Source organism: Astatotilapia calliptera, chromosome 16 (assembly GCF_900246225.1).
Source record: "Astatotilapia calliptera chromosome 16, fAstCal1.2, whole genome shotgun sequence".
Lineage (NCBI taxonomy): Eukaryota > Metazoa > Chordata > Actinopteri > Cichliformes > Cichlidae > Astatotilapia > Astatotilapia calliptera.
The window spans coordinates 19,943,464-20,187,678 of record NC_039317.1 but is presented as its reverse complement, the minus strand read 5'-3'; the positions used below and the strand labels follow the sequence as shown (position 1 = coordinate 20,187,678).

Here is a 244,215-nt window from a genome sequence, read left to right as displayed (position 1 = left end):
AGCAATTAGACACATGGAAGCATCTCTAGACACACTATTAAGTCCCTCTTACTTCTGAAACAAAACTTAAAGAAGAGCATGCCAGAACATACTTTTTATGCACCCACTTAAAGTTTTCAAATAACAAAGAACCTTAAGAGTTTCCCAGCCAAAGTTGGGCCAGGCGAAAGATACTTCCAAACATGTTGGCCTGGCTCCTAGACAGAGCAGCGTAATACAAGACAGTGCTTCATACTATAGCTGACAAGATGGTGAATGACAAATTTTGTTCTTTGAACATAATGTCCAAAATCCTGCCACATTTTCTTTATTCATCAAAGAAAGAACAAGCTTGATGTCAAACCCAGGCTGAATCACTTTCGCAATGTCTGTTCACCACATATGGACTCTCTCTCTCTGGGTTTCTCTGGAGTCTTGTCACTACACTTCCTGCTCTACCTTAAGTAAATGCCATACTTCTTCAGTAGTGCCCACACAGGTGAAGATGCCAACTACGACCACGTGTTTACAATATACTTGGATTCTGGGTCTATATTAAGGGTTTTTAAAGCAATATTTATGCTGGATTCTTAAAGATGACATTTTACAAGGTCCCCTGTATTCTTAATGATAGGTTCTGACACCTTAATATACACTACCAGTCAAAAGTTCGGACACACCTTCTCATTTAATGGTTTTTCTTACGTTCCATGACATATTGTAGATTCCATTCTCAGATCTCTTCTGCTTGTTGCTTTGCCTTAGTAGTGGTTTCTTAGCAGCTATTTGATCATGAAGGCCTGATTCAGTCTCCTCTGAATAGTTGATGTAGAGATGTGTCTGCTACTGAAACTCTGTGTGGCGTTTATCTGGGCTCTAATCTGAGGTGCTGTTAATTTGCAATTTCTGAGGCTGGTGACTCAGACAAATTTATCCTCAGCAGCAGAGCTTACTCTTTGTCTTCCTTTTCTGGGGCGGTCCTCATGTGAGTTTCGTCATAGCGCTCGATGGTTTGGTGACTGCACTTGGGGACACATTCAAAGTTTTAGCAATTTTCAAGAGTGACTGACATTCAGTTCTTAAAGTAATGATGGACTGTTGTTTCTTTTTACTTAGCTGATTGGTTCTTGCCATAATATGAATTCTAACAATTGTCAAATAGGGCTGTCAGCTGTGTACCAACCCAACTTCTGCACAACACAACTGATTGTCCCAGCCCCATTGAGAAGGCAAGAAAGTCCACAAATGAACCCTGATAAGGCACACCCATGAAGTGAAAATGATTTCAGATGACTACATCATGAAGCTCATTGACAGAAGGCCAAGGGTTTGCAGCACTGCCAACCAAGCAAAGGGTGGCTATTTTCAGGAATCTCAAATATAAAACATATTTAGAGTTATTTATCATTTTTTCTTTGCTACATAATTCCATATATCTTGCTTCATTTAATGTCTTCAGTATGTATCTAAAATGGAGAAAGTAGTAAAAATGAAAAAAAAAAAAAGATATAATGAGAAGGGGTGTCCAAACTTTTGACTGGCCGTGTATATCAATAAGGACGTGTTTGGATGACCATTAGAACAGGTAGCCCTAGTAAGCTGTATAGGCAGAGATCACCCACACTAACCTTTGATGGCCACTCAAAGCAGGCTTCAATATCAATAATTTATTTCGTTTTCTACAATATGTCAACCACAAAACAACTGAGCTATGCCTTCCTGCTCAAATTAGACTGATCTTCAGGATTTTGAAATTTTGACATTTGTGGGATATATGTTAATATTTTCAAAAGCAATTCCTATATTTTTAGTACGCATGATATAGTATCTAAAGTAAAAGGATCAAACAATGCCTTCTGCTAGTTAATGTCTATATAATGAGAATACCAATAACATTTCTCAGACTGTTATTTTTTTAGTATTGTTGAAACATTTTCATATACATTTGTACAATGTTGCTCCAAACAACAATTGCATTAAACGTATTCAGGTCTAAAAATATTTTATTGCCTTTAAAATATACTGGGAAGCACCGTGTTGACGTCACTACTACCCTCAATCAGACTGCTACCTCAAGCAACATAACAGAACATAAAATACAATCTGTAGGCCAGAGTTCTATAACTCAAGCGGTGGAAAGAGTGCATGCATATAAGTGCAAAGCAATCATCAAATTTCAGGCAACTTTTTTTCTTAACACTTGTGGAAAAAGAAATAAAGGGCTCATTAGCAAGTGAGCTGCTTGTATTAGTGGGCATGGTGCTTTGATCAATAATGGTCTGTACAAACCACAATGGATACAGCCATTAGAATGCTATAGCAGCATATCCCAGGGGGTCCATATTCCGTCGTCTTTCACTAATAGGTTTTTAGATGCATTCTCTGGATGTGCAACAACACATGCAGTATTTATTGCTCTTTGCTAAGTACAACACCTCAACTTTCTACCATGTAAGTGCAATTACAATATTACTATCAATTCTATATGCTTTGTTTGGATTTATACAATAACAAAAGGTACTATTAATAACAATAGATGCTAAATTCTTGGTAAAATTGTTTAGCATTTGTGTTAAATAATCTCTGTGAATAAAACTGTGTGGTGCACTACACAGACATTTCCCATTGCTGCACATGCACAGAGCTCAATACCAACCTGATTTACTCTACCATTGATGTGTGCTGTAGAGAGTAATGATTATGTGCCAGAGTCAGTGCTAAACAGTATCTGACAAGGCATGGAAAGGTCTCTCTTGGAACAGTTGCACCCATGCTCCTGCCGTGGATTCAACACTGCATACTTACATACAGCTGATGAATAGTGTTGCATAACACTGGGCCACCAATTATCACTGTGTGCATGTGCGTGTTTTTATTGCAGAGAGTAAACTTAGTAAAAATGTGCTAATGGGTGAGAAATTTTAGCATGAGCTGAACAATTATAGTTTATAATACACAAATAATAATAATACAATTGGTAAGACTTTAAGATTAGCCTTAATTGATGTAAAACTGTGAAGGAAAACTGTAAAGATCTAGCAAAAAGAAGGCCAGCCACACACAACACCCGCATTAACCTAAGCTGTAACATCAAAATGTAATTCAATCCATGGAGCTCGCACACATCATTTCCATGTATTCAAAGTAGGTTAAACTTATTTTACATTTCACATGCTCTATTTTGTTTTTTCTTCAAACGCACAGCTTCGAAGGTGGGACCAACTAAATAAGTGGTGAAACTGGTATGTGATATTTTTAAAATTGCAGTTCAAAATATTTTGACACTTACTGGAACAAACACAGCTTATGTTAATTTGCTTATACTAGTGGCAGCAGAATAGATCACTTTTTATAAAAGGGACGATTGCGCCACCTTGAGATACAAAAGGGGAAATACCGAGTCCAAAACGTGAAAATGGCGTTAACAGTGTGTTTTCATTACCCTGAGTATTGTCTGTAAGGCTTCATACACGCCCTAGATACCTTTGGTACTTTGCCAGTCGTCGCCCGAAAGACTTTTCTTAAAAATACTTTTTAAATTGCAAAATGGATATGAACAATGTAAGGCTTTTGATCTGTTTCTTACTTTAGAATGCTAAGGAAAAACAAGAAGCTGTGGACTAAAATAATGCCTGGCAGAAATAAAGTAGGGATTAATTACCTTTCATTTCGCCACGCTCCTAAGTTACCAGGCAACAGTAAATGCGTTAGTGCAAGATGGCGAAAACCCAAACTAACAGTACAATAACATCCTTTTTACCCTAAAATAAAGTGTAGTTCCCGATCATTTCCAACTGATATACTGAAGTCTGTTACTGTTGCCACTTGAAGCGAACATGGAGGATGAAGAGACAACCCTGGTAAGCAAATTCGATAAATGCTACACCGTCCAAGGCTTCAAATGAAAGTGAATGGCGTATTTAAGCTAAGATACGAAACATAAGTAACATGTATAACGTGTGGTTGACGTATATCTCTGTCCAAAAAGTTCAACAGTGATAACAGCATTTGCACCGGCTAACGTTTAATGCCGTTGCGCTTACTAGCTAACAGAGGAGCTATCTATTTTAGTTAGCATTTGATATTTGGTCTGCTAGTTGGAAAATGGTTTACAAACCGCTTTTGCTGACACCACGGTGTCCTCCGTATGCTTTTCCACAGGCTCTGATTAAGTACTATTGCTATGAGAAGTATTTCAATCACGCGGTGAACGCTGCAGCGGCTGCTCAAAAGAAGTACAGCAATGATGCTGTCTATACTTTCTTTCACGCATACGGTAACCTCACGCAAGGTAAGCTCGAAAAAAATCTAATTAAACGTTTTCAGGTCGGATTTGTTGCCTCTCATTAGTGCATTTCTGTCATTATTTGTTTACAGATCAAATTCAAGAAGCTAAGGTAGAACTGGACACTATAAGAGATCATCGAGAGCTCTCTCTCTGCACATTAATGGCTCTTGTATATGCAGAGAAAAAAAAGACAAACCCAGGTAAGACAACATTTTCACACCATCCATTTATTTTTCCATGGATTCTTGTGGAAATGGATTGCCAACAAGTGCTTCCAGTCTTATGTGTCTCTTTGTGTTCCCAGACAGAGAAGTTATTCAAGAACTTGATGCTAAGGTAAAAGAGGATCGTAAAAGTGCACCTCCCAAGAGTCTGTACTATGCTGGCACCTTTCTTTGGCTATTAGGGCGAAATGATAAGGCAAGAGAGTACACAGAGAGAATGATCAAACTTTCCAATGGCTCGAAAGAGGTGAGATCGACATATCTATTTATTTAGTTATTGTTTCAGTTTGAGAAATCAGCATTACTCTTCAATTTTTATAAAACATTTAAGCCTGATAAGTGTTTGCACGTTTGTCAAATGTGGACTGATACGTATTCTTTAGGGATTAATCCTCAAAGCCTGGATAGATGTGACATCTGGTAAAGATGTCTACGCCAGAAAGGCTGGGAAATACTTTGATGAGGGACTGAAAGAGAGAGCAGATGTTTTCGCCATGATGGGAAAGGTGACATGGGAAATACAGATCCACATTACATAGTCTTCCTTAACCACAGCTACATATGTTAGCATGTTATTGTTTCTCTAGTTGTTCTTACAGGCCCTGTAAATCTAACATTACTTATTGTATCATTATTTTAGTTATTCATTTGACAGATTGTTGTTTGTGATTACTCATTAGTAATGATTCTAGTGATTTTAACCACTCAGTGATGCTTCATGTATCCCAGGCACAATACTGTGAATATCACCAGATCTACTCTGGAGCATTGGAGATCATTAACCAAGTGATTGTGAGCTTCCCTGTGTTTTTACCTGCTCTCACCAAGAAAATGAAACTGCTGCTGAGCCTACAAGACTGGGACCAAACCATAGATGTAGCACACAGGTGATTAAGCTAGTTCAGAGCTTTCTCCCAAATCAAATGTAGGAATAGTCTTTCATTTTGTTTTGCAAGCTTATTTCTGCTCATTTCTTTTCTTTTTCTTAAAAAAAAATGGTATTATCTCTGTAAGATCAGGAAGTGCAATAAAATTTATAATCACCAGGCATATAAGAAAACACAGTTTGCCTTTACAAATGGCTCAGCATTCAAGTGCAAATGAAACACCAACGTGATGCCTCAAACCAGTGCACACTGACTAAGCCATTGTTTGTGCTTGCCCCCCATTCCCCACCCCCCCTGGACTTTAGCAAGTGGCACATAGTATAAAAAGTCCTTTGAGCCAAAGTGTTGGAAAGACATACAATTCCAAGGAGTTGCGGTTCAGGTTTACAGAACAGGAGGAAGAGTGATTTCTCAGGTTGCACCATGTTCTGAGCCTCTGTGGTGCCTTAACTGTGATGTTATGAAATGGGAGGGGTGCAGGCAGCAAACAGTATTCATTACATCCTTCAAACGCCTTCACAAGTCTTTTTATCTTTAATGTTATTTGCCTGGGAGCTCAACACACTACTGCAGCAGTATCAGATATTCTATTACTACGAATAAAAGAAGTCCAACCTTATTAAGTGTAGGAGATGGACTTTATTCACATCTCCTTGTGTCATGTTTCAGGCTTTTACAGAAAGATAAAAATAACCTGGAGGCACTTCGGATGTTAGCCCTGCATTCTTTATGCCGAGACGGCAATATTATCGAGGTAGAACTTACACATTTTCACACATTCATACTTTCATTTCATATTGCAGAAATTGGACACAAATACAGATAAACTATTTGTTTTCATTAGTTTGTATAAATTGTTTTTATGTCCCCAGTCAGTAAAGCATCTTTCAAACCTCATCAGTAGCTTGGAGATTTTGGAGCCACGCAACCCTGAGCTTTTTTACCAAATGTCTCTGGCCTTCACTCGGGTCGTAAGACAACTTTCAGCGTTCTTTCTAAAATCACAATGGTATAATTTAATTGAATTACAGCACTTTGTTGGCTTGTTCTTTAATTATTATCATTACAGTGTGGACGAAATGAGAAAGTGATTGAGCAGACTTTCAGAATGGTGGAAAGAGCCTTTTCTCTGGCACAAGGGGATTCTGACTTAGCCACAGAGCTGGGCTACCAGATGGTGCTTCAGGGCAGAATCAAGGAGGCAATGAAGTGGTATAAGACTCCTTTTACCAACAGGGATCACAGTAGTGTTTCTGCTTTGACTGGTAATGTGTTCAGATTATTTTTCTGTATGTTAATTTGGATCAGTATGTCACAGATTTCAAAAATATCTTTGGAAATAACTTTTTCCCCCCTTAATTAGGTATGATTCATTGCCAGCTGATAGAGGGAAATCTTGAAGATGCAGAACAACAGTTGGAATTTCTGACAGAGTTTCAACAATCTATTGGAAAATCAGCGGTAGGATTTTTTTCTGCAGGAATACGCAAATTCTGGTCAAATGTTTTGGCTTCTGGCAGGATAAGCAACGGCGGCTTCATTGGGTCTTTCAGTGACTTTTCACTGTTTTCCAGAGTGACTGTTTAATTTCACAGTGATGCCTCTTATTCATCTTGTACTCTTGTCAGTTTTTTGCAGTACTTTCTGTTCATTTATATCTATTTCTCTTTCGTTCTTTAAAAAATATATATGTGTTAAAGGAATTATTATATCTACGTGCTGTGCTGGCAATGAAACGCCACCGGTCACAGGAAGAGGTCACCAACTTGCTGAATGATGCAGTGGATGCACACTTCTCCTCCTTACATGGGCTGCCTCTTGGAGTAGAGTACCTAGAGAAACTGAATCCTGACTTCCTGTTGGAGATTGTCAAAGAATATCTTGCCCTCTGCCCTGCCAAGGTACAGCTGGAAGAATCATAAGGGACAGGATGTTTGTGTGTCCTACAAATGTTTATGTGAATTCTTTGCCTCAAGTTTGTGCATTCCCAAAATAGATACATGGGTACAGATATGGATTCTAAGAATATAATAATGAGGCTTAAAATAAAATAAAAAAACAATACATTTAAAAACAAACTTTTTATTTTTTTGCCAAAGCCTCCTGCTCCAGGCCAACCTGCTGCTCCTCAGCTCCAGCACTGTGCTACTGTGTTGGATAAAGTAGTAAAAATTGTGCCAGGTCTCCTTCAAGCAGTGTTCTTGCTTGCCAAAGTTAAATATCAGTCAGGTGAGTACCGCAGTTAAAATATTTGTGTTTACTTTTCTTAGATAGCTTTTTAAATTACATTGCTTCTGTGTTCATTCAGGGGACATTGATGCTGCTCAGAGTACTTTACAACACTGCCTGGACCAGTGTCCTTCTCATGCAGATGCTCATCTGTTAATGGCACAGATCCATCTACTGCAGGGTAACGTGAGGCTGTGCTCTCAGTCCCTTGAACTCTGCCTCAGCCATAACTTTGAGGTAAAATCACCATCAACACCACAGTTTTATTTGCAGCTAAATCTGTATAATACACTGTTTCAATGGCTTATTTGACCCGCTGCCAGATAATTAATGTTCTATTTTTATAATAACTTATATATTTATGAAGCAAGCCGTTGTCACTAGCAGTCATAGGATATGAAGTGTTGAAGTATTGCCTTGATTTTTTTTATGCATGCATAATGACAGTAAGGAGTCTTGAATTTTTTCCAATTCCAGATTCGAGACCACCCACTGTATCACCTGATCAAAGCTCAGACTAAGAAGAAAACAGGTGAGCTTACTGAGGCTATTCAGACATTGCAGATAGCCATGAATCTTCCAGGTGTCCGCAGAGCTGGATCCTCGTCCAAGTCCAAAAACAAGAAGTCAGAACTGAGCTCTGCGGACTGTGTCTCTGTCTTCTTGGAATTAGCTGAGGCCCTTTGGCTCAATGAAGAACAGGTAAAATAGTGTATTTTGACTGGCTAGTCAAAGCTGGTGCACTTACTTTGGGTTTCAACATACACCAAAAAATGGAAGAATTCAGTATAAGCTCATGAATGGATTTCATATTTCAGCATGAAGCAGCAAAAGTGATGCAGGATGCCATCAATGAGTTTTCAGGAACACCTGAGGAGCTACGAGTCACTATTGCTAATGCGGACCTGGCTTTGCTGCGTGGTGACACAGAACTGGCACTGAGTATGCTCAGAAATATTACCCCGGAGCAGCCCTATTACATCCAAGCTAAGGAGAAAATGGCAGACATATATCTGAACCACAGAAAAGAGAAACGCCTGTATGCAAGCTGTTACAGGTGAGCACTAAATCTGGACTCCAGTGAGCAAAATACAGAAATATTAGGCATTAGTTTAATATATGAAGACACATACTATCTGAAACACAATGTGAATTTTTAAAGAGAAATAGTTGAAGTAGTTTAAGTTGATTGATGACATAACCTTGTAATATCTTCCGAAAACAGCTGCTACCTGTCATCAAGTTAAGTCTGTAGTACAATTTATAACATCACAAGATTAAACTAAATGAAATAAAGGCAACCAAAGCCATTCAGCTGAAAGGAAATGAGCAGTTTCCTCAAGTCTTGAAACTGGTCTCAGATGATACTTATTATTGACAGCTGAGACTTAGTAAAGTGTGACTGAATCACAGACCAGCACAGACATCTGTCTGCATAATGAAGCACGCCATATGTGATATGATACCTCTATTTTTTCTCCAGAGAAATGATAGAAAAGCTGCCCAGCTCTCACACGTATGTCTTACTTGGTGATGCCTACATGAAGATTCAAGAAGTAAGTGCAAGATGTGTTTCATCTGTGTCTTTTGGACAATATAACAACCAACTCAAGTTTGGCTTTAAAATGCTTGTTCTTAATGTAATCGAGGTATTCGAGAACAACAAGAATAACAAAAAGGCTGATTGTGCACTTGCTGTGCAGTTTTGAGCATAATGATGAAACATAGTTTTACTAAAGCTTCATTGCTAAAGCTATAAAACCTAAAAGCCTTGCTTGGTAGCCACTTTAAGGTGGTTTAGGAAAGGCCACGTCTCATGAAATGAGCTACTGAACCAAGAGTTTATCCCTTGAACAATATTGTGTACAGTTTGAATAACATTATTAAAATCACAGGACATCACATCTTTAAATACCGTACTTAAACAGGGAACTGACTCAGAGGCTGAGGGGGTGTAAATAGTCATCCTAAATAGTCATCCCTGTTGCTGGAAAGGAAATGTAATTCTCATTTTTGTAATGCTCAAATTTCATAATAATTTATCAAGTATTTTCAGACCACATGATTCATGTACATTCACTAGGGATCACTGGCAGCATAGAAAGTCATCTAATCATCTCCCTACTGTTTTTAACGTGAATATGGTGCACCGGATATTTGCAAGCTCACACGCACCTCCATCAAATAGCAGCTGAATTCAGTGTGTTATAATGTCTTCAAGGACATGTTCTCCATTATCACACACTAACCACTGATTAACAACAGCAGCGTAACTCTCACTTATCATTTAAAGTTAAACAACAACAGCTGGTCTCTTCATAAAGTTCTTCATTAAAGGTAGACAAAGGAAAAGAACAGACTATCCTAGTGACAGGTTAATCCTCTGCTCAACTGATTAGTAACCTACATAATTTTATAGGTGGCAGCTTAATCCTGCTATGATTACTTGTGTTACACATATTTTGGTTATGTTGATAAGTGAGATGACATCATTGAAGGTTAAAATGCAGATTCCCAACCTGGCTATCAGAAATTGTTTCTTGATTCAGTTTCCTTTAACAGCTCTTACTCATGCAACAGCTTCTAAAGTGTTTACCACGTGTTTATAGCCGTTTCTAATATTTACAAAAACTTAAAGCAACACTGCTTATCTGCATGTGTGTTTATCCTCAGCCGCAGAAAGCAATTGAGGCTTACGAGCAAGCGCTGAAGAAGAACCCTAAAGATGGTGCTTTAGCCAGCAAGATAGGAAAGGCTCTGGTGAAGACTCATCACTACATCAAGGTTTGTGTCATAAACTTATTTAAAAGATAAAATACAAGTCAAGTGGAGACAGTCTTTTGTTGACTCTAGTCTGCTTTTACACAGGCAATAAATTACTATGAAGAGGCCCTGAAGACTGAGCAACAGAACTTCCTGCGTTATGACCTGGCAGAGCTGCTGATGAAAATGAAGCAATATGAGCGCTGTGAAAGGGTCCTGCATGATGCTCTGGCCCATGAACCAGGTGCTTAAGACGTCACACTATTTTATATACAGTGAAGTCTTGACGTTAACAGTGAAATAAACAAGAGAGCCTAGTCATGATTATATTTTGTCCATAGCCATGACGATACAGGTAGTGTTGATTGTGGAAATTCCACACTGCTTAGATTTTATAGAACAAATCAAAACATTTCTCTGTTGGTTTTTTGAAAATGCTTTTACTAATTGTTGCCATTTTCATTATGCATTTTTTACACACAGTGAATCAACTACCTGTGCTCTCAGACGACTGCCGTTATCTGGTCCTGTTAGCCAAAGTCCAAAACAAAGTTGAGAAAACAGAGGAGTCTATACTTTCACTACAAAGAGTAAGTAGGCCCAGGCATTTGGCTTTCTCTTGGTCCTCTTTACACACAAAAACATCTTAACCATTGTAAGACTTGTCTCTTTTTTTTCGAATAATAATGATGATGCTGATTGATGTTATTTCCATAATGATGATGTTCTGTTCATAGGCTCGGGATGTACAGGCCAAAGTGCTGAAACGCATGCAGTTGGAGCAGCCTGATGCTGTCCCCATGCAGAAGCAACTTGCTGCTGAGATCTGTGCTGAGATCGCCAAACACTACACAAGTCAGAGGGGCTATGAGAGAGCAGTCAAATTCTACAAAGAGGCTCTTGTGTATTGTGAGACAGATCGCAAGGTCAGTGCAGCTGAATCAAAAACGTTCTGTGTACTTACTGCAGCTGTGGGTAACAAGCACTGGTGTCCTTTTGAGTCTTGCCCAAGTGTTTTAAAATTTTAAATTGTGATCTTAGTTGTTGGTAGGTTTATCTAGGCGAAATGACTCATTACAGTATATAGTCATTACTGTACCAGTAAGGTTGGTACATCGACTTCATTATTAGAATGTTTCCCCTGTTCTTAGGTGATGCTGGAGTTGGCATGCTTGTACCTTACTTTAGGTGAGACTGATGCATGCCAGGAGCAGTGCAACGTCATTTTGAAGAATGACCAATTTAATGAAGATGCGACTCTGGTTTGTTCTGATCGTTTGCCACTACAGTTTTGACCATAACCTTTTTCTGAACCATAAATAACAACCTGTGTCTTAAATATGTTTGTCCTTAGATGTTGGCAGACATTATGCTTAGGAAGGAGAACAAGGAGAAAGCAGTTTTCCATTTTCAGCAACTGCTTGAACGCACACCAGGTATAACAGGGCCATCTTTCTCTTTTTTTTTTTTTTAATCAAATGTGATTTGGCATTGTCTAAATGGAAGCCATAATATCTTGCATGTGTTGTTTTCAGACAACTACCACATTCTGTCACGTCTTATTGAATTGATGAGAAGGGCTGGGAAGCTGGAAGACGCCTCCAGATTTCTTGATATGGCAGAAAAACATTCTTCAAGGTCTCGATTTGACCCTGGGTTTAACTACTGCAGAGGACTTCATCTTTGGTAAGTTACAACAGTGTCTTCCAGAGATTACAGGAACATTTGTGTCAAACTCAATGACTAAACTTGTGCTTTTTGGTCAGGTACACAGGACAACCTAATGATGCTCTGCGACACTTTAATAAGGCACGAAAAGACAATGATTGGGGCCAAAATGCTGTATATAACATGATTGAAATCTACCTAAACCCTGACAATGACACGGTTGGAGGAGAGCTATTTGAGACATTAGATGGTGAAATTGGGTAAGTGGTCTTAATTAAGAAAATGTAATACATAAGGGAAGAAATACTAGACTATGCAGTGTAAGCTTCTGTTATAACAGATTTGCATTTGCTTGGTGTCGCTCTCCAGGAACTCTACAGAGAAGCAGGAGTCAGAGCAGCTTGCTGTGAGGACAGCTGAGAAGCTGCTGAAGGAGTTAAAGCCTCAGACTCAGAGTGGACACGTACAGCTCCGCATCCTGGAGAACTACTGCCTTATGGCGACTAAACAGAAGGCCAATATAGAGAAAGCCCTCAGTGTTTTCACAGATATTGCCAACAATGAGGTAAGAAAGTTCTAGGTCCAGCATGACTCTCTCGTAGACGTTATAGCCAAAGTAGAAGCTTTTCTTCCTTCTCTTTCTCCAGGCTCTCTTTTGTGCACATACACTGTACATTACACTGTATCCAACTAAGTATTCATTTAATATTTGCATAAAGTTAATGGATTGTCATCCATACATGTCATCTGTTGTATGGAACTATAAATGAAGCCATTGACAATTTGAGTGCAAACAATTAGAAGTGGCATAGTGGTGCAGTGTTGTCAGATTCATCTCGTCTCACCGATATTCCTGGTTTCCATTCAGAAAGATCATGTGCCAGCCTTGTTGGCAATGGCAACAGCTTACATGATGCTAAAGCAAACTCCTCGTGCCAGGAACCAGCTCAAACGTGTAGCTAAGATGAGTTGGAGCATTGCTGATGCAGATGAGTTTGAGAAAAGCTGGCTACTCCTGGCAGACATCTACATCCATTCAGGGAAGTACGAGATGGCCCTGGAACTCCTAAACAAATGCATCTCCCATAACAAGGTGAGCCTGAAAATGTCGTCACTATTGAAATATGAAATGAGGACAGTGCAGTTAACATATATATCTGTTTTTCTGTGTGCTTTTTTTCTTTGTTATGCAGAAACTGACTTAAGTAAATTTATAATTGCACAGTTATTTTATTTTATTTTTTTCTTCCCCAGTCATGCAGTAAAGCATATGAATATAGGGGCTATATAATGGAAAAAGAGCAGTCATTCCGCGATGCTGCATTGAACTATGAAATGGCTTGGAAACATGGAAATCAAACCAACCCAACTATTGGTATGTCAAAGTCGCACGTCTAGCTCTGTTACTAAGGACAAAGATTCAAAGGCTCACATTTCTAACATGTATGTCCATTTTTATTTCAGGGTACAAGCTTGCTTTTAACTACTTGAAAGCGAAGCGATATGTCGATGCCATAGACGTCTGTCATAAGGTGAGACATGTTTGGATGTTAATAGTTTATATCTTCAACATGTTTCTGTCCTGTTAATCTTGTTAATTTTTGTTCACAGGTTCTGGCTGCTCATCCAAATTATCCAAGAATAAGAAAGGACATCCTGGACAAAGCTCGGGCCTCCCTGAGATCTTAGTGTTGGACCTGTATTTTTTGTGATAGAGAAATATTTTCTGTAACTATTTGATTGAATCCACATGTATTGTTTTGAATTTTCTGTCAAGTTTTCTGACCATGTAAATAGTTGGTAGCTGACCATCAAAAGAGAGGGTGGGAAAAAGTGTAAAGATATTCAAGCACAACTTAAGGGATTTTTTTTTCCATAGACAGAAAAAGAAAACTCCTGCAGTTTATAGTCTTTACGAAGTCTGTATGAAAGTATCTTTGAAGTTTATTAAGATGTAAATGTGCTTCTGCATCTGTTACAGTCTATCATAACCGGATAACAATAGTGATTTACTGACTTATTTTCTCAAGCGTAAAACAGAAATGTAGACAACTGTCTTTGTCTTTTTCTCCAAATAAAGTTATTTCAGATATGGTGTTGCTGTGGCCTGGCTTTTAATCCCCCTTCAAACTTTGATTTATTGTTCAGAAAGCATGGATACCTGCCTAATAGAATGAAAACACAATATGACTAGACGGTTTACATCACCGGTGCTGACACAGAAAAACAGTTACAAGCGTGACTAGAATAGGACACACGGTAAGCATTTTAATGGACATAATAAACTGGCTGCCTGCCGTGGGTAGCGAGCTGCGGAGAACACAGTCACTACAGATGGAGTCACTGTGCGAGTCAAAAAGCAGAAAGACTTCAAACTGGGCACCAGAGCAAGCTCCCTGCAGGCGGAATCCACGTCTTTACTCCTGCAAGCATCCAACTCTTTATGAACACAATCCGTTGTGGGAAACGTGGAACATTTCAAGGATTAGACAAGCTGCAGTGTGCGGTGGTGAGTTTCTAAGCTTTTTAGCCAACAACTTTTATTCGGAATACGGAAAGCTTTTAATAATTATTCGCGTCTTCGCTGGGAGGGATGCGTAACTTTTCCAGATTTTTGTGTACCATGTGCGTTGTCCGTTCCTCTTGAGTTCATAAGTTTAAGCTCTATGGCCAATATGCGGCGTTTCTCAGAGACTTGATTGGATGCGGTGGGATATATCGCGTTCCTCCGTTATTTGTAACCCAGCAACTGTCCCAGTGAATGACCACTAGAACAAATCCTATTAATGACACCTTTAAGCAGCTCCGCGCAGAGGAGTCTCAAACATTTCTCGAGGAGCTCCAGACCACTTTAGCGTATTTATATAATAGTTTGTCGCGATAGCCCAAATGTTCCATTCAGCAGTGATTGTCAAATCTTTGATTTATTTAATTATTTATCTCTAAAGGTTTTAGCGAGTTTTCTTCTGTCGTAATGGCCTTTTTTTTGGTTTTTATTTCAGGTGTGGATTGTGTCCTGATGCACTATTTTGATACGCAGAAGTTTTCTCTGCGCAAGCGCACATGTACGTCATAGCCTTTTACCTGAGAGGAGCACACCTGGATCCAACGAGACGGAAGTTCACTGGCAATCTTTGAGCAAATCTTTTGACTTTTTTTTTTTTTTTGGGCTTCTCCAGGAAGAAAAGTTTTGTTTGACGTGAAAGCGATGGTTTCCAGCTAAAGCGAGATGGCGTTTGTTTAATTTTCAGAGAGCAGTTTAAAGGACGTTGTTAGCCTTAACTTGTTGGTCAGCGATTCATGGTGCGTTGTATTTTTTTGCTGAGGGAATCCAGACCCGAGGTTGTTTGCTGATTTCACCAGCCGGTTTTAAATATGTGATTTTTCAATGGAGTACAGGAAGCTTCACGCCTACCTTTTTATTACCAAAAGGTAAAATATACCTAAAGTATGCAGGCAGCACACACACACAGAGAACATTTCATTATGTTCTCTCTCTCTCTCTCTCTCTCTGTGTGTGTGTGTGTGTGTGTGTGTGTGTGTGTGTGTGTGTGTGTGTGTGTGTGTGTGTGTGTGTGTGTGTGTGTGTTGTTTTCTTCAACCCTTTATGTCATAAATCCTGAAGCCACATAAATGCTGTTTACTCATCATTGTTCGGATTATGAATATTATTGTTTGTTACAGCTGAATCTCAATCCAAAGCCAGCCTGCTCTACATTCAAAAAGAATGCCAGTTCTTCGCAGACTACTCCGAAGGCGCCTGCACCCACTGAAACTTCTCATAGTGGCTCTTGTCTTTGTCACATTTGTGTTCTTCATACAATGGGAAGTCGGAAGCCAAAGCCAACAGGAGGACCCGTGGCTGAAGGAAATGGCAGTGAAGCGGGATGCCATGCTGGGAATGGTGATGGGAGCTGTCAATAACTTCAGGGATGCAATGCCAAAGATGCAGATCAGAGCCCCTGTACGTCATCAGGAGAAAGCAGACGGCACGTCTTGTCTGCCAGGTCACTACACTGCTGCTGAGCTCAGGCCAGCTCTGGAGCGGCCACCCCAGAACCCTCTTGCCCCCGGAGCTGCTGGGAAACCTTTCAACACTGACTCGCTGAGCCCCAATGAGCAAAAGGAGAAGGAGAGGGGTGAAGAGAAACACTGCTTTAACTTGTATGCAAGTGACCACATCTCTCTGAGCAGAGACCTGGGTGCAGACACAAGACCACCAGAGTATGTGTACACTCTCCAGGCTTCTGATGAACCTATGTAAAATAACAATTTTAAAAGATAGTGTTATTAAGGGACATATTAGATCAAACGTTGACTTTATTTTTAAAAAATCAAGTATTTATACTATCCTGTGGATATGAATTCAGTATTGATGCTACTCTTTCTGTCTAAAATATAGTTGCACTCTGAAAAATACCCATATAAATTATTTTAAAAGTAGTTTTCTTAATGCAACAGCGACCATCTAACCCCAACAAATTTTTCTCAATTTCTGTTTTTTGTAACTGGGGAAAATGTCAGGCAGAAACCACAGAGATGATTACTGTGAGAGAGACTTTGTTTCAGCATGCCTGGCCAATTATTGTGGTTAAAATTTCAGGAAGAAGCAACGTTTTGCTTGGCTTGTTGCAGTACATCCAAACACATGGAAATCCACATGGGCTTCTCATGTCAGTTTAGTCGATACAAGGCAGACGCATAAAGCCGGTCCATGTTCTGGCAATCTCCCTAGGCTGAATTACAAAGTTTGTCCTACTCTAATATGGCAGGTATTTCAAAGGTTGCCACACATGCAGTGTCACAGCTGAAATGGACTCCCCACAGGGGAGAGCTTGGAGATGTAATAACTATACTGTGCCACTCAGGAACTGTACAGGATAGTCAGATCTTTGTGCTCTTTTCCCTCCTTGTACAGATGCATTGAGCAAACCTTCAAGCGATGCCCCCCCTTGCCGACCACCAGTGTGATAATTGTGTTTCACAATGAGGCCTGGAGCACTCTGCTAAGGACGGTATACAGTGTCCTTCACACCTCCCCCGCCATTCTCCTCAAAGAGATCATCCTGGTGGATGACGCCAGCGTAGATGGTAAAACCTCAATGGGCTCCTTCATGACTGTCCTGCTAACTTTTGGGTTCAATTTCATGCAGCGTGTTGGGTGGGCAACTCACTGTGTGCCATGAAACATGCAGAGGGGAGCTCCCTGCTTCTTCTTTTGTGGCACCTGATGTGGGTTAACAACAGGAAGCAAGGGGCCCCGCGGTGAATACTTTCCTAAGAGGAATTAGCAGTGGTTGAGCTTAGAGATGAGTCAGAGTTAACCATTATAAATGGGTCAGATGTAGGAAGGAAACGTAATCCTGGAAAGGACAGAGGTTTCAAAGAATGAAGTTCAGCTGACACCTAAGCTCAGCTATTTGCTGTGAGCAGGCAGATTGAGTCCTGCAGTGCAGCAGATTTCTTGAAAGCCAGCCCAGTTAAACATGGAAGGAACATAAATTTGTTCTTAATCTGTTTAAGTCTTCTTTTTCGGGCTAGGGTCTGTGAGATTAACTAGTAAGCAGTTAAGCAATTATTGTTATTTGATTTATTTTGGAGTATTTTGTGTTGCTTTTTATCTTGTATTCATCAAATTAAGCATCTCTGTATCTCCAACTCTAACGTCTAATTGATATCCCACGCTTTCAGATGAGTTAAAGGACAAGCTGGATGATTATTTGAAGCAGCTGAACATTGTACGAGTCATGCGCCAGCGAGAGAGAAAAGGACTTATAACTGCTCGGCTCCTGGGTGCCTCCGTGGCGACCGGTGACACACTCACCTTTCTGGATGCTCATTGTTAGTCACCACCACTGACACTACTCGCACATTTAAAAACTGGTTTGCACGCCCTTAAACACACACCCGCACAATTTGTAAACACTGCTTACTCCTTTATAAAGCCATTTCTCATGTGGATTTGTGTTCTAAACAAAGTAGTTTAGTGCTTTTTGCAGAGAAAGTAGTAAGTGATGCATTTCCCTATGTGGGTGTATTAACAGGTGAATGCTTTAATGGATGGCTGGAACCTCTGCTAGCTAGGATAGCGGAAAACTACACTGCAGTAGTGAGTCCTGATATTACTACTATTGATCTCAATACTTTTGAGTTCATGAAACCGTCCCCTTATGGCCAGAATCACAATCGGGGGAACTTTGATTGGAGTCTTTCATTTGGTTGGGAGAGCCTACCAGATCATGAGAAGCGAAGGAGGAAGGATGAAACGTATCCAATCAAGTGAGTCAAAGTTGTGCATGTATACTGGATATCGACTTCATCTGAAACCCAATCTTCTTTTGAAGCTTCTAAACATTTAACAAAATGCATCCACAGGACTCCCACGTTTGCTGGTGGGCTCTTCTCCATCTCCAAAGAATATTTCTACCGTATCGGAAGCTATGATGAAGAAATGGAAATCTGGGGTGGGGAGAATATCGAAATGTCCTTTAGGGTAAGGTATTACCAAGCTGTCATTATTTGTGCAAATATCTTTTACCCTTGGAGCCATTCAGTTATTCAAACTGCTGCATGGGCGTGTGCGTCTGTTTTGTCAATCATTAATTTGAAGGTATGGCAGTGTGGAGGACAGTTGGAGATAATTCCTTGTTCCATTGTTGGTCATGTTTTCCGCACCAAAAGTCCACACACCTTTCCTAAGGGCACACAAGTGATTGCTCGCAATCAGGTGAGACTGGCTGAAGTCTGGATGGATGACTACAAAGAGATCTTTTACCGACGTAACCAGCAAGCTGCGCAGATCGCAAAAGATGTACGTATAGCTTCTTACTCCCTTCCCCCCCCCCAGATGTTAGAATTACTTTACTTTTAGTTTAGTAGACACCCAAACCTTAAAACAGACAACTGGTATTTAGAGTTGAATACATTTTAAAATCATGATCTGGAACAGTCTTTAGGATCTCCATGAATGGCATCAACATGCTCATCCAGATGTTTCTGCTCCTGGTGAAAGGCTCGCATTTTCCTCCAGAATTTGATATTTATTTATTTATTTTGCATTTGAAGTCCTATTCTATTCTACTCTGTTATGTGATTCTTTGAATTTTCTTGTTTGTTTGTTTTTTAAAAAATGGCAGCAACTTGCAAATTGGTCTACAGCAGAAATTTTTCCATCTGCTTGTATCTAAGTGTTTTAAGGCCGCTCATTACTGTCCCAAAAACACATAAAGCTCTTGTCCAATGTTTTGCATAGAAGAGGCATTATGTCTGCTTATCAATAACTTCAGATACTCTGCAGAGAAAAACATACCTCTCTTACCAGGGCAACCACTGCAGAGTAAATTGAAATATTCCATAAAAGCTGTGGGTGTGTGGGTGCTATGGGGGATGTGGGGCACGTTTTGGGGGGTAAAAACCAACAGAGGAAAAAGAGGCCTAGAAGGAGTCATCTCTGGTAAATGACACTGTCTCTCAGGGTTTCCCAACATGTGGTCCCACAGGTCCTATAAACATTTCCCTCCGGGCGACACCTCACAGAGCAGGCCAGCCCTCACCCACTGGCTTCAGACAGACACGGCTTTGTCAACAGCATCACAGAATCCACTGTAGTTGCTATCAGTAAGCACTAGTGTGAGAAGCATCCTTGTCATTATAGTAAAGCCCTCATTATTTAGGTGAGTTAGGCGCCTGCAAATCCTTTGAAATGAGTCATTACTCTCCACTCGCCACTCCCAGTTTAAAAAGTGCAGTGATCAAATACTTGTCTGTAGTTAATTTATCAAATGAGTAATTATACTACCAAAATATACCTGCTGACTTAAGAAAAACAAGTATGATAACAATCAGCAATATTTTGATTTATTTTAAACAGAGTAATATTACTATGTTTTTGTATAAAGAAGTAATGTGTCTTTTCCTTAATGTAATTTTATAAAAGTATGTAGTGTGAAAATGCAGTATCTATACTATTAGCTGGTGTGAAATTTCAGACAGAGATTCACCCAAGGCTTAGGTTTTAGCATCAGGTCAGATGTTCACTGAATATACTGCTTTTTGATACTGAGGAATGTTTTTGTCAGATATCTAACAGCAGGAATAGAAGCTAAATACAATATAAGAACCCAGTCTGGGGCATTGTTGCGTTGCAGCAAAACCAAGGTAGCATTAAATATGCCAGAAGTGTACTTTGACAGTTTAAAAAAAAGTTTTGCCTCTCTGTTATAACAGGGAGCTTTTGGCGATATCTCCAAACGTGTGGAACTCCGTGAAAAGCTGCAGTGCAAGAGCTTCTCCTGGTATTTGCAGAACGTTTATCCAGAAGTCTTCATGCCTGATCTCAACCCACTTCGCTTTGGCTCAGTAAGATCACACACCAGACCACCAGCTCTCCTTTTCAAACCTCACAGCACACTGTCTAGCCACTGTGGGTTTCCACTTAGGATCTCCAGAGGGTACTGAGCAGTTCCAATTTAACACCACTGAAAGCACTCTAGAGGCTAAAGTTGTTTGAACAGCTTGCACTGGATGTTAGTTTTTCATTTTGTTTCCTCTCATTGCTTTCCCCTTCCCTCCTCTTCTCTGTAGGTGAAAAATGTGGGCAAGGACTCATGTCTGGATGCTGGGGAGAACAATGAGGGTGGGAAACAGCTGATCATGTACCCATGTCATGGTCTAGGAGGAAACCAGGTCAGTGGGAACACGTCTGTTTTATCTCTTTTTGACAAATTGAGCAGGTTTACTTAAAATACATTATTTGTTTCTATGCCGTAGTATTTCGAGTACTCCACACATCACGAGATTAGACACAACATTCAGAAGGAGCTGTGTTTGCACGGGGCGGAGGGGGCTGTGAAGCTGGAGGACTGCCAGTACAAAGGCAAAAAGACAGTGGTGGGAGCAGAGCAAAAATGGGAACTGAAAGATGTGAGTTTAGTCTTTTTAGTCTACACTAATTTCACAATCCCTGCATTATATTATTGTTAAAGTAATATGTGTGTGTATATATGCATTTTTAAATTTTCATATAGAACCAGTTATTCTACAATCCTGGATGGAACATGTGTCTGAGTGCCCATCACGAGCATCCTTCTCTGGCTCTTTGCAACCCTTCTGACAAATACCAGCATTGGTCCTTCGTCTGAGTGCACAAAATACCACTTTAGAAAAAGCTAATCTGTGTGAGGAACAAGCTAGGACAAAAAATACTATATGCAGTTTCCATGCTGATTTTTTTTTCTTTTTTTAATTATTTTTAGATAAATTATCACACTGATTTTTTAATTTATTTTTATACAGAGATGAGCTGAAGGAAAGTTTGGGCTGAGTATATGAACAATGAAGATGCACTTTGCTGACAAGTGCCTCTTTTGTGTTTGACATGTTTTCACCACTCCAAGTCTTCACAACCAAAACACACAGTTTTGGGTATTTAAAGCTAACACTAGTAAGTTCCAGAGACAACTATCTATAGGAAAGCAATGGGAAGGAAAAATAACACGTGTTATAGGGTTAAGGTCTTGGGCACAAGATCAATTGGTTCATCAGGTCTCCGCAGCATTGAACTCTGTTCTTCTTAGAGGTAGTCCCTGATTTATCTTGTGATGCAGTGCAGAACAGACATCCAAAGCCTCCTATAGAAGTCGAACTGGATAAAGGGACACCAAAGGCAAAATGTGATTCACATCATTTTAATAGTAATTAAAATAGAAGAAACCTACTAAAAAAATATTGTCATAGTGGGCTAAGAGGTGATTACTCATGACAATTTTACATTGCTTTGCAGTGACTCTTTTCTCCAATAGTTTAAGTGGACCCTAATCATGCCCGAAAACAGTCTCTCACTCTATAACTAAGCCAAGGATCCCCTCTATGTAGGGTGAAAAGGGTTTTTCTTTTAATCTGTCAACAAATATATGAATCTAAAATGAAGAAAAAATTGTGTATTGTGTATATCATAAAGATTCAAAATGACAAGTCAAAAACACATTTTAGGACAAGCAGTGAAAACATGACACTGACAAGAATGATGTACATTGTGCCTTTTTAAAAATGTGTTTTTTGGACTGAAAAATCTCCTATTCAGTACCGTCCAGTGCCTTGGATAATTTTTTGTTTGTTTCTGTTTTTTATTTCTCCTTGGACAGGAATGTGTGTCAGTGTTGTCAGCGCGGGTGATGGTTTATTGAGGGTTAGGGTCAACAGATTTCTGTCAACAGTGTTTTGGTTCATTTTATTTTTTTTTAATCAAAAGGGCCTTCAGAGCAGGACTGAACTTTATACACTTCAGTTGATTCTGAAAGTATCTCTATTATTGTTGTTATTATTGTTATTATTGTTTTTGTTTTTTTTTTAGTCTTCCATATTTTTTTTTATTTTTTGAGGGAAAGTAAGTTGGGTCTTAAACATGTATTTCAATCAGTTAATGCATAGGTTTTTGTTTTTTAGCATCATGTATGCAGTAATGAATACTGTCTTCTGAGATATATTATTTTTAACTGCAGCACAGTTTTCCTGTATTATTTAAGTTTGTGCTTTGGTGGGGTCTTTTTAGTTTTTATTTTATTTTAATTTATTTTTTTTTAAGGAAACTGTGAATGGAAAATATTGTGCCCAAGGGAGTCCATTTTTACAGCAGGGGTTCTCAAATGAATTTCTGGTGCAGGCACTAGTGTTTAGATGGCTGTGGATTAATGTAAATTTGTTTTAGTGGCGGAAGAATGGATACAAATGTTCTGTGTTAGAGTGCCTTGGTCTAATGATTATATTTTGAACTCAATAAATTCAGTTGGGTCCCGCTTAGAGCTATTGCATTTCAGTTTTTCATTTAGCCTGCAGAGGGCGCTTTGAAACTAGAAATCCAACTTTGCCTCTGTTTCAGTAACCTCCTCACTTTGTGTGCTTGAATATGAAAATATATCAAGTGATTTAGATACAAAAGAAATTTTAATATTTATTTCAAGATCATGTCAAGTGAAGTTGTCTATCTACAGTTTGAAACCAAACACAATGAGAACGAAAAAATTACCATTTTGTGCAAAACATATGCATTTCACAGAATACGAAATCGAATTAAATAAATCAGGCACATGATGTTTTACAACTCACAACCAGCATGAAACAGAAGACTTTTTTTAAGATAGAGAAGCAATTTACTCAATACAGACTTTTAATAAACCACAATAAATACACATTTCATTATATCATTCGTAATAAATACTGGAACATAAAACCAAACACAGGATTCCCACATGGATGTCATCATATTAGCCTTCTCACACTGTATGCTTTGGCACAGTTAATCAGAACTATTGGCTTTGCCGATGCCACCGATTTCCTGAAAGCAGTCCGTATACTTCCTTCGTGGCACGTGGCGTGACAGGTCCCAGCTACTCGAGTGTCGCACAAAACCAGCCAAACTCTTGCGCCGAGTCTTCTGATTATAGTGATGTTGCGGATATTTGCAGCTTGGAAGTGGGACAAATATCAGTATTCATGCAGGAGCAGGGAGCTCAAGGTAACACCAGCATTACAGCAGCGCTGTTTACTGAAGTATTGCAGTCCTCCACTTGTTGAGCAGTCACTTCAATTTCCATCTTGTCTGTGATTTTAAAGGTTATTTATACATTTCTGGTAAATATTCTTTCCGTATCTGGTTGTCATTTTTGATGGCTTACAGGACCCCAGGAGCCCTACTGTGTACTATTTGAAAATAAGTTTTGATTGTCAACCTTGAACATGTTTACCCCTTATAGTTTTAATAACTGTATATTGTTAACCAAACAAACAATGCTTAAAATACAAATATAAAGCACTGTTAAAGTGATGAAATGCCCCATCGGCTGATTTTACTAAGGATTTTCTGTAGAAGAGGAAAATCTGTTTAAACCATTAGTCATACAAAACAAAAATTTAAATCTTTATGGGATTTACGTAAATAAACATCTAAGTTGTTAGACAGTATAATGTTGAAATCCCATAAGCATTACTGGCACATTTCTAGAGGACATATTTTGTCCACTAGACCAGTTACTGTTCAAATTAATTCTATTTTACTGATAAATATTTCATAGTTTTTGGACATATGTCAAAGTGTGACTTCATTAATATCCCTGTATTTAAAAAAAAAAAAAAAAGTCTTCACATTAAAAATCTTCTTTTATAGTGACACATGCTAATTGTGTTATTCTAAGAGTAAACAGCGGGGAGAAAACTGAAGTCATTTCAAACCAACTGCATGCCACTGGACCCCAACACAGCCCCAACAAGGCTGTGAATTGATTTTGACATTTCCATTGATATCATATTCCAAACATACAAATAAGTTTTCAGGCTTTTTCATGCTTTCCAAAACCATAGAAAAGCATATAATTGTGACGAAAACAAGAAGAAAAATGTACATTATGTATACAACACTTTTTTTTTTTAAATATAAAACAATGGCATTTTTTCCCAAACATCACTGAGATTCCGAAAACGGCATGCGTATTGTTATCAAAACATTTACAATAAGTATACACATACTTCAAAAACAATAAATAAATTGACAATAAGCCTTTTTTTTTGCACATTTGACACATATAGCAGACATAGAAAAGTTCCATCTACAGTACAATATCTGCTTAAAACTAGAACTTTACATCTGAAATTACAGGATACATTGCACAGCGTGACATAAATTATGCTTTGATGTTTTTTTTTGATACGTTCGATTTTGCAGTTAAGCACACGATGTACTGGAGACAGCGAAAAGCACCTCAAAGCCTTTTACATAATGAACTTGTGGCTTTATAGTTACAGCTGAAAATGCATTACGGCGCAGTGAATTGCTTTGAAATTTAAGGTCAGATAATCCAAAAAGGCCATGATCATGTTCCTCTTGAAGACGCAATACTACTTAAAGAATACTTAAAAAGGCGAGGCACACTAAATGGCTGTGACCTCAGGGCAGTGGTCTGGTAAAGGCAGGTTCTTAGTGTTGTTTGCTAGTAAGGTCAGGTCAGAATGTCCGTTGAGACTTGACTCTTGTGGTGGCTGCTCAGTTGTCATACATGAGTTGTGACTGCTGTAGGAACTCTGATTGTTATTGTTCAGGTAGTTTTGAAATGGAGCCTGGTTCTCGTTTTCTGCCTGGTCCTCAAACGCCGCTTTGGACAAAACTTTATTCTTCGGGTCAGGTGTATAACAGGTCAGCGGGGTGGTAGGGGCACCACCGCTCAGAGTAAAATGGTGATTGACTGCGTATTGTTCTTCAGCATGATTAGAGTAGTCTGTGTACTGCTCAGCAGTGACGCTGAAAGGTCTCTGGGCCACGTTCCCGTTGGTCGTACTAACTGGATCTTGGAATGCCAAGTTTTCCCCATAAGGTTCACTAGGCTGGCTGGTTTGGCCGTTGGAGATGGCGCTCGTGCCCCCCAGCTGATAGTACTCAGCCGGAGAGGAGTTCATTAAATAAGTGTTCCCATTAATGTGGTTGTCATGTCCCACAGAGCCATCACTGTAACACAGCACAGAGGATAAGGGCACAACTTCGGTATGAGAAACCGACGGTGTCGTCATGTCGTCTTCAAAATTCTCAGACTTCTCTTCATCATCGTCGTCCCCCTCCTCGTCCTCAGAGTCGCTGTTAGCCAAGCTTTGTGTGCTGGAATCAGACAGCCCGCTGCAAACGCTGCTACTGTCCTCCTCATCGTCCTCATCTTCGTCGTTTTCCTCTTCCTCCTCCTCCTCGTCCTCTTCATCTTCTTCCTCGTCTTCATCATCTAGTGTCTCCTCCATGTCGTCTGCAGCTTGAAGGTGCATGCTGGCCGCCTGTGGAACTGCATCTGACAGAGAGTACTCCAGCCTGTGCTGTGATTGAGCAAAAGGGTTTCCACTTCCCAGGTCGCTTGCTTCGCCGTGGTACCCGTTGGTTGGGGACGGCTGCTGCTGCTCACGACTCTTCTCCAGTTCGAGTTTCATTATAGTGTGCAAGAAATGCGTTCGGACGCGAATGGGATTGAACTCCACTCTTCCAGTTGAATTGCTGCAACCTTCTTTTGTGCAGCCACATGGAAATGACATACGATCCACCTGAAAGCAGAAAAGCAAAAAAAAAATGTACAGATTTTGTTTTAAAATAACACGTAAGCAAGTTCTTTCATGTAGTCTATAAATTATTCATGTAAGCACATTCTCTTTAAATGGGCCGCATGTTTTTTTTCTGTTTACAAGTCAGAAAATAGAACATGAGGCTATAGCATGTGTGTCATAGGATTTACCTGGCATTTGATCCCTGCAATGCTGCAGGCGCAGGTCTCAGGGTCACAGAAAACCCTGCAATCACAGCCACAGTCCTCTCTGGACATGCGAATAGCCCGAAGTTCATGTTTTTCTTCCACATCAATCTTCTTTACCCCAGAGGAGCGCAGCAGTGCCCGACGCTTTTTAGTGGTAAGAGGCTGCAGGAAGAAGTACTCGTCTACTTCTGTGTTGTCCAGATCAATGTCATCATCAGATATGTCCTCTGCTGTGAGTGTGTTGGCCTCTTCAGACTCCACTGTGCCATTCTTAGTCAGCTTTAAAAACAAAAAGGAAAAAATATTCAAGCACAAATAATAAGCTAAACATCAGCATCAACAATCTGGTTTATTTGAAACGATAAATCATTCAGGAAAAATTCATCACAAACAATGACATCTGCTGAATGTAGGTCATGAAATCCACAGTAAAAAAAAAAAAGATTTACAGGTAGGATTTTGTTCAGAAACGAATAAAAATGCTTTCACCTTAAGTTTGATTGAGTTGAGTTTCTCCTCCTTCAAGTGGTCTCTGAGCATGTCTCTGTGGATCCTCTTCTGCTCTAGGGCAAATTCACCCACGGAGTACTGCCTGATCCAGCTGTGCCTGCTGGACATGCCCAGTGTGCTGCCTCCCTGGCTGGGCACGCTGGTGAAGCCCTGCCGTCGGCTGAAGTAGTACACTGTCACATTCTCAAAATGCACCCTTCTCGTCCGCAAGCGCTTCTCCCTCTTTAATATTGAGTTAGCTGAAAAGGAAAACAGGAAGTCTGAACACAGTACAGTGTATGCATGCAATTCTTGTTTTTGTTGTAAAATGGTTTTGATAATTAACTTACGCCACGTGGAAAGGATTACAGCTCTACTTCAAGAGCTTATAACTGCTGATTTTTTCAAATATATTTTTACCATTTTTTCTGCGAGAGTAGAACTATTTTACATCCATGTAAAATAGCCTCTCTCTTTTATATGTCTACATCTATCTATTATATAGAGAGATATAGCTATAGATGGATATAGACATATAATGTCGTGAATTAGCACAGATTTTCATCATGTCTCTGTGCTTCCACTTGGCATGCAAGTCTTTAGTGTGTCTTTTTAAGGAGTGCTCTACAAGGGGGAGGTGCAGAGAAGAGGGCAACACTGGAGCATAAATAATCCCCTGCCTGGCCCAGAGATGGAGAGAGCTGGTTCACAGGAGCAGTGTTCCCAGTATTCACCCCCCTATCAGACAGACAGGACAAATAGAAACCATCTGGTTCCAACAGCTCTCCACCCCATGCAAAAGCAGACAATGCATTTCATTACACGTGTAGAGCTAAGAGAGCAAGACTGCTGAGAAGAGCAGAAGAAGCGAAAAGTAGCATTACCTATAAAAACAATAGATAAACAATTAAAAGATGTTAAGAGCTATGTAATCAGATTTCATATGATGAATATATTTCATATATGAAATTTGTCCTAACAGGTCTTCTTTTAAATGCCCCAGACTCTGATCTGACTGTTTCGTAGACACTCTAAAAGAAACAGACTACAGATGTTTTTCTTCTTCTCTGCCCAACACCACAGCAAAGGATGTAAAGCAAAGCCACTCAGGACTTAAGTGTTTCATCTGTCTGCCAAGCTACTCAATCACTACATGCATGTTACTTCACAAGAGCGCTGTCTCCCAGTGCGCAGCTCTCTTGTTGCTATTAGCTGACCTTCGAGGCCCCGGTTACCGGCGGCTGCGGTTGACACAGAGGCCAAGAAGAACCTCAAGAGATGCAGTACAAAACTTCTGTCTCTAAACTCCCTTACTGAGGAAACGGCCCCCGTCCCTATGTATGTCATTCATACACGCAAAAAGGCATCATCAAAAACTCTTATTTCACATTGTTTTCTTTCTACCTGGCTTACCTTTTATTTATTTATTTATTTATTTATATAGCACCATAATCCCAACAACACACACATCAAAACGCTGTATATTGGAAGACCCAACAATAATAGTAACACCAAATTAACCAAGTAAGCAAACTGTGCAGAAACACAGGAACACAAACATGCTGCCCAAATGTGGCTCTTTTCTTTTTTAAGAATCACATTACTGAGATTTTTCAGCCAGCATCTGAATGTTTTCAATATCCCCCGAAGTATTAATGACCTAGTATTGTTTAATCTATTTCATTCACATTCCATCGCATGTCTTTAACCGTAAGATTCACATGTGCACCGTGTTCTTTATTAGAAGTGACTTCAGTATCCTTTGAAACCTGGAGAGGAGACGTGTCTTTTGTGATAGGTTTCTCTGAGACTGATTTCTTTTATTCAAAGTCGTTTTTGAGCCCAGACATACTGTGAGATCTTTTAACAAGGGGGCTCCTCTGAGTCACCTATAAAATCTCAGCTCAAAATTATATTTGCATTTCTTTAGTGGCTTCTTCATTTCACTTGTCTACTTGTATCTCACCCCTATCCTATTAATATTGGACTCTAAACTACAGCTGAGGAAACTCATTACTTGACTTACAGAAAAATAATCTGCAAATGTTTCAATGGATTCATCATAAAGAGGTAAATATTTTAAAGTGCATTTGATGATTTCATCTTTCTGTCTAGAAATGTGCTGGGGGGTTTGTTATTTACATATATTTTGAACTGAATATGTTTTGTTTTTGCTGATTTTATATTTTAAGAAAAGACTAATAAAGAGTTACACTGGGATCTAGAAATTGTTTTATCTATTTTAAAGACTAAACAATTAACTGATCAGTCAGCTGATTTCAAACAATTAATAATGCATAACCCACTATGCATGAGTCTGTTCTCAACGGGGCTGCTCTCATTAAAAACAAACAAACAAAACTAGATTGCAATAAGCAATCATTATTTAAAACAATAATCTTGTTTTTAGATACGTTAGATAGATATTGCATTTACATGTGCAGCACCAGTAATGTTGCACTCATGCAGCTTGATACAAAATCAGCTATTTCCTCTGGCTGGGCCAGTACACTGATGATGTTACTAATGAGGGAGGCTGCTTGTGCATGCTTCCCTTTTATTACAGCACCAGACTCTTTGCCTCCTCTCCTCTCTAATGCACAGCCATGACTGTAAATTCATATTACATTCCGCTATCGACAGACATGCACATTTGTCTTCTTTGAGCAGCATCCTGCAATAACTGTAGGCTGCAAAATAAGGCTGGCTCAGATTTTGCGTAAAAATCCCTTTCAGTCCTTTAGCTTTGTCTATCACGAGGCAAAATGAAAACATTAATCTTACTGTCACTGAATATAATGCACAAATTTAAAAGATGCAGGCACTCACAGGTGAAAGGGCCTGAAGCAGAGGGGTTGACACTGTCGCTGCTATCCCCACTCTCACTGTAGGAGACCTCATCATCAGACTCCCGCACGGAAGAGCACGGGGAGGAGGAGGCTTCCACCTCCTCAAATTTCCTCTTCAGTATTCCGCTCATGGCCCGCCGCATCTGCACCTGAAACCGACAGACAGCAGAGGGGCCACACATTATTTAACATCCAGTTCGGAGCCCTCATAATCTTCAACTCGCTCAATTAGCAACCAGCCAGACTCTCCCACCATCACTTTTACTCAAACATGCACAAAATCTCCACTGCCACTGTCTCAGCTCCCAGGCACTCTCCTGGCAATTGATCACTTGGCACAAAGGGGCAGAAAAAGAAAGACGAAAGCTGCGAATTATATACTATGTCTTCCTTACAGGAAGTTCATTCCACTCTCTTTGATTGAGAGGTTCAAAAAAAAGAGAAAATGGACCAGCTTGTCTAGCGTTTTTACTTCGCAGGTTGAAGTTATGTACAATATGCAAAATCTAAGGTGTCTGCAATTTAATTGCTGCTATAAAACACAGAAGTGATTAAAAATATATGCACTGGTCGAAAATGATGTCTTTCTCTTAAAAGAATACACTAAAATTTTCACTTACATGGCATGTGGAATTTTAATACAAGTGCAAACCCAAAGATGTTCATTTTCATGTACAAGTATGAGAACAATTTCATGTCTAGTTTCCAGTCCCCTCTGTACTATGGGCTAATCGTGCCGCTCTTGTTTTCCTCCATCACTTCTGTTTTCCCACACGTTCAGATTCACCTCATTCAAAAATGTCAACATCGGTACTCTGGTCCAGTAAGCTACCTTCTTCAAACAAAACTTAGTCCTTGGTCTATAAAGTCATTGTAATCTGTCACACTCCCTTTCAAGACGTCAATCGTGCATCACTCTTCCTCTCCTTTTCCACCTCATCTGATTGTCCACCATCAAAATCTAGACCCTGGGACATCCAGTCACTATCTCCAAAAACCCCCTGAAAACAATAAAAATAAAATAAAATAAAAAACAACTTCAATTTTGCATGTTCCAATTTCCTGCATAAATTGTTCCTCTCTTCAAAATGCTCTGCCCTTATTTGGAAAAAAAAAGAAGGCTTCCTACAGAGGATAAAGAAAAGGCCTCAGGTGAATGCAGTTAGAGCCATCGCGAATTGGAGTGAAAATCTATACTGTGAAAAGCTGTAACTGCTGAAACAATGTTGAAAAATGCACTCTGTAATCATGCATCATAAAGCACCGCAAAGATATTAGCAACAATGGAATAATAGACATGATCACTGCAACAAATCTTCCAGAGAAAGCCGCCACAGCGCTGCTATGTAAACATGTTTTAAACATGAGCTCTACAGTAATATTGGACAGCAATGTTGTGCACAGTTTGTTATCTGCGTGTAGGTTCAGCTGGCTGTTTGTGGTTAGCATGTCATGCTGTGTTGTAGTGTTGCAGACCACTTCAATGTCAACTGAGAGGGTCCATTAACTCCCCTGAGTGATGATGCAATTAGACAAATAAACAAGAACAAGCTCATCAGTCAAATAAAATAAAACTAATTATGATTACAGAAACTGGCTCTACGACACTGCAATAACTATCAGTTTCTCCTTTTTCCTTCTTTTTTTTTGATAAATATCCTGCCATTATTCTTTAGTGTGTAATTAATGACCTGCAACATTGTAGGACTTGTTTAGTGGTAATCAGTATTTACATGACATTGATTAGGAACGACATTTTAACATAGTAAATTACTTGTTTTCCCTGCTTTAACAGCAGTAGTTGGAACGTCTTGTCACATTTCAAAATAAGGCCAGTGAAATAGTGCTGCAGTAGCACAGCAAGGATTGCTATGACTGGCAGCTTTTCCCTTGCTGCCTTTCTCTCTGAGAACCTGGAATCAGTAAAGACAGTGTGCATCTTCACCCAGTCCCACTCCGTCTATCTGCCAGAGCAGCTTGTGGGGGAGTTCCATTCACAGACAGCCTCAGTGTTTCATCTGGGCTCTGCTATCAAATCATTACAGATGCAAATGCTGCCTGAGAGACATGCTGCCTGTGAAAGAGGTGCAACCCAGAGAGGACTAGCACTGCCAGCAAGAGGCAAGAGGGTCATTGTTCCCGGGAGGATGTGCTTGTTCAGTGCAGTGACATGGCAACACCAGCATTTGGAGAACCTCCAGAGTCAACAGCTCTACCTACAACTAAGGAATGTGAGGCGTCCTCCATCTGGGAGAATGTGAAGAGGAGAGGAGTCAGTCAGGGTAACCTCACTGAAAAGATTTCTCACCAAAGAGAAATATATATTTATTTATTTTAAATAGAAATGGGAGCCTGTATCCTGAGCTTGTAGATTTAAAAAAAAAAAAAAAGAAAAAAGAAAAGTGAATGAATGGCTGACAGGAAACTCAAGATCAAAATACTCACTTTTATTACAAGAATAAGATTAACTGAAGACAGACTAGATTACACGAGCCTGCCCTGTGATATTTTACATTTTCATTAACAGAATCTGCTGGTCTCAAATCAAAAACAGCAAAGAAACTGGTTTATTTCACAATCCACTTAATTTGTCAGTCAACAGGAATGGAAATTTCCACCAGAAATGACCTGTGCAATTTTAGTCCATTTTCTACTGAGGGTCCTAATTAGACACTATTGTTGGAAACCTATTCGTATGCTTAGCCCATAGATAAGGCTGCACTAGGCTTTGATACCAAAAGTGGTTTCCATGGAGATTCTAATGTACTCTCACAACTAGTGCTTTCCCATATGGCAATGTTTCCAGTCTAACATACTGTGTACAATAAAACTCTGACGTTAGAGAATGAAGTTAATATTTAAGCAAATTCTGCTGATGCATTTATACACAGTTTCTCCTTCAGACGAGTGTATAATAGTTCATCTGTATTCAGCTGTGATAGCATGAAAAGTTAAAATCTTAACACTGCATACAAATGACATCATAAACCACAGAGCTGTGGGTAACATGGGGTGAACCTCTCTCATCGTGGCTAAATAAAAAACAGAGATGGTTGCTGCTCTCCAACAGCTCTTTCTTTGTCTTCACTGTTGCCTTACCACTAATCATGGCTGGGCAGCACACACTATGGTACAAGAGAGAAAATCCCAGAGAAAATAATGCAGCAAAAAAGCCAGCTTGGAAAGCCCCTCCCTGTGTTTGCCTCTGTCGGCACACACATCAACTGTGGAACCCAACTCTTATCCTTAATCAGCTGCGCGCACAGCACTGTAGCACACTTGCATTATGAATACAATTATTTACCCATCATCATTCACAAGGTTCCCACAATAACAATAAGCCGATTTGACAACGCAAAGCTCAAAACACTCATCCCAAGTGATGCCAATAAGCCTGTGGCATCTGGAGCAAGTCATGACACATCAATCCTACAGTGGCCACATTTCACTTCTGTGCATGGCCTGCCCCCTCACAGGAACAACTGACCTGTATCCACTGGCTGAGTGTGACTCCGTTCACCTCTTCTCACAGCAGTACAGCAGCACAGTCACAAATGTGGCTATTCAAAAAAAGTGAAACATGATGAATGAAGAGAGTCCCATTTTGTTTCAGTCCACTGACTTGCAACGACCCCTGAGCTCCACAGGCATGAGAAAAAAGGGTGCAGGAGTGTGAGACAGACTGGTAATTTTCCTGTTCTGACTGCACTGTCGGTACCGTATGCTTTATTGTTGCAAGATGACAGTCTATCTCATTTTAACTGCCTCTCTCTCTCTCTCTCTCTCTCTTCTTCTCTTTCTCTGTCTCTTGCTGTCTTTTTTGGCCACACAAAGGCTCATTAGCTGCAGCCGGCTGAAAGGCAGGAGCCTGACTGGAGAAGAGTGGAGCAGAGCAGAGGCAGTCTGTGAGATCACATGGGTGGGATGTCTGAGAGAGAGAGAGGAGGGGGGAGGGAGGGAGGGGGAGAGAGTCAGGCGTGCCTCTGCTCCTGCTGTCTGCAGATATTTTTACCAACATGAGCTGGAGAGAGGAGGGGGCAGGGAGCAGGGAGTGAGGTGGGAGAAGTATGAGGGGTAAAAAGAGTAAAAAGGAGAATGAAAAAATATGGGAGAAATTTATAAGGGTCGGTGGTGTGGTGGGGGGGGGCTATGTGAAAGATGCTGGCCAGTGGGAAAATGGGATGGGGGGGGGAAATGCAGAGAGCATATCGAGAAGGGAAGGGTGAGGGGGAGAAGGATAACGAGGAAGAGGTGGAGGGAGGGAGAGACGAAAAAGAAACAGAGTGAGGCAACAAAAAGGAAAAGAGGAAGTGTTCAATGCCAAGAACAACACAGCAGAGAAAGATGGGAAAAGAAAGCATTAAGCTACACAATCAAAATGTGCTGATTTGTAAAGACTATCCTGGATAAAGGTAGCAAAAATAGATCGTTATCTGTCTGCAAGTAGCTTGGAGCTATAAAGATGCTGTGTACCTGAAAGAGGCTGACAAGTGAGATCCACAGGAAACAAGATTTGTCAGTGCTGTAGAGAGCGTGCTCCTAACACTTCCTATGCCAGGAAGTTCTGCTGAAGAGTCAGTGAGGCCTCGGCTAGTGCAGTCGAGGAGCCAAAACATCATTCTCGCACTCAAAAGGATCGTATATCAACATAAAAGTCCTGCACTTCCTCTTACGGGATAGTTTTAAGACAAGAGGCTTTTTTCCCTCCCAGATAATACAGTATCGAGATCGTAAAACAAACAGCTATTTCTAGACACAAACCCCACATACAGTGCAGTGGAAATAATAGTATGTTATAGACTCTGAAAATCTACAACCACAGGACAGACAAATGGTGGAAATATTGAGTTAGCAACATTGTTTGCATCATTGACAATATTAAAGAAATCCTCATACTCCTCAGCTTTTTTAAGCTATGAAGTGGATATTATTTAAATACTGAGTTAGTTTATACGGTTTCAATTAAACTTATTAGTTGATAATATCACGTCAGTGAGTTTCTGCTGTTTCTTTGATGTGAATTCAAGGAAACAGAACTAATCTGCTCCTGCAATTTTTTGTATCGTCATCTGTGTCCTCGCTGAACCTCAGCTTGACAGCACTGTGCTCCTCCTACTCTACAGATCTGTTGTCTCCTCACCTCTTTCTTCCATACTCTGCCACATTATTTTCATGCACATTCAAAGACCACAATTGGTATTTTATGACTTTTATAACTATAAACTCACATACTACTTAATAAGGAACACGTTTTGTTATTGTATAATGTTTTGGTGATGTTTTAAGACCTGATTGATGATTTTTCCCTTACCATATAACATGCTACACTATGGAAAACAGCAGTAGCTGCATTAGTAGTAGTATTAGAGTGATTACACTGAGGATTGATATTGACGGTCAAAATCTTTTTCTAGAATGGAAGTGGTCATTGAATTGGCTCATTTTTTTTATATGTGGTTACTTACTGCAGAAAGGAAGCCAGAGGAAGAGTACCAACAGTGCAGACTTCAACAATGCACTCAGAGATTACAGTTCGCCATTATGGTTGAATTAGAAGGACCAATAAACAAGCAAGCATTTTAACAACTGCACCAGTAAAAAGGTACAAGTAACACACAGACACAACAACAGGGTGACCTGTTCAATCTAATAAACCCAGTAAGACCACAGTCTGGTGAAAAAGCAATATTTCTAATTCTTAACTGCCTTCTTCTAAAAGCAGGACAACAATAAGAACGTTCATTCATTTTTAAATCTGTCATTTTATATTTTGCTGCCTTCATTTTCCTTGATTGAGATAAGTTTCTCATTTTTTAAAACATGGATCGCATCCATTGCATGGTTACTGTACTGAACTGGAAAACTGCATCTAACCGTATATGCTCTTCTTTGATATAAATGAGCATACTAATGGAAAGCCTGAACTACTTATCCTCATACTTTGTTAAATATAAAAATGATTGCTCTGCTAACGACTCTGAGAAAATAAATGTCAATGACTTGGCATATATTGTTATATTGATAGGTGGGCACATGAGAAACACTGATTTATGCCTGCTGGCATCGAATTCTGTGTTGCAAAGCAAGTCTTGAAAGCAAAGCTACTAAATGTACCATCTTTTCCATTGTAACTTAAAAAACATCGATATTAATATATTTCTGTAAAAGAGGCAAGTGGTGATATACCTACATCAGGTTTTATCTTATTCAAATCCAACATGAATTTTAAATAAATCACATTTACACCTTCGGTATTTATGTATATATATATATTTTTTTAAATTAAAGTTCTTTTACAATACCAGAGTATACTACTTCTACCAGTGGGTGTAATATCTATTTATTAATAATAAAGCAAGATTCCTCTCTTAAACAAAAGCTTTACAAAACCTTTGACATATTTCATTACAGTGGTTTACTCCATCAATTGATCCATTTTCTTCTGCTTATTCAATTTACGGTTGTGGGGGGTCTGGAGTCTGTCCCAGCTGTCACTGGACGAGCGGCGCAGTACATTCTTTACAGGTTGCCATTCTATCACAGGGCTAACACAGAAAGACAGAGAATCATTCACGCCTACGGCCACTTCAGAATCACCAATTAGCCTAAAAGTCATGTCTCTGGACTGTGGGAGGAAGCAGGAGTTCCCGGAGAGAACCCATGCGCACTCTACACAGAAAGCCTCAGCCACCCAGTCTATTCAAACCCTGAAATTCCTTGCTATGATGGGACCACTAGCCACCTCATTACTCTTCTATCATTGCTAGAATAAGTAACCTGAAAACACTGACACAGCAACTTATAAAAATCAGGACTTCTTCAACCTGGATGCCATGGATGTCTTATCTTTGCAGCATGTTTAGCTATATTTTCTACTTTACCAGCTTCTTTCTGAAAATGGGAACAAAGAAACTAACCAACCTATCCCATTTCCAAATTTTGTTTTTGTTTTGTCAGAACATAACATGTCATAACAAAATACAAGTAATATTTTGGCTGCAACAATAAAAATATGTCCTATTGTTATAATTCATACACATACAATTATTAGTTTTAGCTGTTCTTATTATCACTTTCTAGAGAATGTTTCATGAAATATGCCATTTACAGCCTTATCTATATTCCTTTAATGATTTACCCATGAGCATTATGGATACTGTATATGCTCTTCTATTACATAAAATAAGCCACAGAGTTGGCATTTGTTACACCATTGCACCAGTGGTGGTGACCTATATTTGCTATGACTCCAACAGCCTTTTTCATTTATCTAAATGTAGGAAACTGAAGAATAAAAGAAACTGAAAAAAAAAAATAATAATAATTTTATTTATATATATATATATATATATATATATATATATATATATATATATATATATATATATATATATATATATATAAATATATATAATATATAAAGTATATATAAAGTCCTGCTTTAAGTAGGCAAATCACTGTTGCCAGGGCCTTGCAGACAAGACCTGGATATGCATGTTTTCAGTTAACATCCAACATTTAAAACTAACAATTACATAAATTCTTCAGTAATCTTACTAAAACATTTGGCTTTGAACTGTCTGTCTTCATGAAAACATATCAACAATTCATTGGCAACGGTGGCCATGAATCACAACGTTTATTTGAGGAAAATAGAGTGAACCAAGGATGAATTATTGCACCCACCTTGTTCATCACCTTCATCATAGTCATTATCCTTCTTGGCACCCAACAGAACTATTTCACAGTATGTTCAAATACATAAAGACCAGATGGTTGATTCTTCAGCCTGTCGAGATCAACAATGACCAAGTATCTCCCTCAGGTGTACCAGCAGGGCAGATCACAATGTTATCTACTGTCATTCACAACAAGCACTTCAGTGCTTCCATTTTGCTTTTCCAAAGGCAAACAACAATAAAAACAATATGTTGAGTAGATTCAAATTTTCAGTATAGCTTCATATCCAAGTAGTTAGCAGTTTGCCTCCAAAGCTAATACTGACAATTGATGTGAGGGTGCATAAGCAAGCACTACCACTGTTATGTGTTGCAAAAAGAATAAAGAATAAAGAATAGCAAGTCACCCTGTACGCAAGGTGTCCCTCAGGGTTCAATTCTAGGCCCCCTGTTATTTTCACTTTATATAAATGACTTGCCCAATGTGTGCAAAAATATGGACACGATTATGTATGCTGATGATACGGTAATTTTTACACAAGCCAAAACTGCTGATGATGCAGCCCATCAGCTTTCATTGGCATTACATGATTTACAAAAATGGCTGAATGACACATGCCTGTGCCTTAATGTTAAAAAGACCATGTCAGTGTTTTTTAGTAAACCTAAAAGAAAAAAGTTTGCTTGGGTGCACAAGAACTAATTAATGTTGAGGAATTTAAGTATTTGGGAGTGCTACTAGACTCAAAATTATCCTTAAAACACGTTAAAAAAGTGGTAAAAACTATAAATGTTAATATACAGAACTTTAGACATAACCACACATCATTAACAGACACAGCGATTACATTCCTGCACTCTATGATACCGGCTCATATTGAATACTGTATTACAAGTTGGTCTTATACGAGCTTTGCTGCTATTGGGCCAATCAAAGTATGCTACAAAAGAGCATTGAAAATATTAGATTAAAAAAAAAACAAAAAACTTTTTCATATCACCATTGTCAAATTTTAGATAAATACAAGTTTCTAAATTTTACCAATTTCAAATTATTTAAGATTGCCTGTCTAATATACGAAGCTATACGTGGTCTGGCGCCTCCACCAATAAGTGATTTTATTAAACAAAAGTCTAACAGTGTTGCCGGGTCTCGACTGACTCGAGCCACTGTTAGAGGTGATTGTGAATTGACATTTAGACGGACCACCTTTTCACACAATGCTCTGTCATATCAGGGAGTGAGCTTCTGGAATAGTCTTCCACTGTCAGTGAGGGAAAGTACAAGTCACCCCTCTTTAAGAGTCACTTAAAAGGGCGGCTGAGGGACACACAAACATGTGATCATGTTTAATAATCATGCTTTATATTGGACGTGAAAAAGAGTTAGTGTATTACAAAAAGGGAAACAACTATTAGTGTAATGGGTCAGTGCAATATCAGGACAGTCAGGGCATGTGCAATACTGGGGTTTGTGCAATATAATTGATGTGTTTCCGTTATTGTTATCTATATTGTCCTCTGTGTCCACTCTTCTTGTCATTGTTTGTTCTAGTATAATGTGATCACCGCTTTTGTCCTTGTCACATGACCTGTAAATAGTGTCTCTGTATGTTTTTACTAACTTGTGTTTAACACCAACCTGCCAGAGGGTCTGCAGATGGAAATTAGTCCAAGGCTATAATCTGGCATATTTACATTTGTTAAAATGTTCATTAATATGTAGTGCCCCTCTTTCTAAATAAAATAAAATAAATAAATAAAATAAAAAGCGTAGAAAGAAAAGTATTTGCTAAGAAAAGACAAAATGAAAAAACACCAGATAAGGTAGGTACCCCACTCACATCTGCAAAGAATGCAAAGATCAACGCACCACGAAATATGCACATCGGCACTGATGGAATCACTGGAAAAGCACATCTTAATGGAGAATAGTTCATAAAGAAACAATACTGAATGATGGATGACTCCAACATCAAGCAGCAGACAAGGCAGATCGATGTTACATCACCACCACATCTGCAGTGGAACCCATAGTTTCAACGCAGAATAAGTCTCTCTTAGTTGATTCGTGGAACAATTTGTATTAGCACAATACAGTGTACCACAACCGGTTGATTAAGGTTAGACTGTGATTGTCATTTTGACAGTCTTTTCTAACAACTTGACTTTTCTGCAACTTAACTACTTAACCACTGAGTGACATGCATATGTAAGTTGAAGGAGATAATTACCTCTATATGCAAAGAGCACACACCAAAGATTAATAAAGAAAAACTGAAACCAAGATCCAAAATGGTACACTGTTCATTTCTATGACTGCTCAGTGGGCACATACACTGAAAAGCTTTTTTAAGCATTTTTGAGCTTTTATGTTTTGTGGTATACACAGAAATGTCCCGTGGCTGTTCTACTTACTTACAGTTTTACTGGAATCAAAATGATTACAGAGTGTAATCAGTGCAATAGCCAGTACAGGCCTTTTTTTATAATAGGAGTTGGCAGAAACCAAAAAGACAAGTGCAGATTGGATTGACAATAGTCAAGAAGCCAAAAATGTGATTCTTGTGAAATGGCCAGATAATAAAGTTATATAGGCTAAGGCTAATTTTGACAAAAAGCTGCCTTAATGACACATACACATACAAAGGTTGCCAAATGGGTTAATAGGGGAAAGGTTGGGTGAGTATAGACCGCATATACGCTAGGAAATCTTGCTTTCTTATTCCGTCTGCATCCATAAAATGCCCATGATATTCAATATGGCTGGTAGCATCACAGCCTACTAGAATTTCCGCAGTGATGAAGTCCACATTTATACAGCCCAGATGGCTTGGCAGATCGTTTTATTCATTTTTTTTTCCTTTCCATCTTTCTTTCTTGATTATCAGATACATTTATTTTCATTGCAGCAAACTCTGTCTGGGTGACTGAGGGAGCATTCCAGCAGAACCAATTGAGGGGGATCACAAAGCACAGAAAAATCCCGAAACCACAAAAGATCCTCAGCCATGCAGGCAGTCTGATGTTGTGTTCGAAGTCATCTATCACTGGTGTCACACTCAACCATAAACGGCAACCTTGAAACAGAGAAAGAAAGCTTGGCAAAGAAAGAGAGAGGAATAAATAGATAGAGGCAGAAAGAGAGAGAGACCAGGTCTCAGCTGGACTCCCCTGAGGAGAGGCTGTGGCCTCGATGATTATACAGCTACAGATGATGTCAGTGGAGGATCCCTGCCACCGAGTGACACAAACGCAATGCTCACATATTCCTATTTTTTAAAACGTTTTCTAGATTAGAGAATACAGTAGAATATTTTTGTGTGGGGTGAAGTGTCGTTTGTCCTAAATAAACACCCTCAGTAATAAACATACTAATTTCCATTCTGTACTTGGAGACCACACAGTCACGGGGATCACACACCAAACATAATCAATACAGTGGGTGGTTAGAATAAAAAAAAAAAAAAAAAAAGAACTAAATGTTAACAGAAAAAGAAAACAAGTCATTATAAGTTGTCTTTTTTATATAGTGGAACTCTCTTAGATCATGGAGCTGTTTAACATATAAAAAAAATGATGTGCAAACGCTGCAGTCAAGCTTGAGCTTTGTTATATTTGCAGTTGGTCTGCCATGACACAGGTTAGGTGCAGAGCAGTAAGCAAACATCTCATAATTTTTCCATTGCGGTGCAATAAAGGTCAGGTGGACAAATTTTGCAAATAATTGATCCGTTGTCAAATAGAGTCGTTCGCATTCTCAATCATCTTTGAAAGACGTACACAAGAATGCACATGAGGTGGGGAGAAAAAAAAATATCCCCAATTAAACACAAGGGAATTCGTTTAAGGAAATGTTGCGACATCTACAGATTTATGCAAATGAGACTTCGCATGCGCTCTGTACATTTGTTAACTTGCACTTGCCTCGGGCTGCAGACAGATCTGCTTCACACACATGAAAAAAAAAAGAGGGGGGGGGGGGGGGGGGAGTTAGAAGAAAGAGAGGGGAAAGGCAGGGTAAGGGGAGAGGGAGTGTAGCCCACTGCTCAGCACTCAGCACACGGAGGAGCTACAGCCTGATGATGCCTGCTGCAGCCTCTGCAGCTACAGTACAACCCGATGTTGGGAATCATTGATCCGTTCTTCCTCCTTGTACAAGAATACAGGAAGCATGGATCCTGATTAAACGCATGGGTCGACAGAAAAGGGTGCTCTAATGTAGCACATTTAAATTGCACCACTGTTCAGTCACAAAGAGGTGGAAATAATTGGCAGTCATACGAATGACTGTAATTATTATTGTTGCAAATTACTGTTGGGAATATTCTAGGTATAGCTTCATGGGAGCTTCACACCAAACAGTATTAACAGTGTTTTAATAAAGCAAAACTACAGGACTGAACTGAAATTGAATCTTTAAGAAAACATCTCACGATAACTCCTTTTGTTGTTGTTGTTGTTTAGTGTTAATGATCAAAACACAGCACAGCAGACAAGTATGAAGACGAAGACGCTCCACATTCAGACTGATGTTTTGATTTGCTGTAATTCAAGTCTCACGCAGTGGAGGCACAATCAGGTACCCTCACCCTCACGTCAATCACAATGATGAGCTAAATTATTCATGCCTCTATATTTTATTTATGACTGTATTTTCCCATGCCTCCTGAAAGTTCGCAAAAGCCGGTTTGTTGGCAGACACAGAGCTGCCGAAGCATTTCATAGAGACAGGGCTGCTTTTATCTTTCACGCAGGCTGGGAAAGCTGTGGGATGTGGAGTTCATATTCTGCAGACAAGCCTTATCATTTATATATAGCCAGTATCATGTTGAGATCTTGAATATTTTTTTATATGCAAAACATTCACTGTTATCTGAGAAAAACGGTTAAGTAGGCCAGCTTTGAATGCGATTACTATATGCGGTGACTTTGAGTAAAAGAAAAAAAAAAATGACACAAAATATCTCTTGATAGAAATATGTATTAATTAGCATCCAGGATACACACCTAATTAAATTATGTTTTAAGGTATTGTTAGTTAGGATTATAAATTCTTATATAACACATTTAATTTATAATATATAGTTCAAATAATATATCCTAGCCTTTACTGAGAGTAACTCCACTACAGACATCCATTCACAGATGCTGTCTTATGTACACCAGTTCAACTGTTATTAAACACAAATATCTAATCAGCCAATCACATGGCAGCAACTCACTGCATCATGCAGCAGAAGACACATCGTTTGCCATTCTTATCAGCTAAAAACAGGGAACTGAAGCTACAATTCAGACCAAAATTGGACAACAGAAGCTTGACAAAATGTTGCCTGGTCTGATGAGTCTCTGAAGAGTTCTGCTGCAATATTCAGATGGTAGTGGTGTAATGTGGGGGATATTTTTTTGGGCATACTTTGGCCCTCTTAGTACCAACTGAGCATTGTTTAAATGCCACAGCCTCTCTGAGTACTGTTGCTGACCATCCATCCCTTTATAACCACAGTGTACCCATCTAATGATAGCTGCTTTCAGCAGGATAAAGCACCATGAAGCTCAAATCATCTTATCACAGTCCCTCCAGCAGAGCATCTTTTGGATGTGATGGAACCATAGATTTGCGTCATGGACACGCAACCAATAAATCTATAGCAGCTCTCTATAGCAATGCTCTCATATCAGTATGGACCAAAATCTCTGAGGAAGTTTTCCAGCACTGTGCTGAACGCCACAAAGAATTCTGAAGAGGGTCCAGCTGGTACTAGCAAAGTGTACTTAACAAAGTGACTAGTGAATGTGTATTGCTAGTCACATGTAGTTCCCACCTTTTGACATAAAAACATTTATATTCTAGATTCTGCCATTCACAATTATAGGAACAGATAATATGCAAATGATTTAAACCAGCTTTATAAGCAAAAATAGCACAAAGACACCATATTGGGTTTTATATGTAAAATACATGCTCATGCAGTATGGTGGTGCAGTGGTTAGCACTAATGCCCTAGAAAAAGAAGATCCTGGGTTTGAATCAAGATGCCAGTTAGGGCATTTCTTCATGTTCTCCCTGTGCCTGTGCGAGTTCCTCAGCCAATCACACCACTCCAAACACATGCTTGTTAGGCTAATTGGTGATTCTGAATTGACCATAGGTGTGCATGCTTGTCGGTCTCTGTGTTAGCCTTACAACAGACTGGCAGCCTGTCCAGAGTGTACCCTGCCTCTTGCGCTGTGACAGGATTCGGTTCTACTGCAATCCTAAATTGTATAAGCAGAAGAAAATATTTGGATGGGTGCTCATTTTAAAATTGAAGCCAGCAACACATTTCTCACAAGTTGAGAAAGAGCCAACAAATCACACAGATACATACCTGATGTAACTATCAGTAAACAAAGCTTGTAACTACATCCTCAAAACACTCCAACAAGCAAAGAAATAAATATAAATATAAGTCATTCATTTAAAAATTATGGAGGCGCTCTCCCCACGAGAGGTTGGCAATATCCCATAGTTTAGAAGTCACTGCTGCTATGTGATGGTGCGTTAGTGCGTATAGGAGGGGCACTTTACTGTACACATATGTGATAGCACCAGGTAATGCTGAATTATATCAAGCACATATGCTGCCATCCAAATGTCTTATACAAGTAAGGCCTTGCTTATTTTAGTATGCGGGACAATACCAAAGCACATTGTGTGTCAAGGTGCTAATCCAGCCTGTCACCTGTCAGCCATTCACAATATTATGAAATGAAAACTGCTCCAAAGGACTGCTGAGCTTTCGAGCAGCTGAAAAGCTATATCAAGCAAAAATAGGGAAACATTTTGCTTTTAAAAGTACAGGAATTGGTTTCTTCAGTTCAGAGAGATGATGCAACACAGACGCAAACATGCCAAAGTCTCAACTTTAAAAAACTTTTTCTTTTTTTCTTTTTTTATTAAACATCACCATTTCTTAATTTCTACATTTGCTACATTTTTCCACCATTTTCATGTAAACGTAGCCTCTTAATGATTTGGAAATGATTGTTTTCTCTTTTCAATTGTCGTTTTACATTAAAAAACAGCATTTATTTTCAATTAAAACTGAAATATATCCTGTAGTAATAAAATGAAATGTAAAGTTAAAGCACATAATTACAGGCTTACTTAATTCACTTAATTCTGTTGAAATGGCTGCGTTCACACTGGATATATAAAAGCATTTATGCAATGGTTTACTTTTCACTAACAAATAAAACTCATTAAGCCAGAAAGATGCGTCTTCTTTTTTTTTTTCTTGACATTCGATTAGCTGGCGACAGACAAAAGATTCCAAATAGGTGTCATGGCAACATCTCAAGAGAGCACAATCCTGAACCGTGAAAACTCGGCACAGCGCAGCCAGGAAGGAGCCAAAGACACACACAAAAAAATCACTTCAAAAGCTTCTAAATTGGAACCACAAACCCTGCTGAGGGACACAAAGCTGCTATGTAATCTAAAAGGTTGATATTAGTTCAGACTCCATTCTTTCTATACAAGCTGTCGATGTTATGATTTAAATTCTGTGTTTGTGAAGAAGAGAGGCATCAATTAACACGTGCAATTAATGAAAAACACATTGGGAGGCAGAATTACTGAGTAAGCCAATTGGTTTTTGTTGCCAGAAGGTAAACTGTGTATAACATACAATAAAGACACCAAAAAATGTTACATTTTCTAATTCCTGCAATGTACACACACCTTTTATATCTTCTGTTTGTGTGGCAACTAAGGAAAGGCTGTCTAGTGTGTCCGTATATGGTAAATGAGCTGCATCAAGATGTAGTTTATGTATAAAGTAATGTATTTATTTTGAGAGTGTTATTTTAAATTTAAATTTAGTGTTTAGCCTGATGGGAATGGGAGGGTGAAACAGATATTTTTCAGATATTTCGGAAACCTTGGAAAATAGAAAAAAAAAAAGAGAGAAAGAACTGCACATAGTCCAAAAATTACGATGTTAATGAAGAATGAACAGGAATGAGAGGACTGAAAAGCAAAATAATACATTTCGAATTTCAGCATATTCTTTGATTTTTGTTTAACAAATACTTTTTAAAAAACCAACAACCCACAAACTTGTTAATCCTCAATGCAACAGCTTAGAGTTTGACCCTTAACCCAACTCAGAACATCTCGCCTAACCTTAAGGTCAAATTTAAAGCCACAAATTCTTGCTGTTAAAAGGACACAAAATAGATTTAAACGTGCATGTGAACTTTGTGTGCAGACAGCTCACCCACACCAGCCTCCTGCTGAGAGACTCCTCTAAGTGCTGCTAAGCCATCACACCTTTCCTGCGAATCTTCAATGGACTACATTTACTGTTATCGAGCTTTAGCCATCTGTGCTACAGTATGTAATACCAGCATGGCTGAATCAGTTATTCAAATAAGCCAGCTTAATGATACAGCTTTCCACAAGTAAATACATCTACTTAATGTTTCAGTGTCCTTTCACTCTGTGCCACATGTACTAATTAAATTCTGTTCCTCTGAGGACTGGATGCTGATCGTCTGAAACAGATGGATTGAGGAAGAAAAATACACAGACACAAGAAGAGAGGCCCCATTCCCCAAACACACACTCGCACACATGCACACACACACTCACACAAAGCCCACCTCCTCACCTTTCAGATCTCAACCGCAAATATGAAAAATGGTTGCATGTACAGTACATGGCCGCATGCTTGGACACGGCTACAAACTTGGACTTAAGACTAAAAAAATACTGGCAGATGAACAATAAAGAAGGCTGTGCTGGATAATGATGCTGCCATGTTCAAGTCTGGTGTAAAACAAAAAATCTGACAGTTCAAATAAGAATAGATTTGCATTACATACAAATACATTAGAGCTGCATGGTGAGGTCTTTGTTTGCTCTTTTTGATTGGTGATTTATTGAGAAAAAATAAAGACGAAACATGAAAAATAGCATATTCTATAAAGAATATGTCCCCTTTTCATCACAGTGATATCAGAGGCATCTCTCTCTAGTATAAACCAAAGAGAATAGCGCAGCTGTCTGTATTCACTAAACACTGTTGTCTGCATCAACATCACATCATATCTTGTTATTAGAGGGTCTTTTGTGGCAGCATAGCAACAGTTGTGCGAGCTTTGAGCACCGTCTATTTCACAGGCACAGATCCAGTATGTTAATGTGTTGTGAAAACTGGCAATATGATGTTTCAAATAGCATAAGCAAGATTTTCTCTTACCTTTAACTAGAATATCAGACTGCAACGACCCGCTTCTGTTCTGTAAGGAATAAAGACGAGAGATGTGCATAGTATTTGATCCTCTGCAGCAAATCTAATCTGTCTTTAGGACAGCTAGAAAATCTATAGAGACTGTACAAAATGTGCCCTTAAGAAATATGTTTTTATGGAGTTTGCTGTATCATCTGATGTAAAGTGCATCACAATATTTACTATTTTTTTTCTCCTTTCTTGTTGTTATCACACCAGCCGTACACAGGCTTCGCCAGGGAAACTTTGCCATATCAGCACTGACATATGAATGATTGACAGAGCTTTATCTAAATCTCTTTGTGAGCTACTCTTTCCTTTTATAGTTGGGAGGCAGAGGGGAGGTGGGGGTATCCCTGGGGAGGAAGGAGGGGAAGAGCCTGGCTGCCTCCCCTGCCTGTTCTGTACAAGGCTCTGCAGGGGACTAGACTCTCTTCCTCTAGCAGTCCACATGAGAGGACAGTTGGCCATATACCAGTCTGCCTGTGTTACCCACATGTGCTCACTCAAAAGTGACGCACAAAAAGGAGCTCATAGTATTTTTTTTTTTTTTTTTATCTAAACACTGAGCTGAACTCTTTGTGCGCAAAACGTTTGAGCAATAAAATGGACACCAGTTTAATTTGAAGAAAAAGTATTAAATCGCTCCTAAATTTTAATGGCTATTTAGTTGTAGCAGATGTCCTAAGCAGAGTGACTGTTGAGCTGTGATGCCCAGTGTAGTTAAACAAATGTACCATCCAGTGCACTGACAAACAGCTGGCAAACGTAAAATCGTCAATTTACCTCAGGAAATAGTAAAAAGACGCGAGCAACAAATATAATCCGTCTGTCCGTAATTTCATCAAATATGCAAGTGTTCAAATATAGGCCTGTTACCTGTGATTGATAATACTCACCATTCATTTCGTTACTATCATCAGTATCCAGTCAGTCAATGACGCCCTTTTCTCAATGGATTTCACAGTTTTGCCCCCAGCACCATGTCACGGCTTTGCCTCTGCGGAAATCACCCACCAGTGTGAGACCGTTAAACCCGGCCCCGGATTCCCGAATGATACTGGAAGTATCGGCACAACTGAGGTGTACAGCGGTGCTTAGACAGGCACTCCTTCCGGCTGCTCGGAGAACAATGGTGCAGCATCAGACTCACAGCTTCGCGGCCAACGTGACTTACTCCGTCCAATCAAGGTTTTATAAACCAGGAATCAGCCGCAGAGCGCTGCTGCTGCCTGCCCACTGGAGCCTCAATGCAAATCGCCGTGTGTCACCAGTGGAAAGACTGTGGCCGTAAAAGGTGTGTTTGATGAGAAAAACATATCAGGAGATATTAGAGTGCTTATAATCCAGGCAGAGTTCCTGAAATGATGCTAAAACTGAAAGAAAAATAAATATAGCCTAAACACTTCTCACACTATTATCACCAATACGTGTACAACCATATAATATTTTACCATAAATGTAGTCTAGAAATATAGATGTACCTTTGCTAGGGTTAGAGTGACTTTTTAGCTTAATACAGCTGCAGCATTTGTGTAACATCCTTCATGTATTGCCTGTGGAATAATTATGGTTTTCAAACATGTCACACGTGGTAATGAAACTGATCGAGTTAAGAGGCTTATAAAAAGAAACAGCTGCCTTGACAAACACCCGTAGCCCAATGCATTTCAAATGTAATTAGTCTGTGCTTGGTTATGTAAGGTAAGACGGTCTAAAAGAAAAGGACGTCAAAACAAACAAAAAGGGGGTCTCTGACAGGTCAGCGCGGGATGCAGTTGAAAAGCTCTGTTAATTTTTATGTTAATTTATTAAAATAAATCAAATATTCATCATAAAGTCCTCATCATAGGCTCTCTTGAGGGTTGGAAGTAATATAAATCAGTCAAGCACACTGCCATCTTGTGGCAAAACTACTGTTTTTCAGTCTCAAGCAAAAAGAAGAAAAAAAAAAGGGGGGGGGGGAGAAGTCACGTTCATTTACCAGCTGATCCAAAATGAGGTAGACCGGCCTCCATCAATACCATTACTATTAACCAGCACCCTAATTGTCATACATGAGTATTTGGTCATACATTTTTTTACATTATACATTTTTGTGCTGCAGATTAATGGTTACCTTTATTTTATAATGTATCAATTTAGTAGAGGTTTCATAAATTATGCTCTACAAAGATTATCAATAGTTAGACATAAAGCTCACCAGTATTTATATGTAAAGCTCAACCTGTCGCTTCTTTATTTATTTATTTTGTTTGTTTGTTTGTTTTCCCCAGTATGGATAATCCAGATTAATCACCACGACTGTAGATGTGCCAGCATTGGGCAATGAATAAATGTTTTCCCCTAACCTTATTTTACTGCACCATATATATATAATATGTGAAATGCAAATATAATTTTCCAACTTTGCTCCAGTCTCGTATGTTATTTCATATATTTTGGCTTCTACTTTGCTCTCTTCCAAGAGAGTGCCACTATACTTTCACTAAGCTCTAACATGGCAGTGTACCTGATATGACACCTTTCCAAGGTTTATATCCTGACCCTGTACAACATGTGGCACTGACAATAATGTATGATACCTTTAAACTGCTACAGGCTAAGTGTACCCGGACACTACTGTACCTGATACCTGTTATATAGACTAATATGATTGTATACTACAATGACCATAATTTTCTGGAGTAAACATAATTATATCCTTCCCATACACTAAGTATGTATGGCAAGTATGTTGTATGTATAGGAAGTGCTGGGTTTTGTATAAGGCTGGTTCTCCATCTGCCAAGATTAAGAGGAGAGAAAGTAACATTATTTCAGTGCTTTTGGTTCTGATTTATGCACATCAAGGAAAACTAAATGACAGCTTTTCAGAATTATACTTCAAACCTCCAGTGAAAGGCCTTTTTAAAACCAGACATTATGAGTCATTGTAAAATCACAGGCAGTACTAGAAAATTTACTTTGTTCTGTTGAATATCCCAGTCAGCCATGAAAGCGTGACAGTGAGCATCCATCCATCCATCCATCCATCCATCCATCCATCCATCCATCCATCCATCCATCCATCCATCCATCCATCCATCCATCCACTTTCTTAACTGCTTATCCAACTAGATAATTGGTCAAGAGTGTACTCCCTCTAAATGCAGCTCAGCCATTATTAATCATTTTATGCACATTTGCTTGTCCTGCTGTGACAATACAGAATGTCTTCAGTGAAAAGGGCTATATTGTCAAAACTATTAATACACAAAGCTGGCACTCCCCACCTTTTCCACCCACTCGCTTCCTTAAACCTATCCCGTCAGTCCATTATCCCATTTGCTCTCCTGCTTCCACAGATGTCTGAATAATGCTGACCTGATTTAACAAGATCAGACCAAATCCCTGCTCTCCTCACAGAGAACAGCAGAGGATGCTAAAGAGCTCACTCTGGGATACATTTATGGTGTGCGTTAAATGGAGAAAACACAGGCACAAGGTTAGCAGACACAGTGCAGTGCAGCTGTCCACAGAGGCAGCCACGCTCTGATATCCTCTGATTCACATTATGTTGAAACAGGGACAACCCTGTTTGCTTATTTCAGAGTACACTCAAGTGTTTGCACAGATGCCACTTTTAATAAGGTGGTGTTAAAACACAGCCTATCCTCTCTGTAAGGAGTATTAAATGCACCGGCATTTCACATCGTCTGTCTTTGGTAGCAGCAAGCTGAAAAATATTCACAGGCTTTATATAGAAAACAGCACTACCCACTTAAACATTTATGTATATCACATTATGTTATGTTCATGGCTTTAGATTAATAAAATAGTCCCTGAGGGCCAAGCAGCTTTGATAAAAAATTAACCTATTACTACTTTATTACTACTGTTATGCTCTGGTAGCCAAAATACCCACAGGATTTGGTTAAAACAAGCAGTATGAATATGTCATCTTCTGCTTAAGAACTCTGTTACATGTTTTTTTTCTTCTGTTTTGGATCCATGTTTAGACGCAGTATTCAGTTACAGCCTTCCATATGACTCTCCTTCTTATATGTCAGCTACAAAATTGTGATAATAAACCAAGATGAAAGAGCTTGCGTATTTAAAATGCATCTACACCAAAAACAGCACAATTATTCACCATAAATGAGCCTTAATCACAGCACATTATTTAAAAAAGAAACACTGTCAGTACATTTAATGGGAGATAAAAATGACACTGATCCAACTTGTGTGACTTAAATGGATTCAGATGTGTTTCAAAAGTTTTTAAATTCCCATATATTACTACGAGCCCAGCTCTGTTTCAGCATGCTAATGAGCGTTTTTTGATCCTGTGAAATTAAGATGACTACTATGATTTGGTGCTATATAAATAAAACCGAAATGAACTGAAATTAATATTGCCTGTTGTGTTATCACAAAATACAGTAATGAGAAATGTGAGTAGCATGAAATCACAGTTGAAAGGCAGTGTGTCATTCACCGATCCCCCTCATCAGCAAGGTTTACTCTAAAGGAAAGTGATCAGCTGCCTGTCAAAAGCACCAGTGTAACCTGATGGCTGTGAATGGACAAAGGACCAGGCTGCATGTGACACTCTGCTCTGACCTGTTCTGAATTATGCATTCCGCTCAGGTTAACAGCCGATATCCAGTGTCCTTCATTTAACATAACTCAGAGGATATATTTATCGTGAGTATTTTCCAGAAGGTTTTTTTTAAACATTTTTATTCTATATCAGAAATAAGAAGGTTTTAATGTGCGCATCTACATGCCCATTCATATTTCTGCCTTGTGTTATTCTATTTTGTCTGTGTTACTAGGATGTGATGATGTGCACATGTCTGTGCTTGTTTGGGTGTTTGCATGTGTGTATAAGGATATTTGTAGTACCAGAAACATTAACTGAAGCTTTCTTCAGAAAGCTCTAGAGAGCTTTTGTGCACAGTCTGCCAATTCTCTGCCTTTATAAAGCTGCTGATAGAAGCCCCTAAGGCTGCAAATAAAGTAGAACCCTGTCGAGTGTGGTGACCTGTGTCCACTCCCTCCTGCAGTTTGAGCACCTGGTGATACAATTGCACCACACTGGAAATTCAATCAAGAGATGGACCGGAGTGACTAGCAACCGCTTTCCTGTCTCTTTCTCTTGCTGGCCCGCTAATCGATCAATTATTTTAAAAGGGAACTTTAAACACGTCTGATTTAAAGAGACTTCAGTATTGGAAGGTGGACTGGGGAGAAGAACATCAACTTCACTTTCCCCAACTGTGAGTACAGTTATTGATTTATTTATGTGTGCCTGTGAATGCAGTGAAGCTGATAATGGTGTCAGGTCATTCTATTGGTACTAATTACCACTTGGAATCAAAGGCTGATATAGTAAAACATTGCTAATACCATGCAGTCAGTGTTGGATTTATTGCTACTGCTGTACACCAGTTATTTTCAGTAATGAATGTGATTTAGTGAATGGGTAACCTTGACATACTGTGCTTAGTTGCATTAGATTTGTTTCTAATGTCATAGAAATCCACATGTGGGATCATTTAATTAAAATTATCATTTTAAATCTGAGATTTATGTAGCAGATGGTTAGGCTTGTAGCAAACTCAACTAAAAGGCACCACAGGTGCATTTCTGACAACACACACACACACACAAACACACTCACAAACACACACACAAGAGCTGTTTGTGCTTCAGGAATGAATTTTCACTTGTTCCGTTCAGTTCCGCCTACAGTTTATAATATTTAAACCTTATATAAAGCTTCTGAATGCTACCTCATACAGAAAACTCCAAATAGCAAAGTGAGCACTAGCCAGGCTAACATAGGAGCAGTTAGATGCTAAGGAGTCAGACATTTTTCTCAGCACTCAGTGGATGTCCAAACAGAACTGTAGAGAAAGTGAAAGTGTGACATTTTTCAGTCGTGGATGCCATTTTTGCGGTTCTGATTATAGCTTTCTTACTGCCTCCATGTGACTAAAACATATCGAATGCTTCATAAACTGTTTGGATGTCATCTAAATGCCCCATGAATCCAAAATGTAACAAGATGCTCAGATGGTCAAAACTATTTAACTTTATAAGGTTTCCTTTGCTTTCAGCATGTGATGTCCTGTGCATGCCAATTAACACTGATGATAATTCAGTGCCACCTGACAGCCCTTATTATGATAGATTCCCAATACAAACATGGGAGCTCAATATCTTAAGAGGGCTGTGGTAAGATCCAACCCTGGATACTTTAGCCTTGTATACATATATCAGGAGTGTGTCTGCACAGTGAGCACAAATGTAGAGTAGTTCATTTTTTAATCTCTTTTAGTTTTGGCAATACCAAACAACGGGTCTGATGAATGTCCTACAGCTAACATGATTTTGTAAAATGTGAGTAATGGCAACTTCTCATTGCATGCTATTGTTCCCGGTAATTTTACACTGTGAGAAGAACAATGAGCATAATCACTCCAACATGAGCGATTCTAATAGATGAAGACAATCTAGCAGAGCACAAAAATGCATGATTAGCAGTGAGTGGGAGCCAGTCATGTCACATTCCAACACTGTGGACTCCTGATGAATTCGAATGACAGCACATCCGTCTATCTTTTACTAATTAATGTCTGCACGGTGCTAAATCCACATTTAGAGAACAGATGTGGGCCATGTCGAGTACTAGCCTCTTGGACTGACATTTTTCACATCTTTCAGGTCATCTAACAGCATGCTGCCAGTTCCTCTTTTATATAAATAACTGAACCAGATTAACACTATACTGTGTGTGGCTTGCTATTGTAGGAAGAAACTGTAGGATCTGAATTATTGCTAAAGCAGATTAGCTGGATTTATATAAATGTGGCTCATCTGTGTTGAGACTGGATGAGAACAGGCATGAGATTCAGTATAATAACTGATATATATGTGCAGACTTCCTGGTCCTGTAATAGAAGTTTGTTTCCAAAATCCTGCATACTTTAGTGGGTCAGTGTTGTATAACCAAAAGGGTGTTTATGGTTAGGGTTCAGTAACTAGCACCTTACAGTTATGAGAACAACATTTTTCCCAAGTTGATCTTATTCTCGCATTAGCTGTGCAGCTGTCTCTTTGTGTTTATTCTTAAGTATGTGGGAAAAGACTCCCAAGGCCACATGACCCTGAAAATGTCACGTGAATCAAATGTTGTAGTAACAGTGATTTACCACAAGATGGCTGGCAAGACCACACATGGATGGCAGAGATCTGTTATCATAGGTTTTTCCTGTTCTCCTCCACTGGATGATGCAATTTGGCCAAGTGTTTTTCCCCACAATAATTTTTAAAACATTGCAAAGCAATTACACCCACCCCGCCACACATGCACACAAACCCGCGGAGGCTTTGTTTTAACTGGTCGCCCCACTTTAACACAGCATGATGAATGAAAAAAGAAATGACTGAAATGTATTAAATCCAAATAAAGATGATGTGCTTCTCAAGCAACATGAATAAAACATTGACTATGACTCGGCTGCAAATCTTCTGACTCTATTATTAAACTCCCTTGAGCTTGTTTTTTTTTCTACTTTTAAGTTCAAGCTGATGTGTGTTTTGATTAAATAACTCTCGCTGCAGCAAAGATTAATTAAGCGTGATATATTTTTGCATAATGGACATTTGTGTTTTGTAAACATTTTCAGTTAATATAAATCACTGTGGAAAGTCAGGTAATTGATGCTGGGGAAGAAGCTGCCTCTTGACTTTCCCCCAAAACACTGCAGAGCAGAACTAAAGCTTGATACAGTCTGCTGGATATGGATTCACTGCCAACATGTTTATACTGCTCACTTGCCATCAGTTTAAAAAAAATTAGATTATCTCATAACTATATTGCATTATATTGTATGATATCATTTAGGATCTTGACTAGGCAGCACCACATTGCAGCAGTGCTGAAAAATCTAACTTCATTTCCAGTTCTTCCCATAAATACACACACACACATATATATCTATATACATATATATAGATATATGTGTATGTATATATCTCTCTATCTATCTATCTATCTATCTATCTATCTATCTATCTATCTATCTATATATGGATATGTGTGTGTGTATATATATATATATATATATACACACACACACATATTGTAGCCAATAGAAAATATTTTTTTCCATTAAATTGTCAGATTGTTAAGTTTTGTAGGTCATCATTAGGTCTCAAAGGAAAATGCCTTTTAGGATTTTGTTAATGGGGAAAAAGTCAAACATGCTCAACAATATGACATATAGTATATTCGTGTGTAGCAAATTGGGATACATAATAATATCTCAATTTGTACAAAAAAATACTCATTCCGTGTTAAAAGAACCATGTTGAATCAAGGAAACGGTGTCGAAATCAGAGTATTTTCAGAGAAACCCTGCTGAAGAGACATAAGAAAGCCTTTTGGACCTCTTGTAGAAATGTCATCATTAACATTTAGATAAGAGCATCACTGCCCTCTGTAGCTATTTTACTCCCCAAGAGTCACTTCTTCACTCAGCAAACAAGTTTTGGAGAAATGCTGGGAACATTTTGGAATCAGCTCAGTTTTGGAGTGCCCAAGACTGTTGCTTCTTTAATGTGAGTGTAGCACATCATACTAAGTAAGAGCATGACTAACTAAGCAGGCTTCATCCAAGTGCTGGAGAGCTGCTGAATATATAGCCTACACGAATGGAAAGAGGGATTTTAAGCTGCTTGGCCTCGAAACAGCTTGCAGGAGAGAAATGTGACCAGTATGAGATGGAAAAATGGTGTGCAAATAGATTTCTGACTGATGAGTGTGGAAGGGTTGACAAGTGGAAAAGGGACAGAAGTCACAGAAGATGAATACCATTGTCAAAAAATGCCAACTTTTACATCTATTATCTGCGTGAGGAGACAGTGAATTATGTTTAGCCATATTCACTGATAAATGTGTAACCCGGTGGGGGAACTGTTTTTTTTTTTTAAACAAGACTTTCATTATGAAAGTAAACGTAAAAGCCAAGCAGTCTATTACTTTGTTTACTTCACACTGATTGCCACAGAATCTCTTCTCTCGATTCAGACCTATAGAGATTTGAACAAATTTGCAATATGAAGAAAATTGAATGCACTGAATATTTTATTGACAGCAATGTAGGTCACCCTTTTTTGAGTCATGGCGGTTAGTCTTTTGTCACTTGAGACAGTTATTTTTAGGTCTTTTTGAGTTTCTGTGGTGGCTATTGGTGCCGAGATTGGGTGTCAGGCATGACTATGTCATAGGACAAGCAGGGGCTAAATATATGTCCTGTTGCTATGAATGTTGCTTATGCATTTTCGCAAATTTAAATGTGTCATTGTCATCTTATTTCACACTTTTCATTCGTGAAAAGCATTTGGACATTTGCAGGTGAATCAGCCGGAATAAAATATCATGGTTTCCCTGAACAATTTTCAGCTCTGTTATCGAAACATGTCAACATTTGTCCGCCTGGATTGTTGTTTCCTTCAGGCAGGATTTGTCAAAATAGCATGTGAAGATCTTTACCACTGGATTTTTCTACTTCTGTTTTTCAGCTGTTCATCTGTGTTGGTTGCACCGAGCTTCAAAGGTTAAGGAACAAAGTCTTGTCAGATATGGGGAAAAGGTTGACAGAAACCTGATACCCTAATTGATGGACAGCAGTGAGTGGAGGCATTTAGGAACCATGTGCACCATTTGCCACAGTCCCACATTGTAGGAAACACATACTTGCTATTTGATTTTAATGATGTGTCTTCTCTGCAAAAAATGTCCCAGATCCAAAAAAAGTTTGCCTCTGGTGTTGTAGTGTTTTTGTTTTTTTCAGGTTCTTCGACTTAAAAGTTAAGGGTCTCAGAGTGTGTGTGAAGCAAAATAGCACAGTCACGGTAATATTTTAAAACATTCTAAAGAGTAACCCTCAAAAGAAACCAGGTCACTTAATTGGTAATGCCTTATAATCCTCCTTTGGATACCACAGATCTAATGGGAAGAATTAGTATGTACTTCTCTTAGTCCTCTCTCTTTTGTTTGCTGTAATCTGCTGTCAGTCATAAACAAAGAGTTGTTACATTGCTGGTGCGTTTCTTAATAAAAGGTCGGGATTTATCAAAAATGTCTTTTAATTTGTGCCTCAATATTATCTTCCTTTTTTAAAACAATTGTAAAACTGCATTAAAGGGAAACTGGTGAGTCCTACTAGAGGTTATTGAAAGCTTTCTCCAGTTCATGGATGGTGGTGATCATGCCCCAAACATGTTGAAATATTTGTAATGCATTCCAGCCAGATATTAAGCCTCTGCATAGGGGAAGGCACAATAGAAAAGCTTTGTGCTGCAGTGTGTTTTTCTTCTGTTAATGTATTTATTTTTATTATCTAATTGGAGGAAAAGGTTTTGTAAATGGTAAATGGCCTGTATTTTTATAGCACTTTACTAGTCCCTAAGGACCCCAAAGCGCTTTACACATCCAGTCATCCACCCATTCACACACACATTCACAACATGATCAAGACAGAGGCAGTTTTATAAAAATGGACCAAAAAAGAAAGAGAAAATATGTAGTAAGTGGCAGTTGTCTTGGTGAAATTGTCTTTCTGATGCCAGCTGTTAGAGGAGAATAACCAATAAAGTGCCTGGGTGTTGAAAGGAAGGCAGCGGTGACTCAAATAACCACTCATTAGGGCCAAGGTATGGAGAAGAGCATCTCTAAATGCGTTGACCCTTGAAGCAGCAAGAACAAGAAACTGAAGCTACAATTTGTACAGGCTCATCAAAATGAAGCAGTAGAAGATTGGAAAAATGCTGCCTGAATTTGGTTTAAACACTTAAATCCACCCTGGTTTCTATCAGTTGTTTGTAGTTAATAGTGTAATGGTGAGGATGATATTTTTTGTCATGCTTTGGGTCCCTTACTACCAACTGAGAATAATTTAAATGCCACATACATGTGCATCCCTTTATGTCCATCTTATGCTGGCTGCTTCCAGCAAGATAACATCTCATGTCCAAAATACAATTAATGTCAAACTAGTTTCTTGAACTTAACAGTGAGTTCACTGTATTCAAATGGCCTCCTCAGCCACCGGATCTCAATCCAATAGAGCCCCATAGGGATATAGTAGAACAGGTGACTGGCATCATGCATGTGCAGCTGACAAATCTGCAGCAACTGTGTGAACATGGACCAAAACCTCAGAGGAATGCTTTCAGCACTTTGTTGAATCTATGGCACAAAAAGCAAGGCAGTTCTGAGGGCTAAAAAGAGAGTCCACCTGGTACTAGTTTGTTTACCTAATAAAGTGACCATGTAATGGACATTGAATGAATGTCTTCTCAGATACAATTTTTCTCAATGTTAGCCCACTGAATTAATTTAACCTGTAAACATTTTAGTTTAGTCAACATCAGTTAAGTCAGTGACAGACTGATTGGTAGACCCAGTGCTGAAAGTCCCAAGACATCACAGCGAGCGCATGCACTGACATATCTGTGTGCCCATGAGCATGTGCATGCACGTGCGCCTGCAAGTGTGTGTGTCTGCGCTTTTACTGGAGCGTGAACAACTCAAAGCTTTCCCTGTGCCATTTGCTCATGAGGAAACATCAGCCATGCTGCTTTATTAACATACATCCAATTATTATCACACACAAACACATATGGATGCACGGTGCACACACGTACACACACACACACACACGTACACACACACACACCTACACGTACACACACACACACACACACACACACACACACACACATTGTCCTTTGAAACATTATTCTTTGTTCTCAATGGCTGGCGCTCTGAAAGCTGGCTGCAGGGAAGACACTTGCCTCTGTGTATCACAGACCTCGGCCTTATGTAAAGTGTCTGTTTATTTTGCAGACATCCCAGCGTTTTCATTGTTTTTTAATGAGCGTGCGAACTCCCTCGGTGTCAACATGTAAGAAAGAAGGAATCCTTGGACATGTTTGGACAAACTAACATGACAGCATTTGGAGAGTCTGAAAGATGCTGCACGCAGTTTGATGTGCATTTTTCCTTAGCAGCTGCCTAAAGTTGTCCTTTGTTACTGTGAGACAACCAAATACAAAGCAGTTTAAATGTATCCATTCACTGTATTTTAGAAAGCAATATTTCTGCTCAGTAAGCTGAATGCAACTAATTTTAAAGCAAATTTAAAATTAGGTGTAGACAGTTATGCTTCGATTGTGCATGAAATGATGAGAACATGAATGAGGACAGAAAGCTGAAGCATAAATCATGCTTTCCTCTCTAAGAGATTCACACATGAGCTGCTTCTATTCCACCCATCAATATCCTCCAATGAGGCTTTTCCTAAAGGCCAGCTTTGGACAGCTGGGAATGAGAGATTGGAGCTTTCACAGAAATCCCTCTGTCTTCAGTGTCTTATGAGGCACAAACTCTAACAGCTCAGCCTGCTTCTGTGATGTACAGAAAACAATAACAGCTGTAAGACTGGAGGCACAAATCTGCAAACTCTTGGAGCATTGTGCACCTTTTAACAATACAATGTGTCTAAATCTGGAATTTTAAAACATTTTTTTTGTTTAAATGTTTTGTTTGAAAGGCAGGTTGGACCTTAAGCTGAGACACTAAAGACGGATACAGTAACATCTTTAACGGAGATCCCCGTACTTTCTCGGATAATTACTTATTTGAAGAGATTTGTATATTTTTATATTACAAAGTTGGAAAGGGAGCTGTTACATATCAAAATTTGCATTGGATATAGCCAGGCTTCATTTTGGTGGCACAAAGGGGATTTTTCTATATCTTTTTACCACTCCATAAATCCAAAAATACTGTCAACAGCCACTAAAAACTCAATTTTCTCCATGTTTTCAAGAATAAAACATTCTATAAATCAGACCAGACTAAGTGGCATATGGACAAGCCAGACTGTAAAAAAGTTCAGGACATAGAAAGCTGGAAAAAAAAAAGTTTGATAAAATAAACGCCTAGAAAAAAGCCCAAAAATGTTATTTTTCAAAAGACCTTTTTCTATATAAATGTATCTTTTTTTCAATTTCTGAGAATGGTCTCTATTTTATTTTCATTTATTTCTTAGCTGCTTATTGGATGTGTCATATAACATTTAAGGGTTTCTCTGTTTATAGCTGATGGCTGTAAATAAGTGTTTTATTTTGAGTGTTAACCAAAGGCTATCAATCCCTGCAACACATTATTGACATTACCAAGCTGCTTCTAGTTTAGATGATGCAACATGAAATTACTTGATTTAAATACTGCAATTAAGCTACTGCGATATTGCGCTTACAGTGAAAGTTAATGATATGTCTAGCCGATCCACAGCATTCAGTTTACGTTATATTTCACACTTTTTTTTGACTATGTGTGTGTTGCTGGTATTTAGCGATGTTGGAAACCACCTTTCTACAGCACCCAGTGACCCAACACCAAACTAAATATATCAGGGACAAACATAGAGTCTTGGAAGCTTTGCCTGCCCAATACTATAAACTACTTCAAGGTCCAAAATGAACATCTAATCTGTGCAGAGCAGCACTAAAATGTCAAAAAATAGACATGTTGGCATGGCAGGTAGAAAAGATGATCTTTATTTATGCACCGAGCAGAAGCTTTTGCATTATTTCATGAGAGTGGTAGCTGGAGAGATATGAGATCACAGTGTCAGCCTGAAAGTAAGCATAGAAATGTTGAAGACATTTAGGAAAGATTCATTTTGATCTGATGGAAGAAGCCTCACAAGGATCTCTGCTTTCTGTTTCTTCTGTCCATGACGCAGTAGCATGTTTGGTATTTCTTTACAAAAATTACAAAAATTCTACTTCAGCTTTTAAACTTTTTTGATGTGAGGTGGAGTTTTGTGTGAGAAGGTTTACTTGCTGTAGGTTTGAAGCAAAAGGATGGCAATGACTCGATTTCAGACTTGTTCTGCCCCATTTTCCAAAAAAGTAGCAGCTCCAGGGTCTTATTCAATTTGCAAAGTGTTTAAAAACCAAAGGAGAGGTATTTCTGAACCCTCTGGTGCCGTTTAACAGTTAACCACTATACCCTATCCTCCCTGCTGTAATTCTGTTGTCCCCCTTAAGAGCATATACATAAAGATAAAGAAGTATGCATATTCTTATCTGAAAGATAAAGATAAGATGAAAGATTGTTGTGTCCATTATAATTATCTACTCCTGTAGAGTGTTTCATCTGCTTTTTTGAAAAAGTAAAATTACAAATCTATGAATATCTTGTATGTGCTGTGTGTAAGTCTATGCAGGTCTGAGAATTAGAACTTGCCTTGTTTCCTAGAAAAAGCTCTTCAACCTCTGATTCATTGCTTCTCATTAACAATTCATGTATCACTCCTCATTACAGCCATTAATGTGTCTGTTTTTAAAAAGCATTCGTGGGTTATCCAGGCATTTTATAGCCGTACCAGCACAGCACCATGAAAAAGTTCACTTCACATAATAATAATAATAAATAACAGTAGTGATAAGACACCAACAGTTGCACACTGCAGGTAGATCAGGGATAACATGACAGAAAATGAGTTTTGATCATTTACTTGTGGCTCATTCCCAAGTAATATAACTGTTTTTGATGATTTCCTTTTCTATAATGTGACAGCAAGTTAAAAATCTGATACATTTGGCTTGTTGCTTCTTGAATACTACATCATACTGCATACTAATGGCCCACACAGACTGGCAGAACTCATATAGGGCATGCTGCGTGGTTTGCTGCTGCATCTGCAAGCTGCTTTGCATCCTTCCTCTGGGTTCTACTTTTAATGCTGTGCTCGATTTAATCAATGTCATATCATTTTCATTGGGTTTACATAACGAAAATGACATTTTTGAATAAAGACCTTTGCTCTTGAATCTTGAACTGCTGATGGTAATAACAGACTGATTTTGACAGTAGTGTTCCTGACAGAACTAACTATGGTCACATGCTTTTCATATACACACACCAACCACTGTATTAGGTACACATCTTTAAGTGCTCGTTAGCACAAATATCTAATCAGAGAATCAGAATAGGGATAATATAAATGTGGTATGGTTGTTGTTGGAAAACAGGTTGGTCTGAGTATTTCAGACTCCGCTGATCTACTAGGATTTTTTTGCAGTTTGCAGATTCTTAGCAGTTCTTTGGGCAAAAATGCATTTTTAATGCCAGAGATCAAAGGAGAATGGTCAGATTACTTTAAGCTGGTAGGAAAGCCAAAGTATCTGAAATAACCACTTGTTACAACCAATGTTTGCAAAGGAGCATTTCTGAATGCACATGCCCAGCCTTAAAACAGATGGACAGCAACAGAAGACCTTACTTTGTGCCACTTCTGTCACCTAAAAACAGGAAACAGAAATGTTGCCTGGTCAAATGTGTCTTGATTTTTCCTGTGATATTTGGATGATAGGGTCACAATTTGGCATAAGCATCAGGAAAGCATGGATCTAACCTTGCTTTTATCAATGATTCAACCTGCTGGTGTTGTAATGGTGTGGGGGATATTTTCTTGGCCTTTAGTAACAACTGAGCACCATTTAAACAACACAGCATACCAGAGTATTATTACTGCCTTTGGGATGTTGTGCAACAGGTGATTCATGGATGTGCAGTCAACAAATCTGCAGCAACTGTGTGATGCTATCATAGCAATATGGACCACTCTCTCCAAGGAATGTTTCCAGCACCTACCAGTTTATAACGTTTACTCAATTCAAATTTGCAACTAAGATATACTCGAGACTCTATTATAACTAGCTAATTTGGTGTTACTGTGTCACTGGTGATTTAGGCTCAGTACTGCGGTGCCTAGGAAGTCTCAGAGACATGATATCATGACTGCACACTAACTTGTTGAAAGGGAATAGAATAGAATAGAATAGAATTCAACTTTATTGTCATTGCACATGTCACAGGTACAAGGCAACGAAATGCAGTTTGCATCCATCCAGAAGTGCTTTAGCCATGATATAGATGTATTACAAATATATATTAGCAATAACATAGATGTGTGAGTATATTACAGAAATGGGTCTATTATGGTATGTTATAATGTACACGGTATGAAGTATGTTATGAATATGCTATAACTGTAAGTATGTACAGGCTGTAGTGAGTACAAGCTATGAACAGGATATAAATATGAAAAACTATACAGAAATATGAGCTATACAGCTATACAGAAATGTGAACTATGCAAGTTATAAACAGTTGTAGAATTAAAAATTATCGAATTGTACAGAATGATTATTTACACAGAATTATACAGTAGTGCAGTTAAGATAAGTGAAATATGTGGATAATTTCTGCAGAGGCTACATAAAGTGCTAGTGGTTGTGAGTGGTGGTTCAGTCCATCTTATTATTGTGTGTATGAGGGTACAGTTGTCCATTGTGTGTGTAGCTGGTTGTGGGTGTGTGTATGTCCAGTCCATGTGTTAACGTGGGTCAGATGTCAGGAGGCAGAGTTCAGGAGTCTGACAGCTGTGGGGAAGAAGCTGTTCCGGTACCTGGAGGTCTTAGTACGGAGGCTCCTGTAGCGCCTCCCAGAGGGCAGGAGGGTGAAGAGTCCATGTGATGGGTGACTGGGGTCTTTGATGATTTTCCCAGCCCTTTTCAGACACCGCTTCCTGTAGATGTCCTACATCTACAGGAAGCACTCCTGCAAGCTCCTCAGAACACGCTCTGAGAACACGCCCGGGGATGCCATCAGGACTTGCAGCCTTGTGGACATTGATCTGAAAAAGTCAGATAAAAAAAAACTGCAGTAATTTTTGTTTTCAGTTGCCAATGTTTCATAGTTTTTAAGGACAAACCAAAGGAAATACAAAGAGCTGGGTGGTGGGTGTGCTGTGCGCCTGGTATAAATTAAGTTGTGCAATGTTTTGTGGCCTGTAAGAGACCTTGGTTGTCAAAGATGAAAGTCTCTCTGATAAAAAACAAATATCTTGCTCTCATATTTGGCAGCCTCTGTCTGCCACCAATAAACAACGTGTGTCAAAGACACATTGTTTACATTGTTTTACTCCTGCACTACTCAGTCCAGATTGAAAAGAGTGCAATTTAAACATTATAATTTGCTGATTGGAATAATAAAGATCATTTTCCATCCCTCGTCATCACCATTCCTTATATTATAGCTTTTTGTAAACTAGCCATTTTATTTTTAAGTGTCCCTGATAGGCTGGACTAGTGTGTGGCTTCCATCAGCGTTACCAGGTGGCCTGCAGTCAAAAGAGTGATACTATCTGTGTGTAGCACAGGCAGCCACACACAGAGCAGCGACTATCGGGAGGTTCGCAAAGCTGCTGCTACTCTACATGACACCACAGTGTACAGGACTCTCAGAGCTCAGATGGTTTCTTAAAATATGGCCTATCAAACCTGACATCATCTTTTAGGCATTTTCTGCTTAAGGTCTGCATCCCTCATCGCAGCTTCTGCTTACTGCGCTATAACACGTGTCTTGTGATGACAGAGCAAATCAAAGCAAATCATTTAAAAAGGAAAAAGAAAAATCACAAAACACCGACAACTGGTGTACTTTTAGCCAGACAGCTACAGTAGTTTACATTCCTAATTTCGTGGCTATGGAGGCAGTCCTATTCATCACTCTAAATGGGAAGCTAGTTAAAAAAAAAGAAAGGAAATCTGGACCAGGATAAAAGGCTTTTCTTTGTAAGTGTGTGAATCTTTTCATAGGCTCACTTCTAATGGCATCTGACGGAGATGTGGCTCATTGTCATGCACCCCATGGTGCCACCAGCCTGTGGTCGGCATGCAGCGCTCACTGATGTGAGCTACACCAAGACTGGAGAGAGGATCAAAATGAAAACACTGGTTTCAATATTCTTACAGAATACAGTGAAATAAGTGCCATCCAAATGATCCAAGTTATGGATGAAACCACATGGTACAGATGAGACGTATGCATATTTATCAGCAGCTGCGTAGCATAGAGCAATAAAAAAAAAAGGAAATTCGTAGTAAATGTCATAATTCACTGCTACATATGCAGATATATTGTTGCAAATTTATGAGTCATAACATCTCTTAATTAGCAAGAGCAGATTTCTGCACATTTCTTGATGCAATCTATAAAATAAAAATAAAATCTATAAAATGGCAAAGGGCTGTTTGCAATACAATTATTGCAATAAAATCTGAAAGTGCTTTCTGTGTATTATATTTGCTTAGATTTGTCACACTATTTACCACACAGGAAACCGCTTTGATTGAGGATTTATGGTCACATTTTGTCACATTTGCTGTAGATATTTGTGTTCGTATTGTTAAATAAATAAAGCCGTCATCTGGCTATGACATTACGTTTTTACAGTCTTCAGATCATCTGAAACCAAAAAGCGCTTCAGTATAGGCGTCGCACAGTACATCAGACAGAAATGTCTGTCAGCCTTTGTGAGTGTGACATTTTCTTTGTTTCAGAAATCTAATTAAATTTTGCAATGTAAACAGCTCAGAGGCTTTTCCTCTGGGCCACTCACTTATTTAATCAGGCACTGTGACAAAAAGCTCAAAGATATTTACAGCCTGGGTGAGTAGTTGCAAGAGCAGAGAGGTTTACAAATTCACACTTTAAAGCTCTCCACCAAACACTTGTGTTGGCGAGGTGCCACTTCTCAAGAGGAAGCAGCCAGTGGTTTAGTGCCTTGCTTAAGGGCATGTTGATGTAAGTCTTTCAGAAAGATGAGAGCGTTCACTTACTTAGTCTGTCTTTGTTGCATGTAAATTATTCGTTTTTGTCAAGTCTGTGCAACATCCCAAGTTACTACTCACTTTCCCCATGTTCACGTATATATCTGTATACTTTGAGTTGATGCCCACGGACCTGGACAGTTGCACATGTCTTGTTTTGGCTATGCACCAGGGCAGACTGGATTAGACTGGATCAGATTTAAGATTTAATCTGTTGGTGCTATACTGAATAACACGGGAATTTGTGGCCTCATCTGCCACACTACTCAAAAACAAGTACCGTACAGCTGGAAATGGCTACGATCCCACCTGAATGATTTATTTTCACGGCGGAAGAAAAGTATGACCAGCAACAAACACTCACAGAATTTCTACATTTTTTCATTTGTTCAAAGTGTCTTCCAGCACTTGTTGTAAACACAGACATAGTAAATGCTGTCCATTTACTGTACAAAGTGTTTGTGAGGACTTTCTGTAGCAAAAGAGACTCTATCAATTTACACTGATCTATTTATTCTGGAGACACGTGGACTCGGTTTGAACTGTTCTACAGCCAAAAAAGTGTCCGTCTTTCTTTCTTTCTTTCTTTCTTCTTAACATGTAAAATCCTGTAGTTTCGGGTAAAAATCGCTTCTATTTGCCAGTGCTGTCAATTCTTCCTGTGCGCATGTGTGTGTGTGTGAGAGAGAGGTGGAGTTTAATATGCTTCCTTTCCTTTTCCTCTCACTGCATGACTTAACCCTGCTATGGATCACAGAGACATGACTTCAAGCTGAATAAATCAGGGTCATCGTGAAAAGAACAGGAGACCTTGAAATATCTCTCAGATTCTCTCGTAGCCCTTTCTCGCTCTTTTCAAGATCTGACAGTGAACATCTGGGAGTAGATGCAACTTTACTATCATATTAGCCGCACTGAAAAATTGATTTAAAAACACATTTATTTTGGACATTTCTTGTGTGATTTTGTGGAAGCAAGAACCAAGAGTGTCTCTTTAAAAAACAGCTGGTTGGAATTGCAGGTGTGAGTTACACATGCTGAGCATGAAGAGGGTCGTGATGGTCTCAAACTCTGACCCACCATCCACAAGTACCAGTCAGGCTGGCGCCACCGTCTGCAGCTTGGCCAAACGAGATGAGCTGGTGGGATGAGAGGTGTCTCCTGTCGTATTTATGGCCTCCTTAACCCTCCTTACCTTAACAAATAGCATTACATCACTGACCCTATTTCAGACCAACCGCAAAGCACAGCGCATGGCCAACACATTTCAACACCGTTTAACTGTCACTTGAATTTGCACCTGCCTGACATCCACTTTGCATCGCGCTGCGGGATTATCAGGAGCAGTGAATAATAAGAGATCCTCCACGTATTTGTTGTGGATTTGTCTGTGCATAATTCTGCGTATCATGACAGGCGGTGGCAGCTGCTGGAGTATGCAGTGCACTCTAATACAAAGTGATGATGATGATGAAACCAGGGTGACCTGATTTATTAGTACCCAAGCATCGGCAGGGGAGTCACAGGAAGTATTTCCATATGGATTTTTTTTTGGGGGGGGGGGACTTGACATGGGAGGCTTGGAGGCCTCACTCTCTAAAAAACCCCAAAAAAAAAAACCCAGGTCCATCCTTTGCATGTGGGCGGAGGGTCTAAAATAAAATCAGCTGTCACTATCTGCTTGTTGGACAGAAGTGAACACATAATACTGGAGCTGGTCTCCATCACTGACTGGGATTTGCTTTTGGGTTGGACAGACCCCGCATGCCGAGGGTGCAGTGGCCTTTCCTTTGGGATTTTACTTGCTGAGTTTTTATTTTATTGTGTTTATAATTCACCATCTTCCTTCTCTGGTAGGTAATGAGCAGTCTCGGGGAGGTATTTGTGTATGTGGAATGAATACATGATTGATTTTGACTTAAGAAATTCTGAATGCATAGAAACTTTTATGTGATACAGAACATTGTTACATTGTTGTCTTTTTGATACCTGCAGAGGAAACTATGGATTTGTGTTTGTTTGATTCAACACATCAATATTGCCTTCATGCTGAGCACCTTTTCACTCAAAATACAGGACACTGGGCCAAAATATAAATCAAACCGTGACTAAAATGCTGAATTAACGCTGAGGATTTTTTTTTATTAGCTCGAGGAGAGTATACATTCATTACTTTAACTAATTCCAAAGAGACCAAACTCTGAGCTGCTAAGCTGTTTGTACCAAGGCCAACCCTCTAGGAGATATGTCGCCAGCTGAGTGATGAAAAAAGGGAATACTGACGAGTAGTTGGGCATACACTGATGTGTATATATGGTTTATCTTGATGTTTTTGTAAAGGAAAATCGCGTCCCCCATAGCTTTCCTCTATATTTCAAAGAGAAACACGACCCATCACACTTAAGTTTAAAATAGGCGTGATTTATTTTTGCACGGCGCCGAGATTACTTCACTTTCTTGTTATTTGAGCTCTCAGTCAGTGTCATGAGATAGCCTAAGCATGTTTTTTCTACAAATTTTTTGTTCCTATACCGTAGTGATTGAGAGTCAATGGGTCTATGGCCTTGGAGGTATTTCAGTGGGTTTTTTTGTTTGTTTTGTTCTGTTTTTTTTTTTTTCAGTTTAAATGCTATAAATTGAGATTTGAAGTAACAGTAATAGCCTAATTTAAAAGTATTTTTAATGCACTAGCTCATTTACATGTTAACATTCCTCCAAGGCTAAAATAGTAGACTGGTGAGCTACAGATCAAAAATAGTCAGCAGGGAAAATAAACAAATATGCTAATGGAAAAACTAGTCATTAAAAAATGCAATGATATTTAGTTATTTACTCACAGATTACCATATTAAAGAAGTTTGTCAGCCCACTATTGAGCTTGCATATCTGAATTCCTGTTCTCTGGAGCTTGGGACTTGAATAAGAGATACTTAGGAAATGTGTGGATATAGTTATTAGAATAGGATGCTTATACAATCATAATTCATAAAAGCAAAATCTTTGTGTTGTTAGTGTTATTTCAACTTCCATTGTTAGTAATTGGTCATTATATGAATATTTTGATGTTGTACTTTCAACTGTACAGCTATAAAAATGCAAAATCTATCCTTCTTATTTCCACATCCACAGAAATGAGGTGTGAATGCTTTCTATGTCCCAGACATAGAAGGGATGCTCTTTTCAGCAGCGTTGCTATGTTCAATTTATTATTTGGTTTCTGGAGGCTAATAATGTTCCCAATATAAAACATTTGTAAGTTACCAGGTTATACATAATAATAACTAACAGGGCTCCAGCGCACTCATGTTGCACTCCTGTTTTGACCTGATGAATAACGTAAGTGCTTTTAAAGGGGGGCAGTTCATTAATTAAAAGATACATTAACTTTTCTGCTTATGATCCTCTTAAAAATTCATTGAGATCTAAGTGACCATTTCAATGCACCACCATACACCTGAGGTACACTTCATTTCTGTTCCACTCAGGAGCCATGGGCCAACATGACAGCAAAGCATGATGATGAAATCCACTTTGTAGAGCTGTTTATTTCCTTTTAAATAAATCCTGCACATCCACCAACTTGATGTCAGGCAACAGGTGTGCAAATGTTTTAAAGAACGTCATTTGTGGGAGCACCACCTGCATCGTAGCAGTCCCCTGTTGTCGCCAAGAATATATTTACAAATGAATGATTTTATGTGCTTTCAGTTGGAAATACTTGTACAATATTTCCTAGAAGATCAATATATAATCCATTTATATACAACTTAAATTTGTATATTTATACCCAAACTCTTGTTCTTTATGCACAAATGACAGGACAATCATCAAAGCTTTAGATACTTTTAATAATGCTTTAACTGAATTTTTTGTAGCGTCACTGTGATGTCATGTTATCCTTTAATAATTTGATGACAGCAAATAAAACACACAAATAGCAAATTCTTAAACAGTTGGCTTCTTGTGCCTTAGCTGCTGGCAGCAAAGTTTTAACCGGGGCAGGACTTCCTGTAAGATTTAAACCAGAGGAATCGGGATTCGCTCTGTGGACTCAGAGGTCATCCCACCGGTCAAGTGTGAGGCCATGTACCAGGCAACTGTCTCCAAGCGGGCAGACAACACCATCCCCAGCGGGGTACTTCAGCTTCTGCATGGACATGTATCAGCATGTAGCTATAGTACCTGACAGACCATGCGGTATGCGTAATTAGAAACTACGATTCTGTAGTCAGTTGTATTGCTTTTTTTGCTTTCTTGTTGGAGAGTCTCAAGCTGACTGTGCTGCACTGAGCTGGTATTCCCACCATTATCATTAGTGATGCCATGCCATATTAGTGAAAGACCAGTGCAAACATTTATAAATAGAGTGGAAACATGAGACTGCCATTGCAAGGCTTACTATAGAAAAAATGTTCAAGAAATGCAGTATTATTGTTTGCTTTACTTGGCAAAAGCTTTCACAAATTGTCATGCCATTCTAAAACAATTACATAAACAGAACATAAGTTTGTGCCCGCCTTTGCGTGTGTCTGCAGACACAAAAAGCAAACCGCATTAGCTACACCATGTTTGACGGCAGTCTGTGCTGCATGCATGCCAGACAGAATAACCCTATTAAGCAGCCGTTTGATTTCAGGTCATGTAGAAGTGGAGGCAGCTAACGATATTTCCTGCTTCATTAGGTCATGGAGGAGTTGGGGGTCTGTTCCCTGCCTGGGGGACTTGCAAGTGTGAGGAAACAATTTGAGACCCAGGAAACTGCATCATCACATAATGTAACCCAGTTTCATTTCCATCACAGAACCGTGCAGGTACACATTACGCAGAACAAAGCATTACTTTACTTTCATCAGGCTGATACAAAAAGCATGAAAGCAATGCCTATGATTAAATCATTAGAACATTTTCTCTGACCTGAGCTGTTTCCGTTTTCCATCTGCATCACTGCATGAGGAACTTTGCAAGTAAAAATTCAAAATTCAGACTGAATGTTAACAGTGAGGCTCTTAGTATCTCTTGTTGCACGAGTACCAAAGTGTGTGGGCTTAAGTTACAGACACTGCTTGACATTTTTAACAGCTTCCATGAAAACCTCCCGGGCATTTTCACTTATGCTGTAGCTCGTTTTGCTAGATAGAAACTTAGAAACTTTGCAAAGCAATGGATTTTTTTTCTTCTTTTTTTTTGCTATAGAAGAGCATGAGCGAACAGCTTGGCACATTCTTTGTCATCTTGCCTCCATCTGTGATTCATCATTTGAAAGTGCAGTAAGCAATCTGGTCCAACATCTTCTCTGCATGGTATACAGTTGTGTGCTATTATGCTCTGGTTGGATGGAGTTGTAGTGGAATTAGAATGGAGTCAAGTCACATCTGTGGCCATGACAAGGACAAACATATATTCATGTAGATGTGTGTACATGTGGCATGCGCACAGTTTCACCTTGTTTGAATGCCATGCCCTTTCTCTTCACAGGAAATGTCCCATTCAGAGGTGACAGAGTCAAGTGACACCAGACAGGTCCTCCCAGGCAGTCAGCAGCTAAATTTCAATCAAGAAATGATGGTAAATAATAATTCCACTCACTGTTTTCTTGCAGGCAGTGCAATAAGGCTCGCTAATGATCTAAACTCATTGATTGCTTTGTTGAGTAAAAACTGTAACTAATAGAAATCAGTTTGACTGGTTTAATAAATGTGTGTTTAGTAGTCTTTAACAGCTTGAGCAGAGATTAAAAACATTATTTTTAGTGGAAAAATGTGAAGGATGTGAAGGATGATGCTCACTTATTACATTTCTGTCTATCTCTGTGCAGTTTCCCCCCTAATTTCTCTTTACCCGTTCCCATTTTAATTGCTCACAGGTGTCATATAGCGACAACAACTTGGCATCCACTTATGAAAACCATCAAAATGAAACAGGTAGTAATGCTTTTTCTATAGGCTTTTCTGTATCAGCTGTCACTGCTGTGCTGATTAAAACCTTGCCTTTGTTGTTTTTGGCTGTGCTGACTTTTAGAAGAGGATTTCCCCAGGTACACAACAAAAGAACTGAGGGATCACTTTGAAAAAACAATAGAAGAGGCCGCGCCACAAAAACCAATTAAGGTAATGATTTGCACTTAACCATTAAGAACATGAAATTAAGGAATCTTTACTTTGGACTGTTTAATTGGAACTTGGAACTGTTACATTTTTTAAAGTTACATGAAGTTAAAGCTGTGTAATTCTACAGGTTGGGCTGTTTAATTGTCAAAAATACAATGGAAGCATTACTTTATATGTTTATTTATTTAAATGTAAACAAACAAACACCAATGACAGTAAGGCTCTGCAAGGGGTTGGAGGTATACAGTCTCACTCCCGCAACATACCACTGGAGTTTCTGCCTTTATTCTTTAAATGCTTAGAACTGATCTGCTGTCGAGAACTGCAGAAAATAAACATGATCTTGTATTCTTGACATATTAAATGAATAATGTGACAAGGCAATAAAAGTCTGCAGATTTTGGCCATTTGAATATTTTTAATATGAAGCAACAGCAGTAGGAAAAGTTCTGTTTGCATAATCAGTAAGCACTGAGGCAAATAACTGCTGTAGGAGATCTGCAGAAATGCTGCAGTCCTGCATACATCTCCATGTTTAAGTTGAAGGAACCAGAATCCAGTGTGGCAGTGACAGACTCTGTCACTACATTATAACACTACAGGGAGAGACAGTTGCTAAAAAAAATATTAGCAAAATAGAATATTTTTGGTCAAAATATTGATAATAGTACTGAGAAGGTGGTTGATTTAACATCTTTAGATATAGCATTAACTCTTCTTAGTGATTCCTATGCTTAAGGGAAAAAAAAAAGATGAACATCACACAGTTCCATTTATTTTAGTAAACTGCCAGTCTGCTGTGTAGTTTCACAACTCGGTCAAGGGTAATTTATATATACGAAATCATGCCAATTTAAAGGAAAGACTTACCCCCCTTGACCCTGACAATATGGGAACCCAGTCACTTTTTAGGTCCAATTGTCCCCTTGGTGCAGGGTGAGGAGAAATTTTTTCCAAGAGGCCATTCCCAGGTTCTCATGTGGCCCCTTGGAAAAAAATTATTGCTCACCATACCTTTAAAGAAATGTGTCAGTACAAAGTTGCTCTGAGTATTCATGTTTATAATATGATGATTTGTTCTTATCCTGATGGGAGTGGTCTATACCAGGATGGCAGTGTTCCCTTCCATATGTTCAAGAGGGGTCATACAGTGCTTTATTGAAATGCATGGATATGATGTAAATCATATATCTTGACCCAATTAAATAACAGAACACTGGCTCACCTAGATACTTTCTTTTCAGTAAATATGTCACTTATCTGTAATTCGTTGTAATTTGATGGATCATTTACCTGTTAATGTCATTTTTGTTCCTTGTAAAGACTGGACGTGACATCAGTCGATCAAAGTGGTCCTCAAGTGCGACTCAAAACAACATAGTGGCTAGTGAGGTGTGTGAAGCATCCCATACTGAAGAACTGCAAGACACAATGGTTGTAATGATGGATTATGAGGACTTTCCACCCCCACCAGCTGAGGATTCTGACTTCCTTCCACCCCCACCTCCAGACTTATTACAAATGCCACCAGACAGCGAAAATGTTCCAAAGTACCAATATGCACATGAACCAGCAAACCTATCCAAATACCCACTCAACAGAGAGGCTTACATCAAGCAGAGGAGTATGAATGAGCTGAAACGTCTTTACAAGCACATTCACCCTGAGGTTCGCAAGAATATTGAGAAAGAGTACTACATTGATTATAACGAAACCGAGAACAACCAGGTAGAGAGCCAGGAGTACATGTATGAAGATGATGTTGGCAGTCCTGATGATATTAATGATGAAGAATATGCAGAATGGGAGGAGATCCTTCCCGGGGACGTGCAGGCAATGCGTTGGAAGTTTGAAAACAAGCCACTGGATGCCATCAGAGATGAAATTCCAGATGACGATGAAGACAATAAGAAAATAACTCAGCAGGAAATCATTCTGGGAAAAGATGTAAGGCGAACAGCATGGATGTTTGAGACCAAGCCAATGGATGAGCTGGGCTCACAAAACACAAATTCCACAGAATACAGAAACAAATTTAATAAATTTGATAAAGGAGATGTCCGCGCTGCAGCTTGGTTGTTTGAAACTCAAACTATGGACACCCTAAACAAAATGCATAAAGAGGAGGATTTGACGAAGGAAATTGTATTCACAGAGGAGGATGGAAATGCTACCATTTACATGATTGACAATAAATTCATGGGAGTCCTTGGGCACACTGAGACCATTGATGAGAGCCACCTGCTGTGTCTGCGGTCAGTGTTAGAGGAGATTAATGGAGATGTGAAAACAGTAACAAGTACATTTGACACTCAGTTCAAATGTATTATTATGGGACAATCAAGTCAGATGCTGGAGATTAAGTCTGTGCGCAAAATTGAAACTGAATTGGAGAGCTCAATTGCTTCACGTTGGCTTTTTGATACCCAACCTCTGGACATCACAAACAGAGAAAATGCTCCTTTGAAACTTGTGTGTAGTCTTTCCATGGAGGACAGCAATAAAGGAGACTGGGGCAGGTGGCTGTTTGAGATAAAAACATTAAATTCTCTCAGTGAGTTGGAAAGCTCACAAATGGAAACGACAGAGATCATGGGAGCTGATGTGCGCAAACACTGCTTAGTGTTTGAAACACAGCCAATGGATTCTCTGAAAGATGACTCCAATGCCAGACCTCAGTCTATCGAGGAGATTATCGGGGGCAATGTTAGATCTGCAAGGCACTTTTTTGAAAGCAGCCCTCAAGCAGTCAGGAAGAACTGCCCAGAGGTTGGAAAACTTAAAAAGGCAGCAATAAGTGAAGAAATAAAAGGGGATGTGAGACACCAAAAGTGGCGCTTTGAGAGTCAACCTTTAGAGGACATAAGAGAAGCGAAGAAAGAGGTCACTCGAACAGTGAATGTCGAAGATGACCTCACACAGGAGGACGGCACAAGCTGCAGGGCAGATGTACGCAAGAACTGTTGGGTATTTGAAACCCAGCCAATGGATACTTTGAAAGATGATGCAAATGCACGTCCTTTGACTAAAGACGATGTCGTTGCAGGTAATGTCAAATCAACCAGACATTATTTTGAAACAATTCCAGCAGAAGAGTTAAAGGAGTTGGCAGAGGTGGGAAAACTGAAAAAGACTGTAGAACTTGATGAGGAGAAGGGTGATGTTAGACATCAGAAATGGCGATTTGAAAGCCAACCTCTGGAGCAGATTAGAGAGGAAAAGAAAGAAGTCGTCCGAACAATTGACCTGGAAGAAATTGATAAAGTGGATGTGTCAAGCTACAAGCAAATCTTTGAGAGCACAGATTTAAACAGCAGGAATGAGTCTCAAAAGATTCTAATAGAGGGAGTAACATCTGGCTCTGTGAAATCAAATACAGAATTGTTTGAATCTACTCCACTGTATGCCATGCAAGACAGCGCAGGTCACTTCCACGAGGTGAAAACAGTGCGTCGGGAGGAAGTTGTTAAAGGAGATGTAACAACATATAAATGGATGTTTGAAACAAAACCGATTGATCAGTTCGATGAAAGCATCGACAAATATCAAATTATCAAGGGCATATCCAAACAGGAAATTGAGTCGGGTGATGTTAAAACTGCAAAGTGGTTGTTTGAAACACAGCCTCTTGACGCTATCAAGTACTTCAGCAACATTGAAGATGAAGAAACTGTGGGTTCAAGTAAACATATTGATGTTGTGAAAGGTGATGTGAAAACCTGCAAGTGGCTATTTGAGACCAAACCAATGGACATCTTGTATGAAAGAGGGGAGGTAAAGGATGAAAACGAATCTGAAGAAATGTATAAGGGGGATGTTAAAACCTGCACTTGGCTTTTTGAGACGCAAGCACTTGATGCTATCCATGATGAGACAGAGACAGTTCTGAACACGCGCACTATAAAACAAGAGGACATCAACGGAAAAGATGTAAGAATGGCTTGTTTTCTCTTTGAAACAGAGAAACTGGAGAACCTCACTGGAGAGGAGATGGGAGTTTTTAAACGTGTCACAGAGATAGACATTGCATCTGGAGATGTGTCTAGGATGAAGTACATTTTTGAGAATCAAACATCTGATATCACCACTTCTACATCTGAGGAAGTGATGCAAAAGCTCAAGAGAGTTCAGACCGAAGACATACAAAAAGGAAATGTTGTGAGCTGCAAATGGCTCTTTGAAAATCAATCCATTGATGCCATACACGACAGTCAAGCGCAGACGATGAGCAGCCACACAGTGAACGACGTACAAGGAGGAGATGTGGATAAGGGTCGTTTTATTTTTGAGACCTACTCCTTAGATAAAATTCAGGAGGTTTCCTCTGACGTGGACACAGAGCTGAAGAAAATCCAAAAAATTGTCTGTGATGAGGAGGAGAGGGGCAATGTAGGAAATTACACAATGATGTTTGAAACTCAGCCCCTTTATGCCATCCAGGACAAAGAGGGCCACTACCACGAGGTCACCACTGTCACAAGTGAGGAGGTGACACAGGGAAATGTTGTAGGAACGCGATGGTTGTTTGAAACAAAGCCCCTCGATGCTATCAAGGACACAGATGAGGTTTATATAATTAAATCCGTCACACAGCAGGATGTGCAAAAAGGAGATGTCGTCTCTGCTAAATGGAAATTTGAGACACAGCCTCTTGACAAGATTGCTGAAGAAAAGAAGCCTTTAATAAAAACAGTAGAGGACATTCAAGGTGGCGACGTAAGAATGAATAAGCATCGCTTTGAGTCTGACACTTTGTCACAGGGATGTGTTCGAACTGTTAATGTGAGTGAAATTCAAAAAGGTGACGTCAGAACTGCTAAGTGGAGATTTGAAACTCAGTCCATTGACAAAATCAGAAGTATGAGCTCTGAAAATTTGATTGAAACTGTTAAAAAGGAGGAGACTGCAAAGGGAGATGTTAAACATTCAGTCTGGCTGTTTGAGAAAAATCCTCTTGACCACATTAAAGAGGCAGATGAGGATGAGGAGGCAAACATGCCTCAAGAGGAGATCCCCAAAGCGGATGTAAAGACAACAACTTGGCTCTTTGAGACGACACCAATTGACGACTTTAATGAGACAAAAGTGGAAAGGACGGAAATCCTGGGCAAGAGCGTCAAGGGAACTCTCGAGGAACTTTATAGTCAGAAAATGGTGAAATCGAAGGGAATTCTCATTGAAACTGATGAAATTGGTGACGTTAGGATGGCAAAATACCAGCTAATGAACAAGCAGGCTCCTGAGATTCAACGAGAGGAAGTAATCAGGGGAGATCTGCAGACTATCATGATGAACCTACTGAACAGACAGGAAAGACAGGATCAGCAGATAGTCATAGATTCAGAAGAGAAAGGTAATGTCAGCTCAACGGTACAGCAATTATTTAGCCAAGAAAGAGTTAGCACTGTTGAAAAGGAGGAAATAATACGCGGTGACATCCAGGAGGCTATAAACAAACTTTTCAGTGAGGATGGATCAGCAAAACATGGAATACTCATCCAGGAGGATGAAAAAGGAGATGTACAGATGACATTATATTCGCTTCTAAATAAACAAGAAAACCTTTCTGCTGAAAAAGAGGACATTGTAAAAGGGGATATAAAGAGTGCTCTTCAAAGGCTGTCCAGCCCAGACAAGTCAGATCGGGCAGTGAAGATAAGGGTAGATGACACTGAAAAGGGAAATGTCAGCTTTTACTCTACGTGCATTGAATCTGGGGCTGTGGACTATCTTAAACAACTCCAGTTAGAGCCTGATGATACTCTGCCTGAAATAGCAAAAAAAGAAGTGATTGTTGGGGGTGACATCAAGGGCACAAAACTCATGCTTGGCTGTAATCAAACTCAAATTGAGCGTACAGTTGAGGATGTTATACCGGGTGATGTTCACAACACAGTCAAGGTTTTCATGTCAGAGCCAGCTGCCTCATTGGAAAGGATCCAAAAGGAGGAAATTGTGAAAGGTGACTTAAGAGCTGCTTTGAATTCATTGTCTGAATCAGTGAATCAGACAGTCATTGTAGAGAAAGAGGAGGTGGTGAAAGGCAACATACCGAAAGCTCTACGGTGTTTGGAAAGGGCTCAGAAGAGGCACAAGGAGGTGGAGAAGCCAGATATCATACCAGGAAATATCAAAGGGACTCTAAGATCTCTTGAGAAATCAGCAACATCAAGAGTTGAAACTGTTGTTGAGGATTTAGTTGCCGGAGATGTGAAGGCAACAATGAAATCTCTGGAACTGGCGAAGCAAGCAGTGAAGGAAATTGAAAAGGAAGAAATTGTGAGGGGTGATATTCAGACAGCAATGCAAAGTCTGCAAGATGCATCCAGTGAGATGAAAAAGTGTCAACAGGAAATAGATGTTCAGGGTGATGTCAGAGGGACGATTCAGCTCTTCATGGAGTCCCCACCTACACAGAGGGTGCAAAGAAGCTCAAGCCTTGAGGGTGATATAAAGGGTGATGTCAAGATGTCAATTAAGTCATTATATGAGACTCAGGAGCAAAGCCAGCTGGAGAAAGAAGAAGTGATAAAGGGGGATGTAAAAGGCACTATTAAATCACTGCTAGAAACAGCGCAGCGTGAAACTCCAAAAGTCCGTCTGGGAGCATATAGAAGAGTCAAGCAGAGCCCACCCATTAAAAATCTTAAAACTGATGCACAAAGAAACATACAGAAGATTAAAACGGTAAATGTTGTTGAAGCACCAAAAGAAAATCACACCATCTCCAATGAAACCATTACAAAAACATACACTATGGAGCAGTCGGCTCAGCAATCAACAACTGTTGTGGACCACAAAACTATTACCCAAAATCACGGCATCAAAACATTAAAGACAGAGTTTCGTAACCTTAAATCTAACCCAAAGGCCATGATAAAACTTGGTAAAAACAAAGTCAAAACTGATGTTTACGTCTTAAAGCCAAAAGCACCAGAAGCTGATCTGCCTCTCCCACCGCCTCCACCGGTGATAGATACTGACCTTCCTCCTCCTCCTCCTAGTCCTCATCCTCCTTCCGCTGATACTGACATCGATCACCTCCCTCCTCCACCACCACCACCACCGCTAACTACTGAGCAGGACTTCCTCCCACCTCCTCCATCTCAACAAGAACTCGAGACCATGCCAGCACAACCAATTCATCCTTCACCAGCAAAGGCAAAAAAGATGACAGTCAAAAAAGTGAAAGCTCCCGTTTTGCATCCAGTGCCAAAGCTGGAACCTAAAGTAGAATTCAGCAAAACACAAGAGGTGGCAACAACTACTGAGAAACAAGTGGAAATGAGCCAAAACACATTAAAAACAACAACAACGCATACATCAAAAACTATTTCACATGAGATCCCTCCTCCTCCTCCAGAGTCACCACAGCCATTAAAGAAAATTTACATTGCTCCCATGAAATTTACTCCTCCGCCATCTCCTCCTCCTTTTATGAGAGGGAAAATGAGCAAATTTAACACACCGTTAATAAAAGCTGAAGAAAAGTACCGGAAGCTGAGGGAGGAAAACACACCACCAACCACTCCATCGCCCACTTTTATATATGACTCAGTCACCTCTGCTCTCCAAATGATTTCCACTGAAGATGCAGAGCAGTCAAATGGCATCAGCTCAGAAATCACACAGGGCAGCAATGCAAAGATACCAGTGAGTGTTCATTCAGAGTCACTGTCATGTAATCTATCTAAGGAGATCATAACCACAAATTCAACACGGAGTAATGCAAGTGAGAATATCCTCACAGATTCCACAATTTTATCTTCTGCTCAACAGCAAATCGCCTCTAACGAGTCTTCCAAGGTTGTCTCTATTCAAAAGACCACATCCACTTCAGCTGTGAGACAACAGATGCATACAACTATGCAGAAAACTGTTTCCTCAAAACAGTCGGCTCAATCTGTCAAGGTGGAAAAAGTGCAGACAAAAGTAATTGACGTTGCAAAAACAGACAGCACAGCTAGTCGTACAAAGAAAGACTTGAAAAGTCAGAAAACAAAGGTGTCCAACAAATCTGAAGAAAAACAAGATGAGAAAACCACTGCCCAGAAACCTGACATAGAAACAATGCATGACCTGTCCAAAAAGGAAACCAAGGAATCCAAATCATTGGACTATATCAACAAGAGCAAAGCTGATCCTTCACCTTGTATGAAAGAAAGCATTCCTAATCAGCTAACGCAAACAGAAACGGCAGCTGCTAATGCAAATGTTAAAACAGGCAAGCCAAACCAGAAGGCGAAAAAGAGCAATAAACAAGAAAAGCAAGCAGAGGTAAAATCGTCCAGTGAGACTGAGAAACAGAGTGTTTCACAAGATTTCAAAGTGGAACCTGCTGAGGTGAAAGTGATCGATGAACCCAAAGACATAAAGACAGAGTTAAAGCAGGAGATTAAGAAAGTTACTCCCTCTCCTCCTCTTCCACATCCTCCCCCTGTTGGTGTTGCTCCACCTGCTGTTATTGTAAGTACTGACAACCAATCAGAAACCAACAACACAAATCCAGTGAAGAAGAAAAAGAAGTCAAAAAAGTCTAAAGGGGTTGCACAGTTAGGTCAAGGTAAAGATATTCTCACCGACTCAAAGACAGAAGTTATAGAAACCAAGAAAACAACATCTGAGAACACTCAGCAAATGCAAAAGACAACTGCAGTCACCCAGATTCACAAAGTAGAGCACATAGAAGTCAAGAGAAAAGTCGTTACCACAGACAGCACAGATGATCAGGATTCCACACAGCAAAAAACTGTTCAAAAGCATGTAGAAGGATCTCAAAAGACAGGTTTGACAGCTACTCAGCAGAGTGGGAAAGAACCACCAAAAGAAAGTATGGATGTGCCAATTACAGTGACTGGCGAGTCAGAGCAAAATGAACCGATTAAGTCCACAATAGCACAAACAGAGGAATCTCAAAAGCAGGAGGTCCAAATGTTAATCTCTCACTTCACAGAGATACAAAAGGCTTCAGAAAAGACCGATGCAAAATCTGCAAAGAGTTTGCTCAATCAGGAAAGAAAATGTGAACTGGAGGGATCTGAAAATGCAAGGGATGCTCAAAAAAGTACAGATATTGTTTCCAATGTAAGGAGATTAGCAGAGGCCAAGCCAATAGATCTAGAAGATGAAACCAAGGACAGGCGTGAAAGTGAGCCGGCATCTGAGAGAGTGGTTTCTGGTGCAGCATCGCCAAAAATATCCAAGATCAGCATCGGTTCAGCCAAAGTTGAGAGCCAAACCAAAAAAGAATCCTCACATGAAAAAAAGAAAGAAGAAGTGGGTCTGTCCAAGTCCGTCGACCTTCGAGCTCCCTCACCCTCACTCAGGACACGTTCTCCGTCACCGATATTCATCACCATCGAGTCCAAACGGAGAACTGACTCGCCCCAGAGAGTGACGCCATCACCCACCCTCCTGCACAGGCCACCCACACCTCCCACACCGCCGCTACGCAGGTGTGACACTCCAACATCACGTATCACTAGAATCACACCTTCTCCAACTTTTGACAAAGCTGAAAATTTGGCTCGACTTAAAGACACAACAGCCAAGCTCTCGCGTGGCGTCACCCCACCACCACTATTGCCCAGCCCAATCCCAGAAAAGAAATCTGAGATTGTGGAGCCGCCTGCTTCGTTCCATCGACAAATCAAAACCGAGTTCCAGGTTATGGAGGCTTCAGGGATACCGATGGCAACGGAAAAGCCCCGAAAGAGTTTATCCGAGGAAGTTCTGCAGGCTTGTGTTAATAATACAGCAGTAGAGGATAAAGGTATCATTTCTCAAGGTTTGAGTGCAAATGAAATACAAAGTAAGTCTGAGACCCATATGCCATTGGGTCAAAATAACCCAGATCTTGGTGAAGCTTCAGAATTATCATCTGCATCTGTCAAAGAGAAGAAAGAGTTTTTTGAAGAGGCTCAAAAAGCAGGAGTTAATAAGATCTATGTGCGCAAGGAACCGATTGCTATTCCTGAGCGACTGGGCCCAGACGTCAGTGAGTGTGAAGCAGAAAATAAGAACAAAGAAAAGGATGAGCTTCCCAGGGCTGACTTGTCGAGTCTTGTAAACAAATTTGCATCACCAGAAGAGAAAACATATATCAGAAAAGAGCTTATCCCACTCACGGAGCGCCTTCACAATGACTCCAAAAGCAAAGATTGTGACAAAGAGAAAGCAGACGGCCTGGAACAGGAAATGCCAGCTTTTGACATCCAGGCTATTAAAAATGTTTTTGAACTCGGTGAGCAAAGTTCTTTATTCAGAGAAGAGATAAAGGATCAGGAGGAGCTTGTGTCAAGCCTGAGTGAAACAACAGCAGACACTTCAAAGCAAGAAAGTCCTCAAGAGACAAAGGGAGGCTCAAGGCAGAGCACTCCCCTCCCTGTGCAGAAAAATGAGGTAGGAACTGTGCCAGCTGAACCATCATCCCTCTCTGAAACCGAATCAATCACAGAGCATTTCTCACATCTTGATGAATTTGGTAACAAGGTCACCGAAACAAGGACAGCTGTCACTGTGCACTCTGAGAGTGTGTCAACCCTACCCAAAGCTCCTTTCTCCTATGCTGATGCAGTGAAAAGAAAAGCTGCTGCAGCGAGGCGAACAGAAACATACGATGAAGATGCTACAGAGAAGTTGCTGAGGAATTTCCATAAAACATGGACGGAGAGCGAGACAGTCTTCAAGAGTCTTGGATACAGTGTTTCTGAGGAAACAACATCGCAAATTGTGTCGCACCAGACGAAGATTGCCTCATCTGGTAAAATAAATGTGTGGCATGAAACAGCAGAAACTAATGGCATGGATTACGGATGGCTTTTCTTTAAAAATCAATTTGTGCCGCTGTGTTGGAAAAGTATAATTTCTACCTGTTGTATTGTTTGGATTGTGCAGGCAGTTTACAGCCAAGCTGCACTGTGAAATGGTCCAAAATTTACTCTTTAGATTTGAGTTCATGTGCATCAATTCTAATCTTTTTTTGTGTGCATGGGCACCATAATTGCTTCTAACACAGGCAATGAGGTAGCATAGTTCATCAAAGTGGTTTAAAAAGTAGTGCAGATTGTTGCAACAGTGCAAATCTCATGTCCATGTAGACAAACAAATAGACCACATTTCTGAAACCCATCTGAGTGTGCTAACATGCTCAAAATAGCAATGCTGGCATGATGATGTTGTTTTATTTGTTTCATGCTAACAAGAGCAAAACAATAGTGCAGCTCAGGTTGACACAAATGTTTTTGGTATTGCATCTGCTTGATCATAAACCAAAAGATTATATGAAGTAAAAAATAAAGGCTTTTAAAGCTTTTCACTAACTATGCTTAAGGACAGCTTAAGTGCTCTTTGTTATAACAGATTATCACACGGGGATGTATGTCAGTGTAAATCCATCCAATCTATTCAGTACAATAAATGCACTGAAAAATGTTGCAATGCAGTGCGCTTCACATTTAATCACTTCAAACATTAACATGACCAGGTTACATTAGGTCACATAAGCGTGTGTGTGTGTGTGTGTGTGTGTGTGATAAATTGTTTGGGAAAAGCATAATTCATATGTTCATGCTACATTTTGTAAAGGTAAGCCAGTGGTATGAATACACTATAGAGTATGTTGCCCGAAAGTAGTCACAGACTCTGTTAACCCTGTAAAGCCTGAAACATGAAACAACTGCCAGAATTTGTCAATTTTTTTTAAACTGGAGCATTAATTAAATGTTCTGACAAAATAAAAAAATTGAAAATATAGATATAGTGTTCCCATATATGAGTTTAAGTAAACAAAAAAAAAAGTATCAACTGTGATACATTTGGGAATACAGGGTTAATCTGCAATAGAGATACATGGACGTCTCTGACTGCTCAGGTGAATAACACTAAATCCTAACCAGTGTTGGTCAAGTTACTTGAAAAAAGTAATCAGTAACTAATTACCGATTACTTCGCCAAAAAGTAATCCCGTTACTTTGCTGATTACTTATTTTCAAAAGTAATTAATTACTTAAGTTACTTTTTAAAAACACGATTTACAACCTGAAGAGGTGATAAAGCGATAGATCTTTCAGCCCAATTCTACTTTTTCTACATAATCCATCATACAAAATGTAATCAAATGGAAAAGTCTCTTTTTTTAAACTTGTTTTATTAGTTTTAATCTTTTAACTTTATGCATCAAGCAAAAATTAAATTATATGCAACATTCTCTGACTGGAAGAAATTTGTTTAATATTTTATATGTTTAACCTATTTTCTGCACATTCCAGCACATAAAATAATTTTTTTGTGTGTTTACACTCAGTCTTTCAAATAGATGCAAGTAAAACACAACAGAAAATAAATAAAATCAAAGACTAGCAGTCCTGTTGCTCTATTTTCACCTGTAAAGCAGGAGTGGGGTAGGCGGAGGTTTACCCTGGTGCAGGTGTGTCGCGGCGGTCAGTGGAAGAATCTCTGTGCGTTTCCCATTAAGTCCTTGTGCACTCTGTGCTTGCTTGGAAGTGTAGGGGTTTTTTTCCGCTGTAAAAAGAAGTTTTCTTCCCACGCACAACGGACACTAATGTTTTTGTCACTTTTTATGGAATCAAACTTAAAGTAAGGTCAGTACTTCCACGCTTTAAACGCTGCACGCTCATACTCTCTCCCGCACTCGATATATTATCCATTGTTAATCTGCACACAGCTGTTGTCACAAACGTCGCACTCGCTTACGTCACTGTCATGAGACGTTCTCGCAAAAAAAAAAAAAATCACAGTTTTAGTAACGCAGCGTTCCTACGGGAAAGTAACGGTAATCTAATTACCGGTTTTGCAATAGTAATCCCTTACTTTACTCGTTACTTGAAAAAAGTAATCGGATTACAGTAACGCGTTACTGCCCATCTCTGATCCTAACAACCACTAAACCATTTGCTCATGTGACTACTATAAAAAAAAAAAAAAACTACATTCAACATGTGACTACTCTTAAGAATCCAAAGATAATCTATTCTGCTGTTTTTGTATTAGTTTAACTGTAATAAAAATGTGCGATTATGAGGCAACCCAAAGACTGTTCACGATATAACCAATGTGAATTTTATCTCCTTGAAACAGGTTCGAGTTCCGAGGTCGGAGCTGTGCACGGTGTGCCGGAGGAGAGCCTATCCGATGGATGCTCTCATAGTGGACAAAAAAAAGTACCATAAGTCCTGTTTCTGCTGTGAGCACTGCAGGAACAAATTAAGGTAAAGGCTGCCATTCATTCAAATAAATGTTTATAGGGGCTTTCTGAGCACTGCAGTATTGGTAAACGCAATTGTGTTTTAATGACAACATAATGGTTGCCACCATGTCTACAACATACAGTATGTATAGTATCCAGTCTTCCTGTAAAGGAAAAATCAATAAAGTAGGACTTGTGGCTCTAAAATTACATTAAAATAATTGTTAAATAATTGATGTAGTGCATCTCTTAACAGAGGATTTTTCATTTGTTGTGTGTAGCCTAGGAAATTATGTCTCTCTCCATGGACATTTGTACTGCCTACCCCATTACAAACAACTCCTGAAGTCCAAAGGGAACTATGATGATGGACTCGGGCAGAGACTCCCCGCAGGACGTGGTGGACCTATCCCCTCAAATCAGAAACTTGAATGGAGATATTTTGCGAGCAGCATGAGTTCAGTAGAGAAAGCACACAGTGTTGAAAATGAAATGACAAAAATATTTAGTGAAAGCAAACCACACTGCAACAAAATATCTGTAGTTTGGCCCCCACAGGCCAATCCCCCAAAGAAAGCCTTTAAAATAGAGGAAGACATTCAGCTAACTAAACCACAGTGGCCCCCTCCAGAAAGCTCTCCAAAGTCACCCACACAGCAACACAGAAAGACTGTTCCCCGGAGTGTTCTTTGAAATAAAGTCACCCAAAGTTTAGTCTAATAAAACCAAAGAAGAGGCACAAAAGTCTAAATGGTGCAGTAAGAGGAAAGAACTGTCCCATAGGTATAATTAAGGAAGGGTTTGGTTGAAGGTTATGCAGCTAAGTGATTTAAAAGGGAACTTGATAAGTAGGAAAATGTGTATAATATAAATGTAAATGGTGTGGAAAGGCAGGTTGTAATAGTAAGTGCTCGAGAGATAGATGCAGACAAAGTGTGAAAAGCAGATGATGTTATGTGCCTTTATCTGTTGTTCTTTTCCCGTGTGTCATTTTTCATTCTTTGCAGTTCATTCACATGTTTTTTGTTTTCCTAATAATCTGATATACCGAACCACATCAATAACCAGTATCAATCGTGATATCAACCTAGTTTCAGTAAGTTATAAAGGATTATGGTTGATTGAATTATGATAAAAACATGACAAATTTAATATCTGCATTAAAATAACACCAAAACTGTGATTTTAAATTAACTTATGTGCTTAATTAGTCATTATTATTGGATTTTAAACTTTATAACTCTCACTGCTCTCAAACTTTTGTTTTTTGTTTTCAAATATAATTTGGCTCAGAACTTGTTTGTTTTCCACAGTCAATTCATCTTGTTTCAAAATGAATTGGATTGTTGCATAGGTCTCGCCATTTTTTTATACTAAGCGCACTTGAGCTCTCTGAAACAATCACCCTCTTTGGACTCTGATTTTGTACCATTAACCTTTCAACCTATTCACATTTTTTGCATTTTTCTTTTCTTAGCACCTGGTGTGCAGACTACTAAAGTATATCAGAATTAATTTATTTATGATATTGCAAGTATATAATATAAACAAGCAAATTGGTTATTGTCATTTTTGTTTTGGACATTTGTATCCTATTTTGGAAAGCAAATATTTTGCAACAAGGGAATATTATTTTTTAGATTACATGATTGTATCTTGCTTTATTGCTGATCTAAGAGCAATAAAATGTTGAATTTCATCTTTGCATTTGTCTCTTTCACATTCTAACACAAATCTAATTCTTGAATCAATGTGCTATATGTGAAATGCTACATGTCCAGAGTCCATCCATATCAAACACAAAGAGGCAGCAGTTTGTATTTCTCAGGTGTATGGATATAAAGCATCTACTGTAGACAGAGGAAGGCTAGTAGACTCCTCTTACACTGTCAGTATAATCTCCTTTTTAGCTATGCTTACAAGGAGGGGATTTCAGAGCTCAAAGCACAGGTGTGTCTGGAGTGGACCAGACTACCACTATCATGTAGGGATAACTGGATACTTAAGACTGAAAAAAGGCAAATGAGAGGCAGTTTTAACACATGCAGTGTGATGTAGCAGCAATTGAAAAGAAAGTGTTTTACAATATTGTGAATTTTAAACAAACCCAAATGTGGTTCCTTAGTTCCTGGTTGTTCCCCGGTATACACGATGTGGACAAAAATGCTGGATCGTCTACACATTACACCTACAGGAGCTGCTCAGCCATGGAAACTCATGCCACGAAGCTCCCAGCACACAGTTTCTGTGCTAATGTTAATGTCAGAGGAAATCTGGAACTCTGCAGTTACTGAATTTGCAGAGCATTGGCACATGGTCTGCCACATCATGGCTGAGTTGCTGTGATTGCTAAATGATTCCACTTTGCAATAATAGCACTTTCATTTGATTACGGAATATCTGGGATGGGAGTGATTTAACAAATTCACTTGCTTCTACAATGGCATCATATTACAGTACCAGACGGGAAATTAGTGAGCTCTTTTGAATGACCTATTCTTTCACAAATACACTGTAAAATCTAATTAGTTCCCAGAACTCAAAAAAATTAAGGAAACTCATTGCCTCAAAAAAATTCAGTAAAGCTTAGCTTAAAATGACTAAATTAGGACAACTTATTTATTTTGAGTACTCTGTACAAGCTCATTTGTTCCCAGAACTCAAAACAATTAAGGAAACTCGTTGCCTCAAAAAAATTAAGTAAAGCTTACTTAAGATGACTGTTAGGACAACTTCTACATTGCAAGTTTGCAGTATTAAGAATAACTTGATATTTCTGACTGTACAATACTAATTGTTTACCTACTGACAAACATTTCAAGTTCAACTAAATGAAAAAACAATTTGTGGTAACCTGAATATGATTAAAAATAATTAACAACACTTTGTAATGATGTTAAAATGAGCCCAACTTTTATTTTCAAACACAACAAAGTATAACAGCCAACATACTGGACACTGTTCTGCTGAACAACAAACAATAATATTGCCATCACTGTTATCTTACAATGAAACAAAGTCTCAGATGTAATTATTCTGAAAATAAGTTTAGGCCTACCACAAGTTTGTTTTGTACTTACTTATATAATCAAAATAAAATATTTGTTGTTCTGTCACAAGTGCAGTCTCTAATTTAAACAACACATTTGTTTTTCATTCCAACACATGAGCTGGAATGTTGTAATATTTTAAGCATGGCTTGTTTCCAGTCCAGGCATTACTGCCTGAATGACTATCATGGATCGAGGTGATCCAAATGTAAGTGCAGAAGAAAGGTCTTTAACTTCCCTTAAGTACAGTGGCAGTGGATGTGGGTTGGAGATGCAATGAGCTTGAACCTGCAGGCGACCATCTTCACTGACACTTTGATGGAGGACTCATCTCTCCTGTTGTCCTGCAAGCAAACAATCATATTTTTTGGAACATGAACTTAATTGCTTTCTTAAAACATTTTTTTCTGCATTTGGTATAAAACAGACTCCAAAATCTCAGGCTCCCTCCCCACCGGAGAGGTGACATTCAATGTCCCAATTGTCAGTCTGGATAGCCGTGACCACCACCCAACACACAATAATGTCATGAAAGCATCATTTTAAAAAGGGCTATGCAAACATGGCCAAGAACTTTCATTCTAATGATGTGCAAAATGATTTGGGCACAAAACAAATTTTGCTGTTAGAAAACTTGCAGACTTCACTATATACAGTGTAGACCCTCTAAACTAAGTTTAGGGGATGTGATCTTTCAAGAAATGCAGACCAAACTGTTGTTGTTTGTTTACTTACACAGCATGTCTTGTAGAATTAACTGGAGTCACCAGCAACAGCATAGTGCAGTCATATCTCAAGTCTAATAACGGAAGACAGGAAAAGATCAGTAAAGAAACAACTTCCCCAAACCAAAGCACAAATAAAACACTAAGTAAAACAGGATGATCTAAAGTATGATTAAAGTTCAGCCTGATTAATATAAATGTCACTGACAGTTGCTAATATATTGGAAAACCAAAATACTTACTGATGTCTTTCTGTCCAACAACAGGAGTGCTGGTCCCGAGCCTCAAAGACAGTAAGAAGCAAGCAGAGGGAGAAAAAACAGAAAATTTTTCAGAAACTGATTTGATCCTTAATGGCTGTGCAATCATTGTAACATTTTGCTTATGTTGTTAAATAAAGGCTAGATTTGACATTAATAGATGTCACAGATGTTCAAAAGCTGCCACAAAGCATGAAAAAATGGACATCTCTGAAAACTTCGGCGCATCTTTGCAAATATGTGATGTCTTGATAAATCGAGCAGATACTTGAACTTTACACAGCTACATTCTCGCCTGAAAATATCTTAAAAGTTTATTTTATGACCCAGAAAAAGTAATACGTTTTTACGCACAGTACACACAGGCTCCGACAACCGTGGCTGACAAATGCGATCCTCCTTTTCCCCAGACTACCCTTTCTGGGTCACAAAATAACCTTTTAAGATATTTTCAGCAGCAAGAATGTAGCTATGTAATGCTCAAATATCTACTTAATTTATCAAAATATCACATATTTGCAAAAAGTGCTTCCACGTTTTCGAAGAGCTCTGTTATCCACCAGCGCGATAGCTGACCGGGAGGTCAAGGCTTGATAAAAGTCCGCGAGCACAGCTAACTCCTGCGGTCTTTTGCTACTCAGGTTAAACATGATATATATATATATATATATATATATATACATATACACATATATCATACATATATACATATACACATATACACATATATATATATATATATATATATATATATACACACACACACACACATATATTTATTCACGGTTCGATACTTTGGTGTCACGGTTCGATATTTTTTCGATACAAAAAAATGTTCATGCCTTTTTAATTTGGCATTTATTAAAATTATAAATATATATTTTAACTCAAAAGTACAGTTTTTAAATTTAACCCTAACCCTTGTGCGTGTTTTTTATTTTGACAGCGAATGCGCACCTGCGGACCACTTATGTGCAGCCCTGGTTATTTAGCTCGTCATATTGCAGCCACAGAAATTATTTTGTCCATGAAACCATAAAGCTGCACTTTTTGCCTTATAGTCTGATTTGTCATAACTTCTCCGTTTTGTGGTAAGCTTTTCTTTGGCTGTCACTTCTTCACCCTGACCTGTCTTATTTGGCTCAGCAGAACTGAAATATATATCCTGCTGCTTTTACACACGCACTCACACACATAACGCTCAGCGATTCTCTGCGCGATCAACCTCTCACATGTTTAAGCTTGCTGCGGGAGATTTCACTTGTCATGTTTGCATAGTAAGCTAACGATTAATAAGACGATGTCAGAGGAATTGGTGCACAAATTATCATCACTCACAGATCAGTGCTGTCGCTCTCTATACACAGTTCGCACGATTGCAAAGTGAAAGCAAAAAACAAGCGCAAATTCAAACGCGATTTCAATATGTCACATATTGACAGTGGCTCACCGATGCCAATGACATAATTACCCAGCTACATTTCTGAAAGAATGCAAAAGCATTGACATATATTTTTCCTTCCTACAATAGCCCGACGGGCAGGGCAGAGATAGATTTTGGTAGCCCGACTGAAAAAAATCGCTAGCTCCAGGACGTCGGGCTAGCGATATTGCAAGCCCTGTATCTGATTGAGGAATCACTCATCTTTGGAAAAGAGAGTTTATTACAGAGAAATGTCTCTTTCCAAAATAAAAGCTATACTATCTGCTTCTTCTGGGCTATATTCTCAGCAGCATAAGGAGAATCATGTGCTAACAGCTGTCTAAATGACTCGGCTAAAGTTAGTAGCATGCTTGTTGTTTTTGTCTTTGCACTAGGATGATGTCGGTGTAAATGTGCAGTCATATTCGTCGTGTTCCCACTAGTGCTTTCAGGTTAATCTCGTTGAAATGACCTTAACGCCACAACACGGCAAATCTCCGTTAACGAGCTACCGCCGATCGCTCAGTGCATGGGGCTAGACGGCCAACACGTTAACGAGCTAACTGCGCTAACACACTAGTTCCCACCCATGTAATTGAGCATTGCGTGGCACATCCAACATACTGTTTTACTTTAGTCCATGACTCGCTTACCTTCAGGGTCATACGTCACATGAAAACCAAAATAATTCCAAACGCCAGATCTGAATGAGGGTGGGGGGGGGGAGGTCCATGTTGCAAGGGGAGCTTAACTTCTGTCTTGCTAGCTTGCCCTGCGCTCTTCCTTCTGACTATGCTGTCTGTGTTGAGCGCTCAGTGGATCTGCGCTCGACAGTGCAGCCTAGGCGGAGTAGTCGAACGCAGATTCACTGAGCGCTCAACACAGACAGCATCGTCAGAAGGAAAATTGATAAAATAAATTACAAATGTTGTATTGTTCGATACAACATTTGCGTACCGAACCGAAAGCACTGTATCGAACGGTTCAATATCGATACGAATATCGTTGCACCCCTAATATAGATAGATAGATAGATAGATAGATAGATAGATAGATAGATAGATAGATAGATAGATAAAAATTTATTTTATTAACTTTTCTTCTGACGATGCTGTCTGTGTTGAGAGCTCAGTGGATCTGCGTTCGACTACTCCGCCTAGGCTGCACTGTCGAGCACAGATCCACTGAGCGCAGCGCAAGCTAGCAAGACAGAAGCTAAGCTCTCGTTGCAACATGGCAAATTGAACCTCCCCCACCCTCATTCAGATCTGGCGTTTGGAACTATTTTGGTTTTCATGTGAAGCATGACCCTGAAGGTAAGCGTGTCATGGACAAAAGTAAAACAGTATGTTGGATGTGCCATGCAATGCTCAATTACATGGGTGGGAACTACTGCGTTAGCGCAGTTAGCTCGTTAACGTGTTGACGCTGTCCAGCCCCATGCACGGGGAGATCCGTGGTTAATGGAGATTTGCCGTGTTGTGGCGTTAACGTCATTTCAGATTAACGCTGACAGCACTAGTGGGGAACACAATGAATATGACTGCACACTACTCCAACATCATCCTAGTGCAAAGACAAATCGAAGCAGACAAAAACAACAAGCACGCATGCTACAAACTTTACCCGAGTCATTTAGACAGCCGTTAGCACATGATTCTCCTTATGGGGACCTGATATGTTTAATATGCTGCTGAGAATAAAGCCCAGAAGAAGCTTATAGTATAGCTTTTATTTTGGAAAGAGCCATTTCTCTGTAATAAACTCTCTTTTCCAAAGATGAGTGATTTCTCGATCAGATAGATTTATTATTTTTATTACTTTGTTGTTTCAGCAACATTAAATTTAAAAACTGTACTTTTGAGTTAAAATATATATTTATCATTTTAATAAATGACAAATTAAAAAAGCATGAACATTTTTTTTGTATTGAAAAAATATCAAACCGTGACACCAAAGTATCAAACCGAACCGAACCGTGAATGTTGTGTATCATTGCACCCCTATTAGTTAGTTAGTTAGTTAGTTAGTTATGGCAATGGATTGAAAATACACCCCACCCCAACCCTAACGGCTGCACCTCCCGAAGAATTTTGTCTGGGCTCTTATCTCACTTTTTTATTTCAAACAATCAACAGAAAATTTCACAGACATATTTTTACGTGAGGTTTTTAAGGCTGTAGTGTTAATTTTTAAGTAACACGAGCCCAGCCGCAGCAGCAACGCTAGGCTAACACTAACTAGCTAGCAAGATTATAAACCTGGTGCTAAACTAAGAGAAGCCACAAAATCAGTTTGAATAAGAGTAAACATTTACTCACCAAGTCAGTGTATCAGGTAAAGATCCACAGCAATGACAACAATAATATCTTGAGCTGACGCTTTTCCAGGTTTGCTCAACATATTCCATAAAAAATGATGGTAACAATGAACATGCGGACTGATCCGAGAGGGAGGAGGACGGTGGTGACATGGCATTTTCAAAACACATCTTTCATCCTTCCGCACTGAGAAGCAAAACTTCCATCTTACTTAGTTTTTCTAAGTTAAGACAACTCAAATAAATTGAGTTTATCAGCGTTTGCATAAAAAGTACTGTTAACTTATTTAAATCGAGTTCTAATAACAAATTGATAAAAACTGATTTCAGCCTATTTAATATTTTTAATTAAACACAATATTACATTTTACAGTGTATTGGTAAAGGCAGACTGCAGAGCCAGGTGCTTGATTTTATATGCCCGTGGTAATGAGAGTGAAAACACCTGAATTCAAAGAGTCATTGGATGAAAACTTTTATCCATAGAGCTTAGGCCACAGTCCACTTTGGTTCCTATTAAACTGCCAAACCGCAAATTTTATTTTATTTAATAAAGAAAAGAAAGCATCTCTGGATAGAAAATGTATATTAAGAAAAAATTAAAAGTGCTAATATCCATCTAGTGTTTCAGCATTATTGCATATGGTGCACTTTATATCTAGGTACACATTTTCAACATTAACGAGGTGCTTATTGGCACGGATTTTAGAAATATACTGGCTCCTTTTTAGTCATTGCAAAGTGCTTCTTGACAGTCTAGTAGTAGTCAAATACTTTAAAAGAAAAAAGAATAGGGAAGATGGTTTAAATTTAATCTGGAACACTTAAAGTGTCGTTTTTGTGTATTAAGAATTTATCTGTTGATTATTGTTGAGGGAAAATGGTTATTCAAGTCACCACCTTGTAAGATTTATGCCTTTAAGGCAAAATAGGAATCCAGTTCTTTTTGTACTTGTAATAAGTACAACCTCTATACTTACTACCAAGAAACATTTGGCAGTAAGTAAAGTTATTAGGAGGTTAATAGAATCTTCTTAGTTACCTTATAGAATAATGTCACAACAACTACAGTACTAGACCTATTTGTTACTTCGGGTTCCGTGACTGGCTATGAGCCAGAACCCGAAGTAACATCCAGAGGACCTGGCGAGGTAACATATATTGCTCGCATATCGTTGTCATTGCCAATAAGTTAGTCTTTTGGACTGATAATGAACCTTTTCCCAGGGTTACCTGTTGTGTTATTGTGTTTGAGGGTGATCTCGCTAACCTTGTATTTGTTGTTATATTGTTACCTGTGTTTGCCCCCTGCTTTATCTAAACATCATGGCAATAAAAACAAAACAACAAAAGCACACAAACCTTAAGTGTATCTTTAGAAAGACACAAACTGAAACACAAAATACCTCAGTACTCACTTCATTCACTCAGCTGTTTTATCTGCGGGATGAACGTGTTGTCTGGTTTGAAACAGTTTGCAGGAGTTGACGATGAATTCTCCCACAGCGTCAATCTACCTTGCTACTACAGTAGTATCTCTGAGCAGCCCTCACTCTCTCCCTTAGAGCGGATTGGTGAGGCTTGTATCGGATTGCGCTCTGATTGGTCGTTCGCTTCTCATAGAGCGGTACGTCAGTCCAGTTGCACCACCGCCGTCATGTTTCACCCCCCTCCTCAGTCGAACAACGGTGCTTTTTAGGATGCTGGAGCAACGCGGTATCATATCATCAGGACCACAAGTCTGAGTGGGATGGAGACAGTGAGTGAGGTATGTACAACGAGGACGGTTTTCCTCTTTTCCGTGCCAATAAGCAGTGAAAGATTACGCTTTTCTTCTCTTGTGGGATGCATTACGCAGGGATGGTTCTACTTTTTAAAATTTCTGCATTATGAGTGGATTCATCCGTCCTCGCATCATCTGTCCTTCCACATTTCCGAGCGCTCATCCGCAGGTTTTCGGGTGTCCCCTCTATTGTTGAGCTTTAGTCTTTGCTTTAGTACGTTCGGGTTATCGGGATACCCGCCTGGGTCTTTAGGGATGCCGTTTGGCGACTTCGGTGCAATCCCAGCTGAGCACTCCCTGATCTCCGTCCTCTTTGGCACGGCTGTCACCTCTGCACTCACCGTTAGAAATGCGTAGTTTGTCCGGGGCAATGAGGACACCAGGTAGCCAAGTTACAATGCACCTGAATCAAAGTTTAAACGGATGCATTTATTCAATTTTTATGCGATTTTTTTTCTCGACGCTCGCTTGCAAAGAAAATAGATCTTGTAAGAAAATATTAAAATTTTAAAGATGGGCTATATTTGTCGTGACTGATGAATAATATAAGCTTTAGGAAATCGTTTAGATATATGGAAAGAAAAACGTTCTGCTGGATATTTTGCCCAAAATATATAAACCTTTAAATAAATGAAATAAAAGTCGTCTTGTATAATTGTTAGTGTTGTATCATAATTGTTATTTATTATCTGTTGGTAGTAAGTGATGCTCAGTGGATCACACTTTGGTGTCCAGTGGCAACATCTCCAAAAAGAAGAAAATGGATGCTCTTAAATTTCCCTCACATCACCTTGTGAAAAGACCTCTTTTTAGTGAATTCACATAAGCTGTGTGAGCTTCCTTAAACCTTAATACCTATGCTTAATTTGAGGCTTTACTTAGTCTCCATGGTAATATTGAAATATCATTTTATCACTTATGTAGCAAACAGTCTGATGAGAATAATAGGAAGGCTTAAAGTTTAGAGCCAAGAGACTGCAAGCTCTTCCTAAGAGTTGTGTTTCTTGCTGCATCTGCTGGGTCATTTTAGATCACTAGCTGGATCAAACGCTAATCCTCTTTGTGATGCAGCCATATGATGGTTTCCATTGCATGTCCATCTGCCCATACAGCCATTAACGCTCACTGCCAGACTGCCTCTGCGTCTAGCAGCGTCTTGTTGTTTACGTTGTATGCAGCTGATCATGTGCCTATACTTGCTCATATAGGTTCGTGTACGTGTCTGTGCTCTGCTTACTCTGACTGCTTTCACTAATCACATTTCTGCAAGGTGTAATTAGTCGCGGGAATCTAAAGCTTTAATCCTTGGTTAAAGTACTGTATCTTTGCTTAGTCAGTGGTGCTTCCCGTGTTACACTGGGCTTACAATCAGCATTTATTTAGAGCACGTGAGTGCATTTTACATCGAGGCTGTTCGAAATAAATGGCAGCATACAAAAGAGATAATGTCAAGCTGACTCTATTATTGAATAGAAATCATCTGTAAAAATAAGGGCATTGTCATATATTAGATTATTAGTGATTCTCAGTGGTTGGAGAAATAGGTATAGTTTAGATAAATGCATTGTATATAAGAAATCTAATTATACATAAAAAGCTATCATGTTTATTATGTTGATCTGTGTAAAAATCACAGTTCTATTCTTGCACGGTAAATTTTAGCCATTCAAAGGGCAACTGAATGAAGTCAGGACAATAGCTCTGTATTTACCCATCCAAAACAGCCAGGACTTAGGCTGGCTAATAATAGGCTGACATGTGCACAGCTTATTTTCTTGCTGTATTTGTGCCAGCTCTTTCTCTTCCCTAAAAGCACAGATTGACAGACTCTTTACCAAGAAATGTACATTTCCTGGCGTATTTGAGAATAGCTCATTCAATAGGAAACAGCAGTTTTTCCCCATAGTCCAATTAAAACACAAATAATAGTAAAGTAATGATCCAAGGAGTAAACAGTAACATGGCCACAACCAAAGCAGCCCCATAACATTTAGGAAAAGGTGCTGTAAAGAAATCAGTGGCTACCACAGGACCACAATCTATGGATCTACAGTAATTTCTTGAGTGTCACTCACTCTGCTACTGTAAATCAGGATGATATACCTGCTTATACAGAGCAAAGTTATGGTTTCATGTACCTAGTATGTTTCTGAGAGTGGCTCTTCCCTATCTTCCTAAGAAATGTAATGCTTTTTTGTTGAGATGTTAAACCAATAACATGAATCTTTTACAGTGTGAGAATCTTAGTGGGTGTTTTGTGTGTAAAAGTGAGCCATTAGTCTATTAATGACCCTTAGTGAAATTGCACCATGTAAGGAGCATGGAATTGACTGATTGAATTAATGAAAGCAACCACAAGAAGCTTGTGTTTTGAAGTGGTGATCATTTGCACATACTGTGACAACAGTCATAATGATAACAATCAGGGATCACCGTGGTACCATTCTAGTACTGCGAACTGCTTCTTTACTGACGTGTGTCTTTTGTTCTAAAATATTCTGGTTCTGACAGTTTGGCTTTTTGCCACTTTGTTGCTGTTTGACTGTGATGACACAGTGTTATCACTGTTGTGCATGTTTTGGGTGGATAGGACTGTTTAAACGTCGCTTCTGGGTCTTAAAAGTGGAAATGCCTAAAAGCTTCTCCTGGACTCCTGTAGTAGCAAAAAAACCCTTTCAGTCGTATAGACGTTTATGGCAAACTCCATTAATAATCATCAAATTGTGTGTTTATAAAATTTTTAACATATTTAATGGATCTGTTGATATATTTATTATTTATTATCATGGATTAAATTTGTTCTTCAGCTCTGAAAATTTCAGTGCTCCCTATAATGCTATCTGGCATACTCTAAAATAGTGTTAAATTTTGATTCTACTTTGATGGCCTTTAATTCGAGAATGTTATTGGATGGCAAATAAATTGAGAACATGCTGCGTTGGCAGCAGTAATCTTTTTTAGGGGTGGACCTTTATTGGGTGTGCATCATTATCAGCCAATGATCACTTTCCTGACTGCCAAAAAAACTGGCAACTATCACTGGTTGTGCATTGTATCTCATCAGTTTGCAGTCTGGGGTTGAGATCATAAATGTGCATGATAGAATTTCACTATGCTGTCATGAAGGACTGAAAGACTTTAAAACAAGGCAAGGCAAGGCAAGTTTATTTGTATACTGTAGCACAATTCAACAACAAGGTGATTCAAAGTGCTTTACAGAGACATTAGAAACAAAAACAAATAAAAAGCATGATTTAAAATTGATTAAAACAAGCAAACAAACAAACTAATTAACAAACAAACAAAACAGTATATAAAATCAAAACAGATAAAATCAGAACAATGGATAAAATCAGTAGTTAAATGCAAGTTTTGAATACAGTTGTATTTCATAATGACTGGAACAAAATGGAAGATACAGAACAAGAAGACCAAAACAACCACATAAAAACCCAAAAACTAAACACACGCAAAAACATCAGTATCAACCAGGGATGCAGATTGTGAAATTCTGGGATATAAAAATCTGGCTGCTATCCAATGCCAGTACTGATATTTAATTTAGCCTCTTTACTTTGTTTTGTTTTTTCCTTTTTGTGTGTTTTCCCCCCAAGGAAACAAAGAAATATTTTTTATTAAAAAAAAAAATAGCTGTGATGTGTCTTAAGGTTCTTTATCACACTTAAAAAAATGTAACCGGCAAAAAAAATGATATAATCAACATTATTGGCCACTGAGTTCAGTTAATGTCATTTTTTTCCCCAGGTATACCAATATATCAGTCAACCGGGCCAGTGTCAAGTGATACTGATATTTGGATCTTGTATTAAATTAAAAAATGTCAAATAAATTGTTTTAGCTCAAACCTGCATCCATCGATATCAAATGTGAAATGTGATATACTCTCAGTCAATCCAGAGAATATCTAACGTGGCAGATCACCTCCAAATCAGATTTACATATTTCTTCCTCTGGTTTGTAGTGGAATTTATCCATGCAGATGATTTTGTTGAGAATGGCCAAGTTTTGGAATCTAAAATCCCAAAAAGCAAATAAAAAAAAAAAAACCCAAAAAAAAAACCTGTAACAATCCAAAAAAAATAAAATAAAATTAGGGATATTTTCTTTCTACCCAACATCATCTGTCAGCCAGAAGAGTGCAGTTAGCTGTCATGGCATCACTAACATCTTGTCAGTGGGAGGAATTTGTTTCTGCACAGTAATTCAATTGGTGTGTGGTCTTCCAGGGGAAAAATCTGTTCCTTTAAAGTTTTTATAACATTATCAGTTCTCAGACATATCGAGAAGTACTTGCTTTATTGATGATCAGACAGGGAGCTGCTGCAAGATTAAACAGAAACCAAATCAATCAGCGCAGTAAGAGGCACACAAAATATTTAAATAAGTTCTACAGTTTTATTTTGAAAGTGTCAGGAAAATCCAAACAATAATTTAAATCAGCAAGGCTGTTATTGGGTCTAATATTTAATGATTTGAGGTACGGAAGATCCTAAATTGAAGTCACTGTCTAATATTTAATGATTTGAGGTACTGGATTGTACGGAAGCTGAAAACCTTCAAGAGGTTGTCGCACATCAAGTTAGGCTGAGAGGGAAAAGAAAAATATGAGCCTGGAAAAAAGAGGCTTCATAATGCACAGGATCAGTACCTTTTGAGGTCCAACTTTAAGAAAGGAGAGCTCAGGGAGAAAAGTGAGGGATGGGTCAAAGGATGAAGCAGAGTTTGCATTGATGTGAAGAGATCTGTAGAGAAGGATGGATGAAGGGAAAGGCTGTATGGGTGAAAGAGAAGAATGGGAAGCCCTCCAGTACCTGAATGCTTACAGCACATATTTGCAAAGTGCACAATTTGAAGTACTTTGCAAGTATTTTTCCCTTAACATTCCCAGTAGCCTGTCCTCTTGGGAAAACACCAAAATCATTCAGAAAAGTTGACCTGTTTAAACTCAGTTTGTTAGATGACATTAATAACTGTTTTCAAGAACCCCAGAAGATTTACAGCACTTAACATCCCAATCGCAGAAGCCATGTAATCACTCCCTCCAGTAGTAATGCTTTTACTTTAGCTGTTCAAATACCTCATGTTCAGAGTAATGAATTAAAATGTCTAAATCCCAAAACTGTAACATTTTATATGTCCTATTTTTGTGTCTATCCTGATCCATACAGTTATATCAGCTAAAGTAGTTATTCTGCTACTTTTACCACAATAAAATTAATCCTAGGGAAACAACTATATTAACCATAATAATTGTCTTGTATACAATTCCTTCTTTGCAGCAATCTGACTATGATTTCTTACTTTGTAAGACACAGCCTGATACGGTTTCTGTTATGCATGAAAACAACGCTAACATGCATCCATCTATGGTTCGTTTTTTGGCATTGTACTGTGACCACTAGATAACGTTAGGGTCTCGGCCATGTTTGCTGCGTTTTGGTGGAAGAAGTGTGCAGTACGAAGTGATTTAACAAGTGAGTGATGACACAAAGGTTAGAAAATTATATTTTTACCCAGTGTATCAAACCTAATGTATGCACGGTAAAACCCATTCTCAGATGCTAATCACGACTAAAAACTACTGACATTTACAGGAGGTTTAATGCCAGCAGTGTCAGCTTTGCCTCCTCTAGCCAGTGTTGCCAACTTAGCAACTTTGTCGCTATATTTAGCGAGTTTTCAGACCCCCTTAGCGACTGTTTTTCTAAAAAGCGACTAGCAACAAATCTGGCGACTTTTTTCTGGTGTTATTGGAGACTTATTTATGATGACTTTTTGATGTGAAAACAAGTATCACTCTTCTCAACAAGCAGCGGGTGCTGCCGTGGGCACCTTGCCCGTGCCAAAACCCTCATGGGCAGAGGATAGTCCTCTTTCTTTCTCTCCTACAACATAAGTTACAATTACATTAGACAGGCCAATTATGCAAATTAGGCAATGACACCATTTTGCGACTTTTAGGACAACCAATAGCGATTTTTCTTACTGTGGAGTTGGCAACACTGCCTCTAGCTGATACACAACTTCACACAGCTCCCTGCAGACAGGCAAGTAGCATTAAGGTAGCGACTAGCAACTATGGTTAATAACAAAAACAATAAAATGAACATGGGAGCTAGGCAGCATGTGCCCTGGCTCTCTACAACTTTATAACAGATAGGGTTAATTCACATGGTAAACCCATTATTTGTTAATAAAATGTGTTGTTTTTCAAATGCTGAAGCTGAGAAAAGTCTAACATTAACTAGACAGAAAAAGTAGCTGTGTAGCTTAAAAACGCTAATTTGATTAGCAATAAAAATGTGGAGGCAAGTCCACCAGAAGCACTGCAACACCTCAGACAAACTAAGTAGAAATGTTCTTTGTTTTTTGGCACAACCTTTTTTTTAAGACAAACTTAAAATATTTTCATATTTACACCTTACATTTTTGTTAATATTTATTTTTATATATAGAATTATGCTGTCACTGATATCTTTGTTGTATTGTATTAAATATATTTTTTTAAATGCCTCTTAATTTTATGTCTTTTTTTTTTTTTGCCTCGGTGGTATAGAAAAATGGCATGGAGTATTTTCAGGTCAGTGTTTGCTTATGACTTTTCTAACAGCTAGCAAATACTATTTGTTTTTCGCGGTTGATGAGATACTTTGTCTTTAGCAAAACAAATCCTACTTATCACCGGAAAATTCCAGCCCAGAGGCAGTGCGGTAGCAGCAATGAAACATAGATTTAGAGGATACAAATTTAAATGCTGATGGTGTTGTTTTTCAGTGGCAATTACAAAGAACAAACAAAATAGATTTCAGAATAAAAAGTTATAGCAAAAATGCTGTTCAATGTCTTTTTAATGCTACAGCTAAACTAGATAAATGCATCACGCAGAAATGTGCCTTAACTTCGTCAGACATTTAAATTTAAATTTTTACATTTTAATATAAAACTCCATTATCTTCACTGGACTTTGACTTGTTTTCTGTCTCCAACATAATTGTATTTTATGGTCCTTTATCACATATAGCACTCTCCTGCTTTTCAGCGTCTTGTTAGTGTGTCTCTGCATCCGAATGTTCCCAGCTTTAATCATTCTGATCCTCCTACAGACCTACTGTAATTACTTTTTGTTTTCAATCTTTCAACAAGACTCTGGAGGAGCCTCTGTGTTTTTTCCCTCTCATTAGTGATATTCTTCTCATTTATGAGAATGCATCAAGAAAAAAAAAAAGCCCGTCATGATTTGGAATGCAATTCTAGATATTTCCTGTTACTTACATTTTGGATTTGTTTTGTGCTAAAGTTGCACAAATTCCTTAATGACAATATTGGTTGATTTCGTCAAGCTATTTATACAGTAAATTCTGATCTTGCCTTGTTTAGCATACCACATAAAACTTGTGGCGTTAGAATAAATCTGATCAGCGTTTCTTTTACTCCGTTTCATAAGTACAAATACTGAGATAGAAGAATTGTATTTTACTGAGAGGTACATAGGAACAATTCCAGGCAGTGACTGGTTTTGAGCTACCTTATTAGAGGAATGAGCCTGAACTGGGGCCTGTTCTTGTGTGACTTGATTTCCCCAGTGACCAGCAGACCAAACCATTTTTATTGCCGTGACAAAAAGAGCCATGAACAAGTTCTTTAGGAACCATGACCCTCAAATGACAAAGAAGAAAAGTTCCAAAATCAGCTTTAGCAGTGCTTCTGCAAGTCATATAGCTAGCAAGATTGTTTTAAGGAGCAGAGCATGAGAAGCATTAACAGTATTTTTAGGCTTACATTAACTGGTGTGCAAATGTTTGTTTTTGGGTGTAGTAATCTAAATCTATTTGCTGGCAGCACATAAAATAAAAACAAAAGCCAAACTAATACAGCCAAGGGAGAAAATACCAGAGCAGAATTAGATTCCTATTGATTTATTAATAATTTCTCATTACTGCCTAAGAAAAAAACATAATGATAAGGTGTGTTATTAATACAAATTAATACTTACTACTATAAATACTAATAGTGCTACTAATATGTTCCACTACTGTTTGTTGCTCATGGATATTTCCACTACAGTCCATATGCATTAAGATGCTCTGTAGTCAACCATAACTAAGCAGTGTTGTAATCCTTCAGCATATATTCTCTGACTGCCAGTCAGTCTCAGCCACGTCCCGGCAGAGCAGCTTCATCGTCTTTAACAGTTTCTGAATTTGTTTCAAATCGGATTTATTTTCCTCATGCTTCAGCAGTTCACAATCCCTACAAATTTATTCTGAAGTAACAAATTACTATGCACAGAGAGCAATTTTTTTTTCCTCTCTACAAATAACCCAAATGACCCTTGGAGGGATTGAATAGCCATCCTTATCTACCTTAGACTCTTGAAAGGATAATAGAATGGATACACTACTCAGTGTTCCTTTATCCAGGATACTGTCATAGGAATTTTGTATTCCTTATCAGACATTTTGTCCAATTCCAGTCTTCAGAGATGTGCCCTTTATACAGAGTGGTATAAAGTGGAAAGCAAAGGTTTTGAAGGTCAGATTACTGATTACCGTTGACGATGACGTATAGTTAGTTAGATATTTCTGTCCCTACAAACATCTTCACGGTGAATTGAGAGTTTGTGTATAATTTGATAATCATTCTATGGACTTATGACTGATTTTTTAGGAATACTTTATAATTCTAATAGTGAGGAGAGCTATGCAGGCAAAATTTCATCCACCTCCGTACTCAGTTAGTGGAGTAAATTTGGTCTGTTTACCAACAGAAACCAGCCACTCCAGACTTATGTTCCTTTATTTAAACTCCAATTGAAGGGACACACTCACACAACGCTCAGTGTGATGTGATTGTGCCCAAATCAGCCAGTTAAACATTTACACTCATTACATCCTTTCTAGGGATAATCTCTGGACCTCATCTTGATTTTGCTGGTTCGGTTTACCCTAATTCACCTTACAGAGTAGAATAACAACACAGATTAAACACAAGATAAAGACTGCCTGTGACAGTCACTGTAGGGAGGGAACCCAAATGCAGGACAGACAGGAGGCAGGGTAGAAGTCCAGAATCCAATCTTTCATCTAAAAAACAAACAATTATTATACCTACAGTTCAAATGAAGAACAGGCAAAAGTCAGCGTCAATAAAACAGTTCACACAGTCATAAGCGAAGAGATAATACGTCAGGGAAAACAAAACAACGAAAACATGGAGGTATGTAAAGAACACAAGGAATAGAAGTAAAGTCTGGATAACTTGACTAAAGAAGGAAGGAGATAATCTGTTTAGTTTTAAGTGAACAACAAGATGTATATATATTTACCAGACATCTTGCTACTGGGTTGGAACCCCTTTTGTCTTTGTAGCTGCCCTAAATATTCATGTCATAGATTTAAGGTGCTGGAAGCATTACACAGAGAATATGGTTCATATTGAGATCATAGCATCACACGATTGCTGTAGATTTGCACAATATCTGTGCTGCATATCTATGATGAAAATTTCCCGTTCCACCACATCCCAAAGGCGCTGAAGTGGATTGAGATCTATTGACCGTGGAGATCATTTTATTACAGTGAATTCATTGTAAGTTTGAGAGGATCTGAGTTGTGACATGGCACATTACCATGCTGGAAGCAGCCATCAGAAGATGGGTACACTGTGGTCATAAAGACATGAACACGGTCAGTAACAATACTCAGGTAGGCTGTGGTTTTTAAACTCAAATTCTAGCCCTAAAATCTGAACGTTGTAGTAGTCCATCTACTGCAAGGTTCAACCTGTGCATTTAAAAGATGGTCATCAGCATACTTGGTTGTAACAAGTCATTATTTCAGTTACTTTTGCCTTTCTGGCAGCTTGACGTGCTCCTCTGGCATCACGATACACTTTCACCTTGAGAGCTGCTGCTCGCTGGATATTTTCTCTTTCTCAGACCAATCTCGGTAAACTCTAGAGATGGTTGTCTGGGGAAATCCCAGTAGATGAGCAGTTCTGAAATATTCAGACCTACCCGCCTGGCACCAACAGCCGTGTCATTTATTATTCTTCATTCTGATACTCAACTTGAACTTCAGCAGCTTATTTTGTCCTTGTCTGTATTGTCTAAATGCATTGAGTTGTTGCCATGTGATTGGTTAACCAGATATTTGTGTAAATGAGCAGATGAACAGGTGTATCTAACAAGGTACATCGAGTGTATACTGAGGGGGGTTGATAGGCTAATTGAACACAGGTGTGACTAATCAGGGCCGGGCATACAATCACAAAGGAGGGGGAAAACTAACAAAGACAGGAAGTTAAAGTGACGGAATACACAAAGGCCAAGAATAACAAAATTAAAGAAATTACTCAATTAAAACCAAGACAATATCGTTCCGTCCAGAGCTAAAACTGCTCATGTGTAGATTGGGTGATTGGTAATAATAATCTGACCTTCCACCAATCAACAAAAGACTGATGTATGCATGCTACTAAGTTTCCCCAAAGTAACTCTGTTCCTCCTCTTAACCTAAAAGTAACCTATTCTAATAGTGTGACTTCCTGAATTACATTTTCTCATTCATTAAAGAATCCAAAATATTCTCTGCTGCCTTTTCACAGGATCACAGCTTTGTACTGTTGCCAAAAGCCAAGAACAAAAAACACCACAGCACATTGTTGCATTGTCAAGTCAGCCAACATTTGAACTGTGATTGTATAACAGCTGGTTGCATAACACCAGAAAGAGTTCAAACTTCATGTCGATAGATTTAATTGGTGTTTTTGCTGCTGTTTTCCAAAAATATAAATGTTCCAACCTTGTATTTAAAGTTATGAGATACCAAAATAGATGCTCTCAGCGGTGTTTGAATTTCATTGGAAATAATGAAGTCTGTCAATCTGTGAAGATAAATTATTTACAGATAAAATGTGAAAATCACAGATTGCTTTGACTGGCTGTGCTTGTCCAAGTTACACAATAAAGGCCTGGCATAAGTGTAAATAAATAATAGCAACATATGATATAATGATAAGTTAACAGCCAGGTAAATGTTCTCTGCTCATTTATACATTTTAGCTGATTCAAGGTATAAGCGCGAGCAGGTTAAAACAAAATGATCCAGTTTGAGAAATTCTCCAGGCACTGAAAGCTCAAAGTGACAAAGATCTGTTTGGTTGTTGACCTTGACTGAAGAGCATTTGTGTCTTAAAACATGAACTGAATTCTGACAACAGCCTTGCTTTATCCATATTTATATTGGTGTCATTCAGGGCCCTGTGTGCCAACATGGCAAGCAGACAAAAGAAAGCTGCCCACAAGTGAACAACGCAAAGCCTTTCAGAGAGTGAATAGGTGGTTTCTGGAGGTCTCAACTAGTTAATATTCCAACTATATACAGTATTAATTCAGCTATATAGTGAAATACCGCAGTAAACTAGAAATAATTGATCCAGAGCTGCTACTACAAGAACTATGAGCTGCCTGTGATCTCAGTGCCATTCTTCCCTCTCAGGGCACAGAGTAATGGAACAGCCTGTGAAGGTGACACTAAACCTGCACCTTTCACCAATCAGTGTGCAGCCTGCTTGGAACTGATATTTCCAAGAATCCCCAGACAATTAATGAAGTGGAGCCTTGATGGTGACTGCAGACCTCTAAGTCCCACATCATACAGTATAATGTGCTTTGTTGTACAAGTTGAGGTGTGTCATAAACATATATATATATCCTAAAGCTTTAGGGCTGTCATTGTAGTGGTTGCTTGAAAAGGGGGCTTCTAGCTTTGAGTTAAAGAGAGCAATTTTAGTCAAAGGAATCAAGCATATGATCTTTCCCTTCAAGTTTTTCAAGCACTTCTTCTTCCAGCATGCCTGTGGAGAACTGCAAGGAAGCTAGTGTTGTTGTTGTTTTTTTAGCTTTTCCTTCATACAAACATTTTCCTTCATCAACTCAGTAATTGTAGATGATACATTTTTGAACAAGGTAATGACGCCCCCCGAGTTTTTGTAAAAGTCACTTATTCAGGAGGCATTCTCCCTCGGAGGGCAGATAGGTGGGGAACATGTATTCGGTGATATTATTTTATATTCAGTGACAGTAATAAGAGGTGTTGCATTTGAAAAAAAAAGGAATGAATCCCCGACAAATTAAATAGGCTTCTTCAAATAATGGGGTTGAAATCGTCTGTTATCACTTTGCTGGGGAGATATTGGATGATAGTGTCATGTGGGGAAAACTCTATGTTATGTTTTCTATCTGCTTACAGCAAGTTGAACCATACTAGACCAGGATTAAATATCTGCTCCTGAAGGATATTTGAAAGCTGAAATGAGGTACAGAAAATATGCCAGGACTGAAAGGAAGAATATGAAACAGAAAGAAAAAAAATATTATTATTATTATTATTTTAAACTCTAGCCTCCAGCCAAATGAAAATTTCTTTTGTAAACAGGATATTTTTGAGTTGAATATAGCTTTGCAGCTGTGGTGGGGCATGATTGCCTGGCCAGCATGGGGTGCTGTAAAAGGCTTTCCTCCAGCCCAGTCACTTACTGTAGGCAGCAGGAAAAACAACTTTGACAGATCAAAGAAGTATTCATTAACATATTCAGCACATTAAAATAGAAAAAGCATGCGTGAGTCTCAGACCACTTGGCAAAGTCACTTTAAAAGCTGTTTGACATAGTCAAAGTCATATAAACAAAGTGGGTAAACTGTATTAAAATACACATTTTTTCCCTCAGTCACACAAACAAAAATCAAATTTGCCCTTACTTACAAGAAAAAAGTGACATGACAGTCTTTAAACAAGTGTTCAAATAAATGTATATCTCATGAGTCCAAAACATATCCCAGTCAAAACAGTCAAATCCTTGGGGGGTTCGACTGTTTTTGGGAACTTTTGTTTATATTTGAATATTTTCTGGTTGAATTTTCAGTTTGATTCGTAATATGTTTATATTATCATCTTTATGTTTGTCTTTAGCATTCCTATTTGCAGTCACTATTTTTTTTAACGAGAGTATTAGTTCCCTGAAGTTTTCCCTTCATGTCTGCCTTTCGTTTTCATTTCATCATGTGAAGTTTACTATAGTGTTTGAGTCCCTTTTTAGCTGTTTCCTGATTTAGTTTGGCGGTTAGTTGTCTCGTGTGTTATGCATTTAGTCTTACTTCTCCACTTCGTTATCCTAATTAGTTTAGCCCGTGCCTAGTTCCCCAGCTGTGTCTAATTCCCTCATTAGCCCTCAGTGTGTCTGTGTGTGTCTATATAGCCCTAGTTTCCCTTTGTCTCAGTATTATTTTCCCTCTATTAACACATTCTTCTGTTTTCCTGCCATTGAGTGTGTGGATCTCGGGTTTCTGTTTATGCTCTTTACCATTACACATAAAGAAAGGTTGTTTTTTTTTGTGTGTGTGTGTTTCATGACACTGAGGCAGAACAAGTCAATTGTTATGTAAGTGGAAATGCCAGTCTTTCAGGTTGCCGAATGCTGTTAATAAATAATGCTTAGTATATGGTCTTTAAGAAAACAAAGTTGTTTCCCTGCAGAAATATTCAGTGGGTCATAGTGGGTCAGGGTCATATTTGTTTATTATTATTTTTTACTGATCAGAAGTTAAGATTTCATTGTTTTTATTTTGAAGCTTCTGGGCCTGTCATTAAAAACCCCTAAGATTTACAGCTGACAAGTCTCACTTTAGTGTTTATGTAATGAGAGTTAGACCTTTTCAGCTGTCTTAAACAATAACAACACCAGCGATAACAATAAAAATAGTCATTTTACTTCAGTGTTTTAGGCAGTGTAGTTAGCAGTGGTGCCAGCTGTGCATTGAGAATTTCAATGTCATCCCAGTGCATTCAGGGGATTTAGTCATAGGCACATCAAAGCAAAAAATATTATGTTGTGTGAAGCAGTAGCTAAGAAGCACCCAAAAGTCACCTTGGTTGGAAAATAAAACACTTTCTGAGCAACTGAATAGCTCCAGCTTATTAGCTTACTAGTTTGCATTAGTTTATTTCTTCATGCTTATGTAAAATATACACGATGTATCATGAAAATATGCTTATATAAGTTGTATAGTAGAGGTAGCTGTTTTCTTCTGTGTTGTGTATGTATTGTAAGCCGCAATACTTACACACAAGAAACGAATGAGGCCAGTCCAGAGCCACAGCTATGAAGATTGACTCAACTATTTATACACTGACTTCTTAAACCATAGAGCAGAATTCACAACATGCTATTAATTGTGTGATAAATCCATAAACATGACAATTTTACATTTAATTAGACGTTACAGTAATATTCTTTCAGGGACTAGTGCGCTCTTGTTAACCTTCTTTTTATCCCTTTTCCATCCATTTGCTTTGGAGGTTTTATTAAGTGTCAGGGGTATGAAACTAGAGGTCATCACTTTAATTTGTACGCTAAGGTTTGGGCTGTTTTTGTTTTTTTTGTTTTTTTTATGGGGGGGAGGGTGTTAATGTAAGGTTTTTATATTGGGTTTATATAATTCTGTTGTTTCCAAAACACAAGTCATGACCAGTCGATCTGTGCAAAATGTTATCAAGCAGCAATGAGACTAGTTTCCTTGTTTAGTCTGGTAGCTCCATTTGAAATCCTCCAAATATATCCTGCTCCGTATTTTGTGGGGGCTTTTTAAATTTTTATAGAATAGGTAGAAACCACCATAAAAAGAGAACTTACTAACAGGACCAACTGATACTGTAAAAACATGTTCATGAAGTTAGCAGCCAATCAAAAGCAATCTGGCTTAAACGGACTAAGAAGGAACTTAAAAAAAAAAAAAAGCTTGTTTGATGTATTGGGTGAATTTAGGGGCTACACATGGCTCAGTGTAAGATTATAAGATTAATTTGAACTGTGAGGCATTCAGATCTACTCTAAGAGAGCCCAAGAATAAAAAATGTGGTGCTGAACATGAGCAAAACGGTTCCATTTAATGAACAGTAAGCTTTGATACATACTTGAAATAAGTATTAGTAGCCATACAGTAAAAATTGTTCTCCTAAGGGCCACATGGAGAACATGTTGCCCAGCTCACCTATAATAAGCACATCCCCAGGGATAATATTATGGAAAGAAATATGCATTCACCTGCCACTGCCTCCTCATTAGCCAGGCCCTGTCTGCCCACGAGGTTATGCTGCTATGTAGCGCTGGGTCGAGGGAAGGAAAAGCAAAAGCCTTGAAGCGAGTCAGAGTGAACGTTAAGAAATACTGCAAACAAATTGTTTTGTTTTTTTTAACAATCTAATAAATTATACCTCAATTAAAAGCCAGGGATTTGGAAAATAATTCATTTTAAATGAAAGGTTGGAGCAGCCAAGAGAAGTACTAATGAATTAAAATTAATTACAGTGCATTTACTAATCTGAAAAATGAAGGCTGTTTAATTTTTTTTCTGGTGCTGTGCTGTATTTCTTAATGCTTTGTATTTGTTTGTCAGAGCACATTTCACCAGCTTCTTTGGATTAAAATTGACAAAATGTGGGCGTACGTAGCCCACATTATGTTCCTCCTTGTTTCAGGGCACCTTTTCTTGTGAATGTCCCCTCACTAATGATGTCTGACAGGGACAGGTTGAAAGATAAAGGTTAATCACTCTGTGTCCAAGTGCTTAAAGACCCAAATCCTTTCTGCAGTGCCATCCTTTGTATTTCAGGAGAGTACCTGCAGTACCTCCCCATTTCCCTGCGTAATTGGTTTGTAGAAGGGGAAACGTTTCACGACAAAGTGTAGATAGAGAATGTTTTGATGTGTTTGTAATGACTTCAGAGTTGCAGAGGGTTTGCTCTCTAGAATAACAACTCATTTCTAATTTCTTATTCAATCATTTTTCAAACAGGCCTGCAACTACTGGGACTAATTATGGATTGGTTGCTGTCCTTTTGGATTTCACTGCTGAAAGCTGTCATCTTCCTTTTGGTGGACAAGAGTATATTAAACCTAAGATGTTAAATCTTACATTTGTTTGTTACACCTCCATAAATTATGGCAAATATGGGAGAAGACTGCAGCGGACAGTGAAATAGAATATTTCTCATATAGCATGAAGGAATCTAGAAAGCAAGTATATGAAATGTTTTTTTTTTTAACTGGATCAGTGGTGGAAAATGACTCAACTCTACACCCCGTTTTTTTTTTTTTTTTTTTTCAGAATTCATTCAAAATAGAGCATTCATTCAATAACACAGTGTAAATGATTTTTAACTTGTTGGATCCTTGGACTAGTTGGACCACGCATTCCCTCAACCTGACATTAGCAATCAGGCTGAGACATCATAGCAAGTTCACAACTAGCTTTCTAAGTTAAACCATGTTGTTTTTCTGCACCTTCACTTAAAAGGGGTGGCATTGGCACCATTTGACTAATCACAATTCTGGATAGTGAATACTGCTGATTTTTCAGAGGAAGCTGAAACTACTGAGAGAAAAAAATATAAAGGGGATAAACACACATTACACATGGAAATAAACACTTGCTACAGACTAAACAGCGGTGTAAGTGTCTGTGTTTGACTGTGTGTAAGAAGAAAAGGCTCGAAGGCTGGAAAAAATGCTGACAGACAAGTTGACAGATTTTTCAATATGATGAGTCTATCATTAATGCACGGATGAATTATAATCAGTATTTCATTGAACTGATCTTTAAAAGACAGTTTTCCTTTCTATCCTTTCAGCTGCATCCTCGGTGGTGTTTTAATGATCTGTGAGCAAAGAAGGAATAAATGTAAAAAAATAGAATTCCAATGTAAGATTGGTCTACGTGTATATTTGGAACGAGCTGAACAAGTGCAAATTGGTGCTCTGTTCTTAATGCTTATAAAACAGATGACAGCCAACAGGGAGGGGAAAAAAGGAATAAATATGCATTTAAGAATCTAATTCATTACTGATGTTCATTTAAGAAAGACAAAGAGTTGAGATACTATTAAAAATTTCAGACCCTGGTAGGGGGATCTTACAGAAATGCTATTCCCCAAAGAACTAATTGGTCAGTAGGCAGCGATTTCACATCGGTTGATCTCTAATCTGGAGCAGGTTATGTCTGCAGCGTAGGTTACCATGGCGATGTACCCTGGTAAGAAGTGAACGGTCTTCATAGTACAGAAATGTTAACCCTGAAGTTACCTGGATGAGACACAATCCTGCTTCATAGTACACGCTCAGATGGGCCAAACCAACTGATATCTCCAGCTGAGTTTTCCCTGATACCTTCAGGGACGTCTTGGAAAACAGAGGTCAGGGGCCATCACATCAGCAAATAGCATTCTCCCAAACATTCAGGTATTGTTCCCTTGGAGTTTTTCTACATCAGCTAGCTCAGCGAAGAGTAATGTGATTTCACAGTAATTTACAGAGCTTTTGTTGACTCTCTCAAGTGCACTGACTTGTGAAGTGCTAAATTTAAATAATCACAAAACAGAAAAGCAGTCTATCAGCAATGTGTTTTTCAGATTTTTATAAAATGGCTGTAAAAAGTGCTAAACTGTTCAAACAGCAAACATCTACTGTATATAGTAATTCATGCGATGCAGAAATACTTCCAGGTATCAGCTGAAGGTTAAAAATAAATTACTGGTCCTTTCATACAGAGTTTCAGTTATTGGGTTTGATTGATAGTGTCAGTACTCTTGCTGCAATCCATCATATGGATTGCACATAGTTTTGTTGCTCACATTATATGCCATGCATCCAGTAATGCCTCTGTGTGATTTATTGCTCTTATGTAAGGTCTGTCAGGAGATCCTTAGTTTTATTTGAAGTGGAAACAATGAGCATATACTGAAATTTAGAAAAGAGTTTCTACCTTTAAATCTTAGACTGTATATAAAAACGTTAGTTCAGTGGTGCTGGGAGTGTGGTGTACTTTATTTTAAGAATTATGAGGTGAACAAAGTGTCAGTGTTCAGTTTGCAACTGGCCTGTTTTTGACAGTTTCACTGTAGTTTGGCCTTGAAAAATCATGAAAAATCATGAAAAAACAGTCCCCTCAAAACACGAGCTGATTTTCTTTTTCTTCTTTTATTTGTATTTGCCTATTCTGTGCGAGCATTTACTTACTTTTTTCCATTTCGCAGCCCAAACACACCGCTTTTAATGAAACGTGTGACATACAAGGGTGGAGAACTGACAGTCTGATGTTGAAATGTCCCAGAAAACGCTGCTGTTATTAATCTCTATTTCACACATTGCCGCATACACAGCAGAGCATATATTTGCTATTTTTCACACCACATATAGAAACACTGCATTCAGTATGAGCTTCGATTTAGCGTGGTGTGTTGTTGTGAAGATTTTCTGCTGCGTCTTGCACATTCTCTTCACTGTAATCTGTCTCATTGCTGAATTACAGTAAAACTGCCAAGACATAATTACAGACAGTAACTATGATGAATCCAACTCTGTAATTACTCTGCAGTTCAATTTCACTCATCACTGACTGTCACTACCAATTACTATCCTCATTTTGAGACATTTAGACATTTGCACAATGTAGGTGTGTGTTCTTTGGGATTATTTGTACAATCATAACTTACTTTAGAATTGTTTTGTCAACTCATGTTTTCTTTTTTTTGAAACAGAAGTCATGCCGAGTGCAGATTCATCTGTAGATGTCATAATGGGTTTATAAATAGCGAAATTTGAAGTCATCTGTTTAAATAATATACATTTTTGCTAAATAGAAGTAGATCCAATTTAAAAACTAAAGTAAATTTAACACTATGATGAAGTTCTCTTTCTTGTATTTATTTTTTGTTGTATCACTGTGTATTTTCTGTCACGGGCAGAGCTTGTAAGCAATGAGGGCACCAGTGTTTGTTTGAGGAGATCCACCTCAATCAGAAGGGAGGTCATGTTCCTGTTGACGGTGATGATCAAACTCCAGGAAGCCCAGACAGAGAGGGGTGTTGTGGCTTTCTTTTGAGCACATTGACCCTTCTTGGATAACCCTGTCACATCATGATAAAATGCAGTTTTTTACTAGAGGATTGTTCGCAGAGCTTTTACTACAAAAACAGATACATGGGACACATTGATCCATCTTTGTGAAGGAGGCTGTTTGGTCTGTGGTAAAAGTAACTGACAGCCTTGGTTTTGGAGCCTGTAGCAGAGTTTACAGTATGAGTACAGGAGTTTTAGTTTGATGTTTATGCTTAGTAAAAGAATGGAAGAAGGGTGGTGTGTCTATTCACATGTAGGTGGGCTAAGTTGGGTAGTTCAGGCTGTAGAGCAGCTGCTGATTGGAAGGTTGGTGGTTCGATTCCTGGCTCCCCCAGTTTGCATACCAAATATCCTTGGGCAAGATACTAACCCCGACTTGCTCTCCGATGCATCCATCGGAGTATGAATGCAAATGAATGACAGAAAGCACTGTAAGTATAGATAACAGTGCTTGTGTGAATGGGTGTGTAAGGGTGAATGCGGCGTGTTGTATAGACCGCTTTGAGTACTCCAGGAGAGTAGAAAACGCTATATAAGAATCAGTCCATTTACCAAGTTGTTGACACGTTAACATCAGAAGAAACAAAACCAAAAGCATCAATATAGCAACATTAAACATCGTGATGGGACTACTTAGGCTGTGGTGGAGTTTCCCTACTACATGCAGCAGTGCCTTAATTCTTCATATCATCAATTCAACAAGGTGCTGGAAGCATTCCTCAGAGATTTGGGGCCATATGACATGATGGCATCACACAGTTGTTGCAGATTTCTCAGCTGAATATCCATGACGAAGCTCTGCCGTTTCACCAAATCACATCCCAAAGGATCTCTATTGGAATGAGATCTGGTGACTGTAGAGGCCATCTGAGTACAATGAACTCACTGTCATGTTCAACAAACCACTTTGAGATCATCTGAGCTTTGTGACTTGGTGCATTATCTTGCTGGAAGCAGCCATCAGAAGATGCGTACGCTGTGGCCGTAAAGGCATGGACATGGTCTAATATAAGGCTGTGGTGCTCAGCTGGTTCTAACGGGCCCAAAGCATGCCAAGAAAATGTCCCCCATGCCATTACAGCACCAGCCAGAACAGCTAATAGCAGGCAGCATGGATCCATGCTTTTCACTTTAATGTGAAAGTCTCCATTGAATAGACGTATGTGTTAATGTGCAGTTGAACATGTGTACCTAATGAAGTGGCAGCTGTAAATGCCAATGGGGTATAAAGCATTGAGTTTATGACAGCCAAAGTTGATAAGACTACCAGTAACGCTTTAATCTTTAATAAATTCATTGGTAAATGCATATTCTGCATATAGAAGCTTATATTGCAAACTATGACATTCCATAAAATTAACAAAATACCAACATATTGAAACTCAGACGGTCATAAACAGACGAGATATGAAGATAGATTGCTCTTTGTTAGTGGCACTGTTGTGTCTCAGGGGCTGGGTGGAAACAGAACAGCTTTATTCTCAGTTGTTCATCATTTACATATTTGATTGGGAGTCCTACATATGTAGCTGCTAGAGATTTACCCCTTTTCTGAGGAATAATTGGAGCTAGAAAGTAGATTCTAAAAAAGTAATAGTAATAACTGTAAGGTTTAGGAAATCAGGAGTTCAGTACTCCAGCACAAAGAGTTCAGTTCAAGGGATAAAATGTTTCCCATCTGACTGATGTCTGTGCTGACCCAGTTGCTGTACAAACAAGAGTCTTTGTACCTGAGCCTATTTGTTTCATTTTTTCTAACTCTGCCTGTTCCTCCCTATCTCATTCTCAGTTTGCACTGGTCACAGATTCTCCTGGCACTAGGTAGTTGAACTTGAAATGAACTTTATTTGCAGCACTTAGAGTTGTTATGCACTTTGCTATTATGCATTTTTCTCTGTCACGGCGAGAGCCGAGGCGGAGGCATGTGACAAGTGTTTGTTTGATTGTGTGTCAAACTGCCAAACCATGAGGAAGAACTCATAAAACTTTAGTGGAGATTTGAGTGTTTTTCTCAAAATTTGGAAATTGCATACCGGCCTTCATACAGCTCTCTTGGTGCCTTGCTTTTAATTATTGTATCATGCAGTCCATCTGTTTTCCTGCATGCTTTGATCCATATGTTTTATATTATAAATTGTCCCATTATGTAACCTAACTAGAACTTACTTGAAGTAGGTTTGTTCAAAATTCCTTAAACCTTTACCTCAGTCAAGATTGTACAGTATATATGTATTAGATTAGTATTAGCATATAATTGTATTTTTGAATACAATCTAAGTAATGCAGCATATGCCTGGTCTTAGAGGCACACAGTCTCTAGAGGATCTTAAATTCTCTGTGCTCAGAAGTGAATTTTAGCCATCCCCGTGGGCAAGCTCAGATTTGCAGCCAAACTGCCTGACTGAAACAAATGGCAATGTTTATTGTTAAGAATAAAGGATTTTTAGAAAAAAAAATGGACAAACACCACAAAGTCATATAGAGAAACTAAATATGTTTGCAAGGAAAATAATTGTAGATAAACAATTCAAACATATTTTATCTGCAAGATTTGGGTCTTGATGTACTGCCGCAAAGTCTGGCCTTTCTACACAAGCCAGCAGCATTGTCTTTTATACCCTACATAAAAACACATTTCTCTGAACCTGAAGCTGGCGAGTGATGAATGGCAGGCTGTTGTTGTGTTCTGCATGTTATTCTCTTGGCAGTGGGACTGTAGCCTCTCACTTTTGAAAAGTATTAGACTTTCTTAACCCTGCTGTGATGGATATGAATTTCTTTTCACCTTTGAGTCAGATATCCATCACATCCAGCTTTTTGGAACTATATAGAAATCTCTTTTTTTTTAAAGTAAAACATGGAGTGTGCACATTAAACAAGTAGAGATTTTGGCAAATTTAGGTTTTCTTTCTCAGAGTATAATGCATTTTCTCTTTTGAATTTGATGCATCTCAAATGTCAGGGTATGCATACCTACACGTAAACTAAGGTGTGCACAGCAGCTACTTCTTCTCTTGATATAAGTAAGATAGTTGTCTTTTTCTTCTCAGTCTTGAAAATATGAATCAATAGAGACTGAAGACTGGAAAAATGGGAAACAGTGAGGCTCTGTTAAGAAAAAATAAATAAATCTGTGATCCACAAACAAGCTATTAAATGTTTTTGAAGTTTAAATATGCTGGCAAACAGATGTCTTAACCTAACCTTTGGACAGTGCCTGGCTACCACTTCAGTCCATTAGCGTGTCAATTCAAAGCAAAGTAGCAAAGTTGAGGCAAGCTAATTGTCTGATAATAGCCTTCATAACGATCGGTTAGAAAATGAGTAAGCCAGCACTCGTACATTTGGCCTTATTTCCCAAGAGGTTACCACTGAAGAAAAAGAATAAGCATGCACCTTAAAATGTCTCTCTTTTATAGTTATGAAAGGTAGTTTTAAATTGCAATAGGCTAGCTAGGGAATATTACAAATGAGTATAGTGGCACAGTATAGTCCAACACTATCAGGAAGAGATTGAAATATGACAAATATAATGGAGAAGTTAAATAGAAAAGATTCACCTATTGGTGTGTGTGTGATACTGCAATTTCTGATATCGATCTGATGCCAAGTAAATACTTTCAGAGGATATTTATGAGGGGAATCATTATCAAATTTGAACATATCTTAATGATCAGTAAATTACTGTGATTTTTACTTTCCAGTATAAGATTTTAAGACAAAGCACACTTTTCAGCTATTTTGAAACTGGGTTTTTTGGAGACCGGGAATGTACGTGCCTGTTCTGTCTGAGAGATTTACCTCCTCCTCTCATCATTAGTTTTGATGCTCGTTCTGAGACAAAGCTCTTTCTTTTTTTTGTAGTCTTTCAAATCTTTTTACTAGTTGATGGTGTTACCGCAGTGGAGAATTTCCTGTCAACACGTGTCACCGTTTTATGTGTTTTTATTTACATCTGTAAAGTTACTTTCTGATTCTTTCATGCTAATACTGCTCCAGTATCAATACCAGCATTGTTATTGATTCTGTCAATATTTGGACCAGTCTGCTCCTAAAAGGTGATTTTAGGAAAGGTCTGTGTTAGATCAGGATTAGTCCTAGGTGCTCTCTATCATCGCACACCTGCAGACACTGTAGATGCTTTATTGTTCTTATTAACAAACATTTTCTTGCATAGCTTTTTTCAAAAACTAGTTATAAAGTTCCTTGTAGCATACAATAAGCTAGGTCACAATCAAAAATCAGAAAGAAATCAGAAATATAGTCAAAGCAGCAACAAATCTGAGCATAAAAACTGAAAGGAGGAAATAATGTGGCAAGCAAGATGAACAAATACTGTAAAAATAAACAAAAATGGATACTAAATTTACTAAAGTTTGGAGGACAAAGCTGTGGGACTCAACAGAAAATGTCAGATTATTATTTATTTTTTTAGACATTGGGCTTGCGTTACATTGAGGCAACAAGGTAGCAGAGCAGGTTGTCTGCCATTCGTAAGGTCAGTGGGTTGTTCTCAGACTCCTCCAGTCAGGAAACAACTGGAGGGGTCTGTATCCTTGGGCAAGATAATGAACCTCGAGTTTTCCTCTGACACATCCATGAGATTGCAAACATTAGACAGCGCTTAGAAATAAAAGCACTGTATGAGTGTGTATTTGTGACTGGGTGAATAAAACTTGCAGTAGAAAGTGCTTTGAGTGTTCAACTGAATAGAAAGGTGCTATATAAGTACCAGTCCATTTAACATTTATCACACTGTGGAAATAGTTATGAAGGTCTCACCTGAGCCAGGCAGCAGCTCAGTTCACAAGGCGTGACTACAGTAATAATGTAAGGTCATGTAAAGCTTTACAAGTTGTTAAAAAAGATTTAAAATCAATTCTATATATAAAAGGATGCTAGTGCACTGTAGCAAGGATAATAGCGATTTGGTCTGAATTCATCTGGCAGCTGAGATTTGAAGGAGGTGGAAGTGGAGATGGCCTTTTACTTTAGACATGTGTACCAGGAACTATATAGTCCAAATGTGAGGAAATGAAGGCATGGATGACTTTTTCAAGATTAATAGTATTTCTTAGCAGGGAAAAGTGAGATTGCATTTATGTTGCTAGGCGTGAGCGGGACATAATAGCTGCATATCATCTGCATAACAGTGGAAATTACCACTTTATTTACACATTAGCTGACCCAGCAGAGGCATACTGTATGGATGGAGGATAAAATGGTAGCAAGAATTGATCCCAGAGAAATGTGAAGGGGTTCTCAGGATGAGGAGAATTCACAAAAAACACAAAAGGATGTTTTTGATATGTAGGAATGAAAGCAGGCGAGAGCTGTGTCCTTGGCACCAACAACACATTGCATTGCCTTCAAGGCAGTTATTGTACTACTTTCTACCAGTAAATCATTGGGTTCCTCTTTGACAGGCTGCTGTAAGGTCTGTACCTTGAAATCTAATGTGTTATGAATTGACTCTATACAAATAAAATTACATTGAATCAAAAGATGAACTCAAGCTTCAGTTCAATCGAAATTCCTTGAAGTTACACATTAAGTGCCATTTGCCTCTTGGTGCAGCAGTGGGGCAAATCATGCAGTCATCATAAAGAGCTTCTTGAGGTCATATCCTTGAGACCTTTCACAGAGTTTAATGTGAATAGTGTTTGGGAGCAGCTGTTGGCTCCGCACATTTACATTTTCATTTTTGCTGTCCGTTTCCGTGTCCTTGATGCCTTTTACCACAGCCCAAAATGTGGTATTATGGTAATTTACTTTCTCTATTTGCACACCACTTAACAGACTGGGGCTCCCAGCCAAAATGGCTTAGTAGAAGCATATATTATTACTGTGTATACACTTTTGACTTTACTGTGGTCACAAACAAACCTGATCTGCTAAAAAGCAACGTCAGAGGGTGCATACACAGACTATGCACCAAGATCACGGTTTCTGTCACTTTTAATTTGAGCCGTAGGTTTTGTGCACATTTGTGGCTTGACATTTTAGGTGAAAGAACATAACACAAGAATTTGGTGCATCGTTTACAGTGTCTTTCTCGACTTTTCCTTTCATTCATCATCTTCGACTGCAGTGCCCATTGGATGAAATACAAATCCTTGAAGAACACTTCAAACAGTGCAATCTGCTCTCTGAAGCTGCGGGTTTAAAGCACTTTGTGCATCACAGAGGAGCATGATGGCACCAGGTTCACTTTCAATTGTGTGTCTTTCCTTATGATAAGAGGTGGCACACTTCCACCGATGCCTCACAATCTGACATCATTTCCGTTTTAGCGCAGTGAGTAAGCCATTTGAAGTGAATGTCACCGTGAAGTGCTTTGAATATTAGGCGTTCATTTTATTCTAGTCCCTGAAGAGATCCCATGTGGACACGTGGCCGACTGGTTCAAGTACATGTATTTCTGTGGCATGCCTGGAATTATGATTTCTTTCTCAGTAGCTACCGCCATCTGCTTGGAAAAACAAATCAAAACTCCTGAGAACTATCGTTAATGAGGTTTTCACTTGAGCAAGTGCATTTGTGAAGTTCTGTCTCATAACTGTGTTTGTAAATGATGGACTTGGGTGGGTGATACTTATTTTTAGACATTGCAATAGAAAGCAACGAGAGTCACATTACAGGGAGTGCAGAATTATTAGGCAAGTTGTATTTTTGAGGAATAATTTTATTATTGAACAACAACCATGTTCTCAATGAACCCAAAAAAAACTCATTAACATCAAAGCTGAATGTTTTTGGAAGTAGTTTTTAGTTTGTTTTTAGTTTTAGCTATTTTAGGGGGATATCTGTGTGTGCAGGTGACTATTACTGTGCATAATTATTAGGCAACTTAACAAAAAACAAATATATACCCATTTCAATTATTTATTTTTACCAGTGAAACCAATATAACATCTCCACATTCACAAATATACATTTCTGACATTCAAAAACAAAACAAAAACAAATCAGAGACCAATATAGCCACCTTTCTTTGCAAGGACACTCAAAAGCCTGCCATCCATGGATTCTGTCAGTGTTTTGATCTGTTCACCATCAACATTGCGTGCAGCAGCAACCACAGCCTCCCAGACACTGTTCAGAGAGGTGTACTGTTTTCCCTCCTTGTAAATCTCACATTTGATGATGGACCACAGGTTCTCAATGGGGTTCAGATCAGGTGAACAAGGAGGCCATGTCATTAGTTTTTCTTCTTTTATACCCTTTCTTGCCAGCCACGCTGTGGAGTACTTGGACGCGTGTGATGGAGCATTGTCCTGCATGAAAATCATGTTTTTCTCGAAGGATGCAGACTTCTTCCTGTACCACTGCTTGAAGAAGGTGTCTTCCAGAAACTGGCAGTAGGACTGGGAGTTGAACTTGACTCCATCCTCAACCCGAAAAGGCCCCACAAGCTCATCTTTGATGATACCAGCCCAAACCAGTACTCCACCTCCACCTTGCTGGCGTCTGAGTCGGACTGGAGCTCTCTGCCCTTTACCAATCCAGCCACGGGCCCATCCATCTGGCCCATCAAGACTCACTCTCATTTCATCAGTCCATAAAACCTTAGAAAAACCAGTCTTGAGATATTTCTTGGCCCAGTCTTGACGTTTCAGCTTGTGTGTCTTGTTCAGTGGTGGTCGTCTTTCAGCCTTTCTTACCTTGGCCATGTCTCTGAGTATTGCACACCTTGTGCTTTTGGGCACTCCTGTGATGTTGCAGCTCTGAAATATGGCCAAACTGGTGGCAAGTGGCATCTTGGCAGCTGCACGCTTGACTTTTCTCAGTTCATGGGCAGTTATTTTGCGCCTTGGTTTTTCCACACGCTTCTTGCGACCCTGTTGACTATTTTGAATGAAACGCTTGATTGTTCGATGATCACGCTTCAGAAGCTTTGCAATTTTGAGACTGCTGCATCCCTCTGCAAGATATCTCACTATTTTTGACTTTTCTGAGCCTGTCAAGTCCTTCTTTTGACCCATTTTGCCAAAGGAAAGGACGTCGCCTAATAATTATGCACACCTGTTGATGTCATTAGACCACAGCCCATTCTCATTACAGAGATGCACATCACCTAATATGCTTAATTGGTAGTAGGCTTTCGAGCCTATACTGTCACGGGTTGCTCTGAGGATCCACTCGCAGGACTCTGGAGTGTGTTGTAACAGAGACAGTTTATTCACAAAAATCTTCACCAAGTGTATTTACAGGCAGTGCGAGGACAGTGCTATATACAAGATGTGCGAGGATGGGTTCCAGGGCTCCAGGGAAAACAAGGGGATCACACACACGCTCACGCCAACCTCTCTCCGCTAGTGACCAGCCACCTCTTACACGCTCCACACGGGGGAAACACGGGGACGGGTCCGGGGAATCTAGAACAGAGAGACAAATGTTACTTTCTGAGGCGGAAGTGTGGTAAACTAGGGCTCGATGTGTACTGACAGGAGTCTTCACAACAATCCAGCGTTGAACAGCTGATCTCCTCCTTCTGATATACCAGCTGGTCTGATGAGGCCCAGGTGTGCATGATCCGGGAGGGCGTGGGCCGAGGGCGTGAACCCGCCATGAGTTCCGCCCCGGCAAAACAGGGGAGGGGGAGAGAGATTGCTGATCAGTGCCTTGCCGACCCCACAGGTCGTGACATATACAGCTTGGAGTAAGACAACATGCATGAAGAGGATGATGTGGACAGAATACTCATTTGCCTAATAATTCTGCACTCCCTGTAATTTGGAGGTTGACTGAAAGTTCCCTCTTTTACGTCACATGGAGATGACATGATGTTTCAGAGTAGGTCATGCCTTTTTCTCTTTAGAGACACTGCCTTCTTTTTGGTTTCCAGATCCTGTACAGGAGCCCCAGGGCTGAATCTTTCCATCATTCTCATTTCCTGCTTCCAGTCGTCACAAGGCTCAGCTGGCTCTCAAGCTTGCGCAGACACACAGCCAAATTGGATGATGCAACCATTCAACAAAGAAGCTTAAAATCCATTTATAACATCTTTGTTATACTATATGAAAAGTATGCAGAAAAAGATCCCAATTCAGAAAGAGTATTAGCTAGATGTTTACTATACTTTCTCATGTGCCGCTCTTTCTCTAAGAATTAAAAAAGGCAAAGGTTCTGAGCTTGTGACAGATTTACTTTAATCACTTTTGACTCAGCTTTAGCTTCAACACAGAAACTGATCAGAAATCTATTGTGAGTGCTGAACAGGCTATAGTCTAGGAGAAGTACGTTTAAGTATTGGGCTTGGCAAAGGAAGACAGTGCTTTGGTTCTGGGTGTTGATTCTGGGTCCAAACGTAATGAATGTGAATACATATTTCATGACTGCGCTTGGGGAATGAGGGAGAGGAGAGGGTCAGTGAATTGAAGAAAACCTTTTTAAGGGGAAACTCATGCTCAATCACAACGTTGTTGTCACAAAAGAAACTTGTGTGATTTCTGTCTGTGTGTGGGTGCATATGGTAATAAAAACACTATTTCCATGTTGCCTGTGTGTCCATGTGTGGGTGTGCTGAAATACATCAAATTTAGTATTCGCAGTGCAACGCTTTGCTCAGCTGTCTAACATAAGTGCAGCTTATCACAGGTGTAACGTGTTAAATGCTTGGTGATCCTCCTCACATTACCACAGCTAAGAAGGAGGGGTATAATAGGATTCAGATGTAGGTGTCTTTGGGGTTGATGGAGAAGCTGCAATCTGTCAGATAATGACACGAAAATGCCAGACTCCATAATGATTCATCATTAATGCTGATGTTCCCACAGAAGGGAAACGCTGTGGTGAGGGGAAGGTCACTGCGTAGCTATTTACATTAAATGTGACCTTGTGTTTTGAAGTGGACAAGAGGAAAATCTTTAGAGTGCATTAATGGCATGTAGAAATGATCAGCTCTGCATAATGGAAACTTAATTACTTCCTGTCACATGTGCAGCTCCCACAGCTGCTTTTACTCTATCAATACACCAAAGTCTGGATTGATACCAGACAATTATAGACCCCCATTAACCTGAGAGTGAGAGCGTCATTCGGAGTCTGTTTGGTGTACCACTTTGCGCAACCAATAATGTTTTCCTTTTACTAACCCCTGCGTACAATCAAGTAATTAAAGAATCCACCTAGGTCAGGTACCAAAAAAATACTATCAGGGTTTTTCATTGACTTTGATGTTCTACATAAGTGTAAAATAACATCCTATGTCTCCTGTGTTGGGATTGCTAAGGAATGGATATGATAGCAAGTTCAGCAACTGAATGCTAACACCTACAGAGGAGGATGATTATGCAAGAGTTTGCTAAACATTCCCATAAAACACACAGGTTAGCTGAGCATGAGTTTAGCCTTTTTTTAAGACAGTGTTATCTTTTATGTTGGTGTAAAGTTTACGAACAACTCAAAATTAGCTATGTGCTTGTGTTTCCTATGCTGGTTAGCCATGTGGAGCTGTTAAGGCCCAGTTGTAACCTGAGTTTGGTCAATAATATGAAGTTCAACTAAAGAGCCTGTTCAGATAAATCATGAATTAGAAATACATCAGAATAATTTAGTTTATTTTAAGTTCATATTATGCCTTCTAGGAAATACTATTATTTCTAATGGGGCAATTAAATGGGGGCAGGTAAATAAATAGTCGTAAAATATGATTGAGTAGGGATGTAAAGAAAACATCCCTATTGCTCACTGGAATTATGATGTCAGTGCACACCTGCCTGATGAGTTCATGGTGTCAGGCTATAAATTTAATACAGCATCTGTTCATTTTGTAAATTATAGTCCTTGTTAAAGATAAGTCCATACGGTACCTTGTGGAAGTGCCTGTCCCTGAAAATGCCAAGATGGCACCAGCCAAAAATGTTTAGCTCTAGGCTTCAAAATCGCACCAGAGGATGTTGTCACACTGGCTGCATCCATCTTTTAGATACAGTCTATAGGGTATAGAGTCTCCAAACTATGGATTCAGAGAACGTCTACATCCCTAACTGCCTCATAACTTACAAAATGTACTGTGACATTATATTCAAGCAACCTTGAATATAATATCTGTGGTGAAAAAACATCTGCCATTAGCAGCACTCTACTTTAGCAATCTGTTAAACTTACTGGATCTTTCAGTGTAATAGATGAGTACCAAGTGAACCTCCTGGGTTGATACACCGTGTCAAAAAACATTTGCCTCCTGGAAGCGTTCTAGGAGAAATCTCTTATAACTCTAAGAGTGATGATCTATGGCCGATTCTCCTCTCTTCGGGGGCTTACAGGGAATACTTTTTTATATACAGCAGAAAAGGACACAGTTCAACTTGTCTTCTGAACTAAGATGATCCGGGTCGCTCAGCAGTTCAGTGGCAGTCTGGATATATAAGCCACCTGGTCAGAGTATTTGTATGAGTGCTATACTGTACACAAAGTGTGCTTAAGGCAGATCCCTTCATGTAAAACTGATTAACTTGATATTTTGGTATTTCCGCACATAGTGAAGAAAACAACTAGAATATGAAGTTTGTCATAGAAAAAACATTTGGTAATGAACCAGATTCATCACTTATCCAAACCGATGACAGCTCATTTTTATCATTGCTATGACAAGCCAGAATGTCCACTCTGGTTTCTTTATGCTTTAAAATTACTAGCTCATTTATCACATACATTTATAGGCTACCAGCTGACTGGTAATACAGTCATATCTTGTGCAACAGCCACTATGACCTGACAGACCAGATTTCACTTGACACAGAGTTCATTAATATTTCTAGGTCTCCAATTTCCAGATAGTTTTGGAAGAGTCAGTTTGGATTTGGCTTGTCATTAAGAAAATAATGACAGATTATATTCTCGTGTAATGTTGCCTGGTGAACTATTACAAGTGGGAAAGAGAGACTGCTGCTAGTACTGCTTGGCTACAAGTGCAGAGAAAGCTACAGAGGTTAATGACGGTGAAGAATTTGATTGGATTCTATATGATTAAAAACTTTGTCGACTGTTGCTATTAGCTGCTTTCTCTGCTTAACTAAATAACCTCTGTTGACTTTAACAGGATTAACCATGTTTTTTTTTTAAAGGTATACCTTACCACAAATCAGATTAACTAAATGACTCCCGTAGACCACAGGAAACAGTTAGCCAGCAGCTAGTATTACATCACAGCCAAAGCGAAGGTTGTTAATGTTTTCATGCTGTCACTCTTTCACAAGCACAAGCCACATAGGCAGGCACACGATTCCTTTGCAGGTTTGATTTGGTAGAGAGAAAAAAGTACTTTTTTTTTTTTAAGGTGAACGGTCCGTCTCTGAGTTCTCAAAGTAGGACATTTCCTACCATGAAATGATGTAGCTTTTACTGTCTTTTACTGACTAATAGTCACTACATTGACATGAATGTTTTGCCCTTTTCATATTTTAGATGTAATGTAATGAACATACATTTTGTTTTAAATATACAGTTGGTCTGTAGATTATTGGACCAAGATAGTTTTTGAAATGTTGCTGCTGTACACTACCACAGTGAATTTTAAATCAAGTAATTAAGATGTGATTGAAGTGCAGACTGTCAGCTTTAATTTGAGGAGGTAGGCATATCATTATCATTGTCAAAGGGTGCAATTAAGAGACACCTTCATGAAATGTAATACATAGGATTTACAACAAGGTGCAAATTAATTACATTCAAGAACCAAAAGGTCCAGGGTCATCGGCTATATAACTGTATATAGCTATATATCATTTTATATTCCACGCACAAATAGTACATTCACAGAGAAATGTAGCCACAGTTATACGAGTGCAGAAGCATCTGTCTTAGATTGCAGGACAAACAGGACATTTCCTGTAGGTGTATCAGTGAACTCACCACACACTAGAACAGTTGACTGTGAGCAAACATTACGCTACAATTTTGTCGGGGCCAACAAATTAGGGGCTTAACTGTGTGTGTTTTTCCTTTAGTTTGATCACACACGGTGCTAACATGTGTGAACATGCAACTTTACCTTCTGCTAGTATAGGCAGGCACAGCAGTTCCATACACATTAATACAATTATACATGACCACAATCTCTTCCAAGTTGGCCCAGTTAAGGCACTTATTCTCCACGCTGCACTCTGACAGTTACCGCACTACCTGCTACTTGCAGTTTAATTTCCTTCACCCACACAACCTTTTGCATAATTTACTTTCAGGTGTGGTTTTAAGAGCCATTCGTGTTCATTCAGTGTTGTGTTTCGAAGGTTTGGAGTGGCAGGTGGTTAACTCAAGGACAGTCTGTAGCAAGCTGCAGAGATTTGTTCCAGCCTGTCACCTAACACCGTTTTGACTGAAATGAAATAATATCCACCATTATATGCGATTAACTGTTACATAATAAAGTTCGGGTAGTCATTTGTTATATAACATATTTTGTATATAGTAAAGCAAAATTTGTATTTCTCAGACAGAGAAAAATTGTAGTTAAGGTTCATTTTGGGGGCAAAGTCATTCAGAGATAAATTCTGCAATCCTTGAAGAAAAACATATTTTTTTCACCTCGTGCAATTCAGTTATTTTGAAAAGATGGTTTGAGATTGCAGAGTTAGAAAATTCATCCAGTCGATGTATGAAGAACCGATTTTATTATGTGAATACAGAGTGCAGAGTTGATTCAGAGGCTTTGACCTCTTCTCACACAGCGGAGAAACATTTCTAAAGCCAATACACAATATATCACTTGTGTTGTCATTATTATTTGATAATGTCTATTTTGTGCAGTCATTCAACTGGAGAGTCTCCAAAACAATGACTACAACCTTGAGAGAAGTGTTGCAAAATTTATTATAATCCAAAACAGTCACAATACTCCGGCAAGGGTGTTAAATTGGTCGGCTACGGTGTGTGTGAATCGGATTGACAATGCATTGCTAATCAAAGAGAGAAAAATAGATTGAGCCACTGTAACTAATTCATAGCAACAATGCAAAGACCATCAATGTGGGCGGCAGCAACACAATGCAGAAAGTCGCAGCAGAATGCAAAACATCGTTCAAAAGCAGACACAATAAAACAGCCAGCTAAACTGACAGGATTAAATCTTAAAGATCTCTGCGTTTGTGCTGATAGCACACGCAGAGCCCAGATAACACTTTACATAATTAGCATCACCTAAGCTTCAGCTTTGTGCTCACTGGTTGTGGGTAAGAAACATCTCTTACTTTAGGACTGAAGTGCATCTGACATGATACAAGTTCTTGGGTCACAAGTATCAAAAAATGTTTTTGATTAACATATTTTTAACAAGTTTAAGAACAATTGAAATAGAGGGGGAAAAGTATCTATCATGTGCTGACCTACATTGAAACAGTGGCAGTAAAACTCAGCAGCCAACTTTGAGTCCCACCTTTGTTTGTGCAAATGAATCAAACTAAAAGCCAACTGTGTTCATAAGGGAAACGTATGGCAGCCTAAAGGCTTTAATAATAGTAAACATGGAATAATTTTGAACAGCTAATCTGCCCGTGCGCTGCATTTTATTTTAATTATTTATTTTTTTAAATGGATTGGATTCCATAGCTAGGAAGACTAAAGAGCAGCCTTTAATATGTACACACCAATGCTAGCTCAGTTCAAGAAAATTAAGAGGATAAAGCTCCAGGTAATACATGCCGGCAATGACGCACATATTAATACTTGTGAAATAAAACCTGCACAGCGAGGGATTGTCTCTGGGTAAATCTATCTCAGATGTCCTTGTTCATTCGGACTGATGGGGAAAAAAAACATACAAAGTTATATAACGAGTTATCGCATGCACTTGGCAGGGATGGCAAGGCACCTGTGCAGTCTGCCCAACTAAAGTCTATGTGTGGGAAACACAACCTTTAGTTCTCATCAGAGCTAAAATTCACCCCACTCACTTTTTATACTGAACTATGTGCTTTGCAGTCAAGCCCCCGTTTCAGGCAGCGCAGAAAATTGCTTGTGAATTTGTTAACACCGATAATAAACATTAACCTCCTAGGATTTGGCGTCCACATATGTGGACATCACATTTTGGGTTATTTAGACCAAAATACTCAATTTTGCTCTACAAGGGCCTGATATCCACTTACAAGGACATTATACTGCTGCCGTTCTATCGAAATTTTAAATGAATATCCTCATATGTGGCTCTTATTTTTCTTAGAAACAGAAATCAGGTAAAAAAATAATAATCTGGTAATTCTTTATTTTTTCGTTTAACGGTTCCCATTATGCTTAAATATCAAAGAGAAATTAAAAATGCATGCCGTGGAAGAGTTTGGGTCTCATGGTAGAACTTTGCCTAAAAAATGATGAAAATCGAAGATATTTTCACAAATTTTACAAAATGTCATATATATCTGGAGAACACCTTTGACAGTATTCAAAATGAATAATAATTTCAAAAAAAGGATTTCTCCTGTGATTTTCTAACAGACATTGAAAATGATACTGTATGCTTTTATTTGGTTTATTCACCCTGTGGGAAGATTGTGGCTTTGAAATGAAGAGAATCTCAGCACCCTTTGCTCTGTCCTTTTGATGCTAAACATGCAGTGACAGCCACTATAGAAGTGACCCACCGTTCTTCCATCTAGCCCTCATTATTCGCGCCATGGCTGCTGCGCCTGCATCCTGTTTCATCTCATTCTGTCCTAAACTTAGGTCTACAGCATGAAACCAGCACCTTGTGTTATGTGTAGCGCGCATAAAAATGTATGGGCTCACGTGTAGTTTCAGGACATCAGAGGTGTCATCAAAAGAGATTACAGGCAGACTTTTTTAAATTTATTTTTTATTTTTGGATATTTGCTCTTCATGTTAAAATCAGGTTGTTAAAAAGTTTACAGGGATCTCAGCATCTTACCAGGGACTGGCTGCTTAGAAAGTGAAGCTGTTCTCTGAATTTGATATTCCATTCATCCCATAAACTAAGCATCATCTTTACTTTTTCATCCAGTTCAGCTTTGACATTTTCATTTTGTAAGTAATCCATCTCAAGTCTCAGTTGGCAAAAGATTTTGTCCAACGAGAACGTTTGAAGAAGGCGAAATGACAGTCGGTTATGTGGCTTCATGTAATAATACGACATGTTTTGCACTTTTAGTCATGACTAATTCACAGGCTCAATGAGCCCCTCAGAGTTTCCCACACATCAAAGTAGAAACAGGCCTAAGAGTGCTTTGCATGTCTTTATTTATTTTATAATTTTCTCATTTGAGTCTCACGCTGTCCTCACTATTTCCTGCACTGCCCGCGATGCGGACGGGCATGATGAGGTAAAATACCTTCAAATGGGTCAGCAGAGAGACCAATCAGCCGCAGCACCATCTGTTCCTCTAATGACTACCTGGCTGCTCTGTGATGTGACACGGTTGGCTGGAGAGGCTCCATAGAAAACGTTCTGTCATTAAGCCTCTGCATTTCCACCAACTCTGCACAACTGATGACACCTGATCAGGCCTGTCTCACTTTTTAACATACAAAATTACAGCCTCAGTTCCTACTGCTGCCGTGCCCCTTCATCACTGGGGACAAAAGGAGTCAGTGATTATTCCAGCGTGTATACAGTGAAACACAATGAACAGTATCTCCCTTTGTTCTCACTTTGTTAAAACTGGAATAGATCCCAGAAAGACGCTGTCGTTTCTTACGCTCTGTCTGAAAATATTTTCAGTAACAACTAATGATCTGCTTCAGGATTTTGGTAATGCTGTTCTTTGACTGAGTAACACAATGTTCTTATTGTTTAAACTAGGATAAAATGAAACAACCTCCAACTATCTTAAAAGGTTTAGATAAATTAAAACATACTTGTCAAAGCTGAAAGACTACGCAAACTATTTAATTATTAACAGATACTTTAAAGGTAAATATTCTAAAAGATTTAGGACTCCTGTTTTTCGATTTATTGTCGATAAAGAACGAAATGTTAAATTGTCCATATACATACATGCTTTCAAGAAATCTACCACTTTGGTATCAAGTTTGTCTCATCTTGTGCTTTAGTTTTACAACCTGGCAGCATTTTATATTGCGACTATAGTGGTACAGCTACTATATTAAGGTGTAGATAGGCAGCTGCAGTAGCTTTAGCAGTAAAATATCATCTCTACAGAGTTTTAGTATTTACAAAAGTTTCAACTGAAGCTTTTTAAAAACAAACTGATTAATGGGATTGAAAAATAATGAATTAATCAAATAGTTTGTGGCCTTTTAAACGACAATAAGCAAAGATGAGATCATGAATGAGATCCTCTTTCCTTTCTTTACTATATAAATTAAAAATTTCAGATTAATTAAGATTTTGTTCAGAGACACAAACCTAACTTTTGTGGTCTCAGCACCCAGTACACAAGTTGAGACCAAGATTGGACAAATGTCAGCGCTATATCAGAAAGAGCATCTGGTGCATCTGAGCCAAACCAAGCTCTGGAAACAAGGCAGAATACTGGTCTTAGTGTTACCCTTAGCTAATGTGTTTTTGTCTTCCCAGCAAGAAGTCAGATTCCAGTTAAGTTGATCTGCACTGACATTATGCCTCGTAATCAAGGAGAAACAAACCCCAGGACTGCCTGCAGCCTTTAGCTTTATATGGATATGGTAAGACATTAAGTGTGAAAGAATCATTATAATTCACACAAACAAGTAAACTATGATTTTCAACTATATAATCCACAGCACTTCCCAGGGTTCCTGATTTACCTCAGCTGTATGACTGACAGTGATTGATTGAATAGTAGAGAAGTTCAGGTAATTTAATGGCTAGTAGACAATGCCATTTGTTCATCCAGAAGTACAGTACATCCAGAAGTACAGTACATCCAGAAGTACAGTACAAATGAACGAGTTTCCGGTTTATGAGGACATGGCAGGTCAGCCGATGTGTGTAAGCCTGTGTGCCAGGACAGCCTAGATGTGATTTTTCCCCTGGCTGTGAGTTAATGCCAAAAATCCAGGGCACTCTCTGTAGCACTGAGCACTCAAAGTTTTGTTAGCTTGACAATGTGCAGTTATACAGGTAGTGCAGAATTATTAGGCAAATGAGTATTTTGTCCACATCATCCTCTTCATGCATGTTGTCTTACTCCAAGCTGTATAGGCTCGAAAGCCTACTGCCAATTAAGCATATTAGGTGATGTGCATCTCTGTAATGAGAAGGGGTGTGGTCTAATGACATCAACACCCTATATCAGGTGTGCATAATTATTAGGCAACGTCCTTTCCTTTGGCAAAATGGGTCAAAAGAAGGACTTGACAGGCTCAGAAAAGTCAAAAATAGTGAGATATCTTGCAGAGGGATGCAGCAGTCTCAAAATTGCAAAGCTTCTGAAGCGTGATCATCGAACAATCAAGCGTTTCATTCAAAATAGTCAACAGGGTCGCAAGAAGCGTGCGGAAAAACCAAGGCGCCAAAATAACTGCCCATGAACTGAGAAAAGTCAAGCGTGCAGCTGCCAAGATGCCACTTGCCACCAGTTTGGCCATATTTCAGAGCTGCAACATCACTGGAGTGCCCAAAAGCACAAGGTGTGCAATACTCAGAGACATGGCCAAGGTAAGAAAGGCTGAAAGACGACCACCACTGAACAAGACACACAAGCTGAAATGTCAAGACTGGGCCAAGAAATATCTCAAGACTGGTTTTTCTAAGGTTTTATGGACTGATGAAATGAGAGTGAGTCTTGATGGGCCAGATGGATGGGCCCGTGGCTGGATTGGTAAAGGGCAGAGAGCTCCAGTCCGACTCAGACGCCAGCAAGGTGGAGGTGGAGTACTGGTTTGGGCTGGTATCATCAAAGATGAGCTTGTGGGGCCTTTTCGGGTTGAGGATGGAGTCAAGCTCAACTCCCAGTCCTACTGCCAGTTTCTGGAAGACACCTTCTTCAAGCAGTGGTACAGGAAGAAGTCTGCATCCTTCAAGAAAAACATGATTTTCATGCAGGACAATGCTCCATCACACGCGTCCAAGTACTCCACAGCGTGGCTGGCAAGAAAGGGTATAAAAGAAGTAAAACTAATGACATGGCCACCTTGTTCACCTGATCTGAACCCCATTGAGAACCTGTGGTCCATCATCAAATGTGAGATTTACAAGGAGGGAAAACAGTACACCTCTCTGAACAGTGTCTGGGAGGCTGTGGTTGCTGCTGCACGCAATGTTGACGGTGAACAGATCAAAACACTGACAGAATCCATGGATGGCAGGCTTTTGAGTGTCCTTGCAAAGAAAGGTGGCTATATTGGTCTCTGATTTGTTTTTGTTTTGTTTTTGAATGTCAGAAATGTATATTTGTGAATGTGGAGATGTTATATTGGTGTCACTGGTAAAAATAAATAATTGAAATGGGTATATATTTGTTTTTTGTTGAGTTGTCTAATAATTATGCACAGTAATAGTCACCTGCACACACAGATATCCCCCTAAAATAGCTAAAACTAAAAACAAACTAAAAACTACTTCCAAAAACATTCAGCTTTGATGTTAATGAGTTTTTTGGGTTCATTGAGAACATGGTTGTTGTTCAATAATAAAATTATTCCTCAAAAATACAACTTGCCTAATAATTCTGCACTCCCTTTATATTTGGGGCATTATATTTCTAATTCATGATCTTTTAGAGCCAGTCAGTCATGTTTGGGATAAATTACAACGCTTAAAAAATATCAGCTCTGCTTTAATCTCATGTTTAAGAAACAAAGTGTTTGTATTTTGTTTTGCATAAAAGAATGAAAGTAACTTACAGTAAAATGTCTTAAATAAGTTGAAAGTCTTTTCTATTTCCCTGAAACATCACAATTATTATACTAAAGTATGAACCACATAAAAATGTTGATATATGTGAAAATGTGAAAGAGTCACTGTCATGAATAAATTATATTATGAAATGTTTAGGTCTTATAAGACTGTAGACATGGAAATGTTTTGTACCTTCCTTTTTATATATTGGACCAGATTTTATTATAATTTGGTAAAAGACATGTAATAGATATAGTTCATGTAGTTCCAAGTATTCATGTGATAACTGACTGAAATTAAAGCTGTCACTGGATACTGAGGCTCACCGAGGTTAAGTATCTCATTCAGTACACTTGTATTTGGAATAGATGGAGACATTTGTCACATTCAGAATTTAAACTAAATAGATATTTATAGGAAATTACAAGATGGGTAAATTCTTCAAATGAGGGAAAATCGCAAGTCTGTTGCCGATATGTTGCTGTCTATATGCACTGAAATTTGCATTAAACAGAAGTTCACATTGACTACTTACATTTAGAAACTAATTAGAGGAGAAACTTGAAACATAAATTTAAAAAATTAGCCCCACAAATAGTGATTCAGTTACTGCATGATGGCAGTTTAACCAGAAAATGACATAGGCACTCAGCAAGCTTGCTTTTATAGGAATATAACCAGAATGCAGCCAGAGGGCAACCAGCTGAGTCAACTTCCATATTGTAATAAGATGTATCACAGATGAGTTAAGCTCAATGTGCAGACTGACCCAGATTGATTGCAACGTGTCTGTCTGTGTTTATATATTAGATGGCAATTACTTGTAACCCTTCATCAGTCTGCCTCAGAGTAATTGATTGCAGTCCATGTGAGTCAGAATCCATTTGTTGAGTGATAGGCTGTTGCATCTTTAACCTCTGGGTGACCAGTTGGTCACCATATCTACTTACAGTCAGTCGTTGAATGTAAAAAAAAAAAAAAAAAAAAAATGTAAATGCAGTCACTGGACAGGAAGATATTTTTCCCAGTTGCAGGGAAGTTGCCATCCTGTTTTTACTGTAATATGACTAAGCCTTAAAAAAAAAAAAATACTGAGGTGGTTTTGTACTGTCAGATGTCAGATGTAGGAGTTTGAAATCCATAAACCTACTTTTTTCCTTGGTGTCTGTTTAACATAGCATTCCCTTTAGCACAACTAACATTCATCGGTCACTCGATTGAAGTGATATTAGATGTGAATATCAAATATTTAAACATTCAAAAGTGTCATCCCACCTAGTGACTTCATAGTGTACTGGTTTACCTGTTCACCGAACAAGCAAAAGGTCCCTGGTGTGCTTTTGGGAGGAGGCACAAATTCCTTGGGGATTGTGTCAGGAAGGGCAAATCTGCTGAATCGAACATGTGGCTCTATGTGCTACAGTGACCAGGTATGAATACGGGAGCAGCTGAAAGTAGCTGTGAGCAAAATGGTCACACCTGCACGTTTTGTATAAAATTTGAGGAATCCATCCGTGTTTCATTTTTAAGGAAAAAAGACTTGAGCGGCAGATCTGGATTTGGGTTGAATAAGTAAAAGACATCACTGTGTAATTAGGAGTAAGTCAGTAATTAATACTTTCTATTTGGGATAGAAATGCATAACTCAATCCACATGATATCTGAGGAATCAAGCTACCAGTCCAGCAACAGTTTGGAAAAAAACAGCTTCCCGTTTTCACAGAGCGTCCTAAAGGTCATTTATACACATACAACAAAGAAAGTGCTTCCTGGACTTGCTGAAATACATATTTAATAAAAGCTCCGTAAGATAAAAACTGAACCAGCAGCCCTTTATACTAATAAAAGTACTATTCAGCATTTATAATCACACATAGTCACACATAAGTTGCTCATAGCACAGCTTCAGTAGTGAAGGTGATATACAGTAGGTATGGCATTTTTCAAGAAAAGGAATGCCTCTTCCCTTTTCTACTAAACATGTAGAAAAGTGTGGAGTGAGTTCAGTGTGGAGTGTCTCCACGCCCTATAGACCAGTTTACTTTTAGAGCTGTCTGTTGCACAGCACACAAAAACAGCTTGTCCAAACACAAAATGGCCACCACAGGAGGGCCCCTCACTCATTTCAGTTTATTGAAAATTGCAAGAGCCTTAGGCAGTAAGAGGGAAGTATAAAGGGAAGACTCAAAGGAAAGCAAATGCATGCAAATTTTGGTTGTGTAAAGATGCTAACATACTAAAGTGTAGAGCCATTGTACTGTATGAGTAATTTAATATAAATTAATTCTTTTTTTTTTTTAGCACTGAGCGGTCTCAGTAATCAGGGTTTTATTTATCTCTGCTGCTGAGATTAAAGAACTTCCAAGGAGCTTATAAATTATTGAATTACTCGGGTCCTAAACAGCAGTGGTGCACGCTATGCCCTTATCTAATCTAATCATTTTTCACCCGTAAACAAATCTGTAGATATTAGTACAATCAGATCAGCAATCTCATGTATACGCTACAATTATTTATTGCATATTGTACCTTCACTACACCACGTCAGAATAATTAAGTTGCTGGCTATCACAACATTAAATCAGCAGCTCTTGAGCATATGTTTGCAGGATGAGCAGATACAGACACATTATCCAGTTCTATAGAAACAGTAGTTCACAAAGTGGCTGATCTGATTGATGCAGAGCAGCCGACCCCATTGATGTACCATTTCACAACGACAGTCTAATGGGATCATGTTAATTAACAATATCATTATTCTATATTGCATTTCCCTCAGATCAGTAAAGTGCAATAAACTGTTTTATCTATTTTCATAGTCTTCCAGCCGCCTGTGATAAATTGAGAAATTAGTGCGGGTTATTCATTTTATTTAGTTTCTTGACAGTTTCCATGGAATCCAGAGAAACGCTGCATGCTATTTCTTACAAATCTTGACATTTCCACGGCACCACTTTCCTGTGCTGCGGCATTAAATGCCCATCAAACTAACAGCCTGTAAAAACATTTCTGGGATGAATTACAGGTGTAAAAGTGAGCTGTGAATTTAGAAAGCTTTCTGCAAGTCATTGTTTGCTCTAAGTTTTGAAAGTTGTTTCAAATATTGATGAGGTGGTTGACAGATTAAAACTGGCAAGGAGCTGCACCACGACAGCATGTCCTTTCCAAGCTGTAAAGCAGACCATTTTATATTCTGTGTGTTGCATGCTGCACTGGGTGCCTTTTGTTGAAGGGAACCAACAAAGGTGGGCAGTGGCCAGCATTTGTTTTGAGAGAAAACAGAAGCCCCCAGTTGATTTTTTGTGTTTGCTCTGCCTTTAAAATATTCAACTCAACCTCATAGCTAACACCCGATAGCAGAGAAGAGTCCCAGAAGTACCCACTGAGTCGGAAACTTTAAATCTTCATCCCACCTGTCGTTCCTGTGTCAGCGCTATTACGCTTCTTGCACTGAGTACATGCCTGCCTGTCAAGTCAGGGTGAAACTTGGAAATGAATCTTATTGTTTCCGACACCGCTAATGGTTTATTTACAGCCCCAGCAATAGTTTCTGTGTCTGAAGGTGGATCCCTTGGAAAGCTTCATGTTCCGGCTTGTTAATAGGTACATTTGTGTCCCAGAGGAGTGGAGATGCTCGAGGACAACCTCATGCAAGCAAACAATTAGTTGCACTGGAATTAACTGTTATGCAAAATATAACAAAAACAAAAGTGCAGCACAAGACAGAAAAAAAAAAAACATGGTTATGTTTCCTGGAAACTGTATTTATATATTTCTACTTAGCTCGGGTTTTTTAAGTATGTTTTGAGGCAGTATAATTGCTGCTTGGATAATATTCAGTGGAGCCTTTTTTTCCAATGCTTGTCGTTTTTCTCATGAAATTCACTTGAACAGTATCCACTTCATATACCTAATGTTGTACACATAATGTCTTATGGTGTACTAAAAGTGTTCAGTGTTCAGGGCCAACTCTGAACACTATATGATTTGGCAAGTATAAAAAAGAAATATCGATTTCCTCGTCTTCAATTCAGGGTCACGGAGGGGGCTAGAGGCTAACCTAGCAGTCACAGGGTCAGAGACAGGGTACACCATGGCAGTTCATCAGACTATTGCAGAGCTAACACAGAGACAGAACCATTCCCAGTCATATTCACACCTATGGCCGATTTAGAAACATCAGTTAGCTTAACCCCATGCACCCATGCATGTTTTGGGGCTATGGGAGGAAGCCAAAGTAGCAACAGACACAAGGAGACCATGCAAACGTCAGCCATGGATTTGAACCCAAGATCTTCTTGCTGTAAAGTAATGATGCTAACAGCTGCACCACAATGCCACCCCATCATGCAATAATGGCAAACAATATGGGAATATAATTAAGGGCACAGGGTTACTTGCAGTTACTATGATTGCTCTGTTTGTCTCGCAGCACATAGTCGTGTGAAAAAGAAAGTTTTCAAGGTGCCAGGGTCCTGTGGCTCCTCTACCACCAGGGTTGAAAGTTGATATTTAGAGTTTGTCAAATGTGGTGCTGTATTATGGCCAGACGTCTCCACTTTGGTATCGTGTGTCCAAACGACATTGTTGCAGAAGTCATTTGGTTTGTTCAGATGCAGCTTTGTAAACTTAAGCCACGCTTCTGTGTTCTTTATGGAGAAAAGAGGCATTGTTCTCACAACCCTTGCAAACATAGAATACTTGTTCAGTATCTTTTCAGATTTTATTGTCCTGAATTTTAACATTTACTATGTAACTCTTGAGCTTTTTTGCAGACTGAGCATTGCATGTTCTGACCTTGGGGTGAATTTGCTGAGACGTCCACTGCTGGGAAGATTGGCTGCAGTTTTCAATGGCTTCCACTTGTGAATCTTGCTCACTGTGAAATGATGAACTTCAAATGGTTTGGAAATGACCTTATAACCCCACCCAGATTGATAGGCAGCAACAGTTGTTTCACGAACATCTTTGTTGATGTCTTTTGTCCTTGGCATTGCGTTAGTACACACGTAAATGCTCCAAACCAGCACAGACAACTGACAAAACATCTGCTTTTGTAAAGATGATCACACTTGCTGATGGCCAATTAATTTTGAGTAGTTTTAATTCTCAAGATTGGACAGACGTAGACAAAATAAGGTATCTGGTTAAGTCAGCCACCGTGAATGTTGCCGGCTTAAACAGGCTGGTAATTTCACCTGGAGCAAGCCAGTGGAATGGTAGCTTAATAACGCAGATGGGGAAAAACACATATCCGCCTGTCTGTTTTGTGTCTTCTGCCTCTCAAATTTTAAAACAAGCTCTCATTTACATTGTATATTTAATCATCATCAGTTAGTCTTATTAGTATTTGTTAAGATAAGATAACCTTTATTAGTCCCACACGTGGGAAATTTGTTTTGTCACAGCAGGAAGTGGACAGTGCAAAAGTTATGACGCAAAAATTAGAATACAATAAGAATAAATACAGTACACAACAATATATTCATTTACTTCAAGTTAAGAATATACCCATACGATATCATCTCTCCTCTTCTGAATAAAGTAACAGTGAATCCTGTTTATGTTTTGAATTTATCAAAAGTTTTCATTCAGCTTAATGTTGCATCACTTATTTGATTGCCTGTATAGATTTCCCCCCAGTGTTTGGCTTGCTATAATAGCAGAACACAATTTAGATGAAGCCCTAAGCATAAAATATGCAAATGACAGCATCCCACTAATATTTCAGTCAGGAAGCAATAAAGGCGAGAGTCTGTGGGAAATAGAGAATCTGATTGTTGTGTTCATCTGATTTTAAATCCTCTCCCTCTATGTATTATTTGCTATATGCATGTATATACTTTATTTGACCAAAAAAAAAGGTTTTTTTAGGTTAAAAATCAGTTCCTGACACCTCATTTAGCAGTTATTGCACTGAGGTTGACCCGCAGGAGCTCATCAGCTTGCTTAGCCTCAGGTGAAACTGATTTTTTGGCTTTCACACTATAGATTTATTTAACAGATAAGGGACACAGAGACCAGGTCAGTTCAGTGACTGAATCTTGGTTGCTGCTCTCTAATCTCAATTTGAAATGATTTGAGCTCTGTGACATGGCGTATTATCCTGCTGATAGTAGCCATCATAAAATGGGTACACTGTGTGCATAAAGGGATGGACAGGGCCGGCAACAATACTCACGTAAGTTGTAGTAAGAGGCCCAGAGTGTGCCAGGAAAATATCCCCCACACCATTAAAAGTCTGAACCCCTGACCAATGCCAAGTTCTGCTCCACCATCGGAATGTTAGAGCAGAAATCATAGCTCATCAGACCAGGCAACATTCTTCTAACTCTTTAAAACCAAGTGATATTTGATACATGAGTTTTTGTGAGTTTTTTAAGACTTCTACATGAGCACCGATTTTTTTTTTTTGCCCCAAAAAACCCCCCCAAAAAAGTAACAAATACTATAAAAATGTAAACTCACATATTCAAATTAATATTTATTTATTTGTTTCATTTAATCAGAAGGTTGAATAAATACACACTTTTTTCAAAAGAAAATAAATATTGAAATCTCTGGCAATTATTTCATGGTTCAGGCTTTAAAGGCCTCATCTTCTGTTGTCCATTTTTGTAGAGCCTGTTTAAACTGTTTCCTTTCTCAGCTGACAGGAGAGGCACTCGGTGTGGTCTTCTGTGGTCAGAGTAGTCCTTCCTATCAGAACAAAGCAGCCTGGCCATTCTCCTCTGCCATTAACAGGGAGAGCACTTTCATCTACAGAACTGCTGCGTACTGGATATTTTTTTAAGGCTATTCTCTGTGAACCCCAGAGGTGGTTGTGTGGGGAAATCCCAGATCTGCGGTTTCTGAAATTGGATATTTGCATTAACTCACATATGAATAATTGGATAAACAAACAGATGAGTGCAAATTAGAGCATGCAACTTTCCCAATGTATTTCTTCTGTTATCTTATCTTATGAGAAGGTGAACCCAAAGTGACATTTTATTTTTAAAGAAAAGTTTTTCTGTGCCACTGTTGCAGCACGTTTTTAATTACAAAGTTTAATTTTCAAAGCTTTTTAATTTCAAAATCATATTTTATAACTCTTTTATTTCATAGTAGAAGATCAATTCTAGTTATGTGATTTCATTTCGTATCAAACTTGCTGTTCAGAATGATCCGTGATGAGTGATTACAACTTCATAATGTATGCACTTTATCTGTTAGCATCAAAACAGGAAAGCTAGCTTAGCAAAGCAAAAAGAACTGGCTCTACATATTCAGTGGTTTTATTTAAAGCCTGTTGTCATCGCTGTTGCCACATTATTCAGTAGAGGTCTGTGTTTTCTCCCTTGATATACTAAAGCCATCTGTGTTTCCAGAAGAGCAGCTCTTACAGTACACAACAGTTTTCTGCAATGTAACATTTATAGAGACGGAGTGATGAAAAAGCTTTATAGGCTCATTCATGTTTAAGGGTTCCAGTGTTATAGTTGACAAAAAGTCTTTTCAGCGGAGCTTTTTGCTTGATTTATGTTTAATAAAACCAGAAAAAAGGCTCATAAAATGTGGAGGTTCAATTGGGGAAAACATAAATAGTCCTGAAACGAGTGCATGGTCACTCTTCCATTTTTTCCAAGGATGATGAAGTCTCAGTTACAAGCAAGCAAATGTGGCTTTTGCCAATAAACTGCTGGGCGGGAAGATTTAAGGTTTTACCACTTGCTGTGCTACAATAGTCGTATTATTTTTTTTCTCACATCTCCGCTTCATCAGGCGGTCCTGTCACCAGAATTTCATTAGCTGTATCATTTAATTTGTTACTAGCCAGGTCAGGACAAGGAGAGTCCAACCTTCATAAAACCAACAATAAATAAGAAGCAGGAGCATGTTCTTATTAAAATGTAAAGCATGTATTATAATATTATTATGTCCAAAGTCCTGCCATTAGAATGACATATCATTAAAAGTATAACTAGCAATTTTTGAAAGTGTCAAGTCAAATGAAACCCAAAGTAATCAATTTAAATTTTTGGCACAGGCCCTCCTTAATACTCCAGCTTTGTACGAACCAGTTAATTCAATCTGGCAATCTATTAGCTCTGAGACGTCGGTATTGGAAAAACACTTTAGAGACCTGTCTACAGATGGACACGGGGCCATGAATCAAAACATTTTTGTTGTGTGCAGAGGAGTGCGTAATAGCCCTTTTTAGAAACTAGTCCACCAAACAGTCAACCTAGACGCTCGCAGAAAGAAATGTCGTGTTGATGAATGAATGTCTTTGTGCCCTGCTCCTCATACAATTTTACTGGTTGCGATATAATAAATCACGATAAATTGAATCTCTTCTGGTAGTATAGGCTAATTATGCCCCCCGCCACCCTCTCCGTTCCCCTCCCTGTTGTGTTTCTGTCGTGCTTCGTGTCCTAAAGGTTCAGTGCCTAAACACGAAGCTGTGTGCACCTGTTCCTTCCTTATAGACCATTTTATTTTACCATCTTGCTGCCAACTGGGCCAATCTGTTCACACAGAATGGGAAATTTCATTTGTGACAGTGTGACATCCTATGCTATGGAGAATGCTTGAAATAATAGCGCTGCAAAGGTCTGGGAACGCACTTGGAGGCTCTGCTCTGTGCTATAGCAAGAGAAACAAAAGCAGAGACACCCACATATGGCTTCACTCATATGGATAAACTGTATCAATCTAAAAGATGGTGCTCATCATCTTCAATATTACTTTTCTTCATATTGTTGGTACAGTGATTGGATCCTGATCTCACCCATGATTAAAATCCATTTTTCATTATCTTTAGACCTGATACCTTGTCGGACACCTTGTCTCAAACTTGGCAGGTGCTTTTAGGCCTAAAATGCTGCTTTAGACTAGTCCAATTTTAGTCAGTTAGATCAGTTGATTATACACTATACTGTATCATACCTGCAGGAGATGCTCATATATGGAAACCAATGCCATGAAACTCCCAGCACAGGTTTTTCTGTGCTGATGTTAACATCAGAGGAGATTTGAATCAGCCTTACTAGGCAAATGAGTATTTTGTCCACATCATCCTCTTCATGCATGTTGTCTTACTCCAAGCTGTATAGGCTCGAAAGCCTACTACCAACTAAGCATATTAGGTGATGTGCATCTCTGTAATGAGAAGGGGTGTGGTCTAATGACATCAACACCCTATATCAGGTGTGCATAATTATTAGGCAACGTCCTTTCCTTTGGCAAAATGGGTCAAAAGAAGGACTTGACAGGCACAGAAAAGTCAAAAATAGTGAGATATCTTGCAGAGGGATGCAGCAGTCTCAAAATTGCAAAGCTTCTGAAGCGTGATCTTCGAACAATCAAGCGTTTCATTCAAAATAGTCAACAGGGTCGCAAGAAGCGTGTGGAAAAACCAAGGCACAAAATAACTGCCCATGAACTGAGAAAAGTCAAGCGTGCAGCTGCCAAGATGCCACTTGCCACCAGTTTGGCCATATTTCAGAGCTGCAACATCACTGGAGTGCCCAAAAGCACAAGGTGTGCAATACTCAGACATGGCCAAGGTAAGAAAGGCTGAAAGACGACCACCACTGAACAAGACACACAAGCTGAAACGTCAAGACTGGGCCAAGAAATATCTCAAGACTGGTTTTTCTAAGGTTTTATGGACTGATGAAATGAGAGTGAGTCTTGATGGGCCAGATGGATGGGCCCGTGGCTGGATTGGTAAAGGACAGAGAGCTCCAGTCCGACTCAGACGCCAGCAAGGTGGAGGTGGAGTACTGGTTTGGGCTGGTATCATCAAAGATGAGCTTGTGGGGCCTTTTCGGGTTGAGGATGGAGTCAAGCTCAACTCCCAGTCCTACTGCCAGTTTCTGGAAGACACCTTCTTCAAGCAGTGGTACAGGAAGAGGTCTGCATCCTTCAAGAAAAACATGATTTTCATGCAGGACAATGCTCCATCACACGCGTCCAAGTACTCCACAGCGTGGCTGGCAAGAAAGGGTATAAAAGAAGAAAAACTAATGACATGGCCTCCTTGTTCACCTGATCTGAACCCCATTGAGAACCTGTGGTCCATCATCAAATGTGAGATTTACAAGGAGGGAAAACAGTACACCTCTCTGAACAGTGTCTGGGAGGCTGTGGTTGCTGCTGCACGCAATGTTGACGGTGAACAGATCAAAAAAAAATCGATTGTGCATGTTCCCCCACCTAAAATGATGACAGAGGTCAGTAATTTGCACCAGAGGTACACTTCAACTGTGAGAGACAGAATGTGAAAAAAAAAAATCCATGAATTCACATGGTAGGATTTGTAAAGAATTTATTCGTAAATCAGGGTGGGAAATAAGTATTTGGTCAATAACAAAAATACAACTCAATACTTTGTAACATAACCTTTGTTGGCAATAACAGAGGTCAAACGTTTACTATAGGTCTTTACCAGGTTTGCACACACAGTAGCTGGTATTTTGGCCCATTCCTCCATGCAGATCTTCTCGAGAGCAGTGATGTTTTGGGGCTGTCGCCGAGCAACACGGACTTTCAACTCCCGCCACAGATTTTCTATGGGGTTGAGGTCTGGAGACTGGCTAGGCCACTCCAGGACTTCTTACGGAGCCACTCCTTTGTTGCCCGGGCGGTGTGTTTTGGATCATTGTCATGTTGGAAGACCCAGCCTCGTTTCATCTTCAAAGTTCTCACTGATGGAAGGAGGTTTTGGCTCAAAATCTCACGATACATGGCCCCATTCATTCTGTCCTTAACACGGATCAGTCGTCCTGTCCCCTTGGCAGAAAAACAGCCCCATAGCATGATGTTTCCACCCCCATGCTTCACAGTAGGTATGGTGTTCTTGGGATGCAACTCAGTATTCTTCGTCCTCCAAACACGACGAGTTGAGTTTATACCAAAAAGTTCTACTTTGGTTTCATCTGACCACATGACATTCTCCCAATCCTCTGCTGTATCATCCATGTGCTCTCTGGCAAACTTCAGACGGGCCTGGACATGCACTGGCTTCAGCAGCGGAACACGTCTGGCACTGCGGGATTTGATTCCCTGCCGTTATAGTGTGTTACTGATGGTGACCTTTGTTACTTTGGTCCCAGCTCTCTGCAGGTCATTCACCAGGTCCCCCCGTGTGGTTCTGGGATCTTTGCTCACCGGTCTCATGATCATTTTGACCCCACGGGATGAGATCTTGCGTGGAGCCCCAGATCGAGGGAGATTATCAGTGGTCTTGTATGTCTTCCATTTTCTGATGATTGCTCCCACAGTTGATTTTTTCACACCAAGCTGCTTGCCTATTGTAGATTCACTCTTCCCAGTCTGGTGCAGGTCTACAATACTTTTCCTGGTGTCCTTCGAAAGCTCTTTGGTCTTGGCCATGGCGGAGTTTGGAGTCTGACTGTTTGAGGCTGTGGACAGGTGTCTTTTATACAGATGATGAGTTCAAACAGGTGCCATTCATACAGGTAATGAGTGGGGGACAGAAAAGCTTCTTACAGAAGACGTTACAGGTCTGTGAGAGCCAGAGATTTTCCTTGTTTGAGGTGACCAAATACTTATTCTCCACCCTGATTTACGAATAAATTCTTTACAAATCCTACCATGTGGATTCATGGATTTTTTTTTCACATTCTGTCTCTCACAGTTGAAGTGTACCTCTGGTGCAAATTACTGACCTCTGTCATCATTTTAAGTGGGGGAACATGCACAATCGGTGGCTGACTAAATACTTTTTTGCTCCACTGTATTTGTTTTTTGTTAAGTTGCCTAATAATTATGCACAGTAATAGTCACCTGCACACACAGATATCCCCCTAAAATAGCTAAAACTAAAAACAAACTAAAAACTACTTCCAAAAACATTCAGCTTTGATGTTAATGAGTTTTTTGGGTTCATTGAGAACATGGTTGTTGTTCAATAATAAAATTATTCCTCAAAAATACAACTTGCCTAATAATTCTGCACTCCCTGTAGTCTTTCTTTAGGCTGTCTGCCGCTTTGTGGCTGATTTGCTGTGGTTTCTACTAGAGATGGCACATACCACTTTTTTATGTCCGATACCGATACCATAAATTTGGATATCTGCCGATACCGATATGAATCCGATAGTGTTTTTTTAATCAACAAAAGTGTTTTTTAAAATATCTTGCTGCATTTTGTATAAGTTCATACTCAAGTTTAAAACAACAACTACACTAAAGCTATTCTGTTATACCTGTATGCAAAAAAAAATATTTCATAGTTCAGCAATACTGATCAATCTAATAAACTTAAACCTACACCATCCTCCCTATTCTGGTATTTTAAAGAGTACTTAGCATAAATATTAAGCAACCTAACTAATAGGGTTCCAACTCCCAGCAACAACAAAAATAAATAAATAAAAAATGGGGAACCACCCCTCACGCTCCACCTCATGATGCTTAATCGACGTAATCAACCTTAATTTGATGCAGTGTGAAAAAAAAATGCACAGAAATCAATTATTTTTCAAGAAATATTAAATAGATTCAACAACTTTCTTCAACAAAATTGCAGACTGCACAGATGGTACCTTCCCAAAGTAAAAAGTACTATAGCTTACTAGGGTATATATATTAGACTTAATAGTCACTATATACAGTAATTGACTTCTATTCCTTTTACATCAAATTAAAACTTTGGGTGTCAGATAATTATTTATTAAAAGCTAGACATTTTAAATGAGAATAAGAAAGAAAAGTATATCTTTGTGCCCCCTTTTCCCTGTTAATGCCCTATCGGCCCCCCTGGCTAAACTTTGCTAGAGCCGCCCCTGCACAGTTACCAGCCGTCAGCTACATAGAAAAAGATCCTCGAGTAGAAAGTAATAATAAATAAATTCTAACAACAGCTGATCAAGCTTAAACGTGCTGCTGTTGTTCAGCCGCTGGTTTCCTCTTTCTGGTGCAAAGTGGGCCAAAAGCAAACCAGAGACAGGGACTCGCGACAGAAAAGCCGATCAGCTGATCGTTAAGCAGTTTCATGATTGAAGTAGCAGCAAGAAGAGGCAGTCGCTCCATATATCGCTTGTTAAGCTTAACGCAGGAATGCTTTACTTCTCTCGGGATAACTTTGTCGGAGATGAAATGCCGGGTTGCTAGCGAAGCTCCACATGCTATCCAGACCACCAACAGGTCCCGCATGCCACAGCCGCTCTATCACGTGATGCCTACTGCTCCGACGTGCTAACGTTCTGAGGTGAGTTACGGCGTGTTGCAAGTTTTGTGAGGTGCTTTCGTGATATTTAATGGATCGGATTACATTTTTTATTTTTCTCCGATATCCGATCCAGTAATTTAGGTCAGTATCGGACCGATACCGATACGTAATATCGGATCGGTCCATCTCTAGTTTCTACTGTAAAGCCTCCTTGTTTCCAATAAAACCGCTGACTGCTGATCACAGAGGGAAGAAGGGAAGACTTTTGAACTAACTGTTACAGTACCATGATCGAATTCATGTAGCTCTTTAGACTGAGCTATTCTTTCACAAAATGCTTGTAGAGGCCGACTGCACGGCCAGGTGCTTGATTTTATATGCGTGTGGTAATGGGACTGAACGCACCTGAACTGAAAGATTATCACGTGTGGTCCCATGTCTTTGTGTATGTGGTATATATAGTGTACTTGCATGCCTGGCAATTTTTTGTGGCCAGGTGGACCCATCCGCAGTGGTTTTACATTACAATGCATGCTCACACGGAGCAGGCTTCAAATGGACTTCAAAGAAGTATAACTGGAGTCACTACTCAGCCATCATGTCTCCAGCTGATTGTATGCATGTTCAGAGCATGTTCACTCCCCCAATTGTCCCGATTACTTCACCTGTGTCTCGTGAACATCACCCGTTGGCCTTTCCCAGATCAGCTCTTTGAGTATAAATAGTCCTGTCTCTCCCTTACTCTTCTGTATCGCATAAATGTAACGCATTACTGTAATAAATTCAGTCATTATATTACATTTGCAATTATGTGGTTACCTGCATAGCAAAAGTTCTTCAGTTATCTGCTTGCTGGGCAGAAAGAAAAACAACAAACTTGTGAATTACACTCTCTAACAACACTCTCTGAAAGAATTACTTTTTTAAATTAAATATCCAAACAGCAGGGGTCATCCATCCCTCTGTGTTCACCTTGAGAAGCTTCTATGTTTTAGATTTGTTACTTTTGCTGTGCATTTGGGCTATGTTACAATCTAAATAAAAGCATTAGATCCTCTCCAGGGTCAACCTTGATATGATCACTTCCTCGAGCAACCATTTGAGAAACATAATTGTAGGACAATCTGTCAATATATGTTAAAGTTACAAGTGGATACTTAAGTTTGTTAATATGACTTTTAAGCATCATGTCACAACAGTCTTATAACAGTCTCTGGGGTTTATTGAGTAGAAAAGCACACTATATATACTGCATTTTACTCTTACTCTTCTTTAAAATATTTATTTTATTAAATATTTATCTTACCACTTTGGCTTATGAAAGCAAAATGTTCTCTAGAAACTGTTGCTGAAGAAGTTGCAGTAGAGCAGAAAGCATATAATTGCCCTGGGTCTCATTAAGATCGTTAAGATTAGATTGTCCTTTGGTTGGATTGTGTTTAACAATCAGGCCTAACATCTGCATGCCTATCACCTGTGCAGCAGTTTACTACAGGCTAAGAAAACTGGCTGTTTGTACATATATATTTTTTAATCTCAGCCACAAAGGTGGATTAAATGATGCACAATCATCCCAACCATCATCAGCACACAAGTGATTTATCAGTTGGTTAAAACACTATCAAACCGTAGAGCAACAAGGCATTATAAAATTCAGTCTCTTTTGTTTTGCCATTCAGAATCCTAAATTCATGCCTGACTCTTTCACTAGTATTAAAAAGCAATTTCTCCCGTATCAGTCTGACTCAGGGACAGATTTACTAGTCATTTAATCTCATCCTGTGCAGGTATGTAAGAGATGCAGACCAGCTTAGACATTTTTATTCTGAAAAGCCGTTGGAGGTTATGCTTTACAGTGAAATGAACAATCACATAATCACTGCCTCATTTGTCTGGTAGACTTTGCTTCAGTCTGGAGAATAAAATTTTAAGGTATCAGACTCAGGTGTCAGCTTTCTATCAGCCTGCTGTTATATATATTATGCATCTGAGCAAGTCTACATGGGCCTTGTGTTTGTGCAGCTCTTTGTTTTCACTGCGCCATTAGCCCCAGAGTAAACAGCCATTCCTCGTTCCTGGCCTTGTTATACTGTCTTCCCTGTGCATGACCCTCATCCCTCCTCTGGGACGAGAACATATTGACGCCTCTGTGTATTTCTCGTGTCTGAGTAAAGTGTTATTAAAGGGAACAACTGTTTACCACTGTAAATCCAATGAGATATAACAGCCATTTCACAAGAGGACCAGGCCAATATTGTGAGAAATAAGTTTGGCTGGAAGACACAAGGGGAAAGTGAGGAGTAAACACATTTTTTAAGATGGCCTCGAAGTGATGATCTGCCCCTATAAAGTAGGGATGTCAACACAGCCGTGTATTGGCGATAACTGTGTTATTGTGTCAATAAAGTGCATATTGTAAATAACTGTGCAGTTGTTCTTTTGAACAACTACGATTGCAACCTCTTTTGCCACCTGCATGCACCTGTACTTTGAGCATAAATTTAATTAGTTTGCTGAAAACAATATACAGAATAAACAGCATTATAAATGAATTTTACTTTTTTATCATTGCATTTTGGGTTGTTGTTTTTTTGTAAAAGTCTTGTTTATATCATAAACATTCATTTTTGACCATAATATCCAATTCGTGACACTGTTTGTCTACAGTTTGTTTTCCCTCACACAGAGCTTAAACAAAAAAAATTGTTATTGATTCATTTATAGCGCCGATTTCTCACAGGCTTATCTTCCTTAAAGCACTAATTCATCTGATAGATTATTTTCTACAAAGGAAAATACATTGTTTTGCAAGTGTGGTCTTTGTTGTGGCTCAGTTGTCTTTTAGTCTAACAGAGTCCTTTTGTATGAGGGTATAGACTGCAGGTAATTACGCTCTATTGGTAAATGGAATTAAAGTCACGTCATTATGGCTATATTTGTCTGCTCAGGTTGCTGTTACAGGCATGGCGCTTTAAGGATGAAGCCTGATGGGAAATGTATTCGGGATGTGTGTAGCGGGACCGCCCGTGTGGGTGTGTGAAGAGAGAGAGAAAAAGGGATGTAAAGAAAAGTAGTAAAAGAAATATAAGAACTTCCTCGGCAGCCAGAGTGTGTCGGTGATGCTCGCTGTGAGTAAACTGTTTTCAGCCCACTATACGCGGTGTTCGTGCCTTGGAGAAGAAATAAAGTTCAGTGAAGCAGTTTTCCCACGCCTCTTTCCATCTTTTCACTAGTGGAGTTGACCTGTACAGTAAGCAGGCTGCCGGTAGTGCCAAAAAGTGATTGTCTGCCAAAAACTGATTTCCGGTATTTGCCAAAAAGTGATTGCTCGTATTTGAACTGCTATAAGCAACTTGTTGGGCTATAATATGTGAAACATGTGTCAAATGCATCCCTCATGGATGACACAAAGTCACACTGAGCCACAAACAACATTCGTGTAACAAGGCGTAATCAGTTTTTGGCAGTGACTTAAAACCTTTATTTATGCAGTTAAAAAAATCTCATTAACATTAAAAATAAAGACGTGGAGGTCCCTCCGGTCCGCTGACCTCCGGCTGAGCGGGACCCTCCTCGGCCGGCAGCGAGAGCTCCGGCAGCGAGAGCTCCTCCTCGGCCGGCAGCGAGAGCTCCGGCAGCGAGAGCTCCTCCTCGGCCGGCAGCGAGAGCTCCGGCAGCGAGAGCTCCTCCTCGGCCGGCAGCGAGAGCTCCTCAGAGTCACAGTCAGAGTCAGACTCACAGAGTCTGTAAACCCTGTCCATAACCTCCCTCCTGAGCCTCTCCTCCGAGACCGCTGGGTCCATGCGTGGCGGGATCATTCTGTCACGGTCTGGCTGGCAGACCGTGGGGATGTGTGGGGAAGGAGGACCCAAGCGCAGTACTCTGTGTATAAACAGTGCGTTTATTTACAGTGATGGAAACAATAACAGTAAATCCCCGTGCTCTCCCGTGACTCCCGTGTCGTGTCTTCCCAAAAGTCCGTGCTCCGTGTTCTCCACTGCCGTGTGTCCACACACACCCCGTGCCTGCTGGCCTCCGAGGTTCCACGCTCCTCCTGAGGGGAAAATGACAGAGGCAGCCGTCAAGACACTTAATTCCAGTAGGCATACACTCAGACTTTAGCTAAGCAGAAGACTAACGTGGAGTCTCATGGAATGATCCCGCGTCGGTGGGAGCTCCAAGACTCTCCTAAGTAGCTCCCCCGACGAGCCCTGATCAGCGGCAGGTGTGTGGCTTCGGGTGTGGCCAGTCCTTCCGCAGGGCCACACCCCTCAGGCCTGCAGGTGGCTGAGCTCCATCCTCCAAGCATCCCCGCAGACATAAACACACACACTCACATCTACAATCATGGAGGAGAGCAGCAGCAATACCAAAATACATATAATAATCATAATAATAATATGATACATGACTGCTCAGGGATCCTGGGTCGCCCAGTCCCAGGACCCTGACAAAAAATGTCTTTTGTAAGAGTAAGTTGGCCAAGAGCACAGCAGAAATGGCAGCAAATATTACAATAGTTCTGTAAAAATATTTTAAGTGGGGATAAAGGACCGGATTGGTTATAATGTAAGTACAATAACACAGAGTTGTAAAGATACTTGAAAAAACAGATAATTTTTTAACTCTATATATAACCCCTTTGTAAACGCTGTTCACCGAAGTCTATTTACCAACATACGTAAAGATATTACACATAAAAAATACACGGAAACATTGGAAATCACTTTTTGGAACAAAACACCTGGCTACGAGCAAGTCACGGAGCCTTCAAGTAACTGCCAGAGGTTTCCTTACTACGGTTCGGGGCCGCGGATCTGGCGCCGTAACACTGCTTTCCAGCTTTGAAGATGGGTATATAGGGCTTTACTGCATTTTGGCCATTCTCCTGTGAAATGCGTAGTGTGATCTACCTTGAACAAAAAGAAAAGTCAGCGAGAGCTTCAAAAAGCTGTGAGACATGATCTACATGTTAACATATCCTTTATAGGGAGCTCAGCCACCTGTGCAAAAGGACAGCCAAATTCCATCTCAGCGTCCACGCAGCAGAATGACTGCTCAGAAAATAAACAAGCGAAAGACATCTGTGGCAGGAAGACTGTATAGCTGTGCAGCACAGAACAAAACAGGGGAGGGGGCATCCCAGGGGAGGGTCCTATCATGGCACAGTGTTTCCTTTGTGTCACCATATCGCGCTGCAGAATCCTGCCAACCCCAGAGCTCTTTTGAGCCCCAGAAGAAGAGAGATTGTAAAGCATACTTTTGCTTTTTGGTTGAGTTTTTTTCTGTTTTGTTTTTTTTAAAGGGCATTTTTCTACTCTTGTGAAATGTCAACCTCCACACTGGGATGATGTACTGAATGCTGAAAATGCTGTCTTTTAGATTATTGCACAAGATCTGTTGCTCAGTGATATGCAGGCACGAGTATTTAATTCAGGTTACAGTAATAAAGTGAATGAAAGGTGTTATTGTTTTGTCTGCTTAGACAAAAAAAGTGATTGGATGTCCTGAAGTAAATGTTTAAAGTTGTATTTTTTTGGCGTTTTCAGTCTTTATTCTTAAGTGTAGTGCAGAGAGTAGACAGTAAAGTGGGGAGAAGGGAAATAGTCTCTGCCTCTGCAGTTATCTTTGATATGTGGGTCACCCACTCAACTATGTAAGCCGTATTGGTGCCCGTGAAGTAAAATTTTATACAGGTGTGCTGTACCTAAGGACAGATTCATATATGTTTTTTTTTTTTCTTCCATCTCAGTTCACTTGATATTTCTACCATACTGTCACCTCACATCCTCACAGCAGGAGGGTTCTTTTCAACAAACGCTGTATGTGGCAGGCTGAGGCATAGACCCAATGTGCAGGACTTGAAGCAGAACTGAACTGAAAAAAGCAGCTTTATTGCTGGACTTAAAGGAAAATTACAAACTAGGAAATTTGGAATGGAATAAATAATCAACTAGGAGATTTAAACATGAGGGAGACACGCAAAATGATGGAGATTGCGACAATGTACAGAAGGAAACAGGGCTTAAATACACACAAGGAATTCAGGGAGATTAAATACACCAGGGAACACAGATGAACTAAATCTGACTAACAAAACTGAACACGACACACACAGGACAAGTGATTGTCACGCAAAACGAAAAAAGAAAACAGGAATTCACTAGCACTGAGACACGGACACAGTGAGATGACAGAGGCGAGACAAAGAGGCGAGACAAAGAGACTCGCGGGAGACAGAGACGAACACAGAGGAAGCAGATTGACAGAGACGCGACTGTAGAAACAGGACGTAAACAAACTCTAAGACCACAGGGATTTGACACAAGAAGCTGGGGAACACTGAGGGAGGAAACTAATACAACTTAGAATAGAATGCTAAATCCAATATTAACATGTGAAAAAAACTAATATTCAAACCAACGTCCTGTATGTATGATTTAAAAAATGTGAGTTGTAATCTAAAGTACTTTCAGTCCTTTCAGTGGTGAGTAAGACTAGAAAAGAGCTGTATAAACAACCCATACTTGTCAGCTGGAGATGTACTAAGAATATCTACCATCCATCCATCTTCCTCCACTTCTCAGGGGGACTAGAGCTTTAGTGTCAGTGGATAAGCTGCTACTGTGTAATAATCTAATAGTGTTAAACTATACTGTTGTACATTTTGCTTTTATCACACTTTTGTATTCTTAGTGCAAAACCTTTCTTTGTAGGAGAGTTTTCCAATTAGTCATTACAATGACCAGACTCATGTTGGTGAGGTCCCCTCATGAAGCTGAAACATCTCTGACCTAGCCTTGGGCTGTTTGTGGTGTGTTTGTGGGTGCATTGTCCTCCTGGGGAAAGTTGCTGCCCTGGAGCTAAGTCTGCAACATTTTTAAGTGGATGCTGAGTATTAAAGAAACACCTACATAATGACTGCCAGGTCCCAAGGTTTCCCAGCAGAGCACTGCATTGTGACAAAGTGTTATTCAGTTCATCTGCCTGTGGTTTTAAGGTCGTACTTGATCAGTAATAGTTACGTTTGGCCTGAGTAATAAAAGAGATCTGAACACTTTTACTAATGTGCTAAACAAATATACATGAAATTCAAAATGTGACAGTCACACAATCACAACATTTCACCCGATCTATACCAAGCCTGATACCCAGCATTCACAAAACCCTCACACTCATGTGGGTTCCCACTGAATAATAAGTGAGTTTTAACAATGCAGAAAATAAACGTGCCTGACAATGATTTGCTTTTTCCAGACGGCAGATGATTCGCAATTTATCCCACATATTTGCTGCGGTGATATTATTTTATTAGATATTGAGTTCATCCAAGTACTTTTCTTTCGTCCTCCAACTTGATTTACAAAGATACAAATTAGAAATCATCTAGTGAGTGATTTTGAGCGGCTCAGCAGCATTTCCTCATTTATTTGAATTGTTCTTGATAACTAAGTCTGCGCTGTGGGAAATGCTTCTACTGAGTTCAGCTGATTGAAACAAACTTCATTTAAAGATTTTCAGGGACACATGCTTTTTTTTATACTCATGTTTTCTTTCTCTCGCTCTCTTTCAGATGTAAATGGAGAAGCAGCAGTGTCACAAAGAGGGAGGCGGACGTCCAAACAGTTTTAAAGTGCTTTAAAATCCAAAAAAGATCCTTTCTGTCTGAAGTAATCCATTACTGACCATTAATGTCAAACCGCATGCTGGAGCAGCTTAATGCTGCCTCGCCAGGTGAAACGTCACTAATGGAAAGAAAGCCTTATGAGATCCTACTCATTAAAACACACCTAAATGCAGCATAATGCCTTCCAAAGTGTCATGTTTATACCTGTTGACAGTGGTCTGCTGGGCGAGCGCTCTGTGGTACTTGAGCATAACTCGCCCAACGTCCACGTACGTTGGCCACATGTCAGTGCCTATACGGAAGACTGTGAAACCTCATAAAAACATCACCTTCAACAACATCCGCACCCGCCCCCTTAACCCACACGCCTTTGAGTTTGTCATCAATGAGCCCAAGAAATGCGAAAGCGTCACGCCCTTTCTGGTCATTCTCATCAGCACCACCCACAAAGAGTTTGATGCGAGGCAGGCCATCAGAGAGACCTGGGGCGATGAGTCGACCTTCGGCGACGTCCGCATCCTTACGATCTTTCTGCTGGGCAGGAACACGGACCCTGTGCTGAACCAGATGGTGGAACAGGAGAGTCAAATCTTCCATGACATCGTGGTGGAGGACTTTATCGATTCCTACCACAATCTAACCCTCAAGACCATGATGGGAATGCGCTGGGTGGCGACTTTCTGCCCCAAAGCACAGTATGTCATGAAGACAGACAGTGACATCTTTGTCAACATGGACAATCTAATCTACAAGCTCCTGAAACCCAACACCAAACCAAGGAGGAGATATTTCACTGGCTACGTAATAAATGGTGGTCCCATTAGAGATATGCGTAGCAAGTGGTACATGCCCAGAGACTTGTATCCTGAAAGCAAATACCCACCTTTCTGCTCGGGCACCGGCTACGTGTTCTCAGCAGATGTAGCTGAGCTAATCTACAAGACTTCATTACACACAAGACTGTTGCACTTGGAGGATGTCTATGTGGGACTGTGTTTGCGAAAGCTGGGCATACACCCTTATCAGAACAGTGGTTTTAATCACTGGAAAATGGCTTACAGCCTCTGCAGATACAGGCGGGTTATCACCGTCCACCAGATCTCCCCGGAGGAGATGCACCGTATTTGGAATGACATGTCCAGCAAGAAACACTTGAGATGTTAGGGGACACGAGAGACACTTACAAAACAAAAAAAACCACGTTATTTTTCCCTTTTTCTTTGCCTTTTTCACCATTTAAAGTATTATCACCGAATGATGTAAACACCGAGAGGGCTGCTGCGAGTCTATTTCAAGACAGACGTTTCCATTAACATCCATCTACGTCTATATCTCACCTCATGATTGTTAATGAATGCACGAGGCTTGTAAAGTGTGTATTCTCATGCATAATTAAAATGGGGTGTTGTTAGTGAAAGTAATTTGTTCATATACTCCAGGTCCAATTTATGTAGACTATTCTTTAAAGGCATTAAGTCAATCAGCGTTAAGCATTAATTAGTGTGGCCTAACAGTTTGAGTTGGCAACATTTTCTATGCTAAAGTGTCCTTGAGCATGACACTGAATCTCTACCAGCTGCTGACCGAGCAAGCCTGACCTTCTCTAAGGATTGCAAGCCAAAAGAAAAAAATGTGGAAATCAATAAAGTATCTACTTACCATAGATTAGATCCCTGTATGATGCACTTCAAAAATGTTTCTTAGAATTGAGAGAAGAGTTCTTTTACAATAAGAATGCAAATGTAACTCTAATTAGAAAAAAAGCGAAACCAGGTCGCATGCTGTGCTCTCACTTTTAAATCATACAAAGCTGAAAACAGGCTGCAGTCAATTATCAATCATCTAACAGAAGCTGAAAGGATAATTTGGCATGAAAACAATTTATAAGGCCAAATGTTTGGGTTTTAATCAGCCCGCACAGTTAATCAGTCTTTTTTCTCGAATTTTCCTGATGTTTTTGTTTACATTTTGTCCTCATTTCACCACCTTTTTCTCTGAGAAAGCTGTTTGTATATTTCAGTTTTTAGATGCATTTTGTTGTTTTCTCACTCTGACATTTTCACTCTTGAGGTAATTATGTGTTTCAGCTATCAGCTTCTCATTACTGCAGCTGCTGCTCTTGGTTATGTACGCTGTATATCATCAGCTATTTCGGCTCATCAGCCTCTTCCACACATCAAGAGAAATGCAGCATCATGTCGTACAAGTGTCAGTTTAATTGTAACTAAGACCATTACCGACTTGATGAATTATCATATGTATCTGGCGTATCAGTAATTATGGAAGAACTGCTTCTGACATCATCGAGAACATTGTCTCTTGAACAACGTGGTGTTCACAGCCAAATTTCCTTTTCCTTTTATTTTTCTTTCAAAGGTTTTGTAGTATTATAAGCTAATGTGGCATTTACTGTGAAACCATCTATCCCATAAGGGGTTATTGTTATATATTGTATGTTTTTTATATTAAAAAACAAATACTTGAATAATTAAAGTTATAATACTGCTTTTACTCAGTGCCTTCTTCCAGTTTCATCAGTTGGTGGGTGGTGAAGGGTTGCAGCTTTATTGGCTTTTTTTGTGGGGGGGTTTTTGTTTAGAGATTTTGTATTGTGGAGGGCAGTTTGCTTTTTTTAATTTCAATTATTTACTAGACTTGTATAAAAAGAGGAAAGAGAGTGAAAAAGAAAAGAAAAAGAGTGGGTAGGTTACATCATAGTCTATACCCCTTCCTCTTTCAATCTTCAGCCCAACCTTCTCTCAATGTAAGCAAAGTTGGGATTATTTGGGAATATTTTTTTTTAAATAGCAGGGAAAAAAAACTTCCTTATTCTAACCAGTTACAGGCCTAGTCTATACCAAAGCTCTCACCAAAGAACAAGCCTGGAATCCATACACCCACAGCACACTTGCTAGTACCGCCTTTTGTCTTCAGAACTGCTTTAAATCTTTTGTGGCTCAGATTCAACAAGATGCTGAAAACATTCCTCAGAGATTTTGGTCCATAATAACATCATAGCATCACACAGTTGATGCAGAATATTCAGTGGCACATCCACGATGTGAATCTCCCATTTCACCACATCTCAAAGGTGCTCTATTTGACTGAGATCTGGTAACTTTGGGGGCCATTTCAGTAAAGTGAATTGTCATGTTCAACAAATCAGTTTGATATGATACAAGCTTTGTGCATTGTGGTCATAAAGAGATGGACATGGTCAGGAAATAGCATAGCTGGTACTAAAGGGCCGGCAAATGTTGTAGCAGAAATTGAGACTTACTGGATCCATTAACGTCACACAATATAGTCTTCTGCTGATTTAGTCCATCTGATTCAAAGTCCAACATTAAGAGACGCTCCTCTCCGTACCTTGGTTTTAACCAGCGGTTATTTGACTTACTGTTGCCGTTCTTTTAGCTTAAAGCAGTTTTGCCACTCTCTTCTGGTTATTAAGGCATTTTTATCCAGAAAACTGCAGCTCACTGGATATTTTCTCTTTTTGAGACTGTGCTCTCTAAGCCCTAGAGATGGTTGTGGAAGAACAATCCCAGTAGATCAGCAGTTTCTGAAATACTCGGGCCATCTCATCTGGTACTAACAACCGTGCCATGTTCAAAGTCACTTATAAATTCACATTCTGATGCTCATAACTGCTGCTGACATGCAACTGAACTGACTGATTAGATGTTTGAGTGAGAAGTTGAATAGGTCTACCTAACAAAGTGGCCTGTGAGTGTGTAATTTATGTGTATGCAAGAACTGTTTTTAACATGTCTACATTAAGGGGTTTTTTTTATTATTTAGCTAGAAAACCAGACAGATCACTATATGATGTCAGATATTCTGTAGTATAGGTTTGTAACATTAACAGAAATAAACAACTGGTCATACCGTACCACATTATGCCACAGTAACTTATACTTTTTGTGTATTAAAATGTAAAACTGTGCATTTTATATTTATGAATTCAGACTTGTACTTTAAAAAGCATATTTGCAGAAATATGGTAAGTTATTCAACTCCTTTGCAATCACAAACAAACATCGATTGAAGTGTAGGAGGTTCATTCTAATAGCAGCTGACAGATTTTTTTTTTAAAAATAAAATACTTCACACACTTGTTTTTAAATCATAGCAATTCTTTATTGGTTGCTCTTAATCCGAAACTTGACATCAGCTGATTACAGAAGGAACAGGGGTAATATGTTGAAATGGTACACAGAACTGTACATAGAAAACACAATAAATTACTTCATAAAATAAAGAATTTAGTAGAAGTTAATATTGACCACCTCAATACCTAAAAAATAATTTAGAGCTACTGGACTTGTTTGGACAAACAAATGGCTCGTCACCTTTTCGGCAGTTGCCGTTTGGTTTCATCTTCAAATGCATCGTCATCCAGTACACTTTAGTAACTATGATGTTTCGGGGAACGAAAAAGTTTTGTAGTGCAGCAGGACAGAGCAAGGAAATTCAACCATTGTGTTTTGCTGATTAGCATCTGAAAACCCATCAACAAGAACAGATTATATGACTGCAGGTCCTGTTACGGTGTGTTCGTCTGACGACAGAAGCACATAAATTAACTTGTCTCCCGGGGCTAAGCATCTGTTTGTCAGGTCCACGCATTCAGCCCAAAAGTGCATTTTAGCTTGCCTCATTAAGTTAAGATACTTCACTTGAATTGTGTCATTGCTGAAATAATACACTGGTGGAATGGCAATCAGCAGGTTCCCCCTCTTTGTGCGGTCTCATTTATCGACTACTTTCTTAGGCACAGAAAAATGAACAAGGCACCTCTAGCATTTTGAAGCATTAACACTGTTGAGAGCAGCAAATTATACACAGTAGCATCCAGGTCTCCTTTTTTTTTCCTGCACACTCAAGCAAATGGTTGTTAATGTGAAACAGGTCTTAATATGGAAATACAATTCATTCTCTTTTGACATTCATTATGTTCTTATGAAAATGTGCTTTTTCCCATAAATTAACGTATTCGTACATTCTGACACAGACCTCAGGGAAACTTCTCGAATGAGTGCGTTTGTGAGATGTGAGTCAAAGCAAATTTGTTTTCACTGTGGCAACAAATCAGCATGGGAAGAAAAAACCCTTCTCATTTCAATAAATAATGAGAGCTTTGCTGAACACAGAGGTAATATGATGTAAAACAAAAACGAGTTCAAGAAATAAATAAATAGAACATTCAAAGCTACATCTTAATCACCTTCTTTTGCCACCTGAGTACACCTTTAGGTTCCTCGGCTGTGCGCTGGGCAGTGGAATGTCGTTAAGTTTAAAGATAGGACAGTAAGCAGGGAAGCCGGCGCTAACGAGGGTGGTGGAAGAAATGGGCATCGGGGAAGGTGAGGCGGAGCCAGGAAGTGAGGAAGGGAAGATATTGCAGGAAGTGGTGGAGTGTTCCTCAGTCTGTCTGCCCTGAACTGTCTTCCCTGTCTCACCTGCTACAGTCACGAAGAGAGCATCAACTAACACTGAGCTGCGCAAAGCCGATCAACTTCACTTCATCAGGGATCTCCGTGTCATCGCAGCTGGAAGCCTGCATGGGAAAGAAGACAGTCAGAGGATCATCAACAGAAGCAGGGAGCTGAAACTACTGAAACTGAGTTTAATATGGAACCAAATCTGAGACTCATTTTCAAAATGAGAAAAAAAATGACATAATTTCCCTCACCGGATACAAGCTACGTTTTAAACTGGTAGTAATGGTTATTATTAAGAACTCGTCAGCTTCTTAATTATTTTTTGTCCACATAGCATGCAGTCATGTGGAAAATAATTTTTTCACAGAGCGCGATGCAAAAACTAAGGACACCCACACTGCTTCCATAGGAACTAAGAGGGTAAGTAGAAGCCAGGGGCTGTTAATCAAATTTACTTGATAAATAGAGCTTCAGTTTGCAGGTCTGAAACGTTCAGGTGTGCATTAACACAATGCCAAGGAGGAAAGATATCAGCAATGGTCTTAGGGAAGCAAGTGTGCCTACCCATTAATCTAGGAGTGATTATAAGGCCATTTCAAAGCAATTTGAAGCCCATCATTCTACAGTGAGAAAGATTTTTATGTCCCAGAAAACTCACCCCAAGGTCAGCAATGCTCAGAGAAACTGCAAAAACCCCATGAACTACATCTTACCTCAACAGACTTCAGTCAGCATGTTAAATGTTAAACTTCATGATAGCAAAATTAGAAAAACACTGAACAAGCATGGCCTCTTTGGAAGGGTTGTAAGGGAAAAAGCCCCTTCTCTCTAAAAAGAACATGGCAGCACAGTTTAGGTTTGCACATCTGAACAAACCGCTAGACTTTGGAACAACGTTGTTTGGACAGATGAGACGAGAGAGAGAAGATTGGCCATAATGGACGACCCCACGTTTGGCGAGTACATCAGCACAAACACCTCATACCAACAGTCAAGCACCGCGGAGGAGAGGTGATAATTTGGGTTCATTTTGCAGCCAATCATTGATTCGACCTCTGTACCAAAGAGTCAAAATTTATGCAGATAATTTATGGTGTGGGTGGCATTAAAGCAACTTTATGACTGAACTGAACAAGAGATCAGAATAGACTCATGAACTCACAACGACTGACTGTATTAATAACTGTGCCTCCATGGTGATTACACAACTGCAGAGCCCTCAGAGAGTGTATGGGTGGCTTTGCCAGATAAGGTGCAAATTGGTGGAGCCCATCGGGTGTTGGGTCACCAGTTTAAGCTCTCCATGAGGATGGTTGATTCATTTTCTCTGAGCAGTGATACAAATTACTATGCAAAATATATTAAAGTAATGCTTCAGTCAAGGACATCTGTGCAGCCTAAAATGGAGGTGACTGCAAATGACTGAGAAGAGACGGTTGCTAACCTTGTAGGTTAGCAAAGTTAGCATTAGTCATTCACTGGTGTGGGCTTTTCTCTAATAATTCAAGTTCTAAGCAGCAAAGTCACCAACATTGACATTTTCTACTCAGGAGGCAGGCTCCTGAGCTACTCTATTAAAATTCCTACCAACTATATATAAAAACTAACACCTGACAATGCTTAGCAATGAAATATAAAGTTTTCTTCCATAACACAGAAATTTTAAAGTTTCACGAACTTACAGAAAACACCTAATACAGCAGAATTTTCTCACTGCTTGTATCAGCAGTCATAAAAAAATCTTATTAGAATTACTGGCTTGTGCAAATGGTTGGTTATAATTATAAGAGTGAACAAGAAATATAAGCTAGTCACATCTGACCAATTCCTAATAGTCCTTGTTTTTTACAGGAACATTACGATATGAAATGTTAGGTTAACAAAGATGTTGTTAATCCCATTAATTAAAGTTTTCTACCTAATGGCACACAAGTATTGCTCTCTTTAATAACATGTGTTTACCCACTATTTTGTGCAAAAATAGCTGCTGTAAAAACAATAGTCTATCAGTTATTATCATTGCTGTGGCTGCTGCATGATATCAGATTAAAGCAGTACTGCTAAGCAGTTTGTGTAGCTAGGGTAAACTATATCAGTGATGTGGACTCTGTTATTTACATATCATCTGGTGCGTTGTGTGTTTCATGGTTTCGTTTCGTTTGTCCAATTAAGGTAAGTCTCAAAGCTGCAGAGAATAAAATTATGTGTTAGTCTGTGGAAGGCTCTTTCGTGCTGCTACACAACAGTGCTCCTGAGGCCAGTAAACATATATATATATAGTTTTAGAATCTAGCATAAAAAACCCTGACTGACCTCCACTGGCCATGCACAACTTCTGAGATCATTTGTGAGCTTGATTGGAAGCGAGACAACCGACATCAGAGCCAACCTCATTAAAGCTGAGGTGGGAAAATGGGCTCAAACCCCTGGCAACCCATTGTACCTTTCTGAAAAACAATGATTACACAAAACACCATCCTCCAATAATTCACCATATTTCTTTAACTTGCAGCAGCTTGTCTCACCTCTGTTTTAGGCTGCACAGATCCCCTTTACTGAAGCAATATTTGAATTCATTCTGCATGTTAATTTGTGTCACTGCTCAGAGAAAATACATTTTCCTTTTTTTGAACCAGCCATCCTCGTGAAAAGCTTAACCTCGTGACCCAACATCCAATGTCCTTCACCAATTTGCACCTTATCTGAGAAAACCACCCATACACTCTCGGGCTCTGCAGTTGTGTAATCACCATGGAGGCACTGTTATTAAAACAGTCCGTTTTTGTGAGCTCATGAGTCTATTCTGATCTCTTGTTCAGTTCAGTCATAAAGCAGCTATAGTGCCACCCACACCATAAATTGTCTTCATAAAGTGTTATGAATTGTTCCCCTTGCAGGGGTAATTATTCTCACTCTCTGGGTTTTGTGACACCACCCTCGTAACTCGTAATTCGTTCAGAAAGGCGGAGTTGAGCTGCAGTGAGAATTTAGCACTGCCTGCAGAGGTGCAGAGTTAACACGTGGAAATGAAAGCATGCCCATATATCTACATGGCATGCCCAGTACAGCCCTCACTCTGGCTCTCCAGAGATTTGTCCACCTGCTGATAAGGCAAATGGCAGAAAGGTCACACTGTAAAATACTGCAACCCAAAGCACAGATGTTGTTTACCCACAACTACACAAAGGTCAATAAAACATAATTTACATATTTTTTTGTCAAATACAAAGAAACTGGCATTATTTCCTTTCTTAATATCACATTCTAATATGTCACACTGCACAAAGGGACTTCTTAAAAGCACATATGGTGTATTCAGATAGCGCAACAAAGATGCACCGTCGTCAAAGAAAATAAAATCACCTAAAGACTCACAATAATCCACAATGTGAAGCGCACAAATAAAAAATCATTCTGATAAAAACATATTGTGTTTGACTACTCAAATCATGACACTCCTCTCCACAGACAATACAGACTTGATACAAAATTTTATAGTAACCACAAAAGGGAAGATGTGGAGGTCGTATTTTCCTCATTAAGAACTCATTAATGTGGATTCGTTACACAACGGTAACAATACATCACAAAATAAAATCAATGCTGTATTGGATTTTTGTCACAATTGAGATAATAAAACAAAACCTAATGTAGTTATATTATTAAAGTTGAACTGATAAACACTGACTATTGATCTGTTAAGGCTGTTTTTATTTGCATTTGAATGTTTGTTTTTAGTACATCGTATATTTTGTTTTACAATGATGTTGCTATAATGCTATATATTGCCCATTGCACAATCCAGTACTTTACAGTACATATACATGCTCAGTGCTGCTCAGTAATTTAAACAGTCAATCACTTGGCAGCAATTAAATCTACTTAGACTGATGCATGTAAGCCTAAATGGTCAAGATGACCTGCTGATATTCAATCTGAGCATCAGAATCAGAGGAGAAAGGCAATTTAAGTGACTTTGCAGATGGTAAGCTTATCGGTATTTCAGAAACTGCCGATCTACTCAGATTTCCCTGCACAACCTTTTCCAGGATTTACAGAGAATGAGCCAAAGAAAAGAGAAAATATCCAGTGAGCGGCAATTCTCTGTCTTGTTGATGGTTCAGAGAAGAATGGCCAGACTGCTTCAAGCTGAGAGGAAGGCAACTGTAACTCAAATAACCACCACAACCAAGGTATGTAAAAGAGCACCTCTGAACATGTCCGACCTCAAAGTAGAGGCGCTATAGTAGCAAGAGAGCACGCCTTGGTGTCACTCATGTTAGTTAAAATTACATAATAGAAAAGAAGACTAAAGAACGGTCTCAATTTCTGTTGCAACTTTCAGATGGTAGGGTGAGAATTTGGTGTGAACGATATAAAAGCAAAGACCAATCCTTCTATCAAGAGTTCAGGTTGGTGGTGATATATTGGTGTGGGCGATATTTTCATGAGCCCGTTAGTACCGACTGAGTGTCGTTTAAACGCCACAGCCTTACTATTGTTTCTGACCACGTCTTTATGACCACCTTCTGATGGCTGCTTCCAGCAGGATCATACACCATGCCACAAAATTCAAATGATTTCAAATTGGTTTCTTGACATGACAATGAGCTCACTGTACTCAAATGGCCTCAAATAGTCACCAGATTTGAATCCACTACAGCATCGTTGGGATGTGGTGGAACGGGAGAGTCCTATCGTGGATTTGCAGCAGAAAAAAATGAATCAACTATGTGATGCCATCATGTCGATATGAAGAAAAGAAACTGGAGCCAGCACAGAACTAGCATGGTGTAGCTAACAAAGTGTGCAGAGTGTAAAATAAATGTGAAAATGTATGTTATATTTAGCCTGAATGAACTTTATCCCTATAACAAAATATCCAAACATTTCAAGTCCAGATTTAGAGAAAAAGGGTAAATAATTTTAATGTCTTCTGTAACATCAATCCTCTAACCTTCTCCTTCACTTCTTCTAAAATAATTTCTTAACATCATCAACTGAACATCTTTTAGTTTTACGCAGAGTTTATGTCTAATAACTCCAGTTCTCGCTAAAGCTTTCCCCAGCAAGCTCTTTATGGTTGGACATCACAAGCCAAGACAAAGCCAGGGCAGCTGTCATGAACCATCAATCATGTGGAAACTCACCAGCTTAAAGGTCAGTACTTTGTAGGTAATTGGGTCATCTACAATCTTTTGAAGGTTAGCAGCAACTGTAATAGAGGAAATAATTGTGTTCAGTAATAACAAACACGTTTTATACTGAGGAAATTTTAGGACAAGCTCCTGCTCCCACAATGAAAGAGCAGTCTAGTGTAAATATGAAGACTAGAAAACCAGTTTTAGTTATTCCAAGATCCAATTTAAATGTAATTCATCCTGGTAATAGGTTTTCTATTAACAAATTATTTCAAGATGATGTTTTCCAGTAAGCAGGCTATGTATTCAAACAACACAATTTATGAGAATAAAGAGGCACAGCATTACCAATAACAACGTCGTGCCCATTGACCAGTCCAGCTGAGAACAGTTCCTGGGAAACCCCATCAGCAGTGTCTTGTGAGAGAATAACATGACAAATATTGGACCTCATACATGCCACTTAGCAGGTGATTGTGTTAGAGACTGAATCAGATGCTGTCCAGAGCCCAGTGCCATTACCCATTATACAGAGAACAATTCAGTCATCTAATGTGGTGATATTATCACATAGGGAACAGCATATTCCTAATTAATTGAGGCTGAGCTCTTACCTCGCCCAGGAGTAAATTCAAACCGGATGTCATTCAGCTCCTTTTTGGAGTTCCTGGAAAAAGAGACAAGGGGATGTGATTGCAGAGCAGTACCTGAAATGGTAGATTTAAATTTGTTGCAGAGCAGAGCGAAGACATGACCTGAGCAGCACAATGTTAGAAACAAGCAGGATGAAAGCAGAAATGAAAATGCCTCCAGTGATCTAAGAGAAGTGATCAAACAGTGAAGAGATAACTCCCCCCAGGTTTCAAGAGTAGACAGTTCAGAAGTAGAAACAGCAAGCAGAAAGTTAGAGCGCATCTCATCTTCTAGAATGACCGTCCTGCTATGAGCTGGGGTGAAACTGCAGCGAACGCAGTCATCGTTTCTTCACACTCTAGTTACAAGCAGTCCATTAGGAGAACATAACCTCATCAGGACACCTCCTTATATGAACCCACCTCGGAAAAACAAGACGACGACCTACCGGGGTCACAGATATACTAGTGTTCTGTTATTCTTATTCACTGCTTCTCGGGTAACAGTCATTTCATCTGTCTGTCGGGCTTTTCATTCCATGTGCAAAATAAATAAATAAATGTGCTCTTCATGCAGTGGCCGTGCAGATCTGTATTTCACCCTCCCCATTTGTGTCGTCATTTGTAACGACTGCAGCGATTGTGTTAAAACCATATTTGCCCCCCCATCAAACAATATTTAGTTTACTAAGGAGAGCTGCAAACTAATAACCCAAAGCCTGCAAGGCACTTCACACAGACGCAACTGCACCGTTTTATGCATATTTAACAAGCCTCGCTCTCTGCATGTCAAAAACCAAACACACCCTCCCAATTTTTTCAGCTTTTTAAGCCGAAAATTGTCTCTCTCTCCCTGTGTGATGTCAGTGTCACTGCTGCTCTGCAACACTCTGTTTCATCCACTCCACCAATTTCTCTGCATATCATATTTCACTATATTCCTCTTCTGTAAGTCACAATGGTAACTCCTCATTATTAGATTGATAATGAACAATTTCACAATTGTTTACTCTTATATTCTATAAATATTCATAATTCTTCTTTCAAGTAATGGAGTTTTTTTCAGTAATTTCTACTAAGGTGGATAAGCTGTGTCCTAACTAAGTGTTGCGCTTGCTGGTCACGAATGATGTCTGTTTGTCTCTACCTTTGTGCAGTACATACTATGAGTTTTTTTTCTCATTTAAAAAAACCTAACGAGAGTGGTAAGAGTCAAATGAAAAAAGTGAACTTGTGGGCTGCAGAATCAAAACAATGACGTGATGTTAAAACACTGCAAGCAGGGAAAACTTCTTTCTCATAATCACAGTGATAGCAAAACCCCCCACTTTAGCAGCCTACACAATTAAAGGTGTCAATAAATGATGCTAATCACACTGAGGCAGTTTGCATAATAACAGCGAATGAACAGCCTAGGAAAAGCAGCAGCTATTACATAAAATTATTAATTTATTAATGTGTTTCTTTGTTAGAAGCTAAATTACCAAAATCTTCCTTAGAAGCATAATTTGGTGAAAGTAGGACAGTCGCATAATACGAATCATCTCTTCCTTATCAGGTTTTAAAATTCTGTAAATACAACCTCAGATGAATTACAGGACACAACATTTTTCACTGTGGCCTTATTTATCTAACACAAATTAACCCAAGATTTAGAAGCAGTTTGTGAAAAACTAAGAGGGAGACTAACAGCCATGTCGGGATAAACAAATGCACTTAATTGATCATCAGCAAATATGAACACCGCTATACAAGCCTCTTCATTGATGTGGAGCATTCAGGTGTCCCAGGAATCTTCCCCCCAGTGGATTGTGCAATGCTCACAGAATATGCAAAAATCCCAAGAGCTACATCTCAGTTTCTACAGGCCTCATGTAACTTGTTAAAAGTTAATGCTCATGACAGTAAAATTAGAAAAAAGACTGAATTTGTCTCTAAAAATAGCATGCCAGGACAGCTTAGGTTTGCAAAACTGCATCTGAGCAAAGCACAAGATTTCTTGAAAAAATGTCCTTTGGACTGATCAAACCAAAGTGAAGATGTTTAGCCATAATGCACAGCGTCATAGAGAGAAACCCAAACACAGAATATCAGCAAAAATCCCTCATACCAGCACGGTGGCAGGGGAGTGTTGATTTGGGTTCGTTTTGCAGACGAGGGATCTGGGGACTTTGCAATCACTGAGTTAAAGCTTGGCTGAAACTAGAAATTCAACAGATTCCAAGCACAGCAGAAAATCTACAACAGAGCAGCTTAAAAAGAACAGGACGAAGGTGTTTCCATGATCCAGTCAAAGCCCAAACCTCAGCTCAACTGAAATACTGTAGTTCAGCGGTCCCCAACCGTTTTTGCGCCGACAATATTTTCACAGACCGGCCTTTAAGGTGTCGCAGAAAAATACAACAAAATAAAACTAGTACCGGTACCGAAAAAAAGAAGATTTATTCGTAACACACGTGAAAAGACCCAAGAAAACCAAGTTAATGAAAAAAACGATAACAAAATAACGCTAAAAACCGCTAAAAGCCCTGAAAACCATACATTTCACACCCAAGTCTCAACTCTCGCGGCCCAGTACCGGGCCCGGGGGTTGGGGACCGCTGCTGTAGTTGACTGTTGAGAGAGCTGTACGTAAACAAATGCCAGCAAACCTCAATGTTTGTAAAGGGTAGTGGGATAAAATTCCTCATCAACAGTATTAGAAACTGAAGTTGTTGCTGCTAAAGCAACTGAATCATAGGATGCATTTAGTTTTTTGCAAACTGCTTCTGTAGTTTGTCTTAGTGTAATCTGTCATGTGTTGTTGTTCATCTGAGGTTGTATTTACTCAATTTTAAGACTATTTACTTAATGACTATTATATCCTGATATGTAAAACCTTAGAACTTTGAAACTTTGAAATTTGCAGAAAACCTTTGTATTTCCTAATTTATGCATGATCACAGTTTAACATATGTCTGTGATTATTGTAAATGTAAATACATATATTATATTAGAGAATACAGTTCTAAAATACAACTATAATTTTGAGGAAGTATAGCCTCAACTGTAGACTGTAGTAAAATGTAAACAAACATCCAGCTAGTTTGACTGCATTGATAAAATGTGCCTTTCAGCCTCTTGCAGCATCAGCTTGCATTCATTTGCATCCCATGCATTAGAAATCTGTCTTTAAAATGCATTTGTGACATGGGAGCGGCTCTCTTCTGATAAAGGCACGGCCTGACAGCACTACCTCTCAAAACAACTGCATGTAGGGGAAGATTAATATGGTATGTAGTCTGGTTTAATAACTCAGCCAGCTAGTCCACAACCCCGATTTTAGATTAGATCAGAGCCATAAGTCAACACACACACACAAACAGGTCAAGACATATCCATAATGAGTTTGTTTGTGGCAAGAGCATAAGAAATGGGGAGAGTCAGGATTTACTAGCACTTAACTGTGAGTCAGATTAACTTTTTTAAAAACATTTTGCTGTTGAAAAAGAAAAAAAATTCTGGTGGAGCAGATGGATGTAAGCATCTCTTTTCCCAGGGTGGAAGCTGAGAGTGTACATTGCCAAGGCTGATGAGGGAACGTGTATTTCAGATGATTATAAACATGCCCAAAAAAATCGGACTTAAATCTGCTTCCTCTGTAGAAAGCCCGCGGAGAGTGTTTAGAAAATGTTCTGTCTACTGACTCCACCTGGATCATTCGGGATTATCCCTGTATAGCAGACTGAGGATGGAGATACCCCTCTGAAGATTCACACAGTAAAGTTTGCATTTCATCAACAACACTTTTATGTGACAACACTGTGAGCTAAGTTACACACGTGACTGTAAAAAAACAAAAAGAACAAGTGAGAGTACCCATTTCTTCCCAAAAAAAAACAACATACCTGAGGTACAATCATAACATGCACGGACTGCTTATCCACTAATAAGTAGATCATATTGTTTTAATGAACATTTTATTTTACATAATGGAGACAGGCAGAGAAATCTCCGGTGCAATCCATTAAAAATGTCTTCAGGTTTCACCAGTGCACTGCAGCATTGTCGGCTGTCACTGAGGTTTCTGATAATGAAGCCAGCTGGAATTTTTAGATAAGAAAATGCAAATGTAACGCACGCCATGAAGCCATGGCCAACAAACAAAAGTCCCACTATGCTGAAAGTAAATCATTTTTACAGAACAGATAAACTAAATTTTGTAGGAAACTGACTCTTTGAGGAAAGATTGCATATTAATAGAAGAAGAAAGAGGACAAACGAGGAAGTAGTTCAGTTAAATTCATTGAAATGATTATCTGAATTTGTAAATTGTCCTTTAAAAATCATCTAATCTTTTAATATTTATTAAGCTACAACAGGGGTGTCAAACATCAAGCCCACTGTATGGCTTTGGAAAAAAAACTAATTTTTCTTCCAAATTTATGGACTAAAAAAACTGTATTTTCAACAGTAAACGTCGCCAAAGACACCACAGTAAGTAATAGATTAAACAAAATAAAAACTAAATATACTTTTATTGTTAGTATTCCATTAAAATAACAGAAAAAAATATTATTTTGGTTTTTGTTTTTTTTTACAAATCACTATAAAGGTTTTAGCTGTTGTTTGAGCTACAGTTCAAACTGTATTTTTTATTTTTAATTTTTAAATTACACAACAAGCTGCCAGTACTTCCTTGAAATAATAATTCTTAATGTGTAAGCCTGTCCACGCTCAGAGTAGGGTAACAGCAATACCCTGTAAGCCTTTTAACTGCTAAGGTGTAAAAACTGAGACATAAGGCAATTAACAATTAAGAGGTTTCTCAATAGTTTTACTGGTCCAACCAACTTGAGATCAAATTGAGGCACACTGCAAAACGAATTTGATACCTCTGAACTACAGTAAGCTAGTCTTTATGTCAGCACACGCCAGCTGAATAGTTCAACTTATTGTATTTTCCAAAAAAAAACCCCACAAATTACAATTGTGGAGAATATGGCTTCTAATAGTTAAAGACTTTTCAATGAAAACGAGTGAACGCTTTAGAAACACTGATTCACAGAACTGCGGTTCCATATGTAACAAACCCAACAAACCAATTTTCTTGACTAAACAAGATGTGGCTAACTTGTGAAATTGGTAACCAGATTTATCTATCATTAGTAAATTATGATTTCATAATGTGTGTTAGATTAGTCAAGTTGAAGCTATGACCCCTAAAATACACAGAGTATGCCTTTAATGTTCCAGCTCTGACACTGTTTTGTTCCATCCTTGGCTCTATTTCAAACCAGGAGCATTTATGTTGAACATTGACTGGTTTCTCTATGCTATTTCCTTGTCTTAGCTCCAATCCAATGCATTTGTGTCCATATTTGCCTGTATGTATAGTTATGCAGACCATCATCTACATATTGTAGGTGTTAGCTATAACCAGGGGCAATGTCACAAATAACGGCTCTGCAGGCTACTCTTGTTTGTGCTGTTGTTGGTCCTTTAGCTATTCATGGAAAAAAAAAAACAAAGTTCTTGCAAAGAGCTGAAGCAAAGCTAGTGTTAGAAACAATTCTAGTTTCCATTACAGACGCTTTCTGTGCTCTTCATGCTGAAGTTATTAGGTCAATGGTGCACTGCCTTGCACATGAAACATTTGTTTAAGTTAAATTAATCTCAAAAGGGTTACAAATCTGCATGCAATCCATGAGCTATTCAGTGCATTTAGAAAAAAATATCAGAACACAGAAACACAAAGGATGCTCAGGTGTCCCAGTTTTCCACTTGCAATTAAATATAGCTTCATGTATCTTTTTGTGAATTTGTGATTCTATGTCAAGTTATCAGCATTAGAAGCGACACGTGCACTTGATGATATGCGACTGTCAGGTGATACGTGCATATTTAACCATCTGTAAGTGAAATATCACAAATATTTTTAGATACTTGTAGAAGAGTGAAAATGATCAGATTTGAGAAACTGAATTTAAGAGGCTTTGTGTAAATTATGATTATTTATTTAATTTTTGATGTATTTTTAAAAATATATGTACATGTCTTCTATTTACTGTGTACATGTGTGGACTGAAGCATGCATTTGTAAGTACTCAAAATTATCCACAGACACTTGTACACATTTGTAAATCTTAGTTTATGCTTGTGGATCTTATCATACACATTTGTGAACCTATTGAGACAAATTTGACTCCACGGGTTTGAGACACAAACACAGCCTTGCAACTGTGCCAAATCACATATACAAATCTATGAGCTGCAGCGACCCTTTGGGAAAGGAAAGATATTTTTTTTGCAGTTCTCCTATTCCCGGTGAACTCAACTGTTGTAGCCCAATTTCCAACAAATCAACATTCGACCTGTGCACACTGTCATCCACATCAAGCTACGTGCTGTTGGTTTTTTGAAGGACTGAAAACAAGTTCATTTGCATAGGCTGCATAAACCTTTATGCAGGAAAACACCTTCACAAATGGACATAAATGCAGTACCATAAATCCTGCATCTGTTTCACCCTGACAAACACAGGGCACTTGTAGTAAAAATAATGTTTCCTGCGTTGACAAGTACAGAGAAATGCTGCAGTAAAGCAGGAACTAATAAAATCCTGCTCTACTGCCTAATAAAATCAATTTTGAGGAATGAAAGGATTTCTTTCATGTCAAAAAAGGGTTAAAATGTGTAATTTTGATTAAAAGATGTTTTTATTGGCTGGTGATGGCAGGAGAAAGACTTTAATTAACTATAAATAGTAGTCAGTCTATCAAGGAAATTTTTCTTTATACCAAATTGCAAAGTTTCTTATGACAAACTCTTCAGGAAATTAATTGTGAACTTGGCTATTAACAGCTCATTTTGTTATTAATGAGTCTGTCATTTATAAGTAAAAAGAAAAGTAAAAATGTGAATCCAGAGTAACCGCTTCATATTTTGTCTCAACAACATCTAAAACACAAAAACATATAATTAACCAGAACTGGTGAGAAATCATGGCCTTATTAATGTGCCAGCGACTTCCACTACTAGCAGCTTGCCTGTGCAGATGGTGAGGTGGATAAATCTTCCAAATGTTAGCGAGACAGAAAGGTTTATTTGCTTCACAAACAACTGTCAAGAAGCTCGCAAGCAATAAACCCATATCTCCAGGCTTAGTCTGACAGAAGCACACACACTACATTTATGTTTCTCTGAAATTTAATATCAAGATGATATTTCAGAAGCTAAGGTGACATTTGTCAACTTCTAGCTACCTTTTATAAACAAGAGTCTTAAGAAAACACAAGGAAATGTCACCTCTTGGCTAAATCAATTTGCATCTGTTCTATTTTGGCTTTTTAAGCTCCAGTGACATTGCACCAAAAGTGTTTCCCCTTTAAACTGCTGACATTGCTATTCTCAGGAGTTCTCAATGACACTGCAAAAAAAGAAAAAAGAAAACCCAGAAAGAGTGAACCAATCACAGCGCTTCTGTTCCTACACCTCTGCTACTGAGGGGATCCTATTACCATGAACTCATGCTAATTAGCTGAGAAGGGAGACCAATTAATTGTTTATTTTTGTCTTTGCAATGCAATTACTTTGATGTATTCACCATCTGAAAACCTTTAAACTTCTCCTAATTGATGAGGGTTTTTTTATGTAGCTTCTCAAAGACTTTGTAAAATAATGCACAAGTAACAACATTCAATATGATTTAGGCTCCCAAAATGACAAAAAGAACAAAGATGAAATTGTCTAATTACTCATTATAGACAACAATTTTTAAAAGATGCATTTGCTACACAGTGGCAGCTCATAAATGACATTAACGTCAGGTCAAGAACCTTTATTCATAATTAGTTTTACTGATTTTTAGTCAGAGTTGGAACTACTCAATTCATTAGTAAATCTGAGTTGTTCATTGCTAGTGAAACCTCAGTAATAATTCAGTTCAGGTTTTAAATTCAACTTTTAAAAACATAGCAAAAAAACAAACATTAAATATTGTGACAAATTCCAGCTAAAGCCTTTATTTAATCGGCCCTCTTAAATCCACTGCTTCTTATGCAGCCTCTTCCTATTTGCGAAAGCCAGAAATATATCTTTCTGCCCCCACAACTCAGGAGCACAGCCAAAGAAAATCCCAAAATATGCAGTCTTTCATCCTATAAAGCCCCACTGATTCACTTTAAAACATACCAGCCAAAAGCTTCTTAACAATGAAAAAGTCAAATAACTCCTAAAGAAACATTTTCTCAGCCAGCACCAAATTGCTTGCAATTGAAATCAGAAAATGCATGTTCAGTAGGACATTAAATATCTAGAAATGACAAATTCTGGTATTCCACTGTTACATCTGCTGTCTGAAACATCAGAAATGATCAAAACACAGCATTTTAAACCTTAAATGTAGATAAAGACACAGAAATATTATAATATATGAGTAACTGAAAGAAGAGGGAGCTTTTCAGTACCTTTTTCTGACAAATGATATCAAACATGTGGATTTACATTTTAGGTATCACATCTATATCTCTACTACACAAATTCACCTAAAAAGACAATGATACCAAGCGCAGTGAATGCTCTTCTCTGTGGACACAATGTCATTTGCTGGCTGAGGAAAAATGGCGTACTACTAAAAACACATGTAACTTCCTTAAAGTTGATTTAAAGCTAAATTCATGTTTAAAGCTGTGAAATGGAAGAGCAGAAAAAGCCAAAACCATCAAATCTCTGCACGTTTTCACCACCAGGTTAGAATAGTCAATTTTCACCAATGAACAGGTAGCCGTCACCTGTTGCATGCAAGATATTGTTTTCTTGGTAAGCACAGAATAAAATTGACACCTGGGGAGAGACCTTCAGGTGTCTATTCAAGCAAGAGCGTGCTCAGCACCGGGCTCATCGGGGAGCTAGAGGGAGACTTTCAGCTGTCCAAAAATGCATATTGGTCCGTCCGATTCAGCATCCATTCTCTCTACTTCTTTTCTCTGTTTGTTTCATTCTGAGTAATACAGACCAAGATATAAACAATGCATTTCCGTACACCACACAGGTAATTGAACTCCCACCTGCTGCCAAAATTATGTGACCAAATCGCAAGCCTGCCCTAAGTCACGGGAATATTTCCATAAACAGCAATGTCTTGAATAATGCAGCAAAAAGAGTGAGGTGCTATAAGCGCAGGGAGGAAGGAGGAAAGCAGATTGTGGAGCACCGCGAGAGGCAATGATGTGTAACACCCCTCCCTCTGACTACAGCGGTAAGACAACATGAGATAAGGGGATCAGCGGTGATGCCAAATCCCTTCTGTGGCAGCCAAAGATCATTAGGTCTATTAGAAGCCTGCATTGTTTAAACTCAGAGATAACAAACTTGCACATTTCTTTGCTTTTACTGCTTTTAGAAAAATAGATCTCACTGACGATTTTTTCATGTGTGTATGTGTGTCTCTCAGTCTCACCTTAGCCGTAGTACCATGTTCACAGCACCTTGAATGAAGGGTGTATTCTCATACGGTTCAACCTGCATGAGAAAATATCTGGTGATGAAGCAGATTAAACATCAGACTGGCAAAAGCATTCACTGTGAAAAAGAGGAGTGAGAGTCACATAAAGCATGCACGAGAGAGCATGAAATTCTGCAAACTTCAAGATGAACATAAACAAGAAATGTGTGCACATACTATGTGATTTCTTTTTTTTTTTTTTTACTGGAAAATGTCTTAAATTCATTGCAGCAGCAGGGAAAGTCTTAAGGGAGAAGAAAAGGAACAAGACATGAAGGTTTACTGTGTAAGGGTCTATCACTGTCGTCAAAACCGTATTACGAATGGGCTTTTTATATGGCAAGGATGAGATATTATGGAAAGGAAATGACTGCTAAGAAGCTGTCAGAGTTAATTCCTGACTGGGACACAAGACTACACCTCAAACTGCTTTGGCTCATTTTCAGACTGACAAAAGCCAAAGAAAATGGGATACAATGGCAGTGAGTTTTCAGATGAGATACACCCAGTCACTGAGCTAGCACTGTCAGGCAGACAACCATTTACTCTGAGTTATTACTGCTGAGAGCATCCCTCCAGGAGACCGACCGTCTCCATGTACGCAAGCACACACACACACACACACACATAAATATACGCCCACTGACACGTCCACAGACAGACACGCTCTAAGTGTGCACGCGCAGAAATGAACACAAACACACACAATCACAGTGGAATCAAGGTCATTGAATCATGTCAAATTGGTGCTGCTGCCGAATCCCTCACCTGGGGATGCTGAATAGACAAGCCTTCAATAGGGACATTGTTGGCATCCTCCTCATTCTAGGAGGAACAAAATGTGAGGCATAATTGTGCAAATGCTATTACATCCTTGGTAAATATCAAATCAGAGCTCATCGTATAAAGACAACAGAGGAAAGTCAATTCAAACCAATCAATGAGGAGCATTTTGTTCTCTTCATGGGACAGGTTAAATCAAATTCGTGGCATTTTTTAATGAAACTGCATAAAAATGCGAGCAGAGAAATAAACATTAATTAAGTGAGTTCATGATTCTTACACAAGCAGCAGCTCAAGTAGGACAGTCAAGTGAATTTAAAAATAAAAATACCCCTTTGGCAACTTATCGAATTGTAAAGCAGCAGAAGGATATGGCCGGTTTGACTATGACTCTTTTTAGATATTCTAAGATATTTTGCAAGTTCAAATTGGTGTAGGAGAGGAATATCTAACTTACATCTTTGGCGTCATCTTTGACCCTTCGTGACTGGAGGGGGGAAAAAAACATTTTCATATATTTACTGTCAGACACACGGTAATAATCATCTTATATGTTCTGTTTTAGTTTGTCAAAGAGCAAAAAATTTATATAAGCCATACACTGCTCACAGACTGTATGTGTATATATCAATCCATCCACATATGCCTACACCTTTCTTTTTACACTGAAAAGCAGCCCGAAGTTTGCAAAAAACAAACCAAAGCACATCCGTGTTGAAAAGAAGAATATATATATATACCTTAAAAACAACCCTTTTCGTAAATCATTACTGCCGGTAGAGTATTATTTATTGCATCATACATTAAAGCTGGGAGTCTTTATCAAAGGGCTCTTTGATCATAGTTGTCTAGTTCCTCCTGCCTCAAATCCTTACAGCTATCTTCCAGCTCATTACAGCGACCTCATGACAGGCTCTCTCAGAGATAAGCCATCTGCTATCCAAAAAAACTAACCAATCAGGAAGGGGCGGAATGCACAGTGTCTAAGACAGAAGGGAAAGTTGCATAATGGTTTGATCTGCGGGTTGGACATGACATGCAACACCGTAATAACTCATATTCGGAATTTATGTGCAGAAGTTATAGTTCTGTTACAGTTTCAGACTGAAACGAGAAAATATCTTGGCTCTTTTGATGATGATTTTTACTGATGATGATCATAAAAGAGTAAACACATTGATTAATGCCTCCCTCTGTGGAGTCTCACCTACCCTGCCCTGATTTACCGCTGCTCTGCCTTCCTCGCTGCGCTCGTCCATTTCGTCGTCACTCCACTCCCAGTCTCCATTCTCTGTTTTGTGCAAGTGGCCACTGGAGCCGGGGACTCTCCTGACCTGCAGCATTACGACATCCAGCACACGATGTTAATTAAATTATTTGTGCTCCTTTGACTTCATGTGTCTGTACATTGTGCTTTACCCATGAGTCCATTAGCTTTTACAGACCTTTAAATAAGAGCACTGACCTCAGTGATTTACATAACGTGGCTGCGCATTTGTGACATGAAAGGTGAACGTACAAAGCCACATTCAAGTCATTTAGTCTGTTAAGTATGTTTGGTACTGCAGTGGCAAAGGTACTGCTTGGTTCTGAAAAGATCTTTATTATGTAACCAAAAAAGGAGTTTAAAGTTTAGAAGTTTTTCTTGTTAGGACAAACGTCACAAAATCAAACATCCTTTTTTCCTGTGATTTAGATATTAGAAAAGATACTAGTCAAAAAAAAGAAATACAACTGCTGCGAAAAAGTTTTCAATCTTTGCATTACATCGTCATTTTGAAACCCAAACATATGCTGCCCAATTGGTTTTAGTCAACTGCATGATTTTTAAATTGTTTATGGAAGACAAATCAACTTGCACACAGCAGAATTGCTTCAGTTTACAGCATTTTCAAGCCAGTGGTCTTAAAGCACACAAAACAGTGTATGTGCAACATTGTTATCAGTGTCTTCATGCCACGACTGACTGAATCTGACCGAGTCTGGGCTATTGGCAAGTTGGATACTGGCATGTGTGTCTGAGCTGCTGCACACTTCCACGGTGTCCACGAGAGCATTGTCTCTGATGCGACTGTTCTTGGCAGAACTGAACAGAGGTACCAAAATGCGGTCCTCCAACTTGTACTTGTGCCATTCTTGCAGCAGCACCCCACCCTGCAGTTGTTTCAGCAAGACAGTGCCTACCCCCCACACTGCCAGAGTAGCTCGAGCTTTTCTGGATCAGGAGCACATCCAGCTACTTCCTTGGCCAGCATTTATTCCTGATATGTCTCCTACTAAAAATGCCTGGAACTTGCTGGGTGGGCATGTTCATCAGAGGCAGCCACAATCAATGACCACTGCACAGCTGCAGTATGCACTCATCCAGGACTGGAGAGCAATTCTTCAACAACAGAGCCAGACACTTGTACAGACCATGTGCAGACAAGTGAATGCTTCCATCACGCCCAGAGGAGGCCCAAAAACTCATACTAAATGTCTTGTTTATGCATATGGTAATGTAGTTCAAACATAATCTTGCATTTCTTTTTTTGACTAGTATATAACATCTATAGTCACAAATAAACTCATGTTTCCAAATAGATGCAAAACCCATTTAGTTAACTGAGATAAAAAATAAAAACAAACTTAAACAATTTAGTGTACTTACAAAACTAAATTAAAATTTACAGAAAATATCTTTATTTTTAGTCTTACATTTGTCAACATAAACACAAGGAAGCACTGTTGCATATGTTTCTGGAGACCGGCTTGTCATGACTGTGAGTCAGCAGCCTTCATACACGTGCTGTATTATACCATCTGATAAATGTGACTAAAAACTAAATATATATATTGACTAAACCTACACTGAACTAGAAAGAAAGAACTTTTCACCAGTTGCTTATACCATTTCAGTAGGTATAATTTGGCATAGCACAATAAATACAAGAGAAAAAATAAATGACTTAACTATGGTAGTTATAGTAGTTATAGTTAAGTAGTTATACAACTGAAAATGTATCAAGTATAACAAGACAAAAACAGTAAGTATGGCAAATCAAAGCCTAAATACATAAAGCCTATAATTTGTTGCATTTCTACAGTTAAAGCATGTAAGAGAAGCAACATGCGAGATGAGACACAAGGGCACCACAGTGTTACAGAAGGGAGCACACAAAACTGTAAGCCACTGGCAGCAGAGTCATAAAAATTCCCCAGCTCTAGATGGGGTCAAAGTTAAAGAAGCACTACCCTTGTGGTGGTGTCAGGTTTATTTTCCAAACCTGACACAGAACCAAGACTCCCCCAGTTCTGCTCAGGGTCCTTGAGCAAAACAGACACAGATCAATGCACTGGGCAGCCATACATGAAACCCAGCTGACATTCACTCACAGAAAGAAGAATACTGAGAAATGAACCAAAAATGTAGGCTAAAAATAAGATTGAACAGAAACATTGTATGTTCAGAATCTAAAAATGCTGGCGGTCGCTCATAACGGCGTTTTCAGACACTGCGACACACTCTGGTACAAAGCTGTGTTTTGTTTTGTTTTGCTCTTTTAGAAATCAGGCTGCAGAAAGCATTCAAGCAGAAGTCAATCAGTACTGCATCATCATTTGTGCACCAGACCATACATCTGAACTTGATATCAATCCCAATCTTATCACATGTTACTTTTTGTTATGCAACAAATCAATGATTCAAGCACACATTAGTTTTATCTGGCCTTTGAACTAATATAAAGCCTGCTAGTTTCTCTTTTAGACACTCAATACTGGGTGTAAGGGTGCCCTCTGCTGTTTTTTGGACCCACAAACACCTTCATTTTAAATGGCTGGCTATGATCCTGTATAACATTTCTATTTAAAATAAAGCAAAATCCCTCGCAAATGCCTGTTTGTATGTTCTGTAAGAGTCAGTTTCTCCTATTTCTCATTTCCGCAAGTCATTTCTGAATCCTAGTTCCATTTGTTAGATAAAGGAGTAATGTTCTAGCTCCATTATCATCTTAAATTACTTTGCTGGTGACAGAATCTGCCATCTCCCTTTCATTCACTGGAGCAGGTTAATGGAGAAGCCAGGTTTCTTTTAAGAGTCAAAGAGTAGCTGTGTGGCTTTAGGTCGACTTGTTTCATCAGAGAAGAATCCCACATTTGCTGACAGTAAAATACCACATAGGAGAAAAACATTAGAAAAAGAGCAACTGGTTACTAAGGCGTGAAGAGAAGGGAAAAATACAGATCAAAGAGAGGTGCACTGAGAACACGATCTAGACGATTTGAGAGTCTTGAGATAAGATCTAACAAAACCAGGGCCACAAGGTCGCAACATCCTGCAATGACAGTGTTTCTATAATACTGCTTGTGTCTGCAAGCTTTGGGTAATGTTGCTGAGTTTATAATGTAGATGACTCTGCAGGTCAAATCGGGACAAAGCAACAAGGACACTGGCTCTGCAGCCCACACATTTCCCAAAGCAAAGCTATCAAGTGTATCAGACACTACCTGTAAACCCTGCATGCTGTCTGTTTTGTACTTTTAAGAGGAATACACATGTAAAAAATGCATTCATTGCACTACACAGTTGTTGTGCATCACCACTTTGTGATTAAAAGGCTCCACAGAATCCATTTTATACTCTCTGAAAGTGATACCATTTCACACTGGCACAAATATTGCTGTGCAAGTTCAAAGTAATGTGGCTCCAATTGCAAAGCTTGCATAATTTGTGTATCAGTGACCATAAATACAGCCTAAATTAGAAGGTGATGGCTGTAATAAACTTAACTGTCAAACTCTGATATACTGCAGCACTTGTTTATATCCATTTAGCATTCTTTGTTATGACTTCCACATACCACCCACCATAGTCATCTCCCTTTCTATTGATGCCAAGCTATGTTTGTGCGTAAATACGACGTCATACACAGAAATGACCATGTTATCTACGATGTCCTTCCTTTACCATGTCAGTGAATTTCCACCTCTACGCTCACTTGCACTCTGCCTTCTGGCAATTGGCCCGTGTTCCCACTTCTGTCCTGGCCATCCAGGCGTAATGTTATGTGGAGTCAATATCAGCTGTGTCCAAAAGCTGCACTTCCTCTCAGTAAACTGTGACCAGTGGGAAACAGAGCAAGCGAACTGAGCAATAATCTGCTCCTTTCTGTTACCTAACCACAACAATTAATTTCACCCTGTTTGTCTCCGGCGTGACACATGCAAAGAGCTTCACATGAAACCACTGACACACAGCTGTACCGTCTGACTGTTACGTGGCAGTTGCCCATATTTTTACATAATCTACACAACAGGGTGTAAAGTGTTTGAGGTGCTGAAGGAAGTCGCAGAGCATCGCATGTGTTGACTGGAAATGCAGCTCTCTGTGTGAGACAGACACTTCAGTCAGTTCCTCCTTGCTGCCATAATTCGCTCATGTTGAGTCAATAGCTGAGTTATTTATTAGAATGTTTACCCAAACATACCTTCTTCGCTCTCTGAGAAATCTTTGGTGCATGACTCAAAAGCTTCTCCACCAGATATTCTTTGTTCTGTGAAAAAAATGGTCAAAATATAACTAAGTTAGACGGATGGAAATCCAAAGGCTGGACGACACGTGAGAAGTACAGTATTGAGCAAAAGTCTTGACACACCTTTTATTTCTTTATATTTTGCAAGGAAAATGAGAAATAAGTGCTGTGATTTATTGAAACATTTGCAAACATGCAAGAAAATACTGTATATAAGGCAAAAACAGAAGGACATTGCTGAAGGACATTTAAAGCTTTTCCTTGGATCCATGACTGACAAGGTTTCATTGTGTGTTTTTCTATTCAGTTATGCTTTTACTGCTTTGGCAGTGTGTTTGGGACTATTGTCGTTCTGAAAAAAAAGCTTTTGTCAAACGGACACTTTCCAGATGGCAAGGCATGGTGGATACAAATCTTACGATACTTTCCTACATATACAGTTCAACCATTTTCGATAAGATCCTCAACACCACTGGCTGAACGCACGATAAGAGCCTCCACTGTGTTTAAGTGTTAAGTGGCTTAACAAAAGAAAATCATCTGAAAATGGTCAGGTAAAAAACTGGACCAAAGATTAGTGAAAAAACCCGCCATGTCTAAAGAAAGAAAGAACTTCAGAGAGCTGGAGAACTATCGCTCAAGTTTAAAACGTATTCGAAGGTCTGGCTCTGTGAAAGCAAAACATAAAAAATGGAGGGGTGGCTAGAGACTTTTGCACAGTACTATAAATGGATTTATTAAGTCCCTGGTATAAATTGGTTACTGGCTATGCAGAAACAGCAAGATGAGGCTGCAGTACTTTTCACAAAATTAAAATGACCTTAAAAAGACTATTTCTCTAACTGCTAATCTACTTGGAAAAAAAGGATTTTGTAATCTTATAACTTTGTTATAAAGATTTTGGCTATTCACCATTTAACTACTTAACTAATCACTATTATAGTAAAAAAAATTCAGGAATACACAGTGCTTATTATAAGAGAACAACATTTAAATAATACTACTATTTCTCATATATATTAAATAATAGTAGCTAGGTTATGTTTTATGTCATTGCTGATTCATCCAAGTAAGTATAAACATCAAAAACGCATAAAAAAAGCATTCACTGCGTGTATATCTGACTCGTCGCTGGCATAAATCCAAACGGACAGCAATAATAACAAAAGATAGTGAGATGAGACAAATACCTTGGCCTTTTGGAAGAATTTGCACTTCAAAAGCTCTGCGGCTGTAGGCCTAGAGATACAACAAACAAAGAAAAAAGAAAGCATCATTACAGTTACTGAATGTTAGTCACGATTGGGTCATTTCACTGACCAATAATTGCATCAGCTCTCTCCATTGATATATTTGCCTGATACATAAACATGTTGCTAACCTTTTGACAGGATCCTTCTGAAGGCACATAGATATTAGCTTTCTAAATGATTTGCCATATTTTTTTAAAGTTTCCTTGTCCTCAACACCTGTCTCTAGAGAGGGTGGATCATTCTGAAGGGTAAGCATTAAAACCTGAAAAGACAACAGAAGTGGTCATAACTGCCAACACATTTCACCACCAGTACAAAATCTGTAGATGAGGAAAAGAAACTAAGAGCAGGAAACTGTGGGAAATGTTGTGGAACATAAAGATGAGTATCTCTTAGATGAAACGCTGCCTGTTTATTAGCTCTTAGGTTTCCCAATTACAGAAAGAGCAGCAAGCCAAACTGCTCTCTTTCCACATAAAATTCATCATTACTAAGAAAACCTCAAAGACGTTTATTTAGGAGAAGGTTTATCAAGGTTTATGGCCAGTTTCCTTTTCTTTTTTCTTTGCCAGCACCAGTATATGTTACAAGACTGATTAAATAACACTGAATGAACACATACTTTCATGGGAGGGTAGCGGTGATAGGGGGCAGAGCCTGTTGCCAATTCAATCGCTGTAATTCCAAAACTCCATATATCTGCTTTAAAATCATAGCCCCGAACCTGCAGACACAGAATTACAGTACCGTATAATACCAAAGTAATGCTTAAGGCTTCATGTTAAGGCAATGCTGCTATTGGTTGTCATGTCAAAAATAACAGCATTCCATTACAAAAAGGGCTAGCATTAAGCAGAGACAAGATCAGGCAAATACATTTTACATAATAATAATAATAATAACTTTTTTGTATAGCAGTTTTTATGTGTTTTAACAGTCTGGATGAAGACACACATTTATATTTAAGTGTAAATATCCCAACATACAGTACAAAAAACAACACATTCACACTAAGGTTCTTACATTTGTCTATATAGCTAAAAATCATGGGAGGATGATTATGGAAAAGCTGACCTATTATAAAGAGTGTTCTTATGTGCTTACACCTGTCCTTATAGCTCACTGGGTTAAGCAGGTGACCCATATGGCAATAGACCAGCGGTCCCCAACCTTTTTTGTGCTATGGACCGGTTCAATGCCCGACAATATTTTCACAGACCGGCCATTAAGGTCTCGGATAAATACAACAACAAAAAAAAAATGATACAACCAAGACATATACTGTGGTATTTTGTAAATAATCGACACGCATTCAAAGTGTAATTGTGTAACTTTATTAGCAGCGTCCTCTTGAAACACGTCCTCCTGCCCCTTAATGCTCTCTGATCGTTATGGCAACGCGTAAATATTGCTTTCAAAATAAGACACACAAGTACAACACGGGAAAAGACCACTGCAATAGACTATTGCAGAAGGCTAGGTCTGAATCTGTCCTAGGCCATTTACTGCTCATCTTCCCTCACCTTCCAGTCTAATATCATAATCATAATAAAGGCTAAAAAAAAAAAGGTTTTCAGTAGAAGTTGAAAAAAAAAACCACTTAATCAGCTGACCTGCAAGGCTGTTTCAAAGTGTATGTGTTCCAACCTTAAAAGCTGGATTTAAAATAACAGTTAATAGGCCTTAATAAAAAAACAAGGTCTCAGCAGATCTGTGATATGTGCACGACCCTGACCATGTATGGCCTTGTAAGTGATTAATAAATTGAATCTGAATTTCACTGGAAGCCAGCGAAGAGCTAGCATGGTGGTACAGTGGTTAGTACTGTCACCTCACAGCAAGAAGCTCCTGGGTTCTGTGTGAACTTTGCACATTTTCCCTGTGTCTATGTGGGTTCTTTCTGGCTACACCCACAATCCAAAGACATGCTAATTGGTGATTCTAAATTGGCTGTAGGTGTGAGTGTGAGAGTGAACGGTTGTCTGCCTCTCTGTGTTGCCCCTATGACAGACTGGCGACCTGTCAAGACTATACTCTGCCTCTCACCCTATTACAGCTAGAATAGGCTCCAGCCCCCCAGCAACCCTGAATTGGATAACCAGAAGAAGATGGATGAATGATCAGTGAAGGGAAGCAAGCACAGGGTTGATGTGCAAGTGCTTGTTAGCAGCCTAGCTGCTGCTTTTATGTTTGTGGAGTGTTGAAGGGAGGAAACAAAGGCAGACTGAATGAATCAAAAGTGAGCAGTCTGATGAAAAGATCTAAAAGCAAAATACAAGAACCAAATAAAAAGCCCAGAAAGCAATGCAACACAACCCAAAAGAGTACATGAAAATACTGTACTATGAGGACTTTCTCAGCGGCTTAATGGACTGACATCTATACTAACTCTGGAGAAAATAACTTATGTATTAAGAAACAAACTGGATATGTTTTGGGCCATATGGACAAAATTCTAGAACATTACCGGGCCGCGTTTGTTACCGGCCGCAAGAGTTGAGGCTCGGGTGTAAAATTTATGGTTTTCAGGGTTTATAAGTCTGTTCCCCTGGGTCTTTTCCCGTGTTGTACTTGTGTGTCTTATTTTGAAAGAAATATTTACGCATTGCCATAACGATCAGAGAGCATTAAGGGGCAGGAGGATGTGTTTCAAGAAGACGCTGCTAATAAAGTTACACAATTACACTGTGAATTCGTGTCAATTATTTACAAAATACCACAGTTTTTGTCTTGGTTGTATCATTTTTTTTGTTGTATTTATCCGAGACCTTAATGGCCGGTCTGTGAAAATATTGTCAGTCATTAAACCGGTCCGTAGCACAAAAAAGGTTGGGGACCGCTGGTCTATTGCCATATGGGTCACCTGCTTAACCCAGTGAGCTATGAGGACAGGTGTAAGCACACAAGAACACTCTTTATAATAAGTCAGCTTTTCCATAATCATCCTCCCATGATTTTTAGCTATATTGACAAATGTAATTTGTGCTAATTTGATATGTCTGTCTGACCCCCCCATTATGATTTTCTTTATTTTTGTTTCAATCATTATGTCTTTTGTCATTATTTTATCTCTTATTCTCTTATTTTATCACAGCGTATTATGTAAAACTTGTTATAACCAATAAATAAATATGTAAAACAAAAAGAAAACAATTGTCTATTGATGCACATGGGGTGTTTAGGGAAGTGAACAACAACTGGAGCAAACTAGACACAGATGTAGACAATCAAGGCAATGAAACTGGGGAGGAAGTAAAACAAGACAAAACGTAAGGGACAACTAAAAAAGTAAAACAGGAACTGAAGCATAACACCAGCTAAAACAAAGAAATGCTGATACATGAAAGAACTAACATAGGGCAACACAGACTTGAAGATATAAAGGAAGGCACAGAACACAACAACATTGAGGGAAGATAACAACCAACCCAAACTAACAAAGCTAAGTTTAAAGAAAATCCACTCTGGGACAAAACATCAAGAGCTCAAAAATAACAGAAAATATTGCACAAGGTAAAGGGATGAAAAATATGGAATCAAACCCTAAACCTATAATCAAAAACCAAGGATAGTGAAACCAAACAGAAAACAGTTAATAAAAGACTAGAATACAAAAACCCAAAACAGACCAGTTGCATTTTTTTCCAGTACATAACATAAAAGTTTTCATCAGCTCTTGCCTCGACAGAAACAGACTCACCTGTTCCATCACCTCTGGTGCCATCCAGCATGGTGTGCCAACAAAGGTCTTTCGAACTTTGTTTCTAGTCATGTCACCCCCTGTAGCTAGAAATGCACTCACTCCAAAATCTGTAAAAACAAAAGAAAAGCATCAGAACAACAGAGAAGATTTTAGAACAACAACACATGGTAATTGGCTCATTTAAAAATCTGGGTCAAAACCCTGTGTGACTGCTGCAGGGTAAAGAGTAAATATTGAACATCAAATACATCAGAATTGTTCATTTTCATTTTAGCTTGTTTACTGCGTCACAGTATGAAAAGCTGATCTCCTCTGGAATGAGTGCTGCATGCATGCCTATGTAATGAGCTGGTCAAAGCGGGTAGATTCAAAATTTGTGCGCATACTGTGATTTCGGTCTCTGAGTGCCTTGGAAAGTGCCTACAAATAAAATGTTATTATCATTTATTATTATTATTATTATTATTATTATTATTATTATTATTGACAAATCTGCAGTGACTGTATGGTGATATTATGTCAGCATTATTTTTGAATCTATTCCAGAATTTAGGTAATACTGAGTGGAAAAGTACATCCAACCCAGTACTAGCAAGGTGAATCCAATTAATAACAATTAATAACATAATAACATGGCTAGTGAGTGTAAGCTTTGCAACAAGTCTGTTTAAGAACAAGAACAACAGGCAACATAGTGTGAATCCAGTATCAGCCAAAATAATGCATTCACATCAGGACCCTGAAACTAATTAACTCAACGAGTTACACTTGTGCTTATCCTGCTGTGCTTATTTGGTAACCTGCAGATATTTTGTTTTTATTTTATTACAGAGTCAACTGCTTTTTCTAATTCCTGTAATTGTTTTTATTAAAGGCTATAATCAGTCACTTCAATTAAATATAACAGACAGCATTAAAAAGCTGACAGCTTCAATGGAGTAACTGATTAAGCTGACACACAATAATTAGGAGAGAATTATGATTCTCGAATTTAAAAAAAGAAAACGTAAACATACATTATTGCTCTCTGTTAATTATTACAACCTATGAAATCAATTCCACCATCTTACCACAAATACAGTGCATGCATTTAGTGTGAAAATAACCAAAAAAAGAGGTTTAAGAGAGTGTTACACAGTATTCAACAAACCTGCAATCTGAACAGATCCGTCTTCCCCCAGTAGTATGTTCCCAGCTTTCACATCCCTGAGGTCAACAAAACATTAATGCAGTCAAACAACAAAGTCATGTGGAGCAGCATTGATTCTTCCACTCCTGTTAACGTGTCGCCCTAACCATCACCATATAGAACTATGCCCATGGGGGTCGTAGAGGGTTAAGTCTGACTCACGTTGACCTTGATAACCAGAAAGTGTACAGATCACGGCTGAGCTACAATCCAATGAATGAACGTATTTGTGTTCATTTTCAACATTACCACTTGGTTTTTTAGATAGCGGATCATATTTTCAATCAAACAATGTTGATTAAACAGAGGAAAAAGATATAAACCAATACCTGTGAATTTGTCCGTTTCTGTGTAGATAGTCCAGACCCTCCAGAACTTCGTTTAAAATAGTGGCAATGATAGGCTCTTCTAAAGCTCGATTTTTATCATCTTCTTTGCTTATGTGCTTAATTATATCGAGCATAGATCCTAAAAAGATGCCAGCCAAGAAAAGAAAACATGGTTAATTTTTAGAAAATAATGGGAAACAAAAATCTGTTGAGTGATTAATTTATGTTACATTTCAGTGTTTGTGTATTTGTATATTTTGGTATTTTTAGATTTGTTTTATTGCAGGGAGCAGCTTATTGTATTGTCTTTACAGCTGAAATTACTTAATTCAGTGATTTAAACCTATGGTTTCCTAGTTAGTTACCACTGTTGGGTGTTACTGCGATCACATTACATTGATTTCAGTTCGTGTGCTGGAAAATGTCAGAGTGGTTTACTGCGAAGATATGGACATTACTTTTATTTTTATTGTACAAAAGAGCAAGAGTACAATGGTAAAGTGCAAGCTCTGTACAGAAAAGAAACAACCACATTGTACTGGTAACTTTGGCTCCTAATAGCACTGCACGGACAGTCTGCTAACACAAAACTAGCCAAGAACCCAGAGCGATGATAAACCTGAGTGTATGCAGAACCCAGCCCAGCAGCCAGAGCCTGACCTTCAACAGGTATTAAAGGCAGTGATGAGCAGTCAGGCTCACTTCCTACCTGTGCACATTTGTAAAGCAGAATCACTGTTACGTTTTCAGCTTTCCGTTGTGTTGTCAGATTTTTGTTCATAATTAAACACTAAAAGAAACCTAGGGATTTGTGTTGGTGTACAGGATTGGATCCTTAGGTTTATATTGTTAAATGGTAATTATATAACATTATGTTTCAGGTAATTTTACAAAGTAATGAGAAAGTACGGTAACGAGTTATTACTTTCTGTGGAGAGTAATTAAGTTACGTGCTGCTTTATTTTTTTGGGAGTAACAACCCCGACACTGGTCTACAATTGTTGTCCCAGAGATTGTGATTGCCTGTCTGTGAAAAGCGCTTAATAAATAAAGTTTACTTACTTACTTAGTTTACTTACAGAGATATATAACGGTTACAAAATTAAATAAAAACGACGAGCAAATGTCGTTAATTTTAGTCTTCATGAGTGTGGTCAAATTTGTATTGTGAGGACAATATCTACAAGTGTTCCAACTATAAAGCAAAACTTAATTAAACCTTACCAATTACAAATGATTATACCTGAACTAATAAAAACTGAACTGAGCAAAAACTACTGGAGTCTAAGCAAAACTAAACTGACCTGATAAAAAAAATTTTTTATTAATTATAATGGATTATTATACTGAAACTGGCTTTATAATAAGTTTTGAAATTTCTCAGATGTAACGCTTTTTGTCAACTAGGCATTAACACAGGTTGATACACTGCTGTTCTTTAATCAGATTAAACACAGACCGGTGTAAGGGCATTTAAGACTTATGTTATCACATGAATGGCATGAATGCATCACTAAGCCACCCGTGTCAGGTGAAGCTTACCCCCACTCAGAAGCTTCATGACTAACCAGAGTTCATCCTTCACAACAAAGGAGGTGTAGTATGTGACAACATTGGGATGGTTGCACTGACTCATGGCTTGAATTTCTTTCTATTGGTAGAAGCAAATGACAGGATATTTCACATACAGGACATCTCATTTATTCAGGGCACTTGCTTTATCTTAATAATCTGCAACGAGCTGCATAAACAACAGGAAAGTTAGAAGATTTCTATGCAAACTGCATTAATAGATAAATGAGAACCATAACAATATGTAGCAGAAGTTAAGTAGTACTACAGGAATCGGGTGTGGTGTAAAAAAAACAAAACACTGGGTTGAGAAAACAGCCCGTATTTATTGTACTCACCAATAGTTCATCCATGCTGGTCTGGCATTTTTCCAGGTTAATTCTCTTTATGGCTACACGCTCCTGTCTGGGGGTACAGAGGGCTGCCTGCACAACAGCTGTGGCCCCGCTGCCTGAGAATTAGAGCCACAATGAAGCTATGACAAAGTAAACAGGAGCCAAGTGGGAATTGCATTACGCACAGCTGGAAGACTAAATTCAGCATCAGTTTGTAGCTTTATGGATTTGTCTGGCTCACAGATTCCCAGCTTTTCTGTTTTAGCAAATAACAGAACTTCTATTTTTTTCTTCTTTTTTTTTTATCAATATGATGAGTCGTTTACTCGACTCATTACAAATCAGGCCACGCTGTGTAGTAGCAGAGCTGTTCACACCAAGATGCTGTGACACATGACATATTGCTTACAAACTGTTAGAAGCAGATACACCAGAGAACACATCACAAATTGTGACTTTCTACAAGTTGAGGTGTGTGTGTGTGTGTGGGGGGGGGGCGGGCGGTCTCACTTACTCATCACTGTCAGCTGCACATAGCGGAGGCGCTACTTCTTATCACTCATGATTTGACTTGTCAGCTCATGTGCACAGTGCATGCAGCTGCCAAAAATATGCATATGGCTTCCCTCTGCTTTTCTTCTATGCATTTAAGGTTAGCAGTATTATGTCTCAGGTGATATAACTCAGCATTAGGTGATTCATGCAATAAAATAAGTTAGGTTTAAGTTTTAAATGTCTTTGTAAAATAAACACTAACTGATATATTAACAATAAGTTAATGCAGATACCTGCTGGTTTTTCTGCAGGATAACAACAACATGGAATATTATAACACCAATGCTTCACACTGCAGCTACATATAAGCTATGCTTACAAACTGAGTCATGTGTCTCAATTAATCAATAACGCATTAGTCCACAACAGAAAAGTTGTGTTAATCATTTGAATCGATAAATGTAAAAAATGTTAAAGTTTTTTTCTCTAATTAATATGAGTATAAACTGGATTTCTTGAATTTTTGGACTTAAGCGATCACGTGTTAACTTTAAACAATCAAAATAATAATTAGAAAACACAGCGGCGGAGTGACTTTTTAGGGCAAGCTTTATTGTTTTAAAAGTAACAATTCCTCTATTGCCATAGTTTTTAATGATCGCCATTACTGCTATTATTAGCTGTATGAATACTAAGTAGCTGTATATTTAGCTCGTCATGTGGACATAATAAGTTATTTGCCACCACAGACGGCACGACGTGGCCTTCACAGATCCGCAGCATCTGTGATTTAAGCAGCTGCTAATAAACTGGACACGTGCCATAAAATCAGCACAGCTGGAGTCAAGCTCGGTGATCGGAGCCCGCCGGAGAGCCACTTATTGAACGTGACAGTTTCACGCGCGTGCAGCGGCCCAGATTTTTTACCCGACTCCGCTTCGTGAGCTGTGAACCGGTAGTCCCTGACTGTGTCTGGTAACATCCGCATTGCAAAGCGTTGCGGGAGGCTGCTGCATATGAAAAAGCCGGTAGGCCCTCGTCGTCATTCACCTCCGATAACCCGCCGCGGGCTGGGTTTCCACGATAGTTACACGGCGTTCAGTACATCCCCGGACACTAACCTATGACTTCCTGCAGCTCGTAGGACTCCCGGGTAATTGGCCAGCTGGTTGTCAGCGGTGGTTGCGGGTGGTGGACAGGAGCTGTACAGTCGCCTTGATCCGCCATGATGAAGATGATGATGCTGCGCTTGTTAGCAGCCTCTCTCTCAGACTGACGGGCAGCGAGAGAGGAAGAGAGAGAGAGAGAGTCAAATTTGACCTCACCTCCTCAGTGTTAGTGTCAGCTGGCAGCTGCAGGAGAGGAAGAGCCGCCTCTACCGCAGAGCGAGCACAACCCGGAAAATAACGGATCGCGTGCGCGCGCGCTCGAGACAGTGACTAGTGATTAAGATGCTTTATTATACACCTAATTTAAAACCTCTGCTAGAAGAATGGTTACATTACATATATTAAGGAAATTGAGTTTGAGTTAAAATAGCAATGAATGTGTTAAAATACTGACGTGAGGATGACGTCGCGTGTGTGTAACTTCAGTAATATGTCCAGAATATGTCACATGCAGTCAGAACTGCTGGTGACGATCATACTACTGTCCAGCAGATGGCGCCATCAGACTGTTTATTGATCTGTGTGCGTCCACTACCCACTACGATAGCGTCACACAGTTGCTGCAGATTTGTTGGCTGCACATCCATGATGTGAATCTTCTCTTCCACCACACCCCAAAGGTGCCCTATTGGATTGATCTGGCCCCAGACAGAATCTGATGGCTCTTACATGCTGTGGAGACACTTTGCTGGGACAGCGTGGATCCACTTCTCACTCAAAAGCAATTCAAAGCTGTTCTAACATATGTAATGGTAATTTTTCTTTTTAATTTTTTTTACCCACTATCCCTCCTTCTTTGTCTTTGTCTCTAACTCATAGATAATTTTTGTTGGTCACCCCCAACAAAAAATCTTAGCATCTTCAAAATCTCCAGCTCCTGTTGGTCTCCATTTCCAAACCATACATCAAAGAAAGTCTCACTACCATCCTGTAAATCTCCCATTTCACTTTTGCTGCTCTCATTGTGATGCTCATTTCCAACCACTCCACCTTGCTTGCACTCTCTTCTTTACTTCTGTCCACTATCTTTTCCTTGGCTGATTGACCACCAAAATGAATTTGCTTTAAGTATGTCTTTGTCTTTTTGGCCTTACCTTTTTTTTCTTTTTTGTTATTGGAATCAGGGTTACTACACGAAATCTGTCAGTAGGTGGCAGAGTTTACCAAGCACAGCGGTAAACGGTGGAGCATGCTCCACTGTGTCAATGTTTATTGTCTTTTTTTTTTCTTTCTAAAAGTCATTAAAGATCAGTTTGAGTTTGACAGTAAAAATCTGTATCTTCAGTATCTGAAGGTGAGTCATCACCAGGTCGGCAGGTTACTACAGGATTCTCCAACAATAAAAGCATCACACCTATAAAACAGGAGTATAAATAAAGCAAACGCCATTCTGTATTTTATGAAAGGGGAATCAGTTATACTGTGTTAGGCTGAGTGTTACCCCAGTGCTTTACCTTGATGACGCCGTGGTATAGCCCCGGCATGTGCGCTGACTGTTTTGCATGACATGTCAGCGCACCAATCAGTTGCAGAGGAGCTGATTGAGTCTACTTCCCTACACTGGAATAGCTGAGGGGAAACGGACGGACGGCGATCGCACACGGATATCTCATCATCAGCAGAGCCTGTGCCGTCAGATCGCATCTGAGAGACCTCCTAGATACAGCGGGCCATCATTTCTCTTTCGACCCGGTCACAGTGTCTGCTGCAGGGAGATGGCCGGTATTCTGGCGTGGTTTTGGAATGAGAGATTCTGGCTCCCTCACAATGTAACCTGGGCTGACTTAAAAAACACAGATGAGGCAACGTTTCCGCAAGCCGAGGATCTCTATCTGGCTTGTCCTTTAGCATTCTGCATCTTTATGATACGACTGGTTTTCGAAAGGTGGGTCGACGCGCACATGCGTTAATCCAGGTGGCTGTGATACGGTCTTCTATTGTCGAAATATTCCGGCGAACGATGCAGCACACCCCTCTGTCCATGTGTGTCAGTCTGGTACCTAAACAATGGCATCTTGTCTGGTTAGCCCACAAATCACTAGGGTGATCATCTTTCTTTCTGCAGGGCCGCAGCGTTACGCGCTGTCTGCATTTGATGCATCTGTCGAGGCACACACATGCACACGCTGTGCGGCCAAGTTACCATACCTGGCCAATCCACTCACCGTCCTCTTAGCCCAAACCATAATTTCTGCAAACCATCGTTCTAAAAACCGTTTCCTTTAACCCATCTTATCGGTGGGGGGTTGTGTTTTGGGGTTTTTTTCACTGCTCTATTTGTGATGTTTTGCATGTTGCATGATCATGTGTCTGACCGTTAAGCCACGATGGTGTCATCACAGCAATGCTTGTCATGAGAGTTTCTTTACAAAGTAGTGAGTGAGGCCTTACATTTCCACACTAAGCCCTCATTTACGCTCAGTAACAAAGTTAAAATGATCCGATGATGTTTGACTTGCTGGTTTTTCGTTCATGAAATATATGTCTGTGTAAGGGGAGTTTTTAATATCAGTATTATTATTTTTGTTCATGTAGACAGCCACGTGTTAACTTTAGCAGCTGACTGTCAACTCTTGTGTACTTTCTCACCACATCTTGACAAACAAGTCACACTGTGGCGTCATTTACTGTTTCTTCATCAATACTACGTGGATACTACACTTCAGCAGTTCAACACATAGGTGTTTTTCCCCTCTGTGTTAAACCGTTTGTGGTCAAAAGATCTTTACAGTACACTGTTATTCAGCACCTGCAGAGAAAGAGTATGCATTACTGACTGCTCCAGTGTCCTTAATTTAAAGAATAAAAGAAAAGAGACTGAGCCCTTTAATATGTAAATGGTGTCATGATCTGTTTTTTGCAGGTTTATTGCCAGACCATGTGCCATGGGCCTGAAGATCCAGACTAACGGGCCGCAAAAAGCACAACCCAATGCCATCCTGGAAAAGGTCTTCACTGCTATAACCAAGGTTGTCCACGTTTTCATTTTTTTCTAATTATCATTCAGTTATAGCTTAATAACTGAACTACATCTAACCTATGGAGTGTTTATATTTTCTTGACAGCACCCAGATGAGAAGAGGCTGGAGGGTCTCTCCAAGCAGCTCGACTGGGATGTGCGGACCATCCAGCGCTGGTTCAGACAACGACGCAACCAAGAGAAGCCCAGCACTCTCGCCAGATTCTGTGAGAGCATGTAAGACAAACTATAATCAAGACATTCCTCACTTAGCTGCACGCCATGTTTCCTCTGCACGTTTCTTTTTCTCTGTAAACATCAGAGTTTGTGCACTGGTGCTTAACTTTTGGTCACAGTTGTTGTGAGTGTAGTCATTTGAATGGGCTGCGCTGTTTTACCACTTATCAACAACACATCTGTGACAGCAGTAAAAGCAGGCACGGTTAATGATTTTAAAAATCGAGCTTGTTTCATGTCTCTGCAAGTTCATTTTCATACGGTATGGAACTGAAGGTAAATTGTGTGGGTGCACATACTCATAAAAAACAAATTAGGGAAATGGAGGCAGGAATGTAAAGGGGAAATTTGAGGGCTGTAGTGACAGATGCTCATTAAAATCTTCACCTTGTTGGAGTTTTTTTTTTTTTTCTTTGACAATCAATGTCAAATTTAAAGATATGAGATTTGAGAAATGACACAGAGGACAGCAGAGAACCAAAATAATAACTCGATCTGAAACAAAATTGTCCTGTCCAACTTGAGAATTAATCGGACAAGCATAGAACAAGATAGGAGAAGAGATTTGAATTTAATTGAATTTAAGATAAACTCCTGATACTGTTCAAGTTGTAAGCCAATCAACCTTTCTTTTGGATCTCACTGTCATCTCATGGAGTAATTATTTCAAATAAATCAAGACTAGAACAGCAAGGGAAGAAAAAGAGCATTTTAAAATCTTAAATTGGGATCCTGCTAAGATGAGAGGGAGGCTCTTTCTCAAGAGCTGAGCTGAGGTATGCACAGGAGAAACACACTGGACACAGGCGATATATTATGTTAAATTTCCCTCTCTTCCAGTTAGTGTTATGTTGAGTCTTCAACTGATAATCAGTCAGCGATCATTTATTTCAGCTTTGTGGTCAAATTCAAGCAGAAATGCTGGTGTGGTCCTTTGAAAGCTTATAAGAGGGCTGCTTCAGTTTTGGTTAGTCAGTGCTGTGTCTTACACGGCTTATGAAGATTGCAACATAAATGCTGGTGCTGCTGTTGGATAATAGTCCCAGTGCGAACCAGCAAACCCACTCAGTCTGTAATAGAGAACTGGCTAATCTGCAGTAAAGCATTTGCCATCAGGGAAATGGTAGTTACTTGGCGTGTGATGTTAAAGGCCAACGAGCGAGTGTCGCTGTCAGAGCAGGGTCATGTCTGACACCGGTAGAGCAAATCTGGCAGTTTGAGACACGGGGAGCCTCACATCTTCTGATCTGCCTGAGGCTGCTGTTCACTCAGGAGACCACTGTCGGCTGATTAGACTACTGGACTCCTGTTACAAGCTCAAAGAAGAATCTGAACACAAAAAAAAAAATAAAATGAAAAGAGAGATTCGATTTGTGTCTGTATGAAATATGTAAGGGCTTTTTGTACATGCTTTGCTGGCATTCGTTCGTTCAAAGCAACACCCGTGCCGAAACTGTTATCTGCACTCGGCATAATTGATAGCAGACAACACGGGGCTTTGCAATAGTTTGTCCAGGTTGTGAGTCTCAGTTGCCCACAGTGCAGTCCTCCAAACAGGCTGGCTTCAGTGCTTCTAGCAGTGATTGTGCTCTAATTAGGCCCTCATGCACAGCTGTTACAGACTGATAGGATTCTTTGTCTCGCAGTTGTCATGATGGCCGAATTTGTGTCTGTTCTTTTCATTATGCAGACTGGGAGCATGTAGTAGACACATTTGGTCTGAAAATAATGAAGGCTCTGCATGGACTTTGTCTCCCAGCTTTTGTTACCCAGACAGACTGCAAAAAAAAGAGAGAAAAAGTCATCCAGTCAAGTGCAAGTGTACTATTTTTTTTCTTAGCAACAAACCTGCAATAACTTTGTTTATATAGAAAGGAAGAAAATCCATAAAGAAATGAAAACTCACTCAGACTAAGAGGCTTCACAGTAAATTAAGATTTTGCAGTGTACTTGGGGAGTAGAGCCCTTCCTCTTTTCAGTTCTTGGTCGTTACAGGCTGAGGCAGGAGCTCGCTTTGATGTGCTCAACAGCTCCAGTTGTCTGATCTCATCTTGCTCCATTCTTCTTCATCGTTGCGTTCACTGAGAATAAAGAAATTATCATAAAGGATAAAATTACCCACTTTTTTCCTTTGTTTTAAAGACAGTGACAAAGAATGTCTGTTACTAGAGTTAATACTATTAAATAATGATGATTTTTAACCTTATATTATCTATGTCAGGTGTCCCTTAATATTAGATGCATAATTAAATGGACTGCTACTAAATCCAAGTAATTATTTATTTTTTTTTGCTTTCCATATTACAACCAATTGAAGTGGATTATTCACGGAGTATTCTTTGGAAATGCACAAATTCCTCCTACCACGTGGTACATAGGAGTGCATAGGAGTGAGGAAAATATGCTTGGTTTAAACTGAATGTATATCAGCCAAGTTTCTTTTGAACACATCCCATTAAATTCAACTTTTTACATTGTGCTTATGCAACAAAATTACATAGAAATGTAGTCAGACTACCTAAAGTCAGCATTTCAAACCATGTTCCAAAGGCAGAATCTGGATATCACCCAAACCGAATTTTCAACAGCAGTCCCTTGATTGATACCCTAATGGTTCAAGCATCCCCTAAGATTGCATGCTATTGTTTCAAATACTACAAAAAAGCAATTCCCTAAAGCAAACTACAAAAGAAAGCAAATCACATGAGCATCTGTATCCTGATTTCATGTGCAGAAATGGCAAGCTGAGGTGGTTATTGCGGTTCTGTCTAGTTTTTGACCAGCACTGACTATTGTAGAGAAAGTTTTAAAATCCAACTCTGCTTTCAGGGGTTTCAGATAGCTCTGTCTTTAACTGAAAATGCAGTTTCAGCAAAGGACATCCATCTTTTCTACATAGTTTAGTTTTCAGTTAATTTTCACGTGGGTATTATTGGTGACGATGCCTCATCTAAAGCTACTTTCACAAGGGGTTCGATTTGGCTGAGTTTTTACACCAGATGCCCTTCCTGACAGTTCCTGGAAGCAAACCGGGGCTTTTTTTGATTGTTAGGAGAATGTGTAAACTACTACATATTCCTCATCTAACAGTTTAAAAACTGTTAGATGAGGAATTAACCAAAATCATTTTCAGATGGATAAACAATACAAACGTGCAAGAATGCATGCAGTGAGTGCACGTTGAAACCAGGAGTCAGAGAGAGAGAGATGCAAAACATAATGACCGCACCAATATAATTGCAAATAAATGAATCAAAGGTAAAGCATATTAAAGCAAGATTAAAACCAAATAAATCAAAGTAATAAGAAAAGAAGCAATCGCAAGACTGTCCAATTTACATCTAAAATGTCAATAACATTTCAAAATGTTTCCTAACTTTTAACTGGATTAAAAGTAGATTATCGAAAATGAATTGATGCATTTAAACTCTCCAGAAATATATCATTATCAGCAGCTGAGACTACTAGCATCCTCATTACTGCTTTCCCTCTAACAACACGTAGGTGTGGGAGTCTCATACACTTCAGAAGCAGTTTGCCAGACTCCAAGCTGACAAGTAATAACTATGATTGTGCTCAGCAGATGCTTTTAGGGCAGCTGAGAGATGGGTCATTTACATGTGCATATCAAAGAAGACAGCTACACACGTTATCCCTCAGCCTGCTCGCCATGTTCCGGCACCACGTTAAAACAAACTGGCACTTAACAAGCTTTTTCATTTCAGTAATTTTTAAAATCGTGTCTATGTAATTAAACCAAAGTAGACAAATATACATAGGTAGGCGGTGCACCTATTACTACCTGAATAATATCAGAGCTGTTACTGCTGATCTAACTGCAATGAGGGGACAAAGCTTCCTGACTGGTGAGTTTTGATAAAGCTGGAGACTCATGCCTAATTGTTATGTTGAACAGTATGAATGCAGACAATTGCAGCGAGCTGGTGCTCAGGCTTCCCACCTGGAGAAGTGACAAAGGTAAATTAAATGAGCCAGTACGATCTGCTTTTTATGATTTTATTCCAACACTAGGCGCTACCTTCAGAATAAAAGCAGCCTCATTACTGAGTTTTTAATCAAATCAAAGTCACCCCTGCAATTATTTCCTCCCTCAAGCAATGTCCTGTCTAAACAGGTGCATTTGAGCTCTCCGTGATTAGTTGAGCTGTCTAAATTTGAAATCCAGCCTTTCATCATACGTAAAAAAAACAATTTATTAAAGCGTGATTAAGCACTTATAAAAAGACGGTGTTTGTATCCGAGCATTACCTTAAGCATATGTGCTGTATGAACTATAGTTTTTATGCCTAAATTTGCATAAGAATAATCCTATTAACCACAGCTGATACACAGTATTGTTTAGTTAAAAGTATAATTGGCTAATAGCTTTTCCATCGAGTGCACCAAATACACAGCAGCTCTTAGATAATTAAATTTTAAAAGGTGCCAGTTTGCTCAACTGTCATCATCAATTTGAAAAAGTGTAACTCATAATGACAAAACTCAATCGGTGCCTGACGACAGGAAAAAAAAAACTATTCAAAGGAAGCATTTGTGAGTCATTGTGATTGCACATATATAGCAGTGATTCAGTAGCACTTGTAAAAGACTCTTGCAGGCTTCATCAACCAGTTGCCATGCAACAGTCTTTACTGTGTTTCAGGTAGACTCGTCCAGCTGATTTGCTCTTACAATACTGTTGATCAGACACAAAAAGCAGTTAATGATGGCTTCCACAAGCAGCACATCAATGTGGTAATAATTCCTCTAGTATTCATCGCGAGTAACAGCTCGTTCCTGCACAAAGGAGCCGATGTGGATTTACCTTGTTCTCTTTTTTTGAGCGTTTATGAATCGTGGAGTTTCAGGGCCTGCAGCTGTCCAAAGGTGTTTGATTTGAGGTCAAACAACCACACCACGCAAGCTTTAAAGTATGCAAATGCTTGTTTCACATGACAGGATCCACATCGTCTGTCAGTTAATGTTTTCTTCCGTGTCATAGAAGTCAAGCTCTGCTTTGTTCCTCTGGTTTGATTCGTGGAGTTATACAACTGTATTCAAAAGAGTTTATGCAATCTAAAAATGCAGAGACATACCTTTACACTCAGGCATCTATAGTAACTTATAGTAATCAGCTGAACACAATAACTAGTGTTTGTGTTATTAGACTGACTGTCTATTGGGCTCACGAGATGAGTGAGTCAGTCTAGTTCATATGAGGGTGAAAGTTCATCCATAGTTGTGCGCATGTGTGTGTAACAGATAAAAGATCTGTATATCTAGAATAAAGCACTTTGTGAATGTAAATTGTGGTGTAAAAAGTCAAGAAATACTAGAAATCCCCTGCATCAATCTCAATCCATTTGCCAGCTTTTGCCTTACTTTTTTATTTATTTAAGTTAACCAAATATTACTGCTGTTCTAAAAAAAAAACTGTGGAAATCGCTGTCCAGCTGTCACCCGTTTGGTGTGCGGAGATGCATTAAAAAGGATACTATAAGATAACAGTGACATCTCAGAGGAATGAAATATTTAATGAAGTCATCACAGTTTCTCCTTGTGGGCTAATTTGTCTCCATTTAGAGACACGAATGAAATAATTGGCGTAATGCAGCTTGCACAACTATGGAAGCTGCATTGGATAGGGGGCTTGCTAAGGGGCCAATCTTGAATCATTCCTCCCAATTGATGACTGGGATAAGTAGGAGGTATTTTATAAGCACATCTTTGATCACTGATGTGTCAGCTGAAGCAGTTTCCTTCTTGTAAGCTCGAAGTCAGACCTCGTGATGATTTTCCCGATCATTGTGTAACTGTGGTTACTGTAATTTATGTGCAGGGTTACATAAAGCAGAGAAGGGTTGGGAATGGACAGAGTGAGTGTTTTTTTCCCCCCTCCAGACCTCACAAGGGAAGTCAGTGACGTCTTATTTTCATTGATTTGCCCTAGACTGCAGAGTTGAATAAGAAGACCTTACGCCACTTCCAGTTCCTAATTACAGGCATAACAGCCACAATGTGTGCCACAGCGTGTTGCACCAAGGGATTAAACAAAGTAAATAGCATACAGCACGAGTGGTATTACATCAGATTCTGGAAAACATTTTGGGATGCAAGTCATTATTCTCCTCAAAATGGTCTCAGAATGTGTTTTGTTTGGATTCTGTAGAAAACAGAAATCAATGTGCAAAAAAAAGATAAATATAAACAGCTGCAAATATGTGTGCACTGCAGAGCTAGAGGAGGCTGTCTTTAATACTAGTGTTGCTCCAGACTAGACCAAAACTGAAATCCACTGCTGTTAAACACATTTTTTTAAGGTTACACCCCCAAAAGAAAAACTAAAGATTTTTGTGATCAGATGAGTCTATAGTCATGATCTTTTTATTTGTTTCAGGTGGAGATTTACATTCTACTTATACATATTTACCTACGGAGTACGATTCCTTAAAAAGGTAAGTTTTACTTAAAGAGTTTCTGTAACAGGAGCTGGATTTAATATGGATCTGTGAGATGTGAAGCTATTTTCTAAACCACTTAAAGTATAGCGGTACATGATAAAATTGAATTAAAGTGACTAATTTTATAAAGACAAAAAAAGGAAAAGGGAAGGCAGTAGAGGAATAAAAATGACCTCTAATCAGTCAGGGGGTTTTCTGTGTTACTATAGTGACATGTAGTTTTTAACAGCTGGAAGCCAATGTTCAAAGGAGCTTCTGTTGTGTGTCGTGTTATCCCGTGTAAGAAGAGCCACCTACTTATACAAAAACAAGGACTTGAAATAACTGAGATGATGACATTTAAAGTGGTCATCACTGCTATTTAATTAATTAAGTGACTTTGTCATTGTTGGAAATTGTGGCTTTCCTACGGTGAGTAGTGTAAGTGTGTTATCAATAAAGCATGGCTTTTTTTTTTTTAAATGCCCCTTTTATGACATATACCATTTAACCAGATGTTTAGCTTAACTTTTAGGGTTACCACACCTAAAACTATACCCGTGTAATGATAATATTCATATTGACCATTTTTCACGTCCTGTTAAAAGATATTTTTACCTTCATGAATATGTATGCATGTATGCAGCGCCTTAAGCCTACTATGTGTAGTTTAGGGGTTGAAATGGTGTTTCCTCTTTAAAAAGCCTGAAATTCCAGCAGACACATCAATAAGCCACACTTTGTAGAGTTCATACATTTATGGTAACAAGCCAGTTAAGCAAATTTGACTGAAATATGTGACCGAGATAGGTTTAATAGAGTTCATGCATAAATTCATGAAAATCCGTATATTAACACAATCACAGCAGTGGCTGAGACAGAGCAGGATAAATCTCTCACAGACACAAGTTGCATGACGAAGCACTTTGTGAAAATAGTTAAGTCCCTGGCAGCCGCTGCTGCAGGCTCCAGCCTCTGCGGGATTTATTAATAGAGCGGGTCTGGAGAGGAGTGCAGGAGACGTAAACTCAGCCCCAGTGATGGGTCACTGTTTGCTTATAACACATTTTTTTAGCATCTCAGTTGCCGTCACTCTTCTCATCTTTACGTCACTACTCGAGATTTTTGTCTTATGGTGGTGTGAGCAGAACATAGCAATTTAGCATTTATTCAGTTTTATATAAGCCAAAGAATTACTGCTATCATTGCCCCTCAACAAGTCAGTCAAAGTTTAATAATATTTTTTATTATATTGTTTGATTTTCTTTGTCTAAGGTATAAACATACTGTTCTCATCTCTTGTAGACTCCATGGCTATGGAACACTAAAGAGTGCTGGTACAACTACCCTTACCAGGTAAACATTTACTCTGCAATGTTTACCCATCCTTTGCGATCATGTTACAGCATTCCTGGATTTACTACCTATCAAATATTTAGTTTAACTCTGCTGCTTTGTGTGTTTATGCAGCCACTGACTGTGGACATCCATTATTACTATATACTGGAGCTGTCTTTCTATCTGTCGTTGCTGTTTTCCCAATTCACAGACATCAGGAGGAAGGTAATTATGAGCACATGTCATAAAAAAAACACACATCATGCATGTCCAGTGGCACAAATCATCATTTGTTTGTTAGAAGGCAAAAGAGAACAAGGTTATTTACTTACTTATTTGTTTTGAATCTAGAAAAACGTGTTGTTCTTATGCAAGTGTAAGTAGCACTATCACAGAAAAGACATCCCGATCCTTTTGTGATTAATGTTTAGTCTGTTTTAATCAGTTTGATTGTATCATCACTGTATAAATTAACTAAACTTTAACACGAAGCCGAAACACTTTATTCTGACTAGTTTACAAAAACTTTGATTAACTACATTTAAATAATCCCTTCAGCCAATGACTGAACTTAAAGGTGACTTTATTAGGTACACATTCCTAGTACCAGGTTGGACCTCCTTTTGCTTTCAGTGCTGCCTTAAGTCTTCTTGGCAAAGATTCAGCAACATGCTGGAAACGTTCCTCAGAGAGTCTGGTTGATAGTGACATGACAGCATCGCACAGTTGCCGCAGGTTTGTCAGCTGCACATTCATTCATGTGAATATCCCATTCCACAACATTCCAAAGATGCTCTATTGGATTGGGATCCAGTCACTGTGGAGGCCATTTAAGTATATTGAACTCCTCCACACCATTACACCTCCACCAGAAGCAGTCTGAATCATAAATAAAATGCAGGACTGATCCATGCTTTCATGTTGATTATGCCAAATCTTGACCCTATGGTCCAAATGTTGTAGCAGGAAGTAATTTTGGTGAGGCCGTGTGAGTTGTCTCCTGTTCTTAGCTGACAGAAGAGGCACCCAGTGTGGTCTTCTGCTGCTGTAGCCCATCTGACTCAAGGTTCAACGTCTTACATGTTCAGACATGGCCTTCTGTATACCTTGGTTGTAGCCAGTGATTATTTGAGTTTCTTTTGCCTTCCTATCAGCTTGAAGCTGTCTGGTCATTTTACTCTGACCCCTGGCATCAACAAAGCACTGGATATCTTTTTTTTTTTTTTTTTTTTTTTGTCCAGCGTGTCTGGCACCTACAACTATGTCTGGAACCACAACCATTGTTCAAAGTCACGCTTAAATGCATTGAGTTGCTGCCATGTGATTGGCTAATTAGATAGTTACATTAACGAGTAGTTGAACAGATGTACCTAATAAAGTAACCACTGAGGGTATAATGTGTCACATTTGACAAAATGATTTGTGTTGATGTGTGTGCTGAGATATATGCACCTACTGGCAGTCAAGACAGTAGTTAAAAAGGAAAAGGAAAAAATCTTTTTCTTCCCAGTGTTGCAATAAATCACTATAACCGAAGATCCGTATATTATTAAAAACACTGTTATAGGCTACATATTTTGCTTATCTGCAAGCAGGTAAATAAGTCTTTTTTTCTCATATTTTTGAGGTTGACTTTTTTCTAATGCAGTGGACTTTCTTGTACACAAATTAATAAATGTATATTTGTTATGATTTATATAAAATCATAACAAATATGTCTTATAGTTAATATGTAAAATAAATGCTTAAGCTAATTTAGGTTCAAACTGCTATTTTACTCAGCTAAAGCAGTTTTTTTTACCTGCTTTTTTGTTTATCAAGTGTGTGTACTTAATAGGTAAATATATAATCCTTTATTTTATTAGCGTCTTATAGTTTAGCATTGTTCACAAAAACACAAAAAGGATGAAATTAAATTTTCTGTTTAACTATTAGGACCAAGTTTTTGGTTAAACCCTAGAGCCAGCTTCAATACACTTCTGTATACTACTCTGAGATTACTGCAGTCACACAGAGCATATGTCTTGTGGTTTTATTGTGAAAGGTTTTTGCACGTACATAGAACAAATCAGGTTTCTGGCACAGATCGCGCAGCTACAACAGTGAAACTGCATGCACAGCACCAGGACTCTGGAGGCAGCTCACCTAATGTAAAATCTGCTTTCACAAATAATCAGGTCTATTAAAGTGTACCTATGCTCATTTCCAGCTCCACTTTTCTAGACTTAACTCTACTAAAGCTGATAGCAATCTTTGCTCTTCAAAATAATCCTTCTCCTGGATTATAGCGCAACCCCTCAGTTCACCCATTGTCTGAAACGAGCCATTTTAGCTGATATGTCTGTGGAGCTACATTTAAGCCAACTTTTTTCCTTTGTTCGGATTGGCTAGCTCTCATAAACAGGAGGGGTGTATAGCACCTCGCTTTGATATCATACAGATTCATCAGTAGAAAAAACTGTCTGAAACAGAGCGTTTAAAGCGATCAGAAATTGGTTTAGGCTTACAGGGTGTGAATGCATGTACGCTGAGTGATTTAAAACTTGTATATATCAGTCACTGTAGCTTTATTTGTACGACAGATAACAAAGAAAAAGATAATAGTAAAAAAAAAAAATCCCTTTATTCTCTGCTGTGCATTCTTTTAAAGAACCAACTTGGTCTGTGTCTAAGCTGAAAGTCAGTCCATGGAAGCATTCAGTCATCTTCATCCCACTTCATCTTTTTTTTTTATGAAAATGGCCACACTTTTGGCTCATTAAGCATCAATTTGCATGCCTTCCAGCCATGATCGTACTCCTGTCTCCACTCCATCCCAGCTCTGCCCTCTATTCAAACACACTCCGCTCACTGCACTCACAGCAGCAAGCAGCAGCCCTCACGATGCCATGCTGTGTATGCCTTCACTCTGTCATCTCTTTGTTGACTGTTGGCATGTTGTCTGTTTTTGTTTCTCCTTTCAGTTTTTTTCATGCACAGCACTACGCTGAGGAGGTCCTCTGCATCCCCTGCCAATTTCAGTATGTTCCCCCTGCACACTCTTGCCTTGCTTTCACTCTTGCATCATTACTCTTCCTGCTCATCTTCTCTCCTCATTCACTTGCCACTTTGGACTGGTTCTGGGTGCTTTAAGCTGCCATCCTCAGATGATTCAGTAGCTAAAGATTTGTTAGAGGAATGCCCCCCTTGTCCCCGGTCCTGCCGCTTAGTCATCTGGAGCTCTATTCAAAGCTAGAAAACCTAACGGCTCATACCAATATCGTTAGTTGTGTAGTTACAGCAGGGATTGTATTGAAGAAACATAGCTTTTAGCTCACTTTCAACTCTAAAACCTCATTCAACACTTAAATGTTTTAAAACTGCAGCCCTGATATGTTTAAGGAAGATAAAGAAGCACACAGGGCCCAGTTCCTCCAACACTACACCACACTGTAAAAAGAAAGATCTTGCAAACTGTTTTCTCAGTGGGATCTTCCCTTTTTGAGACACAGCTGTGCCTGAGATAGTAGGATGTGTGAATATCTAGTTTGGTTTTTTTTAAACACACTACTGCAGAAACTGTTGATAAATGCTTGGGCGCTGGGGGTGTATTTGCTATTTTTGTTTGCATAAATTGTAATATGTGCAGCATGCAGTAACATTTTAAAACTTCTTTCTATAGTTATGTGACATTTTGCTGGATGCTGTTTCCCCAGGATTTCCTGATCATGTTCCTGCACCATGTGGCAACAATCTCTCTGATTGTATTCTCCTATGTGAACAACATGGCACGAGTGGGAACTCTGGTCATGTGTCTGCACGATGCAGCTGACGTGTTGATAGAGGTGAGGATCCGGGGAGAGACTTAAACACTGTGGATGGATAGATGGGTGTGTGGGTCGAGTGATTTAAACACAGTCTACACAGTATGAACAACACACCATACCATGTAACAACAACTCTATGCATATACTATATGAACAAAAGTACTGGGTTGCCTACACATTACACCTACAGGAGCTGCTCAGCCATAGAAACCTATGCCACAAACGGTACATAGTTTTTGTGTGAAACAGTGGCAAAGTTTATGCATTGTGCATCTCAGCAGTCCCACTCTGTAACTTTATGTCATTAGCCACTTTGTGGCTTTGTTCCTGAACACTTCCACTTTGCAAGTATGCCATTTACAGTTGATTGTTGAGAGTTTGCTTGTGAAATTTCTTCTGAGAGCAAAGAAATTTCACCGTGCCACAATCAGTGAGGTCTTTATAACGATCCACTCTTTCACCAATATTTGTAAAGGCAGACTGCATGTCTAGGTACTTGATTTTATACACCTGTGGCAATGAAACTGAAAATGTCTGAATTCAAAGATGAAGAGGTGTGGTCCAATACTTTTGTCCATACAGTGTAGATTAGATCTAAATTGCATTGCATTGAAGGTATTGTGGTCGTTTTTGTTCTTTAGCACATTCAACTTGAAATACAAAGCTGGCTACTAAACTAAAAAGTCAAAAGAATGAATGAAAAAACTACAGTTGTTGTTTGGAGTTTACATAGACTCATCATTGGCATGAATGTTGTAGTAATTTTGGGCTTTTAATGATTTCTTTGATCTCTTTTCTTTCTGGGGTGGAATGATTGTAAAGCATACATATTTAATGACGTTAAAGAACCAATAACTGGGTGCACAAGTTTTCATTTATTTTGGATCTTCTCGCATCCACACAGGGTCAAACTTATTCATATATTATTCACTGATATTTGGGTAAATGTCCCCATAGCAAGATGCATCTCAGCTAAACACTTTTGGTAGCCAGCAACAAACTTCAGGCATAATTCTGGCCAATATTTGACCAATCATCGTAGCAAAACTGGTAGAGTTCTTTTCAATTGGTCGGGTTTCTTTTAAGTGTAGTCCACTCATTTTCAATAGGGTTGAGGTCGGGGCTTTAGGAAAGCTATTGAAAGCCAGATCCACCCATCATTCCACCCTGGAATAAGAACAGTTCAAAGAATATGGTTAAGATGTAGCCACAGAGATCCCAAATATAAAGGTCTTGGATATTACATGACCACTGTGGTTCATTTCATGGTTTATGTACAAATTCACTGAGTTTGGTAACAATTCCCATTTTGACCAGTGTCCATCAGTATTAAATGAAGAGCAGGATTAGGTTTAGAGGACCACATTGTTTTTTAAGAGAAATGAACATATGTGGTTTGCCAAAATCAACACCTGGTTTAAATGGTAAAACACAAGAAGAAAAAATGCCTGACACACCAAAACCTGAGTGAAGCAATGACCTGGTATGACCTATTGATAACAAGTTTATTAATTTAAAGAAAAAGTCCTGCACACCAGGTCAAAAGCACTCAAAGAGGTAAGTCTAGAGCAAGCACAGAGAAAACACTTTAGTGCTTCAGCTATGGCTCCCTTACATTTGTCAGCAGAACTGGCATGCCAGCATTAATCAATACTTTTACTGCTGACCGAACTAAAAGGGTGAATGTAGGGGCACACAGGAGCAATGTGCATGCATCCAAACACGTTTGAAGGGATTTCTTTCTTCTGCAAGACAACAACCCCACGCATCCAGTGAAAACAACCTGAAAGAGCCTTTCAGAGTAAAGAATAGCCTTGCCAGTCATCTCATCTCACCTGATCTTGTGATCAGTCACCTGATCTCTACCTTTAGTAGACCCCACAACAAGCAAGAGCTGAAGGGATGGGAGAGCGTCACCGGGGACGTGGCTGTATATATGTATGGGCTAATGGCTGATTTTTTTCATTTTTTTTATTTTTTAATTTCCACAAATGTTGAACATGAGGATTTTGTTTGGCTTCATGTTTATCTGCACATTAGTACCCTAATCTAACTACACTATGTGCAAAACAGGCTTCACCTCCCACACAGCTCTTTCAGCATTGATGTAACCTACACACATTTAACACACTTTAATGTAGTGTTTTTTTAATTCAAACTGGAAACATGAGTTTTTTCCATTTTTTTTATGTTATTTACATTAATTTCTGTTTCTTTTTTAACCCCAGGCTGCCAAGATGGCCAACTATGCCAAATGTCAGATACTGTGCAACTTGCTATTTGCAATGTTTGCTATTCTCTTCATAAGCTCCAGGCTGGGAGTTTACCCCATCTGGTGAGTGTTATTTGCTTCTTTGTTGTGTACCATAGTTAGCATCCTTCTAAAGCCAGGCTTCAGGGCAGGTGTGTTAGCCTTTTGCGTTTGCATGCATGTGCTCACACGACTTGCGGAACGTTTTTTTTTTTTTAAGCAGATGCCTGAGTTGCTCTGCTTATTTTGGCAATTCATCTCTGAAAATTTAGCCATCAAGATCTCATTGGCTTTTTTTTTTCTTCTTTTTCTGCACAACAGTTTGCAGTTCAGACAGAATCTCTTTGAATTTGTGTTGCTAAGTAATAGTTACTATGGATACCACAGCTTTAAACTCTCAAAGAAAGCCAAACCTATCAGTAAATGAAAAGCAGATCATTATGGTTATTGGTTTATCTTTGAAAACTGTGTCTAGAGTTTGATGGGATTGTTAAAAACATCAAAGTGATTTCCACTCAAAAAGAGCTTTCATCATTTTGTGGCGCTGCTTTTTAGGTGTTTTACCTTTAATTTATTCGTCATTATAAAGCGGAGTTAATCCATCCAAATTTCTCTAACAGAGAGAAGAGAAGATTAATTAAATGTTTAAAAGATTTAATTACTCTCTAAAAGCTTGAATTAATTTCTTCAATAACTTTGTGAATGGCAGTTATTATTTGCCTTTTTTGACTGATATTTGCAGTCATAAATAAATAAATCCAAAATAAAAACTAAAATAAAATAAATACGTTTATTTTAGTCGTGCGCACGGAAGTCATTCCACAGTCATCTGTAGCCACAGCGTTATCACACCTTTCACAAGTGAAGAGAGACGTAATTTCGTTTTCCAGTCAGGCAGCTGCAGCCGTCTGCTTTTCTTTGAGATGCCATCGATTCTTGTTCAGCACAAAAATGCTGTTTTGAGTTTATAGAATCAAGATTGTCTTCGATAATTAGGGGCTTTCTGGAGAAGTGCTTTGAGAAATATTTGTCAGTAAAGTCTTTTTTTTTCCAGAAAGAAGCTTTTAGCCGGCACCCCCACATCCTCTGCCCTCTGTTCATACTGTAATATAATGCTCCCATATGCTACATTTTAGTCAGCCCCCACCACACCCGTAGTAAAGTTGTCATTACTGTAAAGCTGTTGCCATGGCTTCAGTATCTGGAGGATGATTCACAGAACGAATTGGAAGAATTGTTCCAGGGTTAAATTTAGACCCTTAAAATTTCAATCGTGTGTCATGTGAAGTTAGGCAACACACTGATTTTTCTTACAGTGCCAACTTCAATTAAATTGTAAATTATTGCTCTACTCATATTGAACTATAAATAAAACACTCACATTTCTGTCTCCCTTTTCATGAAACACCTGGATTTTAACAATATGTTTGGAGCAGAGCTTTCTTCCTTTGGCTTTGTGTACTCGCCCCCAGGACACGCCCTAATTCACCAAATGAGGGGGTGTGCTTTAGTTCTTTATGTCAAGTTAATTTTCTCTGTCTCCCTCTGTTGCTATGGAAGGATTTTAAACACCACCTTGTTTGAGAGTTGGGAGATTATAGGGCCCTACCCATCCTGGTGGGTCTTCAACCTGCTTCTGATCATGCTGCAGCTGCTCCACTCCTTCTGGTCCTACCTCATAGTGAAGACAGCATGCAGAGCCATCTCCAAAGGAAAGGTGAGTCACTAAACCCAGTTCTTTTGCAAAATCCTTACCTTTGTATCTAGGTTGCTGTGCTGCTAGTGCATCTATAAATAGTGTATGGTGTTCTGATGGGCCATTTTTTGACTTTCTCTTTCTGTTTTCTATGCTAACCTGCAACATTCAAGGTGGGAAAGTGGAATCCGTTACATGTAAGTACATGACATTTTGTACAACTTTTAGTTTTTCCTCATATTTCTTGCAGCTAATGTGGTTACTGGCTGAAAGCTTCTTATTCATGCTATTCATGGTCCCTGAGGTGGAAAACTCCCTAGCTTTTCCTGTACCACCCTTTTGCAACTTCCTAAGAAATATCTGAACCTCTAGAGGATGGATTCACTCATAATTGTGGACAGACATTTGGGTTCCCTAGACAATCGATCCAATTAGGTTTGGTGGTCATTTAAGTCATTTAACTTTTTAACTGGTGCCGTTGTCATCAAAGCACCAAAAGTAGGAAGAGCTTAGTAAATTGTGTTGTTTTAGCGATTCCCGTCCACTCGAATAAATTAGCTAAACTTTAACATGAATCTCTTTGTTCACTATCTTCTAGTGGATTCGAAAACCTTGCCATGTCAGATTGGCGAGTGTTTCTATTGTTAAGAAGCATGAAAGGCCTCTGTTGAATCACTTTTTAAGAACATTAAGTCCATCATGTCAACAGGTTTTTAAGCTTTTTCAGTAAATCTCACAGCACATGGTCCCTATTGTGTCAAGATCACTGAGACCGACAACAGATAAATTGGTGCTGGCAGTCTAAGGAGCTTGGAAAGAAAAGCGTCTGGACTTCTTTAAGTTTCTTGAAGACGTTTCACCTCTCATCCAAGAAGCTTCTTCAGTTCTAAGGTCAAATGGTGGGGAGTCCCAGATTTAAACCCAGTGGGAGTTTCCCCCCAAAGGACAAAGGACTCCCTGATGATCCTCTACCTAATCACATGAGCCAAGGTGTGAAAGTGGGTGTGGGTCACAATCAACCAGGGTTTCAGGTGAGCTCATTGTGAAACCTGGCCCCACCCTATCACGTGATTTCCTGAGGTCAGATGGCCCAGGATGTGAGTGGGCGTTAAGGTGTCTGGGAAGGGAACTCAAAACTGGATTATAGATGGCAGAACGTTGGTGTCGTAAACCCCCGCCTCTGTTCAAAGATGGTCGCTCACAGTGGACATAGATGGCTTCTTTCACTCCTTTTCAAACCATCTGTCCTCTCTGTCCAAAATGTGAACATTGGCATCCTCGAAAGAGTGACCTTTGACCTTTAGATGCAGATGGACAGCTGAGTCTTGTCCCGTGGAGGTGGCTCTTCTGTTGTGCCATTCGCTTGTGAAGTGGCTGTTTGGTCTCTCCGATGTAGAGGTCTGGGTGAAGCGTCTTCAAGCAACTCAAATAAGTCCAGACGCTTTTCTTTCCAAGCTCCTTAGACTACGATGACCTGGATGACTGAGAACCTTCACAGACACATTGGTGCTGGCAGTTTAGCTGTTGAGCTCTCACTTTACATAACGTAAGGTCGGCAGTTTGAATCCCATCCTTTAAAGATTTGGCGTTTGTGTTACTTTATTTGCTGCTCACCTTGATTCTCCCATCAAAATGTTAAAATGTCCAAGGCTTTCCTTTATCACCAGTGACAAAACTGATGACGTTCCTGTTAGCCTCAGCTTTAACGTGGCAAATTAAGGTCTGTTACAGTTTTTGGATTTAAAATGTAATACAGTAATAATTTTTTTCCCTTTACTAAAATATAATACTCATATTTGAATACATCTGAACAGCTTTAGTCAATCAAATCTATCCAATAGATCTCCTCTGGTAGAAGCTCTTAACTTTGCCACTGCTATATGCTGTTCTAAAGTCAAAGTTCAGAATTACTTTTAAGCAGTTGTGCTGCTAGTCTGTGGATGTCATCAGAAAACTTTATTAAAGCCAGAAGGAATTCGTTTTTTACAGATGTTCGCTTAAAATATACATATAAAAGACAGAAAATTGAAACTCTGTAAAATCTGAATACTTTATTAAAAATATGTAAAATATAAAATAATGAGGACAAAATAGGGTACTCAAAGTGCAATGATAAATTAAGTTTATTAAAACAATACTATGTATATGCAAATAGTCTGGGTGTCATAAGGAGGAGTTATAAAGTGGGCTGGCCAGCCTGAGATGGAGAGGGGTGTGAAGGATTGTCCAATATTGCTGGTAACTTGGACAAGCATCCTCCTCTCTGAAACCCAGGATGGCACCAGCCACTACAGACTTATCAGACTTATAAAACATCCTGAGCACCATCTAGCAGATGTTCAAGGAGATGGTTTTGACCTTTCTTGTAGAGGGCTTCTGTGTTTTTAATAAAATCCAGTTTACTGTCAGTGTGAGCACCAAGGTAAACCTCGCTGGTATTCTCATCCTCCTCATGTCCACAACCATGTCTCATGATAATTAATAGATTGTTTCATCTTTAAAAATGAAAATCAAAAATGTTGTTATTTAAAAAAATGTGATCAGCCAGCAGACCATCTTATTTCATCCTTTGACATCCTGAGAAAATTAAACAGCGCTCTAAACATTTTAAAAAGGCACAATTATTTTATTGACTCTTGAGGAAAAGAACTGTAATAAGTATATACTGCCATTAAACTCCAGCACAGCAGCTTTTCCTACCACATGCAAAGAGTTGATATTCAGGCACCGAGGTAACTATCTAAAGGATGAGGCTAAAAGATTTCCTGACACACAGCATCACAGTTGGTTCATAAACAGTAATCATGAATTGTAATACGCTGTGAATCAGTTTTTTAATCCCTGTAAATTTTGTGATGCAGGTGTGCGCTGCAGGAGTTTAAAATTCCGGGTTGCTACGAAGGAAAAAACAGAAGAGAAAATGGTTTAACTCATATGACAGTGCACTTGACTAAATTTGAATCTATGAATAATAATGTGTATTTTGAATAAAAGCTTGCAAAACATTAAAGTAGGTTGTTTTAAAAAACAAAAAATCAGTATTGTCCGTGTATTTTCTCTAAATCAGTGTGGCAGATTATCTCAGAAATGATATGATAATCATATTAATACGGTAATAAGCATGGTAAATGTGTGTTTTGAACTGGTAGAAGCAATCAAACCAGAGGTCTCCGTATTTCATGTTTGCGAATAGATGTTATAGCTTCTTCTTCTTTTTCTATTTTTTGCCTGATATTGATTGGCAGCTCCCGTTTCACATGCAAAAGCCATTTATAACACCGTTATGCTTGGCTGCCTCAGATAATGAAACAGATAAGAATTTTAATGAGGAAAAAAAGGTAATCTCCAGCCGCCCCTTTCTTTTCCGCAGGTGTCTAAAGACGACCGCAGCGACATAGAGTCCAGCTCCGATGAGGATGACAGCCCACCGCCAAATCAGAAGCACCACACCAGCGCCACCAATGGGACAAACAAAAGTCATGGCACCAACGGCTACCTGATAGGAGCCCCGTATCCCGACGAGCACTGATATCACAAGAGTGGAGCCACGCTACAGACATCATCAATTCTTCTGTGTGTGAGAGCGTACGAGAGGGTGTGAGAGAGAGTGTGTGTGGTGGGTACATGAACAACATCGCCTGTCTGGAAGTTCTGGATAGATTTAGCTAAATGCAGTTTTGTTATTGATTCTTCACTAATTTCCTTCGACAGTTTACTCTCCTCATCTATATATTTACATCAAACTGCACTCAGTGAAATATCAAAGCACTCCTATTGATACAACCCACTCTCTGTTTAACCAGTGAATGAAAGCCTTTCACTCTATGGTGTAAGCATGCTACTCTAACATACAGTGGTCTGGCATACTGGGGGTGTGTTTTCTCCTATGTTTGTGTCATTCTATGTTATTTATTTATAATTTTTTTATAAATAAGTTTGCAGACTGTAGTTGGACATTTATTCTACATCTACGACATTCTTTGATGTCAGTGTTAAAGATGACATACTCCTGAACGAGTAACAGTAACGAGTATTAGCAAAATGCTAAAGACCTGGGTTTACTTTTAATGCTACACCTCCAAAGATATGCCACAACTCACAAATGGATAGTTATGTGACATTCACTTACACTTTAAAATTCATTCTCCACTCAAACTGTATATGAGATGTCAATAACAGTATTATGTGTGTGCATCAGACATGGCTAGATGCTGTATTCCCTGTTGAAGCATTTTGTTAATTATTCTGGTACATTTCTGGTAAGCGTTACATTAAAGGCCATTTGTCCTCTTTTGAGGCAGACAAGAATTGTTTGAATAGTTCAATAAAAAAACCCCAAAAAAACATGAAGATTGCAAATATGTGCGAGTGTGTTGAATAAGCTTAATCGTGGAGGTAGCATGGCTCATAACTGCAGTGTACACAGTTTGACTGTGACAATTCAAAATGCCTGCTGTGAAAAGAGGCTACTGTGAGACACATTAGCCTCAGTAACACATAGACAGCATTCAACCTCCTCCCATTGCTTCTCTGTGCACGGTTGCTTAATACCTCAAATTTATACTACTGTAGATCTGCTGGAGCGTTAGGGTGAGGTTAGGAACTCAAATGCTGGACACAGAGGTTGACAAGGTCAACACAACAACAAAAATATTGATTGGGATTCTCAGAAGGAGATAATACACATTGAAATGTTACTTTTGAATAAATATTTTAAGGACATAAGTTATTAAGTAGTTAGAGCTGAATAATGTGCAGATTTGATACAAAAGGTAAGAACAAAATTGAAATGTAAAGAAAAAAACAGAAGCACAAGAAACAAACATATGGAGCACAAATATATTATCTTACGAGGTAAAGAAAAGCCTCTGTGGACACATACAGACCCACCAATAAATGGGGCACAAAATAGGTAAGTATTTAAGTAAAGTTTATTTACAGAGTGCTTTTCACAGACACAAAGTGGTTTCCAACACAAAAAGTAAAAACTAGAAAATGGGGAAAAGAAAAGCAGTAAGCTAAACTAAAAGAAAACAAGAGAAGCATTCATAGTAAAGCAGATAGTAACTGAAAGACAAATAAGTAATACCTGGCCTTGAAGAATACCAAGAAGCAGGATGACAGAGGTGGAGGAAACCAGAAAGGAATAAAAAGAGAAGCACAGCCAAATGAACCCATTTAACACAAAATATAGAGTGAAAAAATCCAGGACTAGGACAATATCTAATACCCCAGAATCCTAATCATTAAAAATAATGCAGTCTAAATAGGTTTTACATTAAACAACTAATACTCCATTAGCAATTTCAAAGTCAAATTAAACTTTGTCATCTCTGCCATATACAGTACAGTATATAGAGAGACCAGATGACGAGGCTCCAGTTCCATTCAGTGCAAAAGACAATAAATATAATAAGAGTAATAAATATACAGTTCAAGACTAAGGTAATAGGATCAATAACAATTTACAATTTGAATGATTTTAAGTGACCAGTGTAGCAGCTTGTAATCATGAGCAGGATAGACAACTGATGGGTCTGACTTGGCTCAGTTCAGTTTTATGGGATGCCAGCTGGTTGTGTGTTTGGATCACTTATGCAGGCCAAACTTACCAGATTTAATTTGCTGTTCAACCTTCAAAGGAAGGTATGTTTCATACCAAGTAGCCAAAAAAAGTAGAAACTGCTAATTACTAACATTTTAAACTGTTATTACCAAATAGACATGAAATAAAACCACACAAGTCCTTATAGAATAATTATTACCAAAACATCACAACCTAACAACCTAAAAGTATTAACTTTACTTACTTTCTTTAACTTTCTCTAAAGGGTTATTAGGAAACTCAGCCGGTTTAATTAGCTTGAACATTATATAAAGTAGTTCTATTTGGTCGTATCCTTTTATTTATTTATGTTTGCTAAAAGCGTGGACAGACCTTTTTGTGGTGTTTAGATATTCCCCCGTCCTGAATCGGTTGCACATAAACCTGCTGCCTTCCAGCTTGAGTTTAAGCTTGCAGCTTCTTCCGGGGTTTTTTTCACCCCTCTCATTGGAATTTTCCTTTGGCGCAATGCATAAAGCTCAGGTGGTTTGCGCATGAGTAACTTTGGGAGGAGGGTGGTCAAAGTTCCAGGTACAAAGTCAACAAACAGCCACAGTCTTAAGATGAAGGAACCTACCACCACCTGCTCTGTGAGTATATATTTTTGACTGATCGCACAACTTCCACATTCAAATCAAATGTGTCAGGTACTCACGGTGTATTATTTATCACTTTTCAGTATCACCAGCTCTATCAAAATGCGAAACAATATTCAAAAAATGGGGAATACTTCTGCAAAGAGCTCATGTCCGTTTTCCAGCAAAGGTACGCTGACTGTGGTTAGAAAACACCTGAGTCGCTTTAGGAGTTACTGTTTGACCCAGTTTTATTTCTTCTTCTTCCTTGCTGCAATCTTTTTCCTGTTCCAGGGCAGAGTTGGAGCTTACTTACTCCAAAGGCCTACAAAAACTCGCGGGCAAACTCATCAGGGCCTCCAAAGGAATGTCAAACAAGTAAGGGTGACACTGTCTTTTGTCAGTTTTGTGTTTAACATGACCTCTTCCTGGGACTGATTGCCATGCACCGTACAGGAATAATAGTGTGATGAGCAAAAACATGCAGCCACCAAGTTAGATGTGATCAAAACACAGGCAGGTGTCAGGCTAATTAGCCCACAGCTCTAACCTTTTCATGCTGGCTCCCCACTCAGTTCCACCCACAGTGCCTGGTGTCATGTGTCAGATGAGATGTACTCAAGAGCAGACGCCCACAGGTAGTTTTCAACCTGAGTTCAGCTCGAGTCTGCGCCAATCGAATGATTAAACAAATGTTATCTTGAGCTGGAGTTTAAATGCAGATTTATGTCTTCATTTCAGATCAGTAGGAAATGCATTTCAGCAGGAAGCAATTCTGGAAATACGACAAGTCTTAGACGAGCATAATAAGAGGAAGAGGCCTGTATGTAATTCAGTCTTTCCTTTTATCAAAATCTCTCTGCTACAGTTTCCAGTGATAGCACAATATGCCACTCTTTTCTAGCTTGACAGTGCCATTGAAAGAACCGGAAAGCTTGTTACTGCTAACTGGAGTGAGCAACTGAAGGTAAGGGCGTGTTGTAAACATATACAGGGACAGAAATTGGCTTTGGTGGAGCTGCTGAATCATAAATCCATAAAATGACTGTATCTGCAAAAATATGTTGACATGTACAGTCAGAGAATTGCTATAATGTGGATACCTGCAAGAATGCATTAGAATGTATGCAGAACTCACAGGTCTGATATAAGCTTTAATAATATATGTGTTTGAACAGTTGCATGCCATTAAAAGGAGGGTCATGCTGAGGAATTATGATACTTTACGATTTGGTTTGATGGCACATTATAAAGTCTGGAATTGTGACCAACCATAACCATTCCTCCCTTTCAAAATGGGTAGATTTATCATTAGTCACTGTCATGTTTGGCCTTATCAACCATAATGATCATGCATAAAACGACTCTGTTGTGACCGTTTCCAGGAACTGTTTGGCTGCAATGCAAATCTGATATAAAGCTTTTTTTTAACACGTGACACATTCATTGAAAATGTTTTGAAAAATAACAAAATAAAATAATAAAATAAAATAATAAAGTGTTTTTGTAGCTATGAGTGTAAAATTTCATATCTACAAAAATAAACTCACAAGAAGCCAAGATAAATGATTTATCTTTCAAATTCAGTCTATCCCTTTTGACACACAACATCACAAAGTAGTTGTAATGTTATTTAAAGTTCATACTAATATATTCATTTGATTTCTTCCTTCTAAACTAGATCAAAAAGAAATTAATTGGACTAACAAGAGAACACGAGGATCTGTTCAACTTTGTTGAAAACAACAAACACATCTCCACTGAGAAAGAAAAACAGAAGGTACAGAATGTGTCATACTGTTTTCATCACTGCAGTCTTTTTCACCACGGGGGGGATACTTACTGGAAAAAGCTGTCAGCATGGTTGCTAAAGTTTTCTCTCTGTTCTTGACTCCAGATGCTTAACAGGCTGACTAAGTCAGCAGAGATGCAGGCGCGGGTGGATGAGGAGTACTTTAATATCAACATGGAGGGTCATCAGATGAGACTCAAGTGGGAAAACACATTGAAAAACTGCTACCAGGTGGAGAAAATAGTTTCCTACTTGTCATTTTGTGGGCATTTAGCTGTTCCTCTTATTAAGAGTGGCTCTTTATGAGATAACGGGGCTCAGTGACGTAGTCAAGAGTTTTTCATTAGTGTGAAAGATTTCACTTCTGATTGGTTCCAGGAAACTCTGAAAGCACAGCTTATCTCCCAGGACAGTATGTTCTGTATTTTGAGCACAAAAACCAGACGTGAATCCAGTTGAGAACCTCTGGGAAATTATGTATTGATGCCTAAATGCTGGGGATCTTCCAGGACACCATCCACAGTCTCATCAGAATGGAGTCATAAGCATTACTGAGCCACAGTGTGACTCCGGTTGGATCGGCCTGTAATATCAGGTTTTAACTTTGCCAGTTGGTGTAATCTTCAAGGATGGTTGATGATTATGAGTTCTACTAACCGTGGTTATGTCATTTTGCTCTCAGTGAATTATGCAACATACATTTCAGTAGCGAATTTTTAGCTTACATTTCTTTCATCAAAATCCACTCTGTGCAGCAGTAGACATTGAATGTATTTTCAGAGATTCCCACATTTATTTACACGTGTACACGTTGTTTAATAAGGACACAGTACCAGAACTTGAGGCTGCTGGCTTAAGCCTGTGATCTTTCTTTTACTCTGCACATGGTCTTTCCACACATTATGACCTGAATCACTTGGTGCATTTATTGAATTTATGGGTTAGATGGCAATCATCTAACTCAAGTGCATATATTTGCTGTTATGTGCTCCATGGTTTAAATGGCCAGGAGATTATCTAAACAAGGACTTTCTCACTTTCTGCTCTTTCAGATCATACAGGAGCTGGAGAAGCAACGGATTGAACTTCTAGGCAACATCCTAAAAAGATATAAGCTCCAAATGTACAGCTTTGGACAGACCCTCAAACATGTGAGACATCCTGACCACCATCGTCCAGTAAACGTTGAATCACTGGTACATTAAGGATATTATATCACCTATGCATACTTGTGCTACCTCTAGGGCCAAACACAGATAGAACAGGCGGTCCAAAGGGTGGACACTGATAAAGACATACAAGCCCTGGTGGAAGAGAACAGAAACACCACTGAAGATCACAACGTCGAGTTTTTGATGGCTGATTATTTCGTAAGTCTTTGGTGTCTGAGAATCTGCTGTTGCATTTCAAACCGAAGTATTTTTTCCTGCAGGCGGTCATCTCTGCAGGGGGCATCTTTTTATGTTAGTGTGTGCGTGCTGCAGATAAAAAAGTTACTGGTAGGGCCTGACAGAAATCCTGTACCGTGATCTACTCTACATTTACTGTTACATAAATATAGCTATACATATATACAACATATACGTTTTTTAAAGATGTGGCTTCTATGGGAATATGATGGTAACCTCAATGAGATTTTTCTGATTTAATAAAATGTAGTTACTGTATAGGGACATGTACGATTGGGGTGCAACATGCAGCATGTCTGAAAAGTTTTCGGGACGAATTCAAAGTTAACATGCTACTTTTATTCCCTGTAGATTTAACCATCGATGGTAGATTTAAAAAAATGTTTCTGATTTAATAAGTGACCAGATATCTATGCTCAGGAGGAAGACAGCAAATCATTCATGGACAAAGACAGAAGAAGAGAGGCAATCAAGCTTAAACTTCAGCGCCTCGACGAGAATATTACGAAAACAAAGAAAGACTGTGAAGGCAAGCTGTGTTACGCAACTTTTAAAATAAGAAGTAAAATCATTTGCTGTTTTTCTGTCATTCTAATTCTTACAATGTGTCGCAGGAATTGAAAAACTTATGAAAACATACTCTGAAAATCCATCTTTTTCCAACCAAAAGAACCTTGAGGAAACCGAGCAGCAGCTTGATGAGGTAAATAGTGGACAGTAATCCCAGAGTGGATGTGGATTTATACTGCTGTGTGCTGTTTGATGTTTTCTTCAAACAGACCATGAATCCAGGGTTCCCAATTGCTCACTAATGTCAACTCATGTATAGAATACTCTAAAACTGGATCTCCTGGAGGCTACTCATTACAAACTCTCTACATCGCTGTCTAAATTAGAAGGGAAACCAAAGTCCCATCACCGGTTCAGCAACAGTATTCTGAAATGGAAGGACAAGGTAAGATTTCCATTATGCAGCCGCCTTTTGTTGGCACAAAGGATTTGTAGCTAAAATGTGACTGGACTGAATCCTCAGCTTAATAGGAACAGACTTGATAGAGGGTTAACTTTAATCTCTTACTCTGCATACCCCATACATATCTATCAGTAACATATTTAAAGCAGATTAACTGGAACTATAGTGGAATATTGGTTTTACTGGACAGATGGTGCAAGTAAGAAACAGGATCTTTTTGATTTTCCCAGAAATAAAAGCAGAGTGTGCACAAGATTCTTCCCAGTATCTGCTACCTTGCATCTTCAGTACTCCATCACCCTTCCTGTCATTCACACACATGTATTCTGTTTTGCTTCTACAGGCTTTCATTCCTCTCCTTCAATACTTCCACCTGCTAGCTTGTTGATTAGAGTTATTTTACACTTAATATTTAGCATCAACTGGTGAATCAGGTTGCTGGGGCAGGTGATTTGCTGGGGCAACAGGCCTGTCGTAGCTGGTAGTTTGGTATCGCATCAATAAATATACTTATGTTTGGTTCACATGTAGAGGCAAAATGTTTTTACTTGAGATAAAATATTTGCCTGTTTTTTTCTGAATGAACAAGATTATTTTTATTCTATATTATTAGGGATCCTGTCCTTTCCTGTATCTCGTGAGTCACTGCATAAACAGCATGAATGCATTTCTGATGAATCATCTTACATTCAAAATCGGCTCATAACATTACCACCTGCAGTACATAAAGACACAAACTGTCTCGATGCAAAGCAAATTACAGCTAAATTACACTAAATTGGTAGGTAGGACAGTTTGCTTGCAGGAAAATGAGCAAATGAGAACTTCTCTTGTTATTTCAAGTTATCTTATTAAATTGGAAAAACACCAGAAATAAAAAGACTGGAATATCAAAAAGGCGAATTTTTTATTTTATATTACATCGTTGTACAGTTCTGTGTTTACGCTTCTGTAAAGACAAATGCTGTAGTTGAAACCCTTTCTTCTGTTCAAGGACTGTGAACATAGTCTAGTTCAGCTGGCTCGTCCAGTCAGACTCAGGAGGACACCCTTCAGATCCCGGCAGTCACTGAGAGCTTCCATCATTTACAAAGGACCACCTCTGTTTGTGGCACAGCAGTCTGTGGATCCTTCAAAAAATGCCACTGACCAGGTCAGTTCTACAAGCCCAACACAGGAAAGTCAAACTGCAGAGAGTGGCAGCACTGTTAATGGAGTCTTGGAGCCTCACACGGAAGAGGACAAAGGACAAGGTAATTCATTTACAGAGCACAGATACAACTGTTTGTTTAAAATTACAACATCTGGAAATTCAGGAAATTAAAGCACTAAAAACAGTTATTTTTAGCAGATAAAACAACCCCAGAGTTGTGCAGTATAGGAAAATGCAAGGCCATTTACAACTTCACCCCTGAGCACGACGATGAACTGGCTCTGAACGAAGGTAAGTGACACTAAACCTGAGTTTACTAAAAACATTTGCGTTTCTTTAAAGCAAAGATTTAAAGTTTAACTGAAAAAATCATGTTTCACAGGAGATTTACTAGACATTTATTCCAAGGAAGAAAACGGCTGGTGGTTTGGCATGCTGAACGGGCAGACGGGCCATTTCCCATCAACCTATGTTGAAGAGCTACCTCGGTTAAGCAGCATTAAATCATCTGATGCCTGACCGACCCTGAATCAAATTCTAACCACAGCGATGCCAAACATTCATTAGAAACTTAGTCTGAAAGGAACAATATCTGTGTATGCACCGATTTTAATTTGGTTAATTATTCAACATTTGTCACATTCAGTTCTTGTATATTTATGAAGTGAGATGTACATTCAGCATCTTAACACTGCCTCCTGGGTATTTTGTAATGCTCCTAGGATTAAAGTTGAACATGACACTAATATCAAATAACAAGTTTTTTCATAATTTATATTACACTCGATACAAGGTCGACTAACACGAGGCTTTAATAAAGAAGTGCTTTATTACATCATTGATGTCTGTAGCACGCGTAAAAAAAGAGATTTGTAACAAACAAATAAAATAAAACTGTTTACATCAATGTTTAAGTGGTCAGTTCCTTATTATTCAGGATTAAAAGGTAAGCAGTTGTCCAAATGTCAATTCACTCGCTGGGCCCACGTCCTCATTTTAGGTTTGACAGCGTTATCGTAGATAAAGGTGAACGGCTTGGACATTCATTGAGCTGCGGTTTGAGCAAGGCCTCGAAGGGGACTGGCGTGGTCCCGCTCCTTAAATTCATATACTTATCTCCAACAAGAACTCGTCTGAAATGATGCCAAAAAAAGAAACTTAATCTTTTTAATAAGAAGAATTCACACGTGTTAGCTACTGAGTACAAAAGAGTATTTGAAATTCAAATCTAAGAGTCCTGAAGTTGACTTTTTATTTAAAGATTTGTAATCCTCCACTGATTACTCCATTGAATCCACTGTGCTTTCTTTAGTCCAAATTGCAGGGAGAATGTCACTGCGTGCTTTTCATCCTTCCCTGCGTTCAATTTTAGCGACGCGTCTGAGAGATAAACTCCTTCCTCACATTTGCCAGGAATGCTGGTAAATTATTGGTCTCCTGAAGTCGCTTTTCCAAGGCTGGCAAACACTTGAGCACGGGGTCACTGGAGACAACTGTAAAACAGAAAAAAAAACAATGACTGATTACAGTGGATGCAATAAAAGAGTGAGCCACAAAATATCAGGTTAAGTGTTCCAATGTTTCTCTCTGGTCTTATTTGAACCAATTTTACAAACACATTAAATATCAGTGTGTTTTTTTGGTCTTCCTATAGCTTTTTAAATAATAATAAAAAGCTCATATCTATATTTGTGAATCTGTTTGAAATTAATACACAGAAATACTATTACATTACACAGGGTTGTGGAAAAAAAAAAGTAGAGGTATTTAACTTACTCTGGTATGATCCGCTTTCATTAATCCCCATCGTGATGACATAGGCGCTGTCTGGATCAGAGGGGTTGATGTTTCGAAAAACAAACTGCAACTTTTCACCTTTAAAAGTTCAAAACAAAGTTCTTGAGTCGTATCAGAAGCGGCGTGTGTCACAAGGTGAAATCGCAACAACCAGCTGACCATCATTAAGTTGCACAACACTTTTTCAGTAACAGTACACATGTCCAGAGTTTCTTCACGATCTGATTATATTCACTCTGAGCTGTGCATGTCTTTATCGTTAATGATGATTCATACAAGCATAAATATCAATCAGTTCACCATGGTAACAGGAATATGCAGAGCAGAGCCTTCATTTTAATCCACCGAAGGTAAAAATATTACTTTACGATTATAGTCTTTCTATTCAATGCATTCAACTCAACCATCAATTAACAATTAAGCAGTTTGTAGGTCAGAATTACTCTAGTTTGGATATGTGCATGCAGACAGCTTCAGAAACATAATGAATGTGGTTCCACTGTTTTAACTAGTACTCATGTACTGAGTATTTATTCCATTCCGACAAAAAAAATCAAAATAATTATAATATTGATTATCACTTCTGAATAGCTAGAGCTTTTATCCTTATGGTTGTTTTATTTTAGAAAGTATCATAACCATATCAGTCATGATCAGCCTAAAAGGAACAGCAAGACCAAAACCTCTTGCACAAAAATCTGTTACAGATAACATAAACAAGAGTCGACAAACATATGTGTATCAAAAATGCATGGTTTTTGCATACCTTTAACCAGCTGTGTTTTGCCGAGGATTGTTCGTACCTCCAACCCCAGATGATCCTGAAAGACGAGTCTGGCTTTTTGGAGATTCTTCAGTCTGTCTTTGTTTGCTTTGTATTGAGATTCAATCACTGAAATGTAGGCAGAAAAAATAAGTGTACTATACAATACAGTCACAGTTTAATATTTAATTTATACGTTACAGCATCAGTGTCACAATCACACAATCTTACGTTCTTTTCTCTTGGTTTGTTCTTCTTTAAGCTTCTCAATCTTCTGGATAATGTCCTCTTTCTGCATATCCTTCTCCTGAATCTCAGATATCACTTCAGATATTGCCTGTCGTTTCTCTTTTAAAGCCACTTTTTTCCGTTCGAGGTCTACGAGGCAAACATTGTGTCAGTACACAAGTTGTGTCAGTACAACTAAGTCCAGAGATAAAGTGAAGATGCGGAAGCAGCATTACAAACCACCATTTTCACATGTACACTTGAACTCAGCAGTATGACCTACATTTAAGGTACATGCTAATACTGTGTGCCTAATTTACTGAAACTCACCTTTTTTGAATGTCTGTATTGTTTCAAACAATATGTCATCATCCTTACACTTCTTTAAACACGTATCTGCAACAGAAAACATTTATTATCAGCCATATCAGACAACTCTAATCAAGTAAGAAAATATGTATAATGTTGTAATCCACTGTGCTGGACGATACTCAGACTGTCTTAAAACACTCCAAAAACACAACTTTGGACCTAGTTGTTATTAAACCTGTAAGACTAAATGTTACTCATAATTAATATTCTTTCTTTGACATGTTTGCCTTTATTGGATAGTGAAGCAGTGAAGATAGGAAAGTGAGGGAAAAAAGGGGACAATAGGGTGTCTTAAAAACTAAAAAGTCCATGTGCAATTTATTTTCTATTGAAATAAAGGATATTAATAATGAAAACAAGCTGAACAGATGTTTGTATATGTAGTTCAACATTAAAAATAAATTTTAAAAAAACTTACCAATTGCTGACTTCACAAACTGCCTGTGGGATTGGGCCAACTCTGCCGTTGTGTCTATTATGTCTGTGTATGTTTTAAGCTCCTTGTTGTGGATCTCCTCCATTGCACTTGTAAACCTATCGCTCATGTTTGGGTCAGTGATGGACATCACGGTGCTTTGTTATGAATCTGTGGTAAAACACAAGCACAATTTTCACTGCAGAGCCAGACAACTGTAGTGGTCGGTCAACACTGGCGCAGAACAGAATACAGAAAAAGCTGCTCAGAGTAATTTATTTGTCCAGGATATGAGTGTCGCCCACAATCAAAGACATTATCACATAATGATGAAGATGAAATAGTAATAAAAATCTATAAAGAACATTAGAAAAAGAACATCATAAATAAACAGCAACAAGTAACAAAGTTGTGAATAAGACATGAAATTAATTGCAGTTAATTGGTTTTGATTTAGCGTACAAAGCAGTCAAATAAACTTTTAATTGAATTTTTTATTTTATTGTGAGTTAACTATTTTAATGCTGAACGCGCTCTCAATGCTGCTGTTTATTTCTAACATGAAGTCTGTACATTAGAGCTCTGAAACTTGGAAATGGATGGATGGAAATGGATGGAAACGAACATTAAGGGTTACTCTGTGTGCTCAGCTCTGACACTTTCCTGTAGCCTAAAACGAAGATGAGACCTTGCTTTGTGAGCAGATTAAAATGAAATTGATCTAATCGATTGAACAGGTATTTTTGGTATTCTCTGTATTCTTTGCTCTGTTTACAAAGCTGTGTAAACAGCTTCCAGCAAGGTAAAACAGCCTTAGCAGCAGATTAAAGATAAAGTATAAAAACATTTCTTGCATCATGTATGCATGTAAATCACAGAATCTGATGTACAGCTACTGCTTAACAACTTGCACACATTCCCCCAGCAGAGAATCTACACGGCTTTTAAGACATGCTGTAAATAAAAGAATCTGAGAAAATGTGGCACTTTCGGCCAAAACATCGCTTCGTAATAAACCCCTCAGGCGGCTGTGTGTAATCTAGCAGTGTATTCTTGGTAAATTGTTAATTTTATAGTTGTTAGTGCTCTAGTAAACTTTTTTTTCCTTTGGCTTAACCAATGTACAATGACCCAGACGTTATGGAGATAAAAGCAAGATTAAAAAGTACAACAGTACAGAATAGGCTGTGCTGTACTGTGTTGTATTTACATTAATATTTTAAAAGACTTATAGTTATGCACTGTGGCTGTTATTTCCAGCAAACAATGACACCAAAACATTTCAAAGCATATCAAAGAGTACAGCTGAAACCATCGTCAGTTAAAACAGTTTTAAATGTTTACTGGCATAATTAGTTATTTAATTAGTTCACAATTGACCTGTCGCTAGTAACAGCTGGCTTTATTATTTAAATACAACATCCATCCATCCATCCATCCATTCGCTACCGCTTATCCTTTTTAGGGTCGCGGGGGGTGCTGGAGCCAATCCCAGCTGTCATAGGGCGAGAGGCGGGGTACACCATGGACAGGTCGCCAGTCTGTCGCAGGGCTAACACACAAGGACAGACAACCATTCATACTCACATTCACACCTAGTGGCAATTTGGATTATCCAATTAACCTATCCCCACAAACTGCATGTCTTTGGACGGTGGGAGGAAGCCGGAGTACCCGGAGGGAACCCACGCAGACACGGGGAGAACATGCAAACTCCACACAGAAAGACCCCGACCTGATGGTGGAATTGAACTCAGGACCTTCTTGCTGTGCGGCAACAGTGCTAACCACCGTGCCGCCCACAAAAATACAACATTATTTGTGCATATCGGACAACCGGTGACGTAACAGCTACACCAAAACCTACTAACAACATTAGCATGCCAATGCTAACGTTAGCCGGGGGAACATTAGCGGTTAGTTCGTCATCGATTAGCTTGCAAATGAAACCAAAGGATATTTTACAAATGTGGCTTAAACTAGTCAGTCCATTAACGTTTCCGTGTAACACTCACATGTTTTGAAGAGAACTCTAGATTTACGTCTTGCTGTTGCGCAGGTCGTTATTTTCAAAAATCCGCGGTCTAAACGTAGGGGGCGGGCACTCAACGACAACCGGAAATTACGTTAATCATTCATATTATTTCCTCTGCTTTCAAATGAGCTAAACACTGTTATGTTTTTAAACCGAGAAAACATGGTTTAAAAATATTAAATAGCCCACTCCTCTTGCTAAATTTATATTTATAATGATATATATAATGTTTTCAGGATGTTTTTTGCTGAAACGATATCCCACCTTGTGGTCAGTATGTGGAAGTTCAGATGGATCCGAAATTCCGTCCAAACTATATAAAACAACATTATACTTTTTTCAGTATTTGTGCTCTGATTAGAATGGGAAGATAGCTGAATGCTAACAGATGTACTCAGTGAACTCTACTGTGCCAGATGCCAGATGGGCTGTGTTTTTCTCTTGCAGCATTATAGGAAGTTCATTTTGTTGCTACGTTCACTGAGAATGAGAATATTAATGAGGCTGAAAGGATCCAGCAGGTTACGTGTAACTGTCTTTCTTCGTGTGTACAATGGCTAATATTTAACAATTGTAAAAGCAATGTTCTGTGAAAAATCTAATGTCTACATGCTCAGGGTGTAAACAGTTTTGTAACATGTCTTAAAATGCTGAGCCCTAATGGCAACATTATTTTATGTTGGGTTCAAAGCAAAGATGTTGCAGTTGTTGCCATGGCTTCATTTAATGATTTATGATACCAGGTTGATATAAAGTTCCTGAGGTAGGAAAGGACTCACGGTGCTTTAGCTGGCATTGAAGAAGAAGCTGTTGCAGTTGTGTACATAGATAGGGAACCACATGGATTTTGTCTACAGCTTTGGTGTGCAGGTTATACAGTACCTGCAGAACAACTACTGGCAATACCATGACTTCATTGATTTTGTGTCAGTAGTGGGTGACCCTCGTAATATTTTCTCTGTTTATTTCCCTCTCTGGTTCCATCTCAGTCACAATGTTGGCACCAAGATGATTTGGGTGGCTGTCATTGGAGACTGGTTCAACCTTATTTTTAAATGGTAAACCTACTCTTAGGTTAGCATTTGTATCTTTATTTTATGTATTTCTGAACTTTATTCTTATATTTTCTTTTGCAGGATTTTATTTGGGCACCGACCATACTGGTGGGTGCAAGAAACACCCTTCTACCACAATGATTCAAAACCACATTTGGACCAGTTTCATATAACTTGTGAAACAGGGCCAGGTTAGTATGCATGTACGAGTCAGGACTTAAAACTATTAAAGTGTAGAAAACTTTATTTAATGTTTTTCTGAACAGGCAGTCCATCTGGTCATGCCATGGGCTCATCATGCGTGTGGTATGTGATGATCACTTCTGCTTTAAATTTTGCTCGGCCTTCCCACGCCTCATCTGTACACAGCTTTCAAAGGTGAGAGGTTATATACATCTTTACAATTAAATTAGTTGTCTTGTCTTTTTTTAATATGTATTATTCCTACAGGTTTTGTCTTCTGAGGTCCTTTTTGTGGATGACTTTCTGGGTCATTCAGATAAGTGTTTGCATCTCCAGGATTTTTATTGCAACACACTTTCCACATCAAGTTATCCTCGGTGTTTTCACTGGTGTGTTCCACTCTGCTGTCAAAAAAATATCTGATATATCTGTTGTTTTGTGTTCGGACTAAAGACCTTTTTTCTTTCTTTAATGTGTAGGCATGCTGATTGCTGAGGCCTTTGATCACATCCCCTCAGTCTACAATGCAAGCTTGAAAGTTTACCTCCAAACCAACATTTTTCTTTTCTCTTTCGCTGTTTGCTTTTATTTGCTCTTTAAACTGTTGGATATCGATCCCATGTGGTCAGTCAGCAAAGCCAAGAAGTGGTGCGCTAACCCAGACTGGATCCATCTCGACACAACGCCTTTTGCCGGTCTGGTTAGAAACCTGGGAGCCTTGTTTGGGCTGGGCCTGGCAGTGAACTCTGAGATGTTCGTTCAGAGCTGCAAAGGGAAGAACGGCTGCAAAAGTATGTTTAAACTCATGTGCGTGACTGCAACGCTCACATTTCTGCAACTGTACAACTTTATTAAAATGCCCACTCACAATGAGGCTCTGTTTTATATACTGTCGTTCTGTAAAAGTGCTTCAATACCTCTCGGTGTGGTTGCTGTTATTCCTTACTGTGTTAATTTGCTCATCAGAGAGCATGAAGAGAGGAAGCTAGCTTAGACTGTGGAGCAGCTTTCAAGTTTTACAATATTACCCCCAACACTTATTGATCAAGGATATCAGCAAGGTTGAATGGTAGTGTTGGCAAACAAGTGTAAATATGTATGTGTATTATGGAGGTAATCACACGAGACTGAAACAGTGTATGTTTAAAAAAGTTGCATTTGTGGGTTTGAATAGCATGTTTTGAAATTTCCATTTGCTTGATCTGTTGCTTACCTGAGTCCATTCTATGGTGTTTGTTTTATATGTAAATCACAATAACTGTAAAGACTGTTCAATTTCTTATTAAAGAGTTTCTTTGGGACATTATACAACCCTGGAATCATTCGGGAGATGCTTTTGCCTGAAGTGTTTTCCCATTTTTTCCTTACGAATATCCATCCTTTTTAGGGTTTATGTCCGTGTTTAAGAGGTTACACACAAATTAGAGCACAAATGGTTTTTGAAAACTTCATTTTGACAGTTTACATCACAACAGCCTGAAACAAAATCAGACCTCCAGATTTTATTGTGACCTGTTAGCCCATCAGTTCTGTGTAAAAGTCAGCTAGATAACAAGTAAGATCCCTTACCACTGCAGCTCAGATGAAAGAACAGGTGAAATTTTAGATTGTCAGAAATGACAGTTTATCGATATTTATATCATGTCAGAAATGTCAGTTATAAAAGTATCATTTTTAGTTTTTAAGCACTTTAAATGTATGGACATACAGCTTGCTCTGCATGCATTGAATAATCTCTTGTAGCTCTCTTCAGGAAAACTTAGATATTAATCAGCCAAAATAAGTGAAGCAGAACAGAAGCTGTGATGTAACTAGATTAGGCAGATTAGGTAAACTCCCCAGCAGAACGTATTTCCACGTTTTTCTCCACCATCCCGGGTTGCTTAGCATCCAGCGGCACCTGAGGCTGGCTCTGAATTATGTAACTGTCCTAAGTGCGTAGGCTCCTCATTAAGCCCAGCTCGAAGAAACATCTGTGTGCCTGGGTGCTTTATTATCAACTGGTACTGAGGGTGCAGCAACAGAGAACCACTCAGCAGCCTGAACTCTGTCCACTCCAGCTCCAGCATAGTTAATATAAATATTTATGAAAACTAATTTGCCTAAGAAAAGAATTTTCTTTCAATACAGCTACAATTTAAAGGAGAACTTGCTTTAGGTATAAAGACCTCTGTTATTGGTTATGTTTAAATATAAAATGAAAAAAAAAAAAGATTTCAGCACCCATGAGCAAAATATTTCCTCCTTACAGATAAAGTACTCTTTCTGACCTCAAAAGGTCCAAAGGTCCCAATTAAATGGTGGTTAGCGCTGCTGTGTCACAGCAAGACCGTCCTGGGTTCAAATACGTTTGCCAGATGGGGCCTTCTTTCTGGGTTAGGTTAACTGGCAATGAATTGGCTGTAGGTGATAATGGTTGTTTATCTCTCTGTATTAGCCCTGTAGTAGACCTATAACACATTCACTGTGTGCCCTGCCTTTTGCTCTCTGGGAGCTAGGATGGACTCCATGCTACCATCACATGAACTAGCTGAGTAGAAGAAAATAGATGCTTAAATATCCATAATAACTTCTATATGTGAAGTTTAAAACAATATAGTAAGATGTATTGTTTTAAACTGAAGAGAAATGTTGATATTTTGGTAAGAAAAAGCCGTACCAAAACATTAGAAATAGATTACTTTAATGATTGTATTATTATACAATTTTAAAAAATATATATATATATATATTTTAAAAAAAAAAAACAATAACTGTGGTTCAGTGATACAAACGTGGCTTAATACATGCAAAAGTCTTTATCCTCATCTTCTTCATTTATAAACACTCATTACAGGCAAATAAATATACAAAAAAGAGCTTTATCGTCACATAATTAATTGATAACAAAAACAGATTCTTGTGCGGTTTAGATCATTCCATTTGGTGTTATTTGGCAAAGTTTAGATGTGGAGTCGGTGGTATCCCAGTACTTATGGACAGATTTTATGGAGTTAAGTATATTAAACGTTTATGTGTCCTTCATAGTTTGGGGAAACCTGGAGATGAGTATCACTATTTATTTGAATATAGACAGAAATATCTGCCTGTATATTTTAGGTTAAGACCAAATGCTTATGAGATGGAGTTAATTAGCATTAAGGATATAATTGTACAGAGTAAACTGACAAATTTTGTAAAGAAATTGTATCTGTATTTGGACATGGGAGATTTGCTGATAGATGTGTTGATTTTAATGATGATGATGATGATGTGTACTGAAGAAAAGAAAATTTGTAGATTTTCTTTTTTTATCCTGGGAGGAGTTTTATGAAAACGAAGTAAAGTTGTGCATTTAAATGAGCAGGATATGAGGGACGATTTTCCAAATGGTTCAAGTTTGCAACTAAACGGCTCTGTAAATACAACAAGCTCAAATAATTCTAGCTGATCGGAGCACCTGTTGTGACCAGTTTGTAATAGGCGCCCCTCTTGGCCATGAGTTTATCATGTGTGCCTTGCTCGATGACAGCTCCATGAGACATCACAGCTATGATGTCTGCAGTCTGGATGGTTGACAGCCGGTGAGCGATGACGATGCAGGTTCGTCCTTTTCTTGCCTCATCCAGAGCAGTCTGCACGGTCTGCAGGACAAAAAATCTCTGTCATCAGCGAGTTCCTTTTGTGTGTCATGGATATATGATATGGATGTTTTGTCAAACTTTCATTTAAAAGACTAGATTAGAGGACTTAAAAGATACCTTTTCACTTTCAGTATCCAGGGCAGACGTGGCCTCATCTAACAGCAGGATCTTGGGGTTCCTGACAATAGCACGTGCAATAGCGATGCGTTGTTTCTGTCCTCTTGACAGCTGCGAGCCCTGGGCACCAACCTGAGTCTCATATTTCTACCAGTTTGAAAGAGAGAGAAAAGCAGCAAGTTATACTCTAAGTTCACCACAAGTCATCTTTAAAATGTGTGTTTGTTTGATTTTTTTTAGGATAGTAAACCTATACTAAGTGCATTTAGCATCTGGAAAACGCTTGTCTGCACATTCTGCCAGTTACCTTCTAAAAGGAACTACAGGCAATCAACGTCACATTCAATTTAGCTTTAATTCTGAATTTATGCTTAGTTCGCTTACTCAGCTTTCTTTTTAATCAAAAAATGACTGACCGGACAACATTTCAAGTCATTTCAGTCCTACTCACATCAGGAAGCGTCATCACAAAGTCGTGAAGATAAGCTTTCTTAGAAGCTTCAATAATCTCCTCCATGCTGACACTGCGGGTGTTATCTCCATATTGTATGTTCTCAGCTATACTGCAGTCAAACAAAACTGGCTCCTGGGACACTATCCCAATCTGAGATCTTAGGAAAGGCACATTGACTGAATGAGATGGGACGCCATCAATCACCTGAAAAGAAAAGGTGACACAGTTACAACAGAGCGAATGGTTTTGCTCACACTGAATACATTTTGTGTATCTGAAATTAACATTTAAATCAGTCAACACACACCACTTGCCCTTCATCAGGGTCATAGAACCTCTCCAGCAGTTGAACGCTTGTGCTTTTCCCGCAGCCGCTGCTCCCAACAAACGCTAAAGTCTGCCCGGGCTTCACAGACACACGGAGGCCCTTCAACACCTGGGTGTCCGGTCGTGTCGGATAGGTAAATTTGCAATTAAGGAAATTTATTTCTCCTCTGAAGTTTTTCTAAAGATGGATGACAAGATTCACAAAAGTAACACGGGCTACATCTTAAAACTCATGAACCATTTCAATGTACAGTTATTGACATTCACCAACCCATATCTCTCCATCTGACTGGCTTATGCTGATTTTAGGAACTCTGTCCAACAATTTGAAAAACTGGGCAGCAGCAGTTTTGGCTTTGGCATAATCTGGAGTGAACGAGGAAGCTCTGCCCAGTGCTGTCCCACTGATCACGACTGCTGAAATCACCCTGGGGAAACACATGACCACAGTGTTGATGTTTGGCAATCACATCACAAAGTTGAACATGTCAAAAAGCAAGATTTTTACCAACCTAAAAACAAACATATATTGCAGACCCTCAGCCCTGACCAGGAAGCCTCCGTATCTAAATGAAGCAGCATAAGCCAAAAAGATGACACACTGAGCAAAGCCAAAACAGAGCCCATAGATGTTGGCTTTCTTCTTGGCAGACTTATAAGGCAATTCAAGTTTCTGCTCATACGAATCCACAAATGAGCTCTCTTTGGCCAAACCTGCAATGGTTCTGATGTTGGCAAGAGCCTCACTGGATACCTGTGGGAGAGAAATCACTTAACCGCAAGAAATTCAAAGCTGCCTGTGTACTGGTGTGATATTAAAATGGAAGATGAGCTTACCTGACCTGCTTCTTCCATTGCCTTCTTATCTTCATTTGCAAAACCTGTCAGCATCTTGGCTTGGAATACCCCAGACAGCCCAATGAGTGGCAGGAAGCACAAAATTACCAATGTTAATTTCCAGCTGAAGTAGAAGGCAATGATGAAAGAGACTCCTATGCTGGTCACTGAGTTAACAATCATGCCAATCTGGGATCCCGTTGCCTACAGAAATTATTCAAGCATGTTAAAAAATATTAAAAAACAAGATTTTAATTGTAAAACCAAACTGTGAAAACAATCCTGTAGTTTCCTACTTACCCCCTGAACCATGGATGCATCTGTGGCCAGTCTGGTGGTCAGAGCTCCAGGACTGTTTATAGGGTTATCAAACCAGCCAATCTCTTGTTTCAACATGGCCTGGAAGCCCACTTTTCTCAGGCGGCGCGTCAGAAGCTCTCCAGATTTAGCAAAAGAATATCCCTGTAATATTAAATGTGCACTGTAAAAAAGCCATAAAATACAGTATTGACCCTCTAACCACACATTGATTCTTACCATTACTCTGTACTCAGTTCATTTTAAAATTGATTTATACAGCACCTAATCAGAACAACAGTCGCCTCAAGGCATTTTATATTGTAAGATAACCCCTAACCCTATTTTATCCAATCTGCTAACCTTCTTCAGAAAAATTATGGCCCTTTTTCCCTTTCCCATGGCCCTTTAACATAAACCAGTGACACACTCCGGGGCCTGATCAACCCTGGCAGGGCCTCTTTGGATGACGGTGTCTAGTGATAATGGCCGAAACACCCGATGAATCCAAGGTCCACTACTGACGATGTTTCCCAAATTTTAATATGATAATTTAGATCAGATCTCTAATCCCTAAACCTAACCAAGGAAAAATGGCAGATTATCTTGGGTAAAAGAACGAAAGTTGAGGCACACAACAATGTGTGCCGCTGGTAAAGTTTCTGTGCTGCTTTTCCTCATAACAGCCATCCCCCAAGATTTTCTCCATTTAAAGCAATGCATTGTCAGGGATTGTAACATCTAGTCCTTTTAATGAACCCGATTTATGATGACAATGTCAGACCTTTGGATCTTGTACTGTGGTTTGAATGGTGTTTGTGTGTTTTCTGTTGGAGAGGAAAGCAAATGTCCCCTCACTGGTACATTAAAGATTTACTCTGCTCCACTCTAATTTAATAACGCTACCAACAGTTTTGTTTTGTTTTTGGTATTTATGTTGCCTTTGCTTCTGTGCAGTAAAGAAACCACAGTATAATTAAAACCCACGTTGCCAAGCCCCACCTGTTTTAGCTATCTTGACTCTGTTATGACTGCTTTCATGGCACGCGCAGGCAATTCAGTCATCAGATAGCCACACACATGTAGAACATGTGCAGAAAGGCAGGCGTTGTTCACATGTCGCCTGTATAATTCTTCATTTTTGTCATACCTATCACATTATTGCAGTTCATCTTCTTCTAGAGACATAAACAATTTCTCCACAACTGCTATTCTAGATTATGTTTTGTTTTTAATATGTCTAAAATTGCAACAGCATACCTGTAAAAACTGTGAAATGAAACTAGCCACGGCCACGATGCAGAACAGAACACATATCCCATTGATCTGTTTCCTCTGTTCATTCAAGTCCTGAATTGCAAAAGTCTGTAAAAACAAATACCGGTGAAATATTTTAGCCCATGCTCAAACCAGCTGTACATGTAAAAGATGACATGCGTTCTTCATGAGAACAGCTCTTACCCCAAGAATCTGGCTGAACAAGATGGCATATATGGGGTTGACAGAGCCATTGACCGCAGCTCCCAGTGAGCCAAGCAGCATGTAGGGCCATTCCTGCTGATTGTACTTAAGGATACGTGCAACTGGAGCAGGCTCTACATGTTCTTCCACATCATTTTGTTGCTGTTAAAAGATATGTGTAAGGACCATTGTTTTTCATAGAACAGTTATTAATTGTCTTGGCATATTACATAGCACGAGAGGAATCTCTGTACATTTTCTGATTTGATATTCGTGTCCGTAGCAATCTTGAGGCTGCCTGATAGTGCATCAGGGACAAAGTCATTTGACAACTGGCTCCAAGATCGCAGCCGCAGAGAGCTCCTGCAGGTGTAATATAGAGAATATCAAAGTATTTTCTTACTGATGATCTTTTCCCATGATCTCCTTCAAGTGGACTTACTGTACCTTTTACTGGATCTACGGCTTCCACGGCTAAACCCCCCTGCTTTTAGATCAAAGTCTTCTTCAGGAGCTTCACTGATCACATCTGGAAGTAAAACAATCAAGCATTAAAGTTTCCTTTGAGATTTGACAAACACAAGAAATAACTATAACATACTTTAAAGGATTTCCCCTTTGAAATGCATTTAATGTTTGGCCTTGACTGAAGCCATTAATTCAGCATAAGCATAGGTCCAGTTCTTTTGTGGCATTTAAGCTGCATATGGCCAAGACAGCACCACAGCACCAAAGCTGTAAGTGTCATGAACAACCTAAGGCCCAAACCTTTTGCTATGTTGCTATGTGACTGAGAGCTTTGAAATGTGCTCTTTCAACCAGGCAGGAAGGTCTTATTTGCATGCGATAGTGTGGAACAGCACAATAGGAGGTGTACATGGTGTAAAGGGTGCAGAACTTTTAATTATGCGTCATCACAATGTAAAGCAACTACACTCTCTAACTGTATCAGACAAACAACAGGCAGCCAACTTGTTATCCTGAATTTCCAACCGTGCATGACAATCTCTGTCTAGTCCAGGTAAATATGTCTTCAACAGGGAAAAACATACAAAATGAATTTGAGAAATCACCAAAGGTTGGAACATATTCTCTATCAGATTAAATTTAGTTCTAAATTTAAATGTTTAAATTTAATTTAAATGTTCTACATCATATTCTGGACATATTTGGGCATTTGATTTTGTTTAACATTTGAAGATTATACCATAAATTTTGATCCACGCATTTTCATTTTCTTGTACCAAAAGTCCAAATCTAGTAATTGACAGACCACATGAATCCTACCACTAGTTGTGTTGGTTTGGCCTTGGCTTTGCAGGGTGACCAGAGTGAAGTAGACGCCTTGCTTCCCCAGTAACTCGCTGTGTGTTCCTCTCTCCACAGCCTGCCCGTGCTCAAATCCTATAATAACATCTGCATTTCTAATCGTGGAAAGACGATGAGCTATAGAAATCGTCGTCCTGCCTGTGCGCACCTGCAGATATGGTTGTTATTAGGGTGTCAGTCCCCTAAACAAGATGCTAATGAAGTCAAAATGTATGAAATATAAAAAATGGCTCACGTTATCCAGTGCTTCCTGGACTACAGCTTCACTTTCATTGTCCAGGGCAGATGTGGCCATATCCAGCAAGAGGATCTTGGGGTTTCGGATGAGCGCACGAGCTATGGCAATACGCTGCTTCTGCCCTCCGCTCATCTGGCCTCCACCTTCACCCACCATAGTTTCAAATTTCTGGAGTATAAGAGTAAAATTACAGCACATGACTGTAAAACTGCTGTAACTTCTGCAATTGTGCTGTATATCATTTTTAAATGTACCTGTGGTAGCTCCATAATAAAATTGTAGGCATTAGCCTCTTTTGCCGCCTGGATAATGTCGTCCACGGTTACTCCAGGTCGACCAAATCGGATGTTCTCTGCAATGGTGGTAGCAAACAGCACTGGCTCCTGCTCAACAATCCCAATTAGAGATCGTAGCCACTGGATGTTCAAAGTACGGATGTCATGACCGTCCAAAGTCACCTAAGAAGGATATTTTATTACAAGACGTTACAACAAAGCCCCCAAACATCTCATTGCCTGTGTCTGAAAAGTTTCTCAGATAGTTACCGTTCCTTCCTTTGGGTCATAAAACCTTTGAATGAGCTGGACTGTGGTGCTCTTTCCAGATCCACTTGGTCCAACAAATGCGGTGGTTTCTCCTGCTCTGATCTGCATGCTCAGATTATCTAAAATCTAAAAAAGGTTGTTGACTTTCAGTGCGTGTAAAACTGAAACATGACAGAACAAATATCAAGCAAAGAATGTTACCTTGACGTCAGGCCGGGATGGGTAGTAGAAAGTGATATTGTGGAACTCAATATCACCTTTTACTTTGTCTAATTTGTGACCTTCTTCTGATAGACAATCAATTTCCGGTTCCTGTGAAAGTAGCAACAAATAAACTTTATTCATTATTTTAACATTGACTAATTTGGTTCTTCTGGTTATGTAAGTTAGCTGGTTTTACCCGGTCAATTGTCTCAAAGATACTCTTTGCAGCAGCGCGACCAGAAGCGAAGGCCTCCAGGCACGGTGAGGCCTGGCCAAGGTTCATTGCTGCCATGAGTACACCAAAGAAAACCTAAAACAAACACAGCAGCATTAAAAGTCAGCAGTTTTCCATCTTTGTATTCTACAGAGTATTACCATTTAGAATTTAATATTTCATACCTGAATAAGAGTACCAGCCGTCATCTCCTTAGTGTCGATGACCAGTTTAGATCCGTACCAAAAGGCCAGACCATAGCAGAGGAAAATGATGCACCACAGGTATCCCTGAAACACTCCTATGATTGTTCCTTTTTTAACTCCCCAATTTTGAGCTTCCACAAGGTTTCTGTCATACCTGTGCAAAATTTGTATTTTAGCATCATTACAAATAAAAGTATTAGCATTTATATTGTACTACAAAATACCTTTCAGCTTCTTTTTCCTCCCCTCCAAAAGCTGCTACCGTTCTGATGGATGACAGGACCTCATCAGCCACGGCCCCTGCCTTTGCATAGGCTTTAAGCTCTCGTCCTGTCAGTCTGGCCACAGCCTGCAGGAACCAGGAAGAAAAATGCACAAAATAAAAACATATCAAAGCTTAAACATAACAGGAAAAAAGGTATCTATCCACCAACTGCCAACTGACTATCAAACGCTTACCATAGCCATCAGTCCAGCACCTATACCTATCAGAGGGCTCACTGCTATGACCACCAGAGTCAGCTTCCACCCACCAATGAACCCAACCATGAAGCCAAAAACAAATGTAGAGATCCTCTCAATAAATATAGACACCTGATCAGCAATGGCACTGTTAATCTTGTTGATATCGCTATAAAAAGAAAAAAGCAACAGAATGTGTAAAAACATGTTGAGCAAAACAGTGATAACAGGCTGATCAGCAGGCAGAGAGAGACACAACGTACTCAGATATCCTCGTGTTTAGTTCACCCACAGAGTTGCAGTCGAACCATCCAATCTCCATTCGCATTACTTTTCTGAAATAAGTCTTTCGAATTCTCTGTGTTTGCTTTGCAGCCGCCGTCACCCAGAATGCAATCTAAAATGTGATTTTTTAAAAAAGACATCACATTATACAGACACAAGCCATGCATTTTCAGAAAGGATTTAAACAAACTCCATATTTTTATTCTTTAATTCAGGATTACTCCTTATTCTGGTTCTTGGTGCAGCTCATCAGTTTGTCCACTACCTGAAACAAACCTTTCCCTTTCAGGAAACTTTTCTTCTGATTGGCTGCCCTTTATATTGAGAAGGTGTGAGCAGCACATGGAGGGGGGATGCTGTTCTTACACAGCCATGAGCCTGAGATGACCGTGTTAAAAATACCCTCTCTCATTAACAGCACAAAGGCCAACAGCTGATAGTAAATGGTCTTAAATTGAGTGCTAAGTGGATGTTTGAAATTATTCACCAGAAGCGACAAAAAAGAATCAAAAATTAAAGCTGAGTATGTAACATGCATACTTACCTGAAAGTAACTAACAATCAGAACACCGAATCCAATCCCAACATAGTAATACGCAAACAAGGTCATCTGTGCTTCAATATCCACCCTACCAAGAGAACAAAAATGAGTAGCAGTAACAACAATAACTCTTTACTGTAGCAACAATCTCATCTGGAATAAACAAATGACTTACCCGCAGTAGAGTGTGGTGTTTTCATCCGTTTCATACACGGTGTCGTTAACCCAGTAAATAGTATTGTTGTTGCAAGTCTTGTTGGGATCTTTCAGCTCTTGGACCTCGCGCTCATAATCCACAAATGTGTTTGTCATCATGCCATAAACGAGGAGCATGAGCGGTGAGGCTGCGCCGTGTACAAGGGCACACACACTCCCCACCACCATCATCACGATGTCTTTCCAAGTGGCAAATCGGAACTGAAAATGGGAAATTGTGGATTTGTGCTTGTGGGAATAAAGAATGTTTCGTGCTTATCTACCTTTTTTTTTTTGATGATTCAAAAGCAAAGGTAAGGAAAAGAACAAGCTTTTATAGAGTCATGGAAAAAATATTTACCAGCTGAAAGTATCCAACACTCAGAGCATTTTCTTTTTTCTTCTCTTCCCTGTAAAACATGTAAATAACCTATGACTGTAAATGACAGAAAAACTGCAAACACATAGCATGTTAATGTCTCCCAACCCAAACTTACCCATTTTGACTGTCATCTGAAAAGAAGGGAAATTATAATTAGAGTAATTGCTTAGCTTTTTTAAGCAAAACTATTAGTAAGATATATGTAATGATATTTAGTCCTTTTTTTTCCCACTAAAAGTAACTCACTCACCTTCTTTATCTGCAAGTGGGGGTGATGTAAGACTGACCTTCTTCTTCATTTTTGTCGCTCTGACTCAGGCAGTTGTATACTTACTTTCTGTGGATAGAAAAGTTAAACATTGGAATAAATATCAGTGTAACTTAATATACTTTAAATGTAATGTAAATGAGGCAAGTTACACTGTATTTTATTGGCACAAACAGACAGGAAAAAGGATGACATGATCTGCTGAGAATTCAATAATTTCAGACAAGCTGATAGCATGTGGGTTGAATTAACTTCTTTTTATCGTGCTGTCTTGTTCATTGTTTTCAATTTTTATCCAGCTGCTTGGACATACGAAGGACAAGGGAAATATTTCAGCAGCACATTACTCTGCACAGGTCAGGATACCAATATAAATGATAAAAGATTAAAACACAACAAACAACATGAATAAGTATTAATGGGTTTAATAAACCACTCTGGGTCTTAAATCAGTGTATCAGAATCCACATACCTGGACTTCTTGGTGAATCTCTGCTTTCTTACGAAACCCACCAACAACGCTGAGGTTCTTCAGAGGAATGTCCTATCTCACACTCAGGTTAACCTATGCCTCCCCTTTTATACTATCTACTCCTCCATTAGACTGATAAACGTCAGCAATATTTGCTGACATTTGCAAGTCTTTGCAAGACAAATTTTAACTAAGTGAAGTCAGTTTATGCCTCCTGCCTCTAGGCTGATTCCTTTATTTTAAGAACAAATTCTAACATTTTCAGAAATTATAAAGTTATGAAAGAAAAAGAAAAGAAAACATCCTTTAAGGCAAATGTATTAACTTGTTATCAGAAGTGATTGTAAAAAGGGTTTAATGACCGCGGGGACATTCATTATGAGTAGGAGTTCAGTCTGTAATTTGTGTCTTTGTGAAATTTTGATCCCCACCTTTCATTAGCAGTCATTAAAAAAATTCTTTACAAAACTTTTATTATTTGCAAATTTCAATGAACAAGTGAGAGCGAAGAAATAAGCTAATTACAAACTCTTCTACTGCTAATTCTAAAGCTGGTTATGCTTATATGAATTACATCATTAGAATACATTTAAATGTTTGTTAGCCACCTGTCTCCTTTACATAACTGCAACTGTTTTGGTAGCAGTGTGAGCTTCCTCAATTTTGATTTTTAAAAGTGTTGATACGTCATAACAAACACAATTCTATCTCAGGTTGGAAGAACAAATCCTTGTAAATAAGCAGAATCTCAGGGAAGGAGTGAGGATATAGGGGTTAGCGTTTGTGGGATGGTGATGAAGGGCCTGGTTTTGGAATTTGCTCCTGCTTTACAGCAGCTTATTGTTCACAACACCGGTGATTGATAATAGCACAGGTAGGACAGGGCTCCACTCCGTCAGAGCTCCTGTGTTCTTACACTCTTACCCAACTTACACTTACAGCTACTATTCTTAAACGTTTAAATACTTTAAATAATGTAATTGTTAGTGTAAAACATAATGATGAAATGATAAATACTTAAATAGACAGTAAGATGGGGCTGAGGCTCCTGGAAAAGACTATGAAATAATGGAAATTTACCATCAGATAAAAATACCTAAATACAGAAAATTTCTGTATTTTTACGAGATAAGACATTAAAATACACTTGTTTTAGCTTTATATTTACATGAAATCTTGTGAATTTAAACAGGCTTTGTTAATAAAATATAGCTACACGTGTAAAAACAATGAAATCACCCCATAATGTGGCCAAACACTCATCTAGTAAAATCAGTGGAGCCTGAAATTTCAAAAACGTATTGTTATTAGTTGAGCTTTATTGTGTAATTGTTTTTAAAGAATTGTGTTAAAACTTTTATTCCATAATTAATGTAAAAATATATATATCTACACATTAAACAAAAGTCAAAATACTTTTATTAAACTAGTAACTGGGTTTAAAAATACAGCATTTACTGTTCATTTTGGATTATATGAACAGTATAATAGGTTTTTATGTGTGTTCAAACAAAAAGTTAATGGATTTACCCTCTTACAAATATCCAGAAAATGTTATTATAATTACAGTATACTGTTATTTACAAAGCTTATCGAGTAATTACTTATGGATGTCAATATTGAAAGAGCTGAGCTTAATGAAACACTAACTTTACTTTGTGTAATAATGCCTTAACACTACTGCAATATGACATTAATACTGTTGAGTTTGCTTTAGCTGACCTTAAAAACATTTGACAGTTTAAAGAAATCTGCAGCTGTAAAACCACTTGACCACTTGAATGATGATATTGTGTTTTATAACATCAGCTTTGTACCATAAGGACACGCTTCGTTCCTGTGCCTCAACATTTAATTCTGGTAGCAAACAGAAAACGACAGAAAACTTCTCACAATAATACAAATGTATTAGGTTGTTATCATAAGTGATTGTAAAAAGGGTTTAATGACCGTGGGGACATTCATTATGGGTAAGAGTTCAGTCTGTAATTTACAACATCATTGTGTAATTTTGATCCCTGTCCTTTATTAACAGTCATTAAAATTGTCTTCACAAAACTTTTATTATTCATAAACTTCAATGTACAAGTGAGAGCGAATGAAAAAGCCAAGCACTAAATGTTCTAGTGCTAATTTTTAAAGCTGATTATACTAATTTTTTTTTATTGTTGATTGTTCTCAACACAGGTGAATGATAAAAGCACAGGAAGGTCGGGGCTGTCAGAGCTCCAGTGATTAATCTTACATGAACACCTGCTATCAAATATTCTTAAATAATTACTGTACTTTAGATTTAAATGTTTACAATGATAAGTCTTAAACAGTTAGGACACACTTACTTCCTGTCCCCCAACACTTCATTTTGTTAACAAATAGACCACATCAGAAAACTTTTATAATAATGTGCTATAAAAAACAAAACTGTTCTTTTTAAATAGCTTTTAATGAACCATAACAAACACACAGAATTGAAATGAAAAACCCTAAATTTAGAGTCACACTGAACATGGCAAGTTTCCCTGGTGCTGCAGACACTTCAAAGGTGTTTGGACACCTGTTATTTTTCAATCTAGGTGCAACTGACAACAGGTACAGTTAAGATTTGCTGTGAAAAAGTGCAGGTGTAGTCTAGCTCTACCAGGATAACACATAGGTGCAAGGTGATTTTCTCTGTCTAAAAGCGCAGAGAAAATCTAATACATGAGGAATGGAAGACAGGAAAGAACTGAAGAAAGGCATCAACTAAGCTTTGGGACCAATGTCTTTGTGCAAAGAGGAAGACAACAAACAATGCCAGTCCTTTTAGTGAAACCTGTGCTCACAGTCCAACACCATGCAAATTGACCAACATTCCTCAGAGAATACCAGAACTGGCTGGCATGCCAGTCTCTTCACAAATGAGAAGAGGTTCACATATTTCTTAGGGGAAGATGACCGCCAGCCATCTGCTCAAAGTGTTCTTCTTCCCTTTATCATCTTTCCTTTTATCTTGAAGGCAGCTGTTGAATTAAATATAAACATAAAGAGACAAATGACTGCTTAAAAAAGAAGTGAGAATCGTTTTAAACAGGAATAATAATGATGATGCAGTAAAAATGATTAGAATTAACACTGAAAGACTACATGGAGGGAACACTGAAGGAAAAACTTAGTTTATTATCAAGACTGCATTAACCAGTGCTTTTCAAAAGTATCTATAAAGGTTTCCCTGCAAAGTTTTACATTATGACACAAAAGATGCAACTGAAGGTGACAGTGAGCAAGTACCAATCACCAATAGCAAAGCTATTGGTGATTGGTACTGCTATTACTTAGATTTGCTAAGACCACCCTCACCTTAATATCATTTACTAATATATGAAGATTGAAAACAATTATACCCTTGTTCAAACTCCTACATTATACAACATATCTGAATGAACAAATTCATGTAAAATTACAGAAACTTTATTTCTTTTTCTTTTTGTCTTATTTTGCCATTTTACACTCAGTGCATCAAATTTAGATATGCATTTACGGCATAAAACTGGAAATTAACACCTTTATCTTCTAAATAAACATAAAATATTTGGGAAATTATTTTAAACATTTTTTCTTATTTTTACAGTCTTTTTGTGTGTGATAATGTTTTAAAAATCCGTAAAAATGTAAAACAAACAAACAAACAAACAAACAAACATATATATTCTATATATTCATAGTACAGTTTTTTGTGGTATTTTATATTAGACATTAGTCGATATACAGACAGCTTTTTTGTAATTTTATTGATATTTCACACATTCAAAAATAACAAGACATTTCTGTAAAGTGTCAACATTCAGGTAAATTTGGGGGGAGGGGTCTTAACACTGTTTAGGTTAGCTTAGCACCA

At 38.9% G+C, this 244,215-nt stretch overlaps 11 protein-coding genes across 24 annotated transcripts; 7 read left to right on the top strand and 4 right to left on the bottom strand.

Moving 5' to 3' along the window:
* The first annotated feature begins 3,485 nt into the window (after positions 1 to 3,485).
* ttc21b (tetratricopeptide repeat domain 21B) lies at positions 3,486 to 14,130 on the top strand. Its single transcript, XM_026144154.1, has 29 exons — positions 3,486 to 3,839; positions 4,141 to 4,270; positions 4,357 to 4,467; positions 4,572 to 4,738; positions 4,875 to 4,997; positions 5,221 to 5,378; positions 6,048 to 6,132; positions 6,251 to 6,349; positions 6,448 to 6,643; positions 6,742 to 6,839; positions 7,079 to 7,279; positions 7,478 to 7,607; positions 7,687 to 7,844; positions 8,085 to 8,309; positions 8,426 to 8,664; positions 9,091 to 9,163; positions 10,281 to 10,391; positions 10,476 to 10,614; positions 10,854 to 10,960; positions 11,108 to 11,296; positions 11,522 to 11,632; positions 11,725 to 11,806; positions 11,906 to 12,056; positions 12,137 to 12,298; positions 12,408 to 12,603; positions 12,907 to 13,131; positions 13,293 to 13,413; positions 13,503 to 13,570; positions 13,650 to 14,130. The coding sequence occupies exons 1-29, from the start codon at positions 3,816 to 3,818 to the stop codon at positions 13,725 to 13,727; spliced, it is 3,957 nt and encodes a 1,318-aa protein (XP_025999939.1). The 5' UTR covers positions 3,486 to 3,815; the 3' UTR covers positions 13,728 to 14,130.
* Positions 14,131 to 14,365: 235 nt separating this feature from the next.
* Positions 14,366 to 22,837, top strand: galnt3 (UDP-N-acetyl-alpha-D-galactosamine:polypeptide N-acetylgalactosaminyltransferase 3 (GalNAc-T3)). Its single transcript, XM_026144155.1, has 12 exons — positions 14,366 to 14,547; positions 15,041 to 15,470; positions 15,723 to 16,262; positions 16,957 to 17,129; positions 17,730 to 17,879; positions 18,083 to 18,317; positions 18,414 to 18,531; positions 18,649 to 18,849; positions 20,265 to 20,396; positions 20,622 to 20,723; positions 20,808 to 20,960; positions 21,065 to 22,837. The coding sequence occupies exons 3-12, from the start codon at positions 15,766 to 15,768 to the stop codon at positions 21,176 to 21,178; spliced, it is 1,875 nt and encodes a 624-aa protein (XP_025999940.1). The 5' UTR covers positions 14,366 to 14,547; positions 15,041 to 15,470; positions 15,723 to 15,765; the 3' UTR covers positions 21,179 to 22,837.
* A 136-nt stretch (positions 22,838 to 22,973) lies between these two features.
* csrnp3 (cysteine-serine-rich nuclear protein 3) lies at positions 22,974 to 47,804 on the bottom strand. Of its 3 annotated transcripts, XM_026144157.1 has the most exons (6): positions 47,509 to 47,804; positions 46,580 to 46,619; positions 29,630 to 29,798; positions 26,801 to 27,060; positions 26,294 to 26,590; positions 22,974 to 26,105 (listed from the first exon to the last, which is right to left on the bottom strand). In XM_026144157.1, exons 3-6 carry the CDS (start codon positions 29,790 to 29,792, stop codon positions 24,960 to 24,962), a joined length of 1,866 nt encoding a protein of 621 aa, XP_025999942.1. In that variant the 5' UTR covers positions 29,793 to 29,798; positions 46,580 to 46,619; positions 47,509 to 47,804; the 3' UTR covers positions 22,974 to 24,959. The 3 variants fall into 3 exon arrangements, with proteins under 3 accessions (XP_025999942.1, XP_025999941.1, XP_025999943.1); XM_026144156.1 differs by lacking the exon at positions 46,580 to 46,619; XM_026144158.1 differs by lacking the exons at positions 46,580 to 46,619; positions 47,509 to 47,804 and adding an exon at positions 33,137 to 33,534.
* Positions 47,805 to 66,997: 19,193 nt separating this feature from the next.
* On the top strand, positions 66,998 to 86,372 carry xirp2b (xin actin binding repeat containing 2b). Of its 2 annotated transcripts, XM_026144173.1 has the most exons (9): positions 66,998 to 67,212; positions 69,332 to 69,494; positions 70,042 to 70,170; positions 70,835 to 70,924; positions 71,223 to 71,280; positions 71,378 to 71,466; positions 72,790 to 82,228; positions 84,565 to 84,695; positions 84,955 to 86,372. In XM_026144173.1, exons 2-8 carry the CDS (start codon positions 69,444 to 69,446, stop codon positions 84,654 to 84,656), a joined length of 9,948 nt encoding a protein of 3,315 aa, XP_025999958.1. In that variant the 5' UTR covers positions 66,998 to 67,212; positions 69,332 to 69,443; the 3' UTR covers positions 84,657 to 84,695; positions 84,955 to 86,372. The 2 variants fall into 2 exon arrangements, with proteins under 2 accessions (XP_025999958.1, XP_025999959.1); XM_026144174.1 differs by lacking the exon at positions 70,042 to 70,170.
* Positions 86,373 to 93,275: 6,903 nt separating this feature from the next.
* Positions 93,276 to 156,262, top strand: b3galt1b (UDP-Gal:betaGlcNAc beta 1,3-galactosyltransferase, polypeptide 1b). 2 transcript variants are annotated; one of them, XM_026145252.1, is made up of 2 exons: positions 93,276 to 94,219; positions 153,704 to 156,262. In XM_026145252.1, exon 2 carries the CDS (start codon positions 153,935 to 153,937, stop codon positions 154,919 to 154,921), a length of 987 nt encoding a protein of 328 aa, XP_026001037.1. In that variant the 5' UTR covers positions 93,276 to 94,219; positions 153,704 to 153,934; the 3' UTR covers positions 154,922 to 156,262. The 2 variants fall into 2 exon arrangements, with proteins under 2 accessions (XP_026001037.1, XP_026001038.1); XM_026145253.1 differs by lacking the exon at positions 93,276 to 94,219 and adding an exon at positions 110,437 to 111,550.
* A 1,616-nt stretch (positions 156,263 to 157,878) lies between these two features.
* Positions 157,879 to 191,000, bottom strand: stk39 (serine threonine kinase 39). 2 transcript variants are annotated; one of them, XM_026145248.1, is made up of 18 exons: positions 190,755 to 191,000; positions 189,142 to 189,254; positions 188,774 to 188,882; positions 187,232 to 187,370; positions 186,864 to 186,919; positions 185,711 to 185,820; positions 182,633 to 182,734; positions 182,139 to 182,272; positions 181,948 to 181,996; positions 180,713 to 180,778; positions 176,456 to 176,578; positions 175,702 to 175,731; positions 175,230 to 175,286; positions 174,417 to 174,478; positions 164,960 to 165,012; positions 164,694 to 164,762; positions 164,355 to 164,419; positions 157,879 to 159,320 (listed from the first exon to the last, which is right to left on the bottom strand). In XM_026145248.1, exons 1-18 carry the CDS (start codon positions 190,858 to 190,860, stop codon positions 159,246 to 159,248), a joined length of 1,518 nt encoding a protein of 505 aa, XP_026001033.1. In that variant the 5' UTR covers positions 190,861 to 191,000; the 3' UTR covers positions 157,879 to 159,245. The 2 variants fall into 2 exon arrangements, with proteins under 2 accessions (XP_026001033.1, XP_026001034.1); XM_026145249.1 differs by lacking the exons at positions 175,230 to 175,286; positions 175,702 to 175,731 and having other exon boundaries at positions 190,755 to 190,999.
* A 166-nt stretch (positions 191,001 to 191,166) lies between these two features.
* On the top strand, positions 191,167 to 213,875 carry cers6 (ceramide synthase 6). 2 transcript variants are annotated; one of them, XM_026145251.1, is made up of 11 exons: positions 191,167 to 191,554; positions 193,666 to 193,771; positions 193,868 to 193,998; positions 200,396 to 200,453; positions 201,744 to 201,794; positions 201,909 to 202,001; positions 205,472 to 205,600; positions 207,811 to 207,917; positions 209,394 to 209,550; positions 209,703 to 209,726; positions 212,900 to 213,875. In XM_026145251.1, exons 2-11 carry the CDS (start codon positions 193,688 to 193,690, stop codon positions 213,056 to 213,058), a joined length of 993 nt encoding a protein of 330 aa, XP_026001036.1. In that variant the 5' UTR covers positions 191,167 to 191,554; positions 193,666 to 193,687; the 3' UTR covers positions 213,059 to 213,875. The 2 variants fall into 2 exon arrangements, with proteins under 2 accessions (XP_026001036.1, XP_026001035.1); XM_026145250.1 differs by lacking the exon at positions 191,167 to 191,554 and adding an exon at positions 192,294 to 192,687.
* Positions 213,876 to 214,533: 658 nt separating this feature from the next.
* On the top strand, positions 214,534 to 221,733 carry nostrin (nitric oxide synthase trafficking). Of its 4 annotated transcripts, none has more exons than XM_026145318.1 (16): positions 214,534 to 215,724; positions 215,814 to 215,899; positions 216,004 to 216,087; positions 216,285 to 216,347; positions 216,451 to 216,532; positions 216,614 to 216,676; positions 217,391 to 217,489; positions 217,607 to 217,732; positions 218,554 to 218,652; positions 218,746 to 218,871; positions 219,331 to 219,439; positions 219,525 to 219,613; positions 219,740 to 219,865; positions 220,878 to 221,136; positions 221,235 to 221,327; positions 221,419 to 221,733. In XM_026145318.1, the coding sequence occupies exons 1-16, from the start codon at positions 215,629 to 215,631 to the stop codon at positions 221,553 to 221,555; spliced, it is 1,737 nt and encodes a 578-aa protein (XP_026001103.1). In that variant the 5' UTR covers positions 214,534 to 215,628; the 3' UTR covers positions 221,556 to 221,733. The 4 variants fall into 4 exon arrangements, with proteins under 4 accessions (XP_026001103.1, XP_026001102.1, XP_026001104.1 ...); XM_026145317.1 differs by having other exon boundaries at positions 221,232 to 221,327; XM_026145319.1 differs by lacking the exon at positions 216,285 to 216,347 and having other exon boundaries at positions 221,232 to 221,327.
* A 113-nt stretch (positions 221,734 to 221,846) lies between these two features.
* spc25 (SPC25 component of NDC80 kinetochore complex) lies at positions 221,847 to 226,750 on the bottom strand. Its single transcript, XM_026145326.1, has 7 exons — positions 226,627 to 226,750; positions 224,615 to 224,782; positions 224,155 to 224,220; positions 223,828 to 223,974; positions 223,600 to 223,725; positions 222,813 to 222,911; positions 221,847 to 222,529 (listed from the first exon to the last, which is right to left on the bottom strand). Exons 2-7 carry the CDS (start codon positions 224,760 to 224,762, stop codon positions 222,405 to 222,407), a joined length of 711 nt encoding a protein of 236 aa, XP_026001111.1. The 5' UTR covers positions 224,763 to 224,782; positions 226,627 to 226,750; the 3' UTR covers positions 221,847 to 222,404.
* Positions 226,751 to 226,830: 80 nt separating this feature from the next.
* LOC113008138 (glucose-6-phosphatase 2) lies at positions 226,831 to 229,180 on the top strand. 4 transcript variants are annotated; one of them, XM_026145323.1, is made up of 6 exons: positions 226,831 to 226,916; positions 227,636 to 227,704; positions 227,783 to 227,892; positions 227,968 to 228,079; positions 228,152 to 228,273; positions 228,364 to 229,180. In XM_026145323.1, exons 1-6 carry the CDS (start codon positions 226,861 to 226,863, stop codon positions 228,876 to 228,878), a joined length of 984 nt encoding a protein of 327 aa, XP_026001108.1. In that variant the 5' UTR covers positions 226,831 to 226,860; the 3' UTR covers positions 228,879 to 229,180. The 4 variants fall into 4 exon arrangements, with proteins under 4 accessions (XP_026001108.1, XP_026001107.1, XP_026001109.1 ...); XM_026145322.1 differs by lacking the exon at positions 226,831 to 226,916 and adding an exon at positions 226,933 to 227,167; XM_026145324.1 differs by lacking the exon at positions 226,831 to 226,916 and adding an exon at positions 226,933 to 227,174.
* A 1,463-nt stretch (positions 229,181 to 230,643) lies between these two features.
* On the bottom strand, positions 230,644 to 240,409 carry abcb11a (ATP-binding cassette, sub-family B (MDR/TAP), member 11a). 2 transcript variants are annotated; one of them, XM_026145445.1, is made up of 28 exons: positions 240,342 to 240,409; positions 239,852 to 239,938; positions 239,717 to 239,732; positions 239,581 to 239,629; positions 239,200 to 239,441; positions 239,028 to 239,112; positions 238,462 to 238,595; positions 238,196 to 238,367; positions 237,961 to 238,085; positions 237,716 to 237,890; positions 237,513 to 237,626; positions 237,314 to 237,424; positions 237,113 to 237,238; positions 236,822 to 237,025; positions 236,565 to 236,735; positions 236,288 to 236,477; positions 235,448 to 235,529; positions 235,255 to 235,363; positions 235,001 to 235,162; positions 234,800 to 234,904; positions 233,543 to 233,704; positions 233,243 to 233,446; positions 232,918 to 233,159; positions 232,677 to 232,833; positions 232,386 to 232,583; positions 232,076 to 232,282; positions 231,625 to 231,771; positions 230,644 to 231,507 (listed from the first exon to the last, which is right to left on the bottom strand). In XM_026145445.1, exons 2-28 carry the CDS (start codon positions 239,898 to 239,900, stop codon positions 231,307 to 231,309), a joined length of 3,939 nt encoding a protein of 1,312 aa, XP_026001230.1. In that variant the 5' UTR covers positions 239,901 to 239,938; positions 240,342 to 240,409; the 3' UTR covers positions 230,644 to 231,306. The 2 variants fall into 2 exon arrangements, with proteins under 2 accessions (XP_026001230.1, XP_026001231.1); XM_026145446.1 differs by lacking the exons at positions 239,028 to 239,112; positions 239,200 to 239,441; positions 239,581 to 239,629; ... (1 more) ...; positions 239,852 to 239,938; positions 240,342 to 240,409 and adding an exon at positions 238,705 to 238,997.
* Positions 240,410 to 244,215: the final 3,806 nt, after the last annotated feature.

Excerpts from the sequence above, each read along its gene's own strand:
- xirp2b (XM_026144173.1), top strand. The coding sequence starts at position 69,444 with ATGTACCAGGCAACTGTCTCCAAGCGGGCAGACAACACCATCCCCAGC. Across the intron at positions 70,925-71,222 it reads ATTTCAATCAAGAAATGATG|GTGTCATATAGCGACAACAA; the intron begins GTAAATAATAAT and ends AATTGCTCACAG. Across the intron at positions 71,281-71,377 it reads AAACCATCAAAATGAAACAG|AAGAGGATTTCCCCAGGTAC; the intron begins GTAGTAATGCTT and ends GCTGACTTTTAG.
- LOC113008138 (XM_026145321.1), top strand. The coding sequence starts at position 227,487 with ATGGATTTTGTCTACAGCTTTGGTGTGCAGGTTATACAGTACCTGCAG. Across the intron at positions 228,080-228,151 it reads TCTGTACACAGCTTTCAAAG|GTTTTGTCTTCTGAGGTCCT; the intron begins GTGAGAGGTTAT and ends TTATTCCTACAG. Across the intron at positions 228,274-228,363 it reads TATCCTCGGTGTTTTCACTG|GCATGCTGATTGCTGAGGCC; the intron begins GTGTGTTCCACT and ends TTTAATGTGTAG.
- abcb11a (XM_026145445.1), bottom strand. The coding sequence starts at position 239,900 with ATGAAGAAGAAGGTCAGTCTTACATCACCCCCACTTGCAGATAAAGAA. Across the intron at positions 236,478-236,564 it reads TCCAGGAAGCACTGGATAAC|GTGCGCACAGGCAGGACGAC; the intron begins GTGAGCCATTTT and ends CCATATCTGCAG. Across the intron at positions 235,163-235,254 it reads CGAATATCAAATCAGAAAAT|CAACAAAATGATGTGGAAGA; the intron begins GTACAGAGATTC and ends ATCTTTTAACAG.
- ttc21b (XM_026144154.1), top strand. The coding sequence starts at position 3,816 with ATGGAGGATGAAGAGACAACCCTG. Across the intron at positions 12,057-12,136 it reads TGCAGAGGACTTCATCTTTG|GTACACAGGACAACCTAATG; the intron begins GTAAGTTACAAC and ends CTTTTTGGTCAG. Across the intron at positions 13,571-13,649 it reads CCATAGACGTCTGTCATAAG|GTTCTGGCTGCTCATCCAAA; the intron begins GTGAGACATGTT and ends TTTTGTTCACAG.
- cers6 (XM_026145250.1), top strand. The coding sequence starts at position 192,518 with ATGGCCGGTATTCTGGCGTGGTTTTGGAATGAGAGATTCTGGCTCCCT. Across the intron at positions 193,999-200,395 it reads GCCAGATTCTGTGAGAGCAT|GTGGAGATTTACATTCTACT; the intron begins GTAAGACAAACT and ends TATTTGTTTCAG. Across the intron at positions 209,727-212,899 it reads GAAAGTGGAATCCGTTACAT|GTGTCTAAAGACGACCGCAG; the intron begins GTAAGTACATGA and ends TCTTTTCCGCAG.
- spc25 (XM_026145326.1), bottom strand. The coding sequence starts at position 224,762 with ATGTCCATCACTGACCCAAACATGAGCGATAGGTTTACAAGTGCAATG. Across the intron at positions 223,975-224,154 it reads AATACAGACATTCAAAAAAG|ACCTCGAACGGAAAAAAGTG; the intron begins GTGAGTTTCAGT and ends TTTGCCTCGTAG. Across the intron at positions 222,912-223,599 it reads CAAAACACAGCTGGTTAAAG|GTGAAAAGTTGCAGTTTGTT; the intron begins GTATGCAAAAAC and ends GAACTTTTAAAG.
- nostrin (XM_026145317.1), top strand. The coding sequence starts at position 215,629 with ATGAGTAACTTTGGGAGGAGGGTGGTCAAAGTTCCAGGTACAAAGTCA. Across the intron at positions 215,725-215,813 it reads AACCTACCACCACCTGCTCT|TATCACCAGCTCTATCAAAA; the intron begins GTGAGTATATAT and ends ATCACTTTTCAG. Across the intron at positions 221,137-221,231 it reads GGAAGAGGACAAAGGACAAG|CAGATAAAACAACCCCAGAG; the intron begins GTAATTCATTTA and ends AGTTATTTTTAG.
- stk39 (XM_026145248.1), bottom strand. The coding sequence starts at position 190,860 with ATGGCGGATCAAGGCGACTGTACAGCTCCTGTCCACCACCCGCAACCA. Across the intron at positions 189,255-190,754 it reads CGAGCTGCAGGAAGTCATAG|GCAGCGGGGCCACAGCTGTT; the intron begins GTTAGTGTCCGG and ends TCTAATTCTCAG. Across the intron at positions 175,732-176,455 it reads CAGCGGTAAATCAGGGCAGG|TCACGAAGGGTCAAAGATGA; the intron begins GTAGGTGAGACT and ends TCCCCCCTCCAG.
- b3galt1b (XM_026145252.1), top strand. The coding sequence starts at position 153,935 with ATGCCTTCCAAAGTGTCATGTTTATACCTGTTGACAGTGGTCTGCTGG.
- galnt3 (XM_026144155.1), top strand. The coding sequence starts at position 15,766 with ATGCCAGTTCTTCGCAGACTACTCCGAAGGCGCCTGCACCCACTGAAA. Across the intron at positions 17,880-18,082 it reads CACCTTTCTGGATGCTCATT|GTGAATGCTTTAATGGATGG; the intron begins GTTAGTCACCAC and ends GTGTATTAACAG. Across the intron at positions 18,850-20,264 it reads CTGCGCAGATCGCAAAAGAT|GGAGCTTTTGGCGATATCTC; the intron begins GTACGTATAGCT and ends CTGTTATAACAG.
- csrnp3 (XM_026144156.1), bottom strand. Across the intron at positions 26,591-26,800 it reads TCAACTCAATCAAACTTAAG|CTGACTAAGAATGGCACAGT; the intron begins GTGAAAGCATTT and ends TTGTTTTTAAAG. Across the intron at positions 26,106-26,293 it reads TTGCAGGGATCAAATGCCAG|GTGGATCGTATGTCATTTCC; the intron begins GTAAATCCTATG and ends TTCTGCTTTCAG.